At 50.6% G+C, this 276,175-nt stretch overlaps 15 protein-coding genes, 1 long non-coding RNA gene and 1 other non-coding gene across 31 annotated transcripts; 9 read left to right on the top strand and 8 right to left on the bottom strand.

Annotated features, from left to right (window-relative positions):
- Positions 1-9,445: 9,445 nt before the first annotated feature.
- Positions 9,446-75,692, top strand: USP24 (ubiquitin specific peptidase 24). 2 transcript variants are annotated; one of them, XM_072866769.1, is made up of 67 exons: positions 9,446-9,944; positions 22,349-22,514; positions 23,496-23,563; positions 25,058-25,201; positions 25,716-25,838; positions 26,722-26,757; positions 27,348-27,413; positions 28,993-29,058; positions 30,024-30,098; positions 30,886-31,044; positions 32,407-32,521; positions 33,043-33,146; positions 34,343-34,450; positions 34,939-35,034; positions 35,155-35,316; positions 37,141-37,248; positions 37,908-38,057; positions 38,828-38,959; positions 39,484-39,595; positions 39,849-39,925; positions 40,832-40,972; positions 41,126-41,179; positions 41,371-41,486; positions 42,191-42,257; positions 42,430-42,540; positions 42,943-43,041; positions 43,123-43,293; positions 43,942-44,027; positions 44,176-44,269; positions 44,530-44,685; positions 47,020-47,117; positions 47,913-48,008; positions 48,165-48,393; positions 49,345-49,504; positions 49,798-49,953; positions 50,531-50,601; positions 51,366-51,526; positions 52,387-52,448; positions 52,802-52,993; positions 53,297-53,414; positions 54,768-54,912; positions 55,368-55,487; positions 55,740-55,865; positions 56,086-56,184; positions 56,396-56,478; positions 56,703-56,844; positions 57,274-57,393; positions 57,796-58,016; positions 58,410-58,534; positions 59,182-59,323; positions 59,674-59,824; positions 61,156-61,251; positions 61,907-62,010; positions 62,445-62,558; positions 63,332-63,428; positions 64,933-65,049; positions 65,658-65,750; positions 66,084-66,189; positions 67,089-67,210; positions 67,741-67,854; positions 68,118-68,183; positions 68,458-68,524; positions 70,669-70,747; positions 71,336-71,411; positions 72,534-72,620; positions 72,953-73,063; positions 73,232-75,692. In XM_072866769.1, the coding sequence occupies exons 1-67, from the start codon at positions 9,639-9,641 to the stop codon at positions 73,292-73,294; spliced, it is 7,797 nt and encodes a 2,598-aa protein (XP_072722870.1). In that variant the 5' UTR covers positions 9,446-9,638; the 3' UTR covers positions 73,295-75,692. The 2 variants fall into 2 exon arrangements, with proteins under 2 accessions (XP_072722870.1, XP_072722871.1); XM_072866770.1 differs by having other exon boundaries at positions 66,087-66,189.
- Positions 75,693-77,660: 1,968 nt separating this feature from the next.
- Positions 77,661-83,426, bottom strand: PCSK9 (proprotein convertase subtilisin/kexin type 9). Its single transcript, XM_072867220.1, has 12 exons — positions 82,869-83,426; positions 82,582-82,770; positions 82,330-82,453; positions 81,990-82,123; positions 81,192-81,333; positions 80,892-81,088; positions 80,555-80,738; positions 80,067-80,237; positions 79,640-79,788; positions 79,361-79,526; positions 78,923-79,104; positions 77,661-78,641 (listed from the first exon to the last, which is right to left on the bottom strand). Exons 1-12 carry the CDS (start codon positions 83,028-83,030, stop codon positions 78,474-78,476), a joined length of 1,968 nt encoding a protein of 655 aa, XP_072723321.1. The 5' UTR covers positions 83,031-83,426; the 3' UTR covers positions 77,661-78,473.
- Positions 83,427-85,090: 1,664 nt separating this feature from the next.
- Positions 85,091-85,161, bottom strand: TRNAG-CCC (transfer RNA glycine (anticodon CCC)). Its single transcript has one exon. It is a non-coding gene; the product is annotated as a tRNA-Gly (tRNA).
- A 2,250-nt stretch (positions 85,162-87,411) lies between these two features.
- On the bottom strand, positions 87,412-90,518 carry BSND (barttin CLCNK type accessory subunit beta). The gene is made up of 4 exons (XM_072868876.1): positions 90,342-90,518; positions 89,124-89,203; positions 88,470-88,712; positions 87,412-87,691 (listed from the first exon to the last, which is right to left on the bottom strand). The coding sequence occupies exons 1-4, from the start codon at positions 90,516-90,518 to the stop codon at positions 87,412-87,414; spliced, it is 780 nt and encodes a 259-aa protein (XP_072724977.1).
- Positions 90,519-91,899: 1,381 nt separating this feature from the next.
- Positions 91,900-99,394, bottom strand: TMEM61 (transmembrane protein 61). 2 transcript variants are annotated; one of them, XM_072868346.1, is made up of 3 exons: positions 99,293-99,385; positions 94,828-95,257; positions 91,900-92,433 (listed from the first exon to the last, which is right to left on the bottom strand). In XM_072868346.1, exons 2-3 carry the CDS (start codon positions 95,175-95,177, stop codon positions 92,148-92,150), a joined length of 636 nt encoding a protein of 211 aa, XP_072724447.1. In that variant the 5' UTR covers positions 95,178-95,257; positions 99,293-99,385; the 3' UTR covers positions 91,900-92,147. The 2 variants fall into 2 exon arrangements, with proteins under 2 accessions (XP_072724447.1, XP_072724446.1); XM_072868345.1 differs by having other exon boundaries at positions 91,901-92,433; positions 94,828-95,238; positions 99,293-99,394.
- A 13,005-nt stretch (positions 99,395-112,399) lies between these two features.
- Positions 112,400-123,175, top strand: DHCR24 (24-dehydrocholesterol reductase). Its single transcript, XM_072868108.1, has 9 exons — positions 112,400-112,706; positions 113,988-114,143; positions 114,580-114,685; positions 114,981-115,099; positions 115,190-115,453; positions 116,246-116,389; positions 117,402-117,599; positions 118,370-118,548; positions 120,873-123,175. Exons 1-9 carry the CDS (start codon positions 112,476-112,478, stop codon positions 121,024-121,026), a joined length of 1,551 nt encoding a protein of 516 aa, XP_072724209.1. The 5' UTR covers positions 112,400-112,475; the 3' UTR covers positions 121,027-123,175.
- Positions 123,176-125,015: 1,840 nt separating this feature from the next.
- On the bottom strand, positions 125,016-130,287 carry CIMAP2 (ciliary microtubule associated protein 2). Its single transcript, XM_072867069.1, is given in 10 exon segments — positions 125,016-125,118; positions 126,219-126,349; positions 127,536-127,568; positions 128,322-128,450; positions 128,653-128,814; positions 129,137-129,265; positions 129,361-129,463; positions 129,465-129,496; positions 129,679-129,792; positions 130,168-130,287. Coding segments are annotated over 10 exon segments (1,056 nt in total).
- Position 130,288: 1 nt separating this feature from the next.
- Positions 130,289-135,618, top strand: TTC22 (tetratricopeptide repeat domain 22). The gene is given in 9 exon segments (XM_072867070.1): positions 130,289-130,347; positions 131,004-131,119; positions 131,781-131,899; positions 132,454-132,516; positions 132,518-132,569; positions 132,572-132,615; positions 133,785-133,938; positions 134,423-134,953; positions 135,347-135,618. Coding segments are annotated over 9 exon segments (1,410 nt in total).
- Positions 135,619-135,696: 78 nt separating this feature from the next.
- On the top strand, positions 135,697-137,346 carry PARS2 (prolyl-tRNA synthetase 2, mitochondrial). Its single transcript, XM_072868285.1, has one exon. The coding sequence runs from the start codon at positions 135,916-135,918 to the stop codon at positions 137,344-137,346; it is 1,431 nt and encodes a 476-aa protein (XP_072724386.1). The 5' UTR covers positions 135,697-135,915.
- Positions 137,347-138,720: 1,374 nt separating this feature from the next.
- On the top strand, positions 138,721-146,734 carry TTC4 (tetratricopeptide repeat domain 4). Of its 2 annotated transcripts, none has more exons than XM_072868282.1 (10): positions 138,721-138,818; positions 138,929-139,046; positions 139,173-139,334; positions 140,017-140,094; positions 140,919-141,043; positions 141,334-141,420; positions 142,339-142,553; positions 143,724-143,805; positions 144,905-144,987; positions 146,001-146,734. In XM_072868282.1, exons 1-10 carry the CDS (start codon positions 138,747-138,749, stop codon positions 146,047-146,049), a joined length of 1,071 nt encoding a protein of 356 aa, XP_072724383.1. In that variant the 5' UTR covers positions 138,721-138,746; the 3' UTR covers positions 146,050-146,734. The 2 variants fall into 2 exon arrangements, with proteins under 2 accessions (XP_072724383.1, XP_072724382.1); XM_072868281.1 differs by having other exon boundaries at positions 145,937-146,732.
- Positions 146,735-147,172: 438 nt separating this feature from the next.
- On the bottom strand, positions 147,173-148,107 carry TMEM205 (transmembrane protein 205). The gene is made up of 3 exons (XM_072869012.1): positions 147,978-148,107; positions 147,714-147,877; positions 147,173-147,472 (listed from the first exon to the last, which is right to left on the bottom strand). The coding sequence occupies exons 1-3, from the start codon at positions 148,105-148,107 to the stop codon at positions 147,173-147,175; spliced, it is 594 nt and encodes a 197-aa protein (XP_072725113.1).
- A 3,207-nt stretch (positions 148,108-151,314) lies between these two features.
- On the bottom strand, positions 151,315-167,368 carry ACOT11 (acyl-CoA thioesterase 11). Of its 2 annotated transcripts, XM_072868279.1 has the most exons (18): positions 167,246-167,368; positions 162,701-162,776; positions 160,982-161,180; positions 160,029-160,098; positions 157,934-157,984; positions 156,619-156,679; positions 156,316-156,417; positions 155,633-155,768; positions 155,178-155,334; positions 154,697-154,816; positions 154,463-154,607; positions 153,458-153,513; positions 153,264-153,330; positions 153,107-153,190; positions 152,862-152,995; positions 152,342-152,473; positions 152,139-152,265; positions 151,315-152,035 (listed from the first exon to the last, which is right to left on the bottom strand). In XM_072868279.1, exons 1-18 carry the CDS (start codon positions 167,266-167,268, stop codon positions 151,889-151,891), a joined length of 1,887 nt encoding a protein of 628 aa, XP_072724380.1. In that variant the 5' UTR covers positions 167,269-167,368; the 3' UTR covers positions 151,315-151,888. The 2 variants fall into 2 exon arrangements, with proteins under 2 accessions (XP_072724380.1, XP_072724381.1); XM_072868280.1 differs by lacking the exon at positions 157,934-157,984 and having other exon boundaries at positions 167,246-167,366.
- A 10,242-nt stretch (positions 167,369-177,610) lies between these two features.
- Positions 177,611-179,689, top strand: LOC140654321 (uncharacterized). Its single transcript, XR_012043392.1, has 2 exons — positions 177,611-177,737; positions 179,460-179,689. It is a non-coding gene; the product is annotated as an uncharacterized lncRNA (long non-coding RNA).
- Positions 179,690-182,849: 3,160 nt separating this feature from the next.
- SSBP3 (single stranded DNA binding protein 3) lies at positions 182,850-237,190 on the top strand. Of its 6 annotated transcripts, none has more exons than XM_072866442.1 (18): positions 182,851-183,081; positions 183,222-183,294; positions 183,491-183,552; positions 184,289-184,373; positions 219,134-219,223; positions 227,373-227,453; positions 228,187-228,246; positions 230,366-230,432; positions 230,540-230,616; positions 233,490-233,554; positions 233,677-233,725; positions 234,047-234,082; positions 234,294-234,348; positions 234,860-234,930; positions 235,470-235,548; positions 235,801-235,829; positions 236,008-236,109; positions 236,760-237,190. In XM_072866442.1, exons 1-18 carry the CDS (start codon positions 183,026-183,028, stop codon positions 236,889-236,891), a joined length of 1,269 nt encoding a protein of 422 aa, XP_072722543.1. In that variant the 5' UTR covers positions 182,851-183,025; the 3' UTR covers positions 236,892-237,190. The 6 variants fall into 6 exon arrangements, with proteins under 6 accessions (XP_072722546.1, XP_072722543.1, XP_072722544.1 ...); XM_072866444.1 differs by having other exon boundaries at positions 182,853-183,081; positions 236,705-237,190; XM_072866443.1 differs by lacking the exon at positions 227,373-227,453.
- A 5,809-nt stretch (positions 237,191-242,999) lies between these two features.
- MRPL37 (mitochondrial ribosomal protein L37) lies at positions 243,000-247,271 on the bottom strand. The gene is made up of 7 exons (XM_072867874.1): positions 246,804-247,271; positions 246,366-246,549; positions 245,659-245,774; positions 244,953-245,138; positions 244,494-244,651; positions 243,776-243,979; positions 243,000-243,191 (listed from the first exon to the last, which is right to left on the bottom strand). Exons 1-7 carry the CDS (start codon positions 247,207-247,209, stop codon positions 243,114-243,116), a joined length of 1,332 nt encoding a protein of 443 aa, XP_072723975.1. The 5' UTR covers positions 247,210-247,271; the 3' UTR covers positions 243,000-243,113.
- Positions 247,272-247,275: 4 nt separating this feature from the next.
- CYB5RL (cytochrome b5 reductase like) lies at positions 247,276-259,334 on the top strand. Of its 6 annotated transcripts, none has more exons than XM_072867876.1 (7): positions 247,276-247,410; positions 248,760-248,939; positions 249,871-250,019; positions 251,225-251,312; positions 254,485-254,589; positions 256,308-256,511; positions 258,183-259,332. In XM_072867876.1, exons 1-7 carry the CDS (start codon positions 247,405-247,407, stop codon positions 258,384-258,386), a joined length of 936 nt encoding a protein of 311 aa, XP_072723977.1. In that variant the 5' UTR covers positions 247,276-247,404; the 3' UTR covers positions 258,387-259,332. The 6 variants fall into 6 exon arrangements, with proteins under 6 accessions (XP_072723977.1, XP_072723981.1, XP_072723976.1 ...); XM_072867875.1 differs by having other exon boundaries at positions 247,299-247,352; positions 258,183-259,333; XM_072867878.1 differs by having other exon boundaries at positions 247,357-247,410; positions 248,744-248,939; positions 258,183-259,333.
- A 4,370-nt stretch (positions 259,335-263,704) lies between these two features.
- On the top strand, positions 263,705-270,690 carry CDCP2 (CUB domain containing protein 2). The gene is made up of 6 exons (XM_072868647.1): positions 263,705-263,780; positions 265,573-265,920; positions 266,000-266,344; positions 266,835-267,188; positions 269,994-270,172; positions 270,376-270,690. Exons 1-6 carry the CDS (start codon positions 263,705-263,707, stop codon positions 270,688-270,690), a joined length of 1,617 nt encoding a protein of 538 aa, XP_072724748.1.
- The last annotated feature ends 5,485 nt before the right edge of the window (positions 270,691-276,175 follow it).

Genomic DNA, 276,175 nt, shown 5'->3' on the forward strand with positions numbered 1-276,175 from the left:
AAGACAATCAGATACACTAGAAATCCAGCTATATTAATCTTGCTGTTCAAGAAACTGCATGCTTTAAAGAGTGGGGTAATTTGCACCTTTCAGGAGAGGAATAATGAAAGCAAGTTGCTGTATCTACTTTCAGAAGAATATTTGAGAAGTACAGAGACTAACTCCCGTGTGCCTGGGACTGGACTGCTCCAGGAAAAGAGCCATTCCCCCCTGCACACCAGGCTGAATCCGCTCCAGACAGGAAGAGTAAAAGCAAGTGAAGACTGAGGCTGAATGCAGTCCAGGACAGAGCTGCGCGCATCTGGTGTGTAGAGAGAGGGGAAGACAGGAGAGGGGGCTGTGCAGCAGGAAAAGTGTTTCTCTTCACCCTGAAGATGGGAGATCAGACTGTAAAAGGCAGAGCTAACAGGGAAACAGTGCTGCTTCTCCACTCCCACTCCTGCCCCCATAAATCCACCCCATCGTAAAGACAATGCTGAGGCTCAAAGTGGATTATTTTCAACTCTGCCACTAACCTCCTTTGCAGCCCTGGACAGATTCTCCCTGCCTGGTGGGGATTACCCTTAAATCAGAGCACAAGCTAGAGATGTGGGATCTCTCTGCACATTTATAAATAGCTCACCTACACATTTCACAGGAGGGCAAATGCCAGTAAGCAGCTTTAACGGCAGCCCCAGCAACGACAACAGCAGCAACGAAAACACTACCACCTTTCTTCAACGTGTCCGTATTTCCAGCATCTGTCATACTAATAGGGACAATTAAAACCTAGAAGAAGCCCCAGGACACTGACAATTAGTGACTGTAGGCCAGACCTGAAACATAGTCAAGGATCAGTAGTTATGAATCTGTGAAACAGGCTGGGCAAGTCATATGAACTGAGCACAAGACCGGCACCTCTGGTACCTGCCTCATTCCCCCCACAAGCCTGGACCACATCTCACATGTTTTCTGCACCAGGCTGTGGCCCGTCTCCTGCCCACACACCACAGGCAGAGCTTTTAACTTGCCAAACAGTTTTGCACAGATCACAGTGTGGGAGAGAGGAGAGGTTTTAAGGCATGAATAAAATAAGCCCAACCTGGCCAGTGGAAGGAAAGTGATTCGTCACTATTAAATCACGTTAGGATCAGCATACCGTGGTCAGGACTCCCAGTGTTAGGCATGTGTTGCAGATATGGGCTGTGCCACTTGGCTGCACCCCATTAGGAGACAAACACCTAGGTAGCCACAGCCTTCCAGGTATTGCATGACCCAGTGCAGTAAACACGTCCTCCACCCCATAGCCCAGCCAAGGCCCACCCTTGAGTGTCAGATGAAACGAGTTGGATCACTGATCCGCACCACGACAGCAGGAATTGACTGCTCCGTAGGCTGAGATGGCATGTGTGTTATGCTGGAGTTTCTGCCCCAAATCCTACAAGTCAGGAAGGTTTTGCTAGGTCATCTGATAAGCACCATCTCCAGCAGAACCAGCTCAGATGCTGCTACTGGCCTTGCTTCTCTTGCTTCCAATACTACTAGGAATTTAGCTGATTTTAAGCAAATAAGTTGTCTCTGCTTTTACTCATTTGTCACTGTAAAAAACTGTAAAACACAGAAAGCATTTTCAGTCCTGCTGCACACAGAGCACCTTTCTTTCCACCGAGGTCTCTAGCTTTGACAGAATCAACTTCAAATTAAACAAGATACAGCCTGGCCAGCAAAAGGGTACTTCCTGCTGCAGGACAGCATTCATCACTGCTCAGTAACGTTAGGGTTTACAGACCAGTCAGAGCCCACAGCACCAGGTGCTGGATGGAGTAAACAGCCCCTGCCCCATAGTTTTTTAAAAGCAGCAGCCAGACAAATGCAGGGAGAAGGAAGGGAAGAATTAACCATATCATTATATCTCCATGTAGTGTCTGATGGAAATTGTCATCTTGTAGCAAAGTGATTTCCGCTATCATTATTTGAGGATTGAGGGGAACAAGAGTTTATTTCATGCTTTAGAGAAAAACTATGGATGTACTTGTGAGAGCAGCGCACAGACAGCAGAGACTGCAGCATTTGTGGACTGATGACAGCCTTGCACAATGTAATGCAGCATTAAAAAACAAGGGAAGTTGTTGCTGCAGTATGGTAACAGATCAAAAGCTGGGAGCACCCTAGGAGTGAAAGGAGTAGCTGATAACAGGGTACAGTAACAGAGCTGATACATGGGTGCGACTCAGCCCTGAAGCACTTTGCTGGTGAAGATAGAGAGCCTTCAAATGAGTCACTGACAGATCAAATGCATTGTGAAAGGGACAACATGGCTGTGCGTGCCAGCAGGCAGATGAGGCAGGAGAAATCTAAGGCTTTAGGCTCTCACAGCCTTGAAGAACCTCTGGGTGTTTCTGAAAACTTAAGCCTTGTGTTTGAACCAAAAATAATCACATGCTTCCACCTCCCTGGTAGCCCTACCTGCAGATCCCTAAGCACAGCACTGAGGCCTTCCTCTGGCACAGCACGGCTGCTGCCTCCCACCCCAAGCTGAGTTTCAGTTTCAGCTGCCCTTCAGCCTGCACTTAATAATCTGCATGAAATTACAGAATCTGCCCAAATGACAAATTGAGAAATCCTGTGCAAATACAAGTAGAGCAATGGCAATGTTAAAGAAAGTCAAAAAGGGAAAGAGGTTCTTCCAGCACAGCCCCTCTGCCTAAATACCCCCAGATTTTTAGTCAGGATAGTGGTTTTCACCTCTTCCACCTCCAAACTCCTGCATGGGGCTGCTGGTGCCAAGCAGCTGCAGCGCTCTAGTACAAAACCCTGGCAGCAGGAACACAACTTTGGGTTTCCACATCAGTGAAGGCAAACAAGGTGGTGTTTTCATCAGGAGGTAGAGGTGCCTCTTAAGAGCAGGAGAGGAATAGTGGACCAGTCTTTAATATAAACTAGTTTTTTGTGCTGATTTAAGCCCAGCACCACACAGGCCTGTGTTGCCGTGGAACAGAGTAAAATAAAAAAAAAAAAGGCACCAGATCTGTAAAACGGTTTCCATTTGGTGATTCTCTCCCTCAGCAGACTCCTTCCTACCTATTCTGTGTTTCACTAATTAAAGCTTAAAAAAATCCTCCAGCTTCACAGACTTGTTTCTCAAGCTTCAATGCAGAATTTTAGACAATGAGAAACTGAAGAAGCAGATCTTGCTTTAAAGGTCAAAACCTAATTCAAAAGGAATCTGCAGAGGGCAAAAAGCCAGCAAGGAGTTCCCTGTTGCTCTATCACATTGCACCATTTCAGCCTACACCGGGAAATGCCAACTGCTTTTGTTCCTGGATATCAGATGCACGCGCACTACAGAAAACAGCCTTCACCCTCAAGAGTACTGCGTGTTACTACAAGCACTGTTGCCACTGCCCTTAGCTAGACTGATGTAGTCCGTAAGTTGAGCATATCCCATCAGCGTTGGATTCACTGTACTGTATCCTACCTGCCTAAACAGAGTCTCCATGCTGTTCCCCTCCACAGTCTCTTGCTTGTTTGCATTTAATTCATACTCCGATTCACAGCTCTACTGATTATATTAAGACTGCAGAGTCTGTAAATGTTGGATTGGTATCACAACAGCCATGACACTCAAACACAGACTGTCATACCACATCTCCCCTCCCTACAGCAGTGTGTTAACATCAGTGGCTCTGTATCACAGGATCGGAACGACCCCTGAGAAGGGATCAGCAAGGAAGGCTGGGACAATTTGAGGACAAAATAAAAGCACCCAAAGGCTGCCCTGTAAAACTGCGTGGTGCCTCACAGACTTGTTCAGTGTAACGAGAACACCAGAAGTTTCCATTTCATATTGTTTCACTTCTAAAATGTCACTGCATGAGTTTGTCCCTGCACAAACTGAGGTCTACGGTCTACTATTACGTCGCGTTTCCTCAGCTAACTTGGCTGAAGGATAGAGCAAGCATTCAAGTGCCTGCCTCTGGGTGGGTCTCTCAGGATGCTGCTGCAGCTCGACACTGAATATCCTGTTTGTATTGTTTCTCCCCTTTGCTAGCAGCTCAAGAAGGGCCACTCCAGCATCAGAAATAATTCTGTCATTGCAGTTCATCTGATACTGAACTCACATGTCAACACGTCATTTATCTAAAATGACAGTAAAGAACTGTAACCAACGTGGGGAGAGAAATGATCTTTAAAAGAAGTGATTTTACCTACAACCACACACATTAAAAATGGATTAGTCATAACTGCAGGTTTTTTCAGGGCTCTGTTCCAAATCTGATTCTGTTGAATGGCTTCACTCTGCATTTCTGCATCTTAGTGCTTTCAGCTTGTTCTAAAGTTCAGCCTTAGCTTTCATTTTCCACAGCTTGTGAAGCTTTTTTCAGGAAGAATGAGCAACCTCCTTGCAATTGTTTCATTTTCCAGCCCAGAGCTGTGGAGATGTGTTATGAGACCCACGAGACGGTCTGAGTTGAAGAGCTGAAAACAAACCCATACAGTGAAGCAGAGGGGGCAGATCTGCTCAGCCCCTGGGGTCAGCTGTTCTCTCCTTTCAGTCCTGTTTCCCTTAACATACTGTTTCACTCTTTTCACACTCACGTCATGCTGCTTCCATTCAAGGGAAACAGTATGAAACTTCATTTTTGTATTCAGGAGACCAGCGGGTACTCAGCTTCTGCTGCAGAAAAAATGGTCATGGTTCAGCTCCTGTTCCCTTTGGACACTAGAATAACAACGGGGACAGACTTGCTGGAGGAGGCACATCAACACCACGAGATCTGTTCGCCTTTCTTTTTCCCTTTCAGCCCGACTACGGTTTGTAGCAGTTGTAAAAATTAATACATGTTGAGGAGCTAATGATACCCCTTCATCCCCCTATAAGGCTTCTAGATACCCAACTTAAAAGCACTGTATTAGAGCTAAATATTGTAATTATGATTACTAGTGTACATGAGTCCCAGCTTGAAACCAACGTAAACTGCCTCTTTGCAAATCATTGCTGACAGCAGGCTTTGCCTTGGCGGTTACCCCAGTACAAATCTCCTTTCTAGCTGGCCAAAAGCTGTGAAGGCAGCAAAAACTCCTAGCATAGACAAAGTCTAAAAGTATATTGAATGAATCTGTCAGCTGGTGCTCGTGAATAGACTCAAATAATTCTTGTGTCTGCTAAAATCTTTGTTTTGTGTGAAGCTGCATAGCTACCTGAGGAGTCAAATGCATTTTTTAATCTGTCCATTGCAATTGTACTTTTCAGGGGGTTTACATAGTTCTTCACTACGCAAATGCTTTTAACCCCTCTGCTAAAGGCAACCAAACACAATTCATCGACACCTACATATAAGAAATGTGATTTTCAATACTTCAAGGGTATTTGCACTATCTGGTCCCCGAGGCACTTTCTTAAATCCCACCTATTTAGCTATAAATAAAGCAGAAGCAGGAAACTGGAAGAGACTGGGTGGGACAAGGAATAAAAGGAAGGAAGGAAAGATAAAGTCATTCCAGAAAACCTAAATTAATTCTTTGCTACACTATACAAAAACTGGTTTCTACGATATCTCGGATACTCCTTCTTCAGGTAGTAAAGAGTTCCTTTGCCCCAACAGCCAGCTACACTAAAGAAGTGCCTTGCGCGTCCAAACCATAAGATTAGGGAAACCTCTGTAAACATGTTCCTCTTGTCAGTGTTTGGTATGTTTAGGGGTACAGAGACAGGATATTTCTCACCAGCAAGCTACCTTCTTGTCTCCATTGGGTGATGAGATTTCCTGTACAACAATGCCATTTGCTTTGCTTCATCTTTTCAAGCCTACAAAAACACATTTGCCCTGTGGAGAGTGTTTCTGTTCATCTGGCAGATAGGACAGAAGCCTCTTCTTATCATCATGAGATCCAACTATATGAGGTGCCTAATCCCAAACCATTAACGTGAGTGAGAAAGAGAGTGTTCTTCCCTTCCAAACGAAGGAGCTGGTTTCATACAGACTCACACACACTCCTCATTCATGCAACAACTGCAAAGGAATTTCTTCTAGCTACCGTAACTCCAGTTTTCATACAACTCCTTCTGTGCTTATGTACCGTACAGTGGTGGAGCCCTGTAATTAAATGTTGTCCTGATTTCCCATATTTAGTCATTTTTTATAAAAGATTTATGAACAGCAAGTTTTAGCTCATACTAAGCTTCCCTTGGTAATATATTCCTATGGTACTTCTAACAAAATATGCTTTTTTATCCTGAGTAAAACATATACATGAAATTAAAGATTTGGTGGCAACATAACAAACTTTACATTCCCTTCTATCAAAGTCTCTAAGTATATATGTTACAATCGTGGCTGGGAAGGTACAACAAAGAGGGAAACAAAATCAGAGTGGCCAAGGATATTTTCCAATTATATCTGAGATTTTGGTTTGCATTCCCCAACAGCTGTAAACAACAAGGGAAATTTTCAAGTTCAACAAGCCAGAGTCACCTCTTAGTTTGGCTGCATGTGTATGTTCCACCAGAACAATACAGCTGTTTCTCTTCGAGGGAAAACACTGCATTCGCTGTTTAAATAGTGAGTAAGCTGTAAACACAGGACTAGCTTTAAAACAGGCTTATGAAGGAAAGCGTAAAAGTATTTTCAGTTAAAAAGACAAATTAACTGAACACTCCTACTGTAACATGTCTGCAGAAGTCATTGCAATTCTCCATCAAACTCTATTTTTAGGCTACCTGGCAACACCACGGTCAACCCAAAAAGCCAGATTTGATGTCACAGCATGACCACTTACCAAAACAGTAGTCTCTGTTCCAAAATGTCTCTTTTCTGTAACATAGGGGTTCCTCGTGTCCAGACATGCTTCAGGACATACATATGATGCATTCTGTAGAAAGTAACTACCTTCCATAAAGTAACACAATCAAATAACTAGCAAATGTGTGTCATATCAAACTGGCAACTACACAGGCACAAACTCCAAGTTATCCAAAGGCAGATCTTGAGGATATTTGCTCCCCACTTCAATTTCTTTCTTTGCCTTGTCTCCTTGCACCTCCTGGTGCCTCATCAGGAAAGACTCATTCACTGCTTTTCTTGTTCTCCGTTAGACAAGTTTGCCGTGCTTCTCCCTGCAACTTTTCTTGAAGTGACAATGCATGAAAAACATTTGCAAACTGGGACTTCCAGGCTGAATAACTTCTAGAAAAAGATGCACCCATTCCTTCATTAAGCTGGAATGTATGATCTTGCCCTTTAAGTAGGCTCAAGAGAGATGCTGTCAGGGAAGTCTGTAAAAACTGATTTTAGGACCAGTACACCTCACTGTCAGTTATGTCAAGCTGCTGTGTCCAAGTGTTACACTTACGTATTGGTAAATTCAAATTCCCTTCAAAATTCCTTCAGAACAGCTGGACTATAGAGCATAGGTAACATAACCGAAAAGCATTCTCTTCTTTCTTAGTCACCTGGGATTACAATCAGTTCCTCCATTACCTTTGGTATGCTTTCATTAGTTAGCTCAGCACAAATTTACAGGAGCATTTCCTTGAAATAAATCTGAAAGCAATAATGACATCTAATAAAAGATACTTTTTCCTACAAACTTTTCTTCCATTAGTAGGGGAAAATGATGCCAACTGACTTCATCAGGCTGTGAGGATTAAACGATTATTTATAATATGCTTCAAAAATGAGAAAGTGTAACTTAAATGTTGGTCATGTGAGCAAGCAGAGAGTCAATATTCAGTGTATTAATTGAATGCATTTGAAGTGCTGGAATTTTTCTGAAGCCTGCCAAGCTTGAGCCATAACAGTTTCTTTTATAACTGGAGATCAGCACGAATGAAAGACCTTCCTTAGATCCAGAAGCTGAAGTTCGGAGTCATATGCACATTACCTCCATTCCACATTCCAGCCTACAGAAAAAAAATCAGAGATGAATGAACAAGATGAAGGAGTTGTGATTACCTTTTAGGTCAGTATGCAAGGAACATAAGACCACTGGTGGCATACTGCAATCTAAATTTCATTTGAAACCTTGCCAGTCCAACAAGACTGATCCATCAGTTTGTCTCTTTCTACAGACAAGCTCAGGAGCAGAGACAGACACTGAGCTCTGAAAGTTCACGTAGGTTAGACACCTAAATATCATTGGTGTCCCCTACACTTCAAAGTTTCCTTTACGCTGCATGCGATTTGTATCCGAGAGCTCAGACAGTTGTTTCTAGATTCCTAACCCCAGTACTTTCAGTGATACCAGCCACTGTTAACACAAAATAGTATGCCAGAAAACACAAGCCTCCAAAGATAAATGTATATACGCAGATACCAGCACTGATCCTCACAAATCTTTTATCTGTTTCCTCCTTCCTCCTCTTCACTGGGCGTTGGAAACACATCATTAAAATGAGGTGATAAATTTTGCCTGGGAGATTGCCAGGAGATCCAGATCTACTAACTTCTGTGCAGTACCTGAGTTCATGAAGTGTGTTTAAGAAATATATACAACTTATTTTCTGCTTTGGGCACTAGCAATTCTAAATTTTTTTTTTTTTTTTTGCTATCTGATTGCACCCTACTTCATTTTGTATGGATTTGCATCTCTGTTTGCTATGTTATACGCCTGAAGAACACATTTCTACAGAGAAATAAGCTGGAAGCTGGCAGCAATGGCAGCGCTCAGCCTGCGGTTAGATGGCAACTTCTCGGTGCACTCCTGGAAACCACATCCTCCACTCGGGCAGGCCCAAAACGCCGCCGCTCACCCCCTCCGTCCCAGGACTCGCTGTCCAGCTGCCACCCAAACGTGCAGGCAGGGCTGGAGCTTTCGGCAGGGGCCGGGACTTCGTTTCACCTTAAAACTGGCTCTCATCGCCTCAGAGAAGGACACCTGCCCACCGCCTGCCCGAGCAGCTCCCTCCCTCCCCACAGACACCCACCTGGTGCGCCAGCCCCTGCCCGCTTTCCCGCCTTGCCTAGCTCCCCCTCGCCTACCCCCCCCGGGCCTGTTCGTGTTTCGCTGTGAAAGCCCAGCCACCGCCCCGGCGGCCGTGCCCCTCCGGGACTTATTCACTAGCGACAGCCGTAATTAAAGGAGGAACTACCGGCAGCGGGCAGGAGGCCGGCCGCGCCGCCCACAGCCGGCAGCCCGGCTCCCGCTAGGCGGGCTCCGCCGCACAGGGCCGGCCCGGCCGCCGAGGCGCGGCCGGGCCGCAGCGAGGCCCGACCCTCCGGCCGGGGTCCCGTTCCCTCGGCAACGCCGCTCCCCCTCACGTGACCCTCGCCGGCCACGCCCGCCCGCTCCCGTTGCTATGGCGACGGCCGCTCCCTCGCATGCCTCCCCCCCTCCCCTGCCGGTCCATTCATGCCCGCCTGCGCCTCCCTCCCCTCCCCTCCCGCTCCACCGCTGCCTCCCCCCTCACGTGACGCGGGCCCGGCGTGCGCTCTCCAGCCGAGCTTCGCCGCCGCTTCCGGGCCGAGGGCGGAGCGGAGGGGGCGCGTGTGTGAGGGCGCGCGCGGGGGGGCGGGGGCGGCCGCCGCGGCGGCGGCTGAGGGGAGAGGCGCTCCCGTCAACATGGCGGCGCGCGGGGCGGGCAGCGCCTGAGCCCGGCGCCCCTCGGTTCGCGGCCCCCTCCTCTCCCCCGGCCCGGCCCGGCGCGGCGCGGCGCGGCCATGGAGAGCGAGGAGGAGCAGCACATGACCACGCTGCTCTGCATGGGCTTCTCGGACGCGGCCGCCATCCGCAAGGCCCTGCGCCTGGCCAAGAACGACATCAACGAGGCCGTGGCGCTGCTCACCAACGAGCGGCCCGGCCTCCACTACGGCGGCTACGAGCCCATGGAGAGCGGGCAGGGCCCGCCGGGCGGGCATGGCTCCCCCGCCGGCGGGCAGGGCCCCCGCGGCGGCGACGGGGACGGCGGCGGCGGAGGAGGCGGCTTCGACCCGCCGCCCGCCTACCACGAAGTGGTGGAGACCGAGGTGAGCTGCGGCCTGCCCCGGGCGGGCTGCCCCGGGGCCGGCCTCCTGTCAGCGCCGGCCTCCCCGCGGGGCGAGTGGAAGCGGCCCGGGAGCCTCCCTGCTGCGGGGGTGCGGGCGGGCAGGCGTCGCCCGGGGCGTAGGTCCCGCGGGAGGGTGCCCCGGGGGAGCCCCCGCACCCCGCGGGCCGGGGCGGCGTGCCGGGGGCTTCTCTTCCGACCGCCTCGCCGGGTTGCTCCCCTTCGGTGCCGGGGAGTGCGCGCCGTGGCCGTTCCTTGCGATCGCTGCGAGGTGAAGAGCACCCAGGCTCTTCCTTGGCATTCTAGGAATGCGTGGCTACCGTAGGATTATTTTGTTTTTCTCCCCCTCTTGTGCCTTCTTGCATAATCCGACCGAGTAACGACTGCCTAATTTTTTTTTAAACAGTTCGCATAATGTGAAGGAAAGTGCAGTCTGGGTATTACTTTGCGTACAGTTTTATTTGGATAAGCTAAGCATAAATTCAGAAGTAGAAATGCAGTGAGTTCAGATATTTTCAAAACAAAGGCTTTAACTCATAACTTAAATTATAGCTGTGTTCTAAAATGGACCTGGAGTAGAATTGCTGGAGAACACCAGCCTTTCCCCGTTCCTCTCCTTCCTCCTTGTCTGCCTTTTCCTCTTCTCTCTTCCATCCTCTTCCAGGACTCTGAACTCCTCAGCCAGCAGATACGCTCATGGCACTTTCCCTGCTGCCTGGAACAGTCTTGTAGTGCTTACCGGTAAAGCCTTCTCCTCCTCCAGGTCTTTTTTCCAAAACTTCCCAGAGTGCTTTTGTGAAAAGAGCTAACTAGTAGTGTCCAGACTATGGAACCCATGGGGATGAGAACAGAACAGCACTGCTGTGCGGTACCAAAGGGCCACCTTGCGTAGTCTCTGTCTCAAGAAGTGGTCAATAGCAGATGCCTAAGCCCGTGAATAAAACCAGGGAAACTCATGTACCCTCCCAGGCTTCAGTGAACAGTATCTTGGAGATTTCCTGCACCAGAAGTGGTATCTTTCTGTGTGTGTGTGTATATGTATCTATAAATGTATATATATATGAAGAATACATGCACATATCTTCTTGTACATGGCTACAGTTGCACAGATCATCCATATCTCTAGCCTCGGTATGTTGAAGTCCAGTATATTGCAGAATAAAGATACATGATCCTGTTCACTGAATTAACTGGCTTAGATCCTTAGCTCATATAAGCTAGCGGTGTATGCTTGTGAAGTAAGGTGATCTGTGGGATGGCATGTGTACTGTGCAGAAGAGGAGTCGCTGTTTAACTTCACTGATTGAAGCCATAGGTAACTGGTTTGTAACCTTTGCTTTGAAGGGTTGGAAGTGAATGAGAGTTCTGCTTGTTTGCCTTCAGATCTCTGTAGCCACCAAGAGGGTGCATTTTCCTATCAGGTACAGTTATGGTTGGGACAATCTGGGCTGTCAGTGTGACATTTCAAGAGAAGCTGTCAGTGTAAACTTCAGAGAAGCACCTTTTTTCCCCCCTCTTGTTCCTATTACAAATGACACTTTGACAACTCTGACTAAGAGGATTTTTTTTCCCCCTATTATTTCAGCTTGTATGTCTGATGAAACTTACTTACACTTTATAGTTTCCTTTGCCACTCATGTTCCTGTTTGCTTTGACTTGTGTTCTTGTTAACCCACAGGAGGGAAACGAAAACATTTCAATATAGGCAAATGGCTGCACAAAGCAGGCATTTCAGAAGGACTGAAGTATCTCGCTACATGAAACTTTATATAAATTCAGGCCTCAATTTAGTAATTAGACTTGCTTGCATATGAGCATCTGTCAGCTCCTGTGCACGTATGCAAAACAGCATTTTTGTAATATGAGTTACACCTGTAAAAATCTTAGGACTTGGGATTATTACCTGTGCTTATTTGTCTAATATTGCAGTACAACCTAGCAGCTTTTGACAGATATCATTTTTCCCCCTTTTATAAAATATATGACCAGTTCTTGGTTTTTTTTATTCTCCAAATGTAATCTGGAACTACATTTAATAAACTACAGCTATTATTTAGGTGATTAATCAGTAAGTAGTTTTCCATTCAGCACAGGCTTATGGCACATGAAGCTGTACAGAAAGCCATTGCACAAATGGCTATATTAGTCATTATAGATTATGTTGAAACATGTTGTACCCCATATTATCTTGTGGTAATTCAGATGTTATTTCTGTTTTTCTTCCTCTCGGTACTATCTCTCTTTCTAACAGCTCTTAGAGTGTGTATTCCTCCTTCTCATCATAACACTAGTTGTAACTTTTATTTAGTGGAGAGGTAGTGGCGTGTTAGATTTTTTGGTTTGATTTTTGGATTTTATAAGTCAGCAATGTACATGAACATATAAATCAAAAGAGCACAATTACTACAAATTTTCCCCTAAATAAAATTTTCTGGTCTAGTAATCTTCATCATGAACAAAAGTTAGGATTCGATTTTTTAAAATTTAAAAATAACAAGAAAGCCTTAGTCATTCTCCAAGATGTGTGTGTAACAGGTCTGTACTTTGTATTTACATTCTTTTTTTGGCTGAGTGCAGTTTACCATGCATATAAGAATAGATTTATGAATGATTAAACAGTTTACATTTTCTCTAATCAGTAATGAATCCATTATGTTTGCATATGCTTATTTGGTTTCTATTACATAATGTTAGAATCTGTTCTGTTCAGTAAGCATGTTGATCAAAGAAGGGCTTGTCTGTTGGTTTCCTTTGAGAATAGCACAGCAGCCAGATATGTATCATACTAGTAAAAGCATGTTTTCTTTCGATAAGATAGTAAAACCAATGTGAATGCTCTTTCAGTAGTCCAGACTGCTGGTCTTCAGGGGTGTCTAGAAGCATTATAGAAGCCTGAATTTGGAATAACGGCCCCAGAAGCAAGACAGCTGCTATGAGCTGGGCCGACACGTGCTCTGTGCGAGACTTGAGGTGAAGACCTACCTAAATTCATTTTCACAAGGGCTAAAACTTCAGTTTCAGCAGGCTAATGTCTTCCAAAGAGCATACAGTTGATTCAGCTTTAAGTTAATAGCTGTGGTGTGCTTCTGGTGTTGATGCTGTTAGCATGACCATGCTTAACTCTTTAAAAGAAAAGGGCCAGACAAACTTGGAAATACAAAGGGGGCTTCACGTTTGTTTGTGCAGTCTTCCTGAAATATCAGCAAGTTCAACTTTAGGTTTACGGTTGGTTTGAAGTTTTGCCCTGTGTAGTGCCAAACCACTTCGACAGGCTGAGGTCACCTGCTTTTACAAGAGGTAACTTTGCCTGTTTGACTTAACTTCTATGTTTATGTCTGTCAGATGAAGTAAATCTGTTCAGTGCATTTCGGCAAGAATCTGGGATTTCTGTGTTTATTCCTTAGGCAACATACAGATTTTTACGGCGTGATTCTTGGGTAGGGCAGGTGGAAGGATGGTATACTCATCTTTTCATATGACTGACAGCTAAGCTGTTTTATGAACTGCTGCTAAATCCTTGTAATTTAAGATAAGACTATAAATGAATGTGATTACAATGTCTGTCAGTGCATCCATGAATTGCCATGAGTGCCACAAGTGCTGATTTTCACGAGCTGGGGAAGAATGGGATGGAGAAGAGCGGGCCAAATGAATGTGGGGATTGTGACCAGAGAACCTAAAATAGCAAGGGGTAGGAACCCGCTTACACTAAAAGTATTGAACATATAACAACCGTTTGTATAACCTTTACCAAAATAATCTTGATTTGTTTTTAAACAGCCTCTGAGAGTCATTACTATGACCTTTTGGGTAAATTGTGATTAACAGATTATATTACCTTCTAGCTATTCTTGTCTCCTTTAGCATGTGCTCGTTTGATTGGGGGGGGTGGGGTGGGGGGTGAGTTGAACTGGATCAAAAGCTCATATATGCCAGATTTTACTAGATAAGGTTTACAATAAAACTTGTCCAAGATTGCTTTTGAGGTGCTGTTTGATTTCAAGAGAAGGGGGTTTTGTAAAAGAAACAGGCCAGCGACTGTAATGAGTAACAGTGCCAGGAACATTCTCACTAGTCATGCTGCAGAACTGTTGTGTTCAAAATTCCATCTCTGCTCATTATTAGAGCTCAGCACTGAAAGCAGTTCTGCCACAGATGCGCTGCATCACAGTGGGTGTGTAACTTAACCTCTGTTTTAGCTTTTAGTGTGTCAAATGAGGATAATGGTGTGTGCTTTATTAGGAGTACCACGGATGTTAGGCTTGTGAAGTTATTTGATCCTTGAATGGAAGGAGCTGTATTTATTTAAAGACAAAAAAGGTGTTTAGCCTTCAAGCAAATGAGATGGATTTCACGCTACAATTTTATAAACTTAAAGTAAGTCTCCTGTCTTGTAGGTAGCATTGAGCTTTGCAAAAGTGAGTATTTCTGGCATTCTCATGTGGAAATTTTACGAAGTGGCTTGTCTAGGAATTGGCCTCATAAAACAATTAAGCAATCAAATAAAGCTCTGCGGTGGATTCTGGCGTTAAGTCCCTTGGCTGGGTGCCATCAGAATGTCAAGTGGAATTAGTATTTTAGCACTCCTGGTTTTCAGCATCACTGTTTTCAAAAATTAGTGGCCCTGGTGTAGAACCTCTTTTTAGATTCTGGTTATGTTAATGCTTTTTTGGATTTTGAAATAAAATACCCTGTTTTTCGTTCTTGATATAACACAGACTAATAGAGATGCTACGTGAAGTTAGGGAAAATAGGGGTAATACTGAGAGGTGCAGTTGGTTAATTTTAAATGTAAGCTTTGTTTCGAATAACTTATAAACTCATTATCATGTAATGTGATTGTTAGAGTAATCTTCGGACTGAGGCGACCATTTTATAATTACTGGTTCATCAGTGAAGGTGCTGGATGTGGGGTCAGGGGAGGTATGAGCCAACTTCTCAGCTGGGCAGGAAGTATCTTTGATATAGTGTTCTCTGGAGGCATTTTCTGGTTATCTTCCCAGTTTACAGTGCTGTTCTGTGGCAGCTGTTTAATAAGGAAGTGAAATACTGAGGAAGAATGAGAATAAAAACAAATTAGCCAGTGTTAGAAGTTAATTCCAGCAAATCATTTGGATTGCTTTTGGATTAAGGAACAGTAGCTCTTTGTATGAGGAGGGCAAAGATGGAAAGGAAGTGCTTGTTTCTTTTGTAAGCTCTTATTTTGAAAAAAACACATATTTGTGCTGCTGTAGGAATAGTCTTTGGTATGTATGTTTCAGTTATGCTTCATGGGCCAAATTAATATTAATTAAAAAAAGCCAATGTGCTCAATGTTTCTTGCCACTTGATCTTCCTGCTCACTACTTGACAGCAGTTCTGGCTTCTCTTGTTCTGATGCCCAGCAGAGCAGTCTTGAGAGGCACTTAAAGATTTTTCGTATTAGTTAGTCATAATTTTGTAATTATACATTGTAGAACTTGATTTCAAACTCATTGTTGGCTGCTTTGTCAGTTCTATTTTCTGTCTCACTACACATCAGTATGTATCCATAGAACAGAAGTACAGATGAGTGTTTAGCAGTGTTATTGAATTAATTCTCCCTTCCAGAGCCTGACCTTTGGTCACTAAAATGTTGTAATAAATACTTTATCTAGTGTTTCTGCAGCGCTTCTGTATTAGTGCCTGGTGTTTTGGCAAAGGGAGATAGAAGTATTGACTTAATTTTAAGTACTGAAATGCTAAGCATTTGTGATTCATTGTTTTATTTTATTAGAGCACAATGTTTATCTGATACCACACAAAGTTATTTTGAGTTATTTGGAAATAAGCATGGGGTTTTGTGCTTATGAAAACTCAAGGGTTGGGAGGAATAATGGTATCAACTCAGAGTCTGGCTGTTTGTAGTTACGCTAATAGAGTGAGTTTTTTAAATATATCCACAGACAATACTGAAAACACATGCAAGATAAGTGTGTTTTCCTTGGTTCCTTATGAATGACATTCTTAACAGTGGTTTCCGTGACCTCTCCCTGGCCTACAACTAGTCATCAAACTTTAAAATAACATTGCCAAAAGTGGTTGTAACAAATCTGTCTCAGATTCCACTAAATGCAGTGGTAAGAGTAGGATAAAAGGGCAAAGGTATTCCTCTTTTTTAAGTTAAACTAATCTTTTAGTTCACATGTGATTTTTATAGAGCCTCAATTATTTTGTTTTGCTGTAATGCTTAGTACTGTGTTTATCTCTGAACAACTAGGCAGGTGCATTGGGGAATACTGCTTAGTAACATCGCACCATCACCCTGGAAATCAGGGAGACCAGTACAAGCAATGTTTTTAGAAAATCCTAGTTAATTTCCAGCTTTGCTGAATTTATTTTTCTTTTTATTTTTCAAATTCATATTGTGTTCTTATTCCCAGTCTTACACAGTTTTTGGTTGTGAGAGATGGGGGAGAAGGGAGGGAGCCATGGGGTTTTTGTGGTTGATATGTTATAATCCCTTACAACTGCTAAGAAATGTTTAGTCTAACCATGCATTCTTGGTAATGTACTACTCTCAGTTAAGGTCAGTGTCACTGATAAATAAATATTCACTAAATAAATCAGAATTTTCTTAGGATGTCTTTATGGTGAGGTGAGAGTCCAAATCAGCTTCAGTTAGGTGGATTCTGTAACATAGGATTTATTTTCCTTTAGTGATAGACTGATATCATTCCTTTATATGAACATGATGAAATACTAATATTTTTTCTTATGACAAGACTGCATTTGCTTGTAGTAGTGCATAGTAAAAATTTGAACTAAAGAGCTTAAGTTCTATGAAAAAAGAATAAAACATCCATATATCTCCCCAATGAGCTTACTTTCTCTTAGCAGAATTTAAATAACAAAATGCATTCCTATCTATCGCTGTACTCAGAAACTTTGCATACAGATATTTTCCTGTGGATGAAAATGCAAGGGCAAGATGCTGTATCTGTTCAGGACTTAAAACAGTTAAAAACTGTTCCTATACTTCACAAATAAATGTCTTTTTGTCAGTAAAACATTTAGGAAATCACAGTGGGTTTTCTTATTGCCAAATAAGAAACATAATTTGGAAATTCCATATATGACACCATTTTCTGAGGCTTACTAATATTCTCATATTCATAAAAAGATACCAAGCTTGCTCTTAGGAATGTGGGTTAAATGAGTTTGATCTGATGGCAAGAACAGGCAACTGGGAAATACTCTTCAATTTTGTTCCCACATCTGCCACTTAACATGGCTTTAAAGAAGTTCTTTAAGCTCCTGGAGCACCAGTTTATAAAAGTAAGTAAATTACAGCTATGAAAATGTAACAATTTTTTAAAAGATTCAATACCTCATGCTTAGTGTGTTCAAGTGTAAGTGCAAGGTGGTAGCTTTGATTTATTTGAAAGCCTTTTAATTCTTACCCCTGTGATTCAGTTCTAGGTTACAGAATATCCTCCTTTTAGGAGTTAATTAAAAGAAAAAAGAATTGACATCCAAGTGTGAAAGTAAAAGCTGCTTTAATCAGTAGTCTGGCAGATAGAGAGACTGTCAAGCCATGACTTCAGGGTTTATAGCTTCTTCCACAAATTGATGGACATAATAGATCAGAGAAATGCTCTGTCTGTTTTTATGGGTATTTGATGTGTTTCTCTTACCTTGCCTCTACCTGAGCATCTTGCAGTACTTTGCAAACATTAGTGAATGGTGCATCAGCATGCTGTGGCAGAGGGAAGTATCACTGTTGACAGTTTACAGCTGGGGAAGCTGAAGCATTGAAAAATTTATTTCCTCGATACTGCTTAGTATGTCTGTGATAAAAACTGAAAGGTGGAACTAGAGTTTTTGGCTTCTAATTCTGGCTTTAAGCATTTTTTTCTTCATTTCTGCTTTTCAGAGCAATTAAATTTGTTCCTGTTTGTAGGTACATAGTAACAAAATATTGTTGTTTGGGGTTTTTGTTTTAACAATACAGTGAAGCATCAAAAATCTGTTTTCTTGGCTATAAAATGGTGGTCATTTTGTGAAAATCACTTATTAGAGGCATAAGGATGAAGGGAACTGCTTGGTCTGCTGGTGTCTTAGTCTGATGCTGTTACTTGTTGAAAGAAACATGACTTCAGGGTTCTGTTTCATAAGTTATACTAGATTCAAGAGCACGTAATGTGACTTAGCTCTGGTGATAAATTCTGTTGGTAGCCTTCTATCAAAATCAAATTAACATATTTAAATAATAATTTGACTGTAACTTCATTACTAAGACTGACAATTAGCATCTAAACACTTTCTTAAACTCCTTGTTATTTTATATAAAGTGAGCAGTGTGGTAAACATCAGTGGCTTTAGTTAAACAGAGTTTGATGAGTTAATTAGCTGAATACTGCAGGAATACATTTTGAGGCTTTGAACTGTGACCTTTTGGCAATTAAACTTAATTTATATTTCAGTTTTTGTGTGAGGGCGAATCTTTGTTCTGTGTTAGTCTTCCATGGAAGGTTTTATACTACAGACTTACACAATGCTTTATTCATCAGATATTTAACAATTTTTGTTTATTCAGCCTTGCAAACAACTCTGGGAGGTGCCAGGTCCCCAGAGTGAGAATCTTGAATCAGTGCTTGAGTCTGTTCATGTGAGGGTATTTCTCTTGGGAGCCTGTGTGCATATGTTTGGACATAACTGCATTTTCACACCTTGAAAATAAGCCAAAAGAGTCGAGTAATGCTGTTGGAATAGGGGGATCTTCAGGGCTTTTGTGTAATAAGAGCTATATCAGAAGGCATGGAAAATTATGTTAAAGGTTTGCCAGCAAATGTGTTTTGGTCTCAAGATTTCGGCTGCAGAATGGAGAATAGTCACAGGATGTGTGATGTGCACCATGATTTCCTATCTCAGAAAACAGATTATTCTTACAGAATTTTAAACACTTTATCTTTGGATGACCCGTTGGCTGCCAGGAATAGTTTCTTTGCTTTTTACTGTTCTGTTGGTGGAGAATATCCCTACAAATCCTTAATGTGTTAGGTGCCAGTCCAGTATTAAGTCTGTTCAGCCAGAATTGCATAGTCCTGATTTAGGTCATCATCAACTGCCAGACACCATTCTTAAGTCATCTGTTTGAGGGGAGGGAGGGAGTTTCTATATATGTTAAAAAAAAAAAAAGGTAATTCCCCAAAAAAGAGACCCAGAAAACCACTTTTGGCGAGGCTGACGTGGCCTTGTGTACTATTTATTTTCATGTATAGCATACTCTTTCTTTAAAAGCTTTTATTTCACCTGTGGACCCATGTCAGTAGAGTCTGTAGTGACAATTCCTAGCTCCTCAGTTACAAAGTGTTAATTGCGGCTACCTGTTCAGAGCCGTGATGTGTTGTATTTGGGAACGTCAACAGAGCAAGTAAGATCTTCAGCCTGTGTTGGTTAGTGAGCCAGCTTAACTTTATTCAAGAGCTGAGCTGACATTGCACCTTGCTACAGCAGCTGCTAGTTGCTGTTAATGAAGCCCTCACTTTAAGAGCCATACACAAATGGATTTAAAAGTTGGATGGTGAACAGTTTGGGGGTTTTTTTGTACAGAAAGACATTAATTGTGAAAGAGCAGCAAATGTCTTTACAGAGACTGTTACTCATACTAGATATGTTGTAAGAAACGAGTCAGTCTGCAATAATATAAACTGAACATAGCAGTAATCTCCAAAAAATGCAGGGTATTAAATTTATTAATGGTTTGAAGGAGAATTAGAGTTTTTAAACTACCTGGGCATTTATTTGAGACAGTTGCAGGTTTAGCAGTAGCTGTGAAGCTGCTTGTATGTGATGGGTTCCAAAATTAATGAATAAGTAAACTCGATACTTTCTGGACAGGGTTTTAGTAGCAGAAAAGTGACAAACAAGAAGACTTGTTGTCTCTAATTAGTGGAATGTGCCAAAGATGTGCTCCTTCAATGCAAATAGTTCCCATTGTTATCAGGGCAATAATTCATAGTACTGCACCCATTGCTATTTCTTGTGTAAAAAAAAAAAAAAAACCAAAACAAACCCCCCCCGTCTTTTCACTTCATTCTTGGTAGACTCAATCCAGCAATAGGCCAGACGTATCCTTAGTGCAATTTCTGATGATGCCCTTATTTGTGGGAGCTGAGCATACAGTGAAGAACATGTTATTTCACTCCTTCCTTCTGAATTTCCATAGTATTACAGACAGTGGCGATCACTTGTGTGGAAAGAGGTAAATAAGGAGCAACATTGCTTAGATGCAGATGGGGAAGCAGAACAACAGGTGGAGTTTTTCAGCAACAGTTGAAGGTCTGCACTGCTATTGGACTACACCTCTTGAACTAGTGTTAGCAGTGGATATTTTTATTCAATGTGGACACTTTCCTCCAGGGAATGGAGCAACCATAGCTCAGTTACTGTAATCATATGTTGAAATGTTGCTTTCCTTTGCTACAAGTCTAGACTGAACTAAAATGTGGGACCTAGCAATTGGGTGTTTATGTTACACTCAGTCTACCTTTATTAGACTAATCATTATATCCCATCCTGTTACTGTAAGGACTTTCTGTATAACTGCACATTTATTTTCTACAGGAAATGGATTTGTGTTCTGGATGGGTGTCCTTTACAAAAGCTGTCAACTTAACTGTTGTTTGTTTAATCAATACAACAGGATATTTCCTAGAAAACTTTTGCTTTTAAATGGTTTCAGTGTTTTTTCATTTAGACCTTCAAACATCTCTTCTCCAAAACTTGAGATATTTAAACAGGGCATGATTTGCTAGATGTGAATTACATTAGACTTCCATGCACAGTACTGGATCAGACAACTACAGTTTCAGAAGTTGACATTCAGATCTGTTAAAGTACAGCTTGCCATAATGACAAACTTGGGACTAAATGTTTAGTAGAGGATTGTGGGAAGGTGGCACCTTACTTCCCAAACACTGACATGCTGGTTTTTTGAGCACTATTTTGTGTTCCATTCCTATAAACTTTACTGCTGCTCTCCAGAACCTGTTAGTAAGTCTAGCCACTGTGTGCTATCGTCACCTGCACCAGTGAACGTTAAAGGGTAAGCTCTATACAATTGCTGTTTCCTTGGCTTAATATTTTTGAATCATTGTTAAAGTGAACATGACAAATTTAATTTTTAAGAAACAGGTCTAATCCTGCAAATAGCAAGTGCAGGGAGAGAGCTGGAAGAACACTTGTCTGCATACATTAATTTCATTCTTTGTATACCATGTCCTCCTGAGTTCAGTTCTTTCTTTTGGTTTATTTCTTTCTATTTGTTCCTTTCGCTTTCCTGACACTATTGTTCTTTACTCTTGAACGTGTTTCCTGCTTGTCCTTCCTCGCTACATGTCCCTGGCTTCTCTCTCAGTGGGATCTTGTTACCATCACTGCACTTGTGTTTCCTCTGTCTCTGACAGTTGCTCCGGGTTGCTGCCAGGCCTGATCCAGACATTCTGTCCTTTCTCCTGCTTGACTTGTCTGCCCTTGTGAAGGCAGGGAAAGTTAGTCCATGTGAACTCTTTGACACATTGGGTAGCTAGCGTCTGTGTGAGATTAAAAAATAAACAAAAGAAAATAAATGGGTAACTTGTCTACTCTTTCATTTGGTGCTACTGAGGCAATTACCTCATATGGCACTTAGCAAAGAACATGGGGCTAATTCTGTGTTCTGCCTGTACGCAGAAATAGCTGCTGTTTAGTGGCACTAGGAAGGAAACCTGTAAAGCTGAGCTGCAGACATCTGCTTGCTTTTTCCCTGTTTCCCTTCCAGAACATTTTCCAGTAACTCATTCTGACTTCAGGAGAAGGACAATTGTAGTTTCCTTGTTGGACAACTATATTTGAGATGTAAATTTTTCTTTGGATAATTAGCTAGTAAAAAAATAATAATTCTGATGCACTGGATTAGTCTTTTTTGTTTCTTAATGTGATGGGGTGAGAGAGTGATGAAATTGGCCTCTCTTAGAATAAACTATTCCATATTCTACAGCAGTTGTTGAACAGATAATTAATATGCAGGTCTGTGAAGATCAAGGTTTGTTCTCTACAGTCTCACAGGGACTGGAAGTACTTGTCACTTGGCTCTAGGATCCAATATGCTAAGGAACAAGATTTGCCACTTAAATAGGCAATTAGTTAGCAATTAGTTATGTAAACATAGTAGTTATCACCTACACGAAATACATAAAGGTATGTAATCAATTCAAATTGAAATGTTAAATTCTCCTTGGAAAAACACAAGCAGCCTCAGGGTTGTTGAGAATTTGACATGTTTATTATAAGCACAGCCACTTTTTCTGAAGCTACTAAATCCTTTACAGTGTCTAGGAGACAGAGAGAAAAATTGTTTCACTTGAACTTCCTTTTTATTCACAGAAAAACGATGAAAATGGGAATTGCTCTGGTGAAGGTATTGAGTTTCCAACAACTAACTTGTATGAACTGGAGAGCAGAGTTTTAACAGATCACTGGTCCATACCCTATAAGCGGGAGGAGTCTCTAGGCAAGTGCCTAATTGCATCCACCTACCTAGCAAGACTGGGTAAGTTCTCTTTCTACATATGTAAAGATTATCTGTTCAAAGGATTTCATAGACAGTATGGTGGGCAGTTCTATCTTTCATATTAATTTTGCAATTGTTTACTTAGCACCCTGCAGAATGATCACATCTATGTAAAAGTGTTTAACAGTGAACTATTTTACTCAATGCTGTAAAAAGAATGTCGGTCTCTTTTTTTCTCCAAAGTAATCTGTTTACTTAAGCTTTTTTAAAAAGTGGAGCACATGTTTCTTTATGTTCTAATGATTGTAGGAATTACTGTTTTTTCAGAGCTGAATTACTGACTCTTTTTTTCATTGTGGTGGTTATTTTCCATTTGTAAAAACAAGCTGTCATCTAAATCCATGCTGTACCACGCTTGTATAACTGGTTGTTTTTCCCTAGTGAAATGCTTATACTGCATTAGACCTGAATTTGACTTTTCTGTATTCAGTACTTTGGCTGGGGTTGAAAGTGTTATGGAGGCATCATGCCCAGCAACTGGTATATAATAAGAGCACAAGATAGTTTTTCCATCATGCCTGATAGCAGACTAAAAGGGGGTTATAATCTGTTGGAAGAATTGTTGTTAGGTGGTTCTGGTTTGCTTCTTTGTTTCTAACTTGTGTTAGAAGGGTGTACTTGGATTTGGTTTTGAGTGGAGGCTGTGAAGCATCAGAAATGATCTGAAGGTAGTGTAAGTTACAAACTTTGAAGGGAGAAATACTTATGGTGCTAATAATGCTTTAAGAAGTTGTAAAAGGTGGAACACTGGGAAACTTCTTATTTCTAAAAGGCAAGTTCTCTTGACTCACACTTTTTTGTGGCTGAGAAACCATGCTAGTTATGAATGAACAGTAGCACACTTATTACTGGTGGCTTTGGTTGGTGTTCCCAAAAACTTGCAACAAGCTCCCTGAGGTAATCTTAAAAAGTATATATTATTTTTAAGTACTTCAAAAAAGCACTCTCCTTTCTGTAAAGGTCTTTCTGATTCTGATGAGAATTGCAAGAGATTTATGGACAGATGCATGCCTGAAGCATTTAAAAAGGTAAGTAGGTACAGTAGACCAATTCAATGTGTCTTTGTGGTGTTCATGGTGGAAATAGTGTCTTGTAATCCAGACTTCAGAAACTATGGTAACTAGTGAGTATGTTCTTAGATTAAAATTATAGTCAGATTATTGTCCTAGATTAAAATCATACCTAGACTTAGATTAAAATCATACAAAGTCCCAGTTCCATAACTCTAGCCAATTCTGGCACATAGCTTCCCCCCCCCCCCTTTTTTTTTTCTTTCTTAAATGAAGAGCTCTATCATAATTAGTGGAGCCTAAAGACAGGTTTAAAGACCCTTGGATACAGCCATTAATGGCAAGTTCAGAATCAGATTTCCTTTAACTCTGTTCTTTCTGCACCTTCTTTGGATGGTTGCTAAATTCTTTCTTACCTCTTTGCATGATCTGTTTAGAATTTGTCTTTCCTCCCAGTACTTAATGCCTAATGTGTGTCCCTGGCTGTTCTTCTCTGGGTTATTGTGAATTTTCTTTGCAGAGCTCCCCAAACCAATTTACGTCCCACTATTCTATCCATTTTGGATACTGCCTAAATTTCTTGCCCAGTTTTTAGACCATATGTATAAAAACATATATACACCTTTTAAAAAGTTACTCGTCTTAATCTTAAAATACTGAGAATATAAGTATATTTAAGGAAGATAGAAATGTAAGCGAAAAACTATTTTTCCATTTGCCTATTAGAGTAATAATTTTACATATAATGCTTTTAAATCACTTGGTATTTTTTGCATATTAAATAAACAGTGTAGATTGCTCCTCCAGAAGGATAATCTATGGAAATCTAAGTTCAGAATGTGCTGAATTACAATTTACTTAAATATTTACAAGAAACTCTTGTTTAATAAAATGATACAAAAAGTAATTGTATTTAAAGTATTAAGCTTTCTAACTGCTTATGTTCAGACACAGCTAGCAGAAATTTGCAGATGGAAGCTCGATGTCCTTTATAAACAATCACATTAGACCAGATTTAAAGAACATCTTTCAGTAGGTGGGAAAGCAGCATTAAATACCTCTCTTTTCATGGTACATGTTCTTTGTTTTCCAATAGAAACTGCTCAAAAAGTGTGAATTGGTAAATGGTTATTACAGCTGAATCAGTGCAGCTTTGGGGCACACCTACTTGAAGATTCAATAGTTGTGTCTTCAGTCTGCAAATTATTTGCATATTAGTTGTTCTTTTCAAAAGTTACAGTCTTTACTAGTGCGTGCAAATGGAAAACAGTTTGCTACATTTTATTTTCTGTCTTAAACTGTGATTTAAGGTGTTCTTCAATGAAATTACAAATTTAATTAACTCTTAAGCCATTAGTGCAGGCATAGCATCTGAAAAACACACCAGACAGTGTTTAGTACGCTCTAAGGAAATATTTGCTCTGAAAACAGTCAGGGTTGATAAATTTCTCCTGTTTTGTGATTGTGCTCAAACTTAAAAAAAAATTTTTTTATTTCTTTTTTTTTTTTTAGCTGTTGACATCCAGTGCTGTTCACAAATGGGGAACTGAAATCCATGAAGGAATATACAACATGCTTATGCTGCTAGTGGACCTGGTTGCAGAAAGAGTAAAACAAGATCCTATTCCCGTGGGCCTGCTCGGTGTACTTACAATGGTAATTGATTCGTTGATGCAGTTTCTAGTATTTGGGTATTCGGCATTTCATATTTATGCTGCTGCTGCTTTTTCTAACTATATTTAAGTTGTAGTATATTGTCGTAAAATCTGAAGCTGTTGCTTGCTGCAGATTTTTAACATCCAGTATGCAATTCATAAAGGGGTGAGTGCTGTTCAAAACTTTTGCAAATTAGCACGCTCAAAAAATCACATCTGCTGTCACTTCACTGTTTATTTTTTAAAACTGGTAATTTAAGTTCATCTCTCCCTTCATACAGATATCTGGCTCACATGGGTATTAAGTATTGTCTATACAGAATGGAAGCTTCAGAATGCTTTATACAGCGAGAACTGAGAGGCAGGAGCAGGGCTCTTCTGTTAAACTTTATTTTTTGCTGGATCTTTAACCGTCAACCAGGAGAATGCTCAACTGAAAAAGTCAGACATTATCAAGATAAGTTTTGAGACTGGCATAAGCCTTGCTGTTCATTGCCATGGGCTTTTCTTTCAAGGCATTTAACCCCGACAATGAGTATCATTTCAAGAATCGAATGAAGGTATGCCAGAGAAACTGGGCAGAAGTCTTCGGAGAGGGGAACATGCATGCTGTCTCACCCATATCCACTTTTCAAAAGGTGAGCATGGCCATGCCCTGAAACCTATTTTTAGGGTAGATGTGTTTTTTTCAGAAAAGATTGTTTGATTAGTAGGTATTTATAACACAAGAAAGCTTAAATGTGTCACCAAGAATTACAGCAAATAGATCTTCAGTATATGTTGGTCTGTAGAAATGAATTTGTCCTCTCACATTGTCCCAGTTCTCTATCAGAGGCTGGATTTAGAAATTGGTGTACTTTCATGTCTAAAGTATCACAACAATCAGAAGGGTAGATCTGTTGTATCTAAGGACTGACATCTATTTGAGTGTTGAGTGTGAAATGACCAGAATAACTCAAAGTGTACAGTTCCAGCAGAGAATTCATGCTTTTCTGACAGCCAAGGATAGGCTATCTTCAAGTCAGACACACTGGCAAGGAGGCAGTTTTCGAGGCTTGCAGTGTCTTGTCGCAGTTGTTCCAGGTGGGTGGGTCTAAAAAAGGAGCCTCAGTGGTGTTGATCTCTCCTTCAGGAAAGAAGTTTGTGGCCATAGAAAGAAAATTCTATGTCTGCTGCTTTGGGAAAGGTTCTTTAGTACTGTTCCACGCTGCTAATGTGCTATAAATATAGTTGCTTCTGAGTCAGCAGCCACAGTGTGTACTGTTGCCACAGCACATGGTCAGTGATGTCAAGCAGACTCCAAAAAAGGGTGATGCTAATGAGAACCTCCTAGAGCTCTAGCTATATGCTCAGTAAAGGAGCTGTTACAAACACATTGTTGTTTTCTTTGAAATAATATTACATGCATTTGGGGTGTGGGTTAATGGGCTGAATGTGTCTGTCCAGATCTCTGTTTCAGAAGACAAATGTTTAGCATTGATTGCTGCAGCTACTAATTTGTTAATATTTTAATTGTTCAAGGAACCTCATGGGTGGCTGGTGGATCTGGTAAACAGGGTAGGTAAATGTAAACCGAGCAGAATTGTTATTTGTCACTTGAATTTGTTGGGCTTCAGAGATAATTTCTTCTTCCTCCCTCCCCCCTGACTTGTTTTTCCACTCTTCACTTCTGTGACAACCACAAAAAAAATAGTTTAAGATTTTAATCCTGCCTACATGTAGGGAAGGGGCCTTGCTAAATAAATCTTGCTGAGTTGCTGCCTTCTCCCTTGAGCACCTTTACCCTAACACGATAGCTATGACTAGAGGAAGCAAGAGTTCAGCTTAGGCTGCAGTGCTGTTTCCCAGTCAAACGTGCTAGGCCAGTCAGCTGTTGCTGTATGTGGTCTAGCTTTCTTCCCTATATCCATTCTTGCATAAGACAGAGTTTCTAGCTTGATGTTTAAACTGCTATCAGATATAATTGCATTCCCCACTGTGCCCCTGAAATTCCATGAAAATATAAAGCTTATGTTGAATGTGATGTTCCACAGTAAAGGATACTTGTTGGCATCCCAGGAATTCTGAATGGAGTATTTTCTATAATAGCTTATGTAAAAGATAAAATACTGTAGTTCACTATCATAACACTTATTATTTTATTTCAGTTTGCAGAGTTGGGTGGATTTTCAGCAATTCAGTCCAAACTCAATTCAGAAGATATTGAACTTGGGGTAAGTTCATCTTCTGTCACGAGACTTCTCCCTTTCCATTACACTCTTCATGTAGAACCAGTAGCGTCCCTTTTGGCAGTGCTCTTACCTTCACTTTGGTACCAGAGCAACATTCCTACAGAGCCCTGGAGAAGTGCTGTCAGACTGGAGGTCAAATGAGGTTGTGCATAAGAATCCTGACTGAAGAGCTTTTGAGACATCACAGAAAAGAGGAAGGGTTAGTGTACCTTTCTGACTAACATTCAGCTTTCCGGTTAGACGTCAATCAGTCTAGCTTCACTGTAAATTCACAAGTATGTCCCTGGTTTTCTGTTTACTTCAGCTATAGCTGCCTTCAGCTGCAAGTGAATTGACTTCTGTAATTTATTGTAGAAATCATTGTTTAAGGAAAAAAAATCCTGAGGAAGACAGACACTGTCTAATACTAAGCAACTTTGAGAGCTGTGTCTAAAAACTGACTGGTTCAACAGTTCTAAACTATTTTTTGATGACAAAGCCTGACTTGTTTAGTTTTAGCTTTCTAACCTATATTCAGGAGACTTCACAGTCTTTCGAACTTTGAAGAACAAGGAGGATTAAGGGAAAACCATGACATTTAGGATCTTGTCCCTCAGTATAAAATAAGTCTGCTTTCAGTTAAATGCTATTTGGAGAGAATTCAACTTCTTTTCTTGAGGTATTGATATTTGCTACTTTAAAGAGATAGGTTCATATATGGACATGACAGTGTTACCTGTTAAGGTAGCAACAGAAGAATAAGGAAACTCGATTTAAATCCTGATACTGCAATAGAAACTTTGACTGTGTTTAATGACTAATAACTGCTTGCTTAGGAAGGAAGCCTGGTTCAGCATCACCTAATTTAGGCCTTTGATTCCAGTGGTGCACACAGTTTCGCAATTCTTGATCCAGTGTGAGAAGCCGCCAATTTTGATATTATTTATTGGCAAACAAATGTCTTAATATGTTTAATTTCTTGATGACGATATCACTTGAAAATCATAGAATAGTTTGGGTATATAATCCCAAATATAGCTTGGGTAGTATAGGTATATAGTTTGGTTATAAAGTGAATAAGAATAAAATCATGCATTGAAGAGATCTTGACATATATAGGACACATTTACAAAAGCTTTCTCCCACTTAATGCTTTGGGGAATAAATTTGCCATATGGCTTTAACCTTAAGCCTTGCATTCACACTTCTCATTTCTGCAGAGAGCAACCAAAATGTGATGTGTCCCTTTCTGTCTGTTTACATCTGTGACTGAAACAGGACTAGACAGAGAAGGCTGAACAGAATAGTGAGAGGACCAAGATTAGTGAAAACTGGGAAGGAATTTTTTATTTCAGGGAAAAATATATAACATGTAGTGTATGCTGTAGACTAAATCTCTTTCCTGAACCATGTGTTGTTGTAAAGGAGTTGCACAACAAAATCAATTTGTGGCAAATGACTGGAAATTATCGTATGAGATAAATAATACTTTTTCACCTTTATTTGCCTTTTAAGGTATAGATCACTAGCTCTGAAAAGATCTCCTATATGTGCACCTAAATATTTGCTGTATTTCTTTCAGGCAATCTCTGCATTAGTTCAACCATTTGGAGTTTGTGCGGAGTATCTTAACTCTTCTGTAGTACAGGTAAAATACCTTTGGTACCAGTTCTTTTCAGCAAATAGTAAAGCCTTGAAACATGATTGTAGTAGTTTGCTCAAATTTAGATGGAGCACTCCGTGTTAAAGTAGGTCTTGGGCGGTATGGTATCAGAAGGGTAACTACATGATAACCTGTTCTTTTTATCATAGGAATTTGAAAAACTAGACGACTGAAAATTAGTTTACAACTGTGTTGGTGTGAAACCAGTGACTAATTCAAAAAGCCTTCAAAACTCATTTTGCATAAAGTACAAGAATCATTTTGCACATCCTGAGGGTGATGGAGAGGGGGCTCAGACAATGTTCAGATTCATTTTCGAAGCACAGTGATCTGTAGTCACTTACCTACATCTGCAACAGTGAGAAGCTTTGGCACTGCCATTAGTAAGCTTCATCAGTGTAAAACGTGTGCAAAAAGAATCTAGCTTTATGGATGGATTTCGTTTTAAATTTAACTTTCTGGCTGAGGTCAAGCACATGGGTATGAGAGCTTACACTGGAAAAAATTGTGGTACAGGAAAAAAAATTCACCATGATTTATTTCTACATGCAAATATACCCCAGGCTTCACACCTACACTCACTAACAAGAACTATTGATATAATAAGTGACTGAAAGTCTTTATTGGAAGAGAAGGTAGTTTAGAAGCCACTGGGAGTCAGAGAGGCATATGCATCTAACAACTGATGCATTTTGAAAGATCTGTTTCTTTCTTTCTTTTTTTTAAACCTGTATTATGGTGGTCTGAAATTGCTTCTTATTCTACTTGCTTCTTTTTCTGGATGTACCTAGCAGGATAGTTTTATGTATGTTGTAGGTATCGCTTTATGTCTAAGATAATTGTGAGCTTTCAGCTACGTATTTCACTTTGCTGCAGCCAGATTTTCTGACTAATGTAATGGATTTCAGGAAACATAAAATGATTGTCATGCCTTTTCTCACGTTCTTTAGCCCATGCTGGATCCAATCATTCATAAAATGATTAAATATGTACAGAATGTAGAAGAGAAGGACTTGAAAGACAAGGTAATGTTTTATATATTAAATATTTAGGAAGAACTTACTGTGTGTCTTGGAAATGCTGGCAACAGCGACTAGAACAATAGCTTTATTTTCACTGGCAAAAACACAGCCTGTTCTGAATTCTGACTGAATGACACAGAACAAAATCCATTTACCCAATTCCATTCAATATCCTTTTCAGTAGATATCTGATGTCATGACCCTTTTTAAAATATTTTGCTGCTGTTGCTATCAAATATGGTTTTGTTTGTCCCCTTCTGAAGTGTATGGAATGCTCACTTCTCTAACTGACTTGAAGATGCTTACTATCTTGCAGTCCGTTAAATTCTTATAACTTGTGTGCATACAACTGTTGCATTAGCTGTTTGCTTCTGAGAATTCGGTAATTGTTGATAAAATGTCCATGTAACTTGTGACTACTTCCTGTATTACCCTGAATTTGGCATTCAGTTCTATTAATTTTTGAGTGTTGACTTTTTACTTAGATTTAAATTGTTAATTGTAAACTGGAAAGTATGCATAGGTTGTGTAGCTCTCAGAGGAGCAATTTAGTGTACTAAATCTGTAGCAAGAGAGTCCACTTTAACCAAAGGTTTTGTTGTCATAGAATTTCTAGTGTACAAGTAATACTTTCAGATGTACATGGTACTGCATTTCATAGATTAAACAACCTGTATTGGGTCACTAAACCTACTCTTTGTGAATCATTGAAGTCTGAAACAGAATAGCAAAAATAGCAATGCTTCTATTTTGTCTTTTGTTTTGTTTTGGTTTTTTTTGTTTTAAACAGAGACTAGTCAGTATCCCTGAGCTCTTGTCTGGTATCAAACTGCTGTGTATGCGCTTCCAACCTGATTTGGTAACTGCAGTAGATGACTTACGGCTGGACATTCTGTTGCGCATGTTAAAATCTCCTCACTTCAGTGCAAAAATGAATTCCCTCAAAGAAGTAGGTTTGCTTTTTGTGTGTGTGTGTACGTGTGTATGTGTGTAGGTGGGATGGGTTGTTAGTAAGTCATTGAAACCACAACCTTAAAAAAGAGATGGTGCAATATTTCCTGACAAATTATGTTGCCTTAGCAAAAGCTTAGTTCGTAATAAATACCAAAACAAGTTAATATGACAGGAGTTGTTTATAATATTAGTAGCCACTGCAAGGACCGTGGCCTCCCAATTAGAAAACAACTAGACAAGGTTTGAACCTTTTCTAAGAACTGCAATTTCAGATTGATTTATAAGCAATGGTCTGTGTTTATTCATTGAATATTCATTCTGAGATAACCCTGATAATTCAGAGCATCCTGTGGGATATCCCTTTTCTCTCCTCCTCTCATTGAGAGAAAAGAGGAAAAAAAACCCAAACGGGACTTAATCCTAGACTGGTGTCTCAGTCCAGTTATATCAGATCATTACACTATGTAATTGTATTTTTTTATCATGGTTGTACGTGGACACTGTAGTAGCACCTAGGAGCTGGATTTTATGGACCAGGGCTCTTTGTGCTAGAATCTTATATCTAAGTAGAAGAAGAAAACTGTTTATTTTTCATGGGAGTTGTGGTTTAAGTATAGAGTTGTTCATTCATCTCTTCCTTCCAGAACTTGTACAATTTAAGTGTAAAAAAAAAAAAAAAAAGGGCATTTTTTTTTTTTAGTATGCAGACATTGTAAGGTGTTTGAATCCCTCTTCTGTGCTTTTTGCTTCTTTATTTACGGGAAAATTGAGATGTTAAACCTCATCGCTGTTTGGTTCTTAATCATAAATGCCATGTATCCTTGGTGAAGTTACGAAAGCACAGCTTTTGAAGGCTTTAGCAGAAATGCGCTTTCTCCCCAGAGTGAGGAGCCTGTATCAGTTCTGTATGGGATAAAAAAATAGGACACTGATTTGAGTGTAACAAGCAGAAGCCTGAGATAACCTACTTCTGGTATATCTGTAGAAATATACCTGGCAACACAGGCCAGCTTTTCTGTGTCACACTGGGAATAAGAATCTAGTGCATCAGAGACTGATGACAAGGAGGTGTTTCTGGTTAGGAAATTGCCTTTTAAAAGCTTATTAAAAAACAAAAACAAACAAACAAAAACAAAACCCAAAACAACCAACCAACTAAACAAGCAAAACCAACCAAACCAAAGAACCCCAAAACCAACTAAACAAACAAACAAACAAAACCTCAAACACCTCGTGTTCAAAATATTTCAGGATTCACACTTAAGCTTTGCAGTAAGCCTCTTGAATAAATTGCATTGTGTGCGTGTATAATGCATGTGGGAATCATTGTTAGAATCTCACATTTTGCAATTTCTAGGTAACGAAATTAATAGAAGACAGCACTGTATCCAAGTCAGTGAAGAACGCAATAGATACAGACAGATTACTAAATTGGCTAGTAGAAAATTCTGTCCTGTCAATTGCTCTAGAAGGTAAGCATTTTCACAAAGACTTTTGGCATGTGCTTTGAATGTCTTAAATTTTAAAATTTCATCTGTCCCTTTCAATACATTTTAATGGAACACTGTTAACAAAGGAGTTCAAGGTTTTTGTCATCTTCAAAATAGAGTAAGGAAAACCCTGCAAATTCTGCTACTATCATCTAGTCCTCTATTTGACATCTGTGCAGATGTCTTCTGCTGTACCTGGGGTTTTTACTCTCAGTTTTTCTTTGTATATTGTTAGCCCCTAGAAAAGAGGTTTGGTTTTTTTTCAAGTAGTAAGGCCCTATGGGTGTGAACTGCTATCAGATGTGTGAAGTAAAACAAATTAAAAATGGAAGGAGCCTTTTCTTTCTCTTTGAACTGATTTGTCTGTAACAGTAAAGAAAGAATTTTCAAATGAAGATAACTTTGTTCTTCTCTCTTCTTTTAAAATAACTTGTTTATTCTTATGCATTTAGTGTATCTAATACTGTTTTAAATATATTAATTTAGTTGCCTTTGTTTCATAGGCAATATAGACCAAGCGCAATACTGTGATCGTATAAAGGGAATTATTGAACTGCTGGGCAGTAAATTATCTTTAGACGAGCTCACTAAAATTTGGAGAATTCAGGTAAGCAACCAAGACTAGGCAGGTGCTTTTAGACTGTCTTACAAAAGCAGATGTTCTAGCGGTGGGATTTTTTGGTTTATAATATAGGCATCTCTTTATTGCAAAGTGGAGGTGTTGAAATTTTAACAGTATAATTAACGCAAAAGCTTTCTTCTACTTCTTCCTTTACCATTTAAAATCAAATGTTCTGGCAATTTCTTGTAACACAGCTGTTAAATCTTATGATGAAGTTCAGTTCTTTGCAACAAGTGTTAAGGGGCTGCAAAAATATTTGACTTGGAATAAGAGGTTGTCAGCCTGAAATAGGTGATAGAGTGTTTGTCTAGACCAAAGACCATGCCTAAGGATATTAATTTTCGTGGCTGAAGGTATAAATTTGAATGCAGCTCACAGTGTGACTCTAAACAGAGTGGGCTCGAACTATATGAATTCCCATTTAACTTCCTGTACATACATATAATTGACTGAGAAGTCATCTTTTCACATTCACTTTATGTATATTCAACTTACCGCTGTGTAGGAAAGGTGGTTTGACTGCTTAATGCAAATGACACATGGAAATGTTGACCAGAAACGTAATCTTCCACTGCAGGAAATGGTTTTCTGCTCTGTCCAAATGTTCAAGTTTTAGACTAAACTCATTGGATGCTGTCGGATCTGCAGTATGTGCGGGCATGGTAGCAAGTCTTCAATGCTTAGTAGAGCTGAAGTATGATTCTAGCTTGCTCGCTTTTGTTCTTTAATAAAATGCAATACTTCCTCCCCCCTTCTGGCTGTTGTTACCATGGTGCTCCCATCAGTGTGGGAGGAGATTTTGTATTGCTCACTTTTGAGTAAAGCCTTAGAGTGTCAGGGATGGAGCACCCCACATGTGAACTTAACCAAGCAATAAAAATGGTGATGTTTGTATTGCTGGCACCACGCCTTACAGTGGTATGTGCCATTGCAGCATCTTGAAGCTGCTGTAATAATGGCAGACTAACTTGTTCTTTCCTGCTTTAGAATTACTTCCAAAGACTTCTCAGCCAGTGAAATGAGGGGCAGAGACAGTTATTCTTGCCATGTGTTTCTAACATGTCAAAAGCTGTTATTCTTTCTCATTAGTATGAATAGTAGGATAATGCTTACGTGAAGACTTTTCTCTGTCTCATCTGGGATAAAGACCTACCTTCATGTGTGTTCCTTCCTCTTTTCAGTCGGGACAATCCTCCACTGTGATTGAAAACATACATACCATTATTGCTGCAGCTGCTGTGAAGTTTAGCTCTGATCAGCTCAATCATTTATTTGTCCTAATCCAAAAGGTAAGTTTTCACATGAATTTACATTCCTTAGGAAGAGAATTGATGAGATATACTTGTGCATACAAAATACGTTTAAAATATAAACAAATACGTTTATATTTTCGATATAAAAATATAAAATTGGCTGTAAAATAACACTTTTAATACTGATTTTTTTTGTTAACCCAAAAGCCTGATCTGCTACTGGTACTGCTAATTGACTTAGATTTTAAGCACATTATATAAGCAGTGTTAAGGTACTTAACAAGTGAGATTTTATTATTATATTTAATCTCTTCTAGTTTATATTTGAAAAAGAGTTGGGCAAATTAGTACTGTAACTCTCAGTAACAAAAATAAGGAAATATGCATGGTGGAAACATACTTGTTTGTGTTTTTATTTTCCTGCACTAAAACAGTTGTAAATTGTATTTTTGTGTACACTTGAGACTTAACAGACCCACAGTGCTCGCTGCTGTAATAGGGAATGTTATTTCTTTGCCACGCAGAGCTGGGAGACAGAGAGTGATAGAGTGCGACAGAAGCTGTTGAGCCTGATAGGGCGCATTGGTCGAGAAGCACGGGTGGAGACAACCACTGGAAAGGCATGTGAATGTGAAATGAAATCTTTCTTTCTTTTTTTTTTTTCCCCTTCTTTATTAAATGTAAGGTTGCTAGTCTCTGTACTTTCTAGGTCCTGACTAATCTTGCACTTCTTCCTCTAGGTTCTGGAGGTACTTTGGGAGCTTGCTCATCTTCCAACATTACCATGTAGTCTTATTCAGCAGGCCTTGGAGGAACATCTGACAATCCTCAGTGATGCCTATGCAGTGAAAGAGGCAATCAAAAGAAGCTACATCATCAAATGCATAGAGGATATTAAGAGGGTTGGTTTATTATTTTATCTTTTCCAAAATGAAATGTTAGGTAGCCTTGATGTTGCCCTTTCTTTCAAGATGAACAAATTGCGTGTCCCATCTGTAAGTTCTTACCTTGGGGAGTCCAGGAGAGGGGTAGGCTTTGTGTGAGCCAGTTGTTTGACGATGAGACTCATAGTAAGTCTCTTGCCTTTGTTTTAAGCAAATTTTCAGCACAAGGAGTGATCAGTTTATGGGAAACTACCAGGATGGGCCCAAGGTTAGAATTTGCAAATGGAACCACTATAAAGGTATGTCAGTATTTTAACTGTCCCTTTCATGTGAAAGCCTAGATTAGTTTTCTTTGAGTTAAGCATGTGTTCTGGCATGGCCATTAAGTCTCAAAATGCAAATTGATATTTAAATCATAGTAGTTTTGTATTTTAATAAAATACTTAAACTCTTTTCATCTAACATAAAGAAGCCATTCCCGCAGCTGCCTGTGCTAAGATGTTTCCTGGCAGCAGCAGAGATGTGCATGGCTTAAAAGACTGCATATACTCTATCCTGTACCGCTCACATAGGAGGTAGTTTTTCTTGAAGCCTGCAGGAATGCCCGTCGTCTTTTTTTCATCTGAAGTATACCTGTAAATAAAGAAAAAGGCTTGTACTTTTCTCACTCATTTATGTCATGGTAAATTAAGTTTTGTCTGTGTTGCAGCATCTGTAGAGGATTTTAGTTGATTAGGAGGTATAGTGTGTTCCTTCTTGATATTGATCCCACTTTTTTTGTGTGTGTGTTTATGAATACAGATTTCAAACTTTGAGTTCTCAATCTCTGTAAAACTTGCAGTTTTTTCTTTCTGATCTTCTCTTGTCCTTTCCTGTTCTTCATTCTTTTTAATTACATTCTGGCAAGGGCCTTAACAGGGGTGGTGCCATGGGGAACACTAAAGGAAAGCTGTCATTGTAGGCTGGAAGGGATTGGGGTAACCATATAGCAGATGTTAAAAAATACATCATTTTCTTATTTCCCTTCATTAGGGGAAATGAAGACATAAACTGTGAGGGAATGTAATATTAAGGCAGCATTCTCAAATACATGAAGGAGTCTTTAGCAGAGAGCTCTCTGTTATGGGCAGGTTACTTTAATCTCTTTTAAGTGTGTAGGTGGTATTGGTTGTTGTCAGTATTTAAACCAGACATCACTTCTCTGAACAAGCAACCTCAGTACTGGTTTGTGTGGTCAAACTTTACAGACAATGAAGCCTCCCAGAAAAGTGATGAGCAGTTCTAACAATGAGGTAGGAGGGTTATTCTTTGTAGGATCTCTTTCAAATGCAGCTTAAAGTATCCTTTGCTTCCTATCAGAGGGCTCCTTGCAGCACCAATCAGAAATTTCTTCTTGTCTCTTAACCCTCAGTAATATTTCAGGTTCGTTCTTCTATTATTCTTGCTTTAGCAGTAAGTAACATCATTTGACTGGGTTTGCCCTTTTATGCCTTAACAGGCCTGCTTCATCTCCCATAATTGAGGAAGGTGGTGGTTATCATCTCTCCCTGGTGCAAATTAGTTCTTTTTGTCTACTTAATTTGCATGTTCTCTAGCAAGGAGGTGGTACTTTGGGCCTAATAAGGATAGCAAAATGGCATATGTGTGTGTCAAAGAACTTCTTGTAGAAAGTGAAGAAGGGCACCTTGAGTGTGTTTGGAAAGGGACCAGGAACAAGTAACTGAAGCCTTCAGAGCAGCGGCATTAATAGATGTCATTAGGCTTCTAGAAGTCTAAGAGGAAAGTTAATCTGTTGTTGAGCATGTAAACATGTGTAATTGTTTTTACCTTTCCTACTGCTAGTCGTCCCAGCACAATAATCCTCAATTTGTGTGGGTGGTGCCAGCATTACGTCAGCTCCATGAAATCACACGCTCATTTATTAAGCAAACTTACCAAAAACAAGACAAGGTAAGTATATATGCTGAGATGATTTTTGAAGCCCTTGTTATGTCTGTGTGGCTCTGCTTCTGTAGAACATGGAAGTTTGAATTTAAAAGTGGGGGGCGGGGGGGAACCCAAACTAAAAAACACTTTGACAAGTACAGTTTAGTGATGTAGCATAAACAAACTGTTCAAGTAGAGATGCTGTGTTGTGTGCTATCCATTTGTGTGTGCGTGTATATATATGTATAAATCTGTTTGCTCTGTCAGGACTAATTTATTTTATTCTCAGCTTTTTGTAGAATAATTAACAGGCATGTTTCTTAAGAAATGAACAATGGCTAATGTTTAGACCAGCTGCTTTGTAATTGACATTGACTCTTGGAAAACAGACTAAAATACCAACGAGTCACATGTGTTATACGGTGGCTGAGTGGAGGTGTGGGACTTTGTTTGCAATCTGCAGCATGTGTATTTCAGCACATGCTGAAAACACTAATGTCAGGGGGCTTTGGATGCTTGGAAGAGATACAGCTTGAGTCTGAGGGGAGAATGTTACTCTTTCCAGTAAGAGACACGTCTGTAGAAGAGCAGACTGCTGTGTGCACGTGCCTGTTTATGTATTTTCTTAAAAACCTCTTTTCTCAATGGTTTGGTTTTGTTTTTGGTTTTTTTTCTTTGCCAAGAGCATTATTCAAGATTTAAAGAAAAACTTTGAAATAGTGAAGTTGGTGACAGGAAGCTTAATATCATGCCACCGTTTGGCTGCATCTGTGGCAGGTCCAGGAGGGCTTGTTGGAGCAACATTAGTGGATGGCCGATACACTTACCGGGAGGTACTGAACCCTGAATTTCTTACTACCTTAGATTTTTGAAAACATGAGGTAGCATATCATTGACCAAGTTGCGTAAGATAGGTGATGTTTCATTTTTCAAATTCACTGATATGTATGTTCTCTCTGGTGAATAATTACGCTGTTTTTTATTTATAGTTCTGACATCTATTAGGGCTTGTTGTAGCCTTGTTATTATAGAGCAAGGGTGGGCAAACATCACGATCTACAAGTTTCTTAGCAAGCTCTTTAACTGGTCAAGAGCTAGATCTCCGCACCCCGGGACCTGCTGTCTCCAAGCTTGTGCAGCTTTCAGCTTCTCCACCAGCTTCAGTTCAACTACTCTTGTAGAGACTATACCTTTGAATTTGGTGTGAAACTCTTGAAACCTGAAACATATTTGCTAGTTAGGACATGGAAGCCACACACACACAGATAGCTTGTAACAGTTTGTTGCTAAGGTTTTGATAATTATTTTTTCCACACCAGTTGTGACTTAGTAACTAGTGTCAAATAATATCAATATCAGGAAAGCAATAACAAATCCAAGGGACTTCAATGTTCCTTTTTAGAAAGGTAATCAAAAAGAAGTAATGTTAAAAATTGTGTAAAAGAAATAAATCTCACTACAGAAACAATTTCTGTTTTCTAGGCTTTGCAAAGTGTGCTGTTATTTGTTAACTGAGTTTGCAAAAAAAATTAAAAAGAATGCTCAGAGTTCTTGTTTCAGAAAGAAAAGTCTTAAGCTTAAGTTTTTGTTTCCTCTTTCTCAGTATTTGGAGGCACATCTGAAATTTTTGGCATTTTTTCTGCAAGAAGCCACCCTTTATTTGGGCTGGAATCGTGCCAGGGAGATCTGGGAATGCCTTGTCACTGGCCAGGATGTTTGTGAGTTAGATCGAGAGGTAAGACAAACTTGAAAAGTTGGTGTCTGTGGTTGCAGAGTAAATCTTAATGCGTCATGAATAGCACATGTATTTGAGACATGTGAAACATAAGTAGCAAACACAAACTAATAACGCATTTATATGCTTTGTGTAAGCTAATGGAGCCACTGGTACATGTTCATTTGTGACTAGGATGCTCTTTTAACGTTAAATTTGACTGAAGGAGGAATGTTGGCCAGGAGATTAGTTGCAGGTTTATGGATGCTGGTTTGAAAAGGGGTACATGCGAGTTTGCGGAGTCATAAAAGAGACATTCATCGTTATTTGAGTGAAAGATGACTATGAAGATGAAGTACCCTCATGCTGCAATACAGCCTGTATAATATGAGGTTACTAGGAGATTAGATTTTGAACCTCTTGCTGTAGATAAAACTTCTGTAAGATGATTTACTGTACTATCTGACATAGTTTGCCAGTGCTGTATAAAACTAAAATATTTGCCATGACAATGGCATAAAAATACATCTGCCTTTCATTCACAGATGTGCTTTGAGTGGTTTACCAAAGGACAGCATGATCTAGAGAGTGATGTACAGCAACAGCTCTTCAAAGAGAAAATTCTTAAACTGGAGTCATACGAAATTACTATGAATGGTAAGAAAATGGCTTTGGTTAACAGATTTGGTTTTGAAATATATACCAGAAATTTGCTTCCTAAGCCTTCCAATTAAATATCCAAACAGTTCTGTAAATCAATATAATAAAGAGGTCTTTTTCTATCGTTTTGAGTTTTAATAGTTGTAGAGGGAAAAGGTCATCTCCTGTATTTGATATCTTCATTTTTTCAAAAAAGCATGGAAACTTAGCCTGCCCTGAATGAAAAGCTTGCATTTTTTTTCATTTTCAGGTTTTAGTTTATTTAAGACTTTCTTTGAAAATGTGAACCTATGTGACCATCGACTAAAGAGGCAAGGAACTCAATTGGTGAGTGTTCTGGTGGATTCGTTCTTGTGTACTGCCTGTGGCATCTTGGGGCTGGGAGGAGGTGAGACAAGGATTCTTTAGCAGCTGTTTGACGTGGTCGTGTTTGTATTAGTATGCAGATCATCATTCTAGCATTAACCTTGTTAAATTTTGAAGCTAAAACTCCAGAATTACGACATTTAAAATTCAGTGATTGGTAGCTGGAAGCTGGTATGCAGCTTCTAAAACTTTGCAGGAGGAATGAGTGGACTACTTTTTTATTAATAATCATTAGTTCTAGTATGCCTTTTTTTTTTGCTTCTCCCTAGCAGGGAAATATTCCCTTTTTTTATTTATTTATTTTTCTTCTTTACAAGAGATTTAGGCTTATCATACTCAAATTCTAACCTACAATAATTTTTAACTCTTATGATCCTTCAATGTTTTTGTTAAATTAATGGTTATATGTCAAGTAGTTTTCCATAGGCATTTTAGATCTTTATCACAGAGTTCACTTACTTCGAACGCATAATCTTTTGCCAAGTATCATAGTAAGTTTTGTGATGGTTTGTTAGGGGGTTAGTTACCATGTTGACCTTTTGTGAAACAAATTCCATTCCCAATTAAATTTCTCCCTGCTTTTGAAGTTTTTAGTTTTTCAGTTGGCTTGACTGAGAATCTTCTTTTGAAGTTGTTTATCCACCTATAAACAAATTTTTTTTTTTCCTAGTATAAATATACAAATCTGCAGCTATTGATTTCACTTTGTTCTGTGCCAAAGCTTGGCAGCGTGTTGGAAAAGAAAAGTCTTAAGATGCAGTCAAAAGATGCTTTTCCAGCAGATGGAAGACTGGTTTGTTGCTGTGGTTCAACTCACTATTGTGTAAGAAATCCAGTCGTGTTTTACTGTTGTTCTTTCTTGCGTAGAGTGTAGAAAAACTGGAATTAATAGGAATGGATTTCATTTGGAAGATTGCAATGGAGTCACCTGATGAAGAAATTGCCAATGAAGCTATTCAATTAATAATAAATTACAGCTATATTAATCTAACTCCTAGATTGAAAAAGGTAGGCATATATTTGTGCATTAAAGTGCTTTGACGTTCATAGACCCTTGATTCTCTGCATGTTAAAATGTGTAATTTGTTGGGTTCTGTCAGTTTGAGTAATTCCCATGATTTTGGTTTAAGTTCTAATTGATTTGTACATTTTTATCTTTAGGATTCAGTATCACTGCACAAGAAATTCATTGCTGATTGCTACACACGATTAGAGGTAAAGGACAAATTTTAATTGTTCTTGTACCTACATCCTTTTTCAGTTTTGCATCTTAGAATTAGAATAATTTACTACGATAATTCTATTTAAAGAAAAAAATTCTTTCCACAAATTTTTCTTGTCCTAGCTCTCCAGGACATAGTAATTGTCCGTGTAAACCAGCACTTATACTCTGCTTTGTATTCTAGGCAGCAAGCTCTGCACTTGGTGGTCCAACGTTAACACATGCTGTTACAAGAGCTACAAAAATGCTTACAGCAACTGCTATGCCTACAGTAGCAACATCAGTTCAGTCTCCTTACAGGTAGGCCTGCCTTTAAAAGAATAAATATGACAGTAGACATTTGCTCCCAGCTGCTTCCCACATGATTTTAAGTGCTAATTAAAATTCTCAGTATTGATAGTTGTATATTCTGGTGGTTTCTCAATTAAATAGTCCAATTACAATGCAATTTGAGTTCCAAAGAGATTTTGAAAAACCTGTGTTTTAAAAAACAAAACCAAAAAAACAACAAAACAACAAAAACCAAACCCCAAACAAAAAACTCCAACACCCTCCCTCCAACCCCCTAAAAACTAAAACCAACCATCCAAAAAAAACCCAGACTACTACCAGCCTATTAGTCATGTAATATTTCTGGGGCAGCAGGGTTTAGGTTTGGTTTGGTTTGGTTTGGTTGGGGGTTGTTTTGGTTTTGTTTTTTTTTTAATTGGGAGATAAAAGGATGGGTTTTCATCCTCTAACTTAACTCACACACACCCAAATGTGTGTAGCTTAAATATGAGTGCAGGGTGGGACCTTTAGAAACATGAAGCTTCTTCTGAAGCTGGCTGCATCTCAAGCAGTATAATGCAAGCTTCTTGGCCTGTTTCCCTAGTTAACTTCAACTGAATTAACTCCAAGTTTAAGGAGTTATATTTGAAAACAGCTAATTCATGGTAGTTACCCCTAGTGTTGAAAATTAATCTCTGACACAAGTTACTCTTGTTTTCAATGTTTATCTCTAGGTCAACTAAACTTGTAATAATTGAGAGACTGCTGCTGTTGGCAGAGCGTTATGTGATAACAATAGAGGTAAGATATGTAATTTCTTACTAGGCAAGGCTAAGAACACAACTTCCAATATTATTAAAAATAGTAAAAGTTATTTAAACCTATGTAACTCTAGTAACTTTGTTACATACCGTCATAGAAATGTCTTTTTTTTCCAAGGGTGGTATTTACTGTCATCCTTCTTTTCCTGTAGGACCTTTACTCTGTCCCCCGAACTATTCTACCTCATGGTGCCTCTTTCCATGGACATCTTTTAACACTTAATGTTACGTACGAGTCTACCAAAGATACCTTCAACATAGAGGTATGTGTGCACAGGTTATGTGTGTCATGCAGTGTTGATCACGTAGCTACTCTTGGGTTTTTTGATGCCTGGACTGAACAGAGTAAGCTGGTTTTAAGGACTCCAGTCAGCTTGAAAACTCTATTTGAAAATGTTAAAAGTATGTATAAGGCTGCTGTAATAGAAGTGTCTGTAGACTAAATGTATTTTGATAGTCATTCCGGAGTGGGAAAAAAGTTGTTTGCTTACTGTCAGTGATGGAGCATTTCTACTGCTGTCCTACCACGTCAGTCTCTTTTGTGGACAATACCTTTACCACCCTATGCAGAGGAGCAGGAAGATTAATGGAAGATTTTTCTTTTTTTCCTCTTGGAATTTACTGCTTGAGCAGACTTACTGAACTAGTGTCATTTAATTTTACAGGCTCATAGCAATGAAACTGTAGGGAGTGTCAGGTGGAAGATAGCAAAGATGTTGAATTCACCTGTGGATAATATACAGATATTTGCCAATGACAGCCTGGTATGTTAACTACAAAGAATTCTCATTCTTTATGAAATTGAGTCTCTTTTCCAGAACTAAATGATAAATATTTTCTTGCAGCTAACCGTAAACAAAGATCAGAAACTACTCCACCAGCTGGGCTTCTCTGATGAACAAGTCCTTACAGTAAAAACATCAGGAAGTGGGACTCCATCGGGGAGCTCTGCAGATTCCTCAACCAGTTCCAGCAACAGCGGCAGTGTATTTAGTTCATCCTATGCAATGGAACAGGTATAGCATCATAGCCTGAAACCTTCCCTCAGATTTTTCCTGGAGGGGGGATAGTTTGGGGGAGACATAGCTGGGGTGGAAGAAGTACAGTAAGATGAAACAGAAGCTGTTCACACCAGCTTGAGTATCCAGTCTTTGGTAGTCTGGTTTTGCTTTCAAACTGCAATTGAAACAAAGCATTTAAGTATACAATTACCTTATGCATGAAGATTGGACTTGGTAGTCTGTATTCTGTCACCTATTGTAGCCTGCTTGGTGTTTATTAATCTCTACAGGGTCTTTTAAACAAGCAAGACCCATATGATTTAATTTTGAGACTGTATATTTGTCAGGGGGAGAGATTTCCAGATTTCCTCTATTAATAAAGCTGCAGCATGAAAATAAACTAAGAAGCATCAACTAGCATGTTCAGACCACTCCTGGTCTGCTTCGTATGTCAACCCTAACTAACAGTTGACTTCAAAAATTGATGGTTAAAAGGGAAATGGGGTAATGTAAAAATTCAGATGTTGTCTCAGTCTAGAAAGTAGCTGGGATTTCTACGGGCCAGGTTGGCATCTGGGTCAGCTGCTTCAGTGAAGAGCTCTCTTAAATTACTTGCAACAGAGAGGGGAGAAAAAGGCGTTTGTATTTCTGCTTAATTTTCAGGAGAAATCCCTCCCTGGAGTAGTCATGGCTCTTGTGTGTAATGTGTTTGATATGCTTTACCAGCTTGCCAATCTAGAGGAGCCAAGGTAAGCAAACTGAATGGTTATTAAATATTGAAGAAATGCTCACACTGCGAAGTTTGAATGGCTGCTTATTTCGCAGTGTGTAGGCATCCACCAGGCCATAGTGTGGCTGAGCCCTATTTTGCGCAAGTAACTTCTGATAACTTTTCAGGATAACACTGCGAGTGAGGAAACTTCTGCTCTTGATTCCTACTGACCCAGCTATTCAGGAGGCTCTTGATCAGCTAGATTCCCTTGGAAGGAAGGTATGGATTAAACAATAAGTAGTCTTGGTGATCTTAACAAAAAGGATTTTACTACCACGTTTCTTAAATTCCCCGTCAGATTATAATTTGTAAAGGATTTGAAACTCTACTGCAAAATAATGCTCGTGTTAAGGATTATTGACTTATTTCCAAGCAGCTGGAGGCAAGAGGGTTATTATAGGGATTATAGGAAATGTATTGCCAATTACAACAAAATGCGGTAGTCTCAAAATATTTCTTCTGTGGCTTATTCCTCCTAGAAAACGCTGCTATCGGAACCAAGTTCTCAGTCTTCAAAATCACCATCCTTGTCTTCAAAACACCAACATCAACCTAGTGCTAGTTCAATACTAGAAAGTCTTTTCAGATCTTTTGCTCCAGGCATGTCCACCTTCAGAGTGCTCTACAATTTAGAGGTAAGACAACAAATTTATTTCTTTCTACTTGTCTTTCTGAGCACTAAGGTTTAAGTAGTTCTAAATTTCTTGGGCAGGAGTACACCATGACAGGGTCATTATGCAAAATGCAAAGTCATGTCATAGTCTGCTTTTATCTATGTGATAAATTCTACACAGAACGAAAGGGATAAAAAGGTCCCATTTAGAGAGTTTACTGTGAAGCCAGGCCTCTCTTTGTGATTTTCAAGGTGGAAGGAGTATTCTGAAGTAAGTGGAGAGGAGCAAAGAAACATCAAAGTCCTTACTGTTTATGTAAAATTCCTGCTTGAACCTCCAGAAACACCAAGTATGTGATTTTTACCACATATAAAAAAAGTTGGCTCTTTTAAAAATTAATGGGAGCTGTTGTTCAGTTTGATTTGGTTTTGCTCAATTCAATTTGAAAGAAAAAGAATGCTAACTTCCTTTCTATATAAAGTCTACCATATTCTGTCTGTTAGAGGCTAAGGAAGAATGTTTTTGAGAAGCATTCAACTGTGAAAAATTTTCACTATCCAAATGTGCAGGGCTTTTACCCAGAAGCTTCTGGCCTGTTTTAGCTGTGCATGTAAAGTGAGTGGAATACATACATTTTTTTTACCCCTAAGTATTCTCCTGAGTAAGTTTTTTAGCCAAAACACTGGATTGGACCCTGTGAAAAGGTTCTTTCCAAGTGTTCAGTGCATGGATTTTAAGGAGTATAAGAGTTCAGCTGGCATCATTGTTAGGACACTAATCTGCACACTCGAGGAAGCTGGACAGTTTCTAGTTCTACTCGCAGGTCCCACTGTTTATAAGGACTTATTACAAATATGGTTTGAACAACTTGAAGTTGAGAGGACCGGTTGCCAACAGCTTCAAGAACAGTGGACAAAGTTATTCTCTTTCATTCCTGGTGTGTGCCAAGATTACTGTAGGAATTTTCTTGTAGTTGCTTTCCCTTTGGGTTTCTGCAGTCTAATGTTAGCTCTTCATCTTCCTGCACTGTCATCACACTGCAGTGTTAGGATTCCCCCCTTTTCTGTACAGCTGGAATAAAAGATATTTGATGATGTCTTGGAAATATGTTGACAAGTTCTACAACTGAAAGCAAATGGTTTAGCATATCACAGCAAGGGTATCTTGTTGAACTGGCAGGTTATATTACAGTATGATGAGACAGTTATCTGCTGTTTCTGTGCCAGAGAAAATAAAAGCATGTAATAAATTGCTTTTCTGGCAAGGGATGAGAAGTAGTAAATTGGATTAGATGTGTAGATTATATGAATGGGCTTGTTCCTCAAGTCCAGTCAAGCCAATTGGAAGATGATTTCTGTCAGGAAAAGGATGATGTGTTTTCTTATCCCCTCAACTGGTGATCTGTTGAAAATATGGGAACCAGTCTGAACTGCTTTCTGAAAAAATGTGCACAGGGAATTTGCAGAGAACGTGAAAGAGGAAAATTAAATGTTGCAGATGTTCAGGGTTATATCATGCAGTGTTGTGATAAGATTTCATGCCTGAAGCTCTGTAAACCATTCTTCTGACCTGTGAACCTGGAAAAAGATGTATTTTGTTTTCCCACATGCAGCATTGTGGGCTGTACATGCCAAAGAGACTTTTCAAGAAAGTAAATAACTTCTGGGGATTTTCTGGGGTTTTGGGAGGAGCTGGGGTTTTTTTGTTTCTTTGGGTGTTGTTTTGTTTTTTCTTTATGTAAAATGAAGTGAAACTGATTATAAATGTACATGAGATCTGACCCACAGAGACCACAGACTTCCTCATGGCCACGTTTCTGAGCGTAATTGCATTCTGTGAAGTTTAGTGCTGACTTAAAACAGGAGGGATGATGCAGTGGGTGATGTTCGTAAGGCCTATAGAATTACCTGGACCATCTTTTATAAAATGAAACGATAATAGCAATATGGTTATGTTTCAGAAGGCATAAATTAATAAGCAAGCCATCTGTAGGGTGTTGTATGGCATACTGTCGACCGAAAATGTAGAAAGAAGGATTTGGGCTCTTAAGGAGCACCAACTGAGCCTGAAGACAACATTTCATGTGCTAGAGTACGTACTTTGTCCTTTCCCTTAAAAAGTAAACTGCAATGAGAAAAAAATGCCCTTTGATACAGAATAAATATCTGTAATAGCCATAGTTGTCCTGAATATTTTTAAAGTGACTTCTCTTTACTGAATACAGCTTTGCATAAGGGTATTGTTAATTGCTTCATTTGTAGGGGATTTTTTTCTGTTATACTTTTAACCTTCAGCAGATAAAGAATACTAAGGGCGGGGGGGGTATATGCATGCTTATTTATTAATTTATTTTAGGTACTGAGCTCCAAGCTGATGCCAACTGCAGATGATGAAATGGCAAGAAACTGTGCCAAGTCCTTCTGTGAAAACTTCCTCAGAGCAGGAGGTTTGAGGTTAGATTTCAAAATCTTGACTCAATTTATAACGCTTCATTTAGTTAGCAGTTCTTTGTGGTTTTTGTTTTCCGCACTGTAGCACACTAGTACACCTGTCAGCTTCTTTTTCAGAGAAAAAAAAATCCACCCAAGCTGGTTTTTTTTATTACCCAGTGTCTGAAAAGCTACTGTAGCTACCATAGTAATGTAACAGCGTACATATTGTTAAACCCCAAAATAAAGTTAGGCACAGATAAGCTTGTGAAGTGTAGCTTTTAGTACAGTAGTTGATGTTTGGATAGTTAGCATTTAAGTGTTTCGGTTCCAACTTGCAAGCGTGTACATTACGCTATGTTCTGCATAGATACCAGTGGACATTGTAAGCAGTCAAAACGTAGATCGTGCAGTGGGAACCAAATTAAATTTTACAGTCTCCAAAATTCAGACCCTTCAGATAAAGAGTTGAGGCACAGTATGAGTGGTTTGGAAGACCTGGCAATACTGTTTGTGCTTTTGTCAGATTTATCAAGTATATGTTGCTCTCAGTAATTCTGTCCACACACCACGCACCCCCCCTGTGCCCCATAGACCCTGAAGCATTTTCCAGCAGGAACAGAAAGCTTCCATCTGTAGATGCAGGAGGGGAAAATGGGGAAGTTAGTCTCCGAAGATGCCGGTTTGGCAGTTTTAACTGGCTAACTGGTACTCAGCTGACTGAATAGGAGGAGGGAAGGATAGCAATAAATTAATTGGAGCTCTCTCCTAATGTAAAGTATTATCAAATGGAGTCTGTCTTATTGATTTGTTTTTAAGTTTGGTGGTGAATGTGATGCAGAGAGATTCCATCCCATCAGAAGTAGACTATGAAACAAGACAGGGAGTCTATTCCATCTGCCTGCAACTTGCAAGGTATGTAATTGCCTTTCGTTAGAGAAAGTGCTGCTTTCTTGGCTTTTAGAGTGTGGCTTGTAATATTTAAGATTAACTGGTACTTTGAGTTCTGTTTTCATTCACTTGCTGTGAACGTTCAAAAATAAGCCTGACGTTTTTGCTCCGTGAATGTAGGTTCTTGCTTGTTGGCCAGACAATGCCTACCTTACTGGATGAGGATTTCATTAAAGATGGGGTAGAAGCATTGTCCTCACGTCCCTTCCGTAATGTCAGCCGACAAACAAGCAGGCAGATGTCCATTTGTGGAACACCTGAGAAGTCATCCTACCGACAGCTCTCTGTGTCTGATAGATCCTCCATTAGGGTAGAAGAAATCATACCCGCAGCAAGAGTTGCCATACAAGTAAGGAAGTGTTTAATGATTTATGGTGGTGTAGCGGTGTCATCTCCAGTGACAGCTGTGTAACTCCTGGATTTTTAATCAAAAGTCTACCTTTTATACAGGTTCTTGCCCACGCTCCATATAAAAGCCTCTGAAAATCCTGACTATCAGTCTCTCTTCCTGATCTTGATCTGAATTTTAACATAGCCTCAGAAATTATTTTAGCAGTACAAAGGGAAGCAGTACCCCAAAAGTGCTTACCAGAAGTAGATCTACACAGAAATCTTACTTGTGATTTATTTTGAGATATGCTTAACTCTAAGATCTTACTCTTTTTAATTTTCTGTAAATAGAAGGGAGAAGGTTTCTGCTGGAACTTGTGGCTTATAGTCCATGTTTCTTTGAATTAGAAATTTTGGGCAAGTGTTTTGTTTCAAATAGCTTATTAAAAATTAACTTTGCTTGATGGTACCCTGGGGAAAAAGGAAATTTTAATTTTCAATACTTTAAGAAAATGCTATTTTCCCATTTAATAGGCATGTCAGTGTAATTAACCTGACACTGCCTATTTACCAAAAAAATCTAATCTGACAAGAAGTCAACTCATTTGAAAGTTGAGTCCAGCTGAAAGAAACTTCCTAGTTAATGTAACGAGTATGCTATGTTAGGTTCTTGAGCAGTGCTTCCCAAATGGATCAATATGAAATCAGCATGCCTAATTCCCGATAGGTGAAAAGGGTATCTACCCTTGTGGAGAATTTAAAAATTAACTAATTCATATTAAGGGAGCAATACGAATCTCTCCTTGGGAACAAAAAGACTCTTGTATCCTTGAGCCTGCTTAGCGAAGAGAGAGGAAAAGAAATCCAAATGTCAATTTGTCATGATCCAGAAGATACATTCCTCTTATCCCTATGATTAACAAAGGCTGTTAAATATCGCAGAAGTAACTGCTGTTTCTTTTTCCTTCAGACTATGGAGGTGAATGATTTCACTTCCACAGTGGCTTGCTTCATGCGACTCTCTTGGGCTGCTGCTGCAGGACGACTGGATCTCGTGGGAAGTAGTCAGCCAATAAAAGAGAGCAACACTTTATTCCCTGCTGGGATTCGAAACAGACTTAGCAGCTCAGGTGGGTTAACTGTGTCTCTCACCAAAGAAAGTGTTTGGTTTATTCTTAATTGAGCACTTTCGAAGCTTGAAGCTGAATTCATTGGAGTTGGACTTCATGATCCTCTTGGGTCCCTTCCAACTCAGGATATTATATGATTGAATTACACAAATCTGAGCAAAATGCTGTATGTTCGTGTGGCATTTGGAGATGTGGCATTTGGAGAAGTTTTTTAAATTGCAGAGAACTGACCAGATGCTGAAAACATCTGAAAAATGTAATGGATTACAGCATTTGTTCATTTCTTAATGCAGGAAGTAATTGCAGTTCAGGAAGCGAAGGAGAGCCAACTGCGCTGCACGCTGGTATCTGTGTGAGACAGCAGTCCGTATCCACCAAAGATGCTCTGATTGCTGGAGAAGCCTTGTCTCTCTTAGTAACCTGCCTTCAGCTACGCAGTCAGCAACTAGGTATGAAATAGAATTGGATTACTCACTATTTGGAATATAAGTAAGGTGGGGGAAGGCTTTTGGAGACAGAAGAGTACAAAAAAAATCATGAGAAACTTCTAGCATTGTAAGCTGAGACGGCTCAAGTTAAAAACACAAAATTTCATTAAAAAATACAGGTTTTTTTTCTCCAGGACCAAAGAGCAAGTGGCATGAAACAAGGCATGTAGTGCTGTGCCTTAGTGAAACGTTTTGGGAAAGCTGACTTACTGCCAGTATATAAATATTTGCACTGGCTTTGAAGTATGTAATTCTGGAAGTACTGCTGTTTGCATAGCTAGTGTTTAGTACTTGAGCCTTTGTGTACAGGAAGTGTAAACTTTAGTGGTGGCGGAAGGCAAAGGAAAATGCTGTTATAACGTGGTGCCAGTCTCTGGTGAGGGAAGGAGATGGGGAAATATGCAAATAGCCGTTACTGCTTTTCAGTGTTAACGGGGGGGATGTCCTCTAGGTCCTATGGTATTTTAGTGCAAGACTGTAACTGACTTATTTTAAATTATTATTTTAAAAAAGATAGCCTGGTACTCTTCTGTTCTAGGATCTTTTTACAATTTGCCTTGTGTTGCCGATTTCATCATTGACATACTGCTTGGATCACCAAGTGCTGAGGTGAGGGTCTTTCTCTGAAAACTTCTTAAATGTTACACTTCTGAAATGTGTACACTTTGGTCATTTAATATGGCCTGAAGATAAAATTATTCATTGCAAATATTCCCACAATTTTTTGTATTTGAATGAATAACGTTTAGTATAATTGTTAGTAATTCCAGTATGTACTGATGTGTTGATAGAAAATGCTGAAGTATTACATTCTTTAGGCTTGTTTAATCCATGAGGCTCACATGTGCTGTGGCTAGTCTAAAGAAAATACTCTCATTCTGGTGAGACAAATTGTGTAAAACTAGTACTTTAGGGAAAGTTCCAAGTAACTTTCATCTCAGAAGATTTGGGTAAGATTTAATGGACTCTTCTGAACTTTTGAAAAATTCTTCCAAATGTCAGAACCCTCCTAAAATTCATTCTTTCTGATTTTAAAATAATTCTGGATATTCTAAAATCTAGAGGTTTTCAAGTCACGCTTACTTCATTTCATTGCATCTCATATATTTTGCATTAAGTCATTGCATCTTTTCTCCCTTATCTGAATTTATAATCTGTGCCTAATAAAGCATCAGAGCTTTTAGCTCAGGGATGAAAGTGGATTGCTAAATCCCTATAAGTAGAGAATCCCTGGCTGGCGGGTGCAGAGCTCGTAGTCTGGTTTACACAAGCCTTTCAATGCCTGTTTTTTCTGTTAGATTTCTAACAAAACAGAAGTGTATTTTTTGCAACCTTTGAGTAACTGCTAGTGTTCGACAATAACACTGTTTCAGATTCGTCGTGTTGCCTGTGACCAGTTGTACACCCTTAGTCAGACAGACACATCAGCTCACCCAGATGTACAAAAGCCAAACCAGTTTCTCCTGAATGTTGTTCTTGGTGCCCAGCTGCCTCTTTGGTCACCAACCAGCATCATGAGAGGAATCAACCAGAGGTAAGTCAGATGCGTGTTTCTTGAGGAAGCAAATCTATCACATTTTTAAATGAGCAGCGCTGCAGAAGCTCTGAGGCTTAAGGGGTTAGGACTTTGCAAGTCTGTCAAAAGTAGACATCCCTGTCACGCCCCAGATAGTTTTGGAAGTATGTAAATTGAAGGGAAATAAAGCTGAATTCTCAAAGTACAACTCCTCCCCTGTGAACACTTACAGTTCAGCTTATTTGACTTCCCATTCAGGAGGTGGTAATTGCTAAATAGGCCTGCTCTTTCTAGGATGTGCTCATGGCAGTCAGAACCTGGCTGGAATCCTGCATGAGGCGTAGAGGCTGTACGACAGTAACATTGAATTTGATAGCACTGCATAGATCGAGATCAGAAGCCAATCCTAAAGGCTCCAGCCTTTTCAGTGATGTCTGGACCCATGACTTCACCTCATTTCTTGTTGCTTATGTTACCCGTTACACCTGTAAAGACTGTGGGTGTCAGTCCTATTAACTTGTCCCTGACTGTCCAAAGGGAATTTAACAGTAACTTTAAACAGCAATTTCTAGAGGAATCTGAATAGAGGAGTAACTGAGAAGTTAAAACATGTTATTGTTTTATCATCATCTGATAATTAACTGAAACTGTTATGAGGTGAAGGACGAAAGCAGGATTAAATGTTATTCATAACATTCAGAAATAGCTGTTGGGAAGGAATCTGTTTTAAAGCTGCAGCGTGTGCATGCTGAAGCATACCTAGATAGCTATGCTGTTTTGGATTAGATGGACAGAGCACACAGGCCTTAAAGGCAAGTGCTTAGAAAAAAGTTTCTGATTTTTAAATTAAGCCTTTCTTCTATTTGTACCTTTTTCAGACTTTTGTCCCAATGTACAGAGTATTTTGACCTGAGATGTCAGTTATTGGATGACCTCACATGTAAGTATGCACAGGCACACGTCATTCTGATTGCAGCTTCCAAGCATGTCTTCCTTCTGTAGACGAGATGTAGAATTGCCTTCACAGAGCGGTTACTACACCATGAACTCAATGTGACGTGCCGGTGTGCTGGCTGTCCTGTGTTAATGCCTGGCATGGACTGCTCTTGGCATTCAGTAACAGCAAGGCAGCTCACTCCTTTTAGAAAGTGAAATGAGTTTCTTTGTGGAAGGTATACTTTCTACACATTGTGGGGGAAACTAGACCATTACAAAACTGTTTGAAATTCTTTGTATTTATGTTCTACATTTATAGAGCTGTTAATTTTTCTGGGTTTTCTTTTTCTCTTGCAGCATCAGAAATGGAACAGCTGAAGATAAGCCCAGCTGCCATGTTAGAAGATGAGATCACCTGGCTAGACAACTTTGAACCCAACCGCACAGCTGAGTGTGAGACCAGTGAAGCTGATAACATCCTGTTAGCAGGACACCTGAGACTCATCAAGACTCTCCTTTCACTTTGTGGGGCAGAGAAGGAAATGGTTGGTAAGTATTCCTTTTTACTCTAAAGTGACTAGACTAGTGTGAATTCTGCATAGCACTAACAGATGACTTGATCAGTAGACAGTACATGTGAAGACATTATAATACATCAGTAGAAGTGATAATAGAGCTATAAGGAGTAATTTTGGTAGTACCTTTGTTGTACCTTTGATATTTGATAAAATATTGGGATATGTTTTTTGTTGATATGGTGCTATTAAGTGATTTTGCTGTTATGGAACACCTTTTGACATTTGCAGTGATAATGTAAGTATTTAACAGTAGATGTGGATTACTGTGTTACAGGTTCATCTTTGATTAAGCCATTGTTGGATGATTTTCTCTTCCGAGCATCCAGGATTATTCTGAACAGCCATTCTCCAGCAGGCAGTGCTGCAATCAGTCAGCAAGACTTTCATCCAAAGTAAAAATTGTTTTTTTGTTTGTGTTGCATTTTGTCCTAGATCTCATGAATGCAAATGTCACACTGGGGCTACAGATACTACGATTTAATAACAGTGTTGGAGCATTTCTCCAGTTCTCTACATTTCCTACATAAGTGTCCAAATAGCATTTTTGTAAGTTTTAGTGTGACCCAAAAATCTTTATTTTTCTGTACTTCCAAAGTCTGTGCTTTGTTTGTTAGGTCAATGATGAACTGCAAGCACAACCAAGGTCTGATCTCATGAGTCCAAAGAGTACTCCTTTAGCTCATCATCGCTTGGGAAGTTGGCTAAACTGGAGCGTGAGCAGGAAATTAACTTTCCAAGCCCGTTGTAAATGAGAATCTCAAAAGTTCCGCTATTTTCTTTTTCCCTTCAAAAGAACTGCGTTTTGTAAAAAGCGAATGCTGAGCAAGTCTCTGGCACCTGAGATAGCTGATAATAGCCCAGAATATGTCAAATGGGAAAAAAAGTGTGGGCTTTGTCTTTCCTGTCACACCTGTCTTCTGTTATTGCCATACGATATCTGAAGGAGTGGGTAAATTAGCTTGTGTGGAGTTTTGTGCTGCTGCAGCTGGATTGCTTACATTACACGGACTAGTTGGTGTTAGAGTTGGATTGGGCATATCCATGCTGCCTTTCCACAAATGCTAAAGAAGGTTCCAGTGGAGCATTTAGCAATGCCTGAACTGAATGGGACTTGCTACACCTTAGCGTTTTGCTCCAGCTTTCCTCCATTGCAGTTCATCTCAAGCATGCTCTTTTGTTTGCTTAAAGTAAATAAAGCATTTTCTTTGGCCTTTAGAAGAAAGGGCTAATGTGTTTGATGATCCACTGAAAAGAGCTAAGTAGAAGAACACTTCTACTGTTCTAGTGCTGCTTAGGTCGAAGTTCATCTCTTGTAGCAAGTAAGTTATCTGGTCTAGCCCTTTCAAAGGTGGTCTCCCTGTAAATAAGTCATTATGTCTCTCCATCAGTGTTACAGTGATGGAGAGTATCTGTCTTTATCCTCAGACCTACAGCCAATTCTGTATCTTCTTTTTAGGGCACCTACTTTTCCTTGCTACTGAATGTTAACAACAGGTGTCTCCAAGTCAGTAAGGGAGGCTTATTTAAAGGAGTGTTCCTGGTGCTGCTCTTCTGATTCAATTCTTCCCTGTTCCCCTTCCTCGAGAAAGAAAAAATAGCACTTTGCAGTCTCTCAGGAGTGCTTTATCATTTAAAATGTTCGTTTTGAACATTAATTGTCGCTTGTTCTGAGTAATATGGCTTTCTGGAATTAGAAATAATTGAGTCATCTACAAAATAGATCTCAAATGTGGTTTTCTTTTTAGGTGCAGTACAGCAGATAGCCGATTAGCTGCTTACGAAGTGTTAGTAATGCTGGCTGATAGCTCACCTTCCAATCTCCAGCTTATTACAAAAGAGCTGCTTTCTATGCATCACCAGTGTGACCCTGCACTTACCAAGGAGTTTGATGTAAGCAAGAAGCCTTTTTTTGATTCGTATTAGCATGGTTTGGAGTACTGTGTATGATCTCCTTAACTGCTGCATTCATGAAATTTCCATGGTCTTCAATTTCAAATGACAAAAAGCAGATAAGAGTAAATGCAGACCCATTTGATCTTCCTCAGAAGCAAATACTCCAGTGAGTCTTTGTCAGTTATTATCTGGATAAGAAAGAAGTATTTCCTAAGTATCACCAATTTTATTTAGATACATTTTAGGCCATTTTTAACAGTTTTGTGCAAAGTGTTAAACATCTAAATGACCCAATATAGTGCTCTTGCAATCTTTCGGAATTTATATTTCTGGTTTTCCTTTAAATTGCTCTTAACAGCTCCTATGAAGGTGATTATAAAAGCTATAGTATGTTGTTGGTGTCTCATGCTTTTTATAACTTACTGGGACAAAAAATATATTTGTCATTCTAGTATCTTCCACCAGTGGATAGTCGCTCCATTTCAGGATTTGTGGGACTGAAGAATGGTGGTGCTACTTGTTACATGAATGCCGTCTTCCAGCAGCTATATATGCAGCCTGGTCTCCCAGAGGTAATTGGTTCAACATCCCGTAAAGTCCTCATTTTAGAACTACTGTCACCTGAACTGCAAGTTCATCTTGGCACCATTTGTAAATTAATTTTTTTTTAAAAAAAGTTAAAATAAAACTGTGTATGTACATGTGTGTGCATAAATATATACACACAATAAATATATAATTTATAAGGTGTGCTGTGTGTCATGACAACTTACAGTGATAATTTTGCCAAGAACCGATTTAATAAGGTTATTTGTTCCTTCCAGGCCTTGCTTTCCATTGATGATGATACGGACAATCCAGATGACAATGTGTTCTATCAAGTTCAATCTCTTTTTGGTCATTTGATGGAAAGCAAGCTACAGTATTATGTACCTGAGAACTTTTGGAAGGTATTACGTCTTTTTCTTTAGAATATATAGCTTTCCTACTTAACAAGTAATCCTTTATTCAGCCTTTCCTCATTGCAGAATTTCTAGAGATAAAGTAAGTTTTGCTTCAAAAAGTCAAAACATGTAAAAATAACGAATTTCTTTCAAAAAAATCACTTTCTTTAGTGATATGTATATGGAACCAACCACCCTTTTATATGTATATTTATACTTTATATAGATTTTCAAGATGTGGAATAAGGAACTTTACGTTAGAGAGCAACAGGATGCTTACGAGTTCTTCACCAGTCTTATAGATCAAATGGATGAGTACCTCAAGGTAAAAACCTCAGGGATTTCTTTCCTTCTTCATATGCATCTCCTTGGTACATTTTGTCTCTTTCTCCTTTGTGCTTCAGAAAAGAAGGCAGAGACACATTCGGCTTATTTTATAATCTACATTGTATTCAGAAGTTTAAAATTCCTATTGCTTTCTTGGTCTTTCACTCTGCAATGTATCCAACTGATGTCTAACTTTACATCTCCAACAGAAAATAGGAAGAGACCAAATATTTAAGAATACTTTTCAAGGAATCTTCTCTGATCAGAAGATCTGCAAGGACTGTCCTCACAGGTAATGTTGAATTTAGTGCATTAGTTACCAAGTTATGTGGTAACTAATTAAAATATGTAGGTCAAAATAGCAAAGAAAGTAGAGGCATATGCCTTTGTGAGCATCACAGCTGTTGATAGCTATGGGGCAAATGCAATATTCTTTCTTAAGCATATGTCTTGTTAATGCAAGTTGGATAGGTTCTACTGTGTCAATGCCTTGACTATTTTTCTTCTTGAATTTAGGTATGAGCGCGAGGAAGCCTTCATGGCTCTCAACCTAGGTGTGACTTCATGTCAAAGTCTGGAAATATCATTGGATCAGTTTGTTAGAGGAGAAGTTCTGGAAGGAAGCAATGCATACTACTGTGAAAAGTGCAAAGAAAAGGTATTGGCTCTTAATGTATGTGAAAGAAGATTCAACTGTAGCTTGGTATTTTCTTAAGCATTACATGGTCATAGAAACCATGCTTAGATACTGCTTACTCTTTCTACGTTGAAGACATAATCAAGAGGTTAAATCCATAAATCCATGCAGATAGCATTCTTCATTCCCTGTAACTCATATTGTAGACTGAACATTTAGAGGGATGGGAGGATGGTAAAATGTTCTGTAACATACCAGCCCACTACACAAACTCTGTATTAGCTGCAATAGTGCTTTCTCTGTACGTATTATAGTCATCCTATGCTCATCCCGCCTCCCGTGGCTGTATTGTACATAAGTTCAAGATGGCTGGAATTGGGCATCTGTAGAAGAATACTACAGAATGTTTGAGGTATATAGATAGAGGTGATACTCTCTTTTCTTTTTAAGAGAACTACAGTGAAGCGCACATGCATTAAGGTCTTACCTAGCCTGTTGGTGATTCACCTGATGAGATTTGGCTTTGACTGGGAGAGTGGACGTTCTATTAAATATGATGAACAAATAAGGGTAAGAAAACTTTTCTGTATGGCAGCCCCCCCCACCCCACGGAGTGGACAGTGGAGTGGAATCTCACTCTTCCTGTTTATTCTTTCTTCTTTCCCCCACATTTTGATACTGGGATTTTGAGTACGTGGTACACTTACAACATGATCATGCTACAGAAAATAAGTATTTTTCCTTAGAGCTTTCTTTGTCTGCAACATTCTCGAGGGCCTTTCAGAAAGCAAGAGGAAAAACCTCTGTAAAAACATTTTATTTAACTTCTGTGTCATAAGGATAAAAAGTCAAAGTACCATGTTTTCCTCTGGTGTTGCCAATGTGAGATGTATTAATACAGTTCTCATAAAATTACACTAAGCAGGTACACAACATAATATCTCAGTTAATCTGAAATATCTCTTCAAACAGTTTCCCTGGATGCTGAACATGGAACCTTACACTGTGTCAGGGATGGCTCGCCAGGACTCATCCTCGGAAGTGGGGGACAATGGTAGAAACACAGATCAAGGAGGCGGAGGCTCCCCAAGGAAGAAAGTTGCCCCTACAGAAAACTATGAGCTTGTTGGTGTGATTGTTCACAGTGGCCAGGCACATGCAGGGCACTACTACTCCTTTATAAAGGACAGGAGGTAATAGCCAAGAAGATTTGAATGGGGGACGTTGAGAGCCATTCAGAGCTCTACTGGAAGCACTCTTCCCTTTCTTAACACTCAACACTGCGGGTGTTAAGACAATAACGTGAGACACCATATTATAAAAGTCTCAGGAATTCTTAGTACCTTGTATTGCAGTTTGAGGGCTTCCTATGACATTAGTTGCAGGTGATGTGCTTCTCATTTTTAATCAAGCTTTTTTTTTTTTAAATGAAACTTTGACATTGATTGAACTGAGCTTTCTATTTACTGTCAAAACAAATGTGATTTCAGGTTTGTCATTTCTAGGGTATTCGGGGTGGTTTGGTTTTTTACTAGACAATCAAGTAACTTTGTTTCTGTTGTGTTTCTGTTCTGTTTTGATCACAGGGGATGTGGAAAAGGAAAGTGGTATAAATTTAATGACACTGTTGTCGAAGAATTTGATTTAACTGATGAAACCTTGGAATATGAATGTTTTGGTGGAGAGTATAGACCTAAAGTCTATGATCAATGTAAGCAGAAGTACAGATTGATTTACAGTAGCTTTATATTTCATACTGGTTCTCAGTAGAGGTAGAGCTCAGTCCATTATATCTACTTTGAGTGACTTGGTCCAATAATCCTTCCCAAGCAGTTTTTTCCTAAAGTCTTCTGTTTACTGAAGGACATAACAGCCTGTATATGGCCTAATATTAATTGAACTATATTCACTGTTGTTCAGACTTAGTAGCAGAGGATATTCAAAAGTAAAATGGCACCTTGTGAAAATAGTTAAAAAACCAAAACAAACAAACAAAACAAAACTACAAAATAGGCCTTGTGTTAGGCTAGTGAAAAAGACGGTGCATAGAACATGATGTGGCATCATATAGTTAAACTTTTCAGTGCTTTAAGGAATTAATTCCAAATACATTTCCACCAATATTCACTTGTTTCATAATTGTGATAATTATATTTTTAAAACGCATATGCTTTTTGCAAAAATATTTTAGAATTCAGGTTTTAGTTATTCGCTAACAGACTGATGTTTTAATCTGACAAATAACTTTATACTGCCACAGTGTGTATTACTTGCCACAGTGTGTATTTCACTCCTTATAGGAGTGAAAAAGGTACTAAACCTTCAAAGGCCTTCATCCAATGCCTTTTCTCCCATCAGCTAACCCTTACCCTGACGTGCGTCGGCGCTACTGGAATGCCTATATGCTGTTTTATCAGAGAGTGTCTGATCAGAACTCTCCGGTCTTGCCAAAGAAAAGTCGAGTGAGTGTTGTGCGTCAAGAAGCTGAGGACCTCTCGTTGTAAGTTCCCCTTGTGTCTGTAAAGGTTTCTCTTACATTGATACCTAGACCCTATCTCCAGAACTAAGGAATGAATAATTCCTCTTCAACAAAGGAGTATACTGACCCTTCTGTTGTTTTGTTTTTTTTAAGCTGCTTAATGAATAGTCTTTGGTGTTTTTATAATTTCCTCTTCCATACGGCTGTCACTATTGCAGTAAGAAGTTCAAGCTGACTGACAGCCTTAAGAAGTACTTAGACTGTCATCTAAACTTGCCTTAAGATTATGCTGGCTGTACTGGTGTTTTAAACTTGAACTGTAGATTTGTCATAGGATTTCATTATTCACCTTGAGCTTGTATATATTTCAGATCTGCTCCATCTTCACCAGAAATTTCACCCCAGTCATCACCTCGACCCCACAGGCCCAACAGTGACCGCCTCTCCATCTTGACGAAGCTGGTTCGAAAAGGAGAAAAAAAGGGTCTTTTTGTAGAGAAAATGCCTGTGCGGATATATCAGGTAGAGGAGCACTCCAAAAGTGGCAACTAAATCGTACTGATTTAGTACTAAGCACATAGTGAGAGGAACACTGTAACTTTGAAGGTGGCCTTGAAGTAATTCCCTTCTTGAAAGCAAAGATAGAAAATATTTCTGGATTCTGACAAAGTTATTAACAAGCTGCTCAGTGGTACATTATTGTAAGTTTTGTTGTGCCTTCTCACAAAATTGACCCATCATTCTTTGCTTTGAAGAAACTGCAGGCAAGTTAGTCAAATACGAGAGAATGGCAGCAGTTAGCATGCAAGCAGGGAGAGATGAGAGCAGAGATGTTTCCTTTGAAGTACACTTGAAGAATAATGGAGAAGATGGCAAATTACAGTCATCCTCTAGTTCTTGAGTTCACAAGAATGTAAAAAGGGGAGAAGAGAAGCCAAAACAAGCTTCAATTCTGTTCATGTCTGTTAGCTTATATAATACTGAATATGTTCTCAAAGGAGAAAACAAGGATGTTGAAGGCAACTTTGCAAGTCAGGGCTGAAAATGGAGGTGTGATGGCATTGGCAGAGCAGAGAGAGGATGGTAGAACCTGGATATCGGTTAGCTGTCATAAGGAGGAGATCTCAGTCTGTGGGTCTGCAGCTCTGGTCCATACAGGAGAGGATACAATCTTGCAGATATTTGGTCTTCTGAACGCACACCATCCTGCTGTTCTGCACACGTGCAAGAGAGCCTACATCACATACACAGTCAGAATAAACTGCAGGCCGTGCATGGCCCTCCACGTGGGCTGTATCAGGGCATTAATAGTCATTTTAGGCATTCTTGTATCTGGGGCTGTATTATTACAATAAACAGAACTCGGCTCAAATTTATTGAGAGTCTTTCAGCAAAATCTCATTTGAAAAAAGCGGGGCTTGGCATTTAAGTACGTTATTGTGGCTGCAGCTTGTAATTATACCATGGTTCCTTGCTAATGTAAATTTGCTAAGCAAGCCTTTCAGGTTTGAAGGATGTTCTCTTGGCTTTTTTATGAAAAGCAAACAAAAATTGGACCTTATCAGCAACTTCTTCCTTTTTCTTTTCCCTTAATGGCCAAATGATTAAGTCCCTCATCTGTTGTCTTGTGTTTTGTAATACGCTTGGAAGAAAATCACTGGTCTTATACAAATCTTCTAAGTCTCCTATATGTATTTTTCCCTCCACTGAAGTAGTGATTCAGAGTGTGAAAAGAATTGGTCTGACACTGGTTTTTAAACACCACATGTATTTACATAAAAGATGGAATTTTATTTAGAGAAATGTACTTTGACAACATTTAAAATTTTTGTTGCCGCCTTTTACTTTTACAGATGGTGAGAGATGAAAACTTGAAATTTATGAAGAACAGAGATGTATACAGTAGTGACTACTTCAGTTTTGTTCTGTCATTAGCTTCACTGAATGCTGTAAGTATCTAGATTTTAATCTTAGAGTATTCGGAATACGTTGGCTAGAAAGGGCCACAGAAGCTATTTGGGTCACAACCAGGAAAACTGGAAGAGAAGGGTTGATGTGACTTTGCTTTTCCAGCTGAGCAATTAATTGTCTCCAATAATTTTTCACACTGATAACATCTGTCTCAGAGCTGACTCCAGCCTCCTGTTCTAGTAGTTCGGAGCTGACTCTCTAGCCTCCTTTGCCATAGAAAAATTCATGAAATAACACACACCTTTTTTTAATGATGCAAACTGAGCTCTAGAGGAACAGAAATTCCTCTCTATATGGAAGATCCGAAAGTTGGTGTTGGTCACCTCAAAGTTGATAGACTTTCATTGGAAGTACAGTTTACTAATTAAGTTTTTCTAAATAGAGTAATAAACAAACCAGCATTTATTAAATCTACAGATCTAGTGGGCCTTAAAACAAGTTTGTTCCTGTTTTAGCATATTTGTTAACTAGCATAGTCAGCACTGGAGACTGTTTTTAGCACAGAAAAATGCTTTGGTTTATTTTTTCCAAATGAAGTAAATTACTTGAATAGAACATGTTGATGTGTTTAAGAGACAGCACATATGCTGCAGGCATACTTCTGCTCTGAAGTAAATTTGATGTTTCTTTCAGACTAAGGTGAAGCATCCTTATTATCCATGCATGGCAAAGGTGAGCTTACAGCTGGCAGTCCAATTCCTCTTCCAAACCTATCTCCGAACCAAGAAGAAACTCAGGTAAGGCCTTGTTCTGGGTACTGTAAGAACATATTCTGAGGCTTTCGTGCTTGTAGTACCTACAGCACCTTGAAATAAATACTGTGAGTAGCAGAGACACTCACAGGAGTAGCAATACATTTCTGCTTTGCATCAGAATCCCATCACAAAGAAATCTGAGAGAGGAAGGAGAGTCATATATAACCTGACAGTTTGCTGCCTCTCCCAGCTGTCCATTATTTCGGTGGTGGTGGATTGGGCATGGAAATGCTTTAATGGATTGAAAGACAGCAAGTTGTTCCAAAATACTTCTCTAAGTGTTTTTGTCATAAGCCATCTAATATATGTTCAATTAAAACAAAAATTCTTTCTATTTGGCAAACAAGAAACATGGCTTAGGTTTTGGAGGTGTGTTTTCCCTTTCATTACTGACAGTTGTCCCTGTTTTGTTAAAGGGCTGATACAGAAGAATGGATTGCCACCATAGATGCACTGCTCTCCAAAAGCATTGATGCTTGTCAGTGGTTAGTTGAATATTTCGTCGGGCCAGAGGGCCGGGAGCTCGTAAAGTAAGTACTGGTAATTCTGTCTTAGGTGTTTTGTCTCATGTATGGATAAAGCTTCCTAATAACATGGTCTGGCCTATACTGATGTATTCCCAAAGAGTTGACTGTGCATATTCTTTAAACAGACACTCTAGATAATCACTTAGGTTTTTATTTCTAGTATTTTCTCTGATTGTGCAGCTTTCTGAGTAATTCTGAAAATCTAATAAAATAGTGCAGCGTACATGGAGGAGGATGCAGATGTTTAATTCAGTGGAGTGCCTTTGAATGTGTTTAAGTTTGTGTAGTCACTCCTGCAAGTGGTGGGAAAGGAGAAGGTGGTGAAAGTGTTTGGGGTAAGGTAAGTTAAATGCTTACCTGACAAAGATCACAGATAAGCTGGAAAGAATTTTTTTTGCCAAGCTCAAGATCAGCTAATAGGTATTTTGAAAACACCTAAGACAAATTATTGGAGAACTGACACACTTAGAGAGGTGTGTCAATTTAAAGAAAATTTTATCTTTGAAGTTGCATTGAAAGACAGGAGCCTATGATAGCTTTTTAGTTTTAGCTTTTTTGTTACTTGAATGAATAAATATAAATTAATGTTATAGGCCTTAGTAGTGACAAGTGGGAGTGCAGGAAAATAAGTTAAAGCTTATCCACAGAAGTACACTACAAGAAGTAGTATCTGGACTGTTTTCCTTTATAGAATAATAAACACCACACTTAATCATAGTAACTGTGTGTACACGTTGATTCCAGTTCTCTTTGCAGCTTCGCCTTTTATCTTCCAGGACTTTCCTCCTGGAATGCAGTGTAAGAGAGGTGCGAGTTGCTGTAGCCACTATTCTTGAAAAAACCCTCGACAGTGCCTTGCTTTATCAGGAGAAGGTTAGTGACCACCAGTGATCCCGTTGGTTGTCTCTACTTAATGGCTCTTGCTGTGTTTGCAGACAATGCTGTGTGATTTGTAAATGGCAAGGTGAAAGGCGCTTGTCTTTTGATCATGCTTGTAGTTTTTCATTTCTTGAATAGGTTAACGCTTGTCTGTTCCTACCCTAGGAGGTAGCATGCTGCTGTAATTCTCAGAATTTAAGTTTAAGGTATTACTTATAAACAATTCTGCCTGACTTCAGCTTGTCTTATAAACTGATATCACATATTCTTTTAATAGCTTGGAAACAGTGTTTTCCTAAGATTTATTCTCTTTTTTTGATTCCAGAAATTGGCTTAATTTAACTGATTCTCCTTCCTCACTCAGTCAGAAGCCTTATAGCAGTAGTAACAGAGTTATCTTGTTCCAGAGAGAGACCATAAATATGGTTATTGTTCAAATTTTTCATTTTCTATTAGAAAATCTTGGCAAGTAAATTTGGGAAGTGCAGTTTTGTTACATTTTGCTGATCTTAATATTCTAGGAAAACCCAGCAGGAAATTTGTGGAAAGGAGTCATTTGTAGAATGTTTGAGATTTACCTATTTCTCTTGGGATACCTGAACAAATCATTTGTAATAAGACAACTCAGAAGTGTTATCTATGTTCTGGTGTGTTCCTGTAGGTTGTCATTGGGGGCTTGGACGCTTTTAAATGTCCAAGTCTTGTTTAGTCTGAAATATTTTTTTTTACATCAAATTTTAATATTTGATACAATAGGATGTTTTTTCTATCCATTTTCTGGGTTTTACCTTTTTTTTTTTTAATCCAGTGTCATGGATGGAAGGCACTAGTGTTGTACAGGCTTCTGTTAAGAAAGTTTGTCATATTTAGAGCTGTAAGGAAAGATTGCTATGAGGTCCTACAAGCTGAATACAGTAGTAGGGAGATGAACATTTACAATATAGTTTGATAGTTTTTGGTTACTTCCTCTTGGCTATTAGTTGCTATCTGTTAACTGAGATGTAATAAATTATATACCAGTGTGTATACCCTTAGTGTGCTTTGATGCAAACTAAACACTTACATTGCGTTTTGCATAGTTGAGTGTGATAGTACGCTAACATGAGACTTTGAGTGACAGTTTACTTCTAATCTGGTTTGTTTTGCATTACTGTCATGACTGGAATGTTTGAACATCAGCTCACTCTGAGGAGTAATTTGAATTGCTTTAAAAATACTGCAAACTTTGTTTGCAGTTCCACTGAGTTCCACTTCTTTGAGCAAGTTACCTACATGCCAATGCTTTCATTACTTTCCTGCTTAATATATGCAGCATTCATTCAGAAGAGTTAAAAATGGGAAGGCTGCAATCCTATGTTAGCTATTTATATTCATCACAGCAAGCATATCTGACCACACATATGATTGTTAACCATACCTTAACTCTGATATGTGAAACACTTTTGTTTTTTAAGCAGTAGACAACTCTTCAAATTCAAATTAATAATTTTTTCCACAGTTAAAAAGTCTACATCAATTATTGGAGGTGCTACTTTCTCTACTGGATAAAGATGTACCTGAAAACTGTAAAAACTGTGCTCAATACTTCTTGCTATTCAATAACTTTGTACAGAAGGTAAGAAACTGTTATTTTTTTAATGCTAGTTTAATTTTAAAGGACAATAGTAAGGCAACTAGTAATCTATATTCATAGAAGGTTTAAGCAGCACAGTGAAACTCTTCCAGAACTTTTATTAGAGTATTCCTTTTTTCTTTTTTTTTGAAAAGTAAATGGCTTTGAACACTGGATTAGGATAAAAATCACTCAAAAAATACCAGCAAAGTATACAAACTGAAGATGTCATTTCCAGAGTCTGAATTTTGGGTTTCTATTTTGGGGGATCATTCTTGGCTGTTCTTGAAAAAAGCAGCATTCAGGATTTTTGTCCTATAGGAAGCAGCATAACTGACTGTACTGCTCACCCCAATATGGTTTCTCTCTATTCCCCCTTTTTTTTCTTCTTTTTTTAGATGACACTTATTTTGCTTATGCTGATTCTGCTCTGGTTTATGTAATGTGCTCTATATAATGAGACGGCTTTTTAGAGGTGTACCTTATTGATCTGTGTGACTTTTTCTTTGAGTAGAAAATGCAGTGTTTAGCCTATGCGTTTTACTTTTGTTCCCTCGAGCATTAACTCTTTACCTGCACAGGAACGTAACTTTTTATTGTTGTCTAAACAGCAGGGTATAAGGGCTAGCAGTCTTCTTCTCAGACACTCTGCTTTGAGGCACATGATCAATTTTCTCCTTGGCCCCAACCGGCAGAGTAATCAGGTAAAGCTTACATAGCATGTGGTTTTGTGCTGTGTCCATCCCCGTGTTGTGATGCTTAAATTATGGATAAATGCTTTTCATGTGGTAGGATAGACTAACCCTTGGATTATCCTGTAAAATTCATGCAAGTCTTAGTCTACCTATGTGTAGTTAACATGGAAATAGCTGTTTTGGTAGAAGTAAATGTGATGGTTTGATGATAACAACATTTTCGCCAACTTCAAAGTATTAGAACATGGTGGTGGACTGTTAAGGACATTGCTTTGTTTTGACTTAGCAAAGTTGACTAAATCAGCTAATCAAAAGTTAATTAAATCTCTCCTTTGGTTCAAGCAGAATCGCAGGTGGAGTTCAGCACAAGCTCGTGAGTTTGGATATCTTCACAATACTGTAGCACTACTTGTTTTGCACTCTGACGTTTCCTCACAAAGAAATGTTGGTAAGAATTGAGTTTTTGCCTTTTGGTGACTTTGCATTTCAGTTGCTTTTACTGGGAGTAACAATATCAGTGAGGAAAAATGCAATCACTTTGAATTTAAGGCAGTAATGGTTAGCATACGTTTGATTACTTTTTCTTTTGCTGTAAATGTACTGAGAGTCTGTGGCAAACATAGTATTACAGGCACTCGGGGTGGGGGGGGAATCTTGATATTAACATTATTGTGCCTTCCCCCCTCCCCCATATGCTCAAAAGGTCTTTCCTCATGTGAGTGAATCAAGCTGTGTCACTGTTGTCTGGGACAAACTCGCAGCTGAACAGGCTGGGTTTTGCTTAGATTTTTTTATGCCTCTTGCTAATCTGAAGGGGAGTATTTAGACTGAGCTACTGAATAACAAGCAATGAAGTACTTACCTAGATATTTCTTACAAGAGACACAGATATCCAAAGAAAGATAATAAATAAGTTGAGATCTTCAGTTTCCTGAAGGAGGAATTTAAAGTTGTCTTTTTAAAAGAATAACTTGATTTCATTCTAGGGTTAAAAGTTTCTGTAGTTGGAGGCGGTCAAAAATCATAAAGTAAAAGAACAATGGTAAACGTTCTGAATATGATGAATATGCAACAGTGATTGGAAGTGAAACTAAAGCTCAAAGTACTGACAGTAAATATGACCACTTCGCTTTGGCCTTCTTGCAGTTCGTTTGCCTATGTTGTCACTAAAGTAAATGATACTTTAGTGTGCAATAGATTGTTACTTGGAGTGGTACCATACGAGCTGTAAGCTAGTTGACATGAATGTCATCAGGGATTACATGGTGCCAAATGAGCAGCAGTGTCTTCAAGGTGTGTAGAACAATCTAATTTATTAGTGGATTGTTTTTGTATTTGCTATTATAGCTCCTGGTCTCTTTAAGCAGCGTCCACCTCTAAGCATCACCGCTTCAGGTCCACTTTTGACGCTCCATGAAGAAGTGGAAGCCTTGTTATTCCTGTCTGAGGGAAAACCTTACTTAATGGAGGTATCTGTTCTAAATTCTGCCCTGCTTGAACCTAAAAGCTGATCTGATGTTAGTTCTTCGAAATATCCTTACATGAAAAACACTGAATATTGAAAAGCAGACAGCTGGGGAGTATGTGGTTATTATTCTGAGCATAAACAAGAAGGCATCTTTGGTTTCTTCTTGACACCTTCTTATTTTCCAGTATATCCCTAAACTTAGGGGTCTGGTTAGAGAGTTTACGAAGTTAGCAAAGACAGCTGAACACATTTTGCAAGTGCCCGTGCGGTCAGTTACCATATGTCAGCTGGAGGTGCTAGCTTGAATTGCTCTGGCTTAATGGGTCATGCTTGACCAGACTCTTGGAGGTGGGCAGCAGGAGCTGAATGGAGTGCTATGAGGGCAGGAGTTCAGCTCAGTGGGCCATGCAGGTGCTGGGAGGAAAAAAACCTGCGTCCTTCCTGGAAAAGACTATTTCTATTATAAAATTGATCCATCTCTTAGAAATAATTGTATGGCTGTGTCTGAAACTGTTTGCACCTTTCCATTAGGTGATGTATGCGTTACGAGAGCTAACTGGATCTCTGTCGGTTCTCATCGAGATGGTGGTCTACTGCTGCTTTTGTAATGAGCACTTTTCCTTTACTGTGCTACACTTCATCAAGGTATGGAGATAGTCAAGATAAGCTTTTTGCATAAGTGTTTCTTCTAGGCTTTGGTTATACTGTGTCTCATGGGTTATAGTGGCACTGGGATCTGCAGAACAATCAGTACGGTTTGTTGGATTTGGGAGGGGGTTGGTGGATTGGGGGGGTTAAGCTTTTACTGTTTAAAACAACAAATTTTCAAAAATCTGTAAAGCTGTCTTGTAATTCTTTGCATCATCAGCGTATTTTATTATCTAAGTAACTATATTTCTTACATGCAGACTCAGCTGGAAACTGCTCCACCTCATGAACTGAAAAACATATTCCAGTTACTCCATGAGATACTGGTAGGTGAAGGGTAAAGACTTGTACAGGATAGATTTTTGTATCAACGCATAATGACAAAGTCAGGACTGAATTGGTAATTTCAACATCCACGTATCTCTTAATCCTTCAGTTTGGAGTTTTTATTACTTTTTCAATTGCTGTTTTGATAATCCGGTATATGAAACTTCACAAGTCTTATTTGTTTTTCATGTTGTGGTAGTTAAAACCATTTCGTAGAATAGATACAGGTATCACACGGAACTTACTTCTGTTGATCTTTTTCTTTCCTAACAGGTTATTGAAGACCCGTTACAAGTAGAGCGCATCAAATTTGCCTTTGAAACTGAAAATGGATTAATAGGCAAGTAAGCCAGTGGGTGAACGCTCCTGTTTCCTACTGACCCTTATGTTGATGATGGCTCATATCATCTCCTTGTTTCTAATCCTTCTAAACTGTTTTACTTCTCAGGGAAAACAACTCAACACTATTTGATTTAGCCACCACAACCCCACAAAACACTGTAAGAAAATCCAAAATAAGCATTAGAATGTTATAGTAACAGCAAACTGGAAAGGAATTTAACTGCGAAAAATTAATTATCTCCAACAGCAGCAGTCAGTGAACCCAGAGAAGAGTGGTACTTACATACTTAAAAAGTGACATTAAGGAACCTTAACCAAGAGGTTGGCAAGAGTGATAACTTTTTGAAATAAGAAGCAAATCAGGGTATATATATAATGCAGAGGGGGAAAAAAAAGTACCTTGGATTAACATAACAGTGTAGCGCTCTGAATCCTGTAACCTCAAAAATTAATTTTTATCTCCTACGTATCTCAAGGAATTGCCAATCTCTTTGTTTTGTCAGCATCCTAATTACCATGAAAAGGAACTGGTTCAGCATGGAAGGATGCTAATACCACTAACTGCAGGATAGCCTCATAATCTGACAGGTGGCTCCCATTTGTTGCTGCTCATACAAAGTGTTGTCTCTCCATTTGATACAGAAACTTTACTGAAGTTACTAAAGCATTCAAAAGCAACAGGAAAGTCCCAGAAGTGATGAGAGCTTACTTCATATGAATCAGGAGAAGAGGCTTTGTGGGCAAGAGAAACGTGGGGTAGTCACACAGTGCTCAAAGAGCACCTCTGATGAGCTACTGAAGCTTGAGCCCCTCTTTCATAGCTGTTTGGATGAGGAACTGCTTCAGATTGTGGCTTTCACCTTAAGTTATTTTGGATTCTGTTTTAGCGAGAAGGAATATTCAGCTTTGTTCTTTATTTCTCTCTTATACTTCAGTGCTCTTCTGTTTAGTAGTTTCCATGTATGACTGATAGAAGAGAAGGTAAGATGCAGCAGTGTAAGAGAATAGCTAAGTGGTTATTTTATTTCTGGGTAAATTGGTCCCACTTGGACCAATTCTATTCTGTAACTTGGGCAAGACATGACCTTTTTTCCTCTACAGAGGAGAGATGCAATTATTCAGTTGGATTTTTACTTTGAAGGCTTTTCATGTAATGTTATTAAATCATACATATTTTACATGAACTGCTGTGAGTTTCGGGAGTGAAAGTTGTGGTTTTACCTTGGAGTTTCCTTGCAACAGCACTGAGCAGCATTCAGTCTCACTGCACATGGACCGTGACCTATCAGTCACATTGGCTAGTTTTACTCCAAGAAAGGAAATCAGCAATCAGTAGTTTTCTGTGGTCCTCAAGAGGGTGTTTGGGCATAATTTGCAGTACACCAGTGCTGTAGTTTTAATCATCTGCTGTGCTCTCATGGTAGAAAAACTGGCAATTTGCAGTTCCCTAGCAATTGTTTGCCTCCTTTAGAGATTTCACTACAGTGTTCTTTGCTGACTCCTATGGACAGAGCAGTTTTGAGTAACAAATCTGATTGTGGCAGCTCCATGGAAATCTTTGTGCTTCTCTTCAGTCAAAGAATTTTGTTAAAAAGTGGCAATTCACGGTATAGAAAACTTCCTGGTAGGAATGGCCTGGGGTTTTGCCCAGGTCTCCCATAGAAGAGATTCATGGCTGTTGAATTTTGCTATGCTTGTTTCTGTGAAGAAGCTTTAAACATTCTTCTAGCTTTGCAAGTTTTGATCCAGGTGATGATCTGATCCAGCTGGTGATCTGGTCCATTTAAGGGGGTTTCAAACATTTTTTTTTCCTTCAGACAGATGTAACCATAGGGATTATCTAACATAGACTGGATTATAGGGGAAGAATAACTGCATTAGGAGAGGACTGTTTAAAATTCAGGTACCGCATTTGAAAGAATTACTGCATTTCACTTTGATCTATTTTTAATCCAATAGAGTTGTGGAAGTACTCAAAACTGCCAGCAATACAGTAGTGTGTTTAACACACATACTCATGCTACCATCTGTAGAAATAACTTCCACCACCTAAGTTAAAATTTCATCTTTGTTATGTTTTCAGACTGGCTGGTACACAGAAATCTGAATTGTGTGTTTTAATCCATGTGTTTCTCCCCACAGCCTTGATGCACCACAGCAACCATGTGGACAGCAGCCGTTGTTACCAGTGTGTCAAGTTCCTTGTTACTTTGGCTCAGAAGTGAGTAATATGGGTTTCAGAATTTAACCTCATCCCTACCTTAGGCCTTTCTGTGATGGTTAAGGCTGCTGCTCTTTCTACTTTTGATCAGCTTTGTTACTGTGATATAAGTGGTTCTGAAAGGTCTTGATAGTACATGCGTCAGTATGAAGTGAAATCTTTACTGAGTAGTACCTGAGATGGATTTCTCATATAATAACCGATAATTGCTGTTTATAAAGGCAAAGGTCAGCTACATTCTGTAGAGCAGGAGCTTAGGATTAAGACCAAGATAAACATAAGGAAACTGTCCCAGTTTTTTGAAATATTATGACTCCTAAATTCTCTTTGTGTGGAACTTGGCATATGTCCCAATAAAGCATAGTTCTGAAATACGTGAATCTGTGTAGTAGGTTACTTCATGTGAACTCTACTAGGCATTATTGCTCTTGCCAATTCAGTTAATAACAGGGCTGTACAGCTTAGGTCAGAGTTTGCAATGGTAACTGCATACAGAGGGCAGCAGCACAAAGAGAAGTCTTTGGATTATTTTTTAAGTTTGCCAGAATGCCTTGTTCATGACTAATGAATATAATTTCAATTTCCAAGGTGCCCTACTGCGAAAGATTATTTCAAGGAGAATTCCCACCACTGGAGTTGGGCTGTGCAGTGGCTACAGAAAAAGGTAGTTTGGCTGTAACTTTATGGAAAGGCTGCCACTTTGTTTACAATGAGAATTATGAAATCTCTGTCCTCTATATGGCTCTTTGAGATGACTCTTAAAGACAAAATACAAGCTACTTCATTTTTTACAAGGACAGTATGGATGCAGCTAAATCTGATGCATGCAAGAACTTCAGTAGGCCCCCAGATGTTTCAGGTGTAGATGTGTGTACAGTGAATAAAACCAAGTGTGAATGGTCGTAATGATTATCATTCCTTGCTGTGTGGGAAGCTTTCAGTGCCACTGTATTCATGTTAGAAGGTTTCACTTTTCTAAAAAAAGCAATTTTCCATTGCCTGCATGTTGATGCAAGGGAATGCATAAATGAGTGGATTCCTTACAGAATCACTGCAGCTTTGCACAAAACATAGCTGTTGACAGATACAGCTTTTTCCTCCCACACGTGTATTTTTTGTTCTTCCCTCTAAACTTCACGTAGGTTGGCCAGCACATCTTTAATAAACACCCAAGGACACTTTGGAAACTTAAAGCTCAGCAGAATTAGCCCAGGTTTGCCTACAGTCAAGCAGGGCAATGCTTGGTCTCCCAGCACTGCATGTACAACACGATAGTATCCCAGCTCCAGGCTGCCTTTCTGTCCTGACAGCTGCTGCCAGGCAGATGTCAGATGCATAAACTCCTACTGTACTGAACACTGGAAGAAGCAGAATGAGTTGGGATGCTCGCAGTGCAGCTGGCACAACTTGTTGCCGCTCTTCTCTTGAAACGCAGCAAGCTGACAGGTCTGGATAGTCCAGCTGTACCCATTTTTACTTTCTACTGGCTCATGTAAGCCCTGAATCCACCACTCTTCAGCTGGTATCCAGTAACTTGCACACATGTACAGTTACCAAATAAAGGGAGTTGGTTGCTGGTTTTCAGCTGAGGGGCGATAGTCTCTCTGACTGTTCTGGCTGCATTAAAAGTGCATGCTTGTCTATGCCCCAGAGCTCCAGCTCATTGCCAAAGGATTCAGGAAGCTTGTTCCAGACTTGTTAGTTCACCTGCCATCACAAGTGGATGTGAGTTTTTACATGTAAAACTCATATGGCAATTTCATGGCTTTCTTGGCTTTTTATGCAGATGTCTGAACATTATTGGGCTCCACAGAGTAACGTATCCAATGAAACATCAACGGCAAAAACCTTCCAGCGCACTATTTCAGCACAGGTATGTGTCACAGTCTTGGGAGATGATGTTAAACTTTTATTATTTCCTTTTTTGCTTTTCAGTTAGTGTCTCTGGTTTTGGCAACTTTAGCATATTCCAGTGCACTTAAGACCATTCTTCCTTTAGAAGCCCAGACCCTGTGGTTGTTCCTCAAAAAACTAACCCTTAAATGATGTTAGTCAGTACCTCACAATTACCTGTGGTGACTCAACTATCTCACTACAGCAGCTATATTGTTTCAGAATCAACTTTAAAAAAAAAAATAATAATAATGATTGAGATGAAGGTATCACCATAGCCCCTGACGCTCTTTTGGACTGTTTCCAACTCAGGACACGCTGGCCTATGCCACAGCCTTGCTGAATGAGAAAGATCAGTCTGGAAGCAGTAACGGGTCAGAAAGTAGTCCAGCCAACGAGAACGGAGAGAGACATCTGCAGCAGGTAACAATAAAATAAGGGCATGCCTATCTTCTGTTGTGTTGCTCTGTTAGACAGCTTGTTCCTGGGGCTCGGGTCAGAACCATCACTGAATGTAGACACAATAATTGTGCACCTTACAAAAATAACGTGCCATATCTTTCTCTCCCCATCCCTTGTGTGTATTGAAAGGGCTCAGAGTCTCCTATGATGATTGGTGAGCCTAAAAGTGACCTTGATGATGTTGACCCGTAGAGGAAACCTATGAACACAAAAACAGATCAACTCAAACATTTAATGCCCGGTACCTACTGAAACTGGAGTCCTGTTGCTTATGCCGTTAGAAGAGTCTGGAAGAGAAGTGGCTTTATAGGATCGGAGGCAATGCTGGAGGAGGTTGTTTCCCTGAAAGCTAAAAGCATTTTTTAGCCACGAAGGCTTCAGATCAATAAATGCTCTAGAAAACTGCATCTTCACCTGCAGTAGCTTATGACAGTCCAGACACCAAAAACAGTTTGTCAAGAAGATTTTATCAAATACACAAACGCTAGTGGTTGAATTTTTATGTGAACATTAAATGAGTGAATGTAAAACTGTTGCTTTTCTGTGATGCTGCAAAAAAATTCTTTTGGTTTTTATACAGGAAAAAAACACAGACTGCCCTTATGTATGGAGGGCAAATTTTTAATCTTTCTGATAATATTGAATAGGAATATTCAAATTTCTGTAAAGATGTGTGATGACTTACATTTCATTGTAAAATATTAGTTAAAGAATGGGTTTACATAAGGACTTCTGTATTTAATATGTCTCCCTGCTAATTTGTAAAGCTCTTTATGAGAAGGATCAGCAAGATTGCTCTGTAAGGAGGGTGATTCCTTACAGAATGGTTTGGTCAAGGAGCTCTGTAATGGGTCGTCTTTTCTGGTACCCTTCCGAAAACCACAGACAACTGGGAAGGGCAATAAAAGAAAAGCTTTGTTCTCTAGGTATGCAAGTGTTTATTATTAAAGGATGTTGGTGAATTTAAAAAAAAAAAAAGTTAATGAGTAGTTTAAAAGAAAAAAGCACTTTAAGATGGAATTCTGTTGCAGTTTTACTCATTAAATTTTTTTAACCTTTGGAGACATATTGAATAAAATGTAGTCTCAATCATGTGATCTGCAATCACTTGCTTATGCTTTGAAATTACTGAGAAAGTTGGTATTGGTTGTATATGATGAATAATTCCTTGAGTTGGGGACACTGTTGTGCAGATTTTATAGCAATTTTAACACGGGGAAAGAATGATTTGGCTTTGTTTGTATTTTCACTTGACCAGGCAACGTTTAAAATATCACAGCTCTTTTGATTTGCTCATAAACAACTGGAAACCAGTTGGGATGATTTGAGCACAGTTTAGTTTTCCATGTCAAGTGCAGTTCAGTGATTTCTGGCTCTGGATACTAGCTTCTTTTGTGCCAACTAACTCTTCATCTTTTGTACATTTTGCGTTTGTCACATTTTCTGCACTGCTTTTTGCCTTTATTTATGGATTCTGCCTTACTTTAAAAAAAATTATATAAACAAACATGCACAGAAATGGGGGACATCTTAAGGAGTGCCTGGGTACCTCCAGAACAGATAAATTTGCCAAGTTAAAGGCACAACCAGCCAAAAAGTGCCTTTTTTTCTTTTTACATACTGTTGCCGAAACAAGAAGCAGCAGACAGCTTTTCACTGTTGTGCACTAATATTGAAATTAACCAGTCATTTCACTGTTGGAAGTAAACATCCGATCTGATTTCAGCTGTACAGCTTTATAACTTGTTGTGGGTTAAGAGAGCTGTTGTCATAAATTGCGCGTGCAAAGAAGTAAGGGTGGCATTGTAGTGAATCTCTCACTTTATTTTCCAAACAATGTTTTCATAGACACATGGCAGAGTTAGCATTTTATAAATGTTTCTGATAATGTGCTGGGACATTTTAAATGTGATGTTTTAAATTAATTTTGAATAAATCATCATTTCTTACGGATACCCCTTCTTCCTTCCCCCATCCCTGATACTTTGTTAATGGGTCATAAATCATCACGAGAAGTCAGTACGCAGCGGTGATGGTGACGGAAGAAGCTGGTAATGTTCCTATGGGTTGGCACCACTTGTCACTTCAGGTTCCTGTTATTTCCTATGGAAACAACGTCCTCGATTACCGCAGGCCCAGAGAAGCATTGATAAGAGAATTGCATCAGCATGGCTCATCACCACTGTATACTTGAAACCAATACAAACTTTTTCATGGTTCTGCTCACGCTTGTACAAAGTCAATGGTTATAATTTGCAATAAGATAATACTTGGTCAATTATTTTTGTTTCCAGCTGCTGTCATTTGAACCTGCTGAAGATTATTTTTTGGAAAACAGAGTTCAACAAAACTAGTTTTTGTGTAAATTGTGATGCATTTCTATGTTGTAATTTTTACTGCCAATCTTTTTGGATGAAAATGTTTTTATACAGCTTACAAAATGTTCAGTGAGGAGCAGCCGCAGCCTGCCTGTGAGCATTCGGGGAGATATTGTCTGATTAATACGTAGACATTTGGCACTGGAAAAATAGGCAGTCTTGATGAACAGTCTTGGGATTCCTGGTCAATGGAATAAAGTTATTCCTTTCACAGAAAACTAGTGTAATCTTTAGACTGCACATATGCTGCTACGCTGTTGTCTTGTTGATCCTCTTATCTTCAGACTTCTTAGGCCAGTCCTGCAGATGATATGCTCCGAGGGGTTACCCTGATTGCCATTCTGGCTCCTGTCCAGAGTAAATCAGAGCAGCTGAACGGCCCTCGGAGCCGTGCTGCTCTGTATCCTTATGCCATGGCATGTTCTGGCGCACAGTCAGATTCGTATCTGTGTGCAGTTTCTTCTCACCTTCTTAGCAGTATGATTTACCCTGCCTACGCTTGCAGTCATGGATTAGACCGGCTTTTGTGTGACAGAGAGCAAGATTTGCAGGCGATCTGGACTTGAATTAGTACTGCCTTTCCTGTTGGTGCGAGGTGCAGAAAGCTGGACGTGCAACAGTGCCATGGTGCTGGTATTTCCCTGCTCAGCTGTCTGCTACCTTCATAAGCAGAACTAGGAGCTACAGACAAGGCTGCCGTCCCGGCTCTGCCTGCCTTTGTCCTCTGTTCTAAGGACAAAGACTCTTATATTTCAAGCATGACCCAGCCTGTGCTCTCCACTGGCAGTGCCAGTCCTGGGAGCGTGCACTGGGTATTGCAAACAGTGTGTCGCAGTGTACCTGGGCTCAACGCTGCTTTCTCCTGAATGAGAGAGGCTTTTCTGCCTACCCACATACAAGATACTAAGCGAGGGCTAATCTTTTAATATTGTTTCCTTCCACCAGGCTTATGCACCCTGAACTAAGCCATGAAAGCTGTATCTGGCTTAGCGTGCATGGAACGTGCTCACGCCTTCTGCTGGGAGCCGGCAGGTGAGCAGGCACCAGGATCTTCCCCTCTCGCAGGGAAGTCAGCAGAGGAGAAATATCTGATGCATGTTTTGAGAGGTTACAGCCTCATACGTCTGCTGAAAAATTACCAACCCTGTCAAAGGTGTTCAGGAGCTCTTAGGCTAGCATCCCTTTTTCTTTTCCCCCTTTGTGCAAAATTCAGATTACATAACATGTATAGAATTACAGCCTGTAATTTTATCAGCTGTAATTACATGTTTAGATTAGGGTTGGGCTTTTGCCATCTTTAGGTAACGAGTTAGAAACAGTTTAAACCTTTCAAAGTGGTGCTTCCTACTGGGTCTCTATCTTCTCTTACTCATTAAAGCTTTTGTAAGGGGCTCCTTACAAAACTCCCAACCCAGAATAGCCGAAGTTTGACAGGTTAACCTGTTGCTTGTGGTATCAAGCTTTAGTTTTTCATCTGTCCTCAAGTAACACCACACAAATTATATATTGTAGTACCAGGAGGCTGCTAATCACCCAAAAAAAAGTGAGACCCAGCTTTGGTGGCTTCTGGTACTTCTCAGCCTTCCTCTGCTGCTGTGCATCTCTTTGAGCATCTATGCTTTATCTTCTTCCTGGGGCTTCAGTGTTTATCAAGTGAAGCCCCGCGCTACTAGAAAAAGCAGCAAAAATCACAAGGGCGTGTTCCCCGAAGCTGGATGATGGTTTGTTTCCGTACCTGGAAGCTCTTGTCCTACACCACTGTTTTAAAAACAAGCTTCTGTTCTTGCGCGTGCCTGGGACGACGGGACTCAGCCCCTGGTCTCTGTGCCAGTCCCAGCGCTCAGGCCAGCTGTGGGCAAGGGCAGGGTGCCCGTGCTGCCTGCGCTGACCGCTGAGGGTGCCAGCGGGCGTCCAGGGGCACCTCCTGCCAGAGGCAGGGATCAGAGCCCAAGGCGGTGGCCTGTGGCTGGCTGGCTAACGGAGCAGAGCTCATTTGGGGGAGCAGCATCCCTGCCGGTCGGGTGCTAGCTCCCCCTTCCCGACTGGTTCCCTGTGGGGATGTACATGAAGCCAGACGATGGATCATATCTACTGAGCACTGGTCTATGAATTTTATTTTAAAAAGACATTTATAAAATGTTTATTTATAAAATTTCAAATAAATATTTAAGGTACAAATGTAAAAACCAAGGTACTATGAAAGCTTTTTCTTCTCTCTTTTTTTTTAAAGGAATTACAGCCAGTTCTATGTGTCTTGGGAAGCCCCGAAAGGGAAACTGTTAAAGCAGTGCAGAACACCAGCACATCATTAACTTTGACTTAACGACAAAAAAAACACTAACAAAGCAGTAGCTGACTCTGTAGCAATGCAGATTAAAATCTATTTAAACAAGCAGACTGTTTAAACTAGAGCCCTTACACTTGACTAAAAAGTAAAGAAGTCTCCTAGGTACGTGAGTAGACAATTATAAAACTATCCAAAAATGGCTAAACTACGATTTCCCAGGTGCTAAGCGGCATTAGGTGACATCTAATGAGCAACTAACCAGGAAAGAAAGGAGCAATCCTCACCACGTTTTTTTTTTTTTTTAAAGTGGTGGTTTTGTCATATGCTGGGTGACAACACGAACAAACAGCCTCAAGACGGCTCATACAGTCACAGGATTTATAGGAAGACCCGGCGCGTGGCGGGGAAAGGATGCCTGGATGGCTCCTGTGATGGGGCAGGGCTGCAGCTGCGCGGGGGCTGCTTGGAGAGCTCTGGCCGAGCCCCCGGCTCTCGGCCCCGCTGCCTGCAAGACGGTGCCACCGCCACGGCAGCCCAAGCGCGGAGGTCGTCAGCAGCCGCATGTCGGAGCGTGGACCACGCTGGGAGCGGCAGCTCAGCCCTGGGAAGGTACTGAGCCAGGGACGCAGTGGTCCAGCAAAGCACCCATCTCTGCTATGCCGGGCATGCCGGGCCAGGGCAGCCGCGTCTCCGGCTCAGCCCGTCCCTACTGCCGGCTCCGGCAGCAAATGGCGATGACCGCAGCCGTGCTGCTGCCAGGGATGCTGGCTGCCACGCAGGTATCGTCCATGGCGTAGGCTCCCATGGTGCCGGGGCTCTGGGAATGGGCGTTGCAGCCCGTCAGCGTCCAGCCGTCGTCACAGGACACCGTCACCTAACCGGGGAGAAGAGGTCATCCTCCACGGGTCAGCAAAGGGGCAGGGGTCTGCCCATCCCCGGGGCTCAGGGTGATGTGGCCAGTGTCACACTGAGCCACAGGACCCCAGCTAGGGGGGCTGTCCCCTTACAGGTGGGCAACTGGGGACCCCAGTGAAGGTTGGGGTCGGGGCGGCCGCAATGAGATGCTGGAGCCAACCTGACCCCGCCATCAGGGTGGCAGAGGGACAAGCAGAGGTGAGGACAACACCACGGCGGAGGAGCGTGCACCATCCTTACCTTCTCCGCAGAGCCCAGGGACGCGTGCTCCTTCACCCGGCACTCGAGGCCGGCGGCAGGGCAGCACGAGGCGTGTGCCATCACCTCCGTCCTGACGGCGCAGTGGCTGGGCCCGCTCCCCGGCCCCACGACGGGTCTGCCGCTGTCACCCAGCGCTGCGGCGGGGGAGTGGAAACTGCACCCTGCCGAGGGGAGAGGGGCTGTTGGCACGGGGCGGCCGCAGCAGCATCCCAGTGCACACGCAGGTGCTAAGGGATGTCCCTGCTCAGCCCTGAGCCTTCCCGGCCTCCACGCACGCAGCACGTGTCCCCCTTCCCTGTCAGCTCAGCACTCACACCCACCCTTTTACCCCCAGGTCCCAGAGTTTTTCTGGAAGAAACACCCTCGGCCATCAGCGTGTTGGCTCAAGGCTCTGTAACCCGCCGTGTCGGGCATTACCGGTCAGCACGTGGTCCCGCGGGGAGCAGCCAGCCCCCTCGGCTGCCGGGGAGCTGGCGTTGATCCGGCACTCGGCCCTGGGCCACGTGCAGCACCTGGCGATGGCGTAGACGCCCTGGCCCCGGAAAGCATTGTGGGCCACGCACTGCTTCTGCCCGTCCTTGTCCTGTGGCCGGGGCAGCAGAGCGTCACTGGGGGTGATCAGGGGTCTGGGGACACCCCTCCGAGGCCGGCGGGCACCCCAGGGGCAGTCATCCTGTCTCCGCACGCCCTGCTCACCTCCATGTGCTCCCCCAGCCGCCTGCCGCTGCGGGAGAAGCTGGAGCAGCTGAGCATCTCCTCGGCGCTGGCGCAGCGAGCCACGGCCGTGGCGTGCCGGGTGAGCCCCGAGCGCGCTGACCACACCGAGCGGCAGTACAGCTGCTCGTCTGCAACGGGGCAGTTGGCATCAGCAGCGGGGTGGACACCCACAGCGGCACCCAGAGCCCACGACACGGACCGGGCTGCCAACAAGGGCTGGCAGATCTGCCCCCCACCCTCTGCATGTGAACAGCCACGCTCAGGCTCAGCCATCACCGGCACAGCTCGTGGGAGGGAGGGAGGGAGGGACATGCCCTGCCGACGCACCGTGCTTTCACCCAGGCGTTTCTTTCCCTGGTAAGAGCAGAGCTCTGCCGGGCACCCAGCAGGCAGCCGAGGTCTTTACCTGCGCCCAGCCGGGTGGGCAGCCCGGCCACGCTGTTGGGTGTCTGGAGCCGCTGCTCCTCAGGGAACCATGCCATGTCCATGACGTTCTTGGTGGCAAAGTGCAGGAGGCGCTGCCGGAGCTCGGCGAGGCTCAGCTGGGGCTCAGCGCTGAGCAGCATGGCAGCGATGCCTGCCAAGAGCCCAGGGGGGCCACGGTGAGAACCAGGGACCACGCAGCCGCCTACGCGTGACTCCCCTGAGCAACGCAACTTCAGAGAGACAGGAGAAGGAATCACTGCAGCCCATCATCCACATGCACGGGATGCGGGAGCTCTGTGCAGGCTGCAGCACCCAAATGTGCCAAAACCCTGGCACTGTGGCACGCAAAAATGTCCCCAGCACAGGCAGCCCTGGTGCCCTGTACCTGCAGGGACACGTGCCCAGTGCCAGCACCACTCGGGGCAAGCGGAGAGCCAGCCCTGCCCGCCACCCCGGAGCCCAGCTCGCCTGCCACATGCGCGGCTGCCTGCGACGTCCCGCTCTGGGTTGTGAAGCACGTGCTGCAGTCGCTGGAGGCACCGATGATGTCGTCCCCTGGGGCGAACAGGTCCACGCAGCGGCCAAAGTTGGTGCCCAGGGTACCGATGGAGGCGGGCTGGTCCTCACTGTTGGTGGCACCGACCGTGATGACCTGCCAGGGCGGTGACGGAGGGGGACATGAGCGGGACACGATGCACAGCCCCAGCCTGCTCAGCCGACTTGGTGCTGGAGCGGATGAGCCTAGGGAGGTAGCAGCATGACCCCCCACATCCCCACACCTCCGGGAGTTCCCCCCAGCCCGTACCTCCGGCTCGGACGCTGGCGAGTACAGGCAGGCATCGTCCTTGTAGTTACCAGCAGCCGTGACCACCACCAGCCCCATCTGCACCATCCGCTGACAGCCGGCGTTCAGCACACGGCTGTAGGCGCCGGCGAAGGGCAGCAGCACCACCAGCGGCGCGTGGGGACGAGCCTCCAGCGTTGCCTTGATAAACTCCAGGCCTGGGGGCGATGAGACGAGAAACAGGGCACTCTCGCAGGACAGGGACGAGGCGGGGGGCTCCGGGAGGGAGCGCGCTCCTCTCCAGGGCGTGGGGTGACTCACCGATGAGGGTCCCGCTGAGGGTGCCCTTCCCCTGGCAGTTCAGCACGCGGAGGCTGCGGATGTTGGCACCCGTGGCCACGCCGGCGTCGCGCCCGCTCAGCACCCCGGCCATGTGGGTCCCGTGGCTGTCGCACTTGCTGGCCTGGCACAGGCACCACAGTTTTATGCCCCGGCCCATTGCATCAAAGCAGGTTTGCAACACGGCAGCGTTGCTCCCCATCCCACCCCACCCCTTGTGGTTTGCACCAGCTAAATCCCACTGCAGAATAAATCTTCAAAAATATTTCGGGGTTGGGGGGAAGATAAAAAAAATCATCCTGTGCAGAAGGAGAAAAGCTGGCAGAAAGGACGGGGGATGCAGCCAGCCTTCCCTGGGGCTGTGCTAGCACTGGGCTCCCCTATGCACGCAGCGATGCAAGCCATGCAAGGCAGCGCTAGCACCCACCGCAGGGTGCAGGCTAGCACCCACCGCAGGGTGCAGGCAGCCTTCTCGGCCCCGGCTGTGGGGTGGACCTCGATTCCCTCTTGCAACAGCACCTTGACACGCACCCGTGCCCCCCCAGCCTGCTTTCCCCAGAAAGGAGCCCTGCCCCGCTCTGCCACAGCCCCAAACAGACCACGCTGAGGGTCCCAACAACCCCCAGGACCACAGCTCCCGTTGCTGCGTGTCCTGCCCAGCATTTTGCCACGAGCCAAGCGACTCCCCTGTCCTGGCGAGCCCCACAAGCCCGTTCAGAGTTTGGCGGGTGCGGGGGGACGCTCTTGCCAGGCTGCAGCATGCAGCACCTCGGGGCTCACCTGCCTGTGGAAGCGGGTGCCGTCCTCCTCCGGGACGCTCTCGAAGTCGGTGACGAGCACCCTGCCCTCAATCTCCCGGTGGGTGCTCTGCACGCTGGTGTCCAGCAGGTAAATCTCCACCAGGTCACCTTTATCTACCAGGGATGCAGCCGGGGCGGGGAAGGCAGACCACCGCCACCGTCAGCCCAGGCCACCTCGGATGCTCCCAAAACGCAGCTCCAGACCCGCAGCACCGCGGGGCAGGGGGATATCCCCATCCCCTCGAGACCAGGAGAGGGGACGGGGCCACCCACCCTTCCCCGAAGCCCCGTGGTCCTCCCCCCCGCGCCCCAGCGCTTACTGGGAGGGCTGTAGGCGCCCGAGCTGGGCTGCGGCGGCACGATCCTGCCCAGGTTCCAGGGGATGCTCTGGGCAAAGACGTAGGCGTCCTCCTCGACGTACTCCACGTGCGGCAGCTTCAGCGCCTGCGGGGAGGAGGCCCGGTGCCCGGCGCGGTGGCAAAGCTCCCGTTCCCCCCGAGGCCGGGGCTGCCCCCCCCCGCTCCCCCCCGCCCACCCCCGCCGCGCTGGGGCCTGTCCTCCGCCCCACGTACCGTGTCCAGCACGTCGCTGCTCATCTTCACCAGGAAGGCGGGCAGGAGGTGGAAGACGTGCAGCAGCTCCGTCAGGTATCCCCGCCGCGCCGCCCGCGCCTGCAGCCGCCGCGCCGCGCCTCGCACCTCGGCCCGGCCGCCGCCCGCCCGCAGCACCACCAGGTAGCGCCCGGGCAGCCGCCACGACGCCTGCGGGGACGCGAGGGCCGGCGGCTCGGGTCGGGGGGGGACGCCGCCGCGCTCGGGTGGCCGGCCCCGCCGCCCCCGCTCCGCCCCGCGCTCCTCACCTTGGCGGCACGGTGGAAGGCGGCGGGCCCCGACGGGGCGGCCTCGCCGGCGGGGGCCTCCTCCTCGGCCGCCCCCAGGGCCAGCACCAGCTCCTCCGCCAGCTCCGCCGCCGCCCGCGCCAGCACCAGCGCCAGCACCAGCGCCAGCGCCCGCGGGGCCATGCCGGCCCCCGGCCCCGACGGGGAGCGCGGGGAGGCTGGGGGCCGCCGAGCCCCCTCGGCACGGCGCGGCCCGGAGCGCCGAGCCGCTGCGCGCCCGCGGAGCAGCCGGAGCGCGCCCGCGGAGCCCCCGAGCCGGAGCGCGGCGGCGGCGGCGGCTTTGCCCGGCGCGGCGGGGCGGGGATCACGCCACCGCCGCCGGCCCCATCGGCCCACCCGGGCGGGTTAACCATTAACGGGGCCGCGGCCGGGAAGGGGCCGTGGGTCGGCAGCCGCGCGGGGAAGCGGCTCGTCGCGGCAGCGCGGAGAGAGGAGGGGAGCGGGCGGCGCTGCCCGCCCCGGCCCCTGCCCACCCGTGAGCGCGGGGGTCCCCGCGCGTCCGCGGGAGCTGTGGCACGCAGCAGGCGGCCGCTCAAGGGCTGCTTCCAGAAGGGGCCGAGCGCTGTTGCGTGCCTCTTGCTGGCTTACTTCAGGGAGACATTTCCGGGAAAGCCTCTAACCCTGTCGAGGCGTTTTTGCACGCCGCCGGTACTGGTTTTCCGGGACACGGTCGGTGCTTTCCCGTGGCTCTCCCCGCTGCCTTCCGCCTCGGCCCTCCCGCAGCGCCGGGCTCCCACGCTGCCCCGGCATCCCCGGCGGCCTTCAGCAAACCCCTTCCCTGCTCCCCGCTTTTGAGGAAAATAGGGATTTGGGGCGTTTTACTGGCTATTTATAAGCTCCTCAGAGCTCATAGGTTTTATATGGATGCATGTGTTTTGTATGGATGCCTGTGGCTTATAACGATGTGTATGGTTTTTTATATGGATGTGCATGGTTTATAATGATGCGTATGGTTTATAGGGATGTATGTGTTTTATATGGATGCGTATGGCTTATAATGGTGTGTATGGTTTATAAGGATATATAGGTTTTATATGGATGTGTATGGTTTATATGGATGTATGTTTGTTTTATATGGATGCGTACAGTTTATAATGATGCGTATGGTTTATATGGATATAGGTTTTATATGGATGTGTATGGCTTATAATGATGTGCATGGTTTATAGGGATGTATGCGTTTTATATAGATGTGTATGCTTTATATGGACGCATATATGTTATTTTTAATGAGACCTCGAGTGGATGCCTGCCCCCTGGTTTGGGTAACTGGGCGGACGCCGGACCCCACTTGCCACCCACTCTCTGCCGCAGCGAGCTGACACGGCCAGGGTCTGGTGTCCAGCTGGCTCCTCACAGGGACGAGTCTCGCTCCTGATTTTTGGCCCAGCTAAATCAGCGCCACTAAGTCCTCCTGCAGCACGGAGCTGACGCTTCAGGACACCCACCTTAGGGCAGCTGAGCGCTGGGGAACCCCGCTTCGAGGGGAACAGTCCCTCCCTCTCCCTTGCAGAGTCACTCGCTTCCTTTTTGCACAGGGGACGAGTTGTGCCCCAGGGAAGGATGGAGAGAGCCCACGAGGAGGGGGTGGCGAAGGCCCCCCCGGCCCCATGTGCACCCCACGTGCTGAGCAACCTCAGGGAGGGCTTGGCATGGATACCCGGCCCCAACGCCTGTGCAGGGAGTGGGAGAGACGCCCAGCCCCACAGCTCTCTGGAAGGAGTGGATATCTGCAGAAAGATTCCTTTTTTCATAAAAAAATAACCAGAAATAGCCAAAAACTTGAACTTTGTAGAGAAGAGATCTGTTTCCCATCCTGGGGCACGGGGGACCTTCTAGCAGCAATTGCTGCTGCTGCTGAGAGCAGCGGTACCCTCCGGCTGTGCCTGTGTAAAGGGGGGGTCTTGTTTTGGGGGGGAGGAAGGAGAGAGCAGAAAAGGCGACAGAGAAGACCCCACCAAGGGGGAAAGGGCGCTTAAATCCCCTGCTGCCCCCCAGCCCCGGGGGACCCGCGGAGCTCTGGGGCGGTGCTGGCAGCGGGCAGGGAGGTGCCGGGCCAGGCCCCCCCCCAGCATCCCGCTGTGGCTGCAAAAGAAAAAAGGCGCTTTTACCCCCCGTTTTTGGGGTAGCTTGGTGTGATTTGATGGTTTAGAAGGCTCACGGCCACCGCGCGGGAATCGCCTTGCACCAGCCGGGAATCGAACCCGGGTCGCAAGAATGGGAATCTTGCATGATACCACTACACCACTGGTGCGCTGGGGCCGCCCTCCCCCGCGCGCCGCCAAGGCCACGCGGCGCGACCCGCTCCCGCGTGGGGTGCGTGGGCGGCAGCGCGACCCCGCTGCTCCCCCCCCACCGGCTCCCCGCGGCGGGGACGGTCCCAGCCGCGTGTGGCCGGGACGTGGGCGTCCCACAGAGGCGGCGTTCCCGCGGGTGGGGTGAAACGCGTGGGGGAGCGGCCGGGTGCTGCGACCCCCGAGAGCCGGGCGGGCGCGGGGGGGGCCTTGGGCCTTGCGGAGCTCTTAATTGCATGCAGGAATGTCCCGTGTCTCACAATGTTTAACCTCAGCCGGTGTGAGGGGGCTGAACCCTTCGGCTCCGGCAGCCTCTGTGGCGGGGTCCTCCCACCCGTGGGCAGGGCAGGGGTGCTTCGCTGAGGGACGGGGGGACCCCAGTCCAACTGCACGGAGGGCTTCTGGGGGGGCAGAGGCTCCAGCCCCCCGTCTCAGCCCTCTCCTCTGCCCCTGCCCGAGGGAAATGCTTTTGAAAATTAAGTTTCTGTTGCCAAAAGCGGTGGCGAGTCCCAGGACATGAGGTGGGCAAAAGCTTTCGGGTCTCTACAAGATTCCTACGCTCAGTACGAGCCAGCGATGCAGAGCCACGTCCTGCCCTGGGCACCCTCCGGAACCCAGCGAGATGTGGCCCCATCCGAATGGCGTCCCCGCGGCCACCACGCTCTCCCCTGCCGGGAAGGACAAGCAGGAGTCGAGCAAGTGTAAACAGTTGGGTAATGCTTCCTCTTGGACAGCCGCTTGCAATCCTGCTGGCAATATTTAGCAAACACCGGTGTCTTTGTTCCCCACCCTCCTGACGGCACCGCTGGCCATAAACACCCCGAGTGCTGCCTGCCCTTTTCCCCTTGCTGCTGCGGTGACGCCAAGGTGAGCAAGGGGTGCAGCAACGCCAGGAAGGGTGTCACAGGGCCATGAAGCCCCCAGGTAGAGCCATTTCTTGCACCACCCTGGATTGTACCAGCAAAGCACTCCGTGGGCGGCAGGGGAGCGCGGGGAGCATCGTTTCCAGGGCTCCCATGCTCCATGCCCCTCGGGTGCCGGAGGACAGCTTTCCCCCTGCTTTTGGGCTTGAAAACCCGCATAAATTTGCTGAAGAGCCGCTCTGCCAGTAGATACATGCTCCCAAGCTTCCTGGGGCCATGCCGGGCACACGCAGCATCCAGCCCGGCTTTCCCAAAACAGGGTGAGGGACTCTCAGCATCCCCATACAGTTGGATCCGCTGATGCTTTGATCCAAACCCAGCTGCCCCAGGGAGGCTCCGCCACGCAGATCCCCGCGGCCCCGAGCAGCCGAAGGGCAGGCGGAGGTCACAGCTCCCGCCGGCACTGCCGTCTCTGCGTGTTGCAAACGGGCTGCGGAAAGCCGCTGCGTCGCCCCTGTCGTGGTGACAAACCAGGCTTAGCTCCATCAGCGTGACTTGAAACGAACACTTATTATTGAGAGGGAGTTTGGGGATGATGGGTGCCGGAATGCAAAGCCACCCGCAGCGCTGCGGCTGTCGACACTGACCCAGTGGAGAGAAAATGTTGACCAAAGCCACCGCCTCAAGCAGCCCTGGGGAAGCCACAGCCATCACCGGGGTTTCGGCTTAGCTGAGTCTTCCTCCCTCTGTCCCCGCCGGTGCCGAAAGCTGTTCCTTGTGCGGGAGATGGGGGACAGCGCGGTCTGTCCCCCCCATCATCCCTCTCAAACCTGGAGACATGAAGGCTGCCTGCTGCCAGAGTCTCAGGATCTGATTTTAATTCCTGAGCGGCTTTGATAAGTGGGAAAAAGGCTTTGTGGACATCTCTGCCTCATAAAGCCTATCTGGGGTGAATACATCTTTGCCTACCTAAACGCTGATCCTGTTCTAAGCAGCAAAGCTAATCTTTTCCCTTCCTAAGGACATTATTTAGCCCGGATACTGCCCAGCCCAGCATTCGCACTTATCTGTGCCCACCCAAAGGGTTCCGGTGAGGGAGGCCTTGCTGTCCCCTCTGCTGCGGAAATTTAGGGGTCAGGAGATGGTGATACCCCCCTCGGGTTTTGCAGGATGGCAGCCTCCTGTGCGGCTGGGTGGGCGCAAGGGGCGCAGCATGGCACAGGGGCTCCTCCATGCTGCAGATGCTGCGCTTTCGGGGGGCAGCCCCAGCCCTTCTCTTCCAGGCTGTGATGTCTGCGTCCCCTCCACGAGATGGGTCCACGCCAAATGGCCATTCTCTCCGGGAAATCAGTTTTCAGGCTCAAAAAGGCAGTCACTATCCTCGAGCAGAGCTTCTGGCCCCTCTTGGAGCCCATAATAGAGGTCATCCTCCGCCCCCGTGCCTTTGCGGGGGGAACCGGGGTGCTCTCCCCCCTCCGGGGATCTGGTTGGGGTGCAGCTGGAGTGGGCGGCAGATGGTGGGGGGGGTCGGCCCCATGGCACAGGGCTGCCAGGCACGGAGCCCTCCAGTGACGGCGTGTCCATGTCCTCCAGGAGAGATGCCAGCGGCGCGTCCCCTTGGGGGGGGCTGCAGGAACAGAGAGGGCAGAGCAGGGGTTACACTAAACACAGCTGGGCTGGAGCTGGGGTTTCCCCCAGAGCCGGTGGCTGCTGGGCTCAGCGTTGCTCAACCAGCGTCCCAGCATCACCGGTCCCCTTGCTGGGTGGCTGGGGCACCCCGGGAGGGCCCTATCTCAGCCCCCGGTGTTTGCCTTTATGGGGACAACCCGCCTGCCAGGTTCCCTCTCCTGCCCATGGGACAAAGTAGCAGCTGCCCTCACACGCTGTGCCTGCATCCCGGGGAGAAAGCAGAGTGCCCTGTCCCAGCTGTAGCTGCATTTTGGCAGAGGGGGTACCCGAGTCCTACTCCCCGAGGCTGCACGGTGACCCCCATCGCCTGCAAAGCGCTTTTGGGATCTCCTGGACCAGTGCATGGGCATCATACGTGGCATCTGGTTTGAGGGACACGTACTGAGCATCTCATTTCTATCAAAGTTTGACCAGGAACTTGGGATTTATTCTGGTGAGGGACATTGTTCATATTTATAAAATGAAATAAAAGTAAAACCAAAGGCAATCCAGATTTCCTCCTGATTTCACCCTGGTAAATAATTTGGTACTGAGAGACCCCATGGGCTGCGACACTGTCCAGGCTCCAGCGGGGCTGGGCGGTCGGTGGTTGGTGCTGTGCAAGCAGCCAAGACCCTTCTGCCTCCTCTCCCTCCCCCCACGCCGGGGGTCTGACCACCCCCCGGTTTCACCCTGCATCCCGCCAGTGCCACCCCGAGCCCGTGGGTCTCACGTACCAGCTGCCTGCCGCTGTTTCCAGCCAAGGCGCCGGTTCTCGGGGGGGGTCTCCAGCACCCCCCAGCTCCTGGTGGACCTCTGCTTTCGCCTGCACGGCCAGCTGGGAGCAGCTGCGGGGGCTGGGCTGGGCCACGGGTGGGAGCGGAGCCGAGCCCACCGCCTGCCTCTGGATCTGCTCGTAGGACGGCAGGCTTTTCTCGTAGGTGCTGGTGGCCTCTTGGTTGGGGCAGGGTACAATCAAGCTGCGGGCGAAGGAGGAACGGGGTGCTAAGCAGGACCTAGACCCCCAGGGAGCCAGGAGATGCTCGGGGACGTGGACACAGGACTCCATCGGGTGCTTTAGAGGCCACACCGCTGCCCACGCTAGCAGCCGAGCCAGTGGGCCCTTGCAGGGCGATGCCCGCAGGAACGCAGCTGGATGCTTTGCACCCTCCGGCATCACTCCGGCTCCAGCCCCGGGGGGCTCAGCCAGCCCTCGCATCCCCCACCCCGGCCCCCGCTCGTCATTTTTTGCTGCAATAGGTGTAGTTGTCCCCAGTGCCAGTGTGCTCAGACACTGCCCTTGTCCCCGGGGGCACGCAGATAACTGTGTGTACAGATGAAGACACCCGCCAAAAGGAAAACGGCCACTGGGGCCGAGCGCTGGGACCTACCAGGTGTCCCTCTCCGGCAGCACGATGGGTTTGTGTTCCAGGAACCGCTCAGCCTCGAGGTCCACGGGAACAAATGTTATCTGAGGGGAAAAGAAACGCAGAGCCCGGGGGGCTGCGCTGGGCATCGTGGGGAGCCTCGGCCCTCGTTAGTGGTAAAAAGTCCGGGATGTCCCTTCGGCTGGGTTTTCGGTCTTTTCCCAGCACATTTGGATGTCTTGATTGGAAATGGGTGTTTTGGGGGAAATCAATACGGGATTGAATGAACTCAGTGCTGCCTCGCGCTCGGCACCTTGTCCCCAGCGGGGTCATGCGTGTCCCTGAGCCCAGGGGGGTCCCAGGGCCCACGGGGGAGGTCAGTGGCCAGGGACAACACCGAGGGTGCTCCGTCCTTGAGCCCCGAGCACAGTGACAAAGCCACATCTCCCTCCTTGCCTGGGCTGAGCTCGGCTTTGGGCGGAGCTGGGGTCAGCTTCACGCCGGTCCCAGGGGACTCGGCCGGTCCTGGGGGTCCCAGCTGGTCCCGGGTCCTGGAGTCCCATGCACCGCCCCACATTTCGGGGTGCAGCCAAGCTGTGGACGGGCCGTCCTGCAGCACTGAGATCAGCGCCACAGCCGCCGTCTCCTTGGAAAAAAGCCTTTTCTGCCAGCTCCGTTTCCCGGGGCAGGGACGCGTGGCCATCCTGCCGTGCCGGCGGTGCCCTCTGCCAAGGAGACCGGCAGGTAAGGGCTGTGCTCGGGGGGGCCGGGCCCCTCCGGACCTCCATGGCCATGACAGCCCCTTCTTCCAAAGTCCTGAGAGCCTGCCGAGCCCCCAGGCCCCGCGGGTGCAAGGAAGGGGCTGGTTTGAGGGGGATTTGCATGGGAGAGATGAACAGGAGCTGATTTCCCAGGCTTATTCCCCGCTGCCTGCTTGGCAAAGCCCCAGGCTCCGGGAGGTGCAGGGGCACGGGGCGGGGGGCAGCGGGGCCGCATCCTGCAGGCATCAGTGGGGAGGTGCAGCAGGGTGAGAGCCCCCCCGAAACCAACACTTCCCCCTCCGGATCGCCCCAGGTGGCTTTCCCTCGGGACCTGCCGCTACCCCACCTATGGATGGGGAAACTGAGGCACGGCCCGAGGCTACACGTCCGCAGTAGCAAAGTGGGACAAGGAGCTGAAGCCACCCAAACCTGGCTGAGCCCTTGAGCCCCCCGAGGCGTGCGGCGGTGGGATGGACCCTACCTTCGGGTAGCACTGGCACATGCTCCAGGTGATGCCCACGGCTACAAGCAGGACGCCCAGGGCGCAGAAGGTGATGTAGATCTGGGGCTTTTCCACACTCATGATGAACATTCCCGTCATCACCAGGAAGAAACCCAGCATGATGAACCCATAGCGAAAGGTCTTCTCCTCGGCCATGGGCACCGGCTGGGAGAGGCAGGGGAGGACAGATGCCGGGAAGCCTTTTACCCGCGGCTGCTGCCTGCTGCGCACACCTCCGGAGGAAGGCAAGGAGTGGTTTCTTTCTCTGGAGGCTGCCAGGGGCTGAGGATCAGCTGCACATTGAGCCTGCTCCTGCCCAGGGCTGAGCCAGCCAGTTTTTAATGGGTTTGTAATGAATGCAAACACCGACCCGCCGTTCACACTCCAGTGAAGCCGCCCGGCACGTGTCCGGGTAACCTTCCCTGCAGGCACACGCAGCCGGACCCCACGCCTGGGGAAGGGACGGGGAGGGAGAGGGGGGCACGGTAGCAGAGACGGGGACCCGCACAGCAGCTGGTCCCAACGGGACTTTCCCAGCCCTGGGGGCTGGAGCTGGACTTGGCCGTAAATCAGAGCTGGCAGAGCCCCAAAATAAGGGGGACGCCAGGGCGCAGCGTGTTTTCCAGGGCTGTGGGGCGGCAGCAGAGGAGGAGGGAGCGCTCTGGGGTCTTTTTGGAGGCTGGTGGGTTGGGAATAGCCCCCCACCTCGCCCCGGCTGGGTGCTGGGGAACCACTGGTGGGGTTAGCCCCCCCCTCAGTGGGGCAGCAACCGGGCTGCAAAGGGGGGGCTAAAGCTGGGGAAGGATGGAGCAGGGTCGGTCCACCCAGGGGAGTGAGGACATAGCGTCCGTGCGCCCTGTGTTTGCTCGAGATGGAGCAGAGGTGTTAAAAGGTGTCCCCTTCCCACCGCACATCCGACAGCCAGACAATAGCAGTGGCTTTAATTAGCCTTCGGTTTGTTCCCTCGCTTGCCTGCCCACGTGGGAGCACATATACCTGGCTTATGAAAAATAATCTTCTATATTATAAACCATATGTTACATTTGGCTGTGGCTCCGCAGCCGACCCACAGCCCTGCAGGTCTGCAGGGTCCCAGGGCAGCCCATTATTTCAGTGGGATGCAGCAACCGGCAGCAGCCCCCGATGAAGGTGGCATTTCCTCTGGGCAAGGCTGCAAACCCATCCGTGGTGGGCAGGGAGGGGGCTGAGCCGCTCAGGGTGTCTTTTTATAAGATACTGCCTGAAATGTCAAGTGCACTTGGATGCCCTGAACGCGCACACGAGCCACTGAACATCTCTAAACCAAATGAAGTGAGGCGTGGGAAAAGCGAGGTGGAAGGGATGGAGATACAGCTGGAAGGGGCATTGAAAAGGCAGAGGAGCGAACGGGGCAGCACGGAGCTGTTTTTTCTCCAGCCAGATTCCTCGTTCTTTGCTGCAGTTTTTATTATATAGCTCTTGCTTTGAGTGGGCAGCCCCTGGCCTGATACGAGCTCCCCAGGGTTGGTCAGAGGAGGGAATGCAAAGCATCTGCAACGAGCAGTGGTTTTATTAAAAATACGAAGGCTTTCAAACATGCCAGTTACCCCCGCCGCTCCGAACGCATCACCCATAGGACCCGCAATCCCGACAGCCCCGGACTGATGGCTCGGAAAGCCAGACGGACCCCGCCGCCTTCCCCCTCCTCGCCCGCCCTCCTCTCACCCCAGCAATGGAAGGGACTCGGTTTAAAGCCAAGGGACCGGGCAGCCACCCACAGAGTCCTGGCCCCCTGCTGCCACCAGCTCAGATGCCCCGGATGCTGATGTTTTCGTAGCTGGGGGGAGGTGTTGCCTGCGGCTCCCCGGGGCGCTGGGTCTCCAGCCAGGATGGGCTGGGGCGGAACAAGGCGCTGTCGGAGGAGCTGCGCCGGCGGCCGCCCTGCCAGCTCTCATCCTCCTCCAGGTAGCGGTACAGGGGCGGCGTGAGCTCCTCCTTCCTCCCCGGGGGCTGGACGTAGGCTGGGGCACCGTGGGCAGGTCTGCAGGCCAGGGCTTCTTCATAGGTGGGGATGGCGCTGGTGTCCCAGGTGCTGCAAGGGAAGAAGAAGAAACTCAGCAGCTCACCCTGTCAACTGGAGCATCCCAGCACCCAACAACTGGGGCACCCCAGCACTCATCAACTGGAGCATCCCTGTGCCCCATCAACCAGAGCCACCCCAGTGCCCCATCAAGCAGAGCCATCCCAGTGCCCCATCAGCCGGAGCATCCCAGCACCCATCAACTGGCGCATCCCAGTGCCCCGTCAACCAGAGCATCCCAGCACCCCATCAACTCCATTGGCTGGAGCATCCCTGAGCATGGTGGACACGTGTGCGCTGGGGACGGCACACGGGCAGGTTTTGCATGCCCAGAGTCAAGGGAAGACTGTATCGGCCTCTTCCCAGCACCAGGAGGGTGGGGAGCCATGCAGGAGGAAGGGCACCATCCATCAGACCTTGCAACAAGCCAACGTCACCCAGTTCCCACTGAGTTTATCAACCCCTCACCCAAGAAGAGGAAGGGCAGCCTGGCAAGGCAGCCTCGAAGAGCTGCCGCCCCCGGCGCTAAGAGCTGTAACTGTAGGTGTGGCTGACCACAAAGCAGCAGAGGCGCTGGCTCTCGAGACATCTGCCCCCCGATCTGCACCACACTGCTTCCCAGGGGCAGGAGAGCATCCTCATCATCTGCCGAACCCCAAAGTCACCCCCCAAAGCACAGAGGCTGCCGGCAGCTGAGCGAGCGGTTTGGCACGAGCCGCCGGGCGAGAGCCAGGCGTCCCGGTTCAATGCGGTCGCACCCCACCCTCCTGCCCACCGGAGCCCTCCGTGCACCGGCCAAGCCTGGTGCCGCTTCCAGCAGTGCTTTGCTGAGCAAAGACGGCTTGTGTTCAGGGAAAACCTCCGCCCAACCTTCACCCTGCGCATGGCCCCAGTCGGCACCCTACGAAACGGTGCGGTCCCAAAGACGGGGAGACTTTGAAAGCAACCCACTGGCCGCTTGCTTTTGCAGATGAAAACCCAGCGAGGCATGCTCGGGGAGGCTGCGGGCATCGGAGGGGCACAGCTGGTCCAAAGGGAAAGCTGCGACGCTCTGCAGGGATCCAGAACTCAGCATCCCTCTGTCCCGGACCTACCACCCCGGGCATCCGTGCCGTGGCTTTTGCCAAACAGCCTCAGCTTGCAAAGGGATGCTGCCCTGGAAATGCAGAGAGGGCGGTTTCTCCCAGCACAGGATGTCACGCTGCCAACCCTCTGCGGAGCGGTGTTTTCTGCTTTGGAGAGCTTTGCTGCGTGAATGCCAGCGCAGCTGGGGCTGCAGGAGCTGCTGCAGCACAAGCAATGCTGGGGCAATGACTTCCCATCCAGCACGGCAGCTGGGAGCTCGGGGAAGGGGACATTCCCCATGGGGGACACAGCAAAGCCCTCCATGGGAGGAGAAAACCCCCCAGGCTGCCCAGATCAGCTTACGATCTCACCCCCACATATTCAGATGGGCACCGAAACCCCCAGAGAACCAGGAACGTGCCTCCCGCCCCAACTGAATTTTTATGGTTTTATGTTCCTAAGAGTTTCTTTTAGTGCTGCTTTTCCCCAGAGCCCAATTTATGCTGGAGCCAACAAGATCTTTGCTGTGACCCCATAAAACAGCACTGGGAAGGGCTGGCTGGCTCGGCTTCCACAGCAGTCTCTGGAAAAAAACCCTTTTGATCAAAGAACTTTTAAATCAAGAAGTGGGAATGAATCTCGGGCTCACACAGGAAGAGTCTGGGGACCTGACAAGCAGCAGTGGTGTTTGGAGGGGTGAGGGGTCTTCCCACACCCCAAAACGGGCTTCATAGAGGGACCCTCCACCTGCACTCCCATCTCAATGCCAATCTGAGGATTATTTTCCTTCTTTTTTTCTTTTAAATCCCTTTTAACATAGATTTTGCTTCCATTAAAGATGGCACAAACCCCATCATCCTTACAGAGCACTGCAGACCTGTAGCTCCAGGGAAGGTTTCCACAGCTGGAGGTCTGGATGACCCCCCCACCCCCAAATCCAGGCGCTCTGCCAGAAAACCAACGCGGTCTTCTGCTCGGTGGCTCTGCTAAGGAGACGTCTGCCTCGGCCGGCGATGGCCCCTCAGGACAAGGAGAGCCGTCTGCGGCTGAGCTGGCCGTGGGAGCAGCCAGCGTGGGCATGGAGGGTGCCTGCAGGGAGGGGAGGGTGCGGGGGCTCGGGCGAGGGTTGACATTAATGAGCAAGAGCTTCTGCTCAGGGAGCAGGAGGGGAGCACGGAACAGGGTCTGAGCAGTGGCCGGCAGCATGGCGGCGTTACTGCTCACCTGAGCTCGCCCGTGAGCAAGCCTGAGAGCAGGCTTAGGTACACGGCCGTGCCGGGACAGTCGAACGCACCCTCGACTTCTTCCCACCCAAGCGCCGCACGGGGACACGGCACCCACCTGCAGTTCCACTTCTCCAGAGGCTCCGCGGTGAAGTACTGTAGGTCCCTGGGGAAATGGTACTGGTAGCGGCGGGAGACCACCCTGGCGTTGGCTTTCACGGACCAGAGGAGCCCGAAGAGGAGGAGGATGCCACCGATGCCGCAGAAGAAGAAGCTGACGGAACGGAGCAGGGCACTGGAGGAGGAGCCGGGAACCACCTGGGCTTCCTGGGGAGGCAGGAGGCGAGCCCCGCTGCTGGCCGGGGTGCCCACCTCCCCGTCGCTCCACCAGGCAAAGCACAGCGTCCCCGTCACCAGCAGCACGGCCCCGGTGATGGTCATGCCATAGCGGAAAGAGGCAGCTGCCATCCTTCAGAAGGAGGTTTTAGGAGGGAAGAAGAGCGAGACAGGGCATGAGGGAGCCCACGTCCTGCAAGACAAGAAGGGGACTGGGTTTGAGAGGGACAAGGTCACAGAAGAAGACATACCAGAGGAGAAAACTACTGAGCTAGGACCTCTCTGGGGGTTGCACACTCTTCAGCTACCTATTGTTGACCACCAGAAGGGGCATTCCCACCATCTCAGATAGGAAGCCCTTCACAGAGCAACGTCGGCTGCCAGTTTGGTCCCATAAATGTCCCAACAGCCTCGTAAAAATAGCCTCATTTTCAAGAAACAACCCAGCGCTCCCATGGAGGCAGGATGGAAACCCCAGCCAGGGGAGCTGCTGGGGACTCGCATAGCTCGTCTTTAGGTTTTATTCCAGACTTCCTCCCAAGCTCGGAGGAACGCCAGCTGGGTTTCTGATCAAAGCAAGGCTTATGGAAGAGGTTAGGGAGACGGACATAAATTTAAGATGTCATCGTTTCTGAATTATCAGTGCACATGTTTTCTCCTCTGAAACTGGAGGTAAATCAGTCCTGCAGTGACAGTAGGTGTCTGGCATCACTGCTCGAAAGCCTGCACCCCAGGGGATTCGGGGCTGCACTGCCTCTTGCTTTCTCAGGGAAAAGGGCCAAGTACCATCTCTGAAAGTCACAGAGACGCTATTTCAGGGAAAAATCAACCCTCAGATGCTGGCAACCCAGGGCACCTCATCTAGGGATGGCTCCCGAGACGCCGAGCAAGCGGGGACCCCAAAGAGCTCTCCCGTGACTGATGGGGCCCACGATAGCTGCGCTCCCCACCACGACCAAGCTCAGAGCAAGGATGGGAGCAGGAATCACTCTGTATCTCTGTTAAAAGTCAGGAATGTGCTAGATACCAGCTAAACCCTCGGAGGGGGTTTCTGCTATGCTGGTCAGGGGGTTTGAGGCAACAGACCACAGAGATCTATGAGGCTCTTGCTGACCCAGCTATAATGTCCCATTTCGAGATACTCCGGAAGCACAGAGGGGCTTCAGGTGGGGTAAATACCCTGACGCTGGAAGAGTGTGCTCAATCTTCATCCAAATGAGCTGTTGCACATCAAATCTTGCTCCCCTGGGTGCACACCTTCTCAGCTCCCCGGCACGATCGATCCCACAGGTGTTATCACCACCTTCACCACCCCTGTCAGGGTGGCTTAGGGTTGGTTTGACAAGCAAAGAGATGAGCCCGTGCCACACGCTCCTGCTGGGTGGCACTTCTCAGCTCAATGTCACACGCTGAGAGCAACCGTCCTTCCCCAGCGCAGGAAAATTTGGGGAGGGGGAGCTGGTTTCTGATCTCTGGGGCTGTCACTACCCCTTGCTTTCTCCAGCAAACAACAAGCATCTGCTCTCCGGGCTTGGGGATCCCCAGCCCCCAAGTAACCAAACAGCACCAGCAACCAGGGAGGCAGAGAGGTGCCACCACGTCCCCTCTGGCCTTGCTCACTGCCCAGCAAGAAGATGCAGGTTCGGCTCCCACTTCTTGATGGACAAAAAGCTTTGGACCATGTGGGAATTAAGCACCAGCACCCCCTTACAGACTCAGTCTTGGGTGACTCCTCTGTGAGGGCTTCTCGTGGTGGCAGTGCCAGTGGAGAGCCTGCATGTTGGGGGCTGTCCAGGATGGAGATAGGGCTCAAGCGCAGAGGCGGATGGAGAGCTGGGTGACCCATGCTCAGCCCCCACCTCTGCCTTCATCACTTTGCCTGTATGTCAGTAAAATGAAGATAATCTGGTGGCTTTGGTCTCCATTCCTCCAGGCAGGGCTCTCCTCCTACAGTGGGGACTCCAATTGTACCCTGAGATTTGGAAGTGCCAAGCCAGAGCTAAGGAGGGAGCAGAAGCCCAGCACAGACTCGGCGTGATCAAGGGCGGGTGGAATTACGTTATTTCAAGCCATTATTTATCAGATGGGCCCACTAAATGGAAAGCCAAATTACTTCGTAGTGAAAGAAACACCATCTGATCTAATCTACGTTTAATGAAGAAATCTGATGAGAAGTGGGATTTAGGGAACCTGCAGGAAGGCTACGGGACGGAGAGCCCCGACAACATGCTCCAGCTCTCGTCCCGTGGTCACAAGCCTGAATTGCCGCCCGGGCTGGCGGTGGCCGGTGGTCCCCGCCAGCAGCCGCAGTCACCCGCCGGGAAGGACGTGGTGTTTCTGGGCTGAGAAGAGACAGAGCTTCCCCCCATAACGAGGGGATATGTTTAGATGCTCCCTCCTGAATGGCAGGGGCTTGGCTGAGCTGAGACGGAGAAGGGACTGTTAGAGACCGGTTAAAGATGCTATTAGGGATCAGCATCCTCCAACTCACCCCCAAACACGGGCAGGACACAGCAGTCAAGCTGGGCTCATGCTGCCTTGCAGCAGTAGATGCTCAGGAGAGCGCAAGGACCCTACTGACCCGTGAATCCAGCTCCTTTTGAAAGCATCGCATTTACCTGGAAAATTTTCAGCCAATATTATTTGAAAAAAAACCCCACAACCCAAAAAACCCTACAGCAAAGCTCTCGATCCAACTGCATGGAAATTACAGGTCGCTCCACACTGAAAGCCTGGATTGAAACAGCACCAAGAGTTGAAATGTTCAGCTCCTGCAGTCAACACTCTCCTCATTTTGGGGTCAGCCTGGTGAGGTTTGGGAGATGCTGCGATTCCCCCGCTGGGGCACGGGGAATTTTGCAGCTACTGGCGCTGCGCACATCTGGGAGCGCTGGCAGCGAGGGGGAGGCGGACGTGGAGGGAAGGCGGAGGAGAGCCTCTGGGAGGTGACGGATTGACAGCTCGAGAGAATAAACTCTTCTCTCCTGACAAAACCCGCGCAGCGCGGGGTGCAACGCCGAAAGCTCCTCCAGCCTACCCGGCACGTGCTCCCGCAGCACGTGTGCGGGGGCGGCTCCTCCGCGCTGGGTGACATTGCCATCGCACCGTCCCCTTGCCAAACCCCATCTTGGGCTGGCACAGCTCTCCTGAGCCTCTTTAAAAGACCTACGATGTTTTTCTCGGCGCACCAACCGCTGGAAGAAGAGGCCGAAGGAGTAGGGGCGGGAAGCGAGGTGTGATGCTGGGGCAGGACCTGAGTCCCTGCTCCCCAAGCCTGCTCCCAGCTCCGCTCCTCGGGCACTCGGCACCCTGCACATCACATCTCCTGCTGAGTGTTTCCAGCGCAGGCTTCCACAGAGGGGCTGCCCCTCCGAAGACGGCAATTGCCGGCTCCCAAACACCCATCTCCACCCGCCGAGCCACCCTGACATTCCGTTCTGGCCCGTCTCCTCCTTTGACCTGCTCTGAAATAGTCTTTCTGTGAAAACAGATTTGCGCGTCGCGCGGACAAACAGATACGAATGGCAATAGTTTACATAGTTCCAGCGAGATGCTGAGAATAGCATCCCCCATACAAAGTTATGCAGATGGTGATTCATAGGGTCTACTAAGCATTACTCAGAAAAACACTCTTTTCCAGCAACACAAGAAACGAAAAGAGTTTTGAATCTCTCCCACCGCCACCAAGCAGAAATCCACCTCCACACCCCGTCCCTCCACGGCGCTTACAGCCTGTCCTTCCACACCGGGCGGGCTGGAGACCTTTAACCACCCGCAGACGTGCCAAGAGGAACGCCGGGGAGAGACGCGCCGAAGCGCGAGCGTGTCATTAGGGAGACTCCTTCCTGCCTCTATCTGAATTTGCTGTTATCATCATCATCATCATTATTATTATTACCACCAGTTAGGGTTTGGTACCCATCCAAACCTTAGTAATAAAGAAGCTTTTGAAAGAGCATCCGAGGAGCTCCGGCCTCCCAGGCTCCGACGGCGGGGAGCCAAGCGCGGGCATGCCCCCAGCCCCCCGCCCCGGCACGGCCACCCGCCGCTGCGGCCGCCCCGACGCCTGCACCCCACGTCCCCTCCGCAGACGCGGCTGGCACCCGCTGCCACCCGGGGGACCCGGCCCCGCCGCCGCCCGGTGTCCCCGCCGCCTCTCCCCTCTGCCAAAGCCACAAGCCGGGGGAGAGGGGGGGGGGGCCGTGTCCCTTCCTCCCCCGCCGCCCGGGCCCCCCCGCCGTACTCACCCGCCGCCGCCAGCCCCGCTCCGGCCGAGCGGCGGCTGCCGCCGAGACCGGCCCGCGGGGCGGGCGGGGCCGCGGCCGGGCGGGGCCGGGGGCGGGCGGCGGGGCGGGCCGGGCGCCGCGCTGCCGGGCGCCCATCGGTGCCTCCCGGACCGTCGGGGCGGCGGCCCCGGTCGCCGCTGGCAGGGGAGCGGTGCTGCGGCCCCGTCCCGTCCCGTCCCGTCCCGTCCCGTCGGGGCGCGGCGCGGCGCTCCCGTGCGCCCCGGCCCGCAGCCCCGGTCCTGGAGGGGGGGTGGGGGGGAAGAGATGAGAAAAGGAAAAGGGCAAGGGAAGGCTGCCGGCAGGCGCCGTGCTGCTGTATGCTGCTTGTTCAGGAGGCCACTGGCTGCGGGGGGGATCTCACGGGCCGCGAGTGGCGGGGAGGGGAGGTCGCCAAGGCTGGAAGTGCCCCGGGCGTGTTGGTTCGAGCCGTGGTGGCACCACCCGTGCTCCTAAGGGACGGGGAGCACAGAGCCCGGTCACCCCCGGGGCGCAGGAGCCGGCGAACAGACGTATCGGGGACCTGGAGAGAGCTTCGGGCTGCAGAGCCCATGAGAGGTACCTGTGGACATCACTGCCCCGTGGGTGGGACACCTCTACCCTGTGGACATCACTGCCCTGTGGGTGGGACACCTCTACCCTGTGGACATCACTGCCCCGTGGGTGGGACACCTCTACCCTGTGGACATCACTGCCCCGTGGGTGGGACACCTCTACCCTGTGGACATCACTGCCCCGTGGGTGGGACACCTCTACCCTGTGGACATCACTGCCCTGTGGGTGGGACACCTCTACCCTGTGGACATCACTGCCCCGTGGGTGGGACACCTCTACCCTGTGGACATCACTGCCCTGTGGCTGGGACACCCCCATCCTGTGGATATTGCTCCCCCATGGGTGGGACACCAGCACCCCGTGGATGGGACACCACTGTCCGATGGGTGGGACACCCACGCTGCAGCACGGGGGGATCTCTGCCACAAGCTTGCTTTGTGACCACTTCGGTTCTCCTCACCTCTCCGTCAAATGCCAGTATTGCCCCCTTTTCCCCATCCCAGCTGGATCTTTTTGCCCTGCAGCACCCATGAGGATACCTGGATGTTAAACAAGCGGAGGGTGCTCTGAGGGTCAGGATGGTCCATATGACTGGCACCTGGATTCACGCACACTTTCCTCATCACACAGGTGGAAGCAGATTTTATTAACAGCCATCGTGCTGCTCTGTGCTATTGCTGTGCACTCTCACAGATCCATTGCGTTGCTCTTGAGCTACAGCTGAGCATCTCTGACAGACAAAGCCATTTCTATGGATACATCTGCGCTGTAGCTGAACCCTGGGCTGCTGTTCCTGCGCTGCTTGCAGCTCCTCACCTTGCTGGTTCAAAAACAGCTCAGGGTTTATCTGCACAGACTGCAGGGACTGATGCAAAGCCCTGTCATGTAATTCGTATCTGCTCCGTATATGCTAGGTAGCCACTCAGCCTAGCTGAAAATGCGTGGGTGTGCAGCCCCTTTTACCTGCAGACACTGAGGAGTTTTACAAATGGTAAACTGAGGCACAAGAAGGGCTGGTTGACACGGGGTTGGCCCTGTAGCAGGTTGGGTCTCCATCGCAGAGGAGCATGGGGTCCCCAAAGCCAGCAGCCCAGCATGGCCTCACCCCCCAGGCTGGGATGCAGCAGGGTCCTTGAACCCCAGGGTGCAAATCCCCAACAACAAATCCCAGGTGCCCTCCAAACACTGTGGTCCTCGCTCCTTGGCAGGACAGAGTTTAGCCCCAGGGATCCCAGGAGCGAACATCTGGATTCCTCTGTCGCAGATACGCCGGTGCTGAGCACTCGCATTACCATCCATGAGTGACGCAGGCACTGTGAATCACCAGTTCCCCTATTAAAGGACAATGAGACATCTTCTTCTGCTCATTTCCTGCTTGGATATTATATTTAACAGAAATTTGATTGTCAAATGGCTTCTGAAGCACTTCAAGGCGGCGTTTGCACATGGCTCTGGGTGCTTTTCCTAGCACGGGGCTGCAGAGAGTGAGGTGGCTCAGGGCCAACGCACTGCTCTGGCCCTTTGGTCCTCCAGCCCTATAGCCATCTGTGATCTTCTGTCTTCCCCAGAGAGCTGGCTTACAGGCAGCCACAAGCCCATGACAAATATTTCACCACAAGGCAGAGGCTGTAAGTGCTGAGCGGTGCCAGCACCTCTGTCTGCTCAGCAGCACCTTGGCCACACTTCGTTTTCCTTCACTGAGAACTTCCCTGCTGGTGGACAAGGTGCTGCAACACATCACGGGGCACAGGCAAAGGGCTTCTTCAGAATAAAGACAGAATATCTGTGGAAAAGACGTCAAACATCCCATGCACGGTGAAACCGCAGTGGAGAAAACAAGAAGATATAAACGACAGTTACAGCCCCTGCAAGAACAGGAACAAAGGAGGAACAGAGAACGAGAGATTGTTCCAGTAATTGCCTCCCCCAGGTAAGGATGCTGAGCCTGATCAACGCTGCTGGCACAGAAAAGTGCTGCTTTTTGATTCATCCTTCACCACGTTTTGCTGCTGCAGCAAATCACATGTAAAATAATGTATTTTGCTGTGCAATCAGGCTAAATAAGTTAGCTTTTTCAATACCTCTGTGTGTGTGTGTGTGTGTGTGCACATGCGTGCACTTTCTGCCCCATCACGACAAGGTGGTTGATACCAGAGCACCAAGTCAAGAGTGAATTTGGGTGCACCAGGGCACCAAGGCCAGAGAAGAGGAGCCCAGGCTCGCTGCCAGGACCCTCATACCTGGGACGGGAGCGTCGACACCCTGGACCAGGTCGCAGGTCTCCATCGGTGATTTGGCACCCAGGCCACTCTCCCCGTGCCCAGCTGCCCCTGGCAAGCACCGCTCAGGGTGGTCCCGCCACCCATGACAGAGCCACTGATGAGGGCTTAGTGGAGGCCTGCAGGCATAAGGTGCCCACGTTGTCCAGATCCATGGCGAAGCCTTCCCAAGGGGCTGGCACCCCTCCTGTTTCCCCTTAGCACGGACCACTGGGCACAGCAGAGGTGGGTGCAGCCTGCCACGCTGATACGGGGCTACAGCACGCAGCCACGAGGATGTGCAGATGGGAAGGAGTTCCTGCACCCGGCACACGTAAAGCAAGGGAGAAACCTCCTGCTGTTTATCTTTGCCTTAATTTGCATCTTCTTAAAATGCCTAATTAGTTGTGTTAGTTGATATACTGGCTCAGGCACTCCTACCTAATCCAGTAAGTAAATCTAGGCATTGAAAATATTTGTCCTACATCTTCAAATGATGCAATGTTCACCACTGTCCTTAGGCTTATTTGGGGTTGAACCTGCAGCAGGCCATAGATCTCCCTTCGGTGGCTCTGCTACATGGGCAGCTGGAGGGTTTGGGACTACTCATTCTTGCTCTCCAGCAGGAAAAGCCCAGCATTTGGATGTGAAAGGTGATCACCCCCATGACCACAAAGTGGTGTTTGTTTTGGCCAGGTTCACCAAGAAGTACTCTTTCTGTGGACAGCTATGTTTTTGCCCTGAGACTTTATTGACTCCAGAAGCCCATTTTGTACATACTACATCTTATTATTTAGTTCCAATGGCTTTCACTGGATTTGAATTATAACAGAAGAGCAAGAGGTGTATAAACTGCTTTCAGCTCGATCACTTGTTTAATATCAGTTTCTGAAGTGGTTTCTGCACTAGCTATGTCCATCATCGAGCAAGCCTCTGGACCCAAAACCTCTGAGCGTCTTAAAGCTTTAATTGTGTGCTAACCTGACCGTAACGGTGTCCTAACCAGCAGTCTGTAAAGCTGCACCACGCTGAGGAATGTGGTGGGAAGTCCTGGAAAGGGAGAAGTACTGATACCCTCATCCACAGAGAGCTTTATGGATAGCAATGATCTCAAATTCCTTCTGCTCTTCATTCGGGACTTGTGTTAGCACAGGAGCACCAGGCTGATGTGCCACCTCCCGTTGAGGCTGTTGTGTAGATAAACGGGCATGATCAAACTGTGGGTTTCCTGCAGGGAAAATTGTGTTGCAAATGGGCACAGTAAAAGGTTCCTAGGAGCTTTCCACCAAAACCGGCAAAGGATTCGAAATTCGCCTAAAAAGGGGTGGGGGAAGGAAAGAGTTAAATCCTGATGCCTCTGCTTAATCTTTAGTCAGGCAAAACTTCTCCTGAGCTCCTGAAGATTTTTGCCTTAGGGAGGCCCCATGCGCTCTGCACATTTCAGGTCTGAGCTTCTTTCTCTGGAAAGAGGCACAACCGTTGTGCTAACGCGTGCGTAACCCACCACCCAGCGTGTTTTACACGCTGCAGATGTTGCAGCTCTGCCAGAGCATGAGCTGCCATTTGGCTCGCGGTGAAGAAACATCAATTTTTCAGCCTTGTAGGTTCCTCAGTCAAGCTTGATGCCGGTCGTGAGTGCAATCACACCTGAGCAAGAGAGAGCTAGCAACGACCTGCGCTGGCTGCTGAAACGCGGCGGCAGTTAGCTTTACTGCAAGCATTGAATATCTGAGGATGGAGCTCCTGTGTATCCTTGATTCCAAATCCTGATGTTCAAAAAAGTAGCAACTTATAATCAAAGACAAGACTGGCTAAATTTGCTTTCCAGCGGACTCGGCGTTACATGCGGGATGAACTCCAGCTACCCTGACACCCCCAAGACCCTGTGCAGTCTTCATGTCTCCACTGCACTCAGCTATTACGGTGGTCTCCAGGGAGTAGGTGATGGGCTTTTTTTTTTTTTTTCCCAGCACAGAAATGCAAAAGAGAAGCTTAAAAGCAGCATTAATTATGATTTTTAGAAAAAGGATGGAGCAGCCATCTAGCTTTTCTGGTTGCCACCGTGTGTGGAGCCACAGGGAAGCCCTCGGTGTCCAACACACACCCATCCCAGATGCTCCACAGCTGGTTTCCTTTCCCAGTGCCCGCTGCATTATCTCACTGCCTGGCTTGGCATCGGGCTGCCCACAAGCAAGCACTTGCTTACATCGGTACATGGTGCTGGTAGGTTGCTGAGGGGTATTATGCTGCCAGCAAACCTTGCAAAACTTTTGTTGGAAGCAGGACAGCCTGAGGAGATATGCAAGGTATGGCTGAAAGGAGAGGGAGCACCTTTTATTAGTCCGAGGGATATATAGCTGGAAAAAAACCAAGCACACTTTCAGGCACAAAAGCCCTTCTGCAGGTCAGAATATTTGGGGCAGCATCTGGTGTCTGAGGGTTATAGGTGGTGGGAAAAGTGCTGTGTTACTTACACCAGCTTAGGAGGTAGGTGTTGGTTCTCTTTTCTTCACGCCGCGTGGTCTCCGTTTCAAACAGCAAATGTCACTCTCTTCCTTCCAGCAGCAGTGATGTTGCTCTGGCTGCTGTGCCCAAAAGCTTGTCTGCTTTCTTCAAAGCTTGTCTACAATGTCGTCTGTTGACCTAGTAAAAGCTGTTATTTCTGCCTGCACACCTTGCTTTGCTTTTCAACTGGAACATTTACATCTTCTTACCAGAGTTTCTAGGTAACTGGAGACAATTTCAAAATTCTGCAAAAAATGACAGCAGGTGAGTTTGGGAAATAAAGGGCTGCAACTTCTCCATAATGGCATTAAAAGTGTCAGGGCCAGGCTGACTGGGGGTATCAACACTCGTCTCCAGTGAAGCCAAGGGCAGTGCCGCGGCTCCCTCAGCAGGGAATTTGGCTCGCACTCCGGTTAGCTCTGTAGCCTGAGGTTCTGTGGAGACCCACTCCCAACATGTTCTCCTGATTTACTCCTGAAAGAAACAGAATTAGCAGAAGATTTCTCCTATGGAGGTGTAGGAGCAGGTTGCTCCTATCTCTTCCCTTGACGTGTCAGAGAAAAACAGGCCCTATACCGGCCTGGGAGAAAGAGAAGGATGGGAACGTCAGTAACAGACATTTGTAAAGATGCGTGTGAAACAGATGGAAGACATTGCCTGAATTACTTACCTTCAGACAGGAAAAAAGGTCTCTAACTCCCATATCCAGATGACTTACCATCAGCATCTCAGACTGGGGCAGAACATCAGAGAAAGCACCCATAGGTAGCATCCCTGAGACAGAGACCTGCCATCCCTGATGGAGAACATAGGCTTCTCTGCTCGACCTCCCTGTGAAGTCTTCTGGGACCCAGAGAGTTAATCTTTCTCCCCAGAATGTATGTATCAGGTCCTTTCTTTAGCTAGGAGCTAGTCCGGCCACTCATCTTTGAACGAGTGTAGTTTCACCTCCCAGAGGTGTAAATACTCTTGTGCCAGAAAACTGTCAGCTCTTGTTGGCGGGCGACTCCTTGCCTCGCAGAGGGATGAAACTCTCCTCCCTCGGTGATTCACTGCGCTGCTTCCAGCAGGAGGGAGAGCTCATCCTGGCCCTATAATCTGCATCAGCCTGGATGTGAACGGACAGTTCCATGCAATCAAAGTTCAGAGCTTATTACAGGCTCTTGGATGATACTAGAGATAATGGCAATTAACCGCTCTGGGATGACAACGGTTTATTGCTGGTTGATCTCCCGATGCTTTTCTTAAGCATTTTGTAAAAAAATGGGCCTCGCCAAGGATGGAGAGGGCAGAAGGAGACAGAAAGCAGTTGCGTGAGTCTCCAGCTCAGCACGCGAGGCTTGAGAAGCGCGCCCAGGTTTTAACGTGAGCCGGAGGCAGGATCTGTGCGTTTACCCTTTCTCAGATCTATTTTGGGAGTCACAGGATTTGTGTGGGTGGGTATGGAAAGGCCACTGCTCCCCATTGGCACAGTCTTGCAGCCATCACATTTCCGCACTTGCTAGAGGTACGAAAAAACTGGGTTTTGATTGTGTCAGGAGGTACTGAAATTGCTGTCTTGTTTTACTAGGTATTGCTGTAATCAACTCTGCCAAACTGAATTTTACAGGGATCTCTTGTATTAGAGACTGAGCAATCACACCCTCGTCACCTTCCCTTGCAGACACCTTTGCCAATCCCTTATTTTCAGGGATGAGGACCAGTCTATTTATTCAGTCCTCAGTCTCAAATGGTTCCGTATCTCCATGAGATGACCCACACGTGGGAGCGCGTCTTGTCGCTCTCGACAGAAAGGGGCAGGAACCTCTCCTCAAAGCCTCCAGCTTCCTTCTGCTCAGCTCCACACACGTGGGAGTCGCTTCCCAACATGGATGGCCACCAAGGCACATCTGCCGTCAAAAGGAGGCGAGCAACTCGGAGGGAAGTAAAATGGCTTAACAGATACCGGTAATCAGCTTTTGACCTGATTTTATACTGAGTTTTCTAGTGAAAAGGGGGCATTTGTAGGCTATCAGCATAGCACTGAACCATATTAAATACGCCTGCATTTATCTTCAATAAGACTAATACAGTTCCTTATTATTGGAACAATGGTATATTTTTGTCACCCTTAATTATTAACTTATCTGGCTGTGATTGCTTCGCTTATGAAAAGGATATGCTAGGTAACTATAATAGCTATACAACTCTTATATAACCAACATTTTAAACTGGTTTTTTTCAGCCATTCTTTTCCTTTTTTGCTGCTTGCAGTTTTTCTATTTTTCTTTGGCATAGGTAAGTAAACCCAAAGGGCTAGATCCTACAGTTACACTGATGTTTTTGGAGCATGGCCTGGAGTTTTATCAGTTTACATCATCTGGGAGTGGGCCCATGAAATTTTTAAAACGTTGAAATAAATGAAAGCAGACAGGTGATGGAGTGACAGCACCAGACGGAGAGAATGGCAACGGCCAAGGCAGCGAAAGTCTTAGCTTTATTTGGAGGAAAAGGGCCCGCAAGTACAGCTGGTACCAGGAGGCTAAACACACATGCAGATTTGCTGGGAGCTGAAAACGGGAGAAAAATGTGGCCTGTACAGAAAAATAACTTCCAGTGTTTTCCTCCGGTGACATTGGCAAGCCTTCACCATCACATTAGCCCCGAATGCTTTTTGCATGTTCCCACAGCATTTGCCACTCCAGGCAAGAGGAGGCCAGAGGCCAGCGATGGGAGAAGGTATCCTGGAGACCTTCATCACCAGCCGTGGTTCACAACGGCCTTCATGACAAAGTTCACCCTGGGCGTCTTGGAGGCCACTGGCACACGTGTCCGTTACATGGAGATATACATGTATCTCTCTCATGAGTCTGAAATAACACATTTAGTGCACAGGGTGGGCCTTTCAGTGACTGCAGGTCCTTTCTGATGCCCAGCACAGCTGGTGTCTCCAGGATCTCCGCGATGGAAGGAGACAGGGGACCACCACCACTTCTGCGACTGCTGTCCCTCCTGACCCTCAGCCAGCCTCACGCCCAGGGGGGCCATGAAGCCGACTGATGGTTGCCCATGAACCCACGAGGAGTGCGGCCTCCCTCAGTTTGTAGTTTCAGTGCTGGAACCCCAGGTCCTTCAGCAACAGGCTCATCTTGCCAGCTAGATTGCCACAAGCCGCTCCATTTTTGCTGCTGAGGACACTGGCCTTGGTGACAATGAAGGGAGGGCTGAATTCCTTTCCCAGCCCGGCTCGCTGTTTTGACAAGTGATTCTTTTTATAAATCCCAGACAGCACGTCTTTTCACAGGCAGTTGTAAAGCTGGATTTAATACGTCAGAGAGAATACACGAAAGCTCTCGCATGTTCTGCGGTGCGTTTTTTTCCGGCAGCTCTGCGAACGTGCTGACCGGCAGCTGACCTCGCCTCCTGACACGGCGCACAGCCACCGAAGGATGGGCCCCATTCTACCATCGTTAATATTCCAGATTTCACTTCACAACCTACATCTGCTTCCTCCCAAGACGACAACTGGGGTTCCACCAGCCCTCTGCAGTAACTCATTGCTGGAGGAGTGGGGCCACACAACACGGACAGTATGCAAGCACATAGGGTACAGCCCAGGCGTCCTTGGTTCCATATCCTGCCTTGCAGCATCGGAGTTATTCCTTCTCTTGGTGAAGCCCTTCCCAGTGCAAACAGGGTGAGTGCAGCCTTGAGAGGACAAGGGGAAGGCAAGGAAGAAAGAGCAAAGTCACCCCGAGGACTAGGTGTGCTGAGCAGGCTGGGCTACAGCCACCTGGAGACCCTTGCCCATCACAGATGTTAAACAAGTCGTTCCACATTAGATGATTAGGTCCACCTACACCTAAAAGAGCGTAATCATCCTGAAGATCCTCACCTAAGCCTTCAGATGGTGTTTCAGTTTCCCTGAGAGTTTCTAAAGTAACTATAATCCCATTGTCCCTTTTTGATCGGTTTTCCAACAGCCACCACAGCTACAGCTGTTGTACTAAGCCCTCTGCCCTCCTCCTCCTCAAATCATCATGCATCGCTACTCCCTCACATGAAATATTTGTGAAACCTGAGAAGCAGGTCCTGGATAATGGATATTCAATTGATAAATACCTTCCAAAAAACACCATCTGGAAGCCAGGCAATTGAGCAACATAAGGTAAACCACATTCTTCCCATACACCCTCTAAAGAGAAGGTTTTCTAAGGTACAGCATGCAGGTTTGATGAATCAAACGTCACTAGAAACGTCTCTGCTGTCTTTTGAAATCTCCTGGGCCTCGCAAATGTGCATCCAGGTGGAGAAAGGTCGCACAGAGCCACTCCGGTTCCTAAGTCCCTGCTCTTCAGACAGGTAGGACCTGTCACACCAGCTATTTTCCATTTAGGTTTACACTATCAAGAGGATTTAGCAGTGTTTGGCTGCCCTTCCTCGGGTTCCTTGGAAATGGACCCCAATCCCCGCACGTGGCTGTCAGGTGTTAGGTGGGGTACATGCTTCTCCTGTCCGGCACAGCCCTGCTTTGCCTCGGAAAGGCCCAGAGCACTCCCCAGACCAGGCTGGCTTTAAATCTTGCTGTGCCACAAAGCGACTCTTTTCTTTCAGAGGTAATACGTAAGTATGTGTCAACCCTCTGGAATATCCTGACAGTTGTATCGATATCATCAGTCTGTAAAACAGCTGATAATATTCCCCTGTATTATTTTCCTTAAAGCCCTCAACCTGAAATTTGGCATTTTTCTTCAGTTACTGGATGTATGAAAGCTCTCAAGATTCGTTCAGCCCATATCCTGAACAACATGTGTCAACCTGCCAGTGTCACACAGAAAGCCCCACTCCGGCCTGTGTCCCCCAACAGGCTTTTCCTTCAAGGCGAGAGAATACACTTTGGTTTTTCTCAGTAGAGGGAGCTTCTCACACAGCAGTTTGAACACCGCATCCTCAAACCCTCTGGAAGCACGTCCCATTTCTGACAGTACCAGCTCTGTGCCAAACAAACGCACAGGAAAACCTGAAGGTAGGTGATTAGGGAAATGTACTCCGAACCACTAGTAACCATGGACTGGTTTGTTTATTGAATGAAGAAGGCTTGCAGCCTTCCCCAAATTCTTTATTAGTTTTGGTAACTATTACTATTAAAATGCCCGTCCTTTCAACATCCTGGTACCACTCAACAGCAGCTCTGTGGCAGTCAGTACCAGGGCTATGAGAGCTTGCGTGAAAAAAAGGGCTTTATAGCGCTTTTCAGTGCCTTTCTTTGATTCCACTGAATGCCTCTTGATACTTTTCTTACAGAGACAGAAGTTTTCAGCCTACTTTTGTCTGCAGCTCAAATGCTCTGTACATTATTATCATGTCCCTTTTAGCTGTCTCCTTAGACAAACAGCTGCATCTTTTCATTCTTTCTTTGTCCAAAAGCCTTTGCATAGTTATTACTAAATCCTGCTTGGTAATGAAGAGAGCCCTGCACAGTATCAGCAGGGCGAGGAGATGAGTAGCTCCGGCACGGTCAATGAGAGGCCCCTGCTCTGCTCCCTGCACCCCACTTACTCAAGTGTGTGTAGGGTGAACTCCACCAGAGAGCTGATCCAGGCAGAAAAAAATTGATCTAAAAAACAGTCCAATTCTTCAGTCAGATCAGTCCCCCAACCTGTTTTACTGAGTGACAGCAGAAGCATTTGTACTGCACAGCGTGCCCAGAACAGCATGAGTGGGCGGATGGGATGGCAGGAGTGGGAGGGAGGCGAGGAAGGGAAGAGGACTGCTTTTTTAAGAAGCACTAACAGCTTAAACACACTTAAAATGATAATTTAATTGAAGAGACCAGGGATTTTAGTCTTACACAGATACCAAGGGAATCTTAGCTTTTCAAACCAGATTTGCAGATGATGTGTTCCTAAGCCTACATAGATTGTTGGATGATGTTTTGCTCACACCTAAAATAACTTAAATTGAAAAACGTCAGCGTTTAAAACATCTCTTTCCCCTTCCCTCATCCCCTTCTGATTCCTGTATTTTCTATGCTTGGCATCGCTAGGTACAGAGGCAATTTCACCATAATCTTAATGGTGATTCACTCCTCTGTTTTAAAGCACGGTTTCACATTGCAATCTTTGAGCTCACCTGCTCCCTTCTTGCTGCCTTACAAAAACAAGAGCAGAACATGGAAAACATTATAAACACTTTTAATGGGCCTTCATAAAAACAATTTCAAAACAGTATTTACACTGAAGGTATAAACATCCCCTTATGAATAAATGAAGCTGTTATCCAATAAGCCCTGCACTTGATCACACTCAGATCAAGAATAATTATTTAGCTCCTTCAGAGAGGTTAAAATAACCTCTCTTAGGGCATGGGAAACTTCTTTTCCATGCATAATTCCAGTCAGCAGGCAAATTGGTAAACAAAAGCAGATAACATCAATTCGAATGCAAGAAGGAAAAGAGCTAGTGGGCAGACTAGGCACAAGTGCAAAGAATATAATTTGGCCGTGAATAAATTTAGGCTGGAAATCAGGAGGCCATTTTTAAACATCAAAGCAGGGAAGTTTCAGACCAGTCTTTCGATAAAAGCAGTGGGACAGAAAACGAACTGGGCTCAAAACAAAGCCTGCAAGTTGTCTGAAGGAGACTACAAGGTGTGGCTGCCTGCCACAGCTGAGCTCTGAACCTTGATGCAGCGATCCCTCCCAGTCTGGTGCTCCCGAGTTATCTCCTGTGGCAGCTAAAGGCAAAGGTGACTGTCCTGCTGACAGAGGCACCATGTGACACGTTAGGGTGCTACGTCACCATGGTAGTGTCCTCACGCAACACCTTGACACCATGTTTCTCTCTGAACCCAGCGGTGCTGCGGCAGGGACTCTCTGTGCCACTCCAGGGTCCCCATGGGCAATGCACTGCGTCAGCGTCTCCTGGGGCGGCCACTGCCTGTGGGGCACCTCTGCCACTGTCCTCTCAAACAGCCCACCTCTTGAGGGACATCAGAGATTTTGTCTTAATAAAATGCCTTGTCTTCCTCACCGACTTTCTATACCTTCCTTCCCGCTCTTCCATCATGGAGAGGAGGAGAGGAATTTGCCAGGGTTTTAGAGAGCAAGCCGCGTTTTGGAGGGGTGTATCTCCTTCTTCCTTCTAGAAAGTGGACCGCTTTTGAGTTTCTGTGGGAGACACCTGTGCTGCCAGGTTCACTGGAACCGAAAACATCATGAGTGTGCCCAAAGAGGCGTGTGGAGGTATTTTGCTCCAGCTCCCCAACCCAACGGCACCAGGGCGAGCCCCTTGCCTGAGGGACACTGGCCACCACAGCACCTCCACCACAGAGCTGCCAAGGGCCTGTCCCCAGCCCCATACCCCCCTCAGCCCTGACTGCGGGGGTCTCCCTGCCTCAGGCCATGTCCCGTGCCCCACACCCCCCCTCAGCCCTTGCCTCATGACCCGTCCCAGCCCTGGCCGGGGGTCTGACCCTGCCTCGGGCCCCGTCCCAGCGCTGGCCGGGGGTCTGACCCTGCCCCAGGCCTCCTACCAGCCCTGGCGGGGCTCCCCCCGGGACACCCCACGGCGGGGGCACCGGGCCGGGCGGGGGCCGGCGGCCGCTGCGATGAGGGGAGAGCGGGGCGCGCCGCGCGCAGCCAATCGGCGGCCTCAGCGCCTGGTCCGATCTCCGCGGAGCGCCCTCATTGGCCGCTCCCCTCCCCTCGCCTCACGGCGGAGGAGGGCGACGACCAATGGGGCGCGGGCGCGCGGGGGGAGGGGCGGGGCCGGGCGGCGAGCGCGCGAGCGGCGGGGGCGCATGGCGGGGTCCCGGCGGCCGTGAGGGAGCGCGTGCGGGCGGCGGTCGCCATGTCGCCGGTGTGGTCGCTGGGCGCGGGGCTGCTGCTGCTGCTGCTGTGGGTGCGGCACCGGGGGCTGGAGGCCGTGCTGGTGCACCACCGCTGGGTCTTCGTCTGCCTCTTCCTCCTGCCGCTCTCCATCCTCTTCGACGTCTACTACCAGCTGCGCGCCTGGGCCGTCTGGCGCCTCCACAGCGCCCCGCGGCAGCACGCCCAGCGCGTCCGCCACATCCAGGCGCAGGTGAGGCCCGGCCGGAGCCCCGCACCCCGTCCCCGGCCCGGGGGGCGGCTCCGCGGGAGGAGAGCTTGTCCCCCGACCCGCTCCTTGCCAGCCTGCGCCCCCGCTGCGGCGCGCACCGGTGCTGCCCGGGGCCTGGCGGCGAGGCGCACCCCCCCACACCCCGCCGCCTCTCCCGGCGCCGGAGCGAAATCCAGCCTTGAATCCGGTGCGGGAAAAAGCAAACGAATAAAAAGCAGCGGGTGTTTCTGCCGCTGTGGGGTTTTTTCCTCGTCTCAAACTCCTCTCGAAGTTGCGGCGTCAACAGCTGGCAAGCCCAGATGCGGCTGTCCGGCTGCTGTCGTTGTAACATGCCTAGAGGTGTGCTGGGAATCTCTGTACACTCACATGGTTTAGGCACGTAGGTGTGTGCACGCGCGTAACATGAAAATGTTAGTCTTTGAATGCGTGGCTTAATACCATGTTTTAATACCACTTACAGCCAGCTTCTCAGCATTGTTAGTCCCAAAGAGATGATTGACGGGGAGCTGAAACTTTTCTTCCACCCAGAAATGCAGATGTCTTTAATGTTTCTGTGCTCTCTAGTATTTATGGTAATTCTGTCACGTCTGCTTCTGTTTTCTTCCTTGTCTGTCATGTTCATTGCGGATACAGATGGATATTAATGTGCATGGAGTTATTCTTTGCGGGTTTGGGGTTGGGTTTTTTACCACCAGCTGTAGTAGTAGTTGAGCTTTGAAGAAAATGCTACAATTGATGTTTGTTCTCTAAATGTTAACCACTGTGGCTTTTCAAAATTCGTGGATCATGTGTATGGCTTACACATTTTCCTTCTCAACTTTTCTCGCTTTGCCCGTTCATTTTCAGGCTCAGACCATTTTTTGGTTTGTTTAGGAGGAGGCATTGTTTCATTAACCTTCACGGAACTGACATTATTTATAATACCTCCCTTGGAGTATAGGTTTTCCTGTGGATTTTTAAAACTTTCATTCTGGTTTTCTGAATCCCATCTCCAAAAACACCCAAAAGCTACGGGGTATTAGAAATGCTTCCTCTACATAACTAGACCCCTCCGGTGGTATTTTATTTAGAAATTCAGAGGTCTGCAGAGAGACGCTACTCAACATAGAGACATCCAGGCTTTGTTACTTGCAGGTAACATGCATGTAGAGGAGTAACAATATTTCTGAATGCTTTTTCACAGCGAGGAAAAATGTTTCTGGTATACGTTATTGACGACATGGGTATGCCTTACAGCATCGGTTCAGTTGTTACCTCTTGCAGGTTCGGGAGTGGAAAAATGAAGGCAGCAAAAGATACATGTGTACTGGCCGGCCCGGCTGGTTGACTGTATCACTTCGTGTTGGAAAGTATAAGAAGATTCATAAGAACATCATGATCAACTTAATGGATGTTCTGGAAGTGGACAGTGAAAGACAGGTAACAAATTCATCACAAAGCTTTCATAATGATGAAGTTTGCAGCTTTTTTTTACTGTATTTGTAGCTGAAGAGGGGATTAGGTTCCATAAAGAACAAAGGATTTTTGTGGCAGTAGACCCACCAAATTTCAGGTTTTACAATGTGTGCTTGGATCATTCTATCCAAAAAACCAGCATATGGAGTTGCTTAGCTGTTATGTGCTGAAGTCTAAAAGACAAGATTGATTTGTGGTTTTGGGGACTGAGCAACAAGATGTTGAGGCAGAGGAGGAATCACTAAACAGTTTCAACTATTTTTAGTAGTGCTCTTAGGAAAGTAAGTCTGAATTCTGATAACAGATGGAAGTACAATCCAGTCAGCCGTATTTTGTCATCATTAATGCTGAACGCTTAATTTATGTTTGGTGGGGGGAATTGGGTTTTTGTGCTTTTTAGGTTGTCCGTGTGGAACCTTTGGTGACCATGGGCCAGCTGACTGCACACCTGAATCCCATGGGCTGGACTATTCCTGTGGTACCAGAGCTTGATGATCTTACAGTAGGTAAGGGTCATCGTGATGACAAGAGACTCACTGATTTTGCTCCGTTTTCATTAGCTTTTTATGCGGTAACATGTTGCATTATTTTAAAGGTTCCAGAAATACTCTGTTGAACCTTATGTTCTGTTGTGGTATTTATGTTATAAACACTTCCTGGTTTTGTTTTTGTTTTTGTTTTTGTTTTTTGTAAATAGTCTTAAAAGTCATGCCCAGAGCTTAAAAGTGGAGTTTTGTTCTCATAAACTACCTTTATTTTGGAGTGTGTTTCATTTGGTTTGTTATGTGCTCTCTTGATAAGGTGGCCTGATCATGGGAACTGGCATTGAGTCTTCATCCCATATATATGGACTTTTTCAACACACCTGTGTGGCCTATGAACTTGTTCTTGCTGATGGAAGCCTTGTGAGATGTTCACCAGTAAGACAAAATGTTATTTTGCTATCATTTACAATGTCGTTGACAGTTATCGGTATGGATGTATGATTTAGTATGACGTACTTTTTGCAGACTGAAAATTCAGACCTATTTTATGCAGTGCCTTGGTCTTGTGGTACTCTGGGTTTCCTGGTTGCAGCAGAAATAAAAATGATTCCTGCCAAGAAATATGTCAAAATACATTATGAGCCTGTGAGAGGACTGCAGAAGATTTGTGAAAAGTTTACTGAAGAATCTAAGAAAAAGGAGAATAGTTTTGTGGAAGGACTTGTGTATTCTTTGGAAGAAGCAGTCATCATGACAGGAGTCTTGACTGATGAAGCTGAGCAAAGCAAGGTAACTAAAGGGAAGTTACTCACAAAGAAAAAGAATATCCCCAGAGTTTAACTGAAGCTGTACTATATGCCAGTATAAAACCAGAATCATTATAAAATTGGAACAATCTCGTAACGTGGGATTAAAAGTTAGATCTGTCCGTCAGAATATTTTAAATTACAGCTCTTTGTTACTACAACAGAGTCTGTACTCTAAATCTCTTCAATTGATAAGAAATGACCTACTGATTTCATTATTCTAGCAAATAATTTAGCCTTCTCATTGTAGTACCTAAGGAGGAAGAGAAGTGTCTTTTCTCAAATACAGAACAATGCTGTTTGAAACTGTAGTTATTCAGAGTAACTCTTTTCCCAGCAAGCTTTTAATGCAGTTAATATCGGTTAAACTCATCAGGGACATTTACAGGAGGGACATGCTAGCTGTTCACTGCATCCCTCAACCTAGGTGTTTCTCCTCTGCCATAATGAGACTTTGGATTAATGATGGGTTGAGAGATCGGTATTTTGGGAATCCAGTTCTGTCGCATTCATGGTCTCTTAATTAGACTGTAACAGGCAAGCCTTAGCAAGCCTTATTTAAATTAAACCTTAATGACAAGAAAGGTAAGAAGGAGCCATGCACGTGGAGGAGTGAAGGCTCCCTAGATCTCTTGTGACAGTCTCATTCGAACTGTCACAGAGGGTATAACATTGATTCTTCACAGTAAAGGAATTGGGGGACATACTTAATGTCTTGTAAGGTGTAACTGTTATCTGTGTTGGTGTTTGCTAATGAGCACATGTTTTCTTGTAGATAAACAGAATTGGCAACTACTACAAGCCGTGGTTCTTTAAGCATGTGGAGAAGTATTTGAAAGCTGACAGAACTGGAATAGAATACATTCCCTCAAGACATTATTACCATAGACATACACGCAGTATCTTCTGGGAGCTCCAAGTAAGACCAGTTCCAAAATCAAAATAACATCTGCAGGAAGGTACTCTGCTTTTTCCCAGTGTAGATACAATGTACCTTCTTCCCCTTGGCAACACTTTTGTCTTTCATGGCAGAAAAAAACAGGGAAGTTTATGGCAAATTTAAAAGTCCTGCATTTGGGCAAAACAAATCCAAAGGCACTTCTTTATATGTAAGGCGTTATATTATAACCTCCTGATTTCTGTTTTAGTGCTTTTCTGAATTTAGACCTTAATACTTAAGGTCTAAATTCAGAATTTAAGAATTTAGTGAAATTAAGAAATTCTTAATTTCAGCATTAAGCTTTTATACCTGCTAAATGGTTTTCAAAGACAGATGGTGGAAAAAACATGAATGTGAACTTACGGCTGAAAATTTTCCCTGCCTCCACTCAGAATAGTAGATATGCAGTAAGGCCATTACTTTGAATTTCATAATTGTATTTGTTGTGATGTGCATTTACGCAAAACTTTATTTGGCATTCTGAAAGATTCCCATTGCTACATTTTGAATCTCTGGAGTGAGATACCGGATCCTTTCAGCTCCCGGAGAAGTTAAACAGGAGTTGGCTGTGCAGGAAGTACTTAAAATTTTACAGCTTTAAAATTCTTTTGAGAACTGATTTTGTATGTTTGTTCTTGCAAGAGATCTGTAAGTTTAGCTTGTTATGCACTCCTTCCTTAGCTGTTTAAGATAATAGCCTACTGTTCTCTGAACTTCGTTCTCTGAAAGCATTTGGGGCTGAGTGTGTTGTGATGCGTATGACTGAAAATCAGTCGTTGTAACTAGAGGAGGCTTAGGGCAGGGCTGTGTAGCTAAGTTCAGTCCAGGCCTCTCTTATTTGTTCATATTAGTATTATAGTAGTTTAGCAAAAATATCAGCAGTTAAATTTATTGAAAATCTGGCTTAATATTGCTCTGAGGATTCTGAAGTATTGTCTTTTGGTTCACTTACACATTCTTAAGTCCAACTTTTTTTCTTTCCTCTTTAAAGGATATAATTCCTTTTGGCAATAACCCTGTTTTCCGTTACCTGTTTGGCTGGATGGTTCCTCCAAAAATCTCGTTGTTAAAACTCACCCAAGGAGAAGCTATTCGAAAGCTGTACGAGCAACACCATGTTGTACAGGACATGTTGGTGCCAATGAAGAGCCTTGAAAAATCTATCCAGACCTTCCATGTTGACCTTAATGTAAGAACACATGTTTTTAAAATGCAGTGAATCTTGGACTGTGTGTAATAAGAACTGTGACTGTTGATCTTAAGACATAATAGTCTGCTTGTGTAAAAGGTCATTATTGTATCCTGGGGAGTACTGTGCTTTGCGAGTCTATGATGCAAGGCTGCAGAAGAAATGAACGCAGCTTTCTGAAAAACAGGATTAAAAAAAAGTGGGATTCAAACTTTAGTAGAAGGCCAACACTTCTAAAATATTTTATCACTTAGTAGAACTTGAACTGATTTTTCTTTCACCTAAAATGACTGGCGGTCTCACTAAACCCCAACTGTGGGAATTAAGTTCCCTTTCTTGCTTTTATTTCTGAATTTATTTTAGTTAGTATAAGAAGTACAAACTTGGCAATTTCAATTTAGGGCTGACCTGGAAAAGAAAACTCTTCGTTCTCTTTTTACTCAGCATGTGTATTCAGTTGTTGCTTTGGGATCAGGGATGGTTTGGTTGTTTGTTTTTTTTTTTTCATTTCAAATACTTAAGGGGGAGGAGATGTAATTCCAGGAGGACACAGCACATATTCTGAGCATCTCAATCTATTTGTGTTACGGTCATTAGAAAGTGCAGCTAAGAACCACAGCGAGGCAATTGGAAAGGAAGAGCTGTGTAAGTTTCAACCCCAAACTGGGAAGAAGTCCTCTTAACTCTTCATATTGTCACCTTTATTAAGAGATAGCTTAAAGGACTGTTTTGTTAAAAATAAGTGATAAAGTGTTTTCTTACCTCTGCAGGTGTACCCTCTTTGGTTATGTCCTTTCATATTGCCCAATAATCCTGGTATGGTCCACCCAAAAGGGGACGAAGCAGAGCTCTACGTGGATATAGGAGCTTATGGCGAGCCCAAACGGAAACAATTTGAAGCCAGGGCTTCCATGAGGCAAATGGAAAAGTTTGTAAGAAGTGTGCATGGGTAAGGATCCCACTCCTTAGAATACTAATAATGCCATACAATTTACACCCATGCGGTTTAATCACAGTTATTTAATCCCACAGCACTTTAATATTGCAATAATTTAACAACCACAATAATCGAAGACTGATTTTAATTACTAATTTTGATGTTATGATTTTTAAATATGTTTTCACTTTCATTATTTGGTTGCAAAACCAACCAAAACAAACAAGCGCACTGGCTGAAGTTCCTGCAGTGTATTTGGGAGCTGGGTCGCTTCAGGTCACCTGTGCATCCTTTCAGCTCCAGGCTGCTCTGGGAGTAGAGTCTCTGCTGCAACAAACTACATCCATGCACCCAGGTGCAGAAAGACCTCAGCAGGTCTGTACTGACTGTGCATAAACCAGTTGCTGTCCAGAAGTGGTGTTAGCGTGGGTCGGTGGCCACTCTCAGCAAGTCTGGCTAGCCCAGCCCTCAGGAAGGCAGCCACTGAGCTTGCATACTGAGGCTGACTTGTTTCAGGCCGGTGCAGAGCAGGGGCAGAGCAAGTGCTGTGTTGGCCGCAATCCCTCCAGGAATCCCACAGGCTGTTAAAGTTTGGACAGCTTCCCTGCCTGCCCTTGGGACTGTTCTGCTCCCTGCAGTCCTTGCAGCGTCATGCTGCAGCTCTGCCCCGTCCTTGTGCTGGTGTGTCCTTGCACAGGGAGGCCAGCCTTGACTCTTCCCTGCAGTCCCTGTGCGGTGGTGGGAGTCTTTCCTCCCTCACAACTTGTACTTCCATAGCTTCCTTTTCCCTGCCCTGATTCTTATTACATAGGACCGCAGTAGGCGTGAGATATGTGCCCACCATCTGTCACAGACTCATGCCAGCCTAATTTGCTGTAGTAGTGTCAGTGGAGAAGCAGTTACAGGCTTGTTTCTCAGGAACAAAAAACAACTACATGGTATTTTTACACCATCAGTATAATTTATCCACATTTCTATTTTGACCTACTTCTCAGTCTAACAGTGATCATATCCCATGTGGCTGAGTAACAATGGTGAGTCTGCTTCGAGATGATTTGGAGAGTAAATGACTTTTGCTGCAATAAGTGATCTGCCAGAGAACAAAGCAACCGAAAGTTAATTTTAAGCTTTTTTAAATTAACTTGAAATTAAGCTTTTAATTTACAGCTCTTTACTAACAAAGTTTTGTCTCTTCCCTACCTGTCACTGGGAAATGAACAATGGATAAATGCTTAATCTTACAGTTTTGTAATCACACACAACAATAGAGCTTTTATGTAACAGTTTGTGTTTTACTGCTGTACTCTGATGCTAGCTGCATTTTAGAGAGCACCGTATGAAAGCAAGGAAGAGTCCACAGCTAAATAAGGACTTCATTTATTTTTGTAAATGGACCTTTGTTACATTGTGCTTCATTTACACTATAAATTTATCTTCTCGGCCTGGTCTGATTTGGCAGGCTTTTGCCTTCCTAGTTATATTCTCAATGTCCAGTTCAAAGAAACTGTAAAAGGTCAAAGAACGTATTGCTACATCTACCTTGAATGCATTTTGTAACACAGGCTAATACAAGATGCCATGACTGTACCTCCATGGATCATAAGAAAGCACGCAGAAAAAAATACTTCCTTTTTTCGAAGCTGGAATTAAAAGGTTTTGAATGGAAGAAAAAGGAAAGCAGGCTTTCAAAAGCAATTAGAAAAGTATTTGTCAGGGAGAATTTAGGTTACGTGTGGTTTTTGGTGCAAGGGGCCAGACTCTTGATTTGGGGCAACTTTTGAAGTTCTCTCTAGACTTGTGTTTCTGTGAACACAACTTGTTAGAATACAAGTTGTCAGAAGATTTGGCTGCACGTGGTTAGGATGTCTAAACATGAACCACTGTTTTATACACATTTTTTAGTCCTTCTCCTTTTCTCTTTGTAGTAGCAAAACTAATGAAAGTATCAACACTTTGATGGCTAAGAAGTGTTCTGAACCATATTTTAAAAGCAACAGTTATTTTAATTGCTTTCTTTTCCTATCTTCCCCTTCACCAAAATGACTGTAGCAGTATTCTGCTGTTTTCACCATTACATGTTATTTCCTCTTGGAAAAGAGATCATGGTAATGTTAAATCCACAAAATACAATTGGCCGAGTGTCCCAGCGTAATCCATGCGAGCAATTATATTTGCTTGTTTTTAAAAAGCATTTTTGATGGGGTTTTTTGTTGAATATTTGCTATTCACAGCTTGCCCTGAATTTTTTTTTTTAATATTCCATTTCAAATCTTGTGGCACAATTAATACTGAATCTCCGTCTCTTTTTTTTTTTTTCCTTTCTTTTTTTTCTCAAGTTTCCAGATGCTGTATGCAGATTGCTATATGACTCGTGAGGAGTTCTGGGATATGTTTGATGGTTCGTTATACCACAAGCTGAGGGAGCAAATGAATTGCAAGGATGCCTTTCCAGAAGTGTATGACAAAATCTGCAAAGCTGCGAGGCACTGAGCCTGGATGATCTAATCAAGCAATCAGGGAAAGATGAATTTACCTATAGTTAGTCAGTATATCCTTTAAAAAAAAGCTTTATTGCTCTCCAAATAAGCTCATTCTTGTCGATGTTTAAAGGTATGAATTCCTGCTTTATAAATTTATGTTTAGTATTTCTTCATATGTTTTAAAACCAATTTTCCAAACTCAAAGTGATTGTTTTTAAGAACTCTTAAGTGCTAGCCTTTGTATCTAATGCAGTGACATAGGTGAATTCACCTATTTCCAAGCATAAGAAAAATAATTGGAAAGGATGAAGATAGTGGAGTTACACCAGCTGTATACTATGGCTATATTTAACCTTACTTTTGAAAATGCTAAGGAGGGCTCAGAAATAGGTGCCAAAGCTGAACACATTGTCAAATTAATCGTGATGTTAAAAACGTTTGCCTCCAGTCGGTAACCTGTAGGACAGCTTAGCGATGGTACCATAATCTTCGGGCTGTACAGCGCTGCATGATGTTGTGTGGTACTATACTGCTTGGGTTTTGCCGTACTGTAATCTCAGCAGAGCAGTTAAACTCCCTGGCAGTGGCTTCCGTTGCAAAACTGAGCATTGAGGTGTGAAGAAAATGCTTTTTACTTGTGCCTATCAGATTTGTACTGATTTTGATTATAAAGTGTAAGTGGATGTAGGATGTACTTTGTAATTGGCTAACAGTGCATTGGGGTTTTGCCCCAAAATATCAATGTTCTGGCTTCATAGACTACTGAAAAAAATTGCTGCTATTTCATATAGCCACATTTTAATTTCAGTTTTTACTCATTGTGGGTCAGTTTATTTGGATTTTTTTGGTTTTGTTTTTTGGGGTTTTGGGGGGGGGTGGTTGTTGCTTAATTTTAGTGCCTTATAAATATCAGTTGGAGGAAGACGTGGGTTATTTCAGACCGTTCTGTCCTGGCTGGTAGGAAAAGGAAGTCAAGGCTTTATTTATACGAGGTTTGTTACAGCAAGTGGCTGTGGGTAGGAAGAACTCTTGTTGTGAATCCTGATACACACAGGCTTTGGTTCTGACTCGAGTGACATTTTTGCTTTTCATTTTAACTGGATTAGATTGATAGGCTTTGTAGAAGGACTGTTTCGGTCACCTGGAGAGGAAATCAACAGCAAGTACTGTTCAGTTCCCCCTTCTGCTGCTCGCTGGTGAAAACGGCACAGTCAGACACTTCATACAGTCAAGTGTAGAAGTGTGGAAGTGTTTTGACCCTGTAGCCAGCAACACGGTTCCAAACCAAGCCCGTGTCTTGTCCAAGCAGTACTTTAAATGGTTACTTGAAACCTTACTGAGCTTGAGGGAAAAGAAAGTAATTTTCTTGAGGCTTGCGTCGGGGGTAACATGAAGAACTTTTTAAACAGTTAACCAGTGGGAGGCGTTGTAATTTTTATATAAGTGCTAAACCAATGATTTTATTTATTGATAGATGGATGTTTATGGTCCAGATGAAACCAATGATAAAGCAGTAACAAGAATAATTTTGGCCTGTTACTCAGTGATGTATGCTGGGCAAATTGTGTGCAAATAAGGTACCCCCTAAAATCCCGCGCGGGGGACTGGTAGCAGGGGCAGCCTGCCAAGGGGAGACGCAGCCAGTGCAGAGTGCCTGCAGTGCTGCCCGCGCCATGGAGCCGGGCAGGAGGTGCAGCTGTGTCAGTGATCCAGGAGCGTCTGCTACAGCGTTCCAGCCTTCAGGGTACACAGGAAGGCAAACGCTGATTCTCGGGGTGTAACCTGCCCTCCTGCCCCTGTGAGGGAAGCAGAACAAGAGCAGTTTCCTTGTCCCTGGAGCAAAGCTACGATGTAGCCCAGTGCTTGTAAGATGATTGCACAGAGCTAGAATGGGTTTGGTTAGCTTTTAAAGGGCGATGTTAAAACAGCTAGAGGATATGCAGATACTTTCACTTAGGCTGTGTTTCTCTCACTTATGTACTGATGATCTTTAGGTATGCACTGTATTTGGTTTTTTACTCCTTAATTTATTGGCAAACTTTGTATGACGTGATTTGGTACTGTAACTGTATCAGTCACAGACGTGCACATGCATAATTGCTGTTGCTCTTTATTTTTGGTTGTACGGGCTGTTTAAAATAAAGATCTAGCCAGCGTACCGTTCAAAGTGGTGTCTTTTAATGAATTATTACTTACTTTTCAGCAGCTGTGTTTATCATTTCTCATGCTTATTGTATTGTTGCAAATGGTCAGCAATTACTGAGAAAAGTGCTGTCTGGGTAAGAGACCAGAGGCATTGTGAGGCTGCTGGGAGATGAGGAGCCTAGTGCTGCAAACAGCTTTGAAGGAATGTCTTTGAAGTCTGTGAGTCTACCCTTACCTCTGGCCCAAGACACACCTGTACAAAACAAACACCTTACAGCTGAGCCTTAACCCTTCAGTTATGCCCCACTAACTCCACATAGCCTCATGATGCCAATTATCCTGATTTTTTTCGCCCCTCACCTCATTCTTTCCCTGTGGTGTTTTGTCCAAGGAAGACAACGCCTCATGTTGGATTTAGGTGCTACAGCTGTTGGCATGGATAGCTACGTCATTCTTCTCACTTCATGCTAATAAGTCTAATCCCTGGTTTGAAAGAGCAGCTACAGAAGTGAGGATGAAGATTCAGTGCTCTCTTCAGCCTGAGAAGTTTCACATCCACATCTTCTGTTTCCTTGAAAAATGCCTTCGCAGCAGCTCTGTAGGCTTAGTCAGAGGTATTCCTGCCCCGCCCTTGGTCACAGCTGCTGCATCCTCTTCCAATGCTCTTCTCCCAGAGAGAAGCTCCTGGGCTTTCTCCTGAAATCCAGGCTGCCAAATGGCCTCAACCCCACTGAAACCGCAGCTGGGGTGCCAAAGCCCTGCGTTCCTTTAATGTCATTCTGTGTTGGCCCTGACTTATGCTGCATTTCACAATCCTCTCTTGTTACCCCAGCAGTATTTCTGTAGCCTACAGTCACCCACACCGCTGCTCAGGCAGTTCCCCTCAGAGACTCCCTTCCTCCTTTGCTTGCCTCTCTAGAACAATAATCAGTATTTCCTTAAATCACTGCAGTTTTACCTGTGTTCAATTATCTCCCCCACCAAAGGATAACTGCAGATTAATTAGCATACTTAATCAGCCACAACTAACATGTAATTACACCTAGATTTAATTATTCCAGTCTGGTCTAAACACTAGTAAGAGACTTCATAAAGGTTAACTCTACGTGAACCAGCGTAGCCCCAGTACATTTTCATGTCCATTGTTTGTTACCACTGACAGCTCTCTCTTCATTTCACTTTCTCCATTGCCTCTAGATTTTAATATCCTGCAAAATTTGGAACGATGACACTAAATTCCCCCAATTTCCCTCCAGCTGCTTATAAACATTTGCATCGTTAATTCATGTGAAGCCGTATGTCACAGCTTGCGATGAAGATCCTTGCGCACAGCTGCTTTAAAGACGGCACGGGACAGGTACGTAGGCAGGGACCGAAGGCCTGACTGCTCTAACTACTTTGCCATAGTACTGCTTTCTCAGACCCAGCTCTCCGATGAGTTGTACTGGTGGACCTGGCGGTACTCAGCTGTGGTAACACCACCATGCCCATAACGGGTGCATGCCACTTCTTTCAGTAGCACCATTTGAAAGGAAATGTTTAATACTGAATGAGCTGTGCGTGCCAGCAGACCTTCCTTCGGAGGACGTGCAGTATCTGGCATCCTCTTCTCAAGTGTGTCACTTTTACAAAGTCCAAGGTGGAAATAATGAATTACTCGACTTTAAAGAAAATTACTTACTTTAAAGAAAAGTTAGACTGCTGATTGTCTAAGAGTGTTTTATTACCACAGAACAAGACTTGAGTTGTTTCCCATCTCTTGACTTGTGTGCCAGCACACTATTTTCATCTACCCCGTCTCATCCGCTGGCACACCTGCCATTTACTCGCTGATTTGGGCTTCCCAGCACCATCTTATGTTTGCAAAACAGCAATGGTTTCTTCAGAGGTGCCTGGACAATGTGGAGCAGAAACCAAATCACTCCAGTTGTTTTTAGCAACAGGCTTGAGCTGCTCACTGTGGAAAGACGATGCGATTCAGTGGGCTCAAATTATTGGCTGGATTAACCTCCTTAGTCTTAATGAGAACGGAGGTGAACAGAGCTCTTAAAAGCCTGGCTATTCCCTAGAAAGCACAGCTGTAGCTTGAAAAGTGATTTTGGAGCCAGTGCTATTTGATCAGAGAGATGTGTTTGAATTCCAAGTCCTGCTCACTGTTCAGATTTCTTTTTTACTCCTACTGGAAGTGCAAAATTAACAAAGCTGGGCAATACTGAAAGCTACATTTCATGATGCTTTCTCCATCATAGCATAGCTAACTTCTGGCTGCCCCCCTGAAAGCTGCCGAGTTATATTCAGCCAAGAGCGATTTCTAACTACTCTGGAGATCAAGAAAGACCTTTGCAGAGCTGTCAGCCCGTAGTGCCACCACAGCAGTTTGCTAATCTTGGCCACAAGCGAAGGTGAGAGCGGAGGGCTATCCTGAGGTCTCTCATTAGTATAGTTCCTAACTGCTTCACAGGGTTTTCATGCTAGCGATTTCAAAGCCCTTTGCAGTGAAAGTGAGCCTTGTTATCTTCCTTCCTCAGATGGGTAAACCAAGGCACAGCCTGAGAAGGCGATTTTTGTTTGGGGCCGTTGAGCAGTCCAGTGCCAGCACTGGGAATGACTCCAGACAGCCTGATTATCCATCCACCTCCCAGTTCCTTCCCAGGCTGCCTCCTCTAACTCGATGGAAACTATTTGCCTACACCTTCGCTGCAGGCAAGTTGCATTTCACAAGATACAACAACTACCCTGGCATCTGTGAAGTGCCTTGATGGCCAAGTTCTTCAACCCTCCCACTACTCCCACGCGGTGGGGAAGCACGAAGGTCTCCTCGCTTTCCTGGGAGGGGAGAGGTGCAGCAATACCAACCTCCCTGTCCACAGAGGGAACCTGCGGTGGGGCTGGCGAGTGTATCTCAGTCCCGATCCAGTGCTTTAACTACACGATCATCCCATCTCACATCCGTTGTAGTGTCAGTAATGTGCACTCGGTCTCCCCAGGGCTGCTCAAGATGATTCTCCTGTAAGCCAGTGTGAAACCACTTACAGCCCCCTTGTCTGTCAGACTTACAGCAAGCAGGCATCCCACTTCAAGTTGTTCAGGTACCACTGCGTGTTACACCGGTACCGGGACTGGTATCTCATCTTCTGAGGGTATTTTTCATGCTCAGTTGTGTTGTAGCAACCAACATCTACAGGGTTCTGGAAGGAGAAGGTCTCATGTGCTTCCCCATCCAGAGGCAGCACGGGGGATGCGAGTGGGACAAAACCAGTTAATGCCTTCACGTGGCCAGGCCTTCTGTTACAAAAAATACAATATGTGGATACAATTGTGCAATACAATACAATATGTGCAAAAATACTAAATACAATACCTGTACGTGGCACTGGTGAGGCCGCACCTCGAATACTGTGTTCAGTGTTGGGCCCCTCACTCCAAGAGAGACATTGAGGGGCTGGAGCGTGTCCAGAGAAGGGCAACGGAGCTGGGGAAGGGTCTGGAGCACAAGGCTGATGGGGAGCAGCTGAGGGAACTGGGGTTGTTTAGCCTGGAGAAAAGGAGGCTCAGGGGAGACCTCATCGCTCTCCACAACTCCCTGAAAGGAGGTTGTAGCGAGGTGGGAGTCGGTCTCTTCCCCCAGGTAACAAGTGATAGGACGAGAGGAAATGGCCTCAAGTTGTGCCAGGGGAGGTTTAGACTGGATATTGGGAAAAATGTCTTCACCAAAACGGTCATCAAGCATTGGAACAGGCTGCCCAGGGAAGTGGTTGAGTCCCCATCCCTGGAAGTATTGAAAAGCCGTTTGGATGAGGTGCTTAGGGACATGGTGTAGTGGTGGTCTTGGTAGTGTTAGGTTAACGGTTGGACTCGATGATCTTAAAGGTCTTTTCCAACCTATACGATTGTGTGATTCTGTGATATCTTAACCAAACCAAGCCTATATTGCAGGGGAGGGAGGAGGAGGCACACTAATCGGTGTTAGCCCAGCCAGCCCCCTTCACCAGTAGTTCATCTCGTCACAGCGGTCCATAAAGAAGTCTATTAGCTCTGAGGGCTTGAGCACGCTCACCAGTCGCCTACTGCTAGCTGTAGTGAAGGGCTGCCGTGTCACAACCTCCCCATGGAAATGTAATCTGTCGAGTTCCCCAGCAATTACGAAGATGTCTTCATCCTCGACCTCTTTCCAGTTGCCTGTTCCCCATTCAGCCGGATAAAGGAGAGAAGCCACGTGGAAGCCTGCTCCTCATCCCCAGCCGAGATGGACTATTTCAGACTAAAGCTTTCCCTGCCTGCTTTGAGCCCTTTAGGCTTTGTTCTGGTTCTTCACGGGGAAGCTGCCAAGATGAATACAGCTCCAGGAACGGGTACTACGGGAAGGGCTCCTACCTGCACTGGCTCTGCAACATGCTGCTGATGCTGCTAGAGGAGAAACTGGCTTTCCAGCAGCAGAATATGATTTTCTGGGAGGATACAAGGAGCTCCTGGCACCTAAAAGGACTCAAACTCGGCTGCCCTCATCGATGAAGTGCATCCGCTTGCGTGCAGCTGATGCAGAGCAAAACTAATGGGAAGGGCTGTCGGAGCATCCCTTGAAAAGGGCAAAGGCCTGAGGATGCAGGCAGAGATAACGTGGTCGCTGCTGAGCTCCTGCCCCTCTGCTCAGCACCAGCCACGCTCACCTGCCTCCGGGCAGCGCGCGCTCAGTGGTGGGTGCTCAGCGTGCTGCTGTACGCAGCGGGCACCTTCCCCTTGACCTGGCAGGATGTTGGGCCGTGGGTCTTTACTCACCGTTTATTCTTTAGCAATGTGTTCTGGGCAGGAACAACAGCACCCAGCGAGGGACTCATCTCCTCTCTCAAGGATGGGTATCTGGCCAAGTCGCCCAGGTTTCCTTGATAATCAACAGGGAGAGAAAAGCCCCTCCTGGGGTCAGTCTGCCCTTCTACTGCAGACAGCCACCTGATGTGGGACTTCTGCTGGCGTGCTCCGTTCAGAGGGCACGCCTAACGTTTAGCTGCCTGAAGCTGGTGAGGAGTGCCCACCCTTACTTTGGCTCAGAAGAGTTTCGTCCTCTCCCAAGGGTGCTGGTAATGGATTGGGAATGGTCATGGAGGAAGCTCAGAGCCTGACCCTTCCTGCGTCCCTCTCTCACTGCCTTGTCTGTTCACTCACCTCATTCCCAGTAAAGAGGCAGTAGGACTTTCTGTTGAATCTCTTGGCAGATGACCAGAATGGGGGTTGTCTGGAGTACGTTGATGTCTCGATGGGCTTTGGGTTGTAGGAGCCCAGCCCCACCGCATACTGGGCAGAAGGAAACCTGTTACGCTTCAGTTTTCTCGTAAAGAGAGCTGCACAACGTCAGAGAGCCATCCATCTGTCCACCCACCCATCCATCCATCCATCCAACCCCCCAGGGCCTAATGCATCCCCACCCCAGGCACCTGCTGCACCACCGGGGATGCCGGTGACGCCAGCCGGTGCTGATGTCCAGGCTCCCACTGACCGCCTCCCTCGGGCCCTGGCTGAGTGTGGCCCAGAAGATCCTCTCCGTGGGGCAGCCCGGGTTCCTCGTCAGGGTGCTGAAGCAGCCTTTCTTCTTGTCCTCCTTCACCCTCAGCTCGTCCAGGAAACCCTTGACAGTGCCAGTGCTCGGCTCGGTGCCTCTCTGCTGGGACAAGGGAGCAGTGCGAGAGGCTCAGCCGCTGGTGGTCTCTCAGGCCACCCCATCCGTGCCTTGCCGTGAGAGCTCAGCCCTGCTGCTGCTCACGGGCACCAGCCCGCTCTCCTGCACACTGCCTGCAGCCCGCTCGCTCCCCAAACGCTGCTGCGTGGGCGTGTTGTTCCAGGATCCAAGGGAAGTCAAAGAGCAAAATCCGAGCGGGACAGATGCTGGCGTAAGGCAGCTCTCCATCCTTGTAGCAATGTGTTGGCAATGCCACAGCTCACTGAGAAACCCCGTCCAGGTGCGGGGCCCTGGGGCAACGTACGTCCAAGGCATGATGGCCACCATCGGCGGGCTTCGAACTGTCCCCCAAGAAGGGCTGGCAGGGGCCGGGGCCACCCGCCCACCACAGCCCCTTGTTGATGCTGTTCGGTCCTGGGTCCCAGGCCGCTGCCTGCAGGCACAGGGGGAAAGGCAGCAGGGGCTGCGCTCAGCAGGGGGACAGGGCCACCCCACGAGCATGTCCCCAGGGAAAGGGGCAGGTCTCGCCACGGCTGCCGGCAGGGCATGCTTCGCCGTCCTGCTGCCCATCAGCCCTCGCGTGCTGGCGGAGCGCTTGTCCTTCTCCTCGAGGCAGACGGAGGGTTCCCCCCGGGCCGTACGTGCCGAGGCCGGGGAAGCAGTCCTGCGGGAGAGGTGGGGTGGCTGTGGGCAGCCTCGGCAAGGGGGACAGTCCCCAGCCCAGCAGGAGGAGATGGCACCCATGGTAGCTCCTAACCCTTGCAAAGGGCTTGTTCTCCAGAGGCATCAGTCCTGCAGCCAGCGGGCACCGCTGCCCAGCATCTCCCGTGTCAGGGTGCGACGTACCCTGTGGGCATCTCCGAACCACTGCTCTCTTGTGTCGCAGATCCCCTGGAGGCTGGAGGGCCATGTCTCCTGCAGAAAGTCCCTGATGTTGTACATTCCCGGGCCCAGCCTTTCCTGCTCCGGGAGGAGAGTGGGGAGGGCGAGCACAGGGCTGGGCAGCGCTGCCTGCACTGCCTGCACTGCTCACCCCCAGCAAATCTGCACGGAGGGCAGATGAAAGCCAGCTCTTACCTGGTGTTTGCACCCCTTCGTTATCTCCTTGAACTGGAAACTGTTCAAGGAGGCAGCTGACTAAGCCAGGAGCCATTCTCTGCTCTGGTCCAGCCAGAGGCTGTTTTTCCCTGCAACGCAGAGCCGGAGCGCTGCCGTCGGCAGTGCCGGGACTGGGGCACGAGGCTGAGCCCATGCTCAGCCAGCCATGGCTCCACAGCCGGGTGAAGAGGGTGATTAGTGGAGATGGACGTGGGGATCTGCTGCTCTGCATCCCACCCCTCCATGCTCCGTGTTTGCTGAGCACCGGGAAGGTGCCAGCGAGGTCCGGTTGAGCAGCCCACGTCCCACACTTCCACCCTGGGGTGCTCCCAGCCTGAGCTGGGTGTCCTGGACCATCATGTGCAAAAAGTCCCCGTGCAAGAAGCTGCTTCCCAGCAGGCACAGACAATCTGGGAGGTGAGGAGAGCTACACCAGTAAGTCCAGCTCTCCCCAAGCATCCAGGCAAACCCAGCCGGTGGCCTCACCTGGCTGCCCGTGTCCCCGGGGAGCGCCTGCAGCCCTATGCTGGCAGCTCTGGTCCCCGAGGGCTGCAGGGATGGTGGCAGCCCTTGCCATGGCACCCAGCATCGCGGTTCCCCAGGGAACGTCCCCTCCCGGGAGCAGACAGGGCCGACAAACAGCAGGGTCGAGGCAGGGAGCCTGGTTGTAACAGAGGCTCCCAGCCTGGCTAAAGCAACATATTCAGGGCTTGATCCAACCGATTACCAGGCTTTCACAGGGACAAATTATCTCTAAACTGCTAAAAAATACAGTCTTAAAGCAACAACCCAACCTGCCAATCCCACTTTGGGCAATAAAATGATGCTCTCGGTGCTTGTGTCCTCTGTGGTGCTGTATTTGCTGCATCCGTGAGCACTGGCAGGTCTGGGCAAGGCGATCCACATCCATGATCTTCGCAGGGGAGGCTTGCCGGCCCCCTTCACACCCATGGCGTTTTGGACAAGAGCAAGCCAGGCCTGAGGAAGCCGGTTCCCTGGCGCTGGGCTGCTGTTTGGTGCAGAAAGCGGGGTTAGCTGCCCCGTCCCAGCCATGCCGCCCGCTCCCGTTGCAGGCTGGATGGGATCCTGCTGAGCCAGGGCAGCGAGGAGCAGAAGAGGCTGCCCGCCTTCAACAGGACCCTGGCGCTGCTCCGACAAGTCATCAAGTCCTCCAATGCTCAGTACAGAGGTAGGAGAAATTGATTATTTCAGCAGGAGGGGGACCCCAAACCCATCTGTGTAAAAACCCACCTCTGGTCCCTACGCACACCTCACTCATGGTGTAATGCATCCAGCACTGATGGATGCTGTACGTACCTACATCCAAGGTAGCCCTGAACCTCAGATGATGATATGCATTCTTCTGATTGAATTAATTACTGTATTTTTATCAGCGTTGTTTATTTTCAAAAGTGTTGCCTGCTCAGGAGGAGCTGTCTGAAAGCACCCGAGGGTTACCTGGGAGCGCCCGCACCTTGAGTAGCTGCCAGGGGGCAGGGGATGTGCGGTAATTTTATATCCCCCAGTAACTTCCCGAGGGGTGAATCTAAGGCAAGCCCTGCAACTACCGCTTCACTGGGCATAAAAATATTGTCCTGCAGTCGTGCAGTTACAGTAACACCACTGGAGGGAATGAAAGTAGTCGGGAAAGTTAGCCAGCCACGTGTGTAAGCCAGTGCTGTGGGCTCATGGACCGACAAGCTGTGCAAGAACATGTCCAGGGTCGGTCGGGATGTGCTGCCCCTCTGTGCCGAGACCCCAGGCCCAAACTGCAAATCCTCCGCAAGATGGAGAGAGGTTCGGCCACTGAATGACTTGGCCTCTCACCTGCCCTGACTTCTCTTCCCGAGCCGTGGCCTGGTGCAACCTGGGGATGCTGCTGGAAAGGAAAGAAACATTTTCCACCACGCCGATGGGGATCCAGGACTGTGGCTTCTCTGAGACTGACCCCCTCGATTGCTTTAGCAAGGTGCTATGTCCAGCGCTGCTGTGCCAGGGACTGATTCAAGGCAGCTGCCATCGCCTGCTTGGTCCTTCATTCATCTTCCCCCCATCCTCAGCATTTTTCCTCGTGGAAATCCCCCAGGGCAAAGAGGGGAGGCCCCAGACGGGAGCCGAGACCCTCGGTCCCGCCACATGCAAGGCACACCCCTCTCAGGCCACGCGTTTGGCTCCGATGGTGTAAATCAGCCCCTGGCAAAGCAGCAGGCGAGCAGTTCGGTGAAAGGCTGCAGGGAGAGCAGTACTTTTATTAGATTCCCCCAGCACAGCTGGAAAAAATAAAAAGCACAGACATGCTTTCAGGCACATAACCCCCGAGCTTAGCCCCGCATTCAGTCCTGTCTCCTGATTTAATAAGAGATATCAGCTTTCCCGGCAGACCGCGTCTCTTGTATAGCCTTAAACCCTCCCGTTTAAAGCACCGCCCCGGCGAATCAATCCAAGATGGTTTTGTCGCTTTGATCAGCACAGCAGGCAATAAGCCACTGACGGAAACATGTTTCACTTCTGTGGCTTAAACAGGCGATAGAAACAGTGAAAGACAACCCTCCCGTCCCGAACCGCCTGGTGAAAACCTTCCACTTCCCTGGGCAAGCAGGAGATGGCCAAAGGGATATGCAATATGGCACTGGGTGTCCTGTGGGACCGCAGCTCAGCTGGCAGGCATACCGCACCCGGGCACAGGTAAGTCCTCGTCGGGGCCAGCACAGCGTGCTGGGTGTCTGAGGGGTGAGCAGGTCCCCTTCCCGCAGTGACCTGTCCTGCTCCTCCAGCCTCCGAGACAGCCACGGCGCTTCTCCCAGACAGCGTTTGCATTGCTTGTTTGAGTGTGGCGAGAAACACGCAGGGAGAAGTAATTGCCTGACGAAACCAGTGAGGGCTGGTGTGGGAGCGAAGTTGCTACTTGGCAGCCAGGAAACCTGGGCCAGGTCCTGGCTCCAGCACTGAGCTGCTGAGGGACTTCCCCAGGTCCCTCTGGGCAATGTTTAACAGGACGCTGAGCCACCTCACAGAACCGGCTCGACTATTTAATGACTTTAATGCTCCTAAATCACTCAGGAGCATCAAAAATGTGCTCTTTAATCCCTTGATTTTGCTCATTTCCAGCCCCCTGTAAACAGGAGTGCACATTAGTGAGCATTTCCCATTATAGAAGAATCATGAAGATTTCTTCAAATCCCATTTTTAAATAAAAGAAGAACTCATTCTTACTTCCCTACATTTAAACAGGATTATTTAACTCCTCATAAAATACGGCTCAGTGAAGTGAAATCTCCTCCTCTAGTGGAGTACTTCAATATGAGCTTACAACTGCTCTTCAGAGATGTTTAACTTCCTTTGAGCTAGAGGCAGGAGGCTGAAAAGTGCAGCATGGAGGTGGTCACTGGGTGCTGGGTGGTGTCTGTCTGTCTGCCAGGTTTGACTGAGAAAGCTGAAATGACATAAGAAAAAGGCTTTTGATTTCTCAGCCCTTCTTCAAGCACACTCCTATGGCCAAGTGGTTCAACCTCTGAACAGGTCAGGGCACGCTGCCCGCATGTGTGAGCCTGGAAGGGGGGGCAGATGCGCTACTTGCTTTCAAGGTCCCCATGATCACCAAATTTACAGCCCAGGTCAACAGGGTGAGCAGCATCTCAGGGGCTTGCACCACCTTTCCTGGTACTGCTAACCATGGGGTCACGCTTTGGACACTGAGGTGCTGGTGCTGGGCAAGCTGGCCCGGCTCTCTGGTGTAGCTTGGCACGGCCAAGGAGCTGAACTGGCGCGTGCTAGTGGTTTGTATTCACATCATTTCGTCATCCATCCTGCAACTGGGCACTGAGCCAAGCTGAGGAGTTTCCTCTGGTCTCCAGATCCACATGAAGGTGTACCTACAAGATCTGGAACGTGCCAAGATGGGAGAGGGCCCAGTGCCTGACAGAAGGAAGCTGATGCATGCTAAAAATGACCTCGAAAGGGTCGTCAAGGTTTGTGCATGCCTGAGGTCAAACCTGGGCATGGGCCAGGTGAGGATGGGCACACCATACCTGAGATCCTGGGGAGCTCCTTGCAGCGTGCCCAGGTTTTCATTAACTCTCAGCCCTAAAGTTAGACCACAAAAGCTGGCCCTTGGCTGCCTCTCCCTCCTGTTGGGTTCGGCTCTAGTTAGGTGTGAGGGAGGTGGTGAGGTGCAGCAGGGCTGAAGGCAGGAACAGAGAACGGTGAGATTGCTACGGTTAACATCAGCCTTAGCTGGGAGGGAATTCAGAGAGCTTACAGGAGTTAAGAGCCACCTGCAGCCAGGCAGTGGGAGACATTAGACACGAGGATGGGAGCAGGACTCCAGCCCCGCGTGTACACGATGGACGTGGTGCTGAGAGCAGGTCAGCCACGCTCCATTACTCCCTCCCCAGAGCCGGATGGGGAGTGTCATCCTCAGAGGCAGCCGTTGGTCTCTGTTTTCTCCTGGCAGCCCCATTTTGTCCTGCCCCCACCCCCCCGTTTACTATTTTTTACTATTACATGAGCATAGACGCCGTGCAAGAACAGTTCCTGGTGGATGAAATGGCACTGATCGGCACCTTGGCATTCCCGGACAAAGCCATGGAGTTTGACCTGGGCGATACCATACCCGAACTGCAGCTCTTCAGGGGCAAATGCCTGCAGCTTAAAAGCCAGGAAACACTCGCCATCGAGTGCTTCAAGCACATCGAACTGGACGATGCGGGCTCCACTGAGAGCTTGCGGTGCCTCCTGGAGCCGCTGCTCCTACTCTTTGGTCAGAAGAAGCTGAAGAGGGAAATGCTGATGCAGGAGGTGGAGCAGTGGGTTAAGAAGGCCGAGGAGAAATTCCCACGGCAGCGCCTGCAGCGGGAGCTGAGGGTGGTCTGCCGCAACGGCGCGCTGGAGGTGATCCGGCTCTCCAAAGCCATGACCGCCCAGGGGAGGATGGTGCCGGTGCAGCTGCTGGTTGAGACAACGAAGGTCGATTCTTCCACGGGCGCGAGGAACGAGCGGTCACCGTCCCTCCGAGGCATCAGGGGTGGCAGCAGGTCCTGCAGAGCGGCTGCCTCTCTCGTGAGCTGTCAGGACCCTCTCAGTTCTCTAAAACCTCGTTAATTAAAAAAGCAATAGACAAATCCCGTGTGGCGTTAGCCCTGTAAGAGCCCTGTTGTGGCTCCGCTGTCCCTGGCACTGGTGGCCACCCACCGCCATCCCCCGCCCGTGGATGGCTGCCTGCTGAGGTCCCTCCAAACCTCCAGCTCCCGCCCTGGGCAGGCGGCAGAGAGCCGGGGGTGTCCCCCCTCAGCCACGTCCCCAGCGCCAGGGCGGCAGAGCTGTGAGGCGAGGCGGTCCCGCTCCCGCCCTTGCTGCGGGGGCTGTTGGGTCTCGATGACACCCGAGCTGGGGCTGTCACGCCCCCTCCCCGGCCCAGCCCGCACCAGCTGCTGTGCCCCCCCCGAGGATGTCACACGGCCCGGCCACGGGAGCTCGGCACAGCCGCGGGGGTGCTGCGGCCCACGGCGGGTGGGAGGCGGCAACGAGATCCCGCGGGGTCACCCCTGGGCGGACCTCCTGCTGCGGGCCGCGCTGCCCGCCCGGCAGGTGGCGCCCGTCGCCCCGCCGCCGCCATGCCGGCGGAACCATAGAGTTCCGGCCTCCTCCGCCCGCCCCGCCAACTTCCGGTTTCCAGCCGCTTGCGGGTGAGCTCCCCCCACGTGACGGAGGCTGCGGTTCCCATTGGTTGTGTCGGCGGGGCGGGGCGGGCGGTGGTCCCGGCGGGCTGCGCGCGGCAGGGGCGGGTGCCTGTCTGCGCGTGCGGGCGGGTGTGCGCGGGCGCGCGGGTGTGCGCGGGCGCGGCTGCGCGTCCCGGTGCCCGAGGGGACGGGGGGCGGCCCGGCCCTGCAGCCGCCGCTGGGCCCCGCTCCGCCGCCGCTCTCCCTCCGCGGGCTCGGCCCTCCGCGGGCTCGGCCCTCCGCGGGCTCGGCCCTCCGCGGCAGCGCCATGGAGGCCTTGCTGAGGAGGTGGCGGCTCCCGGCGCTGAGCGCCCGGCGGCGCGGCTGCAGGGCTCGGCACGGCGCCCCGGGCAGGGCTCGGCGGCGGCTGCTGCTCTCGCAGGTTTTCCAGCCCCTCAACCTGCAGGCGGGCGGCGAGGCGGGGTGGGACGGCAGGGCCGGGTGGGACGGCAGGGCCGGGGAGCCCACCTGCCGCAGCCAGAAGCTGATGCTGCAAGGGGGGCTTATCCACCCCTCCAGCCCCGGCTGCTACTACTACATGCCGCCCACCGTCCGCGCCATGGAGAAGCTCGTCAAGGCGATGGACGAGGAGATGCAGGCCGTGGGAGGGCAGAAGTTGAACATGCCGAGCCTGAGCTCGGCGGAGCTCTGGTGTGCCAGCGGCCGCTGGGACCAGATGGGGCCGGAGCTCTTCCGGCTGGTGGACCGGCACGGCAAGGGCTACTGCCTGGGCCCCACGCACGAGGAGGCGGTCACGGAGCTGGTGGCTGCTCAGAGCAACCTGTCCTACAAGCAGCTCCCGCTGCGCCTCTACCAGGTAACCAGGAAGTTTCGGGATGAGCCCAAGCCCCGCTTCGGCTTGCTGCGCAGCCGGGAGTTTTACATGAAGGACATGTACACCTTTGACGCTTCCGAAGAGGCGGCTCGGCAGACCTACGACCTGGTGTGCAACGCCTACCACAGCCTCTTCGAACGCCTGGGCCTTCCCGTCGTCAAAGTGCGGGCGGCCACGGGCAGCATCGGCGGCACCGTGTCCCACGAGTTCCAGCTCCCAGCAGATGTCGGCGAGGACAGGCTGGTGGTGTGCCCTGACGGACATTTTGCGGCCAACGTGGAAACGCTAAACGGGGAGCAAACGTCTTGCCCCACGTGCGGAGAAAAACTTACGCAGACCAGAGGGGTCGAAGTGGGCCACACGTTTTATCTGGGCACCAAGTATTCCTCCGTCTCCAACGCCGTCTTCTGCTCCCGCGAGAACAAACCCCAGCTGGCAGAAATGGGTTGCTACGGCCTGGGCGTCACTCGCATCCTGGCGGCCTCCATCGAGGTGCTCTCTACGGAGGACAGCATCCGTTGGCCGAGCCTCATCGCGCCCTACCAGCTCTGCTTCGTTCCCCCCAAGAGAGGCAGCAAGGAGGAGGAGGAGGGAGCCGCGCTGCTGGAGCGGCTGTACGACGACCTCACCGAAGCGCTGCCCCACCTCGCCGACGACTCGGTGCTGGATGACAGGACGCAGCTGACCATTGGCAAAAGGCTAAAGGACGCCAACAAGCTGGGCTATCCCTACGTGGTCATAGCCGGTAAGAGGGTTTGCGAGGACCCCCCGGTCTTCGAGGTCTGGAATCAGAATACCGGCGAGGTTTTGTTCCTCACCAAGGAAGGTGTCACTGAGCTGCTGAGTAAAGTGCAAGTCCCTTAAACTCCCTGTCTCTGAATCTCTCATTTTGCTGCATTAAGTTTATCTGAACAGCCCTGGTTCCTTTTCAAGGACGTGCATGTTGTCGGCAATGGCTCTGGGTGACCGGAGCCGAATCCAGCTCGCGTCAGAGCCGGCCACAGTGTCTTGCGACCACGCCGGGTGCTGGGGTTGAGCTGGGGTCAGCCCACGTTCTCCCATGAGACCAGGGGAGTTTCTCCCTCTGGCTACAGGCCCCCGTGAGCTGCTTTTACCAGCGCATGTAGCGTTGTGTGGCTCTGAGGGTGCTGGCAGGGTCAGCCCCGTGCTGCCCGGCCACAGCAGACAGGCTGGTGATGGCCTCTGTCGAGCGCACGCAACAGCGGAGGCTGCAGGAGGGGGGACAGGAGGGCTTCCCTTGCCCTTCTCAGGTGCTGAGTTCTCGGCACGAGGGATTTTAACAGAGAGAGGAAGGAAGGCAGGCGCCTTTCCTCCGTTTGCGTCTTCTCCTTGGAGACGCCCAGGTTCTGTGAAGGTGGAGGTTAATTAAAGCAAAATGGTGAACTCTAGAGCCTTGTTCACCTTGAAAATGCCACAGCGCTGCAAATCTGCAGGAATTAAGGTGCAGAATGGTGTCAGGCATCCGCACCCCGGTCCTGCAAGTCAGTCCAGCTGGTGAGACGCCTGGATCTGCCAGGCTTGGGTGGTGACGGTGTGGTTTCGGGGATGCGGCCTCAGGGTGGTAAAAAATCTTTGCAAAAAAATTAACAAGGAAACGTGAAATTTGGAGCCTGCAAAGCCTGGGGGTAAAAACGTCCAGGCCATGTTGTTGGTTATAGGCTGTAAGTAACCCTGTCCCGCAGGGTGGTGGCATCCCACTTGTAGGTGCCCGCTGCAGTGTGGGGCTTGCCACGCCGGGCCCCGGGGCTCCTGTGAGGAACAGCTTGCCGCCATCCCAGCCGCACCGACTGGTGCTGTCGCCCCATGAGCCACCGTGTGGCTTTGCTATCCTGCCCTGGACGGGGAGCTCTTTGGAGGGAGTTGCCTTCCCCCGTGCCGCAGCTCCTGGCTCTGGGATCTAGAGATCAGCAGCAACAACGGTGCCGCTCTCGTGCAGGGCTTTGTGGTGGAGACCCATGCTCCCGGACCTGCGGGGGTCACCTAGTCCTTCTGTCCTTCTCCTTGGCCCAGCCAGGATCAGCTCCACCTGCCATCTCCAGCGGAGATGCCACCTAAACGGGCTGCTGAAAGTGGGCTTGAGGCCGGGAGGGCCGGGCCTGAGGGCGCTGGGGCCGGGCCTGAGGCGAGGGGCCGGGCCTGAGGCGAGGGGCCGGGCCTGAGGCGAGGGGCCGGGCCTGAGGGCGCTGGGGCCGGGCCTGAGGCGCGGGGGCGGTCGGAAGAAGCGGGGCGGGCCAGGCGGCAGCATGGCGGAGGCCGGCTCGGGCGGCGGCGCGGCGCGGTACCGGGGTGCTCTCCACCCCGATACCTGGGAGCAGGTGAGGCGGGGGGCGTGCGGGGCCGGGCCGAGCCGAGCTGAGCTGAGCTGGGCTGGGCTGGGCTGGGCGGGGCTGAGCTGAGCTGAGGGACGGTGTGTGTCCGCCCGCAGGAGCTGGAGGCCATCCCCATGTTCATGAAGCGGTGCCCGGCCGAGATCGACGCGGCGCGGCAGCCCGAGCTGGCCTGTCTGCAGTCCCTCCTCTTCGACGAGGAGCAGGACCCCGCAGGTGGGCAGCCGGGGGGCTCTGCCGGTCTGCCCCGGCCGGGGGAGAGCGCTTGGGGCACCCGTGGGGCGGTGGGGTGCTGCACCCCCCGCTCAGGCCCTGTCCCCCCTCCCTTCCCTTCCCCTGCAGAGCTGGCCAGGATGTACAAAAACGAAGGGAACGAGTACTTCAGGGAGAGGGACTACAGGAGAGCTGTCGTCGCCTACAGCGAGGGGCTGAAAAAGAAATGCGAGGACCCAGAGCTGAAGGCCGTGCTGCACACAAACCGAGGGGCCGCACAGTTTTACCTGGGTAAGGAGACGTGTACCATTCTGCCTCGGACAGGGCTGGGAAGGCGGCTCTGCGGTCCAGAGTTGCTTTTCCATCCCCCTTTTGGGTTTTCTTTTTCTTTACTTTTTTTTTGTGGTACAACATACTAGTTTGTTCATGAGAAGAAGACCCTGAAGACCTGGCTCGCTTCAGAGCACGGCTGTGTGCAGGGTTTGTGCTTTGTTCATTGCAGCTATTACCTGCTGCTCGAGTCTTGGCTCCCGGAGAGGGAAAAACCAGTGGGTTTTGGTGCGGAACAGATTCACAGGGTGATTGGAAATACAGGGGGATGCCCGGCCCTCAAAAATTTGTTGAAGCAACACATTCTATCACTCTTGCCTGGCCATGTCCTCCTCAAGCTACCACCTATCCTACCAAGAGCGTCTGCGCAGCAGGGAGGGTGTTCTTGGCCGTTTAATGCTGTTGTGTGTTGCGGCTGGGAGGTGGTTTGCTCACAGTCATGTTACTTGCCTCCCACCTGAGTGATTGATTCCTGTCCTTTTGCTTCTTGCTCTTCATTTGCTCCTTCTTCCTCCTCTCGCCTCACACTCATTGTAGAAACAGCGAATTACAGAGTCTCCACGTAAGCTATTTTGTCACCTTGGGATCAGCTTGAATTTTAAATATAAATGAAACGTTCTGAGCAGTTTTGCTTGCTTTATAGGTAACTACCGTTCTGCTCTCAATGATGCCATCCAAGCAAAAAAGCTAAAGCCCACTCATCTCAAAGCAATCATAAGAGGTAAGAGTTAAAGAACGTGTTACTGCTTGGAGCGCAAGGAACATCGCTTCAAAACAGTTTTGCACGTGTTAGTTTTACTTACTATGCTGTTATTGTTACAAGCCCTGGAACAGACTGTTGTAAGATGTTGCTTTGTTTCGCTGCATGTTTCTGTGCCTTAAATAACATGTTTATAAACCTTAAATTACTGTGAGTGTGCATCATACTTTGTTTCCAGACAGCATTAGTTTCAGAAAAGTAAAGTGGTTACTGTACGAGACTTTTTCCTCTTCTTTTGTTATTGCTGTTTCTCCCCAAAACAGAGCTCTGCGTTCTGCTTTGGATTTTCAGTCAAAACACTATCTGCTCTTTGCTCTTCAGCTTCTGTATCTGTCAGTGAGGCATTGGACCTGGTTCTGTAAAGCACAGCATAATTCTTCCTGTTTTCCACAATACTGGTTTTTGGGGTTTGGTTTTTTTTCCCTCCCCAGCATTTCTCACTCCATGGAAATGGCTACTTTAGTTTTCCTTATGAGACAAATACTGATATGTTAACTATAATGATAAAATCTTGCTTGTAACAGACACTTCTAGCATCATTCTGTTGATTTCTGTCACTGGATGAGCAAATGATACAAGAACTGCTGAAATATTTTAGATTTTCTTCTCAGCTGAATAGACCTGCCAGAAGTCTACGATTGAACACAACCACGCAGACAATAGCGTGCGCTGCTGTATATGCCACTTGAAAGCACTAGGGCTAATGCTGTCTTTATAACCACCACTTTGCGTAGTAGTTGTATACTGACTCCCATACTAGAAACTTAAAATCTTAATCCTTCCAGGAGCTCTCTGTCACATGGAGCTAAAGAATTTCTCTGAAGCAATAGCATGGTGTGAGGAGGGCTTGCGAATAGATTCAAAAGAGAAAAAGCTTGTGGAAATGAGAGCTAAAGCTGACAAATTAAAGGTAAATATTAAGGCAGCGTCTACAATGCTTGTCGCCTACTCTGTGTCAAGAAGCACTTTGGGATCCTTGGTTGAAGTGTGCTCCGTACATGTTTCTGTGTAGTATAATATCCCCAAACAGAATTGAGTGGTGGTTCCGTGTAGTGCGTGTTGTTGAGATGTGTAGGGGAAGGAGCTGGAGGGGACCCTTCTGGAGATCTGAACTGATTTCTCCACTCATTGGCAGGGTAGCTCAGTGATGGTCATTGACTTGCTGTGTGTGACCATGGTGCAACCTTTTCTTACATGTAGCGAGCTGAGGAGCGGGATGCAAGGAAAGCAAAGGTGATGGAGAAGAAAAAGCAGTCTGAAAAGGAAATTTTGCTTGCAGCAATAAAGGTGGGTCAATGAGGGCGGTTTGGTTTTGTGTGGTTTGGGGGTTTTTTTGGTTGGTTGGTTGGGGTTTTTTTAAGAGCTCTCTTGTGTGTGTCTCAGAGCTTGTTCTCGTACACAGACTTCTGAGGGCTAGAGCCAAAAAATTGCGTTAAAACCATGATTCTCCTTATCTGCAAGGCTCTAGCCCCAGCTCCCAGGTTTCCATATTTCAGGTAACAACTAGTGCAAAATACAAACCCAGTGTTAGGAGATGGACTGAGCATCCAAGAGAGTGCTCTGGCTGCTGGGCTGCAGCATCACACTGGCCCAACGAACCTTGCTTTCGTTGCTGCTGATGGGTATTACTTCGGTGGAAGGGTGGAAGATAACCATCCAGTAGGGTGGAGGAGAGAATCAATCCTGGATCCTCTCCTTCCTCAGGAAATGTTTGGGCTATGTAAAATGTTTTGGGCTATTACGGAAATCCTATCTCCTCTTCTGCAGTTGTCTTCCAAAGAAAAGAGTGAGCTTTCTTCAGTTTTCTGAAAGAGTGGATGTTCTCGGGAGCTGGTGCATGTTGTTGCACCCTGAAGTTATGCCTGCCAGGTCCCAAAGGACAGGATTTCAGATGCATCCCTTTCCCCATGTTTTCTCAGGCTCTTCTCTCAGCATGTGGGCTCCTCTGGATTCCCACCTCTCCTCATCCATTTTATGAGGAGTCTGGGTGTCTGGCTGAGGTTCTGGATGCTACTGGGAAGACCAGTCACCTGAGTCTCATACTGTAGGAAGGCTTTTGATGGCATGTTTAAGAGCTGACTCGTTAGTAAGAATGACACAATTTGTCCTTTCACTGACTGCTAATTTTTTGCTCTTATTCTCCCCACCCTACCTGTTTGGTTTTTGGGTGGGGTTTGGTGTTTTTTTTTCCTTCCTCCCCTCCAGGAAAGAAATATCAAGCTGGTTCTTGAGCCTTCAAATGAAGAAGAGGAAATATCAGATGGCCTGGCTGAAATATCCTTAGATGGGTTCCACTCTGACAATGCCACGGGGGCAAAGGTGCACTTGGATGCTGATGGCAACCTGAACTGGCCTGTCCTCTTTCTGTACCCTGAGCACGAGCAAACAGACTTCATTGCGGCTTTTCATGAGAACTCCCGGTAAATGCGCTGTCAGCAGCGTTCTTGCATAAAGGAGATGTTTGAGTAGATGAGAACAGACAGCAAGTGAAACACTGCCATGCTAATGAAGTCGTTCCAGATTTCTAATCTCATAGCTGACCCTGCTTCTGAGCAGGAGGTTGCACTAGATGACCTCCTGAGGTCCTTCCCAACCTGAATTATTCTATGATTTGTGAATGCTGCTTTAAAATATGAGGGCCAAAATCTCGACGTTACGTACATTTACAGCGTGATTAAAGGGGCTTGCAGTGCAAGCTTAGACCAGTGGCCAGTAATACCAGTGACCCATCCGCATGCATGGATTTTAGAGGTTCATTAAGGTGCTACTTCGAAGCCGTCCAAATATGGGGTCTTGGAAAGAGGATTAACCTTAAAAATTATAAAAAGCTTCCAAAAGGACCCTCTCCTAACCACCAGTGACCCCATAGTTTTCCTTAGGGCTTACAGCAGGCCTGACTGAAGTGCTGCAGACCTTTCAGACTATAAGCAAGTGACTGGCAAGGTGGGAATTCCACTTTTCTTGATGTTAACTTCAATTTCTGATCTTGCAATGTTAAACAAATTTGGAATTTGTAACTTTTTTTTAGGGGGAGATACATTTTCCTCAGATCTACTAATAAGTTTAGGACTCAAAATTACAGTGCAAGCAGATCAGTAAAGTTGTGGTTCCTATACAGTAGTGTTCACTACACCTTTTCACGACCAAAGGAAATGAAAATGGGTTCTTGGAATAAATTGTCCGCCAGCACTCCTGAAGTACCAAAATAAACAAGCCTCTGACACACATGCGTATTCTGAGCACCCTGATCTGATGAAGCATGGTGCTGGTGGGACCATGTAGAAGGAAAATCAGTTTTACACAAAATGCGGGGTGTTTATTTTGACATCTTTTTCACTGTGAAAATGAAAAGTTAAAAATAATTTGCTGTTGTGCTGCTCAAGTTTGGAACCAACAGCATGAGTTACAACAGGGCTTTGGTCTCATTGGGAGAGCAATGGGGAAGGGAAGGAACTATTAGTGATCTAAACTTACTTTCAAGTCTATTGTCTAATTTGCTAATGTATTTTTACCGTCATTCAAATGCAACTGTACAAATTATTGAAGCTGAATGCTTTAGCTAAGCTAACCAAGTGTATTTTGGCTTTTAGGTTTATTGATCATTTAATGGTGATGTTTGCTGAGTTACCTCCGTGGGATTTAGAAAGAAAATACCTTCCCAGCAATCTTGAGGTGAGAAGTTTGACTTTCCTTCTATTTCAGGGTTGTTGTCTTGTGGGTTGTTTTTTTTTTTCTGGAGTGAAACTGAGCAACTTTGAGTGTATGAAAGCAATGGCATCCTTACCTATTTACCATACATGGATGTGAAATAAGGATTTGGACAACTACATGTGTTTATTAACTCAAACATTTTCCAGATGTGCTGATATGGACACAGAATTCATGAATGAAAAAGTTATTTTGTCTTCCGCTTACGTTGTATTTGATAGAAGGTATTTATAGGTATTGCTTAGATTCCCATCTTTGTAACGATAATTAAGATTTAGACCATCAAGCTGGTGGGCTGCCAGTTTTTTGCGTTGTTGTGAAGTTGCTTAATACAAATGAGAAAATATTTTAAAAAAAGGTTATTTTCAGATCTAACTGGTGGTGCTTAAACACTTAATCCCATCAAGACAATATGTCTCTATTAAGACTTTAGTACACGTGGGATGCGAGTTGGTTGTGGCTATGGCAGGTTTGGAGAATTTTTCAGAAATTGTACATAGAAGGATACAGATGTTTATTTTTCATTTTCCACTTCAGTGTCACATGTGCCAGGCAACAGCACAGCCTTTGGTGCAGTGAGCAGACAGATCCAAAAGGACAGTGGCTGTGTACTTTACCAGGTTAAAAACTGAGATTATAGCTCTGTGTGCGTGTACAGTCTTAAGGCACAGTTGCTGGATTCGAATCTCTTAAATCTACTCTGTTTTGTTCAAATATCTTTAAACCGGCTCAGTTTAGCTCACACTACTGCTGCATTTGACCTGTTAAAAAGCAGCCTGTAGATTTGGATTGATTCTCTGTAAAGCACGGGAACAGCCAGTGTATTTTGCCTTCCCGCGGCCACTGCCATAAGAAGGTAAGCTGGTTTATACAGGGAAGACTTGGAATTTACACAAACCAGTTTCCACATTGCTGAAGTTAGCATCCGACACAGTCAGTTCAAGGTACAGAAGTTTAATAAACCTCTAGTCGATATATGGTGCGCTGTTACTGGACTTTCAACAGCTTAGTAGTTTGCCTTCGTGTATTGTAACTATTTAACAACCCTCCCAAATTTTTTCAGCTCTATTTTGAAGATGAAGAAAGAGCAGAAATGTACAAGCTGAACCCAGAACACACATTGCTACAAGTGCTGCAGCACCAAAGGTGAGGCTGTACCTGTTCATGTCCAGAGAGAGAATGAAGGCAAAAAGTACGAGTTTTGGGCTTTAAGTGCAGTTTTGTTCTCTGATTTAATAATTCTAATTCTTGGCATCTCTACGTGGGGAAGGTGTAAAGCAGTGGGACTGTATGGATTTTGTCCCTGGATTTAGCGACTTACGTATTTTTTTTTCCCCAAAAAAAAAATTAATGACTCTTTCCAGGACTGGATGGAGTTGGGAAGGGGAGTTGGGCTACACAGAAGCAGCAGCACAAAAGAGCTGTTTCAGATTCCATCTACACAAAGCTACTTTAAAAAAAAAATTAAAAGCAGCAGCATATAAAGAGAGCATGTTGAAGGTTAACAATGCTCTCACTGTTGATAATGCTGCTTGAGCAGCCCCCAACACAGCATGCAGCACAGTTTCATTCTGAAACTGACTTTAAAGTGTTACGCAGTTATTTAGAGAGAAGAATTTGCTGTTTGTGAAGCCAAAAAAAGTGATTGTAAAGCCTGTGCTATTAACTTGCACCATGTTGTAGCTAGCTGGAGAAAGCCTGCTGCACGGCGCTAGCGGCTTGGTTTGTCACAGTGGGAGCAGAGCTCTAGGTCCACTGCTGCCGGCTGTGCCTGACCTGTCACTCCATAAAACTCAGCAGCATGCATAAGCCCTCAGATTTCAGGCTGTAAGGGCAGTTGCAGAAGAAACCTCCTTCCAGAGGGAGAATAGCAGCCATTTTAATTAGAAGTAGCTGTTGGGAGAAGAGTTGATTCATAGAACACTCCTCCTCAGATGTGTGTAGCCCTGGCTACGAAAGGCTCTGCTAATCAGCAAAAAAGCTTGTCATTGGCCTTGCGGAGGTCAGTCTTTATTGAGCTGGTCGGAAGTCACTCACTTTGCGTGACACTTGGCCAGCTACAAGGAAGCCAAAGGACTCCTTTTAATCTTTGCAGGTATTTTGTAAAGGCTGGGACTCCAACAGTTTTGGCATTTGTAAAGCGTTCTCCTTTCTCTAAGGAGTACTTCTCTGGCAAGAAGGTGCATCGACTATAACGAGCACGAATGAAACGAGGAATCCTGTGCGAGAGGCTGCTGTTTGTTATCCCAGCTACAGACCGCAAACTTCTGCTTGAACAAAAACACCTTGCACACTTCAGGGGAGAAATAATCTTGGCACACAGGGAAGCTTCCAGGAAAGCAGCATAAGAGAATGCAGGGTTTACAAGAGGGGATTATTTGTTTAAAAAGAAATCCAGCTGGCTTGCAGAAGGTCTCCTCTGTGATAGGCTGCATGTGGTTTTGAAATAAACCTGAAGCGGTGCCAAACACTAGCTGCAGTTGAAGCAACAGCAGCTGGGAATGTACTTACCTGTGAAAAATCACTGATTTCCTTGGAGGTGGGCTGTAGTTGCTGGGGTTTAACAGCAGTGGTCTGGGGAGATACCTGCCTGTTTGCAGCAGGATGGATGCGGTCAGATTCCTGCCTGGGATTAAGCAGCTGCTGCTTGTTCACCGCTTGGCTCTGCTGCTGGCCAGGGTAAAGCAGAGCTCTTTGTTCGGAGCAGTGTGTTTTACTGACCCTTTTGCTACCGTACTGATTGTCTTGTATAACCTAGAAATAAACGTGTCTATTTTAAGTAGACTGACTTCTGCCTAATAAATGAGACAATAATTTTTCTCACCTCATGAAATACTACAAGAGAATGACAAACAGCAATTCTAAACCCAAGCATAACAACCTTATCCATTACGCTAAGCGGTAAAGCCAACGTACAGGGTCTTCTGCGCTTCTGTATTAGCTTTCAGCATTTAATTAAAAGTAATTCTAAATCTCTCATTTCTCTCTCTTCCGCAATCTCTCTGTAACTGCAGAAATACACTGCAGTTTTAGACACAGCTAGTGCACGGGGCATTAAAAAGCTGTTCAGCCATAAACACTTTTGCTTAGGTCATGGAGGATTTTTCTCACTCCAGAGCTGCATTCAGGCAGCTCTACAGAAAGCATTTCCATCTCGCTATTCCTAAGTTTCTGCACCATCCACAAATACAGTTAAAAGTATCTCCATCTCAGGACGCTGGAATTTAATCTCCAAAGCTTAGAGTTACGTTACAACAAGGCAGGAGGATGGCTCCCTTTTCCCAGAGCGGTGGTTCTGGCCGGCCAGCCCTCGCCTTGCGGTGTCCTGCTCTCACAGGGCAGAGAGATGGGCAGCCAAGTAGTACAAGCTCAAGCCGTTGCACGCGATGCCGCAGAGGTTGCAGAGGGAGGACAGAGCGCGGTAGAGGGTGAGCTGGCCCGAGAGCTGCCTGTAGCTGGGGTTGGAGGCACGCAGCTGCCTGCAGGACTTGCTGGTAAAGAGCCCGACCTCCTGGCCGAGGCCGTGGCTGCGCTCAATGCGGTGCATGTCTGCCACGATGTCGGAGGTGACCTGCCCGAACCACTGCGTGTTCAGCACAGAAGCCGCGACGCAAACGAAGAAGACAATGATCTGCAGGGGAGCAACACCCACCGTGAACGTCTCGCACACGTGGTGCATTAAATTTCTCCCCCAGCCCCTCTTACACCCAAGGCTCGCTGCGATCTGGACGCTAACTGGTTTCTTTTAACCAGAGCCATGTGTGGACCTCGTCATCGTTTGCAAACCAGCCTCAGTGGAGAGAGCGGAGCGGGACCCTGCAAAGGAAGGGATTTGAGCTACGGCCAGCTTGCGTCTCAAAGCGGGAGGCTACCTGGGTTGTTTGTTCGTCGCTGAGCAGCTCGCTGGGGTGGTACATGGCGAACAGGGTCAGGTTGAGGAAGGCACAAGCGGAGCTGATGTGGAAGTAGTAGGGGAAGAGCTCCTGCTGGATCAAGCCGTAGGTGTGCCGAGGGAGGCGGCTGCCCATCACGAACCCTGCAAGGGAGCAGAGCGGGTAGGTCCTGGGGCGAAGCCCCCTCCCCTGGGCCTCCCCCCGGGCAGAGAGCCACGGCGGTGTGCACGGACCGCAACCTACCAGCCACGAAGGTCACCCAGATCTGCATTCCCCAGGAGGTGGAGAGGAAAACCAGGTGCAGCAGTTTGACAGTGTTGGAGGGCTCCGTGTCAGTCGGCATGGTTTCCTGGCTGGGAATGGATCCCTCCATGTCGGCCAAGCTGCCCCTAACTCAGCGCTGAGCTGCCGTTACTGCCGTCACCTAGCTGGATCCAGCAAATGCAGTTCAGCTTCACGAACCCGCTTATTTGGGAAGAGCTTTAGAGCTGGCACAGCCCCTACCCGGCCCCACCACCATGCACCTGACTGGGCTGCAAACCCAGGTCTCAGACCCCTTATATCTTAGGGGCCGGGCACTGCGTCAGCACCCGGTAACGGGCCGTTTCGGGTGGACTTTCGGCAAAGTCCAGTCAAAGCCCCATCTGACCCCTGGCAGCAGGAACAAGCAGAAAGTCAATAACAGGGGAAAAGGAAAAGCCCTGACAAATACGCCTGCCCATGCTGTGGCCATCAAAGAGGCCTCTTGGCCAGGGAAAAGTCCCCCTGTCTAAAAACAGAAACAGCTTCTGCACACTTTAACCAAAACACCCGGGGCTCGAAGAAGCAGGGCTGGCTCCTGGGCTCACCCCACTGCCCCAGACCCCACGCTGGCTCAGGCATGAGAGCACGGGCAGCGGCGGGGGGAAGGAGGCTTTGAAGGAGCTGCCTGCTCGGCTACAAGGAGTGCTTTGGAAATTAATTAAAACAAAGCTTCTGGGAGCAGCCCATCAATTCTGCCGCCTGCTTTATTCCTCCTCCTCCCCTTGGCTGGCTGCCTCGGGGCATGAATTACAGCGGGGATAGCCTTGAGAGAGACACTGCCATCTAATTACATCCCGTTCCCCCTGCAAAAATAGATAAATATACACTGTGTTTTTATATATCAATTCCTATGTATTTATTTAGGCATCTGTGAAATCAGGTCCTTGAAACCTTCTCGTGATGGTACCGTCACATACTGGAGAAGGCACTCGGATCCCACCTGGAGTGCTGGCCTGTAAATCCCCAGCTGGCCTCTTCTTTGCCGAGAGCTTCTTGGCATTTCTGGGATGCTTCCCCGCTCCGTTCTCCGGCAGCCTCGTCCCCTGCACGATGGCAGGGGCCCGGGGAAGGCAGCCGTGCTCCTTTGGTGGGGCTTTGTTCCCTGCATCAAGGCAGCGATGGGTGCTGCGGGCAGCTGGCATGGAGTCCTCTCACTCCTGGGGTCCCAGATTCGCTTTTCCGAATCGCTCGCCTCCGTGCAGGAATTAGCAGCCGAGAACGGCCGGGCAGCTGGGTGCTTTCATGCAAAGAAGCGGCAGCCGGGAGGGTTGTTCAGAGCAGGGGGTAACACCCTGCAGGGATTTATTTTTTTTAAGGGAAAAAGAAAAATAGCGATTGATTGCTAAATCGGGCCCAGAGCAGTGCCTTTGGTGGGGAGGGCAAATAGGAGGCTCTGGGAAAGGCCGGTAAGGGCCTCCCAACAGGCTCCAGCGCGCCGGCCAGCAGGTCCCTCGTCCCCGGGAGGTGGCTGCAGGAGGAAGCAGATGGAGATGGGTGCTCCAAGCCACCCAGTCCTGCTGTCCACGCTCCCCCGTGCCTGAGGCCAGCAGACGCTGCAGGGCTGCAGTTTTTCCCCACCTGCACAGAAACCACAAGACGCTTCACACTGTTGCAGCTCTCTCTCATGCCCCCACGTCGCTCCCGCTCCATCACCCTCCACCCCCAGGGACCCAGCCAGGCCGGGGCGAGGGCTGACCCTGGCCTCACAGCAGGAAAAAGCACAATACTTAAAGAGAAGGGGAGGTCAGTTAAAGTTTAATGTTCAGGCGAATACATCATTCCCTGCACTTAATCAAGCAGCAGCAATTTCTAACGATAAGTAGAAAGGATGGCTCACATGCCGGTGATAAAGAGGCAGGATTGCTCCGAGTTTCGGGAGATAAGAGGGCTCTATAAAAATTGAATGTTTTGTACCACGTTCAGCTTGAGATGGCTTTATCTTGTGGCGATAGCGCAGCAGGGGGAGGTCGGGGCAGCGCCGTGCCAGGCCTTGCACGGAGATGTTTATGATCTGAGATATGGCAGAGATTAGGAGCTTATGGCCGCGGCCGTCTCCAGGGGTGGGAGCCACTGGCCGGCGCCCGCAGGAGAGGGGCAAGGCAGCTCCTTCTGCTTATAAACCGGGTGGGGAGCTTGGGTGGCAGAGCACCTTCCTAGGGACTGGGTGTTGCGAAAACACCCGGGGTGCCTGGAAAAGACCCTGTGCTCATTTCTGGTACCCCACAGCCTCATCTTACCCCGAGCACAGCATCACCGTTGCTTGCTCAGGGTTAAGCTCCACAAAACCCTTGCTCAGGGTTAAGGCACGGGGCTTTTCTAGCAAAGGCGAGGGCACGGCTGCTGCCCTGGGGCCGCATTAAACCTGCCGTGCCGCAGCTCTGTGTGCCCAAGGGGCTCATTCCCTTCCCAGCAGGCAGCAAGCTTTTCAAAAACCCCAATGCCATCGGCAAATCTCTGGCCCCGTGACCCAGGAAAGCCTGGGAGAGGGCTCTCAGCAGGCCTGTGGCTGAGGGCAGACGTCCCCTGGGGTGTGACGGATGAGTAGCACTTCCACCGTCACCCATGCTGCATTTTGGTGGCTTTTCCCGGAGTATCTCGGGGAGAAGGAGGTTGGCAGCAAGGTCTTCGCCATGGTCCTAACCCCATCCTCTGCTGCTGCAGACATCTGCGGAACAGCTCCGTGCTGCCATCAAAGCAGCTTGGGGGGGAAACACCCCTGGAGGCACTTAGGTCCTTAGTGCTTGGGGCAATAAGGGACGGCATCGAAGCCTTTGAGGCTCTGGGCCTCGGCATCTGCCTGCAACCACTCTCCGTGTCCTCGGCAGCCTTGCTCAGACTTAGGGAAACAAGGTTTTTTTGCTTTTTTCAGTGCCCCTGAGGTAGTTTGGGGTTTACTCAAGGTGTTGGTGCACCCAACGGACAGGGACAAGGGGCCGCCCCCCGGGTCTGCACCAGCCCGCGCTGCCCCTGCCGTGCTGGCAATGCCTCTGGGCAGCCCCCAAAAGCCACCCGAGTGGTGGAGCACTTACCGACCCCCCCTTCCGCAACGCACAGTCCTGCGTGGAAGGACCCCCGCGTCCTCCTGAGCCCCAGGCAGCAGCTCTCGGGGCGGGCGACCCTGAACAGCCCCAGCTCCCTCCTCGCCCAGGGAAATGGCATCTGCCTGGGGCGTGCTGCCCGTGCGGGACCCCTACCCCACGCGCGCTGGCCGGGCAGCGACACAGCGAACCCCGGAGCAGACACTCACCCAGAGCACACAGAGATATTTTTTTCCTTTTAATGCACTTTCATTGCCACTCCTTCCACAGCCCCATGGGATGGGATTTCAGCCCGGCGGGAGCAGAAGCTGCTTTCCAGCCCTGCCCGGGGAAGAGGAGCAGCACCCGGCCGCCGCGGGGGGAGCGGGATGCTCCGCCAGCCGCCCCTGCACTGGGGAGGGGTTTGGCACCCTCCCCACATCACTGCCCCCTTCTCCCTTTGCTGCCTTGAACGGAATCGGTTTCCCCCATAAAGAAATAGTAAAAAAAAAAAAAAATCTGTTTTAGGAAGACTTTGGATCATATAAAGGTTCAAGTACCATTAAGTGAACTAGAAAAGCAAGTCCTGTACATCAGCTTATAAAATTTCTAAATAATAAAAAAGGAAGAAGAAGAAAAGACATGACACATCAGTGCAAGGGGGGAGGTGGTAGAGTGATGCCTCTCCACCCCAGCCCCTGGGACCTTGCTCCGGCCAAAGCCCCCTGGGGAGGCAGGGTCTGGGTGCCACCATCCCATGTCCCCTTCCACCACGGAGGTGCCCCCTCATCTGTCTGTCCATCTGTCAGCAGGGGTGCCGTGGCTCTAGGGGTCCTACAGCCGCACGATCAGGTCCTCCTTGTTCTTCAGCAGGAACTTCTCGCAGGCTTTGAAGGTGGCGCAGAAGTTGGAGGACAGTCCCGCCACGTTGGTGGTGACGTAGTTGAGGTACCCCGGCGTAGCCTGGTTGTAGTAAGCCACCTGTGGGGCACAGGAGATGGTCAGTAGGGGCACGTGCGGAGGGGGAAGCCTCCCCGATGGGGCGCGGGGGGCATGGCCCCACGGCACAGCCACAGCATCCCACCTTGCTCGTCTCCTCCGACTCCGGCCAAATGCAGAAACCGGAGCAGAGCGTCTCCCCCCGCGTGAAGCCGGCGCTGGCGGGGTGGGTGGGCAGCGTCACCGACCGAAAGGCCACCACATAGGGGTCCCTGGGGAGGAGAGAGCCCGGTGAGCCGGCGCAGCCCGGCCAGTGGGTAGCAGGGGGTCGGGGCCGGGGACAGTTACCCCTTGCTGCAGGGTTTCCGTCGGGACGCCAGGATGACGAAGTCCTGTGGCTTGTTCTCGCGGCTGAGCTTCTGGCTCACCACGTGGTAGATCACGTCGTCATCGTCTACTTGCTGGACGAGCTCGGCACTCCTGCAAGGCAGGAGGGGACCGGTCACGCCAGGAGAGACGGAGACCGGCTGCAGGGCAGCTGTGCAAGGGATGGCACCATCCCCCGAAGGGACTGCCCAGAGAAACCCTGCTGTGGCCCCCAAGCCTGGGGGGGGGGCATTTACAGCCCGTCGCTGTACCCAAAATATTTTGGGGGACCCAAAATGGACGTTTTCTGCAGCAAAGTGCAGCCATCACCACAGGCGGAGCTGGTGCTCCCAGGGACAGGGATGCGCGGCAAAACATCTCTAGCAGCAATCATGGCTCCGAGGCGAAATGTTTGCTCCCAGGAAAAGCCCAAAGCAATGAGCCTTAAATTTAAGTATGTGGTAAGGGGCGGGTGCCCCCGCGAAGCCCCCGCAGCACTCACGCGTAGTGGCTGTCCCACTCGTGCCGGCGCCGCAGGTCAGAGAGCAGGAAGAAGGCTTGGCCGGCGGCGATGTGGACCGACATCTCGATGCGGAAGGAGAGGAACTTGTCCTCCTCCAGCGTGTACATCCGCACCTCGGGGAGCACAGGGCACGGGCTGGGACGCCTTCACCACCGCCGAGCCCGCAGGTTGCCCATGCTCTGGGGGCAAGAAGCAGCTCGGGGGGAAGGGGCAGGGTTTAGTACCTTTTCCTTTTCTCTGGCGAGTGCCCAGTTCGCTTTGGCTACGAGCGTCTTCAGCGCAGAGACGTTGTTGTAGCTCAGATAAACCTGGGGCAGGGGCAGCACGTCAGGGGCAGGAAGGGGGGCAGGAGGCAGCGGCTCCCGCGGGGCAGCACCCTACCTTGTTGCTTTGGTCCCAGGGCACGGAGAGGGGCACCTCGGTCTGTTTGCAGGAGACAACGTATTTTCTGCAGGAAAGGAACAATTTCCCTTATGGTGGGACACAAACCACCCACAGACTGTCCCTGTACCGAGTGCCGAGCCCCCCTCTCCTCCCTTCTCCATCCCCGCATCCCACTTGCTTTTTCCACTCACCGGTCCAGCCGAATTTTTTTCCTAGCACTGGCTTCTCTGTACCTCCTCTCTCCATCCTGATAAACGGGAAAAGCACATGAGGTTAATAGGAAAAGGAGGGGGAAAAAAACCAACAGATATCTTTTTGGGAGCGGGCAAAATGTTCAGCAGTGAAAAGCCCCTGTGCTCGCCGGCTGCCACCGCGGCTACGCTGGCAGTGGTGGTTAGTGATTAACCACGAGCTATTTCAGCATTGCTACCGTGCGCTATGATCAAGTGATGGGCACTGGCACATTAGGAAAAAACCCTCGCTGCGGCTACAGAGCTGCTAACAGCCACTGAAACACAAATCATGTGCCCTAGTATGAGCAAATGTCCCCTCCCAGGAAATAAAACCCAAAAAAAGCAGCTTATTTCAAAGAAAGCAATAGCGCAGTGCTTTAAAGCAGGCGGAGAAGTGGTTTCAGGGACCCAGGCTCCGGCCATGTGATGCTCTCCCGCAGGGTGGGAGAAGAGTCCTAGTTTTAAGGCACCAAAAAAATCAGGTAGGTGGGCATCGATCAGCCAAGAGGAAAGCGATGCCGTCGCTCGCTCACGCTACGATGTGCCCCGAGACGCGCGGGTGTTTGCTTCGCTGCCGTGCTCGCACAGCAGTGACAGATTTTCTTAAATGTTTGGATCCAAGCAAATTATGGATTAGGATGCTTTGAAAGGTGAAAACAACCTAAGAGGTTTGCATTCTTTCCTCTACATTATAGAAAAGATGATCTTGAACTTGCAGGCAGTATTCTTTAAGCCTTGCATGGCTAATATGTCTCCATCTCTGCATGGGCAAGTGGTTTATTTTATTATTAGTTATACTGAGCAATCAATTTAATTCACTTGCTATCGAGCAATTTCATTTCCATCATCATAAAACTGCGTTTGTTTTGCTGTGAATCCGAGAGCCTTTCAGGGCTAAGTGGGGGGGGTCCTGGGGGTCCCATGCCGCCGCGGCTGGGAGAAGCCAGCCCTGCCCGTCCTTACCCCCGGCTCGGGTGCCACCATCGGCAGGGTGCGGGGCCGGCCCTCCTGGTCCAGCACCACGAAGGTCATGAAGGCGCTGTTGATGTGCCTTCGGCTGACGGACATCTCCTGGCCGTACGCCTCGGCGCAGACCCCCACCTCCATGCTGGGGGAGAGGGAGGAGAGAAGAAGGGGTGAGGGTGCGGAGAGCCACCGGGAGGGTGGGATGGGGACCCCCCCGCTGCTGGCACCCACCTGTTTTTGAAGGCGTTGTTGACGATGGCTTTGAGCACCAGGCGGTCCCCAACTTGCGATGGTCCCCGAAAGTGGAACATCTCGATGGTCTGCAGTGTGGGGTGGGCATGGCACAGCCGGCTGCAGGGGGACAGGCGTTAACCCCCGGCCACGGCACCCTGGCAACCCCGCGCTACCCTCTCCGACCCAGCCAGAGCCGAGGAGACCTCCAAAAATGTCACCCCTGGATTTCAACCACCAAAACCAGCTATGAGAAGGGACAATAAGCAGCCTGTGGTGAGTGTGAACCCTTCTCTGGGGTCCTTCAGAACCATGCACCCGTGGGACTCCCTGTACGGCATCACCCAAGGGTGATGTGCTGGGGACCACCCCTTTGGAGGGTCCCTACAACCCTGCTGTGGCCTGACCCAGCCGGACGCTGCCCTGGCCGTGTGTCCCCTCCAGGCATGCCATCCCCCCCCCCGAATCCCTGTTGGGTCACCTGGCTGCGATGGTGGCCACGTTCTCCATCCAGGCCATGATCTGCCCCCCAAAGGTGTTGCCCTGATGGTTGGCGTGCGGGGGCAGCACCAGCTCCACGCTCTCCACTCGTGTCTTCTCCGCCGGCACTGCCACACTGCCGTCCCGTGTCTCCAGCTCTGCCACGGGGGGGAGAACAGGGTTCAGCGTGCCGACCGGCCGGTGGGACCCCCACTCCCGGCACCCCACCAGCCCTCACCTCCTCTCCCCATGGCTGCATCAACCCTCCCCCACCTCCTGGCCTGGGGGTCCAGGATGGTGGGGCTGATCCCTACCCCTCCATGGCCAGGGCATTCCCAAACCTCCATGGCAATCACCACTCTTCCCCCCCAGCATCCCACCGAGGAAGGAGGATGTCACCGGTGGGTGTCGGGGGGCTATTTTGGGGCTGGAAGCCCAGGCTGCGGGACACGGTACCGGTTTCACGGGGGCTGTGGGTGAGGAGGTCCTTGAGTGTCTCCTTGTGGACCAGCCGCATGCGGCGGCGCTCGGCAGCGATGCTGTGCTCTATCTTCTCCTCCTCCGTCTGCGGGGTCAGTGGCTTCAGCTTCACCTGCAAAGGGGACATGGGCAGGGTGCAGTCCCGCTGCGGGAGAAGGCAGGGCTCCTTCGGGCGCCGGCACGTGCTCCTATAGCACCATACGTCCCACCGCGTGTGTTGGAGCCAGCCACGCTCCTCCTGGGTTATATGATAGCTGCTCACGGAGGGGCCAGAGGGCAAATGGCTCCTACAGCTGGACAAGGATCCCCTGGGAGGTGTCACACAGCAGCGATGGGCACCGATGCTGCTGTCCCACAGCACAGCACCGGCAGGGAGGTATGTCCCTGCCCTCCCCGGGTACAGAGGAGGGGACGGCAGCAGTGGGCAGATGTCCTCCGTGCTCAGAGCAGGGCTGAGAGCCTCAGCACCCCACCGTGCACCCCACACGCATGGGATAAGGGATCACCGACCCGATCGTGTGCAGATAGCCATGAAGCAACGGCACATGGGTGATGGGCAGCCGGGCCCAGCCCAGCTCGCCTCTCCCCAGAGAGGCCATTTTCTCGCTGCCCCTGCACAGGGGCCGACCGAGCCCCCCCAGCTGCCGGCCACCGCTCACCTTGCTGCCGGAGGGACCCTGCGCCACGAAGGTGGCATACGCCTTGCAGATGCTGCAGTGCTTCCCGCTGCACAGGTCCTCGTAGCTCACCTGGATGCCCACCTGGGAGAGGGCACAGCACCCCTGAGAGCCGGCTCTGCTCCCCGGGGACCCACATCCCACCAAGCACAGCAGGAGGGGACCGACACGTGGAATCAAAGCTGGAAACCGCGGGAGGATTTGGGTATTTCGCACTTGGGCGCGCACGGCCGGCGGGGACGGGCGCACGGCAAGGGGGATAGGGGCAGGGGGTGGCACACCAACCTCCATGCTGGAGTTAAAGGCTCGGTTCACTTTGGCTTTGATGTTGACAACTTGCCCGACGCTGAAAAAGAGAAAGAGGAGAAAGCGCGCGGGGGTTACCAGGGGACGACAGCCCACGGTTATGCAGCACGCAAGCCGGCACCGAGCAGCTCCCCAGTGAGGTGCCACAGCGTTACGGCTCACCACCCGCTGCGGTAGCGGCTGCCTGGGACAGTGGGGACATGCTGGGATGGCCAGCAGGACATGGGGACGGCCACCCCCAAGACGTGGGAACCCGCGGGTTTCCAGCCTGAAGGTGAGATGTCACCCCTGAGCATCTGTGTGCAAACGGGTCCCCAGGTCTGGGGTGCTGCCGGGACACCTGAGGGGTGCAGAGGTGCCCAAGGTTTGCTTGGCACCCCCCACCGTGTGGGCATGCAGGCTCCTGCCAGAGCAAACGGCCCCTCCAGCCTCGCGTGCGCTGTCCTGCACAACAGGGGCACCCGTGGGGCCTCCCCACGGGCCCCTGGCCAGCAGCAGCCCCAAAGCTGCAGGACCTTGACTGCTCCCGTCCCTCCTCCTCTCCAGGGCCTCCCAGTGGCAGACACCTTGGGATACTGGGAGACAGCAGGAGGCAGGATCCAGCCAGGGGCATCTTGCACCACCTCGCACATGAAACATCTGCTGGCAGCAAACTGCTGCTCACAGAGTCCAGGAGCTCTCCTCTGGGCCTTCAGTAGGCTTCAGAGTAAACACACAGACAGGTTCAGCTCTGCAGCCTAACCTACTCCAGACTGGTACCAGCCAAATGAGCGAATGCAGCTTATTGGTGACACCGACAGCAAACAGAGTCTTTACCAAATGCATTATTAAATCAGGAATATTCCTCATCCCCTAAAACAGACCAATGCTAGAAAACTCAGTGGAAAAAATAAATCCTATAACCACCACCGCAGGTTTGCACCATAGAGGGCTCAAAACCAGAAGCGAGGAAGAGTCAGTGCGTGCTTCGGCACCACAACTTCCCCCTTGCCCCCATGCATGACTTCTGGCTTCAAACGACTGTAATCACCTCGGCTACTCGACACGCTTTGCACGTTGGCTCTGGCTGGAGCAGGGGTGGCACGAGGTTGGGACGGTGCCTCCGGCCGTCCCCCAGCACTGACCCCGGGCCCAGCGGCAACCCCGCACCTGCCGCAGCATGCCGAAACGTTAGCGGGGTTACGTGAGCAGCCTCCGTGCACCTCTCAGGCCGTGCCGTGTCAGTGGGTTAATGCTCCCAACTCACGGCAGCGCTGCGTTAGGCCGGCTGCTCTAGGGCTGCAAACGTCCATACCAGACACCGCTCTTCCCGTCCCGCTGCCCAGGAGGGTTTATATACAGCTGGCTGGTGTGAAAAGAAAAAAGCAAGATGGGGGCAGAGGGTTAGAGATGAAGGAAGCGGTGGCACAGCGAGGCTGGAGCACGGATGCTCCGGCTGGGTTTGCAGCGAGGGGCGTGCTGCAAGGACAGGGGTCTGGGCAGGCGCGTTGGCAGCCCCGGCTGTCTATATTACAGCCCCCAAAATGCTTTATCCTCTCTCTCCTTATCAAACGGCACAAGCCAGTGCCATAAAAGCCATACAAACCCACATGAAATCCTCCCAGGAAGCTGCACTTCCACGCGGCAGGGCTGAGGGATGGGGAGCATCCGATGCCCAGACAGTGAGTTTTTAAGTCAGTGATGTTTTGGGGTCTCCTCTGTGCCCCCCAGCACCCACAGCCCTTCCCTGCCCAAGGGGGTCTCTCCCTCGCAGTGGGAGGGCGGCAGAAAGCACAAGCAGCCGGGCAAAGAGGACAGCAGCCGGCACACGCCGCCCAAAGCTCCTCTGCCTTCCAACAGCTCCGTGGGAAATCCCTGCCAGGCCCCTCACTCGGAGCATTAAGCTGGACCACAGCAAGCAGGATCTGAGCCAGGAGCAGCACAAATTCCCTGACCCCTTGGAGCAGTGCCCGGCTCACCCCCGAGGAGGGGCGAATGCCTTGCAGGGCTTGATTTAGTGCTCTGGAGCGGGGCTCGGGTCTGTCCTCCCACTTCCGAAACCCACAGGGAAAAGCTTCCTGGGCAAAGCTGCCCCAGGAGCCGGAGCCACGCGGTGCTGGGCACGGCACCCGCGCTTGGTGCAGGGCATCGACCCTGACGGTGCCACCTGACGGGCACCCCAGCCTCTGCCGGTGGCTTTCCAAGCCGCCAGCGCCGCAGCATCTGATGTGAGATGCAGAAAGAGGGAGTTTAATGTTTCCTGGGGAATGACCGTGAAACCCAAGAGCAAGTCAGACTTCCCAGCACTAAACAAATCAGCCGAGAGCCTGGGACCCCAACGCCAGCCCTGGGCACCCACAGCTGGTCTCTGTCCTCAGTGGGCAGACCTGCACGGTGGGGAGCTGCTAGGCAGCCTGGATCCTATATGGCACGGCTTGCTCGGCTGCGCCAGCCTTCTGCCAGCAGGTCCCCAGGGAACGGAGGTGCCAAAAACCCCTCTGCTGGCACACGGGCACCTCTGCCATCCGGCCCTGCAGGCACCTTCATAGGTGCACCAAAACCCGGCTCCAAAACACCCGCTGAGCCCCCCGAGATGGCACCCGGGGGGTGAGCAGATGGGCATCCCCCTGCACGGGGGGTATGAGTAAAGGTGGGTGGCAGCACCTGGGCTTACCACGGGTGGTAAGGGAGGAGACCACCTTGGGCATGTAAGATCTATGCCTGGTAGGAATGGTCTCGATACCAGGAGCCTGCGGCGGATGAGGGCAGACCCCTGGGAGGGTGCGTGTCCCCTCTGTACCCCAACACCCTCAGGTTAGGAGAAACATTGTCCCCTGCAACACGGCAGCCGAGGGGCTGCATGCATCGGGGTGGGCACCTCCGCAAGGGCAGCACCCGAGGGCTGCCAGGACAATCTTGCGAGAGGATTTTCGCCAGGCAAAGCTCAGCCCGGTGCATCTCACAAAGCAATGTGCAGGGAGGTCCCACTTCCCCCAGCACCCAGTGGGTGGGTGTGTGGGTGAGCCCCCCCCCCACCAGCCACCCACCCGGCCACTACAGAGGCACGATTTGCAAGATTCAAGTTTTCCAGAGCACTAAGTCAGAGTTGTTTCTTGAACAAAGCCAGGGAGGAGCTGGGGTCAGGGGAAATACCGGGAAGCCAGCTCAGCAGGAGCTCCCCGAGCGACCAGACAGCAGATAAATCAGAGCAGACAGTCAGTCCGCAGCCCCACAGCGGAGCCAGAGCCTCAATCCCTGGCTGCCCCGCGAGCCTGGCACTGCCACCGCATCTCCTCCCCTCCCAAACACGCTGCTCCCTGTCCCAGCTCCAGCCCCACCGTTCACGTTGCACCCGGGTAAAACCCATCTGCCTCCCCCATGCGTGCCCCACTGGAGAGCGGAGTATTTACCTAATGGTATGCTCAAAATAGATATCATCCATGGAAGCCGTGACGCACGGGCAGCCGGCATGTCTCTCAGCTGCAAAGGAAAAACAAACTGCATCGGCTACCTGCAGCAACACGCCGAGAGTGCGAGGGGCACACGCGCCCCGCAGCCCCGCAGCCGCTGCCTCGGGGCTGGTGACACTGGTGAAACCCCGGCTGGCATCCCCTTCCCTGCTTGTGCCTGCCTGCCCCATCTGCAGGGGACGAGAGCAAGGTTTGGGGTTTCTCCACCCCATAGCAGCGTGGGTTTGCAGATGTTTTTGGGGTTTGGAGGGTGTGTTGTAACTAGGAGGCACGCTGCCCTGATGTTTGCCTTCCCTCTATGCTTTCAGCCACTGCCGGGATGCACGGGCAGCTGATATCATCTCCCCGTACGCAGCAAGTATTTTAAAGCCGTCTTGCCGTTCCGGCTTTCCCTTGGGACTCCGGGAACCTCAAACTGTAAAATTGCCCTGGGAACCTCATCAAACTGCAATATTGCACCCGTTTTCCTTTCCCCGTGCTTGGCGACCCACAGCGCACTTGGCACGGTGAGCTTCTTGCTGAACGTAGTAGCTCAGCCCCATCCGGCAGAGCTCTCCAGCAGCTGCCGGGATGCCGGGGACATCACCAGCCGGGTCTCACCGTGCCCTGCGCACCAGGCAAGGAAAAGGGCAGTGTTTGGGAAGAAGCAGATGTCGATTTTGATCTGTCCCCGAGCAAGCGTGCGTGCTGCAGCGCATGCAGCCTCCCCCTCTCGTCCTGTTCCCGTTCACTCTCTAATTACTCAGCAAAATGGCATGACGCAGGTCCCCAGCTGGCGTCAGGGTGCTGGACCGCCAGGCATGCCGCCGATGAGCTGGCTCCTGGGGACACCACCAGGTCCCTTCCCTCCGGGCCCGCTGGGACGATGGCTCCAGTGGGAGGGGATGGCTTACCGGAGAGGCAGGCGGCTGTGTCGATCCACTTGAGCAGCTGGCCGGTGCTGAGCTCGCCGCGGTGGTTGGTGTGGCAGGGCAGCACCAGCTGGCTCATCTGCACCTCGGTGGGGTTGCGGGCGGGCGAGGGGCTCGCCATGGCCCCCGGCACCTCCTCCCGCTCCCCTGGCTCCTGGGCACGCGGCGGAGAGGTCGAGCCCTGCGGGGGACGAGAGCTCTGTTTACCCAAAAGGGAGGAAAATCCTCCAAGAAAACGGTGACCCAAGCAGCCCCCTCCCCACACAGAGCCAGTGGGACCCCAGCCCTTCACAGCCCTGGGCACCACCAAAACCCACCCAGCCCTTGCAAAAGACATGATGCCTGCAGCCAAAAGGAAAAAAAACCCTCTAAAAAGAGCTCCGTGGGTGATCACTGCAGGTTTCCAGGCCATTTATCACCCAACCCAGCTGCTTCCTCCCGAAAACCGTGCAAAACCCCCTCCCAAAGTCAATCAGTTTTCTGGGAAGGAATTTTCCTCCCCAACAGCTTCGTTTTTAGGGTGCCACAGCAAAGGGTGGTTTTGCGCTCCCAGGGCTTGCACCCAGGGCCGGGCAGGCAGTCACGCTCCACACCTTCCACCAACACCCCCCTTTGCCAAAGGAAACACCGAAAGCAGTTTTTCCTGGCTGGTACAAGCAGAGGGAGGGAAAGCATCCTGGGTTTGGGGTTGTTTGCGCAGTTAAATACAGTCCTTATGGGCTTCGCAGTTTGCTGGGCACAGAGCCCCTCCTGCCTGCCGCACCGGCGGGAGGTGGGTTGGAAGAGAGAAGCTGGTATTGCGACTGTGCCGCCAAAAAAAAAATAGCTGATTAGATCTCAAGTGAGCCACGTTACACAAGGGGTGAACTCAGCCTGGTGAGTAATTGGGGAGACACAAGGAGCCATCTGGGCTTAGTTGCATCCCTTCCTTCCGCTTTCTGCTGCCACTGTGGCTCCTGTTTACAGCACTTGTTGGGAGAGCCCCGCTGCAGTAGCTTCTTTGCCCTTTGGTTTGCCCAGCTTCTTTTAAAGATGGGTTTATGCTGGAAAATGAAGCTTTCCCTACCCCAGGCTCACCGCCTCTTGGAATAGCATTTTTTTCTCTAGCGGGTCTAACCTCTGTTTCCATAGCTACTGGTACACGGCATCCCAGGAACGGCACAAACCTTGGCTTAGCAGAGACGGCGGCAAACGCGGCAAGCCAAGCCTATGACAGAGAGCCCTCCCATCCCATCGTGAAATGGACCCCCAGCTGCCAGAGCCCCTCCAGCGGGCTCCGAACCCCTTTGCGAACCTCCCGGGCTGTTTCCCAGTGCGCCGAGGTCCCCACACGAGTACCACGGAGCTATTTCAGGAAGCCAGAAGGCTCCGGGGCACGAGCCAGCAATGCAAAGAGCTCCAAAGCTGCCTGCTGCAAAGCGAGCAGCCTGGCCGGAGCTCCCACCGTTCATTTTCCTGGCACTTGCTGTTTCTAAATTTTAGGGACAAAGCCGGCAACCCGTGGGAATAGCCCCGACCCCGTGGTAGCCAGCAAGAGGCTGGGGATGCTGATGGGGAACACACGGGAAGCAGATGCAGGCAGAGCCAGTGCGGGGCTGGGAGCGGCTCGTGGCACGGGGTGGCATCTGCCCGTCACAGCCTTGGTTAGTAGCCACCGGCACGGCGGGGAGCCCCGGGGTTAGTTGCACGGCATGGGGGTACCTGGAGGCCATTGCAACAGAAGCTCAAGATCTCTTCAGGAACTACAATATTCCCCTTGACCATTTTTAAGAGACACCTGGAAAGGAGAACAGCGGCTCTGGTTACAGCAGGACCGGCAGAGCCGGGAGAGGAGGATGCCCGTGGCTGTCCCCCAGCAGGGACGAGGCAGCGTGCGTGGCGGGTGCCACAGAGCCGCCGTCTGCCACAGCCGCCTGCACGGCAGGTTGTCACACCCTGTCCCCGTGCCCCATGCTGACGTCCCCATGCCACCAGCCCCTCACCAGCACCTATCGGAGGGGCTGCCAGAGCCGAAACAGAGAAGGGCAGACCAGGGGCTGGCACCTGCCGTTCCTCGGGGGTCAGGTCCAGCGCTTGCCGGCTGTGATGGAAAGGCTCCCAGCTATTTTGGGGTGCTGGACCGAGCCCAGGGCGCGGTGCCGTGGCCCATCCCTCGGTCGGTGACGCTGTGTCAATACTTTCCACGTTGCTACATGTGACAGAGGGCTGTGTCTTCAAGCTCCCCCAGCCGGTGCGGTGACACCGCCGCGGTCACAAGACAGCCAGGAGCATATTTTTGGCAGCGGGCAGGACTCATGCTGTGTGCGGGTGGTACCGGAGGGCAGCAAATGGGAAGCGCCCGTCGCAGGCAACGCCGCTGTGCCCTGCACCGGCCCCTCTGCCCTGCGAAGCCCTGGCATCTCCCAAGGGCATCGTGTGCCCTTGGGTGCACGCGGGCTCCCTGGCTACATGCACTGCGCCCGGGTCCCGGCCAGACACGGTGGTGGCATTGCACAGAAAGGCAGCGTGGGAACTGCAGCAAAAACAAGTGAAGATGCTTTGTATTTACAGTTTGCTTTTAAACACAACACCGACAGGCCCTTGGCGTGCCCTCAGCTGTTCCAGCAAACATCCCTGCTCCTGCACGGGTTCAGCCAGGCTGCCGGAGGCGGCAGCTCCTTCCCCAAGGCGTGGGACCGACCGATTTTGGCACGGGGTCAAAAAAGTGGAAGCTGCAGATTTGCCTCCTGCACCGTCAGCCCTTCGCGGGAGCCGGCGTTGGGGCATTGCATGGCACGCACCCGTTGTGGTTGGTGTGAAATGAGGTTGCTCAGAGCACCTATGGATGCAAGCAGCACTGCTGAGCCTTTCAAAGCCTCCCACCCCTGCCTCAGTGGCACCAGGCTTTGCTTTCCCCAGCCCCACGGCTTCTCCAGGCTTGCCATTGAGGCTTGGGAGCTTGCTTACAGCTCACCCACCCCTGCAAGACGCTGGTGCAAGAGTTACTCTCCTGTTTAGCAAGCTGGGTTTGCTCCCCGGGTTTGCTTTATTGCAGGCACAAGACGGTGGCGGTGGCCGGGGGTGGCCCCATCACACTCCACAGCCGCAGCAGCCAACGCCGGAGGGCACGCGGCTGGGGCCGTACCTCGGAAACCCGAACCTGCTCTTGGCTCTGCAATCGTGTCACCTTGTCCCCTGGGTTGGGTTAGCAGGAGGGGGGAAAAAAAAGAGCCGTCTGGTTTGCATCCGTCCCCCCCGCTATTTCCAAGGCGGCCCCAGCCCACGCTCCCACCCTGGAGCGCAGGGCTCTGCCCGGGGAAGGGGAGCGCCCGGCCGCACATTGCAAACACGCTCCAGAGACCCGGAACCATTCAGCTGGCGGGTATTTATAGAGTATTCGGTTATCGAAACTAAGCGAGCAAGTGTCTGTCCTCATTAAAATCTTCAGCCTCACTCAGCTGTCACATTTTTAAAGCTGTTGACTGATGCAGCCCTCGGGTCACCATGGCAACAGGATGCAGTACCCAGGCGATGATGCTCTTACTCTGTCACCCCTCGAGTGACCCACTTCGACCCAAAAAAAAAAGTTTGCATTAGAAAAAAAAGACCTTCCAGCAGAATATTTTTCATGCCTCCTGCCACGCTCGCTTCCTGCACTGCTGAAGGCGTAAGGAGCCCGCAGAGCAAACCGGGGGGGGCGGCACGGAGGGGGAGACAGCCCAACAGCTCCGCAAATATGGGGGAGAGGGACCCCGCGGCACCCCACTTCTCTCCCATATCCCAGCAGGGGGGTGTCCTGCAGCACCAAAGTACCCACAAGCTCCAGCAATAGTGTCTGCTGCCAAATTGGGTGCTGGCCTCTTGGAAAATCACTGGGGGACCATCAGCCCGGGGGAGCCTCCATTGTAAAACCCCCTCAGGTCCCACAGCCCCTGGGACACTGCCAGGCGGGGATGCAGGACCCCGCTGGAAGCGGGGTGTTCGGTTCAGCCACCCCCAAGCAGCGGATGGGAGGGAGGGACAAGGGTGAAGCCGGGGCGGGGGTCCCAGGTGCTGGGCTGCAGGGGGCTCTGGGCAGAGTGGGGCAGCCCCACGCCTTGAGCCGTCCCCACCTGCCCTCCAGAGCTCTCCCACCGCCCCACCGCCGCCTCCTGAACGCCTAACCCCTGTTTTCCCTCGCCTGGGTCTGGTCTCCTACCCCTACCCCAGCCCCTTGGCGTATCCTTACCCCTCCCTGGGAATATTTAAAGAAAAAAAGGGGTGGTGAGGGGGGGAGGAAAGTGGCGACAAGGAAGTTCTCATGGGGGATTATTGGTGTATAATTGAGTAATATCCATGGTAACAAGCAAATCTGCACGCGGTAAAAAATTAACCTGACCTACTTCAGGAAATTCTGCCATCTCGACAGGGCAGCAAGGGCTCTTCTTCCCCCAAGACCCAGCCCACCAGTCCCACTGCTGACAGCGGCAAAGCCACAGTGCTCCTGGGGACAGGACGGGCAGGTCTTGTGCAAGGGGAGATGTCCCCTCCAGCGGGACCCCCACCAGCAAGCGGCGGTGGAGACGCCCAGCCCGGCTCAGCTCCATCACCCCATGCCCATGGGGATGGAGCAGGGTCCCCAGGATGAGACCCGCAGCGCTTGCTCGGGTGCGGGGTATGGGGTGCCGGCTTTTTTGCAGGGCTGTCAGGGTGGTGGCCCCGCTAGGACGAGAGGGACCGAATCACCGGATCACAGCATGGTGAGGAGACACGGTAGCTCCCTGTGGCAGGTCTCAGCAGGGTGGCGGGCCCAGAAGGAAGGCCAGGTTGCCCTGTGAGTAGTATTTTTGGGACCCCACGTCATGCTTTCCTTAGGGTTTCATGGAGCAAAGCAAGGCATGGGGCCAGGAAAGTGCAAACCGAGGGCCAAAGGCAGCGGCGGGTCATGAGGACGGTCCCCTTCACAAGGAGCCACCGGTTTTACATCTGCTGGCAGCAGAAGCCTTCACTCGGGGCGAGCGCAGCGGGGACCCCTCCAGCCCCCTCGCATCCCTCTCCACCACTTGGTTCAACGCTGGGTGAAGCATCGCCAGCCCTGGCTGTGTCCGCAGCCCCCAGCCCCATCCCTGCCCCTGCCCAGCCACTCTCTGCGGCTCCTGGGAGGCTCCCGAGGAGGTTGGCACTGGTTTGCCAGCATGGGGGCAAAGTATCCCCAAGGAGCGTCCTGGGGACAAAGGTCCCCTGGCACTGCTGCCTCCAGCCCCGGGGGGAGCAAAGCCACGTGTCACCCCGTTACGGCTGCAAACACCTCCGGGGCCAAAATTCACAAGCGTGGGGACGCCCAACAGCATCAGCCAGCCCAGGCACCTTTGCCCTGCTGCCCACGGCCTCCCCAGGGAGGAAACTGCCGTAGCGTCGAGATGACTGCAGTTGAGACCACCATGGTCAAGCCCACCAAGCTGGAGAGCACCATAGGGGAGATCACCGTGGTCGAGACCACCGCGGTTGAGACCACCAGGGTGGAGGCCACCACAGTGGAGGCCATGATGGTGCAGTGGTCTCCACCTTCATGGTCTTGACTGCGGTGGCCTCCACCCTGGTGGTCTCAACTACGGTGGTCTCGACCGTGGTGGTCACCACGGTCGAGACCACCACGGTCAAAACCACCACAGTTGAGACCACTTCAATCGAGACCACCAGGGTGGAGACCACCAGGTGGAGACCACCACGGCATCATGCCACCCACCCCATCCGGCCACCCACACTGCCCCAGCCAGCCCCGGTGCATCCCTCTGCCCTCCCCACAACGCCAGCATTCCCAGCAGCCCTGTGCCCACACTTCCCAAATATCTGCCTCCCTTTTAAGTGAAAAAAGGCTGATTCAAGCCAACCCCCCCCTCGGCATCCCTCCCGGCACACCCAGAAAGACATGGGGCGGGGGGGGCTCGGTGTTGCTGGCTCTCACCCGCTGTCCCCATTGCAGCCACGGTGCCACGTCCCCCTCGGCGAGCCACCAGTGCTGACCACAACGGAGCTGCAGGACGGCTCGCTGCAAACCCCAAGGGCAAGATGGCATCACCCGGGCGAGCAGGGGGGGCACAAGGGGCTTTCACCCCCCATGCTCCTCCCGGAAGAGTCATCCAGCGCCGACGCAAGCCAGCACAAGCCACCGCTCCACCGCCGGGCGTGGAAGTCTCCGCAGCAGCGCCGGGCTCTGGCTCCCGCTCACCCAGCCCCGGGGTCCCCCCACCTTGTCTCCATCGTCCCCAGCACCCCCCCAGCCCTCACCTCAGCCAGAAGAAGCTGAGCATTTGCGGGTGGCGGCGAGGCGATGGCTGGCTCGGAGGAGAAGTGTCCGGACACCTGCGTGCGCGGCCGGCACCAAGCGCGGGCGTCGAGGCCAGGGCTGGCGCAGGGCCCTGGGACGGGGCCAGCGCACACCCCCAGCTTCCTTAAATATACTCACGCATAACTTTTCTTAAGGTAGCGCTTGGCAAATCTGCTTTTGCCTGGAAAATGGCCGGCGCTCCGGAGGTTTGCATGTTGGCCCATGCTCTGCCACAGGACCGAACGCACCGGGCCGGTGGCAGAGCCGGGGAGCGTGGCGGGAGGCACCGGCACGCTGCCAACAGCTCTGCAGAGCAGGGTGCCGCCGGTTTCCTTCCACCTCTCCCCAGCGAGCAGCCCCTAAGATGGGGTCCAGGGTCCCCTCCCCTCTTCTCCCCCCATCACCCCAGCGAGGGGCAGGGGGGTGCCCAGCTGCTCCCCCAGCCCGCTCGGTACCAACGGCACCGCATCGGCACCAGGCTCTTCCCCCCCCAGTTAAACCTGCCTGAAAATATTTGGGTTTTTTCCCCAGAGCCGCAGGCTCGCTGGCCGGGAAAGCCTCCGCAAACTTCTCCAGAGCCACTCCAATCCCCGCAGCCACTCCCTGGCCCTGCTGCCTTTGAAGTACCTCTAACAGGGCTTATAATAAAAACCTTTTTTTTATAACAAGGAAATAAAATGCAAATTACCGTGTCACCACATTAACAATACAGCCTGTTGGGGTTTGGGGGGAGATATTGTTCTATTTGTATTTTTTTAATGCACTTTTATAAGTGAATCTTGGTAATCGACGTACAAGAGTTTGATCAAAGCTCCTTGCAGGCGCAGGCAGCACAAGTGTTGCTGTTGGGAATCCAGTGGTGAAATAATTAAACAAATTCAACAGGAAATGAGGTCTCACTTTTTTTGGTAAATAAGAATAGCAAAGCTCTGGAACAGAGCAAACGCTTGTGGCGGGCACCGAGCATCAGTATCTGATGCAGCGGGTGCTGCCCCTGTAGCGCTGGGGCCTCAGCGACCCAAATTTTAGGCTGGACACGGGAAATGCTCATCAAAGTCCAGACCTGGGTGCAGGTGAGGCGGGACAGCTCGGTACTTCTGCAAAAGCTGGGCTGGGCAGGGATGGAGCTGGTGGCCCAGCCCAGGACAATGCTTGCCCACGGAGGGTTAGGAGCCTTTGGGGGATGGAGGAGGCAGTGGCTCACTGGGTGATTGATCCGAGCGCCATGATGGAGATTCTCTCCGGAAGAAGATTGTTGCCCTGGTTTGACCAAGGACTTTAACCCCACTGAGCATTCACTGTTCAGCTGCTAGTATAAAATCTGTATAATCAGTATAAAAAAATCTGTATAATCAGTATAAACTCTGCAATTCTTCATCAGCTTTCTGAGAGCGGGGAGAGAGTGTCCGCTCTGCTCTCCCCCCGCAACCTCTTCCTTGCCTTACAGGTAACTTCGCACATGCAGATGCGATTAACTCCGATCATTTCAGAAAATAACATTTCCTTTAAAATATTTTCCTTTTTTGAGACAGCAAATAAGATTCTTTTTCACCAAGATGGTTTTTCTACCTGCTTGCAGCAGCCCAGGTGCCCCGTGAGCCAGATTGCAACAAGCATCCTCCAGCGGATCTCCCCACCTTTAGCATGGAGGCCCCTCGCTGGGAAGCTCGTCAGGGATCTCTCGCTCCCTCCTTAGGACTGTTTGTTTCTGCAACCAGCCATTACGATCAAGAGGTTTGTTCAAGCAGGGGAACGATTCTTCCCCCGCTCCGCGTCCGAGGAGCACAGTTAGAAACACTTTCGACGCTTGACCCACGCGCAAGCCTCCAAACAAAAGTTGCAAGGAGAGGGTTGATGTTTTCCAGGCCCAATTAGCATAACGCTGTAATTAGGGCTTGCGGCGGCCGTATTCCCCCAGCTCTCGCGCTGCCTTGCGTCCCCTCGCCCCGGCACACCGGCACACCCGGCGAGCGCACGCCCAGCCCCGGCCGCCCAGCGAGCGCACACAGGTGCCAGCTTCTTCCTCCCGATCCTTCACCATATGCCCGCCTTTTACAGTTCTTTGGTGCGTGGTGCTCAGAGAGTGGATAATTAGCTAAATGAATTAATTGACATTCATACTTGTAATTAGCAACCGGTTACAAGCAGCTATTCTCCTTGGGACAACTAAAATTTCTTGGGGACTGGTGTTAAAATACTGGAAAATCGTTAAGAGTAAATAACGAGGGCTGTGCGTAGCGTGCACTCATGGCGCCCGGTTTCTTCCCTCGGCCATAAAAGCCACCGCACCATAAACAAGCCCGTGCAAAAGCAAAGCAGGCTGTGAAACGTGTTGGAAACCCTGCTGCTGCTCGGGAGGAGGAGAAGTTTCCAGCTTTGGTTGAAATCACGGCCAGATGGGCGGCCTCCAGCCGGCAGCTCCCACCAGCTCCCCGGCTAACCCTTTCCACCCCCAGTTACCGGAGAGTTTGCAGTGAGGCCCCGGCAGTGGAGGCTGCTCGTGCAAAGCAATGGGAATTGGATGCCGTGAGTGTTAATTAAACCATTAATTACTGCTGAGAAAAAAAAAAAAAAAAAGGTGACCTATTGGTTTCATCGCTTCTTGGAGCAGTCGGAAGGATAAATTGCTCGCGGGCTCAGCGGCGGGAGAAAGGGGCTGCAGCGTAAGTCAGATCTTTGCTGAAATGTAGGTTTTCTCGGCTGTTGAGGGGATGGCAGCGAGCGCCAATGCGGTACCTGCACAGCCGTGGCTGAGCCCAGCAGCCCTGCGAGGCCAGAAGTGAGACCCGCACCAGGGATGGGGCTGGAGGAGACTGAGCCAAGCAGCTGGGAGCCACAGCCCCAGCCCTCGACTTGTTGCCGGGGGAGGGAACCACGATGCCGAGGGCTTGGCGATGCTTTCAGGGTGCCCCAGGCTGCTCCGTGTACCCCAAGCAGGGACCCCGCTCCCCGCCATGGGATGCACCCATCACCCGCAAGCCCCCAGCCACGCAGCCGCCCATGCTCAGCACCCACGGCACCTGGAGGCATGGCCCCCGGGAGGGTTTGCACAGGCGATCCCATGCCCCGAGCGTTAGCAGGGGTGGGGGGCTGGTGCTCAAGGCGTCCCTGCCTCCGGCGGGGCCAAGCACCTTCTCCCTCTTCGCAGGATGATGGTGTGGTACCCAAGGTTGGGCTGCAGGTCTCTTCTCCCCAGGAAATGCCCCCCAAAACCTGGGTGCCGGCGGGAAGGAGGGAGGGCAGCATAGCAGGCACCACTGTGCAAACAGCTCGTTATGGAAAATGGGAAAAAAAAATTATACTAATGCACCAGCTTAATAAATCAAACCCTCGTGTCATTTTGCTGCATCAGGAGCTGCTGCAAGAGCGGGGAGGAGAGCCACGCCGCAGCCGCGCTACCCGCCCAGGCCGGGGGTCCCGTGTCCCCCTGAGCAGGGGAGGAAGAAAACCCCGGCTGCTCAGGGACCGGCACTCGGGGTCCTCTGCCCTGAACCACCCTCCCGCCCCGACGGCCTCCGCTGCCCCATGCCGCAGGACGGGGCAGGGGGACGGGCTGGCGTGAGGGGTGACGGCACCCGCGAGCCGGGGTCTCCATCAGAGAGGGGCTCTCCCCCGGCTCCTGGCGCGGGATCGGGGCCGCTTCGCTCTGCCAGCAGTCCTGTTCTCGGCTCCTCCGAGCTGTCAAAGCTCTAGATTTCTCTGGCAGCGCTTGGAGTTTAAAGGCAGGGGAAAGGGGGGAAAAAAAAAGGCAAGAGCTCAGAAGTAAGGCAGTTGAAAAGGCTGGGCCAAGGAGCTGTCACGCCACCCTTTCAGCTATTACACACCCCGGTAAGTTCTCAAACACACAGGCTGCACAAGATAGCAGGAAGGCTAATTTTTCTTTAGCTGCAGGCAAAAAAATTCAATTACAAGGTAACCTATTTTTCAGCTCCTCCATTGGTATTTACTTAATTTCCGAAGGCCAGCTCGCCTGCCCCGCGACGGAGAGGAGGAGGGCAGCCGTGTGCCGTTAGGCTAAGCCGGGCTCTGGCTCGCTCTGGGGTTTATTTTGGTTTTAATTCAAACGTTAAAGCCCAGAGCAAGCGTGGTTTGTTTGAACGCCGGCCGGTAACCTGGACGGTGTGTGACACGGGGCAGCGGGGCAGCGTCTGGCTGTGACGGGGATGGGGGGAAGCAGGGGGAAGCAGGACCTTCTGGAGAAGGTTTGGGGGGTGCCGAGATACAGGCCTGCTGCTGGCGGCCGGTGCGGGCAGGGACTGCCCCGGGGTCCATGGGGACAGGGACAGCCCCCGGGGTCCACAAGGGCAGGGAGAGTCCCAGGGGGGTCGTGAGGACAGGGACAGCCAGGGGTACACGGGGACAGGGACAGCCTGGAGGGTACGTGAGGACAGGGACAGCCCGAGGGCGTCTGTGGGGACAGGGATACCCAGGGGGTACGTGAGGACAGGGACGGGCCTGGGGCTCCCCGAGGACAGGGACGCCCCAGGGGTCCCTGAACACTGGGACACCCTGGGCGGGTACACAGGCACAGGACCCCGGGGACAGGGACACCCCCGGGGGGGGACACACTCAGGGGCACAGGACCCCGGGGGCTCCGTGTGGTACCGGCGCCGGCCGCGCCGCCGCGGGCCGCCAGGGGGCGCCGTTGCTCCGAGCGGCCGCGCAGGCGGCGCTCCGCCCCTCCCCTCCCCCTCCCTCCCCCCCCCCCGCGCTGTGCCCGCGGCCGCCCCGGCTCAGCGCCCCTCCCCGCCCCGCCCGGGCGCACAGGCGCGGCCTTCCGGCGGCTGCGGCCCGCCCGCCGACGGGGCCAGGGCCGGGGCCGGGGGCGGGGGCGGGCGCGGGGGGACGGACGGAGCCCTCCGGCACCCCCGGGCCCCTACGGGAGGGGGGGCGGAGGGGGGAGGAGGAGGAGGGGGCGGGGCGGGGCGAGCGCTCCGCCAATCAGCGCGCGGCGGTTTCAAGAGGCCCCTTCCGCGCCCCGCCCCGCCCCGCTGCGCTGCTCGGCGGGGGGGCGGCCCCCGGGGAGGCCCGGCCCGGCCCGGCCCCGCGACCCACCCTGCCTGCACCCTGCCTGCAGCCTGCCCTGCTCCCTGCCCTGCTCCCTGCCCTGCTCCCTGCCCGCCCTCCTGCCTGTGCTGCCCGCGCCAGCCGGCGCCGGCGCCAGCCCGGCGGGGGGGGGAGAGGGAAACGCAGCGTACCCCAAGGGAGTGCGCTCCCACGCGTGACCGTGACCGTGCCCGTGCCCGAGGCCGTGGGGGGGCTTCGGGCGCAGGCAGGGCAGGGCTTCGCCTCTGCTTTCTCCGGCACGCCGGGCTAGGGTGGCACTCGCCCCTTGCTTGTGATGGGGACATCCCCTAACCCTTTATAAATAATGCAGTGTTATTAATTATGCAATTTAATTAATTATGCGCATATAGCATCTACCAGCAGATTGCTGCTACTGCCTTGCTTCGTAAAAAGCCTTTCGCTGGCGGGGTTTTTGCAAGCCGGCCGCCAAGGAGCCGGCGTCGGGGAAGGCCTTGAACTCCGCACCGGCCAAGGAGCCGGTTACAGCACCGGTGATGTTTTGGCGTCGCGGCTAACGCACGCCGGCCTCCCTCCAACCGCCAGCGCAGCTGCGCGGGTAAACAGGAAACCCGAACACCGCGGCTCCCGCGGGACCCAGAAACCCCAACCCCAAGGCAGGCGAATGACTCCTTCCGAAAAATATCAGCGGCTCCAGGGTGAGGGGCCGGGGTGGGAGAGGAGGTGGGTGGCAGCACCCACCGCCGCTGCCTGCTTGCCTGCGCCAAGTTCATTTGAATGCGAGCCATGCAGAGCAGTCGCCACCGCCACTGAGGTGTGGAAATCTCACCCAGCCGAGGAGAGGTTTCTTCCTGCTAGCTGGTCTGGGGAAAAAAAAGCCTTATTAGAAGATAGGGAAATTTTAGACACCAAATGGTAGGTCCTCAGGAGCAAACCCAAAGCTGGCCCCTCTCGATGGCTGCTTTGCACTCCAGGAAGACTGTGAAATGGAGGAGTTATTTGGGGGGGGGGTACGGGGAGTGTGTAGTGCCCCGGTCTGCCCAGAGCTGCCCATCTCCTGTCCTCCCCATCAGCATCTCCAGCATCACCAGCACCATCACGCCCCGGGGTTTGGCTTTCCCATGGGAAAAGGGAATAATGGGCTGGCAGCAACCTGGAAATCTATAGTTTGGTTAAAATTAAAAGTCAAAATCCAAACTTGCTCGTAGCAGAGCGGGCTCCTGCTGCCGGAGCACTGCCAGCAGTGGTAGCAGCGCTTGGTGTGTGGACGGTCCCACGGACGGGCTGGGGGTGCAGCGTGCTATGCGGGAACGCAGCCTGCACAGGTCCGTGCCCGGCCAGGACGGCAGCGATGCCCGCCCGCAGCAAGACGCTGCCTGCGCAGTGGCGTAGGTAAGCGCCACGTCGCTTCAGGAGCTCGCGGGGCTGTTAGAGCTTAACGTTAGCTATTGAATAGACCCATGCACCTTTGTAAGTGCAGGGCAAAATTAAGGATGGATTTTTTAAAAATGTATTTATTTTTACAGGTGGTGCTCCAGCAGAATAGTCCCAGTGCATTGACAAGCACAGGCATCCTCCCCAGCGATGGGCACCCTAAACGGCCCCAGGTGGGAGCCAGCAGGCAATGGACCGACAGTTTGGAGAAGGGGAGCTGCTCTAGGAGGTCAGGAAAGGCCAACTAACCACCCAAGCTTGGGAGCATTTTGGTATCATCACAAGCCCCAGCGGCACAGGCTGAGGGCTCCTTTCTGCTTGCGGGCAGCCGGGGCTGGGTGCGGGGATGTCACCAGCCCAGGCCAGAAGCAATAAAGTGCTTGGAGTGATGCAGCAAAACAGGCTGGAGTCGCGTGTCAAAATAAATCATCCATGGAGGCAAGGCAGAGAGGAGGAGGTTTTCTGCTCTCGCACCTCCCTGCATCTAACAAAGCCTCAGAAACCCCAGGCGGGCAGCGAGAGCTGGGGCAGGATACGGCCGTCCCGTGGCCCCGGCTGCCCCAGAGTGGAGCCGGTCCTGGCCAGACGCTCCGATGCTCCGGCTCTCCTGGGAGCTGGTTTTCCATCCCTTCCCAGCTCCCTTGGCTTCACCTTGTGGCAGGCAATGCACAGAGCTGCCAGGAGTGATAAAATGGCTGTCCCCCAAATTTATGGAGTTTATCTGTGAATAACTCTTGGAGGTGAAGCAGCCGTTGAGCCGGGGAGGAGGAGGGCTTTATTTTGGGATAAACTCCCCCAGGAGCGATGCAGGGCAGGCAGGAGCCCAGTCCCAGCCCCAGGGACCAGCAGGGACGTGCCCCACGCACCCCGGTCCCCCCAACTTGTGGGGATGGAGCATCGCCGGGGTGAGCTCCCTGCTTACCCGCGCCAAAGAAAGCCAAAGGCTCGTTTCCCATCCGCAGCGTGTTTATTAGGAGCTAAGTCATGAAGAGGCTTTGGCACATCTCCGTCGCTCCCGCGGAGCGTGTTTAGCACAGCAGAGATCACTGCTTTTTCCAGCCGCACGTGCACACCCGGGATTTCCACGCCGGCCGGGCGTTGCTCCCCGTGCACCATTCCCACAGCGAGCTTATCCTCCCCCCGCAAAAAAAAAGGTTGTATCTGTGGGCTACGGAGCAGCATCCTGATTTCTGGGGAAGCACAGCTGAGGCTGAGCAGACTCGAGCCTCCCCCTCGTCCCCCCTCCCCGTTCTGCTGCAGTAACATCCATCCTAAGTTTCTGAGCCTCGTCTAATTTTGGAGGCCGTTAGCAAAGCAGGCACTGTTGCAGCCAAACGAGACTGCCAATGTTTCCTTTAAAAGCTGCTTTCACTCCGAAGGACTCTTCTAGATGGTTTGCTTTTAATAGCAGGCTGCAGGGTGCAACGCCCAGCTCGTGGCCAGGGCTCTCCCCGGTGCAGGAAGGGACTGGGTGGCAATGGGTGCAGGATTGGAGCCACGCACGGAGCCGCGCTCATCCATCGTGGGCCACGGCTGTGCACCCCCTTCCCAGTTCAGACCAGCAAAGCTCCCCACCCCCTTGCAGAGCCGACCCCCCTGCAGCCCTTCCTTCCCTTCCCTCGCCTGCTCTCGGGGAAATCTTTAAGGCAGAGCGGGCCAGGTTCAGCCCGTAATTGTGCTAATAGCTCAGGGGAGAAGAAAAGGCCAGAGAAGCTGGTGGGGAAACAGGAGCCAGTGAGGTCAGCGCGCTGGTAGGTGTGAGTGCTTTGAAAAACCCAATTGCTGCTTCAGTATAACCAGATTCGGGAAAATGAAGCTGAAGTGTGAAAAATGAAAGTGAAAAGATAGGAACCAACCCACGGCTATTTATTCTAAAAATACTGACCTAAATACTTAAGCGCACATATAAAAGTAGTTGTCTTTGCTGATTTCTTTTATGAGAATCTCCTGGTTTGGTTATTATTTCGCTCGGAAACCAGAAGATGAGACTTTTCGGAGGCACCGAGACCGTGTCCTAGCCTGGCACTCCCAAAGAGTTTGCTGTATGCCTAAACCTCATCTGAAAGCCCAGCTTTGAAATTCATTCATTAGGCTAATGAGGCCCTGCGATTAGCAGCCCACGCCTCCGCCGATCAAAACAGGAGAGGCTTCGGCTGGGTCTCGTGCGATGGCTCTCGTGTTTCTTGCCGGGTGGGACGACGGCGGTGGCCGGAGGCACGCTGTGGGCACAGCAAAGCCCCGGGGGCTGCGCCCCAGGCACAAGCAGCACTTGCAGCAGGAGAAGAGATTTTGGGGCAGAGGGAGGCGTTGGGGCAGTGGCCCCGGCACAAAGCATCCCTTGGCTTGTGGCATGGGCAGAGCTGGGCTGTAGTTCCCATCTGGGCTGCTGTACACATCTGGGCTATTCACATCTGGGCTGTTGTTAACATCTGGGCTGTTGTTCCCCCCCGGGCTGTTGTTGCAGGCAGTCGCAAGCCCCTGCCTCCTCCCCGCTCATCTGGCAGCAGCCAGGGCAAGGATGCGAGGAGGCTGTCGACAGCCTGAGCGCTGAGCCTGGCTTAGTGCAAAGGTCCCCGGGGCCAGCGAGCCGGCTGGCACAGCGGGGGACATTGCAGAGGAGCAGCGCTGTCCTGCAGGCAGCCCCCTTATTAGATATTTTGGGGTTTCCCACATCCCTGGAGGTGTCCGGACCAAGTACTGGGGTGGATGGTGAGGAAAACCCAGGTGCAGGAGGTGAGCATGGGGCCCTGAGAGGAGCACGGGCCGGTGCACGAGGACCCCTGTGCGGTCACAGTCCCTGATGTGGCACCGTGGCCCCGCTCTGCACGTCCTTCCTAGGAAAGATTATGGAGGCACATTACGCATGGAGGCAAAACGGATGGAGGAGCGGGCAGGAGTGCTGGGTCAGCAAGTCGCGCAGGCTAGACGCGAACGATGAGTGCTCAGGGGGAGAAGGAAGAGACCGTGCTTAAAATAGTAAAGGTGAAAGCAGGCAGGGGGAAGCGGCTCCCCGCCTGAAGGTCGGAACGGGAGAGCCAGTCACAGCGTTTCAGTATGACAAAGTGAAGATGCAAGCCAGGAAAGCATGGGCTTGATGAAAAGGGGGTTTTTTTGAGTTACGAAAAGGGGTGCTCAGTGCAGCGTGGGAGCAGGGAAGGGCACGTGGTCCATGGCCTGGGGGCGAGCCCAGCGTGTGCAGCATCCTGCAGCCAACGGGGTGGATGAGCACCAGCCAGGTCCCCTCTCTGCCTGCGGGGAAGCGTGGTGGCTGCACACGGACGGGTGTGCAGGCAAAGCCAGGGCAAGGCCTCTGAGCAGCAAGGGCTGGTTTTGAAACCTTAGAGGATGCTGCACAGGTGAGCGTCCCAGAGGATGCTGGCTCCTGTGGCAGGCTGCTGCCTGGGAAGCCTCTCCTCCAGCTCCTGAGGTCCCCCTTTCTCCCAAAAAGCTCCCGGGAGCGGCAGAGGAAACCCTCGCGGGCAGTGGAGCCAGTCGGACCACAGCTCACCCTGCAGCAGCTTTTTGCCTAAAATCAGGCTGCTAAAATAAATACAAGTGCTGCCGCCGTGCTCGCAGCAGATTTACAGCTCCACGCGCACATCTGGCACCCATCCACCCTGCTGTGGGAGCACCCGTGGGGCCGGTGGCAGCAGGAGGGATGTCTGCTCCGAAACCCAAGGTCACCCTCCGGCCGGCTCCGCGAAGCACCCCAGGAAAGCAGAGCCGAAGAGACGCTCCTGCCCGTTGCAGGGCACTGGCGGGGGCGGCTGGCTCAGGGCACTGCCGGCGGCTCGTATCAGGCGGGGACAGATGGAAGAGGTGACAGATAAGGGACTCAGCCCAGAGAAGAAACGGGAGCGATAGGACTCAAAGGCACTGTCCCGGCGGAGTGAGGAGGCTCAAGACCAGACCCAGCGGAGCTGGATTCAGATCCTGTAACATCGGCTGGGTGCCTGCTCCCCACCTAAACCCCTCCTCGCTGAGGGCAGAGGGGTAAGGAAACCACTGATGTTAAACTGCAAATACTTAGTCGGTGCAATGGGTTTTCTGCCTGGCTCCTGGGGCAGTTGACAACCACTGCTACCCCGGCAAGGCTGCGACCCTTCGCTTGAGAATGCCTGACGCCGAGTGGCAGGCAGCACAGCTTGGAGGCCATCCCTGTGGGATGATGGATAGCCTGTGGAGGGGGAAACCCCAAGACAGGCACCATCCCATTGTCTGTAGGGGCTGCATGCACACACAGCTCTGCTGGGACCCCCCACGAAGGTCTCTGCTATACCATAGGAGACCTTCAGGCAGCATTTACCTGTAACCCCTGCAGCATCCTCGCCCCACGCTGGTGCCCTGCTTGGCCCCACGTAGCGGCCACTGGAGCCCAGCCGCAGGGAACAAGCAGGGTCAGACACAGACAGCGCAGCACGGCAATGCCACCGTCACCGGTAGGAGCCAGGCTGGGGGTTATCACTGTGCCACCGTGCGGGGCAGGACGGCAGCTCCTGCGTGCTGGTTTGCTTGGGGAGGGGATATTTAATTGCAAAACATCCCTTGCAGGGAGATGTAGGCTAGCGGCAAGGCAGGTGGAGACCAGGAGGACTCGACCTGCCCAGAGCGGCTGGCACTGGCAGGCAGTGGGCAGAGGTGACGCTTTGTCAGGCTCATGGGGTGACGAGAGTCTGGCATTTGGGGTTTTGCCTTTGCACAGCCCGTCCCGTTCCTCAGGCGTCCAACCGCACCCCAGAGTGCCAGTTTGGGGCTCGCAAGTCGTCCGTGCTCCTCAGACGGGGAAGGCCTGCTCCCCAGCTGTTATCTTCGGTGCTTTCTCCCTTCGAGCCTTCTACCTCTGTTTGTCTCCTCTGCAAGGACAGGGACCCGCAGAGTTAAAATCCCAGGAGTGCCAGCTCTGGGAATGCAGCACTGCATCCCAGCCTTCCCTGCAGCTGGGGAAAGCCCGGGAGCCGTGTCCCACATGGGTGCTCCTGCTCGGCACTTTGCAGTGCCTGCCTGCAGCTGAGGTTAATGCAGGTATTGCGGGTAAGGAATCCAAGCCGCCACGCAGGGAGCTGCTGGGGAATAGCTGCCGTGCTTTACATTCACAGCCCATCTATTTTGCAATAACTTCACCGTGATGTTCCCACGTAGACAAGCCTAAGCTAGCATAGATAATGAAATGGGTTAAAGGAGACAGGCGGAGGGAGAGGAGAGGAGCCAGCAACTGGTAGTAAATCAGGGAGAGAACAGGGTTACTTTAAATTCAAGGACTCGGTGGCAGGGCAAGTTTGGTTTATGCTGAGACGCACGGGGCTTAGAGGCTGAGATGCAGTTTGGGAAGACAGAAGTGTCCCCTTGGCGGGTCCACCGACCTCTCTGTGTCCCCATCACCCCCTCCTGCTCCTCCCCGTTCCCCCGTGCCTGCCCCGTGGGTGTCACTGGGAGTAAGCACAGCCAAGGGCACCCGTCCCGGGTGGTAAAGGGCGGTCGGGGGATCCCGAAGGAGCTGCCAGCCTGGCAGGGCAGGCAGCGGGCTCTGCTCCGTGGGGGGAAGGTCCTGCCAGCCCCCATCGGCTCGTGGTCGGGGCCTGGGGGGACCCAACCTCTGAGGCTCCCCCACCTTTGGCACAGGTTTCGAGGCAGTCCAAACAAGCTAATTAAATCCTGCTCTGCTTAATCAGAGCCATTGAACACCAGTCAGAAGAAATTAATCCCATGTTTTATTAGATGCTGTTTGAAGTCGCGTTTGGCACCTCGTCCTCGGTTCTCATCTCCTTCTGGGGAAGGAAGAAGGACATCTGCGGGGAAGAGCGAGGGTGCAGCAGATGGCAGCGGGGATGATTCAGGGGCTCGAGGAAGGAGCTGCGACTCCAGCGGCGTCCCTGGGGAGGGGCGAGACACCTCTCCCTGCATCCCACGGCCCACCGCCTCCCCATGGCTGAGAGTCTGCGAGCCAGGCAGGCTTCCCAAAAATACGTGTTCCTCCGCATTGCATGCTAATGGCTCTGCGCGATAGGTCCCACCGCAATTAAAGCACGCGGAGCATTAATATGCAACATGGAGAGGCCACTCTTCCCACAGCTACTCCCTCCCAAACCTGTCCTTCCTGCTGTGCATCCCTGCCCACGGGGAGCCTGCCCACGGGGATCCCACAGCAGCCCCGGCCGAGCCGCCGGCAGCGCCCGGTGCATTCGTGCCTTCCCCCCGCTGTGCCCAGGGGACGCTGCCTTTTCCCCCGCGGCACCTTCTCCTGCCTTCGGGCTCGGCGGAGCGGGGTCTGTTGGGTACCCGCCGGGTGGGTGCTGTGCAACGCAGCCCCGGCAAGGGAGGCACCCTGATGGCTGGGAGAAATGCACAGGCGGGTGGTTAAAACAACCAGCTGAGCTCTTGGTTTGGGGTTTTTAATGAATTCTGGTGCCTTAATTCTTGCAACTCAAGAAAAACTCCCGATGAAGAGAAAGCCCAGCCGAGGAAGGTAGCCCACAGGTCGCCCTCCGAGCCTTGGGAGCACTCGGTAGCCTTGGTACGTCCTCCTGCGACTCAGCTAGACAGAGCTGCTGGCTTCGGGTGTGGGGATTTCTTTTTTTCCTAAAGTTCCTGTCATAACTTGCGTTAAAACTTTGCAGAGCCATTTAATTGCGTTCTGCGGTGGTGATGATATGAAATTAGTCTCCCTTCTGATCTTTAGGTATGTTGGTCCAAAGCACCAGCTTGTAATTTGCTCTAATCATCAGGTCGGGGAAGATGCGAAGGCAGGGCTGGTACCCGGTGAATTCACATGGGCCGGGAGTTTCCGCCCTCGCTGTGCCGGCCTTTGGCGGCTGGCAGGTCAGGCTCTGCCACCCTGGGATGGCAATGTTGGTACTTTCTTTTGGTGCTGCTTACGGGAAGCTTTCCATCAACTGCTCTTCTCCATCTCCCCTAGCAACAGCCGAGAACCAGAGCTGGTCCGGAGGAGAGGAGGGAGAGCCGAGGCAGCTTCCCGGCCCCCTGGGCTGCTCTCTCCTGCGAGCACCTCGGAGATGTCCTCCCCTCCCGGCTGGAGACCTGCAATCAGACCGCTGAAGGCACCTAAGGAGGCAGAGCTCCTGGCTCCCATCGCATTTCCCTGGGCTTGCTCCACGTCCCAGACAACCCCAGGGGTCAGGGAAAGGAGGCGGCTGGGTTTTGTCTACTCACCTATCCCAGAAAATCAATGAGTTAAAAGAAAACAAACTCCCCATGACCAGGAGAGGGGCAGGGAGAGGCCCTTTTGCTGCTCAGGGCACAGTGCCTATCACGCCGGTGGCATTAATGCTTTCCACCTTCACGCAGAAGGTTCAGAATATGAGGGTATTATTTTTAACCGGGGATATTTAGCGAACGCCTCATGTGCTGCCGGAGGGTCAAATTTATCCCATAGCCTCAGTCCCAGGGGAGGTTCCCGTTTATTTTTGAGCTCTTTGGAGCAGCAGAGGAGCAGAAGGATGCGGAGGCTCCGGAAGCACAAGGTCTAGGATTTGCCTGGCCTGGCCCTCCGGCCTCTGCCGCAGAGGCGTGCGTAGCGCAGAGCCCCTAAAGCCTGTCTCGTCATCTCCGCCGTCACCCCGGCCCCCACCCTGCAAAGCCAAATTTGTGCGAAGCGCCAGATTTTCTCTTTCCAAAGAGAGGATCTCGGCCGCCTTCAAGTTTTGATCCTTTTCGACCTACCGCATTGCAAGATTTTTTTATTATTTTTTTTTCCCCCTCGTTTGTTTTAAACCTTGCTTTAAAGCGAGTTTGGCCCTGCTCAGGCAGGTCCTGATGGCCAGGAACATTCCCACGGGGCGCAGCAGCACTACCCGCCGCCGGAGGAGTTACTCCTACACCCCACGGCTCCCCACATCGCCGCCCCAAGCCTCCCTGCCCTCGCAGGAGGGCTGCCGGGCACATATGGCCCTGCTCAGGCTCCTCAAGCTCTTCAGTGTTTTAGCAGCATGAGGCTCGAGGCGCGTAACCTCCCGATTTTAACGAACGGTAACTAATCACATAACCCCTTCCCAGCGCGCAGCCTCCGTCCCCGCTGTTTTTTGTTCAGCGAGTCATTCTGGAGGTAGAGGTGAGGCCAGGGCAGGGGGGGAAGAGCTCTTTGAAGCCCTTATTTTTGTGCTGCTCCAACATCTGTTCCCGTGGAAACTGCCACCCGAAGCCAGGAGCGCTGGTTGGTTTGGTGGGCTCCTGTTTTCCCGTGGAAAGGGCTGTTGGTGGGGCGAGGGCTGCAAAGCCCGGCCTCCTAAAGCAGGGGTGCCCCGGGGCGGCTGGGGTGGCACGGCACGGCCTTGCCCAAGCCTCCAACAAACCCCGGTGAGAGGCAAACGGGATCCCCACAGCCCACTCTGAGGGACCCCAGCATGGCGACGGGGCTGGGACCCCCCCCATGCAGGCCAGAGCACCACCCAGCCCTCCCCGACCCCCCGGGGGTGGCTTTCCCCCCTTGTTTTTAAGGGCAGGGAAGCAAAACAGGCAGGCAGGCCCCACCGCAAGCCTCGCCCCGTGACTACAGGCGCTGAAGTTGGCAGCCGGGGGAGGCCGGCCCCAGGCTCCCCTCAGGGCTCCTCACAGCCAGGCCGCCTGCCCCTGAGGTAACCGCCCGCAGCGCGGGCTTCGGGTGCGGGGCGCCGGGCGGGACCCGCCGGGGCCGAGCCGGAGGCGGGGGCCGAACCCGCCTCCCACCGCCTCCGGCCCGGCCCGGCCCGGCCCGGCCCTGCCCCGGCGGGTCCCGCCCGGCGCCGCGGCCAGAGGCAGAGGCAGCGCCCGCCCGGGCGCACCGCCGCTCTCCCCCCCCCCTTCGCCGCCCGGCGGGCGGTTTCAAGGCCCCCCCTCCCGAGGTCTCCGCGGCGCCGGCCAATCAGCGGGCTCTGCGCGCCGCGGCCCGGCGCCTTAAAGGGCCATGGCGCGGCGCCGCGCCGGGGGAGGTGCGCCGCCCGCGGGCCGAGGCGGGGGGGCGCTAGGACCGCGCGCGGCGCCGCGCTCCCTCCCTCCTTCCCCGCCGCGGGAGGCCGCCCGCCGCCTCCGGAGGGGGGGGCGTGGCGCGGGTCGGCCCCGCCCCTGCTCGCCGGTGATTGGCGGGGGCGGGCGCCCGTCGGCGGGGGGGGGGGCGGTGCCCGGCGCGGCCACGTTCGGGTGCGCGGCCAGCGGCGCGGCGGGCGCAGCGAGCGGCGGGGCGATGGGGGCGCGGCGGCGGCCGGCGCTCTGACAGCCCCCGGCGCTCCCTCGGCGGCGGGCAGAGCGGCTCCCGGCGGCGGCGGCGGCCGCCCCCCTCCTCGGCGCGGACCATGTTCGCCAAAGGGAAGGGCTCAGCGGTGCCCTCGGACGGACAGGCGCGGGAGAAGTAAGCGGCGGCGGCGGCGGCGGGAGGAGCGGGGGGGAGCGGGGCGGCGGCGGCGGCGGGGCGGCTTTGTGCGGGGCGGGGGGGGCTCCTCCTCCTCCTTCCCCCCCCGCCGCCGCCGACCCGCCGCTCGGCTGTTGCAGGCTGGCGCTGTACGTCTACGAGTACCTGCTGCACGTCGGCGCCCAGAAGTCGGCGCAGACCTTCCTGTCCGAGGTGAGCCCCGCCGCCCCCCGCGCCCTTTGTGCGCCGCCGCACGCCCGCCCGCCCTCCATCTTGCGCGGGGCGGCGGCGGCGCCGGGGGGTCGCCGCGCGTGGGGGCCCACGCCCACTCGTGACCACCCCCACCCACCACCACCCCCTCCCACCCTCCTCCTCCCCCCACCCCCCACCGCCTTCCTCTCGCCCGCAGATCCGGTGGGAGAAGAACATCACGCTGGGCGAGCCCCCCGGCTTCCTGCACTCCTGGTGGTGGTAAGTGCCGGGGGCGGGGGAGCCGTCCAGGCGGGTGGGAGCGCCCCGCGGTGCCCCGTCGCGGGTGGGAGCGGCCCCGGCTGCCCGGCAGCCCCGGGGGGTCGCGCCGGCGGAGCGCGGGCCCCAGGGGGGTGAAGCCCCGCCGACGGCGTGAGTCAGCAGCGGCGGCCCGTGGGGCTCGTCGAGCCCCAGACCGCCCCGGCTCCTCGCTCCCGCTCCCCGCAGGGCGGCGGGGCGCGGCGGGGCGGCGGAGCCACCCCCGGCCCCGCGGGAGCGGGCGGGCAGCGGCGGCGGGCTCGGAGGAGGCAGGCCGGCCGGCGGGCGGGCCTCGCAGCCCCCGGCGGCCGCGGGGCCGGAAAGCCGCCGGGGCCGGCCGGAGGGACCGAGTTGCGGCGGGGCCGTTGGGGCGGCCGGGGGAAAAGGCAGGGCGAGGCGGCAGCGCTGCTGCGGGGGCCGGAGGGGTCCCCGGGGTGCCGTGGCGGTTGCCCCTCAGGGGTGCTTTCGCCTCTCGGAGCACCCGGCATCGCCCGTCCCGGGGCGGCGGCAGCAGCGGGTCAGGCACGTCCGGAGGTCCGAGCGGCGAGGAGCTCGGATGCGCGGCCGGATCCGGCTGAGGTCCCTTCCCCGGCCGCGGGCCCGGCGGGGTGGGAAGCTGCTCACCTCCCGTGACCCCCCGTCTCGGTGCGTGAGCCCTGCCGAGTAACCGCCTCCTCTCTTGACTTTCTCCGCCACGCAGCGTGTTTTGGGACCTTTACTGCGCAGCTCCCGAAAGGCGAGACACTTGCGAGCATTCGAGTGAAGCGAAAGCCTTTCATGACTACGTGAGTAACAAGTTTCTAATCCTCGCGGTAATTACAGCGTTGGGGAGCTCCGGCTTCTCCGGCACACCGAGAGCCAACGTAACCGACTGGCAAAAGCGTGTTTTTTTTAACCAACAATGTTCTGATTTGACTGAACAGTATTTCATAATGTTGCAATTATGTAAATTAGCTCAGATACTTATCTTAAGCACTTAAAGGCATTCAGGCTGCTGGTAGAATTAAGCACTTTTGCATAGCGATGGACAGCAAAGAGATGGTGAGATATTTCATGCTGAGGATATCTCGAAGGGTGGGCAGGGGTTGGATTTCGGTGGGGAGGAGGGGGGGATTCCCCAAAATGCCGTTGTATGCCCCAGTGAATATCTCCCTGCCTTTGGCAAGGCCGGGGGCTTCCTTGGTTGTCCGAGTCCTCCCTCGAAACCAGCAAGGCGAAGGCGTTTGCTCGTTGAAGGTGGTGTTGCAGACCCCCCCTTGGTTGACGGTGTGCATCTTGTCTGTCGGTATTTTGGGTTGTTCTTTGCAGAGGTGTTAGCGCGACCCAGGAATGATGATGCTCCTGGGGTGGGATGCCAGTGCTGAGGTGCCTCCCAAAAAGACACCTCTTGGCAAGGGTGTGCGGCGTGTCGGCTCCGGTGGGCGATGGGTGGGCTGCCTGCTCCCGTCCCACGTGCGTCGCCTGCATCCGCAGCGTCGGGAGGAATTTGCATCAAAGGATTAGTCACCTGGCTGCAGGCCTGGACCCCAGTCAAGTGAGTTTAAACCCTGTAGCAGGAGCTGGTTTTGTCTGCTCCGGGGAGCCTATGGTATGGAAACCATTTTTCCTCCCTTCCCGAGTTTCTTGTTGCCTCGACATGCCTGGGGTTGGGATGCACGAGGGTTTGCTGGCAAGCAGCGCCGGGCAAGTGTCTCGGGGACCTCCGTGGCGTTCTTGCATGCCGGTGCTGGACACAGCGGTCGCCCTGGGGCACGGGTAGCGCCGGGCTGTCGGAGAGCCTCGGCCGGCTGCTGAGCTGCCTCTCCTCTTTGCCCGGGGTGGAAAGATGCCCGTCCTGCTGGGGCATGGGGGAAGCGGGTCTGGGTATTTGCTAGGTGGGGGTTTGTCCATCTGTCCGTCCTTCCCCGCAGCTGTTCTCTGCATCACTTGGTTTTACTGGGTCGGATTAAGATGGCGAACTCCTGAACTGAGGGTCAGAGCTGACAACCAGCAGCACATCCACCAGTGCCCCGCTTGGCGTGGGCAGCTGCTCGCTTCCTGGGTGTTTTGGGCCAAATGCTGGGGTTTTTGGAGCCCGGTTGGGACAGCAGGCTCATCAGGAGCAAGGCAAAGGTAGATCTTAGGGCGGCAAAGCCGCAGGTGAAGATGACATTAGCAACGAAGACATGGTAATGCTCCGTTCACAGCAGCCTCCTCATCGTGTCTGAGGATTTAGTGTATTTAGAGAAATTAATCTTTTTTTTAGCTTGGTAATAATTCGAACAATAGACCTGAGTGCATTAGATGATTCGCATAAACTTCTTTAATACATGTTGCTTTAAGCTTAGAGTAAATAGACACAATCCTGATTGTTTTTAATTCTCAGTGTAATGCAGTTTTGTAACAGCCCCAAGTGCTTTACCTTTTGGGTTTTACTGCGAAGACTCATAAGAAGATTTTCGCTCCCTCATGCCTTGGCTTGGTGGCACTGGTTTGGTTTCCCCGGGCATGTTGTGGCCTCAAAACAGGGGTTGTGCTTCTCCTCCCTGGCGTGGCTGATGGCAGATGCTCATGGCGCGCTCCCTCTCCGAGGAGCAGTGTTTTCCCAGCACAACGTGTACTTTACAGGGCGAGGGACCTACCTGGCCAAAACTTAAATATTGACCAAAGAACCAAATGATAACTGGGGGAGTGTGAATAGCGCCTTGTTTCTTGCCAGCCTTCGTGCCAGGGCGGGCTGCCGGTACTGGTGAGCATGGCGGCCGGCCTCGCCAATTGGCACCAGAGCCGAAACGCAGGTTTTTTATCAAGCACCAAACCCCACAACCCATCAGCCAGTGCATGGCAGCTAAAATGGGGTATGAGCCCCAAACAGGGTTGGACCAGTGAGTCATGAATCACTTCATATGGTGGTTGTGGTTAAAAATATCCTAATATAAGCCTTGGCCCAGATTAGTGGAGCATCGTGTTTACACTTGGCCAACGATGGGCAACCTCTACGCGGCCAGCTCGTTGTTTGCCCAAAATATGGTGTTTATTTACCCAAAGATAATGTATTTACTGTGCTGCTTTAAGGGCAAAGCAGGGGGATGCTCCAGGAGCAGTGTGGCGGTGCCAGGCCAGCCGGGGTTTGGCACGCTGCCCTCCCGTAGCCGGCGCCGGAGGGGTGCTCGCCCGGGAGATGCGACTTTGGGAGGGGGAGTGGTGTGCCTCCTTAACAGGGTGCTAACGGTGAGATTTGCATGCTGCGACATTTCCACTTGGTTTCCCAGTGTAGCTGTATGAAAACTATTAGGAGCAGCAGGACAAATGGCCAATTTCCCCCTCCAGTTTTTAATATTGAACTCTGAAGTGAGGGGAAAAACAAGGAGAAATCCCACCCCTCTGTTTTTGGGGGGGACCCTTGAAAGCCATGGGCTCTTGCCATGGCTGAGGAATATTGCTTTTTACCTTTCCCTCAAGGTTTTTCTCCTAAGCCGGGACAAAAGGCTGCTAGGGCTTGGTAGAATGTGCTTGTTGGGAGAGGGGTGATGGGAGTGGGGATTCACCTGGCGCAGGCGGGAGGAACACTCTGCTTCTCTTTCCTTCCGTCTCCGGCACGGCGGCGAGTCTGTTAACGCAACTAACAAGTTGTGCTGGTCGGAGGGTTATTAGTCAGCCTCTCCCACCTTGTTAACAAGTTAACAGCACCACGAGCACCCATCGACTTTTAAAACTCAACCCATAGCCATTGATTTGGGCTCTTCCGCCCGGCAAAGCCCCGTGGCGAGCGCGCTGGCGTTACGGTGCGCTCCCGCACGCTCCTGGAGCCAGCAAGCTTGCAACGGGATCGCTCGGCATGACAGGGGATTTCAGCCACCGCGTTATCTGGGAATTGGCCGATGGCTGGTCGCAGTTGAGCATTTCAACGCCGTGAAAGCCAATACAATTTGAGTTAGTGGTGATGACTGCCAGTTTAAATACCGCAGTGAATTTCTGTCAAAGAGCTAATACATAGAAAGGGGAATTGCAGAAAACTTGATCACCAGAACCACTTCAGTCGATTTTGGCCTCGAGCTACAGAAAATGAACTTAAATCTAGTTGACTGTTGCTACATACTTTTTGTGGTATTGCGCTGCCTGCATCGCCAGCTCAGAGCATCAGTGTGCAGGAGAGAAAAATCCGGGTAGCCTTTGGCTGCCGGAGATTTTGACTTAGTCCTTCCCCTCCTCTGCTCCCCCCAGCTCCACCCTAAGAAGGACCCATGCTTGGGAGCATTTGAAATGACGTTTTCTTTGCAGTGCAAGATCTATGGAGCGGTGGCTTCAACTTGCCATTAACGCAAAGCATTGATTGATTGAGTGATTTTAACTTTGGAAAGCTGCTGCAGTTCTTTCTAACTTTGGTCTGGAAGGATGCTCTGTGGCAGCGGGGGCAGTTGCTGCTGGAAAGGTGGCGGTTGGTCTGCGAAAAGATGGTGTGCTTGGGGCTTGTGTTCTCCCATCCTGGTTGGGGACAACCAGGGCTCCTCCTTTTTCCCCACCATCTGAAACAGTTCCCCTTGGATTGAGATCTCGGCGAGGGGGTTTCTGAAGCCCCTGGAGATGGACGGACGTAGCATCCGGGCTTGCTGGCGCTAGTGTGCAACACTTTGCTCAGTGGGGAACGAGGTGAAACCCAAGGGGCTGGAAGGGTTTTGGCCCGTGGGCAGTATGGGCTGGGTGTGTCACCCAGGCACTGGAGTGTGAACCCCAAACATGGCTGTGTTTCCGCTGTAGGTGCCCTCCCAGCCACGCTTTGGAGGCGAGGTGTGGGAAATGGTCCTTTTCTGCTGGATCTGCCTGTCGTGCCCCAGCCGGCTGCAGAACAGGCACCCTGTCCCGGCATCGCTGCCTCGGCGTCCCTGGGCTGCAGGGACACATCTCCTCGTTGTCACAGCGTCTCCTGCTCCCCGGGGTCTATGTGGCCACCTCATGGCGTGGCACCTTGGCGGGACACCCCCTGGGAGGTGATGCTCTGCATGCATGAGGGGTTCAGTGGGACTGTCACCTTCCCTGTGCCAGGCTGTTTTCTTGCTTCAAGACCAGCGAAGGCTGTGAGACTCTTGTTCCAAGCACCCACAGCCGCGTGGGGTGGGTGCGGGACCAGCAAGCATGATGGTGTCGGTCCATGTGTGCGTCTGCGCACGTGGTGATGGTGGTCCATGAGTGCCTCTGCAACGTGCCCTCTGCAGCCGGTGTATTAGAAACATATTGCATAGGAGAGGAGGTGTTTTTGGGGCAGATTTGGCGTAACGCAGGGACGTGGGTTGGGAACAGCTTTGTGCGGTCCCTGGGAGCCTCCCCAGGCATCGCCAGAGCCCTGGGCACAGGGCTCAGCCGGCGGCACACACAGCTCCAGCCCATCTCCGTGCGGGACTGCACTCCGTCTGGGCTCCATCCAGCTCCGCTCTGCAGGGACAGGGTTCCCCAGTAGGTAACCAGAGAGAGGAGTTTCCTTTGGGAGTGGCAGGCTGCCAGGAGCAGCTGCAAAATTCCACATCACTTTAACCAAAAAAAAAAAAACCAACCAAAAAAACCAAACAAACCAAAAACCCACAGAAATTCCATCCTGGCAGTGCGCTGGCCTCAGCCTTCCCTCCCAGTTTAGCGTACTGGTGTGTCCATCCCGCCTGCAAGCCCGAGCATCCCGTAAACCCTGCTTTTACTTGAGCGCTGCGCAAAGCTGGATTAGTTTAATTTTATATTTTAAACAATATCTGCTGTCGCGACGGAGCAACCTCCGCTGCCGCGCTTCCCGCTGCCCGGCAGCGCGACTGGGGCGTTTCGGAGCGACACCTTTCCATGGGTGATGCTGATGGAGAAGCCACCGGCACGAAACCGGAGGTCAGAGCCCAGAGCTTATGTCTTAGTCTTTGACTGGGGAGCCTAAATATTTATCCTGTTCTGTCCCTAATGAAAACAAATTGTCAACAGTTGTTCAGTAACTGACTAAATTAAAATCTGTAATTAGTCAATTAGATTAAAGAGTTGGCACAACCTGATTGTATCATGCTGGTTAGGTTATTAAGAGAAAGGGTGTGATTTTTAATTACTGAATGCTAATTTTGACAGTTTCAAATGGAAACAGACGTTCCCCCCCCTCCACCCCACCCCGAGTGCCTCTGCAAAAGTAAGGCAGGGGATGGATTTTATGTCAACAAATGGTGCAAAGATGCAAAGTTTCTCCGGCTCCAATCCGGGAGGGGTTTATCCTGGAAAGCCAGGGGTGGGACGGGAGGAGAGGGTGCATTTCTTCAATCCTGGCTGATGATGGGAGGGCAGGTGGGGATTTGTGCCGTGGGCAGGGACCCCCTGCGCCCCTGGGTGCTGGTGTGGGTGTCTGGGTGCTACCCGGGGAGGTCCCGCTCTGCCGTCCCCACGGCCTGTCTCGGTGCGCTTGGGGCAGCGTGCTCCCGCCTTGCACGAACCGCTGCGCGGCAACGAGGCAGATCTGAGTCTCTTTTTATTTTCTGTGGGGTTTTTGTATTTTTTTTTTTAACCCCCCCTCCGGTGCTCGAGAGGGGCCAGCTCCTGGTGGCAGGCGAAGCCCGCGGCGGGGAGGAGGAGGAAGGCCTTGCGTGGCGAGCGCGGCAGCCCGCGCCATCCCATTGTTTGCCCCGGCGGAGCCGTGGCCACGTGGGCGAGCGCGGTGAGGCCGGCAAGGGGACCCGCTGCCGGCGTGGTGGGCTGCGGGGGGAGCAGCCGCCCCCGGCAGATGCTCGGCTCTGGGCGAGCACAAAGCTCGCAGCCCTGCCCTCCCCTGCTTTCCGGGGTCCCTTTGGAGGAACAAAGAGGGCGAGGGGCCGCGAGCTGCCGTGCCGGGGAGGCTGGCCGGCGGTGAGGGCTGGGGGGGGCTCCCCGTCCTGCTGGGGCGGGCAGGGGGGAGGTTCGTTAGGTCAGGACGCCGTGTATTGGGTACGAGTGAGGCTTTCCTGTTCTCCTGATCATTTCCTTCCTTACCTTGGAAACTTGGATTTTCTCCTACCTTTTGTTCCCTATTTTTCTCTTGTAAAGCCGTCCCTGGATCTATTGGAAACAGCTGTTGGAGCCAGTCTGGGGAGCGGGCGAGGGGCTCCGGCTCCTTCTCCTCTTTCACCGTGCGTGCCCCCGCAGCAGAGCCGGTACCACCTAAACGGCACCGGCTGTGCGAAACCCTCGCTGATGGGGGGTTGCCCTAGAGAGGAGCTGGGGGAGCTGCTGCAGCAGCCTTTGGACCTGTTTTTCCTTATAAAGAGAGGGGATAGCAGAGGGAGAGGTGCAGCACCCGGAGCGTCTCGTGCCCGCCCTGGTGCATCCCAGGCCGGCCGGTGCCGGGGGTCTGCCCCGCTCTGCCTGCGAGACCACGCGTGATCCCCGTGAGCATCACGCCGGCCACCTCGCCAACAACCCGCTTGTGGGTCAGGTTATGAAACTCTGGCGGAGGCTTCTGCTCAGCCCTAACCACAAGCACATCCCCCCTTATTTCCCAGCAGCTTCTCCCTCCGAGTCCTGACCCTGCAGAGCCCCAGGGGAAGGACCCCCCCCACCAGAGCTGGGGGGCTCTGCGGGGCGGAAGCGGCACTTTCCTCCGGGCTGGTGGGGAGCGAGAACAGCTCGTTGCAAGTAAACAAATACCTCGCCTCTTCCTCGCTTTGGTTTTTTTTTCTTGTTTTTTTTCTCTCTCAAAACTCCTGCTCGTGGCCACAAGTGCCAGGAGCTGAGTTCACAGCTACAGCTGTGCAGTCGGGGGGATTTCCAAAATACGGGGTGGCTGCTTGTGGGCACTGCTTCCCATGCGTGGTGGGACCCAGCTGCCCCCCCCCACCCACTGCCCCCTCCCTGCTCCCATCCCTGCATCCCATGATGGTGACGGCCATCCCCTGTGCCCGTCCGGGGCGAGAAGGGCACTTGGGGGGCTTTGGGTAAGGTTTGGGCATGGGTGGGGTGCAGCTCCCCCTGCGGTAAGGCCAGCTTTTCTTTTGTCTCAGGTTTGTGCATTTAAATTTTTTTTTTTTTTTTGAGAAGAGGAGAAATGCACTCTGTCCTACCTGAGTTTAATGCTGCCTGCATGGAGGCTGTTAGTATCAGAATTAAGCAAAATGTGTGTGTGTATATATGCAATTATATTTATGCAATACACAGAATTAAGATATACATATGGAGATAGATAGATATGGGTGCGTGCGCCTCTATTTGGCACGTGGTTGGGGCGGCGGGGCAGGGCAGTGCTTCACGCCTGGCCATCGAGCCCTCTCCCACCTGCCTTACTCTTCCTCTTCCATGGCCATCGCCACCATGACCGTTGGCCTTTAGCAAGGTGATTTCCACCTCTGTGTTCCCTGGGCTGGGCGGGAGGTTGTGGGGTCCATCTGTCCGTCCATGCGCGAGGCAGTGCCACTGCAGCCTGCTGCCTCAAGATAAAGTCCAAAGGAAGACCTCTGGCTGTGTCTTAAGCTAACATTTTCTTTTTAATTTTTTTTTCTTAACGTCTCTGCATCAACCCTTGAACATTTGATCTCCTCCCAGGGTGCGGTGGCTTTCTGTAGTGAAAATGAGCTCTCTCCGCCCCTCCTGCCTGCCTTAAACAGGGTCTGGAGTGGGGGTTTTTCCCTCCCATTTTCCCTGGATTTGAGCTGGTTTCTTACAACCTCACAGGGCTGAGCTCGCACCTATAATTGGGATTTTTTTGGCTGCAGACGGAAACAGAGGATGCACTGCTGTGGTTCTGGCTCGCTGGTGAGCATGACCTGCCCGGCGCGGCTGGGGTGCCGGCATCCCATGGCGTTCCCGGTGGGCATGCCAGCCCAGAGCCGGTCCCTCGTACCTGATGTGGGTTTTCTCCTGCATCCCCCTCCTGCCCCAGCTCCCACCCCTGCAGCTGCCATCGCACCCGGGGCCCCTGGTCCAGCACCGATGGGTGCCCGCCAAGGCGAGTGGCCAGCTGACGTCCCCTTTCCTCCCAAAACAGGCTTGCTGTGAGGGTGTCCCAAGGCTTGGCTTCACTTATTTATTCATTTCTGCCAGCCATAACGGGGAAAAGCCCTTGCGTCACCTCCACGTCCTCTGCCCCCCCGGGTGGGCAGGGAGCTGCTGCCTGCCCTGAGCTGCGCCTTGCAGCTCAGCTTCTGGGCTGGGGAGGAGCTGGGAGCTTGGTTTGTTGTTTTGGGGTTTTTTTTAAGTGAAAAAAAGGCGGTGCACGCCAGGGAAGGGGGCAGGGCGCTTCCTCACAGCGCACCCTGGTTTGGAGTGGGCAGATAAGGCTGCAGCATTGCGCTTGGCTCTGCTCCCCGCTCCCCTGCCAAAGCCCGGCAAAGCGTCCTCCTTGCCCTCCTGCTCTGCCTGGCCCTCGCTGGGTGCTCGTCCCCGTTTTTGGGGGAAGTCCCGCTGGGATAAGGGCAGCCTGCGGGGCACAGGGGCTGCTTGAGCCCCCGCATCCCGCTGTCCGGGAGCGATGCTTGCAGCGTGGAGGAGGAGGGAGAGGTGCTTCCCTTGCCCTCGGCTCCTTTCTGTGGGAGAGCCGTGCAGCTGGTGGGGTGTAAATCACACCCAGCCTCCCCCCGCACCATCGCCCATCTGCCTGCAGGGCATGGAGGTGAAGGCGGGAGGGGGGTCGTGGCTGGTAGCAGCGTTGGGATGACTCTCCATCACAGCTTCAGCCCCCCTTGCCCCCCTCCTGCATCCCCAGCGGCTCTGGGAGGGGGCACGCTCCTCCCCGAGGAGCAGAACCCGGGTCTGCCTGTTGGTGATAGAGACCCCTTGGCTGTTGGAGTCTTTCTCTGCAAGGCGTGAACCGGGAGGTAGGTCTGGTTTTGTAAGACCCTGTTTGGGTCTGGTTTGAGGCAGGGGCAGCCACGCTTTGGAATGCTTGGTCTCGTCGGGGGGGGCTTCCGGCAGGGGTGTGCTTGGTGGGGTATGGCTGGGGATGGAGGTGGGAGCTCACAGGGGAGCAAATGCTGGTCCGTGTTGCACATGGGCATCCTCAGCCCAGCTCGAGGGCTATTTTCCATGAAAAAACCCAAACCAGCTGGTTTTGTTTTATCCTGGGCATCGCAGCACCGATAACACCCAGGTGCTTCATGCCTTTGCCAGTCTCCTCTGGAGAGAAGGTCCAAGCTGGGGCTCCCAGGGCTTGTTTCATCGTTAGAAACACATTTACTTGCTTGTCCCAGAGCCCTTCAGGGTGTCGTGGCACATCCTGACAGTTTGTCTGTCCTTACCTGCAGTCATCAAGGAGTTTTCAACATGACTTATATAAAGCCTTTGTACTTGGATTGCTCCACCGTGCTGCACAATGGCTTCTTTGTCATCCTGCCAGCTAATTAATTTTAACTTTTACTGTTGCTCCAGCATGGTGCACTATCCACCTGGTCCATTTGAAGCTTCCCCCCACCTTAAGTGTTTTTCAAGCAGTTTGACTTGTTGCTGCTGGGAGAAACCAGCTCGCCTCGCTGGTGCTCATCTTCTGGAGAAGGAGCTGCCCTCACGCCGCTGCCGGGGCTGGTGAAGAAAAAGCCATTAGGAGGCTCAAGTTTTCTCCTGTGGCTTGTTTCTCCTAGCTGGCAGCTGAAGGTCCCCTTGGAGAACATCCTCTGATGAAAATAACAGGCTCTTGCTCCCTGGCCAGTGATTGGCACTGCGTGCATCTCTCAGCCAGAGGTGAAAGCCGTGACTGCATCTTCAGGACAAAAAGCCCTCTTGCTCGGGAACGTACGTGCACTGGGACGTGACGATGATTATTTCTGGAGGGTCGGGCTTTGGTTGTGTGCTGGAAACCAGGTGTTTTTCCCTTGCATCCTGTGAGCAAACATCTGCAGTGGGTACCACTGCAGCATCCCTGGTGTGGGGGGAAGCTCGCCGCTGGTACCCCAGGGATGCTCGCGGGGGAGCCGAGCACCTCCCTAGTGCTGCCTGGAGAAGGACCAGGAGGGATGCGATGCCAGCTGGGTGTCCCCAGCCCGGTGGGGTGGGACGAGCCAGGGTATTGTCTTTCCCGGGAGGGAGGGATGGAGATCACTGCATGCATAAACATCAGCTGAATTTGCAGCGATGGGGTTTGCGTGAGCGGTGCTGCGGCAGAGGGGACCTCCCCACGCTCGGGATGGGGATGGTGGTGGGTCAGGGAATATGGCATTGCTGCCTTTGTGTTTAATCTGGTTATAAGGGTGGCTATTAGAGATAATGAATTTTGCCTGTCCCCGCCGTTGTAATACAAGAACCCAACTGTCTTTCAACACCGCGAAGGTCACTCCTCTTTATTTCTGGTTGTAAATTTTGCTGGTTACAGATGTTTGGGGATGACGGACATGGTTAATTAAGTTTCTCACGCCAGCCAGTTGGCAAGGTGCAGGAGTGCCGGCACGGGGGCAAAGTTGGAGAGCAGGACCAGAGCAGGCGGCCATGCCGGCAGCCCCTTGGCACGGTGGCCCGGCCACGAGCCCATGTCACCACAGCCCCAGAGCCAAGTGGGGCTGGGTTTGCACGGACCCTTGCACCTCTCTTTATGATGATTTTGGAGCGGGCTGGTGGGAAGAAGGCGGCTTTGGGAGCAAGTTCCCATCTCGCCGCCCTCATTTGAGGGGAATTCAGCAGGAATCGTCACAGTTGCTGTCCCCACACTGACCCCGAGGGTGGGAAGGGGGGTGCAAAAAGGGGGATCCCCTAAATTTTTGCCATCGAGTATCTTTTGCACCAGTGCCAGCAGAGACTTTTTCTTTCCCGAAGAGATTTTGACGGAGGGAACAACGATGGTGTGTTGGGTGGCAGAGACAATACCCCCCACCGAATTAGCACTGGGGGGGTGGGAGCCCCTTTCCGTGGGGCACGAGGCTGGTTTCCTTCCCGGTGCTGACCCCGCCGGGCAGGAGCCGGCTGCATGCGCTGCCTGCGCGCTTGAACGCAGCACGTGCTGCTGTGCCTCCCCGGCTCCGCTCCCCCCGCGCGCCTGATTTATGCCGCTCCACATTTTCTCCTCGTTTCCATGCCTCTTTCTTCCCTCCCTCCTTTTTTTTTTCCCTTGTGCTGCCTGTGCATCTCCTTGCTCCCTTTTTTTTTTCCCTTATTGCTCGCAGGCCTCCCTGTTATCCCAGCAAGCTGCAATATTTGGGGCTCCCTGCTTGTGTGCATTCAAAATGGGCTTTTATTCTCCCAGAGGAGGGGACCGTGGTCCCCATCACCCCGCTGGGACGTGGTCTCTTGGTGGTGAGGGGGGTATTTTTGTTTCTATTTTATTTTATCGTTGCAGGGCACAAGCCGTGCATCCCCGTCGTGGATGCTCCTGGCCCTTGGTTGCAGCAAAACTGGCGGGGTGGCTGTGGGCGCCCATCTCCTCCATCCCGACATCGCTGCTGGGTGCAGCGCCGGCCATCTGTCCCCTCCTGCGCGGCGCCGGCCTGCCGGCTGCTTGCCGCGGTGGCAGGGCTTGCCCAGCGTCTGCGAGGCCATGAGGGCTTGTGTTTTAAAAAAAAAAAAAAAAAAGAAAAGGAAAAAAAAAGGAAAAAAAAGAAAAAAGTTCCATTTTTGCTTTGTTTGCCCCCATTTCATATGCGTAACCTGACTTTTTGTTGCCTTTTTTTTTCCCCCCGCTGCCGTGCCAGGCGCATCGAAAGTTTGCTGGGTCTCGCGTGCGTGCGCGGATGCCGAATAATTTTATTAGCCGCCTGGAAGGGAGCCAGCACGGCATGCATCGCGCGGGAGGCGGCTGCTGGGGCGCCTTTTCTTTTATTTCCCTTTCCCAGCCGCTCCCCCTTGCCTCTGCCAGTCTCCCGCGGGTTGCATCATCGACATTATCCTTTTATTTTTTTTATATATATATTTCTTTTTTTTTTTTTTTTTTTTTGCTCCTTAAAGGGTTAAAAACGATGGGGAAGTTCAGCTAGCACTTGCAAGATATGGTTGCCTTAGCAACAGGCCTCCTAATCTGGTAGGTGACCTGAGAGACTGTGGAAGATGCAGGGGTTGGTTTGGCATTTCATTATTTCATGAGGCTGCGGCTCTCCAGCTGGTTCCCTTCCCAGCGCTGCCGCCGCGGCTGCTCCCCCCCGCCACCGCCCCCGGCATTCCTCAGCAAAGCCCGGGAGGGGCCGGTGTTGCGGTCCCCTCCCCTGTCCCCTCCCTGGGTGCTGGTGGGTCCTGGGAGCTGTCACCCGTGCTGGGGAGAGGGCTTCCCGCGGCCCCGGTGCTAATTATTCAACTTTGGGGTTGCAAAGATGGTTTCCTGCCTTGCCTTCTCCCCTTCCGAAGGATTCGCTGTAGTGGCCTGGGGAAATAACCTGTGCGGACCCCAGGAGCTAGCGATGCTCTCGTTGGCACTTCCAAAACCCCAATTTTGGGGTCCGTGCTGCTCTGTCGGGGTGAAGCCCGGCAGTGGGGCTCTCACATGAGGAGCTGGGGCTCGAGCAACAAACCGATGGGGCGCAAAGAAGGGAGTGCGGGTCTGCAGCAGTTGTAAAGGTGATGGAGGTGAGATGCAGGGGTCCAGCAAGTATTTTTGGGGAAGGAGGGAGGGTTTGGGAGGAGCGTGGCAGCGTTATTCCAGCTGCTTTAGGCTGCTCTGAGCTCATGAGGCCAGGTGAGCATGGCCAGCACATGCCCTCGTATGGATGGGCCAAGACCTGGGCGTTTTGGTGTTGCAGCTATGGCCTTTTTCTTCCTTTTTTTTTTTTTTTTTTCTTGGAAGCATCCTCGAGTTGGCATTTCCCAACGCGCTCCCTTTTTCCTTGCTGTCCTGACCGCCCCATGCGAAGCATCGGTGAGCACCTGCTCCTTGCCAGCGGTGAGGCCGTCTAAATTAAGAAACCGCATCAGAAAACCTCCCTGCCAAATATTTGACCTCACCGAATCTCCGGGAGCCGTCAGACGGGCACTCAAACTCTTCTGCCTGCACAGTCCCGCGTGGGGATTTGGATGGGTGTCCATCACACCCCACAGCACCCATCGGCACAAAACCGCTGCAGCCTGGTCCAGATTATCATTGAGCTCTTTGCTGGGATGGCCAAGCCGCTCTCTGTGCCCAAATCAGGATGTTTTCCTCCTCGCCGTGCAATGCCGAGTGGTTACGGCGTATGGCACTGCCCTTGGCATCCAGCCGCGGCGGCTGGGCGAGGAGACCCCCGGGGAAGGGAGGTGTCTGAGGGGCCGGGGCCAAGCTCCCTGCGGGTACCAACGGAATAAAGGGGCCAGGATAGCGCCGGGAGCATCCCATTCCCGTGGATCCCGGCGGTGCGGATCTCTTTTGTTTTTTTTCCCCCTCCTGCTATCGCACAGCGGCGGTGGCAGCTGCCTGCGGACGCCCGGGAGAGCCGCCTTTGTTTATCCGCCTCTCCGGCAGAGCGAGCGCGGGGATGCTCTTGGATCGAGGTGCCGATCTGTCATCTCCCAGGTTTTATGCATCCCCAGACAAGAAATCAGTGGCGCAAAGCGCGGACTTTTTGTTACTTATCGCCGAGCTCTGTGCAGAGCGCGGCTGCTGAAAGCAATCTGGTGTCTGCGATGCCCAGATTTATGGTTTCCCAGCCTCATTCTAGGTGTTGGCTTCCACCGCGAAGCAAAAAACCTGGTTTGAGCCATCGGTGTAGGATGAGGGGACCATGGCGTGCTGTAGCATTGGACCCAGGCAGGTCTGGTCCCCCGGCTGGCGAATGCCCCCAGAGCCCATCATCGCCCCAGGTGGGACAGCATCTCCCTCGCTCCGTCTTAGCCAACGCAGACAGGAGGACCAATGTCCCAGGAGCCGAAACACGGCTCGGCTTTCCCTCTGGGTCTCCTCTGCTCGGGGCGTGCTTCTCCGACCCCCTGCCTGCCCCATTGGGGTGGCAGAAGCAGAAGCTGCCCCTCGGTGAGCAGGGGATGAGCCATCAAAAGGGAGGAAATCCAGGCGAGCCAGCAGAATCCCTAGAAAGCCTTTTTTGATCACTTCATCCCTTTTTTCCCTCCCCATCTCTGCTTTGTGAGGCTTTCCAGGATTTGTCCCTCTCGACAGGGATTTTGGGTGGTCAGCTGGTTCCCCAGGCGTGGATGGACAGACGGACTGCCGATCAGCAGGCACGCACTGTCCGTCTGCAGAGCACTGTGCTCTGCTTGCCAGGGGCTCCCGGGTCTCAAGCGCAGGATTATACATGTTTTTTTGAAGAAAATCAAAATTCCCAGGGAAAATAAAAAAAAAAAGCCGTCTCCCCCCCGCCTCCGCCCTGCTGAGAAGCGGCTCTGCGATGGCGGCTGGAAAGCGAAACCGTAAGTGTTGCGTGTGCCATCTGCTCCACTTGGATCGCAGGAGCGGCTGGAGCCGGCACAGCCTTGCGGGGAGGGGGGCAATGCTTGCTCTGGGGTAAAGATGGGGTCCCCCCACCCCGTATCCCCCCCACCCAGGAGCTCAGCGATCCTCTAGGTAGGTTTGAAGCCCAGGCTGGTGCGCTTGAGCCCTCGCTGGTTCTGGTCGGAGGTGTCCCATGGAGGTGGATCCCCAGGAGGGTCTGCAGCCCCCTCCTTTGCGCCTGGGAGGAAGAGCTCCTCAGCTCATCCCTGGGACGAGGATGGTTGTGGAGTGGGATGGGTCCATGCAGAAGGGAATGGACGGGTTTTGGGTGCTCAAAGCCTGGTTTTTTTAAGTGTTTGCGGCTTTACTATCTGCCTGAGTTGGTAGCACGTGTTGGCAACTGGGTGATCTGCAGCATAGGGTGCATCTCATGGGGACCCCGGGTGACTGCTGTCATGAGAGCAGCTCAGCACGACACATCTGGTCCTCCCAAAGGAGATACCGAAGGAAAACTCCCTCCCCAGTATGGAAAAATTTTAGGCTATCTCTGAAAAGAAACGCACACGTTTGTTTGTGGGTTTGCTTTGGGAACGTCTCCGGGTTCCCACGCGGGTTCGCATGCAGGTTCCTCCACAGCCGGGCTCCTGCTGGCTCTTTGGCTGGGGCCACCAGAGCGGCTGGGTTTCCCTCTGCTTTACCTGCTTTTTACAAAACTGGTATTTTTTTGAGACCTCCCAATGGGTCGAGCCAGCAGAGGCAGAAGTGGGGTGCAGAGGGAGCCTGGGCTTTCTCTGAAGGCAGCGCTGGTTGCTGCCTGTCCTCAGCAGCCGTGCCAGGGGCTCTCCGCCTGCCCAGGGGGCTCACGCTGGGTTGTGGGTGGTTGGGTTGTTCTTCACGGCGTTGTCGGGAGATGACCATCCCCAAAATGGTGGATGTTCACCCCCCAAAGTGACACCCAACCTGAGAGATCAGTTTTGACTGCAAGCGCAGCAACTGTACGGCCCTGAATTGCCGCTTGGCTTGGCTCCGCCACCAGCTTTTTTGGTGTATGTATGTAATATTTTTTTTAAATTAGGAAAGGGGTGCGGAAGTAGGGGACTCAGGGCGGGCACCTGGCGCTTTGCCCCTCTTCCCATGCAAAACGGTCGCTCCTCTTCGCCTGCCTTCCTTGCTGATAGAAAAGGCAGCGGCGGCGTGGGTGGGTTGAGCAGAGGGAGAAGGAAAGACGCTCTCCAAACAAAACCAGAGGGCTTGTAGGGAGGGATGGGAAGCCGCGGGAGGGCTGAAACGTCTGGGGGAGGTGTCTGAGCAGGGGGCTGCAGAAAGCTTTTGGTCTTGCTGGGCTTCAGGACAGGGTGGAAGGAATCCAACTGAATGATTTCCCATGCGTGTTCCCAGCCGGTGTGCATGGTCAGACCTTCACAGGGGTTTCTGGGGTTCAGCACAGGCTGCAGCAAAACCTCGTTAGAGCCCAGCACTTTATTGGGGAACCCATTTGGAGCCCTAGCTCAACCCCTTGGAGGTTACGTTCATAAGACACATCCTCCTCACCAAAACCCGTCATCCGGGAAGCGCTGCCTGTGCCGACAGCGTGCTGGCTCTCCGGAGATGCCCGCTGCCGTTAGCCATCCCACCTCGCCAGGTGCTAATTGCGAGCGGCTCGAGGCGCGGCACTTCAGTGGCTACCCCCGTGCCGAGCGCTCAGAAATTCGGTAATTGGGCTGGAACAATTATTTTTGGCTTTTGCAGAGGGAAAGGCTATAAATAATCACCCCGTGAGCTTGTGCGGTGACTTTGCAGCCTCCATGGAGGGGGTGCGTTGGGGTTTTTTTTTTGCTGCCGTCCGGCTGGCTTTTTCTTGGCGGCCGAGAGTGGGAGACTTATCTGCAGAAAATGCAATTTGAGTTGATTAAAGAAACTCTTGCCATTGGCCCGAGCTGCCAAACTTTCTGCAGAAACGGTTACACTTTCTGAGAAACCACCCCGGGGACCTGCCGGGCTGCAGCCTGGCCGGGGCGGTGGCAGTGGGGATGGGGAGGAGGAGGAGGAGGAGGAGTGCTGCCCAGCCTTGGGGAAGGAAAACAAAGCGGAAAACAAAGGATGCTGGTCTTGGCGGCATCGCACGGAGGAGGACTTGCCGGGAAGAGGTGCGGAGGAGGCAGTGGTGGTGGGCACGCTTCTGTGCTTGCACCTCTCTGACAGCAGCAGCTTGCACAGCCTTCAGACTAAGGGCTTTTGGTCATTATGGAGCCAGGCTGGGTTTCAGCCGGGGACTGATCCCGACGCCCATCCCGCAAGCTCCCCCATCACCCATCCCAACATCCCTCCAGTGCTTGGGAGCCAAATCAACAACCTTAGCAGAAGCAAACAGCATCTAGCACACCTTCTTTTGTAAGCCCTCTGTCGCATCTAAAATAAATTTGCATCTAAATTGACAGGCTGGTTTTAATGTCTTCTGGCTATATAGCGCTTAAAGGCCCAGGCTTCCCTTAGAGGTGGGTGCGGGGCATCGTCCCCGCTCGTGCAGGGTGCTGGCGTGGTGGCACAGGGCAGTCCCAGGGCGGTGGTGGGAGAGGCACGGGGTGACTGCTTGCAGGGAAGCAGAAACTTAGTTTTTCCTTTTTTTTTTAACATATTATTGAAAGGATTGAGACTTATTGACAGGCTGGTGGCTGAGGATGGCCAGCCCTGGAGGGCAGTGAGCTGGGCTTCCCTCTGGGGATGCTGCTCTGTGCTGGGCTGCTCGTACCCTGGGTACTGTGCAATGCCCTGGGTTTGCAGGAGCACATCCCGCATCTCTCTCCTTGCCTGCTGGCAATTAAAACACATCCCCGCCGTACATACGGGCTGACAAAGACAACAGCCGTAAGACACCAGTGTCCTGGAGCGTGTCGCTTTGGCCGGTGCACCCCTTGGTACCTGGGTTTGGGGAGCATCGCTGGGGCTGGAGCTGGCACCTGCACAAGGGACCGTAAAACTGAGCGTATCGGGAAAGGCTGTGTAGAGCAGAGCATCTCCTGAGCAGTCTCGCCGTGGCAGCTTTCCTTCGTCATCCATTATTTATTTGATCCTCTGCAAAACAAATTCGCTCCTCGGCACTGATTCTGATGACGGTGCTCATTTTACAAAAGAGGTAAAAGGAACTGGTTTTGTTCCCGGTCTAAAAGACTTTCACGAAAAGGTGCGTTTCCCTGCTGCCTTCTCCCGCAGCCTGTTTCGGTGTCAGTGAGAGAAATCTGGAGGCTTTTAGGGTGGTGATGGAAATTTTGGAGTCTCAAACACTGAAACATTGAGCGATGCTCTTCCCTGGCATCTGGTGCTGTTGATCCCCATCTTGCCGGGACCCACGAGCGTGTTTGCTGTGGCTGGACCAGGGTGGACCAAGATGCTCAGTTTGCCTTGTAGCTCACAGCTGAAGGTTTCTCAAGGGGAGAGCTGCGTGTGCAAGGAAAAGGGGTTTTATCGGGTGTGTTTCCTTTTCCTGTATGCTGTCGGAGAGCAGCCCTGCTCTATAGGCACACGAATAAATACACACTTGGGGTTTGGGGCCAGCGGGGTGGTTTTCGCAGGGTTATTGGGGATGTCCTCAGTCACACCAGTGGCCAGGCCAGCTCCGCTTCGCTTCCACCAAACAAACCAGAGCCGGAGCGGTGGGCTGAACGCTGGGCCAGGAAGTTTGGAGGGAGGAGACGGTGCGTCGGAGCTGCGTTCGTCAGGATGGAAATAACTGTCAGCCCCATTCAATCTGTCGCCTTGTTCCCGGGGGACAATTGCAAAACAGGATTACTGGTACTTAAAAATTCATAGAAAACGTTTCTTATCACAACGTCATAATTGTTATGACTCAGAAGAGTAGAATTGCCATTTTCCTGTGCCTTTTCCCCCCCCCTCACTTTTGTTGCATACCGAGTCCCTCGCTGCAGCTGCGGAATCGTCAAAAAAACCAAACCCAAACCAGGGCGATGCTTTTTTTTTTTATGCTAACTGCTGCATTTGACTTGAAAATGATGTCCCACTGGGTCTCGTGGTCAGCGTATTACGGCGTGATGGATGGCTGTCAGAGCGGTGGTGGCTGGCAGATTGCGATGGGTGGAGGAGAACAGATGCCCGGTGACTTCAGGGGCTTTAGCAGAGCCCGGGACTGAACACTGGAAAACAAAAGCAGATGGGAGGGCTCTGCTTGGGCTAACTATTCTTCTCCAGCCGCTTGTCGGGGAGGAAAGCTCGTCAGGCGGCCGTGTCCCTTCTGTGCTGTTCCTCCGCGGTGAGCTGGGCTGCCCGATGAAGCCACAGTTGAGCCCTGCTTGACCCGAGGCCTGAGTCTACATGCAGACCATCACTGCAGATCTCTAAAGGGCAACCTTCCCCCCGCCCCCCGAAAGAACAGCTTGCCTTTATGGAGTTTGCGCTCCATTTGACGGTTCGTTAACCCTTGGCCCTACTGATGGATCCGAGGTGAGACCCGGGCAGGCTCCGGGGGTTACCCTTCCAGAGGGCGGCCGCCAGCGTGTCTTGCGCTCTGCATCGTGTTTGTCTTTGGAGTTGTGCAGGACCACGTGAATTTGAGTCGTGCTGGTGGAAGGAGGAGAGCGAGCCTTTCCCGCAAGAACCTGTTTTGAATAAAGCCCTTTGCAGGTGCTGTTCTGCAATCCCTCGTCTCCTCCCTGTCCCATCTCTCCTGCAAACTTTCCTACGCTTTCTACCCCTGCAAAGGGCTTAGAAAAGATCCTGCCTTGCCCTGTTTCTCTGCTCACATCTGTATTTCTTCATCTTTCATCCCTTCACCCTCCTCCCATCTGTCCAGTCCATCCAAACTTGGGCAGGCGGCTGCTGTCTTCCAGCTGGTGCTTGCCGGGGATTGCAGGGTTAATGGCGAAATTAAATTTCACTGCTGTTTTTAAATTAATTGAATCATCAGCGTGGGTAACGGGAAACAGTGGTATCATAATGTATTTGATATGGGTCTTTAAGTCAGCGTTTGCTGCAAAATCTAGAGTGCTAGATCTTGGTGGAAGCGATGGCTAACTGATATATTGCAGTTACGTCCACAGTACAAAGGCTCCTGCTACGTCAGGTCATAAAGTTGAGTTGGTTTATGATATGGCCATTTTCCCTCTGTGCTTCCCCCGGTGCCCCTAGATCATACTCGGAAAAACCCTGCGGTTGGCAGGAGCCAGCGGTGCTCCCGGCTTGTCCCTCTGGGGAGGCACCAAACGTGTATGAAGATGCCCTTTTGGGTGGCAGAGCAGCACTGGGGTTTTGCTCCCAGGACTTTCTGAGGTTTTTCCTGCTGGAAGAAGCAGCCACAGAGGAAAACATCCCTTTTCCTCAAAGAAAACAGCGGAAAGACTTTTATTGATTTGCAGCAACATCTGGGCTTTCCATACTCGGTGGTCCTGAGGTGGCTTCAGGACCTGTCTTGGAGAGGAGAAGCTACCCAGGCTGAGGGCCAGCATCCCCACACAACATCCCCACCGTGCTGGGGACAGAGGTGCCACGCAGGCCATCGTATGGGCTCCTCTTCTCTTGTCCTTTACATGATCCACCGTGGTGGGACTGCATCACAGCATGGTGCCTCGTGGTGGACGGTGGCACGCTGACGCGTTCTTTCTTCGCCAGCACTAACGGAAGGCTGGTATTAATTAGAAAGTGGAAAAAAGTAAACTTGCAGCGTATGTGCGGTGGAGGTGCTTGTAGGTTTCCACCCACACGTGGTTCCTGCATCCTACCCCAGCAGCCTGGGACTCCGTCTCGTCCGCTCCATGCTCCGGAGATCGCAACTGAATAGATGAGCCCCGAGTGCACCTGGGCAGCGTACGGCCACTTCGACAGTGCCGCCTTTCGCGGCCAAAATCTCGAGGCTACTTAACCAACTGAAACCTCTTAGAAGCTGCCTCGATATGAATATTAAACTTCACATTTAACTCTGTTTTGCCCAGTTGATATCACCCAGGTTGGTGTTGTGGAGCATGAGCATGCTGCAGGACCGCGGCTGGCTTTGGGAGCAGGGTTTTAGCGGGACACCAAAAAACCTTGGTGCTGAAGAGCTTGTTCTAGTGCATTAGTTTAGATTTTGTGTTAAGACTTGCTTATTATTTCTGCTAGTTATGTCTCTAATGAGGTGAGACGTGCCATATGTTGTCCGTAGGGAGGGAGTGCCGCAGGTGGGGTGGGGGCCGGCCTCGTGGGTAGATGCTACATGGAAGAGCCTCAAACTGCTCCTCCAACTCGGTGAGCCAAAATGCCAGCCGATGCGGCCATGCCGCGGGCGTTGGTGCCCACATCGCACCACGGAGCCATCTACCCGCCAGTGGCACCTTCTCGCTCTTCGTCCGCTCTTGTCTTCTCCAGCTTCCAGCAGTTTTTTCCTACCGTTCTCCTCCTTCCCTTCTCTTACCCCCAACAGTTTTTTGCTCCAAAAGAGCATGATTTTGGGGCCGGGTCCAGCCGTGCGGCTCCTGTGCCTCCTCACAGGAGAAGCATCTCTGGCCTCAGTCTGAGCAGCCCAGGCTGGCTGCTCAGAGCAGGAGTTTGAAACTAAACCGTATCACGGTAAAGAAATATTTATTGGCGAGTCCTGAACTTAATTTGAACAGGGCTCTGCTGTTTAAACAATTGTTGGAGCCATAAACCAGAAGCCCTTAATTATGGCTAATTATTTTCTGCGGTGAATCTATATGCAAGCTCATCAGCATGAGGTCTCCTCTGAAATGCACCAGTTGCGTGTTCAGGCATCATCCAGCCTGCGTGTCCCTAATAAAATAAGAGGCAGAAGTGTTGCCGCTGGCCTGGCTGCCTGACCAGGCAGGAGCCTGCCTGCCTGCCTGCAGTTTCTTTAAAATCAGGGGGTCGGGGCAGGGTGCAGGAGCCTGCAGGCTCCCCGGGCAGGCAGCTGGGGACCTGAGGGCAGGCGAGAGCAAGACGGGAGCTGTTTGGGACGTGGACTTTAAACTCTCCGGCATTTCGGGTTTGTTTAAAAACCAGTTAGGTAAATATTTGTGAAGCAGTTGGGATCCGGCTGTGGGGTCGGGGTCAGGCAGCGCTGCTGCAGCCGTGTGGGTTGGTCTCTGGCCTCCCATGGACCCCATCCTTCCCATGACAGGAGGTGTGTCCATCCTCAGCCCCGTCGAGGAGATGGCAGAGGCAATGCAGGGCGCTTGGCATCATCGCACGGGCCTCATTTCTCTAGGGTTTGGGGTAAAAATGGGTGCCTAGAGGTCTGTCCTTTGGGACGTACCAGTGTGATGCTTTGGTGGGACGTATTTAGGACAGGTCTCCTGGTGAGGCTGCTGCGTGCATCCCGGAGATGTCCCTTCTCTTCCACCCGGGACACGTTTTGGGGTCGGTGGTGGCCTTGCCTGCCAAACCTGCAGCTCCTGCCCCGTGCACCCCTGCGGGAGAGCGGCTGCTGGGGGCGTCCCGCTGGGGACCCATGGCACGTGCTGGGACAGGTAGGACCTCGCAGCACTGTGGCTTGCTAACGCCGCTGGCCCGGGAGGATGGCACGGCAAGGATGGCAGGGCGGGAGGGTGGCACGGCTGGGCGCGGGGGGAGCAGTCCAGGCTGCCTGTACACAGCAGCTGTCAGTGCTGCTGCCTGCGCTCCTCCCGGCCCCAGCCTCTTCCTCGTGGCACAGATGGTTTTAACGCTTTCCTGGGCCTTTTTTTCTATAATTAACTCTTGTTTGCAAGTGGGAAGACACTTCTTTCCTTTTGGCAGAGCCGTCAAACTCTCCTCAGCGGTGCGCTTTTTTAAAGCCATCGTGTATCTATCCCCCAACCGCAGTCTGTTGTTTTTACCAGGCTCTTTTATGGCTCTGGGCTGCACCCCCCCTTTTTTTTTTCCCCCTTGCGCTTGCCCGGAGGTAAAATCTGCAGGGATTGCAGGTGGAGGAGGCCCCAGCTCCGGGAGGGGAGTTAACAAATCCAGCCAAGGCGATACAAAAGCTGGTGCCTGGGGAGGGGGGAAGATGGAGGGGGCCCTTCCCTGCACCAGGAGCCTTTGAACACCCCCCCCCGCCCAGCTTTGTGCGGCTTAGCAGGGTGCTGCCTGCACAAAGGCCCCTCGTCCCTGATGTTGCTTCCATGCCACGGCCGGGAAGAGTTTTCCCAGGAGGGGCCGTTGCCCACCGAAATGCTGGAGGGTGCAGGGCGGTGCTGCGGTGGGTGCAGGGGGCTGCTGCGGTGGGTGCCCCGTCCCGGCGGGACAGGGGGAGGGAGAAACCCCACAGACCACTGGAGCTTTGCCGGCACGGCACAGGGCTGCCGGCAGCTGGGGGATCTGCAGGGTGCTCCAAGAGGGGTGGGCAGGGGAAGGGTGTCCCCTCCAGCTTGTACCGAGGCTTAGAAAAACTTAACTGGAATGCCACGGGGCATCTTCTGCCTTTTGAGGAGCTCGGGCTCTGCCCGTGGATCCCCGTGGGGTTTGGGGGTGTTTTGCTCCCAGGGGGGCGAAGAGCAGTGGCCATCAGAGCCCAGAGGTTGTGGGATGCTCAGCTTTCGGGATCGAGGAGGGTTTGCCGCGGGGATGGGGCCACAACCTGGCGCCCGTGGGCATGTCACCGTGGAGAGGAGGGTGCTGTTGGGCCGTGCCGGTGGTGCAGAGCTGCTGGCGGTGTGCCTGGGCTTGCACCGGGGTGTTGCGAGAGCGGCTCTGCCTGCGGGGAGCAGAGGAGCTGCTCTTACCTATGGATATCAAATGGTGGATGTAAAATAAAGAAAGAGAAAAAGCCCGTCAGGGAGTTTCCATCAGCAGTTCACGGCCATGACCACCGTGCCCGTCCCCTCCCTCCGCTCATCGTCCCTGTCCATCCCTCGGACTCTGCCCACCCACACTGTAACCCGGTTTTCCCCAGCGCTGCCAGTCTAAACAAGACCTTGCAGTGATGCTCAATGCTCTCATATCGCTCCCTTCCCCCTCTGCTATCTGAAAGCCTGGGGCTATTTTATTTTTTTTTTTCCTTTTCTCTCAAGATTTTAAGTTTTCCTGCCTCACGTACTAGTTTATCGCTGGGTCAGGGGGCAGGGGTTTGCATGCTGGTTTTATAGGGTCCCTCCAGAGCTGGCTTCAAAAAGCTCCCAGTTCATAAATGGGGGGTTTGTATTAACCGCCTTATTTTGATGGGGAGAGGTGTTCTTAGAAGTGAAGTAATTAATGTTTTGTAAACTTTAAGGGTGATGTAGCTTGGAGTTCCATCTAACCAAACCGCTCTGTGAGCGTGCAAAAAAAGTGACTAATTTAAAAACCACGTTTTTATCAGAAATCCTCCCTGGCCCAATGTGCACCTTGTCACGTTGCTCCTTGAGTTTTACAGCCCTGCAGGAACTTTCTGCAGGGAAGCCCCGCAGCTCGGCTGTGCCCGGACTGCCGCTGCCAGCGGTGCCGAAGCAACGCGGAGAGCTGGCATTAAGGTAAATAAAACTTGGGGCCACTTTGGAGCGTTTTTTCCTATCCCAGGTAGGGGTAGGCGAGAGAAAGCAGGGCTGGAGGCGAGGTGGTACGGTGAATTCCCTCCCATCCCATGGGTACGCACCTCTTCTCCTTCTCCAGAACATGCCATGATATTTAAAATGCTCTAGAAATTAAACCTTTCCCATTCACCCTCCTCCTCCTGAAAAATCCTAGCCGACCAGGGAAGATCCGTGCCCCCTCCGAGCTAGCTTAGCCCCTGGCTTTTGCCGGGTGTGGAGAAAACCACCAGTTCTTGGGAACAGCGCTGAATTTTACATGCTGGCTTACGTCAGATTTACTCCTCCTGTCCTTTGCTCTAGCTGCTCTATTAATTTTCAAATGCCTTGAGCAATTACCGGACCTGGGAAACAGTATTTTTGGGGGCAGCACCCACAAATAACTGCAATAAATAAACCCTGCTGTTAAAAAAGGGGGAAAAAGGGACACAGGGGCTGCGCTCACCTGGGTTTAAAGAGTATTTTTAGTGTGAATTTTCATCAGAAACCGTGCATGCACAATCTGTTGGGGGGCTGCTGCAGGGGAGCATCTCCTGGGGGGCTTGGGGGGGGCTCACACCCTTTCCCTACCCACACACCGCTTTTGAGGTCCAAAGCGCTGCTCCTGGGGGGATACAGGGTGCGGAGGGGTGGCAGCGGGTGCTTCCCCGGGGCAGGTTTGGGATGCGAGGGCTCCATATGGCTGGAAGGGATTAGCCCAGAGGATTAGATGAACAGAGAGGAGGGGAAAGTTGCTGCAATCCCCCTCCCCAAAACCCCTCATCTCTGACCCCCGGCAGATGTGCAGGGATGATTTCTGGGGACATTTAGCACCGCTTTGGTTTTGGCTGTGCCCCCGGAGCACGGCCCGTGCTGCTGGGGGAGAGCGATGGCCGTGGCCCGGGGTGGGATCCTGCACCGACAGCTGATGAGGAAAGCTGGGACGTTCCTCCTGCCGCCGCCTCGCACTCACACGTTGGGTCACACGCGTTTCAAACCCGAGCGCTTTGCCTTAAGCCCGCTCGGAGAAAGCACTGGTGGTGCTCGGTGCTGCGCTGCTTGGACAAACCCGCTCCCCAGGGACGGGCAAGCCTGGGATACGGCACTCGGGAGGTCGCACATAGTGTGACCTAATGGGCAGCCGTCCGGGGCTTGGGGACGGTCGGCACTGCTGCTGCGGGATGCAGGGGTGCAGGATGCTCTGCAGCTCCATAGCTCCTCAGCATAACGTGGCATGGATGCCCGGCTGCAGGATGCTCTGCAGCTCCGTACCTGGGCAGCAATTAGGTGTAAAGCGCTCCGTGGAGGGCAGAATATTTTTAGCATTTTTAAAACATCACCCTGGAAATGGTAGGAATCGTGCTGAGGCACGATGGCTTTTCTCCATGCGCGCCAGCGAGGGCATCGCTCAGTTGCAAAACCCGTCTTGCTCGGGATTGAGCTTTGCTAACAGCTTTCCTCGTGACGCCCCGGCGTTGCCATCCCAGCAAAGGCTCATCAAGGGCTGGGTTGGCTCTCGGAGCACAACCTCAGCCTCATAAATGACTTCCAAGCCCATACTTGCTTCTTGGGATGCATCAAGGATGCAGAAACCTGGTGGGCTCATCATGGCAATGCTCCCTGGAGGGCGGGTGCCATAAGATGGGTCCTATAGGATGGGTGCTATTTGGGTGATGGGGAGGACAAAAGCCCATAGCCCATCATTGCTACCGAATACGGGAGTCCTCAAACTTGGCAGTAAGTCCATCCATCCCGGTTAATTTAGGGCTCTGACGGGCCGCCCTGGGTCTGGCCGCAGTGGTGCCGGCTGCTCCCGTGCAAAGTCCACCGCCTTCCTCCCCATCTGCCTCGCCAGGGTTTATATGAGGTGCTGGACTTTGTACCCACACAGCAAGTCACAGCCCTTTTTTAAGTCAGCTGCCACCTCCGCCTCAATTTAAGGCATTTCCATCCCTCTGCCAGCATATTTAATAGAAGATGCTATGCAGAGAAGATGCTACAAAGCATCTTCAGACATCAACAAAGCCACTTTTGTTAAAAATTATGATTTTTTTTTTTGTTAACCTGCTGCTTCATTAGAGGAGGGGATTTGATTCTTTATTTTTTAATTATTATTATTATATTTTTTAATTTTTTTTTTTTTAAAGGCTCATTGTGGAAAAACTTTGCTCTTCACAGATCAGCAGGCACATCCATCAGGGGCCGCTGCGAGCGGGGACGGATGCTCGGCCGCCTCTGTAGGTACACAAAACCCATTTGAACGCCTGCGAAAGGTTACGGCAGCACTTTTCAAGCACCGCCGTAACCTTTCGCAGGCGTTCAAATGGGCTTTGTGTTATTACACGAAGATGGTGGCCATCAGCATCTTGTCGGGGACGGGCAGATGGTGTTCACCTGCTCCGGACCAACTTCTTTCGCCCTTTGCCTTTGGTGTCGGGGAATAATACTGGGGCAGCTGCTAGCAGTAAAATAGGCTTAAGCAAATGGGATATTTTGGCATTCAAGTGCATGACAAGAATGGGAGTATTTGCATTAATTCCCTCCTCTCTTTCCCTGTGGCGGAAGATGATGGAGAAAACGGGGATGTTTTCCCGCGGGGCAGAGCTGGGTCCCAGTCTTCTCTGGCTGGACCGGGGAGGGGGAAGCGCCGGATGCTGTGCCGGGGTGTCGGTGCTCCGTCCCGCAGCGTCCCGCAGCGTCCCACTGCCCGAACAATGGAAATGGATGTTTTTCAGGGGAGGTCATGGTGTTTACCGCTGCAAAGGCAGGCACGGGGGGGTCTCACCCCGTTCCCTGGATCCAGATGAAGGTTAGGTACCGGGCATCGCTCTCTCCCCATCCAAACTCGCAGCTTATTTTGTATTATTTTTGCCCGATGAGATTGGCTAGCTGAAACACCAGCAAAATAATAAAAAAATAAATAAAAATATATTCCTGATCTGCGCCCATCTTTAATGGGGAAATAGCTGCCGGGCACTGGATGCCTTCAGGGTGTTTTGCGGTGCGCCGGCTAGCCGACTGGATTGGCAATATCCTCGTTAGTTGTTAGTAAATCCTTTGGACAAGTTAAAACTATGTTTTTTCAAATGCACGTGGTGCAATGGCACGGCATTTTTCTAAAGCTGCGGATTATATTTCTTTTCTCTCTTTTAAATTAGATTACCAATTTAAATCTAGCTTTTCTTATAACCCTTTCCAAAATTTGCTTGGCAATTTCAATCTGGAAGAAGGCAGAAGGCAGAGGAGCAGTGATTTGTACAGGCGCTGGGAAGCAGAAGTCGGGCTGCCAACGCCAGCAGCCTCCCTTGAACCTCATTGCCAAATTATTACTATTTTTTTGAGAGGGAGGCAGTGTTTTTCCTTAATCTGGGCTTTTCAAAGGCTGGGAAAGGAGAGGACTTGATTTCGGCCACGGTGCTCAAGGCAAGGATGGAAGGCGAGCCGGTGCACGTACCGACAAGCATCCAGCCACACAACCCCACATAATTACACCCCGATGGCAGCGGTGCGAAGCGAGGGGCATCACGGGGAGTAAACACCCATCTGCTTTAACCATCACAACTTCGCAGAAAACTCCATCAAATTGCCTCTCCCGGCAGCTTTGCTTGCTGGGGCGATTTCCTTTTTGGTTTGAAAAATAATAATTTTTTAAAATCTGAAATTAATCTGTAAGCTTTGCATAAAGCTTGTGTAGGTACATCAGGAGCAAATCCAGGGGGAACCATGAAGTGTCCAGTGCAGGAGAAAATACAGGTCGTCGGTGCAAGGAGCTGCACGGTGGCGGTGGCTGGGCGGCCCTCGGTAGAGCCGAGCATCCCGCGCTGATAGATGTGCAGTAGATTAATAGTCCTAAGCAATTGCATTGTCTAATGAAAATTTTATATAATTATTTTATATAACTTTTTTGGCAGGTGGACCCTGGAATGGATGGTATTGATTGCTGGAAAAGAGCCTGGCCTGTCTGTTGCTAGAATTATTAGAGGAGAATTGATAGTAATTAATACCTGTGTATTTACAGCATTTTCCAGGCTGCTAATTGCACAAGATCCGTTTGAGCTGGTTGGCAGTGGGGAGGGTTCGTACACTGGTTTTAAGGTGTGGGCGTAGGTCTTGTGGCGGGGAGGATGCCAGCAGCTCTCCCGCTGCTGGCGCCGAGCTGGGACCCCGGCTTCACCTTCGCTCCGAGCTGGGGATGGGGTCTCCGGGATGCCCATGGCAAAGCATCCCTAAATACCAGGGATGGGGTGCATCCATGCACCCAACCGTGTGGTGTGAAGCACCGGAGCACTCTCCTCTGCAAAGCCCTTCCTAAGTCAGGGGAAGCGCTCCCAGCAAGCCTGCCTTAACTTCCCAGAAGTTTCCCTTTGGAAACCTTTCCGTACACACGCGCGTGCAAAACTGAGCCTAATTGCATTTAGTCTGTTTTACACCTCCCATGCTTATCCCTTCCCTCCCCCCCGCCCCCCCCCGCCTTTAATTCGGTTGCTGTGAAATTTTTGCAGCCCTGCCAAGTTATTTCCTTGGGATATATTTAGAGAAAGCCAGCTCAGCAGAGAGCGCTGGGTGTTTGCGTAAGGATGTTTGTAAATGTTAGCAGGAACGCTGTCGGGCTGGCGGAGCAGATGTCCGTGAGATGCTACCAAGAGCCTTATTTACAAACTTGTAAATGACTGAAGGGGTTTCCTTCCCAGGGATAAGGGGGACGCCGACTTAAGAGATTAAAATCCTATTGTTTTGTGGCCGGAGCTGCTGTCTCAGATTATCCTTTACAAGGGTGGGGGGAGCCCCGTATTAGCTTGAAACACCATTCAACTGTTGTGCCTTTTTGTTTTTTTAAAGCTCGGGGAAAATACGGGGCCGGGGGTTGTTTCTTTCTTTTTAAAGGAGGGGAAAAAAGTGGCCGAGCGTGGCTGTTCCCGGCCGGGGTGTACGCCGGCGCTTTGTGTGCCGGGGCCTCCGGTGCCGGGCGGCTCGCAGGTGATGTATTTAAAATAAGCACAAAAAGCTTGTGCTATCACAGAAGTATAATTAAGCTGAACTTGTATGCACAGCTTGGTGTCCCACGGGAGCGCGGTGATGGCGTTTGGGTGGTATGCATGATGATGCTGCTACAAGCCCATTTAATTTTTTTTTTTTCTATCTTCCTCTTGCCAACACACAAAGCTTCATCCCAGCCTCCTTTTACCTTCTCTTACCCTAAAATCAACCAAAACGGGTTTGTTTTGTCTCCTGGAGCATCCAGCCAAGTGGCTTGCACCAGAGGAAGCAGGAAGGTCTCTGACATACCCCGGCTGGGGAGCGTGGCGTGCCCCAAAAACACCCTGAGCCCACCCGAGAGGCTCTGCAAGCACCGTGTTTTTGAAGTGGGTGCCCACCACCGGCACGTGGGCCAGCGGTCGCGCTCGCATCAGCTCCAGCGGGCTGGTGCTTTACTTATTTTCATGCACGTTGATGGAACACAGATGCTGTCACCGACCCACGGAGGGGACTGATGCAGGAGAGCATCTGAGGGCTCGGTCCGGAGGAAGCGGTCAGCGTGCCGTCCTCCCTGGTGTTAATCGGGTTACTGCGAGGTGTGAGAGGGTTCTATTATTAAATTTAAAACCTGGCTATATAAGATGAAGGCAGCTTTAACAAGATGAAAAGGCTTAACTGGAGTCCAATTAAATTCCGTATTACCTGTTTACGCAGCCTGCTTAAGTCCTGACCTGCACGCTGATTTCTTCTTTAGGCTCCAAAGCCTGTGCTCTAGGCAAAAAAATAAAATCAAAGGAGACAGATAGATACCAGATCACCAATATGTCCCGAGCATCCCCGCACGCTCGTACCGGAGGCAGCTGCCCTCGAGTGCTTTGTGCTGCTCCCGCTGTGGCTGCAAGGTGCGAGATGCAGCCAAAATCCTCCGGTCCACTCTTCTGGAGAGGAGAGCGAGGGCAAAAACATCTTGAGCCAAAAAAGCAAATGTCTGGCCCTCCTTAGTTTGGTTTTAGGTCTGTGCCATGAAGCTATTTTTGCTCTCCCCATCTCGCTGCCGGGTTGATGGAGGCTGGGGCTGGCAGAGCGGTCGGTGCTGGTGGTGCTTCCCATGAAGGGAGCATCCTCTCTGCTGCCTGCCAGCGCCTTGCACCACTCTTTGGAGGTTATTTTTATTTTTAAAAAAAAAGCGTTTAGTGAAAGCCAGCCGCGGGATGCTGGGGTGGGCTGCGCAGCTGCCTGTGCGACCCGAAGCTGCTTGCTCGGAGCATGCGGTGGGGACACTGGCTCGCATTTAACGGCAGAGTAAATACTGCTGATGGGAACCTGTTTTTCACAGTTAATAGAAACCATCCCTTGTGTTGGCGAAGCGTGGGAGGTTTGGGCGGGTGGCAGGCTGGGGCTCGGCTGATGCCCTGCCACCCCGCAGGATATCGTCTCGCCGTGATGCCGGGAGCCTTGCGGGATGGGATGCATCGGGGTGCAGCGCCTTAGCCCACCCCTTCGAGATGCTCTCGGAGGCGGCTCGGGCCTGTCCAGCGATGGGGATGAGGAGGAAGAATCCCGCTGCAGCATCCCGAGGGCGGCCGTGCGGACAGCGCACCCAGAAAGCTCCCCAGCTTCCCAAACCTTCCCTTGTTGGGTGCTGCCTTTTATTACGGGGGGTACCCCGCGGCTGGGGGCAGCGGCATGCTGTCGCTGGTGGCAATTTCAGCCCACCAACTCCGCGCTGACTGCTCCGGTTTTTAAATTTCAGCCCCCGAAACCCTCTCGGCTTCGGTTGTGCCTCCCGGCTCCTCTCGGGTCGAGTCTGCCGCAGGGCGGGGGGGCAGGAAACGGCTCACCGCACCCTGCTCTCAGCAAACCTTCACGCCTAGCAAAGACCTAAACTCTGTATTAAAGAAAGCAAATAAGTAAAAGCGCCGGTCTGCAGCTCCCCCGGGGGCTGTGGGACGAGCGGAGGTGAGTTGTGTTCCCAGCTCAGCCGGCCTGGGAAAGCAAATTCGGGTGACACCGAAACGCTCGCGGGGCAGCTGGGGCTGCTCCGGGGGCCGGGGAGCTGCTCGGTGCAGCCGTGCCGGTGCCTCGTCCCTGCCGCTCTTAAACGCAATTAATACGGCGGAATAACCTGATTTCTTCCTAAGGATTAGGTTAAGAAAACAAGAGGGTTTTAATAGCTCTTTTACATCCTACATAGATTTTAGCTGAAAAACCTAACTGGTTTGGCAGCGCAGCCAAACGGCACATCTTTTCTTTTTCTTTTTTTCCCCGGTTTTTCCCCCATAACCTGATGCCAGCAGTCCTGCACGAGCAGGCTCCTACCGATAATTCAAGTGCCCAGCTCCTGGCTGTGCTGTTTTGTCCGATTTCCATTGCCTCCTGACCTCCATCCTTCTTTATTTGCAAAGCTATACTCGCAGGCAGTGGTAATAAATCAATTAATGACTCTGATGAATCGTTTAATGGCTGACAAAATAACACTACAGTCAACAGCTTGGATCTCTACAGCAGTACCAGAAGACGCTGGTTGACTCAGGGTAGGGAGACGAAACAGAGACTGTTAGCTCAATTAGTGCAATTAGTCTGCGATTTAAAGGCTTAGACGGCATCTGCTGGCGTACCGAGCTGGTGTGTTAACTGAGAGCTTCGCTTTGGAATTGAAATGCGGCGATCCAGATTGTCATCGCTCCGCTGGTTTCCACCAAAAAAGGGGAAAAAATACGTTGGGGGGGGGGGGAATATATATATATATATGTATGTATGTATGTATGTGTATATAGCTATATATGCGTGCTCCAGGAACTGTGTTTTATTTCCAGCGTGGAGCAAATTTACCGTCTAATAAAAGGCAAACGAGCCGGCATGCTGGCTGTGCCAGAGCTGTCCTTGCAGCGGTCCCCAGCGTGCTTTGGTGGCAGGAAATTTGGGGTGTCGCGTGCCAACGGGGACCTTCGCGTGGCTGGACGTGCTTTCGGTTTAGCACCAGCTTGGACGTGGTGGCACAGCGGGCTTCGTGCTCCTGCACCGCCCCGGCGCTGCCCGTCTCCTGCCGGCTTCCGTGGCATCTCCACCTTGCCTGTACCTGCGCCGGGGGGGGTTTGGGGGTTTTTAGATATTCACCCAGTGAAAGGGGCTTGGCAGGCAAACTCCAGCCGAAATCTTCGGAGTCCCTAAAAAGAGTTTCTGAGCTAAAATGGTGAAAATAAGCCAGGTGGGGGGACCTGAGAGGGCAAAAAAGTCCTGGTTTTCTGGAAATGGGTGCTGGAAAGCCCTTGGGGTTTGGGTCCTCACCCTTGGGGTTTGGGTCCTCACCCTTAAGGTTTGGGAAATTTGTTCCCACTGTCTTTTTTTCCCCTTTTTCTTTCTTTTCTGGTGCATCCCCAGGGTTTTGCAGAGCTGCTCCAGCCACGGCTGCACTCCCATCGCTTCGGCAGGGCTAAAGGTGCCTCGGTGTTTACCTTAGCAGCGGTGATGGGGAGGAGAATAAAAAAGAAATAAAATGTCACTTCGCAGCCTTGTAAATCATTCATCAAGGGCTGACCAATTTGGCTCCCATCCTACAATATGCTCAGGGCACTTGTGGGTTTTTAATTACCGAGTTCTGCCAAACGCCACATGTGCGAGGAACTTTAAATCCCCGTTTATGCTGTGAAGGCATAGGTGAGGTTTCGGGGTGTTTAGCGCAGAAAAATACTCTGTGGTTTTGTGGAAAAATAGGCATTTTGCTTCAAGATTTTCTTTGGCTGCTTTGCCCTCCTCCCTCTGCTCCCTGTTGCAGAGGGAAGGAGGAGGGCAGCGTACTTTCCCCCTGGATCCCATCCTCACTCCCCACCACTTTGGGATCCGTTTTGCTTTGGGAGATTCCCCCAGCAAAGGATTATGGTGTGCTGGAAATCTCTTGAAACCATAAAATATCACCTTGGCAGCTTTATTGCAGCGCTCACCGCCTTGGGAGAGAAGCGTTTTGCGTGATAGAGGGTTTAATAAAGGAAATTCCAAATGGGCTCGCTGCAGTTTGGGGCTCGGTCTTATATATTTTTGCATTAAGAACCGTCATCTGCTTTGCAGAGAGACTGCAATATGTTCATGGCCTTGGATTAAGATTTGGTTTTACTTTTATAGCTGACCCACTTGGGGGGATGGAGGGAGGGGGAGAACTGGGTTCACTCCCTCTCCCGTCTATTTTTGCTGCCGTCTGATGTATAAAAAGAGCCTGGAATGGGCAGGCTTATTTTTCCTGCCAGGACTTTTTTTTATTAACTGTAAAAACACTCAGATCTGGCCCTTGCTGTTGATGTGGGGACGGCTGCTCGGGATGCCTTGTTCAGGGGAACGGCGGGAGCATGGCATGGGCTGTGCCTGGGGGCACAGGACCCCGCAGCCGCAGGGGTACCCCAGTTATTTTGCAAAGGGGGTCTCTTTTTGGGGAATCAACCTGCTCTGTCGTCTCTGCCCCTTGCAGCTCTGAGACGCTGTGGTGGGAAAAGCAACCACTGGACTGGCGTGGTCCTGGCCTTCATCCCGCATCCGGCACGCCGGTTCCTGCCGGAGAGCGTGATGGAAGGGGCACAAGGGATGGCCCCCCAGGAAGGCACAAGGCAGTGGTTACCCGATGCTCTCCTGCCCCTGCAAGGCTTTCTGATCCAGAATATCGAGATTCCCAACCAGACGTTGGGGTCCCACCTTGGCAAGCCGTAGTCCTTAATAATAATCCTTAATTTTCCAGGCTGCCCAAGTCCTGACATCCCGGCGTGTCCCCTCTGCTCCCATCTTGTGGTTGTCGCTGCATCAGAGGCAGTCTGTGGTCGGGGCTGGCTCGGCTGCTGTCGGGACGCGGGGTTTGGTGGGGTCGGGGTGCTCCAAGCTTTGGGGTAAAACCAAGCCTGAGCAGGCTCACGTGTACCCCATCTGCCTGTGGGGTGGAAAATTTTTCCACCCATTTTTTTCATGGTGGATGATTTTCCTCAGCCCTGCCACGTGGTTTTAGGTGGGTAAGCCCATCGTAAAAATTCGTGGAGGGAGTAGTTCAGTGATCCAAACCCAATTAATATCACTGAGGCTCCCTTGTAACTGCCCTGGGAACGGGGGTTCCTTTGGTGATGGGTAAATGAGAGTGCACTTCAATGGCACAGGTACCGCTCCTAACCCAGCAGGGACGCGTTGCCAGCAGTGGGCTTTAGGGAAAGATCTTTTTCTTACCATTTTCCTTCTGGGTAGGAGCCTCCCATCAGGCTGGTGCTTTCCCAGCGCTGCCAGCTCCACAACGCAGTGAGAAAATAAGTAGGAATAGAGATGCTGAGGAAGAATGAGTGGGGTGTCCGGGTACCCCGTGTCCACCCCCATCTCTCCTTTTCAGGGCTGGAGCCGCTTGGGTGGCTCGTCCTGGGGAGGTGCAAGCGGGAGCCTGACCCCGTGGATTGGGTGCGATGAATTTGGAAATTCATAATAAAACCTTGGCGTGCTGGTGAGGTTAGGGGAGGAGGACAGAACCGAACCGGCGAGCGCACAGGGGGAGGTGGGGTAAGAAAAGCATTTAAAAAGCCTCGGAACAGCTTCTGCCTGAAGTCACGCATTGGATGAGGCTCCTTGGTGGATTAACGAGACTAAATGCCTGGGTAAATGAATAAATAAGGCCCAGAATTATCCCCAGTTTTTGCACGGCCATCTTCTCTGTGGGCGAATTGCAGAAGCCAGTGCCTCTCCGGCTCTGAGCATCCTCTGGTTGTTCCCCCGTAGGGGGAAGATGCTCAGGGCATGGGGAGCGATGCTCGGCGCTCTGGAGGTAACACACTAATTGACTCAGTGTGGTGTAGCAGGGGAGACGGCTTTTTTAATGTGTTTTTTTCTTAACTCCAACTCAAACCCACCGTGTTTGTCCTGGTTTTGTTCCCCGCAGAGTGCAGCTGCCGCTCCGAGTCCCGTGCTTGGAAACATTCCCCCGAACGACGGGATGCCCGGGGGCCCCATCCCGCCCGGTTTCTTCCAGGTAGGCTGCCGCTCCTCCCGATGCTCGCCTCCACACCGCGCACGTGTTTGCTTATGCTCTGGGTGTCAGCGCTGTCCTGCCTGTGTTTTTTTTCCAAGGAGATGCTAGGGAAGCAGCATGCCCGCGTAGCTGACCTGTCTAGGAATAACTCGTGTTCTGCTGTCCTTCCACGTTTGCTTTCTAGTTTTTGTGGCCTTAAAGCAAATTTCTTTCTTGCTCGAAGAGGTTACTGTGTATTTACAACCAATGTTTTTTTCCAAAGCTGCTTGGTTTGTGTTTGGGTTGGGATTGTATTTGTTCTCCAGTCCTAACAGACGTGCGTAATTGGAAACATTCTGGATTTTGATTCCTGAAACTTCCCCCCCCCCCTCTGGTTAACCGCTTGATTTTTTCCAAATGCAATCACTGAAAGCATTAACAAACGCTGGCTGCGGCTGCAGGCAGGAGCCAGCTCCAGCCAAGTCCCCAAATGCCGTGGAGGCACCTTGTAAGCAAATACCTAGCAAAGTCCCCAAAGTCCCCTCGCTCCTTCCTTCTCCCGCGCCGAGCTCTGACCGAGGAGAGGGTAATGTATGTTTGGAGTGATGCTGATGGAAAGGATCTCGACAAGCACACAGAAAAGGAGTTTTCAAAACTTGAACCGCGGGGTTTTTTTGGATTTCTCTGGAATCTCTTTGCACGGCATGAGCCGCACTGCTTTGCAGCGGCATAAGCTCTCAGTGCATTAAAATCTTCCTTCCTGAGGAAGAAACACTTGTTCGTGTAACAAATGGTATGAGAGTTGAAAGGAATATTTGTTTTGGCAAGCTCTTTTTTTTTATCTGGGCTTGTGATTTGTATATGGGAGAACTTCTTGGGCAGTAGACAGGCGGACTCGATAAGGCGCTTGTGATTTATTGTGGCGATATCTGAGCCCGATACCGCCGTTTGCGTGTGTATGGGAAGGGGGAAGGGGGGTCCTGTCTTTTTTTTTTTTAGAGAGATCCCATTTCCTGAACATGCTTCCGACAGAGTAAGAATATCCGATATTGATCAGGAACCCTAAAACAGGCGAATCTTGTAGCAGCGCTTGGTGGCACGGGGTGAAGCCAACAGCAGAGATGCTATCTCGCAGGTCATAGCTGCTGCCAGCAATTCGAGTGCCAAGCTGCTGCTGCCAACAAATGTGTCTCCAAAAGTCCTGATCTCGCCCCACAGCAAAGCTGACTGTCCTTTGGGGCTCCTGCCTCACACAGAGCTGCGAGGGCTGCAAAACTGGCACGAAGTTAGGGCAAGGCTTCAAGAGTATGGGTTGGCTTTCCCTGAGAAGGGAAGGTGAGGAAGAGGAGTCACATCTCCCCAGACGTGCTGTGCATGCTCCCCTCTCGACTCCTCCCGTTGACAGCCTCCAAGCTGTCCCCCCTGCTTTCCTTTCTGCCCTCCCATAGCATTTGTGCACTGAGGGTCCGATTCAGGAGCAAACAACCCATCCCAGCTCCTTACCTCTCGTGCGGCTGGGCCAAGGGGGAAGGAGGGCTCAAAAGTAGCCCTGCTTTCTTAGGACCTTTGGGGGGGGTCCTGAAAACCCAGCAGGAATAATGGCACCGGTGCAGGTGTCGTCTGCGGGAATGCTGCCCGTCCCCGGAGCTGCTGGAGGGAAGGGAGGACGGGTGCCGATGCATATGGCTCGCATGTGACATCTCAAGAGCCTGCCTTTCCTGAAAGCCCTCCAACATCTGGTTTCTCCTCCCAGCCCTGAGGATGGAGGGGAGGAGGGGAGAAGAAAAATCCCACCTTTTAACACAGTCTGAACATCACCCCCATGAAAGCCCGTCTGATTTATTGCGGGTGCTGGAGCTCATTCCAGCTTCAGGAGGTGCTGGAGACCAGCTCTTGCAGAGGTGGGCTGGTGGCTTGGCAGTGAGCTGATCGCAGCCCTGGGTAATTTCTTATCTCTGTGGGAAATTAAAGTGCTGAACTTAAGTGGGCAAAACCAAAAAGGTCACAGGAGATGCAAACGACTTCTCCCTGACCCTTGGCGTGCCAGCCGTGGGAGTGGGTGAGGTTCCTGGTGGTACCACCCCAGCCAGTGCCTTCCCTGTGCCAGGAGACTGGAGGATGGAGAGGGCTTGGGGGTTTCAGCATCTCGCTCTTCTGCGCCATACTGTAGGCACCAGGGACCTGCAGGGATATCCTTGAGGATAGCAGGCGTGGGGTTTTGAGAGGTTTTAGAGGGCCTGATCCTGTCCTGGCATGGTGGGGCACCACGCCAGGAGCTGAGAAGGGAGTCGCCAGCAAAGCTCAGGTTGCAGAAACCCCGTGCTACCTCCCTGGGGGTGCATGAACCCCTCCAGCCCTGCACATTCGGATGTGCACCGCTGTTTGGCAAAGTGAAAAAATTATGCGAGCCATTCCTGGGAGCTAGTGGCCCAAAAACCCATGGGAGCGAGCTTGGAGGAGAAGTGACGTGCCGGGAAGGGAAGAAGAGAGGAGGAGCCCGGGCTGCAGCACCCGTCCGCAGCCGCCGTCTTACAGGGAGAGTCCCTTCCCCGCGCTGGGGCTCAGCAGTGACCTTTGGGCTGGGGGCCAAGGGAAATACAGCCTGCAGAGTCTCCCAAAACCTTCCCAAAACGATGGGAAAGGAGAGGCCCTGGGCGGCGTTGGGTTGCCGGGGCATCGCGTGGTGCCAGCCGGCAGCACGGCGTTGGGGCTGCGCTCTGGACAAAAGGTGGCCGGGTTGACTGCCGGCGTGGGTAGATGCTTTTATTTAAATCTCTCTCTTTGTCCCTTTGAGATGAGCAAACAAGCCCTCTGCTCATCCTCGTAAAGGTCATCGGAGGCGTTCCTGCTTTTGTTTTGAAAGCCGGATTGATGCTGGGGTGCAGATCCCTCAAAGGAGGGACGGGGTGCCAGGAAAATGTAGAAAGGAAAATTAAAAATTGAAAGCAATTAATACCATACCTTCCTACCACTAAATAAACGAGGGGGGGACCCAGTCAGCAGGCCCCCCCCGCGGCTGTGCCTCCTCTCCCCAGTGCGAACTCCCCGTGCCGCCCCGTACCCCGCACGCTGATGAAATGGAAAGTTGACCATAAATCAATGTCGGCGGCTGCGTTAGCTATGCATCAGCGGCTCGGCGCCGAGATGCACCAAAACAAAGCGCCGGCTGCTTGGTGTTCCCACACTGCCCCCTAATGCAGAGAGACCTCGGAAGCTGGGGAGGATGGGGGGCTCCGGAGCCCGGGGGGCTCCCCCCGACACCCCCTGCCCTCCCCGCCTCTCCTCCCCGCGTCCCGGGGCACAGCTCTTTGGGTAAGGTCACCCATGGGGGTGAGGATGGTAAAGCCCGGGGCAATAGGAAGGGGTCCGTGTTGTCCTGCTCCCTCCTTGGATGCCACCATTTCCCCCCTGCTCGGCCGTCCTGGCGTCTTGGTGGGATTTGCCACCGCTCTGCGGGTGCCACCAGCTATGGTCAGGCAGCTCCAGCGAGGTGGCCCAAGAGCCGCCAAACCAGGCTGCCCTGCCCGAAATGCCAGGGCAGAGCTCGGTGTCAGCCTTGCACTAGGCAGGGTTTGAAGGAAGGTGGCTTACGAGCTGGAGGAAAGGAAAAGCAAGCATCAGAGAAAGTTTTTTTCTGGAAGTTTAGTAGGATGCCCGAGGCTTTTGTACCGAGCGTCTGGAGCATATGGTGGGATTTGCAGTCAACTTTCTCTCGGGTGCTCCAGCCAGATGGAGGTGACTGTTCTTGGCTCCAGCTGACACGGGTTTGTTTCCTGAAGAGCTTGTGTTTAACATATTCCTTAAAACCAGGCTTCTGCAGTTGGGAGCCCCAGCTGCAGGCGAGGCAGAGCTCCTGCCCACGGCTGCCTTCCGCCGTCTGCGGGGGAACTTGGCCTGCCTTGCCCTGCCTTGCCTTGCCCTGCCTTGCCTTGCCCTGCCTTGCCTTGCCCTGCCTTGCCCTGCCTTGCCTTGCCTTGCCTTGCCTTGCCTTGCCTTGCCTTGCTTTGCCTTGCCCTGCCTTGCCTTGCTTTGCCTTGCCTTGCCTTGCCTTGCCTTGCCTTGCCTTGCTTTGCCTTGCCCTGCCTTGCCTTGCTTTGCCTTGCCCTGCCTTGCCTTGCCCTGCCTTGCCTTGCCTTGCCTTGCCTTGCCCTGCCTTGCCCTGCCTTGCCTTGCCCTGCCTTGCCCTGCCTTGCCTTGCCCTCTCTCGGGAAGCTGCGGTTGAGTCCTCACCTGGCACCATGTGCTGGAAGGTGGCCGTGGTCCTCCTCTCCGAGGGCACCTGGAGCATCTCTCCTAAAGGCTCCTTCGGGGATATCTTATTTTTTTTGTTGACAACTTGCAAAACTTCCCTCTCCATCGGTAGGAGTAAAGTTCCTCTCCAATAAACCCAGGCATGTCTTAATTAATATCCATCTAATTTATTGGAGTATTTTCTAATGTCTCAACCAGTAGGCAGGGGCAGGTATTTTAAAACACAGATGCCTTCCTATTGCTAACTCTAAATTGTCGGTATCTCGTGGCAGCGATGCTTTGCCTTCTCGTACCATCCTGCATTGTTCTGCCACCCCCAGAGGTGCTTGAAAATGTTTTTAAATAGAAAAACTCCCCCATTAGCTGAAAGTATGTAGCCCATAAAACATGATCCATTTGTGGTGAATTACGCTGGAAACATAAATTGACACACGCAGAGCTATGATCGCTCGTGCCATTTTCCATCTTTAATATTTTACAAGAAGTTTGAGGAGTTGAGCTCGTGAAAGACAGAGTGGAAATAACCTGATCGCCTGGAAACTCCCTGTAGAAAGCAGCAGCGGCGGCAAACTTCGGTCGTCTGATGGGCCAGGCTGGGCTTTTAAAGTCCCCGTAGTGTAGAGGGGAGAAAAAAATGAAGCAGAGAGGAGGTTGGGGCACCGAGAGCTGTCGGAAAGTTTCCTCTAATGCCATTTTAGCTGTTTGGGGTCGGTTGTTGGGGTTTTTTTGAGGCAGCTACAGGAAGGTGAACAGTAACCCCCCACGCAAGGGGCGGGGGGGGAGAAAAAAATGGAAAAAAATAAAAACTTGAGAGATGATGGGGTTTCTGTGTTTGGGGAGAGCGCTGGTCTTGAGATGAGAGTGAATTAACTGCGGAGCAGGTCCCGCTCGCCCGGCACGGCGTGTCAGATGGAGCTGTGCTCAGGGGATGCGACTCCGGGGCATTTGGGAAGCAGGACTGCATGCGTTCGGCCTCCTCTTGTAACAGCACTAAGTTAATAACTGCTAAGTACACATTTTTTAAGAAAAAAGGGTGGCTCTGTTGGTTGGAGCCCACATGTCATCTCTGCAAAACACTTGTCTCAACTACCGTGATCCATCGGGATCATCTGCTGCTTCCTCCGCAGCGAGGGAAAACCGTGCGAAAAAGCGACCGATCCGGCAGGCGTTCCCAGCCAAACACGGGTCCCGGCCCTGAAACATCTGCAAATATTTACAGAGATAACAATATCCAGAGGGTCTGCATTTCTGACAGAGCAGCGTGGCCGTGCCGCAGGGGCACGGGAGGGGGCTGCAGCGGTTGCCGCCCGGGGCGAGCATTTCGGATGCTGCTGCTCGTTGCTGCTGTGAAAAAGAAGAAAAGAATGAAGAAAAAAAAGCCCCTTTCAGCTCCTCCCTGCCTGCTGAGATGTTTGCACGAGCTGGGCGTCTGCAGTCACGTTATCCAGAAGTGTCTGCCGGGAGCGGTACCTCGTGGGATAACACGACGGCGAGGATGCTGCTCGCTGGCCGGCAAAGCCCGGTGCCGAGCCTGGAGCATCCCGGCAAAGCCCGGTGCCGAGCCTGGAGCATCCCGGGGAGCAGCCTTGGGGCGGCGGGGCAGGGCCACGCTCCGGAGGATGCATTTCAGCAGCACAAACAACTGATGCTCTCCGGATCCGATTGCCGCAGGGGATTTTTCTCCAGTGAAAATGCCGCTGCGTCTTTCACAGACGCTTTTTCTACAATAACCAAACGCTGCTTGCTCCGGAGACTTTAAACGCAGCCCCCAAGCCTCGGCTCTGGGCCCAGCCGGGGCGTGTGTAGGTGGCCACGTCCCCTGTGCATTTGATACCCGTTAACCCCACGCCCTCACACGCCGGGGGATACAAGAGGGAGGACATCAGGGGTTTAATACCTTCAGGATGGGGTCTGCGTGCCTGTCCAGGCAGTCCCTGTGTAACAACGACCTCTTCCTTGCAAGGCAAGCGTTGTGGAGGACCTGTTGACTCTTGCGTTGATGGGACTTGAGGGTTGGCCTCTGCGAGTCCTGGTTTGTCCTTTTCCACTTGGTTTCATCACTCGTTCACCTTTGCCAATCTTCCCTACCCCAAATCCTGCAGCTGTGACGTGTAGGAAGGGCTTTGGCGATGGCCAGACCTCGTTGAGGGGTGCCGTCCTCCATGAACCCGTGGTGGGAGGTGGCTGCTGCCCCCGGTACGGTTTGCATTCGCACAGACAGAGTTAGCCACCTCAGAAGCAAAAATAAGTCAAGTTTCATGCATGGAGATGACTTCTGCTAAAGGTGGTTGATGCTACAGTTGGACCACAGAGGTTTGTCTTCTCCGCTGTGGTGGGACGTGGATGGAGAAGGCAGTTGTGTTGGCACCGGGAGGGTTGTCCTGAGGTGCCGTGACCTCTTCCAGCCAAGGTTTGCTGGGCAGGGGCTGGTTGCCTTCGGCTCCTGGAGAATAAGTGGTGGTCTAAATGGTGGGACTTCATTTCCCCGGGCGCAGCGGCTGGAGCGGGGAGGCTGGCAGGAGGCTGTTGGTTTAAATCCGCTTGGCTCCATCTCGCTGCCGAACCGTTCAAATTAAAAAAAAAAAAAAAAAAAAAAAAAAAAAGGAAAAAAAAACCCACCCTCTTACTTTATTTACATTGCACTCAAGTTTCCGCCGTACAAAAGATTTGCAGGTGCAAATATGTCCTGCCTTCATTAACTTCCCCTCCCTTTTTAATTTATGTGATTTCAATTTTCCTTCCCTGTACTGTTAATTAGGGGACCCTCTAATCAGTACCATTATCACAGTGGTATTCATGTTTAGGAAAGCTGCTAAACAAATGCTTGCAAAATTGCTAAATGGCTAATTAATGTCTGTTAATTAAGAAAATTGCTCATGGTAACAAACCATGCCATTGCTGGCAGCAGCTAGAAGGCGAACACTTGTTGAAATCAGTAACGAGGCAGGTAGGGAACATCTGCTCCGGCGCCGGTCCTGGAGCCTGCCGTCGCTTCCCATCACCTACTGACAAAGCCCGCTTGCTTTCTCTACCAATTACATCTCCTTTGACTCAAAAAATACTTTTTTTTTTTTTTTTTTGCTCCTTACGTTAACACGCACCGGTATATTCTTGCACCGAGCTCGCGGTTTTTCCAAGCAAATTTTCATTTCGTGCTTTTAAGGGAAATTTAAAAAAAAAAAAAAAAAAAAAAAAAGTGGGCGTTCAAGCCCAAAATGTCAGCGGCTGCTGCATTGCAGCCTTAAACCTGCACCAACTAATCTCTCCTTTTTTCCCCTAGACATCCTTTCTTTGCTCGCAAGCCATTTTACTCGCATCCTTAGGGAATCCACCTCGAGGAAGGATGTTGCATCCATACGGTCTGGCGATGCAGCCCTGGTTGTGCCGGCCAAACGCTGCCCAGGCGCGAGCTGGGACGTGCCCCTCGTCCTCTGCGCTCACTCCAGCACCTCCACTGAACCATGGTCAAAAAAAAAACCCCCGGAGGTGTTTCCAGCCTTCAGGATGAGAGAGGAAAAAATGATATTTTTTTTTGTTTGGGGGTGTTTTTTGTATTTCCCCCAACCTCTCTGGTCCTCTCCTGCATATTTTTTCTTCCTCGTTGCACGCTGTTGCAAAGTGTTTCCCTGTGTGTTTATCATTGCAGACTTGGTTGAAACTACCGGACCGTTTACCGTCAATGTGGCTGCTGTATTTTGACAGATGTTCTGATTTTTACTATTTTTTTTTGCATATATCATTATTCATTGTTCAGCTACAAATGAATAGAAACTCAATTAAAAAGAGGAAAAAAAAAAAAATTTAAAATGGGAGAACCGACTCCCCGACAAAACAGGTCCACCCGTCAATCCTTTTTTTTAGCTCTTTCTGCGCTTTCATGTGCTAATCTATAACCTCCTTCTACTGTCTGACCTCACAGGGACCGCCTGGGTCACAGCCCTCGCCACACGCACAGCCTCCACCCCACAATCCTAACAGCATGATGGGACCCCACAGTCAGGTAAAGACACTAGCGATGGGTAGGGCTGTGAACCGGGACGTGCGCTCGATTTGCTTTTTTTTTTTCCCCTCTATAAGCATGCTGGGCAGCGGGTACCCGCTCCCCTGGGGAGCATCCCCCCGGGCATCCCAGCTCCGAAGCGAAATACCCTTTTTTTCCCCTTTTTTTTCTTTTTTCTTTTTTTTTTTTTTTTGGATGTGCAGTTGTCAATGGACTGAGAAGTCAATCGTGGGTATCAGACTGTTTTACCTTCCCAAGGTAGCCTGAGAAATTTAACTTGATGTGGGTTTTTAAGCTTCTGTTAGTAGCAGCAGTGGTAAAAAAGTAACGTTTAAGTCTTTCTTCTTTTTTTTTCAGTACTTAGCATTGGGGGATTTTTTGTGTGTGCGTGTCTGTATGTGCTTATTTGCCACTTTTTTTAATATATCTCTATATATTTAAACTTGAACAGTATCTAACACTCAGGGTTTCCCATGCACTAATTTTAACAGCCTCACCTAGTATTGCCGATGTCAAACGCTCTCAAACAATAAATCTACAGAGAAAATGTTTAAAAAATGGACTCCGGACACCTTTTTTTTTTTTTTTTTTTTCCTTTTGAAACTTAACTTTTTTAAAAAGGATGTCTCCAGAAAAAAAAACCAAAAACCGTGTGTACAGTCTAACCGGCATGCGTGGGGAGCGTGCTGCCTCCCCGCCGCTCGGCGCTGACCTCCCTTTTATGTCCCCGCAGCCGTTCATGTCGCCGCGCTACGCCGGAGGTCCCCGGCCCCCCATCAGGATGGGCAACCAGGTACTGCGCTCCCGGGCTCCGTGCCGGCGGGTTTCCTGGGGATGGCTTGTATTTGGGGAGGGGGACAAGGGCCAGGTGTCCTGCGGACGCTCCTCAGGTTTGGATGGGAGGCATCGCCTCCCTCGAGCATCCTCCGTTTTCTTGGTGCTGGAGCATCAAGCGTCACATAACCGTTTTATTTTAAATTTTTTTTGAGGTTCAGGCATATCCAGGGTATAAACGGTGGTGGGGCATGTGCCGCTTTTTATTTGTGGTGTTTTCAGCACGGCCGTGCTGCAGGCTTCCTGCCCGGCTGGATTTTCCCTGCAATCTCAGAAAATTAAAGTGATGGAGATAATCCTGCTGCTGGGTTGACTGAGCGCTTAGATCAGCGGCGGGGTCAAGCGGGGCAGGTCACTGCTGAATTTTTTGGGTTGGGTTTATCCTCTTATCCCAGCTTAAACAAGGGCAGTTTGTTTTTGGCCTTACGGACGGAGGCTTCCACCCCACGCGTTGCCTGAACGCGTGGCCTTTGGTTGGGGAATCCATCTCGTTCCCAATGATGCCGTGCAGATCCATAGGGTAATGACCGAACCAGAGGTCACCTGTCATTAAAGGGAAATTAAAAGAAACCTCTAATTCCTTTGAGTAGCAAAGGTGACTGTGCCCAAATTGTCTTGGGAGCTTGTTTTTTGGCTACCAACATTATTTTTATGGAGCTCTTATTAGCAGGAAGAGCAGAATAGTCAGGAAGTGGGATGTAGCAGCTTGCTTCATGTTTGTGCTTGCTGGATTTGAGACTTGAATCGCTGGAATTTGCAAAATGATGGTGAGACAGCTGAGATGTAGCTGAGAAAAACTCAAGGGGGGCTGATGTAGGACCCCCAAGCCCGGCTGGGCTGGAAGAGCCTCCCACCCAGGGCACTGGTGGCTGGTTTAGCGAGGTATTAATTAACGGCACCTTCTCACGGGGCAGTTTTAATGGGTCCCCGTCCTGCTGTGGTACCCAGGCTGGTCCCGAACGCCGCTGGAGGTGAGCATGGCGAGCTGGGGCAGGGAGGAGAGGCAGGGAACCGGTTTGGGGTGACTGCTTTTGCAGTGGGGTCGTGCATCCAGGAATGGGTAAAGTTAATTAGAAAGATTTCATTTTTTTCCCCCAAAGACCACGTATAAAACACAGGTTTGTACCTACCCAGAGCTTGGCAAGGTTATGGTCACATCCAGAGGGAGAAGAGGCATAAATAGGCAGGCAGGAAGGTCAGGCAGCAGAAGTGTAAATATCCATCGCTACAACCCCCCTGCTTATCTTCCTCCCGCTGCCAGCTTCCAGCCTGCAGAAAAATTGGGATTGGGCAGATTCTGCCTCGGCGCGTCCGTGCACACCCAGTGCCTACGCTGTGCTCCAGCAGCGGGATCTGGCTGTGTCGGTATTCAAATAAAAGGCAGCGCTGTAGCAAAACTATTTACAGTTTGCTTCCCCCAGGCAGATGGTATCTGTGTTTTACTCTCCCTTTATCAGTTCGGAGCAGCCTTTGAACTTTAAATAGCCACGCTGCCTGAGCAGAGCTGGGTTTGGGGAGGGGGGGATCTGCCTTCCCCTCCTGCCTGCATGGGGACAGGTCCAAATGCTGGTCTGCTGCAAATGGAGCATCTCCCCGCCGGCAGCTGCTGAATCGCTGTGACCTGTACGGTTTGGTCCTGGTGCTGTGTAAATACCGGGGAGCCGCGCTGCCCGTCTCCTTTCCCTGCCGGCTTTGACACCTCTGCCCCGTGCAGCTCAGGCTTTCCCCCGCTCCCCTAAAATATGACAGCCTGACAGCACACAGGCTGCGGGGAGAGAAGGAAACGCTGGTGCCTTGTTTGGTTTTTAGAGGGTGTTTGTGAAAGGAAAGGGGAGGCAAACGCCCAGAGGCTGTAGGAAGACGCCCGGGATGCAGGATGCTGCAGGATGCAGCAGGACGCTGCGGGGTGCGGGATGCTCGGGCAGCCGCAGGTCGTGCTGTGGCAGGAGGGGTGGTGCATCCCGGGGAGCACACCGAGGAGCCCCCCGAAAGCCTAAAGCCTCAACCCAAATCTATCTCTGTAGGCTGCGTTTTAGCAATTACTATTTTTTTCAATCTTCCTCCCCTTGTTTTCCCAGCCCCCAGGCGCCGTTCCCGGTACACAGCCGTTGCTGCCCAATTCGATGGATCCCACGCGACAGCAAGGTAAACCCAGCAGAGGAGGGTTGAACGTTAACGTTTCTCGTTAGCTGTTAATTTGGGACCCGAAGTGGCTGCTGTGCCGTGTAACGGCCCTGCTTTCCTCCCAACAGGGCACCCTAACATGGGCGGCCCCATGCAAAGGATGAATCCTCCGCGAGGGATGGGCCCCATGGGTCCCGGTCCGCAGGTAAGCCCAGCGCCAAAGAGCATCTTACAGCTTGGCAAACGCCGCGCACCATCGAAACAACCTCCTGGGGCTCAAAGGGCTGGGAGTTCCCCCCCACACCCTGTCCCCCCATTAGCGTTAATGCATTTTACATTAGTCTTGCATCTGGAAATCCCTCCTTTTACCGGGAGTGAGGTCTTCAGAGCTCATTAAGGGTCTCGCAACCTCCCTCCAGCCCTTCCGTCAAAGGGGATGGCACTTAGCGCCGCGCCGGAGCAGCCTTTGAGTGCATTACGCTGCCTGCCTGGGAAATAGTTACGACCCTAACAGCAGGAAAGGGAAAGGAGGCTTGCATTAAAAATAAATAAATAAAAAGAAATGGCAGAGATCCCTTTAGCAGGGGAATAAGGCTTTCCTCTGTGAGGTTCCCCTCTGCCTGCCCTTCCTGTTGCCTGCTTGAGCTCTCTATTTCAGGAAAGGGGAGTAAACTCTTGAAATTAAGCAGATCTGGGTTAATATATGCTGTCTTTCCGTTGATTCACTTTACGGAGTGGCTTGTTGTTGACTCACTCCTGTTTGTTCCTTCTACGAGACTTCAAAACCAGATTACCATATTTTGGTTGGAGGTTTATCCTCTCTGCATCGTCGCCTACGTCAAGTTTGTAGCACGAGGATCAGAGTCTGTCAAGAGACGAGCGGGTGCGCTGGAGTTTTGTTTTGTTTTTCCCCCGGAGACTGTTGAGATAAGCGAATATTGTGTAAAGAGGGAGTTGTGTCATCTCTTTTTAACGCCAGCCTGAGGATTCTGCTCAGGGATGCCCGGCCATCTCCACAGGCACCCGGATCCATCCTAGGGCAGGGGATAAAAACCCCGCACAAGCATCGTTTCACGCACAAGCCCTCCAATAGCAAAGCCAGGGAAGCTTTGAGTGCTGCTGCTCTGCTTAAAATCCTCCTTTCCTGGAGGATCGCACCCAAAAAAAATGGCATTTGTTAGCGTGGCCTGCGCCAAGGAGAGCAGCGGCGGTTTGCCTGGGGGAGGCTGCTCGCTTCCCACTTGCAAAGCTCTCCGCGAAACTTGGAAGCCGCGAGCGCGCGTTCAGCGCCGCGTGGGATGGCGGCAGGTCTGGGAGCCGGCGGGAGTTGTGAAATGTTCAGAGCTTTATTTTTGACTCTGCCGTTCCCTGTGTACGTACATTAGGGAGAGGCTTTTTAAAAGGCAGCCTTCCCCTGGGGAAGTGCTGGGCTTCGCAATCTGGCACCCACGGGGCGCTGCCTCCTCACAGCCATCCAGGAATGAGCGCAGGCAACCACCAAAAATATCCAATGAAACCCAGCAGCCCCTCGCACCTCGTGTGCCCAGGACTTTTTTTTTTCTTTAAGCTTTGCATCAAGACCTTCCCAAATACTCCTTAAATTACCCCAAAGGGCTGCAGAGCATCCAGCCAGGACATCCCAGCATCCTGACAACAGCTACTTATTACGCACCGACGATGAATCATCCCTTACAGCTGATCGCCGCTGCCTTTTTCCCTTTAATAGTCGCAGTTTTAGCTCTGCAGAAGCCAGGATGAGGTTTGCTGGTGCCTCTGTGAAGAGGGTTTGTAGCTCGCTGGGTTTCGGCGGTGTCTTGCCGGAGCCCGGCATCCAGGTCGCTCGGCACAGCTGCGTTCCCTCCCCACCCGCCCTGAGCATCTTTCAGATGGCTTCGTTTTCCAGCCTTTCAGCTCCAATTAAAAACGCTGAGCTTTTTTTTTTTTTTTTTAAACAAGGGGTTTGATGCTGCTATTCAGTGTAAATGGCTGGAATTTCGATAAATTAAGGACTTGCCGGTAATTTGTTTGGGGAAAACCCTTTTCTGTCTCTTCAAAACAAACTTTGGCGATGCCCTCAGCAGAGCACCGTGCTCCGGTGCATCCATAAATCCAGGGAAGAAATCGATGGCACTGAAGTATTGCACTTAAAATCCAGGTTGGAGCGCTCCGAGGGGCTGCAAAATAGGAAGCAGCCAGCCATCCCCCCTCCTGCCCTAGTAATTTTTTCTCTAAATGGCAGAAATACAGCCCAAAAAGATGCATCGCAGGGAGAAGGTAGGAGGGGAGGAGCGGCAGCGTGACCTAAATCCGGCTGCGCGTTGCCCGGAGGGCACAGGGAGCAAAGCGCAGACCAAATGGAGTGCGGCATTCGGGGGATTCCTCTTCCCTCGCTGCCTTGGGCTTGGCTTTGTACTAGAGCTGGTTTTAGGACATGAAGGGCGCAGATCTGAGGTTCCCGGTCCCGGCTGGAGGCTAAGCCGGTGTGGAATAAGCCAGGAGAGGAGCCCTGAGGTGCTGCCTGCCCTCGCCCGCCCCGGGGGATGTAGCAGAGAGCTGGGAAGCAACTGGAAAACAAGGCGGGCTTGGTTTTCCCTACTCCGGCCGTCATCCTGGGAGCAGGGGATGCTCCATCGCGGGGGGAGCTCACGCAGCCTTTTCCCTTCCTCACGCTGCAGCAACAGCCTTCCAAGCGACGCCGCCTTTTCTCCTCCTGCCCCTGTTTTCTCCTGCACAAAAAGACGAACCCAAAAGGCTGTTGTTGGTGCCTGGGGGCCGTGGGCAGATTTGTCTCCCGGAGCTGGGAGGGGGCTGTTTCCCCTCCACCAGCGTGGCTTCGGAGACCGGGAGGGACTTTGGGGCTCAGCCTGGCTCCCCTTCTGTATTCGGCTGCCTGGCTTTTTTATAAACGCAATTGCTAATTGCCTCGACGTTCATCATCACCTAATATATTTTTTTAAAGCTCATTTTTGCAAATGAACCCTCTTGGGTTTTTGTTTGTTTGGGGTTTTTTTTCCCTTCTCTTGTCTTCTCCGGTTTCCCTTCCCATTATGGTAGACTGACCCTTGGTTATCATTGCAGAACTACGGCAGCGGCATGAGACCTCCACCCAACTCCCTAGGTCCCGGCATGCCTGGAATTAACATGTAAGGCAAACCCCGCTCTGGGGATGTTTGGCCACCGTCTCGGGCTTTGTGGGACCGTACGGATAAAAACACAACTTTTTTTTTTTTTTTTTTTTTTTTCCCCTGTTTAATTTTGATCCCAGGGGGCCGGGAGCCGGCAGACCATGGCCGAACCCCAGCAGTGCTAACTCAGTGAGTATCCCACGGTCCTTGAAGCAAGAGCGGGACTGGTCAGGGACCATCCCAGAAACGAGGCCATTCCCCATTAGCTGAATCCTGCTAACGAGAGGGGGTTCCCCAGCCTCTTGTTCAGGCGCTGCGTCTGAAGCTCAGCCCTGCTCCTCTGCTGCTCTCCCTGCGGCGGGGTGCAGCTGCGGGGCTGGTGGGCCCTGGGACCCCCACCCTGGCCAGGCTGGGGGGGCGGCAGGGGCTTTCGGCTGTGCCCTGGTGGGGTCCAGCCTGCAGGAGCCCCCGTACACCCCGCGGCTGAAACCGGCTCTGTTCTCTCTGTAGATCCCATACTCTTCTTCATCGCCTGGTACATACGTGGTGAGTCCTGCTCCGTCTGTCCATCCTGTCGTTGGGGTGCAGAGATGTTACGGCTTGGGGAGCTCTTGCAGTCTGGGGGGGAATCTGTGCCGTGGGGGGAGCCGGAATGGGTTTGGGGGTGCGAGGTCCAACTGGGGGAGGCGTTTGAAAATGTGGGGAGGCAGGCGATGCTCGTGTTCGCCCGTCTGACCCCTGCTTTGTCTCTCCGCAGGGTCCACCCGGCGGCGGCGGTCCTCCGGGGACACCCATCATGCCCAGTCCCGCAGGTACGAGCCCCCCGAGACCCTCCTCTCCGGGGCCAGCCCTCCCGGGATGCTGCCCCTTCCCCTGCCAGAAGACCCCCATACCTGGGGCTGCACCACCGAGCACGGGCAACCCCTGCCCAACCGGCGATAACCAATTTGTGTAGCTTTTGCCTCTCCGAGGAGCGAGCGGCATGGGCTGCTTGGCTTCGGGATGGCATTTGGGGATGCTCCTATATCTCCCTATGGATTTGGATGCTGCGGGGCTCGGGGAGGGGGGGAGGTGAGGAGTGCTACGTGTCGGGGAATTACCTCCCCGCGCTTCCCAGCCAGGAGTTGAATTATTTTTCACAGTTGAATTTCTGTGATTAAAAACTTTGTGGATCTTCATTAAATACAAATTAGCCAGAAAATGGTGGTACTTAGAGGGAATTTTAGGTGATAAAATACAAAAGAATGAGTTCAAGTGGCATGAGTTTGTTTTAATTAAGAAATGAATTAATCACCCGACTTATTGGGCTTCACTGTTCCACAGATTCAACAAATTCAAGTGACAACATCTACACAATGATTAATCCAGTACCGCCCGCAGGCAGTCGATCGAATGTAAGTCTGCTTTCTAATAATTTACATATCAGATACCATAACAAATCATAATTAACTTCATCAGTTGAGAGTAAAGCAGTTTAATTGATTTCAGCCATTTGTTACAAAACAGAAATAAAACAAACCATCAAAAAGTGATTAACTCTTCGGTGACTTTGTTAATTTTTTATGCTTATTAAGAGAGCGGCGGTCCTGCTGCTCTGGCCGAGGTGGTGGCAGCTGTGTGCCCGGCGAGATGCTGTGTTTTGCAGGATATGGGCAGACTTAAATCTCATTAAATGCTGGTTGGAGGGAGCCCTCTGTGCTGCCGTGGGTCTGGGTCTGCCTGCACCCGTCCGGCCAAATTTTATAGGTGAACCCACAGGACCACGGACCCCCAGATGTGCCCTGCAGCCTCGGGGGTGGATGCATCCCTCCTCTCGCCCCGCTGCGGAGGGATGGCTGGGGAGGGGACGGTCCCCAGGAGCCGCCGGGGCTATGGCAGATGTGCAGGGTGGTTTTGTGGCTGATTTTGGGTTTGTCACCTTTTTCTTCCACAGTTCCCGATGGGCCCCGGCTCCGACGGCCCCATGGGCGGCATGGGCGGCATGGAGCCCCATCACATGAACGGATCGTTAGGTGAGCACCCGTGCACACCTTGTAAGGGGAGAGGGCTTGGGGAGCCCCGCCGTGCCTTCGCTCCCCAGGAACGCTGGCAGAGCATCCCAGTGCCTGCTCCCATCCCGGGGTCAGCCCCCAGTTCGGACCAGTGCTCAAAGCAGAGCTGGAAATCCGAAGCGGGGCTTTGGCGGGGAGCAGGGCAGGGGGGAGCGGGGGCCATCGCTGCATGCTCAATAAGGCTGTTCTCCTTTTGTGTCCTCCCCTGTGCAGGGTCAGGAGACATAGATGGACTTCCAAAAGTAAGTGAGCTGCAGAGCGGGTGTGTGGGCCCCCCTTTTCTTGGCACTGCCGGTGTGACCCCAGTGGATGGGGACACGTCGGGGCGACGTGACCAGGACAGGCGGGGCTGTGTCCGGCCCCCACGGCATTTTGGGGGGTGCAGGGACCTGCTCACCACCTCCCCCCCATCTCCTGCAGAATTCTCCAAACAACATAAGTGGCATTAGCAATCCCCCGGGCACTCCAAGAGACGACGGGGAGCTGGGAGGCAACTTTCTCCATTCCTTCCAAAATGACAATGTGAGTGAGTGCCTCCCTGGGGACGGGGGGACGGTCCCCAGGGCGTCTTGGCACGGGGGCGGGTGGGCTTGGTGGTGGGTGCCTTTTGGACCTAGGTTGTGCTATGTGTGAGGTGCTCCGGGACAGAAAGTGGGGAGGAGGAAATACGCTGGTGGGTGCAAGCTTGGGTCCTCGGTAGGACAGGGGTGTCCCGAGGGAGGGGAGAGGATCCTGCGGGATGGAGGGGAGCCGGCGTGGACACAGCCAGCTGTGCTGGCCTCGCCGATTCAAGGCACTGTGCGTGGCTGCAGACATCCCTCCTCTTCTTCCTCTATTAGCAGCTTATACACGCGTGCCTGTTAATTACTTGTTTTAATTTGCATCTCACCCCATACTGTTCTGCTGATTTTCTCCCTGGAAAAGCAAGTTACAGAGCAAGTTACGCCCTGATAAGTCTCCAGACTAAGACTGAGTCTCCAGCATATCCTCTCCTCCTGATTTCTTAGATCCAGTTATGTTGCTGTATAGTTGTCATCAGCCTCCTTTTGCATCCCCCTTCGGTGTCTGGGGGGCCTGGCCCGCCTGGTTTCTCACCCTGGCTCTGTCTCTCTTCCAGTATTCCCCCAGCATGACGATGAGTGTGTGATTTCCCTCCCCCTCCTCCTCTCCAGGATCAAGAGAGTCAGCTGCCGTTCGGAGGATCTCAACGAATTATGCAAGAAGAAGAAGAAGAAGAAGCTAGGTGTATGGGCAGGGAGACGCGTGGCGGGGGCCAAAACCCCAGGTTTAGTTTCATGCAATAAAAAGGCTGAACTTTTTATTCCATAAAACATGAAGGACAAAACTTAAAATATTTCAAGACATGACAAGACCCTTCTTTGTGCGGAAGGGTTTATATATGTACATGACACTTCTTTTTGGAAACAAACGGAAGCCTCTAGCACCCAACTCCGATCTCTTTGCTTTGTTCTTTTAAATAAAGACAGAAACCGAACCTGTTGTATGTTTGTGCCGTGCGACATCAGGAAGCTAGTCTAGATATGAAATCTCATGTTGTCTCTGTTGTAGTCATTTTTTTAAATAAACTGGACAGTTTACAATGGTGGTTTTCGTTCAGAAGGCCTGTTTTTTTTTTGTTTTGGGGGTTTTTTCCCTTCTATTTTTGGGGGGGTTTTTTTTGGTTCGTTTGCAGCACAACGCTTCCTCCTCCAGTTAACAAGATCTGCTTTGGGGAAGAGACTCCACCACCTTGTTATAAACTTGTTAACGCAGGTGACCCCTTCTAGGATCACATCCTCGAATGAATCGTGATCTTGCTCTCTGTGACTGTGGCATGCACTGTGTTAGTCTTTCCCCCCCTCTGAGTACAAGAAGAAATCTCTGTCCCTCCCTTCCCCAGAGTCCTTCAGCTGGTTCACTGCAAAAATTGATTTTTTTAAATATTTTTTTTTAATCCACCGAAAGAAAGGGTTAATCTGACCTGGGACTTTGAAACTGTGATCTCCAGCTAACTTTGGGGTTGGGGGGGGGTTATTTGCTTTGGGGGTATTTTGGTGGGTTTCTTTTCTTTAGAGATGTGCTCTTGTCAGGGTTTCACTTATCTATGATTTGGAACTGGATGGAGGTATTTTTTAAGGAATTCTTGTTGTTAAAATGTAACCTTGCTATTCTGTAGGCTCGCTCTGTAATAAGAAAATAAAAATTAATGGCAAGCATCGAAGGCCCTTCCTTCTGGCGGGAGAGGAAGGGACGAGCCAAGGCGGCGGGTTGGGATCTCTGTACATGACACTACCCTGTAGTTTGGTCTTTGTTTTTCTCCAGCTCCCATTTCTGCTCCATGTATATCATATTCTGTAAAATATTCTCTCCCTTGGATTTGACCTTTGTGCGGATTATTGAAAGCATTGTATCTTGTTTCAGTGTTTTTTCTTACCTTGTAGTCTGGTTCGAAAATTACCGAGAGGGGAAAAAAAAAAAAAAAAAGTAATTATTATACATTGTAGTTTGTGTACGATATTTGTTGATAATGTTTTATTAAAGGGATGTCTTTTTTCCGCACCCCTTCATTGAAATGTTTTGGGGGAACATTTGGCTTGTTTTTATTATTCTGACTGCAAGACATGAGATGACAAAACTTTTTTTTTTAGTGTGTAATACAATTTTTTTTTTTTTTAAATGTTTGCCTTCTTTTTCCTAGGCATTTTAATTGTGCTTTACCTGTAGAAAGTTGCTGGGGAGGGAGGGGCGGGTGGGATGGGGGGTCTGAGGGTGTCAGTCTCATAGTTACAGTCAGGTTAATATTTTCCAAGTAACGCTGAGAAATAACCCCATGCAGATTTGTTGCATCACGAATATACCCAGGGGCTCCCTGAGGGGTCAACTTTTTTTTCCTTTTCCGCTTTCCATCTTGGGTTTTGGTTTTTTTTTTTCCCTTTTTTTTTTTTTTTGTTCTGACGTGAGGAAATGAAAGGACCGGTTTTAATGTATTTTAAAATGAATAGCTAAATTATTGTCTTCATTGGTATGGGATGGTTTTTTTGAATGAAACGGTTCTCCCCCATTCTCCCCCCTCCCCATGCTGTAATAAATATCGACATAAACATTTGATTTCGGTGCTCTGCAGTTTGTTCCTGGTGTTTGCTGCCAGATCCGGGGCGGGGGGGGGGGGATTTTTTTTCCTGACCCTTATTTATCGAGGACCAAACCCCGTCTTTGGGATGCGGGAGCGGAGGCGATGCAGAGCCAAGAGGTGGCCAGCGCTGGGGGGTCTGGCTGAGGCCGAGAAGATGGATGGGGATTCCGTTGTGCAGGACCCGGGGGACTGGGAGAGGTTTGGTTTAATGATGCTTGCTTGTTTTATGTTTGGGGGTTTTTTTAAGCATTTTGAAAATTCAGCTTTTAGCCTAGGAAAATGGTCATTCTTGCCTGCGCCAGGCTCAGGATGCGCTGTGCCAGACCTTCGCCCTGTCGGCACCCAGCCTGCTTGGCTGCAGGCGGAGGAGGGCTTTCTGGGGCTAAAAGGGGGCGAGGGGGAATGGTTTTTTTTGCACCCTGTCCCCCAGGGTTTCCCCCGGCCGGAGGAGCTGGGACGCTGGCGCGGCGATGGAGGATGGCTTCTCATGCAGCAGGTTACAGATCAGGGATGCCCTGGGAGAGGAACTGGGTCTTGCTATCTCCCGTTGCTGGAGTCCGGCACTGCTGGGAGGTCAGCAAGGGAGGGGAAGGAACACAAGTGTCACCTTCAAAAATATATATATATGTATTTATGTACATATATAGGCTTGCAATGGGGTCTGCTGTCCTCCTCGGGCAAGGACTGGCTGCGGTGGAGGGTGGGTGCATGCAACCATTGCAGGATCCAACTCGGCTCCAGGCTCTGAACCGGCTGCTGGAGATGGAGAAACCTGGACCAGGCTGACCTGGTTCCCCGACGGGCGGCATCAGAGTCTGCTGCAGCACTTGGGGAAATATTGGGGCTTTTTAGGTCTTTAGATGGGTGGTTGCAAGTGCTGGGTGCCTGAAACGCTCCCGGGAGCTGCTGTCTGAGCCTTGTTCTCTGCCTTTGACTAGTTCAGGCAGGATACAGCTGGCTGCGATTGTGCAGCTTCTCTCCCTCCTTGAGGGAACGTTCGAGCGTGGGCTGAGGGCTCGGGGGGCTGCGAGCCATCCTGGAGCTCTGCCGGTCCTGGGGGATGCTCCCGCCCAGCACTGGCACCTGCAGCCATGTCACTGCTGCAGATCCAGGAGTGCAAGCTGTGCAGTCGAGGGTGCTCATGGAGCAGAGGGGCGAGGGGGCGATGCGTTGGATGTCTGCTGGGTTTGGGAACCACCCAGAAAAATCATCGCCTGCAGAGCCGATTAGCATGTAATTAACGGCGGGTCTGAGGAGTGGTGTGCGTTCGCACCCTTTGCTACCTGTGCAGGTTTGCCTCCGGGTTAACGCCACAGATGACGTCCCCGTGCGGGATCTGCAGCCATGCCCCGATGTGGTTTTTGGTCCAGGCAACCACATCCCTCTGTGCTTTGCAGAAAGTAGCGTGTAAGCATTGTCCGTCATCTGGAACCGTGACCCCCAAGGGTAATTAGTTGACGCTGATGAGGACCTCCTGCCCTCCTGGCTCCCCGGAGCCATCCCCACCCGCGCTGGCCAGCCAGGCACCGCTCGGCTGCCTGGAGCAATGGGCACCATTGCTGCCCGTTGTGTTCATTGCAGGGCGTAGAAAAGCCCTTCCCGTTGGTTCTTACTGGGTTACAGGATAATTTTATCAAACACTGCCATGAGAAACTGCCAAGTTCCCGCCTCTAAATGTCTCCTGAGCGCAACCTTAGGGATAATTGTCTCCCACATTAGTTTTCATTAAATTAAATGCGGAAGGAGGATCTGAACAACCAGGTGCTCTGATCTGAGCACGGTGCGTACTTGCTGGCACAATGAGTGCAGCCCGTGGAGTCAGATTTTTGCACCGGGAGCAGTTCAGGGGAAGGTAGCGTGGAGTGGTGGAGCCGGGACAGCACACCGTGCATCATCCCCATGGCAGGCTGGGGGCCAGATCCTGCACCAGCGGCTGCAGAGCTCTCCTCTGCGCAGCCAGGCACCACCAGGTCTTCATCTCAGGCTCCAGCCACCCTGTTCTCGCATGTTCTGCTTCCCCCGGCTGCCACTCATTAAAAGTTAATGCCTGGTTCTTGGTCCGTGCTGAGGTAATGCCATTCATCTGCTGACAAGCCTTCATAATTTATTGATGCCAACCCAGATGTGCCTCTGTGACCCATTGTCCTGCTCTCCGTCCCACCTCCCTCAGCTGGGCTAATTCCAGCAGGTCACACCGGAGGAACGAGCGGGTGAACCATGTGTAGCGTGCTTGGGAAGACCAGCAGGACACCACACACGTGTGCACGGCTGCCTGTGGTAGGGGGGCTGCTCTGCAGGGGCTGCTTGGTTCACGGACTTCGTACCTGCACCACGACGGACCAACCTGAGCATCTGCCCCAGGTGCCAAGCCGGGAGCCCTGCTCTCCCCACCCCGAGCTCCTCTCCTGGACCTCAGAGGAGCTTACCCAGCACAAGGATCAGCTGCTCCTTCTAGCAACACATGAATACCGCTTCCCTCACCGCAGGCGAGATCAGCTGTGCCCTGAGCAAACCAGGAACATGGTCTTGCATGCTCATGTATGGTCCCCTCATCTCAAGTGGCTTCCTGACGCCTCTTGTAACCTGCTGAAGCCTCATTCCCCTGCTGACTGTCCCCTGTCTTACTGTTTCTGCCATTTTTCAAAATTGCCTTTGTTCTGCCTTCATCCATCTCTCCCTCTGCTCATGCTTTGCCTCTGCTCAGTGTTGGAGACAGCAGGACTCCAGCTTCGCTTAGTTTCTCCTCTTCTATTGCCTGTCCTAATAGAGATGTCTTTGTTGAGAGGTAAAAGCATCTAAAGGGACTTTGGCTCTTTCCCACGTAGACCATCTTCACAGATTTCCACATCTACTAGAAGCACGTGAGGCGTTTCACTTCTCCACGCCCTCTCTCCCCCACAGCCACTCTTGATCACGCTTCCTTAGTGAAACCGCTCTGCTCAGGAATGTTAACACAGCGCCTGGCTGCCCTACAGGGTTTCCTCCCTAAGACGGGTAGTGACCCAAAGCTGGAAGGGCGAGGGGATGTCAATAGTCCGAGGGCTGTTGCCTAGAGCTGTTCAGCAGGGTCCGGGTAACATAGCAGAGAGCCAACAGCCTGAGAAACACCTACCGGAACAGCCTCCACAGAGCATGAGTGTATTAAAATATATTCCTAAATAACTGGGTGCAAATAATAGATCTGAGCAGATTTAAATCGATGAGCTGAATTAGGCATCCCTGGAGCAGGCAGAATTAACATGATTTAGATCAATGCAACGCTTACTAGATTATTTCTCTTTCGAGCATTTTCTCCTAACTGTTGAGGGATTTGTTAATTTAACTTGCAGCCGATACATCCCAATTTACTGGGTGCAACTGCTGAGCTCAAATTTGACTAGCGTAAGTCTGTTTTCTGAAACCTGCAGAGCAGAGCTGTCTGATGGATCGAGACTGGAACACACAACTGGGGTGTTCATCCAGATGGCCAGAGATCACAAAGCACAGACCAGTCTCTGACACAAGACACTGAAGTGAGATTAATTTCTTGGAAATATGCTCTTCCGCACCTTAAAATAGCGCAGGCTGTCCTATTCCTTCCCATGTGCTGGAGGGTTTCAGTGCAGAACTGCAAAACATTCTACATTTGGCTGGAGCTAATTTAGCTTTCATTTTACAAAAACCACACTAATCCCCCCATCTTAAAAAGAATATGCTTGCTGCTCAGTTAACTCTGTGTGGCAGGAAGAAATTCTTCCTTTGTGTTTTTAGCGGCAAATACCAGCTACCAGGCACCAAAGTTTCACGCTACATTCTACACCACTTTCCCAAAATGGATAGGTCTCTTCATCCAGGACTGGGGGATAAAAGAACTGTGGTTGTATAGATCCAACAAAGCAATCTCACCGATTAAGTGCTTTGGGAACCAAGCGCAGGGCAGCACGACACATCCCAAAGCAGGCAGGAGTAAAACAAAGTAAAAGCCAGGCAAAATGAAAAAGGCTCATGTCTCAGGCTCCCCTCTTGAAGCTTTGTAAGTCTCTTCTACATACACTGCATTCAGAGGTACTCAAAGCAAACTCAGAAAATAGGTTTGAGTCTAGCTCTGTGCAAAAGCACACGGAGAGCAGAACCTGCACAGAGGAATAATGACTGGCTGATGTTTTTTCTAGGCAACAGTGGAAGAGTGCAGGAGGATGCATTTGATGACTCTCTCTAACCCAAATCCAGAGGGGAGACCCTAAAATGAAAGAGTTTCTTCATGCACGATTTAGTTTTAAAAAACTTTTACTTTCAGTAACAATGTAATTTATTTTTTAAAGTAAATTAATCCACCTTTCTTTAATTATGTGATGGTTCTGGCAAAAAGAAGCAGCAGGTACAGTTGGTGAAGTATTTTCATTTGAGCTGAATTTCACACAGTTCCATGCAGATACAGTGCCAGAAACTTCTTGAATGTGTCTGGCTGAAAGCCATATATTCCAGCGGGCTTCTGCAGAGAAAGAGACATGGATGCTCAGTTTGCAGTGAAGTGATTAATGTAGACAAACAACGGCTTTAAATACGCTTGAGCAAAAGACTTCAGACGCAGCAGCTTCCAAATTGTGCTCTCCCTCCCCAGACGGGTTTGTGTGTGGGTACTTCCACTGGTATACATCTCAGCTGGCATAAACCCTTTGCCCATCAAACTGAGACGCCCTCCCAGCGTAACCAGGGCTGACAGCACTGTGCTCTATTTACTCTACGGCGAAGCTGACAGTTGCATGTAAGCAATTCCTTCATCAGAGCACGAGCTGATTTTAAACAAGCATATTATGAGATGGTAGATTACAGATGGGGATATCTTTATGTAGGAGTTCATACTAAGCTTGGCATGTGGCTTGCACGCTATGCGGTACATCAGCACTACAAATCCTCCCTATCAGTAACACCTGCTCCAGTAAGAACGAGGCCAGTGCCTGTGTCAGGTCCCTTCAGCTGGTTTAAAACCCGCTCTGCAGCTCTACGCCCGCTCCCAAACCTCCAGCAGAGGTGAAAGTGTAGGATCTCCAGGACCATTTCCCAAGTTTTGCTTACCGTAACAACTCTCTTCTTGACTTCTGGAGTGCATTGGGCTTTTTCATACAGATTCTGATCAGAGTCAATCCAGACTAGATTTTTTATGCCATCACTAGAGACAAGGTCTGTTGTATTTAACTGGAACACCATGAACTGGAAGAGCTGGCCATCTGTGCCAATGCTTTGCACCACTACTGGCTGCTCCAAAACCTTGGGATCATTCTAGGAAAGAAGGTGGAGGGAAGAATGTTTAAAAAGCCAGTTACCACAGAAACTGTATGAGTACTTGCTGATTCTGCGTTTTCTACTTGGTTTAAAGCCAAGATTTTAATAAATGTATTGTTACCTTGCCCAGAAAATTACTCTAGTCAAACAAGTTTTGAATGTAGATTTTGTATTTTAATTAAAATTCCTCCTTCAGCCAGCAATGAAGTATCAATTTACATACTGAGCTGTGGGATGGGTTAGAGTTTTACACTTGAACCTACTCCCTGGTTCCTACCCATTACCACTCTAATGCATGTTACATCACCAACACGCTCATTGCTGAGAGATCTTTTTCTGGATTAGCAGAACCATACCTGAAGGTTAGAGTTAGACCTCTGGACTGGGAAGCTCAGATCTAAAAACTACTGTAACATGCCACAGCAAGGGAACATCATGACTCTTTCCACTAGCTGCAGCTTTAGAGAAAGAACAAAGGCCCAGCAAGTCAGCAGCAGCCTCCAATACGTACCCCGTACAGCACCTTAGCCTTTGCCAGCGCATTGCCAAAAGCAAACATCAGCATTTTAGCACGAAGTTGTTCTGGTCTGAACCTGTTAGGACGAATGTTGGCCGATTCCAGGAAGAACAGAGTGTGAGGATGAGAGTACGGATAACCATCTCTAAAACCTAAATGGCAGATAATCATGTCAGGAATTGTTCAGTGAGAGACTACACAGACGATGTTTTCTCCCCTATCTTCAGGAACTGTTAATTTGCTGAGATTTAAGCTCTTCTCCGCAGTCCTGCTTAGGCCACAATATACTTGCCACAGGTCTGGAGCGCTTGCACTGCACACCCTGTGCCCAGCTACTGTGTCCCCTCACTCCCATCCACCTCCTACCCACAGCTGTCTCGCAGAAGGGCAAGGACGCCAGGGTAACCCCAACACTTAGTCTGACAGAAAATTATTATCAACGGCTAGATTTACCTGTATCGTTGAGCTCTTTGTACACATTAACTTCCTGAAGATCAATTGTAGGAGAGATGGGATAGAAGGTCTCCAGAACATGTTCTTCAGTGGCCAGTATCTCCTCCTTGGAGGCTACTGGTGATATTGGGGCCATAGAGTTCATAAGTATTCCATTCAGGCCACGGACCTGAAGAAGAATGGATTCTGGGGAGGGAAATTACGCTACATTCAAACATTGCCGAAATAACATTAGGGAAAGATGTACATTTCCTTTTGGGCAGCAGCACTCTGGTAAGTCGTTATTCTGCAAGGCTCATTCTCTCTCCTCACCTCCAAACTAAACTTATATAGTAGCTCAGCTGTAGGTGGTTCTTCTAAAATACCAACGTTAATTGCTGGTGTTAGTTTTTTAACTAAACATATGTAGAAAAACAGCAGCACAGGTTTTGGACACAAAAAAATAAACAATCAGTTCTAAGACGCTAGTTCTCTTCTCCTACCATCTTGTTCACGTTGTCTAACGCCCTAATAATCTCCTCAGGGCAAGTATCCTGCCATCTTCCAAGGCTGCCCATCCTTACAGCACTATTTAAAACTGAAAGAATTACTTGGTTCCAGAAATTGTTTCATTTTCTCCAATTCCTCAGCCTTAAAGCTAGCGGCTTCGTTACCCCTCTTATATGAATGAAAAGATCTAAATGCTTCCACCATAGCAGCAACTAACCTCTTTCCCACGTAGCTGATATCTTGTAGTTTCTAGCCAACATTCTTTTAGTCAGAGAAGGATACTTCATAGACATTAACCGACATATATGCAGCAAGTCTTCAAACAGTACTGGGCTTTAGAATGAGGAAAAAAAAAATAGTTACATAAAAAATGTGATCATAATGGCACGCAGATGCTTCTGGGACATGAAGGCTGTAACTTTACTGTATGTTACAGTTACAAAACGTATAATAGCATAACACTTCCAAACAGCTAACACAGATTTCAGATTAATATCCCACACAACAGTCCTGTTCCAAGTTGGCAGAGGTAATGCTTACCATTACTGATTCAAAAATTGACTTTCTGCATCAGCTAGAGGTAGATCTCAAGTTGAAACACAGACCTTGGCCTGAAAGAAGCTTTAATGTAGAGTACGTGTTTACACTGGTACTACCATCAACATTCAGAACTGGGGTTTTTGGTGGTTGTTGTTTGTTTTGTTTGTTTTACAAGCTGACAACCCGATACAAAGGGTCTAACGGTTTCGCACAGTAAGTGAATCTCTCAACAGTAGGTCTATGTATGAATTTTCTTTGTAGTGGTAAAAACTTCTTCTTAAGTTGACGAGTTCGTAAGAACTGACGTTCATAAGCTTGATGACCGGCTTACGCTAAAGCCATGACCATGCAGCAGAGAGGTTTTCCCTACAACCGAGGACTTACCAATAATGTTCTCTCCTGGGAGCAACTTCTGTCGTGTCCCAGAGCCGTGCGTGCGAGATCGCACACTTGACCCTCTCCTCGTAGTCCTCGAGCCGGTGAGCCGAGTCGTCAACGATGCTGAGCACCGACGGCGGTAAGCCTTCCACCAGCTTCGTCTTGGTGAGCCACCGCGCTTGCCGAACTCCTTGAAACAAAAACCAAGGAAAAACGCATTACCAGGGCCACCAGGCAGGCTGGCAACGGGCTGGCAGCGCAGCTAGCTCATGAGGCAGGGCGGGCTCCTCACCGCCTGGGTTTTTACACACTGTGTGAGGAGAAACCTTGGCTGGCGGTGAAGGTAAGTGCTTGAACACGCTGCGCGGCCCGGGGCAGCGCTGGGGAGACAGAGGGGGGTGGCCCGGGCCGGGAGGCCCGAAGGAAGGGCCGCCGGGCCGGTACCTTCCAGCATGCGGACGCGCTGGTGGCAAACGTAGCAGCCGCGCTCCTTGTAGAGCGGCATGTCCTCGTAGCGCGGCCCCGGCGAGTGCCAGGGGTCGTGCCAGCCGCGGTCCCAGCGCGGGAAGCGCGGCCGGGCCAGGCCGGGCACGAAGTGCTGCCGCCCGGCGTACGTGACGGTGTCCAGCTCCACCTGCTCCCGCACCGGCCGCCGCTCCACCGCCCGGGCCAGCTCCTCCGGCGGCGGCCCGCGGGTGGTCCAGGGCGTGCGCGGCAGCGGCCCGCGGTGACGAGGCGGCGCCGCGCGGGTGAGGATGCCGCGGGTGAGGAGGGTGAGGAGGGTGCCGCGGCCCCGCGCCGCCGCCGCCGCCCCCGCCCGCCTCAGCGCCATCGGCCCCGCCGCCGCCATCCTCCCGGCGCCGCCTCAACGCCGGCCCGCCGCCATCTTGCCGCGCGCGGCACGGCGGGAGCGCGGTGGGGCGGGCTTACGCCCCCCCTCCCACCCTGGATGACTGACGGCGGCGGCTGCCAATGGCGGACAGGCGCCCCGCGGTAAGGGAGGGTCGGCAAATTGCCCAGAGGCGGTGGGTGAAGGGCAGGTGCCATGTTGGTAAGTCAGGGGGCGGGCGGGGGAAGGCGCCTCCCCTCTCGTGTGGGGGGGCAGTTGGGAGACCGGCCCTTGGCGAGCAGGGGCGCTGGGGGGGGTCTGCAGACCCGCTGTGTGGGGCTGCGGGGCCTGAGCCTGGGCCTGTGGCCCTGGGGGGGCCGGGGCTGCTCTGCCTGCGGGGCGGCGTGCCCAAGCCCCCGGGCACGCTCACTAAGTGCTCGGAACTCTGTAAACATGGCCGGCCCTGAGCCCGGGGGCTGTGGGCTCTGCCCGCGGCCTGGTCGGGGTTGCCCTCCTCACAGCCCTCAGTGGAGCTGTGGGTGCTCAGGGGGCATGGAACCGTCAGCCACTGTGGAGAGCAGGAGCACTCGCCTTTTGGTTCCCTCTTCTCCCCCCGTAACGTCAGAATAAGCGTATTTGCGTTGCAGGGCTGAAGGTTGGTTAATTAATTCACCTTGAAAATGAAGCTGCTCTAAGTGCTAAGTGTTCTCTTCCTCAGCCCCGTCACCTGTGGCTTTATAATTTCCTCTGGACCTCCTTTTGTTTAAATGATATAGATACGAATGCATTGGGAACAGCGTTAAGCCAACCATTGTGTAAAAATAGCAGAGTCCCTGAGAGGCCTGCATCATGATTTTGGTTTAAGGAGCATTTGGTTTGAGTACAGCTCTGTCTGAAGCAAGGTAGCACTAAGGGATAAAAATCACGCTGCCTGTGCTTCTTGCCCTTTCCTACATGTCTGCATTTAAAGCCAGGCTCAAATCTGCTCAAAACCAGTGTTCGTTTCTTTGCCTGTGACTTTACCACGTTTGCTTCTAGTCTCTTGGCTCTAAACCCCACTTTCAGCTCGCTGCCCTCCCCCCATTTTAAAGCAGGCTCTGGCAGGCCATGTCTTGGCAGTGGGGATTCGTTATCCATTCTCATGGACCGAGCTGCAGATTTTTAAGGTATTTCTGCTCCAAGTGACCAGGCCACTCTTGTTGGAAATCACCACGTCAGAACAAGCAGGAATAAGTGTGTGCCTGCTGCTGCTGGAGGTAGCTTTGGCTGGGCAGCCAGGCTGGGAAGCAGAGCCTGAGGCTGGGCTGGGGTCTGCTGTGCAGCTCTGGGCCGGTGGCTGTGGTGTCTGGGATTCCTGCACCGGACAAGGCAGGGGCAGCGAGCACTTGAACGAAAATGGAGCGTTGCAAGAGCCAGATAGGCTCGCAGATTTTCAGTTTTCGGAGTCCCCTGAGATACGCATGCAAGAGGCTCGAGAGAGATTTCTCAGTCCTTCTCCAAATAATGCTCGGCTGATGAGCACGTGCTGCTCTTCATCGTGCTGTTTTTGATGCAGGGCTTGTGTTTTGCAGACAATGAGTGGAAATGAGGATGACTGGCTGGCTCTCAAACCCCAGGAACCTTCTCCATCCCAGTGCTGCGGCAGCGGCTGCAAACCCTGCATCTATGATGTGTATGAGAAGGAGCTTGCACAATGGGAGAGGGCCAAAGCAAAGCAAGACAAAAGCCTCCTCATGGAGAAGAAGGAGCAGGTCAATTTATCTTCATCACATCCTAGAGCCAGTGCTTTGATCGTACTTGTTAGCGTGTGGGGTTGTGGTGACGGGCGAGGGATGCAGCAATAGATTAAAGCAATGTCTTAAGAGAAGGCTGTAAACGCAATTCCCCAAACTCTGCCTTCACAGCCACCCTCCCCCTTGCTCGCTCTCTCCCTGCTGTAATGTGATTTTTCCAAGTGTCGAGTTCGCCCTGGTGTCGCATTACAGCCCTGGGTCTGCAGCTTCTCCTCGCTGGGGTACCCCAGCCAGCCAGAGCCTGCCTCTCTGGAAAGTGGGAATGGGTGAAAGGTACAACAATTCACAATTTTCTCTGACAGTTTCCTCGGAGAAGCTCCATTTCGCTGACCTTTTTCATCTTTTCATGATTTTTAGACTCATACTTTGAGGATGAAAAAAGCTGCATTGTGTGGGGCGGAGTAGTTGTCTTCAGAGCATAATTTTAAGCTTGTCAGTGCCCTTTTACATAACATTGTCTATGCTGGGTCAAGCAAAAACGATCAGCATTGAAACAGCTAACAATATTTCCTGTTCGCAGTGGTCATCAGTCGGTTTCAAAGCTGCCCCCAAAGCAGCGCTCAGCTCTTTTAGCAGTATTATTTCTGTTTGTTTCCAGACATGAGAAAATGATTGCAGTGAGTCATAATAGGATGACCTTGCTGTAAGGTGTAAAAATGTAATTTAAAAAAAGGGGGGGGAATTCAAGATCCGAAAATGCATGCCGCAGAACATGATAATGAATCAGCAGAGAGCTGAAATTTGTGCTGGGCCCCAGCACTTAATACATGTTCCTCTGGAGTCCTGAGTATCTCCAGCACTAAATTAGCACACACGTTTGCTTCCAAAGAAAAATAAAATAATAAAAGACACCATCTAACCGAGTAGTTATTTATTGTTGTTCTTGCAGAGCAATAATTCAGCACTGAATCCAGATACATTTACTGCATTCAACATAAGCTCGGTGGAGCAGCTAACAGAGGACACCTACCAGTACAAATTTGAATTACCAGGAAATAGCAGTCTGCGATTGAGTTTAGGACAACATATCGTGTTAAGGTATTGTTCTCTGTGCTAGTTAAACAGTCTGCATTATGTAATCTAATACGTAGGTTTTTGTCAATAGACAAAGGCTTCATACCAGGCAAATCATAATTTCTATACCTCCACAATGACACAGATGAAAGAACTTGTGAGCTCGTTAGCTCTACTAATTTTATGGTAAAAGCCATTCCAAAGCTGTATTTTTCTTCAGCATTATCCCTGCGTTGGTGGGTCAGAAAGAACTAGGTGTGATTAAGAAAATCCATTTGCAGAAAGAAAGAGTCAAAGAATAGATGTTACCACAGATGATTTACTCCAGCATGTTGGGATGAAGACAATGAGCTGCGCTTACCCCAGAGCTTGGTATTTTAGGCTGTGTGTCTTGGGGTAACTCAGCACCCGGGGTGTTACCCCCAGTGTTGAGGCATTTCCTAACTGATTTCTAACAAAACAACCCTCCTGCGTAGTTTATTGCTTGCCAGAAAGGAGCCACTTGGGAAAAGTTGGTGTCTCTTTCAGCCATCTGTGGTGATCATTGCCAGATAGAAAAAGTCATGTTACGATACCATTGATCTGTATCTGTTGATGTTATTTGTATGTTAACAGCTGATGTGTACAGCTGGCTGGCTGCTGAAAGTACATGCTTCTCCCTTCAGCCGTCTCTCATAATGCAGCAGAGGAAAAGGTTTGGTCACTTCAATCAGTTACCGTAGTCAGTAGTAAGGAGCAGGGTGGATATATTCTATGGAAAGAGAAGACTTACAGGAAAATACAGTGTATATTGACAAGACCTCAGGTCAAGGCTGTGCCCTGGCTTTCATTATTTAATTACCAGATGCTGTCTGAACACAGAAAGGAAAGTAGACCCTAGCCCAAAAGGGATAACAAACTTACCATGAAAGCATTTTTCTCTCCCCTTTGCCAGTCTTGCACATTCAGCTGTTTCTCACAAAACAGGTCAAACATCCTTCCGGGGATGTGTGCATGAGCTGAATATGTGGTACAGCTGGGGCCACCACCAGGAAAACAAAAGGTGCGTTTAGCCATTATGTTCCCCCTGGATTTTTACCTCTGGAAGGGAAATGTTTTGCATCTGTGCACAGGCTGGGCCGTTGGGAAGAGGACCTGCTGCCTCCCTCGTCTCCCCAGAGAACTGCAGAAGTTTGGTAATACAAGTCAATGACCCAAGTCACAGTGGGTTCCTATATTTCTCTTCTCAGAGGAATGGTGAATGGTTTGGAGGTCCAGCGAGCCTATACTCCGATTAGCCCAGGGAATGCAGAAGGTTACTTTGAAGTTTTAGTGAAAGTAAGTAAGCCTGTACAATATGGATTAGAGTCGAAGGTGCCGGGGACTATGTTTTCTTTAGGAACCAAGCACGCTGTCAGCACTTCAAGTGAGACTCTCTCAAATCCCTCAAGGTCTGTTTCTGTGTTGTTTTGAAGCAGTTGTGCTTTGCTGATAAAAATTGCAGTTTTCCCCACAAAACTGAAAGCAGAGGAAGGTGACACACAAACAAGTGCTTTGCAGCATAAGCCCTGTTCAGCACTTGGGAGAGCCTCTCGGGAGGCCTGCAGTTGCCAGCGGGGAAAGAGGTGCCCATTCCACTTCCTTGATTTCATTTTGCCTTTTCAATCTGTCTTTGAAATTGCACCCAGTTGTCAGCCCAGTTGAACCACTGATTTGGGGAAACTTTGCCCAGCCCTTATCCTCCCCCCTGTATTTTACTTTAAGAACACTCCTCAGAAAAAAATTTCAGTTTGTTTAAAAATGTAGATGGACAGTAGCCAGCTGTTTCTGATTTGCAGGCAGGGCTCTGGGGCTGCCTGCAGTCTGAGAGGGTCCCCATGGCCCATGGGGCAGAGCGGTGGCCCAGGGGCACGGGCTGCACCTATTGAGTTGGATGGGGTGGCAGAGCCCCGTTATGGACGAGTGTCCTGGCCCTTCTGGAGGCCATCACAAAATGCTGGTTGAGTTCAAAAGGATTTTATGGGACAACTTGGCTGGAAATTTGTCTGAATAAAGTCTGCAGGGCCCTCATAAATGATTACTTTGTGTGGAGAATATTGAATTGAAGCAAATTTTTCCGATACTGCATTTGTATGTCACGAGTGATTCCTCAGGGCAGACAGAGACTTCAGTACAGGTGTGAAATTCAGAGTGCTGGGTATCCCAGGTGGCTTGCAGAGAATGACCACTTGTCCTCTGCCCGTCTTCCAGGATTTCACATTTTTGGGGTTTATTATGCATTATATGTTCGAACACAAACCCTGTTCTTTAGAAAAGTGTGCAGCTGCTATAGGACACCTGTGGGAGGGTCATTTCACCATTCTTGTGGCAATTGGTGTGTGGTAGGGGAGAGAAATGTTGCATTTGAGTTGCATTAATAGGATACGTTCACAGGATGACTGTGAAATTTCATGTATACTTGCTTATTACTCACAGGTCTTGCATTTCAATAATAATAGTAATGATTGTAATGATACCTTTCCTTTATATAGAACCTTTCATCCCAAAGGGAGCTATAGTTACTCTCTGGCAGTGACAAAAGAGGTTGGTAACACCCAGTGTAAAGTAGCCATTTTTATAACTCACTCTGTAGATTGTGGTATATTTCACACTGTTCAGGCAATTTTGGAAAGTACTATATTATTATTATTACTATGCAATCCAAGCACTGTTAAAACCCTTCTGTCTCCTGTTATTACAGCATTGCATTTGTGATACTACAGTTAAGAGTGAGGGAGTTGCCATTTACAGAGCATAACCCTCTTTTTGAGTGATTTTATAATGTTAGGGTTTCTCTCCATGTAAAACTGGGTGTAGAAGTTTTCCCTCAGGAGATAATTATTTTTTTCTTTTTATTTAGAAAAATTCATTTTAAACCCACTTCTCACTTCAGTTACTTCTCACTTCAATTTTGGGAAATAATTTTGGTGAAAGAAGGATTGTTTTAGTTTCCATTACCCTGGTCCATTGGGAATAGGCAGTAAGTGGGGCTGACTTTTCTGCTCTTGCCTTGGGTTTCCGTATATATTTGAAGAAGGTGGGTATAAAATACTGCTCCTTTTATGCAACTGCATGCTCTTTGCATGAGACTTAGTACCTGCCCAGAGCTCTCTGAACGTAAAATGTTTCTGACAGTAACTCAGAGCCTGGATGTATCTATGTTATGCGTTTATCTTTTGAATGTAACAGCTGGTGCTAACAGTTTTTAGTACTTCAGGTATCTTGTTTAAGTGAGGTTGTTAAGGAGGGAAGGGGCATCTTTGTTCTTTATTAGCTAACACTGCTTGCAAGCACAAGCACACGCTCACTCACTTTTTCGTAGCTTCTTTGTGGTTCACCAATTTTGTTTGCCTGCAGTGCAGCTTGGTGGCCAGCCAAGGCACTGGGGTGTGGAGCTGGGCTTCTGTCCAATGCGCGTGCAGAAAATACCCCAAAATACGCTTCTCTCATATGAGCTGGAGTCTTCAAAGGCTTATATCACATCTCATCTTCTGTCCTGTGGTTGTGTTGCTCTTCCTCAGGCTTATCAGTGGCATCGCCTCTGTGCGAGACCAGTTGTCTGCTGCAATTGTTGGGCTTATCTGCTCTTGCTGTTTGGACCAGCCCTTGTTCTCCGGCCAGATCCCATAGACTGTGGCTGTTCTTCTGTGCATGTTTGTTCTCATTAACCATAAAGTGGTTACACATAACATACCTATAGCACATAGCAACAGGACTGCTTGGATGAGCCCTTCGTTTTCCAGCCTCTCCTTGCTTCTCTGTTTCTAGCAAGCACTAACACTTCCTCATCAGTCATGAGTGAGGTTAGCATTCCTGCAGGCAAAAGCTTAGATAATATTGTTTGTGCCTGGTAGAAAGTAAGGCAGATTTTGCTAATGTTTTTCTTCCGCGAGGCCCAAATTAACATTTTTTTGAAAATGCGAAGGCATCCCTTAGCATCCAGATGATCTGTTCTGGAAACAAGAGTTTTATAAATGAGAAACCTGACTTTGGGTCACTAATTGTATAAACACAGCATCTGAGAGACTGAAATAAAGCAAGAGCTATGCAGTGTTTATATAACTATCAGTACCCACAGGGCATTTCCAGACCCCATACCCTGAGATTTGAAGTACACTTGAAGGCTTGGACTGTGCTTTGCATTCAAGACACTCTTCTCTGTGTGCTTTGTAAGCAAGAACTCCGATAAGCTTTTTCCAGTTTTGGAAATTCAGACTGCATGAGAGTGGGTTGTGTTTATGTTATAGTCAAGCTGGAATTGATCTAATATGATTTAATTTAAATGTCTTTGTTTTGGGTATAACTTTGAGTTATTTTTCAAATAGAATGATCTTTCTTTCTTTTTAAATGCATGAAATTTTTTTTGCCCCCTTCTTATATAAATGTAGATAACTCTATAATTGACTTTAAGCTGGGAAACTTTCCAATGGAGTATAATTATTCTTTTCTTTTGTGCAATGTTTTTTATTAGTGCTATGAAGCTGGGCTAATGTCACAATACATAAAAACGTGGAAAAAAGGAGACATGGTCTTTTGGCGTGGGCCGTTTGGAGGGTTCCCATATCAACCTAATAAGGTTAGTTCCCTAAGAGACATAGGATGTTTCAGCTTGTGGCAGCTAGCTTTGTTTAATACTCTGAAGGGAAGACATCAATTTGATTATTGTTTTCATGATTATTTTAGGGACTTCCTGGGTTACTGTACAGTGCTACAGCATTACCAGTCAGTTGGAGAAAGTACACCTTATTGAGCTGCAGAATATTTAAGAAGGAAGAGGAGAGGGAGGTGGGTGGGAGACTGGAAAATATTAGCAAGGCTCTCTGTTCATCACTCGCATTAGAAGTTCCTGATGCGTTTAACAAAGGGAACTTATTTTGCACCAGCAATGAGTGTGGATCCGTTTTTGCCTTTTTTGAACCACATTGCTGTTTTGTGACTGAGCATGAGTGAAGGGGAGGTGTTGATCTTTTTCTCTCTTGGGTATTCCCTGAACTGTAGCAGCTCCAGTGAGGTGTCGCGTCACCCAGCCACTCTGCAAATGTTGATCCCACCTGCTGATACCAGGCTCGCTGCAAAGAAAGGCAGATCCAGTGTCAGGGGAAGGCTTCTCACACATACTAATTTGGTTACTTAATTCTGACCTTTCAAATGAGGAGCAAAATTGAAACACTGGTCATTAAGATCCCAAAGCTTTGTTGTTTTTTCTTCTTTTTTTTTCCCCCAACAAAAATAAGGCTGTAAAATCCCAGTGGCCGAGCTCCATGCAGAGCAATTGTGTTCTGCTTCCTGAAATACTCTCCCTGCTGTTTGAGGCTACTGTTCCCTTCTCCTCTTAAAAGCTTCCAGATAATCATTTGGGACAGAACATGGCAGTCATGCCTAGAAGTGGCTGCGTTCAGGGGCTGTCTGGGTGATCTGTGTACATGCAGTTTGCAAAGCACCTGAGCAATCTTCAAAACAACTTGCTGTAGAAGAACTGTTTATTATTTAGGAATTATAACATAGGTCCCTAATATTAGTTTTGTAGTAAAATTTTCTTTTATTTCTATTTGCTGCCAGTAGAATAGGACTCAGATTCAGGCAGATCAGATCCATTCACAATAAACTGCTCAGTCAAAACAGATCACAAGCAGCCTCTGAGGGCTTAATAAGGGCTTAAGTCCCACTTCTGGCATTGGTGCACTGGCTGGCAGCTGGGGAAGGTGTTGGGAACCTTCTGTCCTCCTACACACAGCACCTTACTGCCTGAACATCCCTATCACAAGTAGAGTGAATGTCCCCCCTTGCAGGTAGGAAGCACTATGTGTTGCTTGTAGCTCTTTGAGAAAAGTGAGATAATGCACCAGGAAGATACGTGGATCAGGATGGAGAAGAAACCTCCAGAGAACATTTCCTCCAGAAAATCATTTCCTCCAGAGAACATTCAGGATTTCACTTTGCAGCACCCAAGATAAACACAGGGATCATTTCCAGTGGGAAAACAACACACAGTGGGTCAGCAAAGTGTACTGCAGAATTGAAACTGAAATATAAATTAACTGAAATCAAGGCTAAAGTTAGGATAAATCTTTATATTTGCGTAAAATACAGTTTTGTTAGATTTGACAGATAAACCCTGAAAGTGCTAGCTGTAATCCTTTACAGAAAAATCCTTTGAATTTACCAGTTCATGACCTTCTGATATGTTCTCTTTTGAGGGGCCCTTTACCAGTGTGGCAGCAAGGAGGAACTGACCACGAGCACATCCGTTTCCAGTCACCACAGCTCATTCAAAATTCTCTGTTTTGTTGTTAGCATGGAGAACTCCTCATGCTGGCATCTGGTACCGGCCTTACACCAATGCTTCCCATCCTCCAGTCCATAACAGATGATGAAGAGGATGAAACCTTTGTAACTCTTGTTGGCTGCTTCCGTACATTTGACAAAATTTATTTGAAACCTCTTCTCCAGGATCTGGCTCGATACTGGAACATCAGAATATTTTACGTCCTAAGCCAGGTAAATAAATAGGCATGAAGCATGTTTGTGTGAGGGTTCTGGGTGCTGGATGAGCCTCTGCCTCATCTGTTTTTCCATCGGCGTGATCTTAATTCTTTTCCAGTCATCAAGGGTATTTTGTGATCCAGTAGCTGCTGTTCTTAAATCCGCTATATATTCTCACACTGCTACCAGTCTGGAGAATTTCAGGGAAGCAACCATCACTGCATGTTCCTCTTTACTTCCCTGGTGGCTGTTCTGTTGGGATGGACCTACTGATTCATAGTCACTGTTGGTTATTCCCCCCCACTTCAGACGGTTGTTGTTGCACCTAAACATTTGTGCAAAGAAAACGTGACTTGAGGAGACTCATACCAAATAAACTATTTCTTCTTTCCTAATACCAGTGCCTTAATCTGTCCCTATCTTCCATTCATTGCTCATGGCTAGAGCTCTCTTCTTCTAGTATGTTAGCACCAACTTCCCAGCAATTATTTTTCCCAGCTGACCCATTTTTAAACTTCTTAAAGTTGTTTCCCCCCTGTAAAATTACTTTTTCTGCCAAATCCATGGGATGAGGGCATACCTCTCAGTGGTCTTACATTTTGAGCAGTCTTTTTCATTTCCATTTGGTCCCAAAGTTGCCTGTGTTCTGCACAGATTTGGTGGTTGAAAATTACTTCCCTCAGAAATGAGGATTCATTGCAGGGAGGATATAGAAAGAATTATTTATGCTAAGGGAATGAATCCCATTGCATTTTTAGTTTCTCAGATGAATCACTTTTTGTATCTCTCATGGTGGATCTGCCTCATACATTATGTTCCACATATGGCCTCGGCAAGTTGAGATTGGGTATAGAGAAAAGTACTTGTGATTTAGGCACCCCCTCAGCTACTTCATAGGAGCGTGACCAGTAATTGCCTCTGGTGACATAGCTTAAATACCCTTTTCAGGACAGTGCTGTCTCAAGAGTGTGAGGAGGTCTTGAAACTCAATCACTGAAGGGCAAGAAACTCACCTGACCCCTGTCAACACTGTCTGCCCCGTGTGTACATATCTCCCTTTCTTCTCTTCTCTCAGCAGGTTTGTTGTAGTCCAGCACTGACTCGTGCACCCTCCCTTTTAGGATTATGTATCTGTCTGTCTCAGTATTTCACTCTGCTGCCTGTCACCACCACATCTGAGCACCTTCTGCTTCTAATTAATAGCAGTAGGGGAGTGCCTGCTGGATCTAACGCCATGGGATCTAACATTTCTCATGGGATCAGAGCTGTGTTTGGAGCAGGGCTGGCTTCTTTCGGTTTTGGTTGAGGGAGATGGGACTGAAAGAGACTTGGGAATGGAAGAGGCAATAGAGAGCAAGAGACTTGGGATTTAGGACTTGGGAATAGAAAAGGCACGGTGGGAAGTGGTTCTCAAAGGAGAAGATTCTGCAGTGTTTCTTGGCAATAGTTACACTCTGGTTTTGTTCAGTCTGCTCTGAGTGAGTGGCTAGGTCTCATGACAGGGAAAGATTTGATCTGGGCTTTGGAAGAAGAACATAGCTCTCGGGATGGGTCAGTTCTACCCAGATGGAGTCACAAGGGTGACAAACGTCCTGTGCAGTACCCTGAGGGGAAGAGGCAGATTCGGCTGTAAGCAATCCATTGTCCTTTTTAACATGGCACACTGCAAACCTTTTGTCTTTTCAGGAAACGTCACTGGAAGAACTTCCTTGGAGCTATCAGGAAAACACATACACTGGTCGTCTCAATGAAGATTTAATGAAGATGATAATAAATTCCTGTCGAAGAAAGCCATTTGTATTAATCTGTGGCTCTTCTGCATTCAATGAAGATATGAGTAGATATTTGAAAGCTGCAGGAATTGAAGAAAATTCCTGTTTTGTCTTTTAGCAGGATATTCCTGACCTAAGGAATCTTAGGCCGAGCCTTGGACATCCTTGTTTCTCTGCAGACATTGCTCGAATTCAGTCATCTTCATAGACTGAGTTCCTTGTGCATATACTTTCATAGGCCTTTGGATCAAATATTTGTCTCTATATTCAAATATTTGATTCTCACTCTTGAGAGTGTTTTAAGGATCAGGTGCCACTCCAGAGTGCCTGCTACGATCACCCACACCTCGAGGAACAGCATGGTAATGTTAATGGAAGTCTTCATGTGCAATTTTGAGAGAGATCTCCTAAGGGTACTAAAAAGCATCCAAGTACACAGCTCTGCTGTAATATGAAGACCAGTGACTTGCTTTGCAATCCATGTTAGTCTGCAGTGGTATTGTGCCCTGTTTCATGTCCAGAGGAGAGATTTAATCCTCGAGGAGAAAACAGTGTGGCCAAGGGAACAGCAGAGCACTGGCCCAGCGCTCTCAAGTCCGTGGGGTTCATTTCGGTTGTGTCATTGTCTCGCTGGGTGATGCCAGGCAAGTCACTTCAACCTCTCTGTGCCTCAGTTGCCACATTATACACTAACACAGAGAAGAAGGTACCAGTCTCCTCTGAAGAGGACCTTTCCAGCCACATACAGAAAAGGCTGTACGTGGGGATGGAATTATACCTGATGCACACTAAGGACTTAGGCAGGCTGTCCTCCTGCCCTAGCACAGCCTGCATTGCCTACCCTGATCCTTAACGCTTGTACTGCTGCCTGGGGAGAGAAAGACCGTGTGAGAAAGACCTTTCTCACTCCCTGTGAGAAAGCATCCGGGTTGTAGCTGCTATCTGTCGAGGAGGATGGTTGTTTGCTTTCCTTGTCCCCTAAGTATTGTATAATAGCCCTGGTTCATTAAATTGGACCTGTTTTCAAATAAACAGCTGTTTCTTTTTGTCACAGGACTCTCACAGCTGCCCAGGGGGGTACCCTAAGCATACAAGAACACCACCTGAGGAGTGAGAGCTTCATGGGAGTTGCCAGGGCGATCCCCCATGGGGCAGGGGGCAGAGCCAAAGGCCTGGCCGGGGGGAAGGCAGCCCTGTGGCTGCCCTGGCACAGCACCCAGCCTGGGTGTCCCGGCCCCTTTCTCTTCTTTCAGTCCAAGATGCTGCTGCCTTTCCTCTGAGGTATCCGCTGTCCACTCTCTTACCTTAGACCACTGGAAATACAGCCTTTCTGCGCAGCTTTGTGTTTTTCCGTTCATTCCCAGTTTATCCTGTGTTGGGGTTTCCCAGGCTGTGACAGATGATGTTGCATTATCATTCCTGTCTCATTTTTTACCTGTACCAAATCGTCCACCTTACACAGAGGAGATGCACTTTAAGAGTTACTCAAGCAGTGTGCACTGAAATGATGGCTCTGATTCACATGTTGGGAGGAAGCGTAGGTTCCCCTCGCATCAGTGAGATTTGTCTCCAGTTACCAAATGCCTGGAATTAATCCAGTGTAGCTGCAGCTTTCATGTTAACTTCATCGGAGCAAGGGCTGACAAGAAAGCCATCTTTGTAACCCAAAATAGGGTTCTGGCTTTTAACGCAGAGTGATCTAGGGAAGTTGTCCATGGCAGGTCCAAGGCAAGCTCTCAGCTTCCACCCAAACCGTGCTTCAGCCGCCGTAAGCCACTGATGTAGTGGAGGTGCTTCTGCACAGCGTGGGGCTGATAAAATAAGGAGTTGCTTTCTCTGGTCGCTCTCCCTGTTTGGCCTTAGCTAGGAACACAGACAAAATATTTTCCTTAGGTATTGCGTACTCTGAAAGCCTTACTTATATACCTCTTGCTTTAAATATTCTGCCTTTTTGAGATTTTGCTAAAAATCCACCCAGCCTTTTTGCAAAGGCCTGAGGTAAAACTTCACTCTCGCTTTGGAAAAGCGACGACTTTCTGCGTGAAAGTTGGGACTGTTCCTTTAAGCGCAACCCCAATATGTCTGGGTATTTCAGCACATATGGGCCACGATGGTTAAACCTTACCCAGCTGGTCCGGCTGTTCTGCTGCGAAGCCTCCCGTCTTTGTTCGTGGCTAAAAGGGAGGGTGGTGAGAGACGGAGCAAGCTGTGAATGCTGCGGGTTGCAATCCTGCAAAGGCAGGCTGCAGGCAGAGCGGGAGGAGGTGATGCATGCGGGGCCGGCAGCCTGGCTTGCCACGCTGGAGGGGATGGGGGTCTTCAGGAGACATTCTCCGTGGGGGAGACGATGTCCTTGGAAGTACGAACTCGAAGGGGCCTTTAAACCGCCCGTGGGCACTTTGTTCTCTTATTTTCTGCCCTTCTCTCCCTTTCCCCTCCCGCCTTTTGTCATTTCTCAGGCTGGCTCTCACACAAGTCCCCTCTTCCCAACCCGTCCCCTGTGGGGACAGCCCCTTTCAGAGACTTGCGTGGTGCGCCAGCAAAGGCAGCGACGTGGGATGGAAAGGCTCTTGGGCAGGATTTTCCCTACTGAGGGAAGATGAGAGATTTCCTTCCCGCTGGAGGCCCGGGAACAACCCCGCGGTGGCAGTTTCATAGGGAAATGGTGGCGATGCTGCCGGTTATCGGGGGATCGGTGGAGCTGGAGGTGCGTGAGCTCCCTGCAGGGGTGGGTGGCTGCTGCCAGGCCTGGGCAGGGGCTCGCACCCGGCCTCTCCTGCTGGGGCAGGGGGTGCTGGCAGGGTGCTCCGGTGCTCTGGCTGTCCCCAGGAAGCCCCTGCCGCCCGTGCAGCGCTGAGCCGGGGAGAGGGGCTTCGCTTTGCTTCCTTTCTTCTTCCTCATGTGCAGCCTAAATACCTTCTTAATTTCATCTCATTATTTCATGCCTAAATAATTCCCGTTTCTCCTGGGGACTGTATTTAAACCTTTGATCTTCTCTGAAGTCTCACAGTCCTGATCACATCCTTTCTATTTAAATGAATCAAATGCCTTTTTGACTCATGATTTATAAATTTGCCCACAGAGGAATAGAGGCAGCCCCGATACGGCACACCTCGAAATTACCCACCGTGTCTGTGGCTGGAGCCAGAGCACCCTGGGCTGATCCAGAGCACCTCCGGCCAGACCTCTGTGCGGAAGGACCTGCCTGGCTCCTCTGCCCGCTCCCTTCCGCATCTCGTCCTCCCTCCGCCCTCCCGCCCGGCTCTGCCGGCTGACAAGCCGTGTCGCCTGGTCTCGGGCCCAGCCGGGGAATGGCCATCCCCGGGTCAGGAGAGGGTGAACGTGCTGGCGGTTGATGGATGCGTCTCCCGGGAGGGGGGCACAGCTGCTGTGCTGCACAGCCCCGGCCCCCTGTCTCCCGGGGGTATCGCTGATGCACAGCACGAAGCGGGACTGCGGAGCGCAGCTGCAGGGATGGAGAAGAGCGGCCGCGTAGGTACCGGTGTCCCAGACACGGGCTCCGTGCTGGGGTGTGCCTCGGCGCTGAGACTGGTGGTGGAAGAGCTGGAGGACGGTGGGTGTTGCCGGAGACGGATGCGGCGAGGATGAACGTGTTGCTCCGTCGTGCAGCGATGGAGAAGTCGGGGAGCACGTTGTCCCCGAGCCCGGGGGATCGTGGCGGGGAGGGCTGAGCAATCCTCCTGGCTGAGCCGGGGCTGGGGTATGGAAATACCCAGGAGGGTATTTCCCTGCACCACGGGCTGTGGTGCCAGACTTCTCCTGCCTCTTTGCTGTGGGTGCTGGCCCTGCATGTGTTGTACAAGGCGCAGGGACAGACTCCTTTCCAAGCCCGTTAAGGAAGCAGCTAATTAAGCTCTGCAGTGTCCCTGAGAGGTCGGTAGATGTGCCAGCGTCACAGGCATCTACCAGAGCCTGCACCACAGCAGGAGCTTTGCGCTGCGCCCCAGGACAGGGAGGGCTGCCTTGCATCTCCTCGTTCGAACGTGCACTTACCCCTGGTGCTCGTGGGGTGACGCAGTGCCCAACACCCCAGGACAGACACCCCGATGTCCCCCGCCTCAGCTGGGCTCAGGACGGAGGACTCCTGGCTGGGATGCCCCAATGCTCCCACCAGCCCTCGGCATGGCTCCAGCGAGGCCGGGCGCTGGGGTGAGAGCCTGTACAAATATTATTGTTGTTATTATTACCCATAAATATATGCAGGCACTTAACGACCTTGGCATGGAGCATTTCCTGGGGATTAATGACCAGTTGGCGTTAATGGTCCTTAGCTGCACCTCGGGCCATCAGCTCCTCCCAGCCCATCATTAATCCACAGGAAATGTCTCAGGCATCGATCCTCATTGCTTAATTAATAAATGCAACTTGTCTCCCCGCCTGAGATTTACAGATACACACTGCTTTTTTCCCTGCTGCTTTGAAGGTGACTTTTTTAGCACAGGTCCCTCATGCTGGGAGGCCCTCGTGGGTTTTTGTTTCCTGGCATTCATCTGGGTGTGGGTCATGGCAGCAGGAAAGTCGTTTCTCTCCTGGGCGGGAGGGAAGGAACCGAAACGCTGCTGGGTTTGGGGTTTCTCCAGCTAATGTGGCACAGCACAAGGAGCACATCTTTGCCACCGAACGCCGAGGCTTGATTACCTTCAGCCAAGTGCATCCAAGAGCCTGGGTGAGAAGGAGCGTGAGCTGGTATGGAAGAACATGGTAATTCTCCAAGGCCTTAGCAGGTTCTATAATAATCGATGTTTTTTGCCTGTGAGTCACAATTCATCTCTAATCTTCCTCGGGGGAGGTGGGATTTGCTATCTTTAGTGCTCGCGACTGCCACTTTCCCGGGCTGAGCATCCTGCTGAGCCTGGGCACTCGCTGCAGGGATGCTGACCTGGCAGCCGACGTGGAGACGCGGCTGCGTTTAAACCCCGTTCCCTGTTTCTCTAGCCTTTACCACCGGTTGGCTTTGTGCAGTGGGTGCCGCAGTATAAATCACGTTAATTCCTGAGGTGCTTTTCCGTGGTAAGTCTGAAATTCCCATTTTGGTTCGCTGGCTTGCCTGGTGAACTAAATTATTTTCATAGCCCCTTAAGGGCATATTGTCATTCCAGACTTACTGCCGTTATACACCATATCTGAAACATTAATATCTCTTCTAAATATAGTGTATTGACAAGGTATCTGGTATAGTGTAAATCCTTGGGACATTTGATCCAGATCATTAAAACTGAGTGAAGGAAGGGAGAAATAGATCAAGTTACCTTGCCGCTCTTAATTCAAACAAGCGATGAATTATTCATTCTGCTATTAATTCTACAGTCCTCCCGCTTTTTATTTATTTCTCTCTTTATTTATTTTTTTCCTCACAGATAGACTGCTTCAAAAGGATGCTCGGGTGCCGGTGAGGGACGATTTGCCTGCTGGAGGATGGGGTGCACAGGGGCGGGCTGCCTGGCAGCGCTGGCCGTGCTGTGCGGGGCTCTCGGGGATGCTCCCAGCAGAGGTAAGAGCCTGGTCCCAGCTCCCAGTGGGGACCCCGGGGCCGATGGGCATCTGTGGTCCCCGGGGAGGAGAGGGCTGTTTGCGGGTGCTGCGGTGGCTCTGGGGTGCGAGTGGGTCCCAGCTGTCAGCCCATGCAAGGAGAGTGGCTCACTCGGGCCCAGGGCCCCCCGGCTCGGCATGGGGAAAGGAGCTGGGAGCTGCAGTCGCCGTGTGCGGCAGCGAGCGCAGGACACGGCCACGCACTTGAGTTTCTGCTTCATGCTTATTTTACTGAAGATTGCAGGTAGGGGTTGTCCTGTTGTGGTGTCCAGGTGCTTTGCTGAAGCCTTTGTTCACTTCTGGAGTTGCACATGCCTATATAAATATACACACACACGTACATATATATGTGGATGTATGTATGCATGTGTATGTTGCTGTGCATGTAATAAACTCCTCACCTTACCTGGATAAAACACCCCGCGGGACACAGGGCAGGGTTAGCAGACAACACAGTAATTTGGGGGGCAGGGTGGGCCAGTAACTCGGCTAACGAGCAGTACCCCTCCCCAAAAACGGCAGGGCCTTTCTCACAAAAGGGCCGCGCCAGAAATCAAAACCCATCCCGGCCCCGGGGTGGGTGCTCCTGAGGGGCAAGCGGCCACCCTGCTGCCTGGTGCTGCCTGCTGATCCCCCTGCCTGCACCCACCTGCGCTTCCCAGAGCACCCCGAGGCATCCAGCCCTTAATCCATCAGTCTCCCTGCCCCACGGTTACTTGCCCCTCCCTCGGGCTCCCCTCCAGGATATTTATTTCAATAACATTATTCCTTTAGTACCAGCCCCATATTACTTTATTGCCTATCCCCAGTAATTAGCAAGGCGATTTTCGATCTGGCCAGCTTTGCTGCTTGTGCCAACACACACACACGTACACACCCCCCCTTACCCGTATGCCGTGGTGCTGCATCACACACATCCGCAGGACCCCCCCTCGTCGGGAGGTCACCACACCAGCGAGCGTGATGAAAAGCAACGCGCGCTGGCTGACTATTGATTTGCGATATACTTGGCCCAGATTGATGGCAGCGAGCGCCCAGCCTTGCTTGGGAACCTGCATGTGTCTCCCGGGGGCTACACAGGGTCTGCATCCCTCCCAGACATGATGTATGTGCCCGCTGTATCAGCCTCTTCACCCCAACCCTAATCAGACCCAGGGGCAGGTGGCAGCCGCCCCCCCTCTCCGCCTTATTTTATAATAACCATGTCTCAAGATAAAGATTTCATTAGAAAATCGATCCCTACATGCCTAACTCATTGTTAAGTGCATCCAGCCCTTCACCCCTATTTCTCCCAGCTTGCATTCACTGATACTACCGTTATGTGGAGGGAGCATCAGCAGCAGGAGGCACAAAGCTGAAGGGCTGGGCAGCCAGGGCACCGGCGAGGCTGGAACCACTGGATGACTAGAACTCATTCCCTACTTTCTTTTTCCCAGCAAGAAATGGATGGGGACGCCGTGCCGTCACCGGCGGGACAAGCTCACGGGCACGGCCGAGCCCTGCTGCTGCCACGCCACAGGGCAGCGCGGGGACAGCAGGGGCAGAAGGGGGTTACGTGGAGGGATGAAAGGTGATGGAGGGGACACGTGTCCTCTGGGGAGAAGGGGGTGGCCGAGCCCAGTGGGGGTCTGCAGGGCACTGGTGTTTCGGTAGTGCTGGTGGTGGGATGGAGCTGGTGTTGTGCACCCCGTCTCCATCCTTTTAGGCTTCCCTGAAAGGAAAGGGGACATCGCATCCACCTCTGTGTCTCCCAGGCATCAAATGCGGGGGGGTGCTCTCAGCACCCTCTGGCAATTTCTCCAGCCCCAACTTCCCGGGGCCGTACCCCTACGAGACGGAGTGCACGTGGCTGATCGTGGTGGCCGAGGGCTCCTCCATCCTGCTCTCCTTCAGCCACTTTGAGCTGGAGTATCATGCTGCCTGCGCCTACGACTACCTCCAGGTCTACAATGGGGCTGCCCAGGACCGGGGCAACCTCCTGGGCACCTTCTGTGGCCGCAGCCTCCCGCCACCCTTCTCCTCCGCCTGGCACGTCATGGCCGTCGTCTTCCGCTCCGACCGCCACGTGGCCAAACACGGCTTCGCCGCTGCCTACCAGAAAGGTATGGGGAGGGATGGCGTGGCAGAGCATCAGGCTGTCTGTCCTCCCCCACCATCCTCATCATCCATGCCTCCCCGTAGATGCCTGCGGTGGGCAGCTGACGGGGCTCTCCGGGGAGATCACCAGCCCCCGCTACCCCGAGAGCTACCCCAACGACGCCGAGTGCCGCTGGAGCATCAGGGGGGCCGGCGGCGACGGCCCCCTCACCCTGGTGTTCACCGACTTCCAGGTGGAAGGGGGCCAGGGCTGTGGCTTTGACTACGTGGCCCTTTTCGATGGCCCCACCACGGCCGCTCCCTGCCTGGGACGCTACTGCGGCAGCACCCACCCGCCCCGCACCGTCTCCTCTGCCCCACACCTCCTCGTCCTCTTCAAGTCGGACTTCAACATCGGGGGCAGGGGCTTCAAGGCCCATTTCTACTCGGGTGCGGGGGTCTCGGGGTGGTGGGGCAGGGGGAAAGACATGGAGACGGGTTCTGGGGTGGTGGTGGTGATGCTCTCCCTCCCGCGGCAGCAAGAGGAGATGGTAGTGGAGGGGAGCCCTTTGGGGAGAGCTCATGAGATGATGGTGCGAAGTGTAAACCACCACACAATGTAAATGGCATTGTTGTGGCTATCCCAGGCCCTGGGTTGTCTTTCTCTTGGGCAAGAGCCGCCCTTCTCCCTTGCTCATCCCATTCCCTGGGGATATGGGTTTTCCCCATCTGCTCTTGTAGGACTTTGGCCACCTTGGGCGTTGCCATCCCCCAAAACTGATGGGTGTCCATCAGCCAAACGCAAGGATGGGGAGCAGTGAGGTGGCGGGCAGAGCATCTTTAATAATAAAACAAGTGATCGCTCAGCCGCCAGCTCATCCACACCCAGGGGGCTTCAGGTTTGCTTTCATTTTTTCCTTTCCCCTTTTTCCCTGAGCAGGCGAGTGCCAGGAGGTGTTCACTGCCATCAAAGGGAATTTCTCCAGCCCTCGGTACCCCAACTTCTACCCCAACAACCTCAAGTGCCAGTGGAGCATCCAGCTGCCCCCAGGTTACCGGGTCAAGGTCTTCTTCTTGGACATGGAGCTGGAGGGCCGGAGCAGCCTGACGGGTGGCTGCGACTACGACCACCTGGCTGCCTTTGACGGCGGCGCCGAGAACGGGTCCCTGCTGGGGCAGTGGTGTGGGTGGGAGAGCCCAGCGCCGGTCACCTCCCGCCGCAACCAGCTGCTGCTGGTCCTCCACACTGACCGCAACACAGCCAAGAGGGGCTTCTCTGTCACCTACGTGGGAGGTAAGGTCTCACTTGGGTGCTCCACAATGCTTTATTTCCATCGGGACATGCCCGAGACCGTGTAATTTCCAGAAGGACCGTGGGGTGAAGATACCCTTCTGCAGGAGCAGAGCACGTGGCTCTTTAGGGGTGGGGTGGAGAAGATGCAGCGGATAAGCTCCAGCTCTCACAGAGTGCGAGACGCACGTTCTCCACGTTGCGTTTAGTATTCAGGGGATGCTTTCCAGCTTCTCTTCCCCGCATCTCTGCTGCTGCCATGCTCCTGCTCCTCTCTCAGGGTGTGAAGGAGAGAAAACCCGGGGGGGGTTTTAGGGGACCAAAACCCCAGAGGAGGTGACCAGCTCAAGCATCACAACCTGTTCCCTGCTCCCCAGGATCCTCCGGCCCCACCGGCACACAGCTGAGCAGGCAAACATAAACCGTGTCCTCTCCTCCACTGGCAGCAGCACCGGAGGGGCAGGAGCCCCGGGGCATGGTGCTCCCAAACCCGCCTGGCCAGCCCTGCCTGGCACCTCCCTGCCGCCAGCGTGCCCCGTGTCCCAGCCGGTGCATCCGCAGCTGGCGGGAGGAGCGGCGTGTAACATTCCTCATATATTTGCCAACCTTTGCACCTCAAAAGCCAGCGAATTTACGGCATTCGTTGTATTTCAAGATAATTACATCCGAGCTGACCTGTGTGTCAGGGATGATTCAGACAGGGGCAGCCTCGCCGGCGGGCTGGAGCCAGAGCAGGGCTGCTGGACCAGCGGCACGGGAGCTGGGGGTGGCTGGCCCTGGGTCTACGAGCTTGTATCCCTCAGCAGCAAAATAGTTCTTCGTTTCCAGTCTAGCAGAAGGGATCTGGGGGGATGTGGCTCTAGGGGTAAGAGATGGGATGGAGTTTTGTCCTGAGCCTCTGCAGCCTCTGGAGGGAGGGAGGTTGTACCGGACATCTAGTAGGGCTTTAGTGTGCACAGCAGGTCTGTCCCTGCCCTTGTCCTGCTTTTTTCTTACTGTTCTACAGCAGTGTGCAGGGAGAGAAATCTTGGCCTCACTGTCTCTGGTCATGGAGAAACCCCATTCCCGACAGAGGACCTTGCAGATAGATGGGGTGCTAGCTGAAAAGCAGGGGGAAACCCCATCCTGGAGAGGGACGTGACTTCTCCCAGCTGCCCGAGGCTCCTGCAATCCCCGGTACAGGCTGCCAGATGTGTGTTGGGGGAGGACAAAAGCTTGGACACGAAACCGAGCCTCCCTCTGTAAAGCTAGGGCTGCCTGCTATGTTTTCCCGGCGATTCGGGCATCTGCTTGCAATTAGCAGCCTGCGTGGCACATCCAAGCGCCAGCGCTCTGCCAGGAGAGCAGCTGCTCTCGCCGGGAGGCACCGGCCTCTCCCTGCTGCCGGCTTCCTCGGGAGCCCTCGATGGCAAAGGGGCACCTCAGCCTCCATCCACATCCACATCCACATCCACAGCTCTTCAGCCATGCAGATATATTCCTTTCAAGTCCAAGAAAGGGCGTGACTTGGGCTGGGCCTGTGTGATTTATGGCCATTTGAACGAAAGCCTTCACGCCGGGAGAGAGGATCCATTTTCTCCTCCTCCTCCTCTTGATCTAATGCACTTTAGTTATTTGGTAAATCTTCTAATGGTTTTATAATGCACTAAGTGGAGCAAAGTGACACTATTTTTTCATATTGATTTTATTGCATCTTACCAGTTTCATAAGGCCAAGATTCAGAGGGAGCTGGAATAATTCAATAATTCATACTGCCCAAGTGGTTGGGTCAAGCTGAAAGAGGATTAACTTTAAAGAGGGAGGCATTTTTCCTCCCTGCTTCTTTCCCTGCATGGATGCTTTCTGCATCCAGAGGGGCCAAATACGGTGCCGGAAGGAGAGTGATGGAGAGGAGCTGGGTTCCCCATGGCCTCGCTCCTCTTCTCGGCATCATGGGCAGCTCAACAGCAGCTCCGCTGTGCACTGTTCGCCAGCTCCCCATCAAAAATAACGTTCTGGGGCTGGTGGAAGGCTGATGATGCTTGGGACAGGACCTGGGCTGGGCCATCCCCAGGAGGACGCCCTGGGGCCGGGGACCCTGCTCACCCTTCCCCAGGGACCATGTGGCAGCCGCGCAGCCGCACCACTCCGGGGCAGGCAGGCGTGGGGGTCCCCCTGAGATGCGTCTCCTCCATTTCATCGCTGTAAAGGTGCCTCTTGCAGGGGTGTCGTAGCCTGCAGGGGAGCTCCGTCCCCATGGCAAGCCATCAGCAAAGCTCTTGTGGTCTAATCTTGGGCAGCAACTCAAACGTTTCGCTGGCTTTGCAATGATGGGCTGCTCTCACAGGGTAAATCCTTCCTTGCTTATGGCAGTGACAGCGTGACGATGTTGCCTGTAATGGCACTTGGGTGTCACTTGGAGAGCTGGGAAGGAGGACGAGGCTTGAGAGGGTTGGTGGTGGTGTCTCTCCCCGGGGCAGAAAGCAGGGCAGAGCCAACCGTGCCTGACCTGGGCACAGGACAGGGCTAAAATGTTGATATATAAAAGAATGCTTTCTGCATTTCGCGTGTAGCTCCTTTTTCCCTGAAAACTCGTCGCGTCACGTGAGTGCTGTGGCAGCAAAGCCAGGTACTGCGAGATGCACGGCAAAGTCATGAGGCTGATGTCCCCGCTAGTCCTGGTGCTGTCGGTCGCCTGCTTCGTGTGTGATGGGGACAGCAAGCTTTGAAAACGGCTGTGGCTCTGCACTGAGCTGCTGCAGTCGCTGCAGCCTGGGGAAATCCCCTCCCAACAGCTCTTCGCTTGTACCTCGTTCTCTGTCCCGACAGTTGTGCCCATGAACGTCAGCTGCACCCGGACGGAATTCCACATCCAGATCCCTGTGCAGTCTCTGGCCCAGCTGGAGAGGAATAGGATTTATTTGGGGACCCCCTCCTGCGCAGCCCAGGTGGTTGGTGGGAACTTTAAAATACACACCAGGTTTGACACCTGCGGCACCAAATCCCAGGTAAGCGGTCGGCAAACCTTCCTTTAAAGCAGGCTGAGTGGATGGTTAGCCCCATGCCGGTTGTACCGGCTGCAGAGAGGAGTTCCCAGTCCCTCTCCCATCTTCCCAGTAGATGCTGGTCTGATTCGTGGCCAACTGCCCTCCAAACCCCTGTGAAAACAAGCTGCACAAAGCCCTGACGAGCCACGACCCTTGTCTTGCAGAAACGCAACAACACGTCCGTCATCGTCAGCACCCTCTACATCGATTTTTCGGTGGGCGACCAGGAGGACGTCCACCAGTACGAGGTGCAGTGTGAGCCGAAGAGGAAGGAAGCCTCGGTGACCCTCATCGCCGGCCCTGACCCATCCAGGCTCAGCCAGGCAGAAAACCTGGTAGATGCCAAACAGCAGGATGGGGGAGCGATGGACACCCACGAAATTAAGAGCCAGGACACCAGCGACATCGTCTTCATCAGCATCTGCATCCTGGCCGGGCTTCTCATGGTCATTGCAGTGGTGGGGCTTGTGCTTCTGTAGGATGCTGCTCGCCAAACCTGCGATGCCGGCCCTGCTCGGGGTGGAAACACCCCAAAAACCCACCCTCACCCCAGGCTGAGCACTAACACAGCTGCTCAAATGGAGACACAGCTCCCAGGCCTCAAAACAGAGCCTGCATCCAACCTCCACCTCCTCCCAGCACCTGAAAAATCTGGGCAATAGGCAGCCGTTTCCCTTCCCAATTTGTTTTCCTCTGTCTCAATCTGTCCATTTGGCTCGGTAATGCAATTCTTGCACTTCCTAACTCTTCCCGCACCTGCTTCAATTTGTTTTCCCTCTGGTGCTGCTGCTTTCGGGAAAGTAACGTTGTTTGCCGATGGCTGCAAATCATCCTGTCAATTATTTCTAGCTGAATTCTTGAAGGCACAACCCATCCCCAAATATAGCGATATTCCCAACAAATATTTTCCATGCTCCCACCCCTGCTCGGTGGGGTACCGTAGAGCTGTGTTATAGGTATCTCCGCTTGGCAAGTATAGATGTAGCTCATGTAGATGCTTCCAGGCGGCGTTTCTGGATGTCCACGGGCAACGTGATGAGACGCGTTCGCCGGGTGCCCTGGAGCTCCTTGTTTGATCTTCGCATGTTGTCTTAACCCACCCGTTGCTTACAGGACTCACCTGAGCGCTTCAGCCACCAGCAGCTGGAGGGAAGGAGAACGATCTCTCTTCTGTGTGTTTTCCTCCTTTCCAGCATGCCCAGGCGTCCACCGCTGTGAGCTCTGTACCGGAGTCTGAAACCGTGGACACGGAGCTTTCGGTAACCTTTTAAAGATGGTCTCAGCAGGAGGGGCTGGCTCCCCTGGGACTGACACGTTTTTTGCTGCCAACCTCAGTGACACCACACCTCCACCCTTGGTCCTTGCAGAAGGCGAGCGCAGCAGCCGAGAGCAGAAAACCAGGAGTCCTGTGGTCACCTGCACCTCCAGAAAACTTGGGTTCCTCCCCAAAAGCCCTGATGCTACTGGCTGCTGGATGGCCAGATAACCCCCGCCTGCCGCTTGTACCGGTGCAAAGGAAATTCCCTTTCAGCATCACGCAGGGGGTGGCTATCACAGAGCAGCCTGTGTTTGTCCCGGCATGGGTCAGAGCCAGCGCATGGTGAAGCCAGTGTGAAATCTCGCTGCAGAAGCAAAGTAAATGCAGCCCTGGGAGCCTGGCATAGGGGCCCCCCACCCCAGCCTGCGTAAAACACGCTGTGGGGCAGGGAGAGATCTTCAGATGTCCAAACGTGGTCATTCAAGGGCAAAAAATTGAAGTTGAGGGCAGTGGGTAATCCAGGAGCCCCTTTTTTTGGTAGCGCTACCTTCCCAAGGGGAATCCATCCTAAGGAGGGTACCGGCTATTCCTGTGAGAGCATCGCACCGCACAGCAAACCCCTCTGGCTGCTGAATCCACCTGCGGGATTTTTAGCAGGGGCCAACAGGACAGTCCCGTGGGTGCAAGGCTTTCCTGAGCGATGTCCTGCTTCCCACGCCCGCTGGGACAGGTCTGTACCTGCTGCTGAGCATCAGAGGAAGCAGCAGTAAAGGAAAAGGATGGTGATCAAGCGGCTTTTCCTCCTGGTTTGCACCAGCCCGTGGATGCCGAAGAGGGTGTCCGGGGAGGGAAGAAGGCACAAATCTGCGCATGCCTCCTAACGAGGAGCCTTCGTTATCGAAGCCCTGATTGATTCGGTGTTTGTTGGTGCAACACGTCGGCAAATGCGAGATTTCCGAGTGAAATATTTGCCAGCACTGTTAAGCTCCATTAAGGCAACATTTTGAGAGCGTGTTGTGTACATAGATGGGAAACAAGGCCAGACCCCCTCGCTGCCTGCAAAGCCTTGCTCCCAGTTAATTGCTAGGTGTATAACTGTCAGCTTGAGACGATAGTTACAAGATTTGACAACTGAAGAAACTTAAAGATATAATTAACCTCCTGGCAGCCCAGGTTTTGCTGAAACAGATGAACGCTGCAGCTTGCTCATGCCTGGCGGGGAGCCCGCAGCACCCAGCAGCGCCCAGCCCCTCGCCCGCAGGACGGGCACCTCCTTGTCCTGCCAGAGCCTCCAGCACCTGCGATTTGCAGGGAAAAAGGCTTTCCTGGGTAGCTGTTGGGTGGTGCACTCAAATAAGGAGTTGGACCTGCTCCCAGAGTCCAGCAGCAATACGGGCCGCTGCTGCACTCGCCCCAGGGAGGGTTTCCAGCTCCGGCTCTGGTCCGAAGCCACCCGAGCATCCCCAGTGCAGCGCTGACCTGCACGTATCCCAGGGCTGGTGCGGCAGGAGCAGCTCCGCTCCCCCGAGCCAAGGGGCTCCCCAGCACTCCCGGCCCCGCAGGGCGTTATCCAGGGGCTCATGGCCAGGGCAATTCACAGGACTGGAAGACGCCGTAAGAGCATGGGGCAGAGTGAGGCCACGTAGCCACTCAAGCCGGTGATCCCCCTCGGAGCGAGGAAAGCCTCCCGTGCTCGCCAAGCACCAGCCCTCCTCAGCCTCCGATCATGCTCCGGCGTGTCTCAGCCTCTCGTTTTCTCCATTAGGTTTTGGCATCCAGTCTCTTCCCGTCCCGCAGGATTTTGCTCACTGATGTCCCCTGTTAAATCGCCTCTTCCCTGATATCCAGGGCCCTCCCTTTCTGTTCCAAATTTGACACCCTGGGAAGCTGCTTCTGCAAAAAACCCAGAGGTGTCACCACCAGCGCTGGCCAGGAGTCCTCCGTGCTCTCAGATACCCAACACCACCGAGCGTGAGGACCCCAACTAAAGCCATGCTGGCAGCGTGGGGCAAAGGGGACATCATGGGGACAGAGGTGACACCTGAGTTTGAGGCCCCAACCATCCTCCTGGTTTGGCGGCCGGGACATGGGAGCACCACCTCTCCACAGTTAATGCAAGGATTGGTTTCCATCCAAAACGGCAACAGCCAAACGACTCACGACATGCCTGCGGCTTTGCAAAGCACCCTCCTCAGCCCCCTGCACTGCCCGTGATAACCCCCTCCCGATTTCCAGCCCACACCTGCTTCCGTCTGGGTTATCCCGCTTGCCTCCGCACCCCCTGCTTCCCAAATCACCCAATAGCTTCCCCAGCTTCTTCCCCACACCGTGTCTGGGTGTCCCCCTCTCCAGCACCCTTTTCCCAGGGGCTGGTGGCAGCCCAGAAGCGTGATGCTGCTGGCTGAGACGTGGTCCCAGAGCGGGACGGCCCCAGCATTCCGTACCGGTGCACAGAAAGACCTGGCAGCACCGATGGTAGGTCCCCGTCCCCGTCCCCATCACACCTGGGACAAAAGTCCCTTGTAGCCGTCACCCTCCTGGCCTCGGGCAACCTTTCCCCATCAGTGGGGCTCTGTGCACAGGGTGCTTCGTGCTCGCCCAGCTCCGGAGCGTGACGAGGAGTGGCTGTGCTCTCCCCTCCGGGGCTGGGGCTTGCCGGGCTCTCCCGGAGTTGTCCCTTGTCTTTCCCACGGCCCGGCTGGTCCCTGTCCACAGCCAGCTGTGACAGGGACACCCGGCACAGAGGGGGCTCGGGGAGGCTCTGGCTCGTTTGTCACCACGATAAGCGATGTGATGCAAAATGAATGGCAGCTGCAGAGAGAGCTAACGAAAAGGAGCCAGGAGGAGAAAGGAGAGGTGTAACCAGGGGATGGAGCTATTCTGGCCTTGCAAATTAATTTTAATAAGGAATCTGTGTTCATCTAATCTCCTTCATGCAACCAAAGCTCCCTAGAAGTGGATTGAATGACATCTCTGTGGACTGGAGGGTTTCCCTGCCACCACCCACGCTGCTGCTGAGCGTGGCCACGCCATGGACCGGAGCAGGGGTGGCACCCACAGCCGTTCTCCTTCAGTCCGTCCTCGTCCCTGCGAGTGGACTCCAGCAGCACAGGAGGTCGCATTGGGACAGCAGGAGGGGAGAAGATCCCCGGTGAGCGGGGGCAAAGTCCCCTGGCTGGGGACTGTGCCGGCTGGGGAGGGAGCCCAGCCAGGGAGGGGGCCGGTGCAAGCCCACAGCCTGGAGCGAGGGACTGCTGGGTCATTTTGTGAAACAAACCCTTTTTCTCATGTAAAAGCCGCTCAGATGAGTTGCAAACAGATATCAGGAATCCATCACCAGGGCTCCTTCTCTTCCACCATGCCCATGGTCCTCACACATCAGGCCTCAGTTTCCCTCACTGGTGTTTGCCTGGCGCTTCCCCAGCAGGCGGGGAGAGCAGCGGGCGTAGGCAGCGCTCCCATTACTCATCTGATTATTTATTTAGAGCTCGATGATTTGATTGCACCGGGCTGAATGCAGCCACTCCATCTCCTGGCTTTGCTTATGGACGTGGAGTCGCGTCCCTCCGGAGCAGACAAAGGCTTGCCGTTCTGCGGGAGGGAGAGCCTCCGTTATCTCTCTGCGAGTGCCTGCATGCAAATCTGATGAAGAATGATTGTTGAAAATCGTAGATCATAGAAAACAGGGCTGGAAGAGGCCCTGGGAGACTGCTTGGTTTATTCCTCTCCCTCCCTGGGGGAATCGCGTCTACCGGAGAGAAGCTGGGCTAAAATATCCTAAAAATCCCAGCCATGCTCTCCATGTTTTCTCTGTTTACCGGGAAGGTTTTCCTCATGTGTCACGCTGGTGGGATGCGCTGATGGGCGCTGTGCTTTTGTGCTGCTGCATTGGGCAAGTGTGACAGTGGTGGAAGTGCCCCAAAATGGGCACCGCTGCCTGCACAGGACCCTGCTGCCCCTGCCCGGAGGCACGGGGCCAGCCCTGCAGCCCTGGGCAGGACAGGGCATCCCACTGGGGCTCCCAGCAAGCACATGGTGTCATGAGCCACAACAGGAGGGTCTGGCAGCCTTGGAAAATCCCACCTGCACCTGGAGCAAGCCCATTCAGGTGCAGGCAGCCGTGCCCTGATGGCCGTGAGCAACCTGGAGGAGCCCCAGGGTGGGAGCTCTCTGCTGAGGATGCAAACTGGAGACAGCTGTGCCCAGGCTTGCACAGAGCCTCTCTGATGTCCCCAAAGCTGTGGGCAAGCAGGTAGGGCACTGTGGGGCTGGGCAGGAGTGCGGTGCAGGCAGGGTGCTAGCTAGGCATTGCTCTCCAGTCCCCTGGAGTCACCCACTGCGAGGGCAGCGAGAGGCTGAGCAGCACTGCAGCTGGGTGAGTTCTGGGGATCGCTCGGGGCTGGGTGACCCCTCGGTGGCTGTCCTGGAGCCCCCCAGGGACACTGGGTCTGTCCCTGCAGCATGGGGTAGAGCCTGGGGCTCTCCGGTTGCTCGTGCAAGGCTGCCTGGCTGCGCCCACCGTCGGGCTGCTGGCATGGGGAGAGGAGTGGGGTCCCTGCGGCTGCAGAGCTGTAGTTAAGGAGTGGGCGCTTGACTTTTCACGTGAGCTCCCCACACCAGGTCTGGCTCTGCTCCTGTGGGCAGATGGGTGCTGCAGGTCAGGGGCTGCAAACCCAGCCCTGGGGGTCACTGTGCAGGAGCTGGCT

This window comes from Ciconia boyciana, chromosome 7, assembly GCF_034638445.1.
Source record: "Ciconia boyciana chromosome 7, ASM3463844v1, whole genome shotgun sequence".
Classification (NCBI taxonomy): Eukaryota; Metazoa; Chordata; class Aves; order Ciconiiformes; family Ciconiidae; genus Ciconia; species Ciconia boyciana.

Coding starts and splice junctions, on each gene's coding strand:
- TMEM205 (XM_072869012.1), bottom strand. CDS start 148,107: ATGGAGGGATCCATTCCCAGCCAGGAAACCATGCCGACTGACACGGAG. Junction 147,878..147,977: donor CTGGGTGACCTTCGTGGCTG/GTAGGTTGCGGT, acceptor GCTCCCTTGCAG/GGTTCGTGATGGGCAGCCGC. Junction 147,473..147,713: donor GCGACGAACAAACAACCCAG/GTAGCCTCCCGC, acceptor GCTCCCCTGCAG/ATCATTGTCTTCTTCGTTTG.
- SSBP3 (XM_072866442.1), top strand. CDS start 183,026: ATGTTCGCCAAAGGGAAGGGCTCAGCGGTGCCCTCGGACGGACAGGCG. Junction 183,082..183,221: donor GACGGACAGGCGCGGGAGAA/GTAAGCGGCGGC, acceptor CGGCTGTTGCAG/GCTGGCGCTGTACGTCTACG. Junction 234,349..234,859: donor CATCATGCCCAGTCCCGCAG/GTACGAGCCCCC, acceptor ACTGTTCCACAG/ATTCAACAAATTCAAGTGAC.
- MRPL37 (XM_072867874.1), bottom strand. CDS start 247,209: ATGGCGGCGGCGGGGCCGATGGCGCTGAGGCGGGCGGGGGCGGCGGCG. Junction 244,652..244,952: donor CAAAGAGCTCAACGATACAG/GTAAATCTAGCC, acceptor TCTGCCATTTAG/GTTTTAGAGATGGTTATCCG. Junction 243,192..243,775: donor TCAAGAAGAGAGTTGTTACG/GTAAGCAAAACT, acceptor CTTTCTCTGCAG/AAGCCCGCTGGAATATATGG.
- TTC4 (XM_072868281.1), top strand. CDS start 138,747: ATGGCGGAGGCCGGCTCGGGCGGCGGCGCGGCGCGGTACCGGGGTGCT. Junction 139,047..139,172: donor CGAGGAGCAGGACCCCGCAG/GTGGGCAGCCGG, acceptor CTTCCCCTGCAG/AGCTGGCCAGGATGTACAAA. Junction 144,988..145,936: donor CAAGTGCTGCAGCACCAAAG/GTGAGGCTGTAC, acceptor TAATCTTTGCAG/GTATTTTGTAAAGGCTGGGA.
- CYB5RL (XM_072867875.1), top strand. CDS start 247,332: ATGGCGGACAGGCGCCCCGCG. Junction 248,940..249,870: donor TCATGGAGAAGAAGGAGCAG/GTCAATTTATCT, acceptor TTGTTCTTGCAG/AGCAATAATTCAGCACTGAA. Junction 254,590..256,307: donor TCCCATATCAACCTAATAAG/GTTAGTTCCCTA, acceptor TTTTGTTGTTAG/CATGGAGAACTCCTCATGCT.
- DHCR24 (XM_072868108.1), top strand. CDS start 112,476: ATGTCGCCGGTGTGGTCGCTGGGCGCGGGGCTGCTGCTGCTGCTGCTG. Junction 114,144..114,579: donor AAGTGGACAGTGAAAGACAG/GTAACAAATTCA, acceptor TGTGCTTTTTAG/GTTGTCCGTGTGGAACCTTT. Junction 115,100..115,189: donor GCCTTGTGAGATGTTCACCA/GTAAGACAAAAT, acceptor TACTTTTTGCAG/ACTGAAAATTCAGACCTATT.
- CDCP2 (XM_072868647.1), top strand. CDS start 263,705: ATGGGGTGCACAGGGGCGGGCTGCCTGGCAGCGCTGGCCGTGCTGTGC. Junction 265,921..265,999: donor CGCCGCTGCCTACCAGAAAG/GTATGGGGAGGG, acceptor GCCTCCCCGTAG/ATGCCTGCGGTGGGCAGCTG. Junction 266,345..266,834: donor CAAGGCCCATTTCTACTCGG/GTGCGGGGGTCT, acceptor TTCCCTGAGCAG/GCGAGTGCCAGGAGGTGTTC.
- PARS2 (XM_072868285.1), top strand. CDS start 135,916: ATGGAGGCCTTGCTGAGGAGGTGGCGGCTCCCGGCGCTGAGCGCCCGG.
- USP24 (XM_072866769.1), top strand. CDS start 9,639: ATGGAGAGCGAGGAGGAGCAGCACATGACCACGCTGCTCTGCATGGGC. Junction 32,522..33,042: donor CCTGTCAATTGCTCTAGAAG/GTAAGCATTTTC, acceptor TTTGTTTCATAG/GCAATATAGACCAAGCGCAA. Junction 68,184..68,457: donor AGTTACTCCATGAGATACTG/GTAGGTGAAGGG, acceptor CTTTCCTAACAG/GTTATTGAAGACCCGTTACA.
- ACOT11 (XM_072868279.1), bottom strand. CDS start 167,268: ATGCTCAGCTTCTTCTGGCTGAG. Junction 156,418..156,618: donor CCTTTAACTCCAGCATGGAG/GTTGGTGTGCCA, acceptor GCCCTCTCCCAG/GTGGGCATCCAGGTGAGCTA. Junction 152,996..153,106: donor TCGCCAGAGAAAAGGAAAAG/GTACTAAACCCT, acceptor GTGCTCCCCGAG/GTGCGGATGTACACGCTGGA.
- PCSK9 (XM_072867220.1), bottom strand. CDS start 83,030: ATGGCCCCGCGGGCGCTGGCGCTGGTGCTGGCGCTGGTGCTGGCGCGG. Junction 81,089..81,191: donor CCTCAGCGGGACCCTCATCG/GTGAGTCACCCC, acceptor CATCGCCCCCAG/GCCTGGAGTTTATCAAGGCA. Junction 79,527..79,639: donor GGCTGGGGGAGCACATGGAG/GTGAGCAGGGCG, acceptor CCCCGGCCACAG/GACAAGGACGGGCAGAAGCA.
- BSND (XM_072868876.1), bottom strand. CDS start 90,518: ATGGCCGAGGAGAAGACCTTTCGCTATGGGTTCATCATGCTGGGTTTC. Junction 88,713..89,123: donor CTGCCGGAGAGGGACACCTG/GTAGGTCCCAGC, acceptor CTTCGCCCGCAG/CTTGATTGTACCCTGCCCCA. Junction 87,692..88,469: donor GAAACAGCGGCAGGCAGCTG/GTACGTGAGACC, acceptor CTGTTCCTGCAG/CCCCCCCCAAGGGGACGCGC.
- TMEM61 (XM_072868346.1), bottom strand. CDS start 95,177: ATGGCAGCTGCCTCTTTCCGCTATGGCATGACCATCACCGGGGCCGTG. Junction 92,434..94,827: donor CTGGAGAAGTGGAACTGCAG/GTGGGTGCCGTG, acceptor CTTCCCTTGCAG/CACCTGGGACACCAGCGCCA.